The sequence below is a fragment of the Budorcas taxicolor genome, chromosome 19 (genome assembly GCF_023091745.1).
Source record: "Budorcas taxicolor isolate Tak-1 chromosome 19, Takin1.1, whole genome shotgun sequence".
In the NCBI taxonomy this organism is placed as follows: domain Eukaryota; kingdom Metazoa; phylum Chordata; class Mammalia; order Artiodactyla; family Bovidae; genus Budorcas; species Budorcas taxicolor.
Window position 1 is genome coordinate 6,981,757 of NC_068928.1, and position 288,358 is coordinate 7,270,114.

At 42.1% G+C, this 288,358-nt stretch overlaps 2 protein-coding genes across 2 annotated transcripts; both read left to right on the plus strand.

Annotated features, from left to right (window-relative positions):
* Positions 1 to 16,438: 16,438 nt before the first annotated feature.
* ANKFN1 (ankyrin repeat and fibronectin type III domain containing 1) lies at positions 16,439 to 210,389 on the plus strand. The gene is made up of 18 exons (XM_052658859.1): positions 16,439 to 16,566; positions 41,631 to 41,832; positions 45,642 to 45,852; positions 59,048 to 59,242; positions 60,999 to 61,112; positions 125,727 to 125,824; positions 128,977 to 129,067; positions 136,431 to 136,538; positions 146,914 to 147,013; positions 147,322 to 147,454; positions 147,933 to 148,049; positions 162,490 to 162,705; positions 174,549 to 174,715; positions 177,521 to 177,671; positions 179,196 to 179,364; positions 188,059 to 188,225; positions 195,481 to 195,694; positions 209,620 to 210,389. The coding sequence occupies exons 2-18, from the start codon at positions 41,647 to 41,649 to the stop codon at positions 210,387 to 210,389; spliced, it is 3,207 nt and encodes a 1,068-aa protein (XP_052514819.1). The 5' UTR covers positions 16,439 to 16,566; positions 41,631 to 41,646.
* Positions 210,390 to 286,681: 76,292 nt separating this feature from the next.
* Positions 286,682 to 287,380, plus strand: NOG (noggin). The gene has a single exon (XM_052658867.1). It carries the CDS (start codon positions 286,682 to 286,684, stop codon positions 287,378 to 287,380), a length of 699 nt encoding a protein of 232 aa, XP_052514827.1.
* The last annotated feature ends 978 nt before the right edge of the window (positions 287,381 to 288,358 follow it).

Genomic DNA, 288,358 nt, shown 5'->3' on the forward strand with positions numbered 1-288,358 from the left:
TGGGTGTATTCCTTCCTCTGCAATGTTTTCAAATACTTTGAGAAGATTAAGCGTTAATTCTTTTCCAAATGTTTAATATATTTTGCCTGTGAAGCCATCTCATCCTGGACTTCTATTTGTCCTGGGCTTGTTGATCACAGTTTCAGTTTCAATATTTATGATTGATTTGTCCACGTTTTCTATTTTTTCCTGGTTCAGTCTTGGGATATTGTGCCTTTCTAAGAATTTGCCCCTTTCTTCCAGGTTGTCATTTTATTGGCATATATTTGTCTGTAGTAATCTCGTGTGATCCTTTGTATTTCTGTAGCGTCTGTTGTAAATTCTCCATTTTCATTTCTAATTTTATTGAATAGAGCCCTCTCCTTTTTTTTTCCCCTTGATAAGTCTGGATAAAGGTTTGTCATTTGTTTATCTTTGCAAAGAACCAGCTTTTACTCTCATTGATCTTTTCTGTTATCTTCCTCATTTCTATTTCATTTATTTCTGCTCTGATCTTTATGACTTCTTTCCTTCTACTAACTTTGGGTTTTGTTTGTTCCTTTCTCTAGTTCCTTTATGTGCAGGGTTAGGTGGTTTGCACTTTTTCTTATTTTCTGAGGTGAGATTATATTGCTGTAAATTTCCCTCTTAGAACTGCTTTTTCTGGGTCCCTTAGGTTTTGGATCACTGTGCTTTGGTTTTCATTTGTCTCCAGGTATATTTTTTCTCTTTGATCTCTTTAGTGATCCATTGGTTGTTTAGGCCCCATTTGTATTTTTTAGAGGTTTTTGGTTTTCTTTTAGTTGATCTCTAATCTCATACCATTGTTGTTAGAAAATATGCTTGATGTGATTCCAGTTTTCTTACATTTACCAAGGTTCGCCTTGTGGCCAAGCATGTGAGCAATCTTTGAGAATGTTTCCTGTGCAATTGAGAAGAATGTGTATACTGCTGCTTTGGGATTGAATGCTCCATAAATATCAATTAATTCCATCTGGTCTACTGTGTCATTTAAGGCCTGTGTTTCTGTGTTGATTTTCTGTCTGGATGATCTGTCGATTTTTTAGGGGAAAATATTCTCCCTTTCACAAGAGTCGGACACGACTGAGTGTCTGAACTGAATTGAACTGAATTCAGCCTTTCAGCGTTTAGTATAATGTTAGCAATAAATTTCTTGGTAGACCTTTTTTTACCAAGCTGAGGATGTCCCCCATACCTATTTTTTTCTGAGAATTGCCAACATAAATGAGTGTTGAATTTTGCCTGATACTTTTTCTGCATCAGTTTATGTGATCACATGAATTTTCTTTAATTTCTTCATATGGTGAATTATACTTTTATTTCCAAATATTGAGCCAGCCTTGCATGCCTTGAATAAATGCCACTTGGTCATGCTGTTTAATTCTTTTTATACATTGCTGGATTTGAATGCTAACATTTGGTTAATGATTTCTGCATGAACGTTTATGAGGACTATTGTGTGATTTAATTTTGTTAGTACTGTCTTTGTCTGGTTTTATCAGAGTAACATTAAGTTCATAAAGTGAATTGAGATGTGTTCTCTCCTTTTCTGTGTTCTAAAAGAGACTTTATAAAGTTGACACTAATTCTTCTCTAATAATTTGGTAAAATTCTCCTGTGAAACTACCTTGGCCTAAGATTTCAGTTTCTTTATTATTCTTTTCATAGCACTAATGTTCCCCATTTAATTCTTGATACTGTTAACCAGTGTCATTTTTCTCTTTGTCAATAGAGATATCAATTTTATTTATCTTATCAAAGAAGCATCTCTTTGTTTCATTGATTTTCTCTAATGTTTTTCTATTTTCAATTTCATTGATTTCTGCTCATATCTTTATTATCTTCTCACTTTTACTTACTTTATTTTGCTCTTATTTTTCTAGAAACAGAAATTAAATTCAAAGATCATTTCATTGAACATAAAAGCATTATTTTCATATGAAAAATGATCCACTTATTAATGGGAAAGAAAGTTTAAATTTTTCATAATTAAAAATACAGCAATAGATGAACCATGAAGCCATTTTTAGTGTCTTAAATGACCTCCATAAGTTATAGGAAATATCAGAGGAAACATTAAAATGTCATTGTCTATAATTATGTACATCATGAGAAATGCTGGACTGGAAGAAATACAAGCTAGAATCAAGACTGCCAGGAGAAATATCAATAACCTCAGATATGCAGATGACACCACCCTTATGGCAGAAAGTGAAGAGGAAATAAAAAGCCTCTTGATGAAAGTGAAAGAGGGGAGTGAAAAAGTTGGCTTAAAGCTCAACATTCAGAAAACAAAGATCATGGCATCCGGTCCCATCACTTCATGGGAAATAGATGGCGAAACAGTAGAAACAATGTCAGACTGTATTTTTTGGGGCTCCAAAATCACTGAAGATGATGACTGCAGCCATGAAATGACCAACCTATATAGCATATTCAAAAGCAGAGACATTACTTTGCCAACTAAGGTCCGTCTAGTCAAGGCTCTGGTTTTTCCTGTGGTCATATATGGATGTGAGAGTTGGACTGTAAAGAAAGCTGAGCGCTGAAGAATTGATGCTTTTGAACTGTGGTGTTGGAGAAGACTCTTGAGAGTCCCTTGGACTGCAAGGAGATCCAACCAGTCCATTCTGAAGGAGATCAGCCCTGGGATTTCTTTTGGAAGGAAATGATGCTAAAGCTGAAACTCCAGTACTATGGCCACCTCATGAGAAGAGTTGACTCATTGGAAAAGACTCTGATGCTTGGAGGGATTGGGGGCAGGGACAACAGAGGATGAGATGGCTGGATGGCATCACTGACTTGATGGACGTGAGTCTGAGTGAACTCTGGGAGTTGGTGATGGACAGGGAGGCCTAGCGTGCTGCAATTCGTGTGGTTGCAAAGAGTCGGACACAACTGAGCGACTGAACTGAAATGAACTGAAAATTGAATTCAGACAACATCAATTTTTATAAAGAGCTACATCTTTTCAGAAAAAAATTGTTCTGAATCATCCCCTGTAGGTGTATGTATACATGGATTTCAAAATGATTTCTCAAAAATGTATACAAATATTATTAGAACATGTAAAATACTTTTAAGAGGTCCAATGATAATTGCATCAGCAAAAATATCCTCTCAAAATTTAAAAATAGTTTTGAGATTCACTCACATTTTCAAGTAACGTTCCATAGGATGACTAAACAATAATCTGTTGATCTGTTATCCTGCTAATGATCTTTAGACTATTTCCAGATTGGCCATTTTGACCAAAATTACTGTAAGTGGTCTTATACAACTCTTTTTGTAGATATTTATTTTCTTCTTTTGGATAAAAACCAAGGTAGAATTGTAGAGTCAAAAGTATATTATGTTTAACTTATATTTTCTTATATATTGTATCTATGAGAAACCGCCAAACAGTTCTCCAAAACTGTTATACCATTTTACACTCCCTTCAGCAACCCAAGTGCATTCAGTTTATTTCTCACCATCCTTACATCTTAACATTTGATGTTAAGCATTGTGGTAACTATAAACTGGTATCTCAGTGTAGTTTTGTTTTGTAATTCTCTGTTGATTCATCAAGTTGAGCACCCTTCCATGTGCTTATTGGCTATTTGTATATCTTCTGTTTTGATGTGTCTATTCAAGCCTTTAACAGGGTTCAGTTCAGTCAGTTCAGTCGCTCAGTCGTGTCTGACTCTTTGCGACCCCGTGAATCGCAGCACGCCAGGCCTCCCTGTCCATCACCAACTCCCAGAGTTCACTCATACTATTAATTCCATTTTATAGACAAGAAAATTGAGTTGAAGTCAAGTGACGTGCCAAAGATTCATAGCTAAAAAGTAGCAACCAAATTTTTTAGCCACATTTCCTGAATCTGACTGGTATTTCATTTCCCAAGTACTGTATTTTTTTATACATCAGGTCCCCAACCTCAGCTTTCCTTATCTGTACCAGTCTACAGCACATGAGGGCCTATTTGACAAGGTTTGGTAGAAGGTACAGACGTGGGAATGATTTTAGGTTACCTGAAGGCAACAGTGGCTTTTTCAAACAGAACTCAAACCATTGCATGCTAATTCTGGGGCCCTTGTGTGATGTCTGATGCCATCTCAGGCAGGAATCTACTTGCAGCCTCAACTAGTCAATGCTGCCAAACCCCCAAAATTAGCTCTTCTTGTTCAAGAGCAAGTGTGTTTCACTGGCCTACATGTAACTCTCTTCAGCCTATGTAGTTTTAATCAGTTAAAATAGCCACAATTTCTTCCACCCACATGTCACATTGCACTAAATTTATATTTGCTTGATGAAGTCTAAATGCTTTTAAGTTCTTGATTTTCTCACTCGTATATCTAAAGGAGATGGTGAACATGTAGTGTGGTGTATGTGTGTTTTAATTTAAGAAGCAAATGTATTTTAGAGCTGGACTATACAGAAAAAGCCCACTTTGATGCTGAAGGTAAATCACTGAAGGAGCAGAGAGACTGAATGACTGTTAATAGCTCTGGTTGTATTTGATATGCTGAGTTTGAGTGTTGAGGATCTGAGAAATAAGTGGGACTTTGTGACCTCCCTTTCAAACCAAGTGGAGACTATCCTAGTTAGATTGGCAGCGCAGACGGAAGGCGCCTGTTGCAGTCCTTTTAATCCTCTCTGAGCAAAGTCTTGGATTTTTCCCCTAAATAATGAATGAAGTGAATAAGCCATTGAGCCTCTAATTCCATTCAATGCCTTTGCTCTCCTGCGAGGTGTATCCGGTAGGTTTGACAATGCCACAGAAGAATTACATTGAGTACTTGGCATATGTAGTCCTTAAAAAAGCTCTGCTGAGCAAACTTACAAAGTGGCCAGGGCACCTCATTTGGCCCCTCCTGCGTCTGCTCTCATGGGATTTCAGAGTCTGGGACACAGTAAAGAAAGGGAAATGGGACAGAAGACGGAAGACAGAACTAGGCCAGAAATAAAAGGGTTGTGCCAACATTTGTAAGGAGAAAACGGGAATAATAGAGATGAGGCTAAGTTTTAACAAGATGAATCCTTAAAGCTTTCTTTTAAAGTATTATTACAAGTTCTTTAACTTTACTTTTATTTCTTCCTGTTTGTCTTTCTTCTTCGTTAAATACCTCTTTAGCGCTATGGGTCAGAAGCTCCAACATTTGCACAGCAAACTTGATCTAACATTTTTAGAAAAAAGGGAAAGGAGTTTTTCCTTTTTGCTAAGAGTAGTTTTAATGGTTAAAGTGGCATTTGCAGTCCAGGATTTACGTGGCAGTGTAGACTGCCTTTATCATTTATGGGTCCTGTCCTGCAGCTATAGGTCTTCATTATCATGTTTGAATGAGCAAATAGAATTTACATCTTCACTTTTCCTTTGCATTACTATTTTGAATTCTCAACTCTTTATGATTAACTACAAAGACTTATGTCTTCTCTATGAAGATGTGATATGAAATTATCAAAATAAACAATTTGTCAAGCTGGGAGGTATTCCTTGTAGAGACAGGCAGATGGGCAATCTGGTGAGGACTGGCTCCCAAGGCATCCACGCAGCTATCATCTAAGGAACACACAGGCTGAAAATGGGATGGAGAAAGCAATCTGTAAAAGAGGGCAGGCCTCTTCAGAGGTTCATTTATTTATCAGCTAACCAAGGACAAGAGGACCTGTTATGAAATTTGGTCACAGGCACTTAGAATTCAACTTAACAAGACTCAAACTCCAAACAGAAATATTTCTAGTTTTGAAATATGATTTTATGAAACTCCATTTTTGGCTGGCATTCAGGAGAAAAAATAAATGAAAGTGGAAGGAGAATTTTCTCTATGGCTTGATTGACCACCAAAACTACCAATTGTTACTTATGCAAATCATTCTTCAGTAAGTGAGGACCTCGGATAATGAAAGCATCAAATGCTCCTTTGCAGTGCAGTAAACGTGTACAAAAGCATCAGTCCTATCAATAGAAACATCTTGTTGACTTTTCTCCAAAGAAAATGTGAATAAATATAGGGCTCTATTAATAAAGGAAGGACATCTACATTATTTTTTTTAAAACAAATATTCCTGATAAATAACACATGTGTTACAAGCAAAATTACATTGTACTGTAGGGAAAGAAAGTTCACCTATATAAATTCTGCAGCATTAGAATATACAGTGGACTCTCCATATCTGTGGGCTCTGCATCTGTGGATTCAGTGAACCACTGATGAAAAATACTCAGGAAAAAAAATTTCAGAAAGGTCCTAAAAGCAAACAAATTTGGCATGAACCTGCAACTGTTTACATAGCATTTACATTGTATTCAATATTATAAACTATCTAGAGGGGTATAAGGTATACAGAAGGATGTTCATAGGTTGTGTTGTGCCATGTAAGTCCCTTCAGTCATGTCCAACTCTTTGCAACCCCATGGACTATAGCCCGCCAGGCTCCTCTGCTCATGGGATTCTCCAGGCAAGAATACTGGAGTGGGTTGCCGTGTCCTCCTCCAGGGGACACAATACCTCTCAACCTAGTGATAGAACCCACATCTCCTGCAGTTCCCGCATGGTAGGCAGATTCTTTACCACCACCAGGGAAGCCCGCTGATAGGTTATATGCAAATACCATACCATTTTATATAAGGGACTGGAGAGCTGGGTGGGGGGTATCATGGAACCAATCCCCTGTGAATACAGATACAGAGCAATGACTGTATTTCCAGTACAGACCAAAAGTAGCTGAGTGGAAATAAAGCAATTTAACTTGGCAGTAGCATGTGCAAAGGGCTCTTAGAGGTCTTTTGATATCATGAGATGTTCGAGTCAGAAGTGCCCATCAAGATATTCTAGTTTAACCCCTTCAGTTAATAGAGAAGAAAGTTGAAAGGGTTGTTTGGTTTTAAAAAGGGGTGGGGGGCAAGATAATCTTTCAGAAGATTCTAGCTGATGTCAAGAGACACTACATACCAACCTGCTCAGACTGTTCTGCAGAAAGGAACAATTCAGCAGGCCTTCCTCTTTGACTCATAAGAAAGATGTGAATTCCAACCATGTAGCTGGCTTTCTTGCTAGACTGTTGCTGATTTTGAAGTTAATAAAACTAAAGCCCATTGTGAAGCACTATTTGGAAAATCAGAACTAAACTTACACTCTTTGTCATGATCAGTTTTTAAGAAGATGACAGATTGGGCCTGCAGGAGGATAGAGACTCCACCCTTGCCAGGAATAAGAGGATTCTCTTTCTGGTTTGTTATTTTTATTATTTTTCCCAGTGCTTCTGAGATCAGGTTTATCACCAAGGCTGTGGACGAGGCTAGGAATGTGGTGGACAATATGACAACAACTTCCTGCCTGGGGTGTCCCTGAATGGCCAGAACAGTCAACATATAATCAGACCATCCACAGCTGCACTGTTGCTGCTGATGTCTTCATTATGCCTGTGGTATTCAGCTGGGTAATTCATTTCCCGAGTATGGCAATATCTCCTGATATGCTTAATGACTGGAATGTAATTTTGTAGCTTTTCAAAATGAATGTCTACCCTTGCACTTAGCTTTGTCCTAATATGGGAAACAATGATAGCCACCATTTGGAAACAGCATTGTACCATTCAGCTTTTTAGTGCAGGTTGGGTCGCCAAACCACAAAGGCAGGAAACGTTAGTGATTGGAATGACACACTAGATGTGGGTCACTTCATGTCCTTTATAATGACCTTTTTGCCTGCCTCTGCATGGCTATGGCTGTATTCTACAAAATACAGCGGTCTTGCCAATGATGTAAAATTAGTTAATTAATGGTTCCAAAGATGTGGTGGGCTTTGACCGTCACTTACCAATGCTGTCCTGGAATGGAAGAACTACATGAGAAATAAGAAATGTGACCCGCGGGTAGTATCCAACACCCACGCTGCAAGTTTTCTTTAAATTAAGGATGAAGTATAAAATTGGACAAGAACTTGGGAAAACTCTGGGAGATGATAAAGAACAGGGAGCCCTGGCGTGCTGCAACCATGGGGCCACAAAGAGTCGGACACGATTTGGTGACTAAACCACAACAGCAAAGTATAAAATGCATTCCTCTGAGTTCTACTTAACTCAGTTGAATTAAACATAGATGTATTGAACATCACTTACCATGCACAGGTTGAGCTCAGAGACACGACTCAGTGACCCAAAAGTCAGGCACGCCTGCGCCCTGCCCTCTTGGAGATCTCAGTACAGTAAGGATAGAAGGGACCCAAGTGACTCTAAGAAAGTTAGACTGTGCTAAGAGCACTAAAATAGCTAGAGATGCCACAGAGAGAGAAGGGAAAGATGCTCGTTCCATCTGGGGAACATAAAAGAAAAGGTTAACATGCCATCTCCAAAGTCTTCCACTTTCCAATCTGGATTCTTTTGAGAAATTCTGTTGTCCTTTAGGATCTTCCTGGAGTCAACTTCTCATTTCTGAGAGTTAGGACTCTTTGTCTTCTCTGATTTCTAAGTGCTTTCCAGTCATCACTGATGATCAGTCACAAGTATCCCAAATGAAAATGGAGAAGTCAGCATAAAAGTAGGGTAGCTTATCTTTGCTTCTACTACCACACCTGCTTTCCTGACTTCATAAAAGTAAATCCTACTATACAGACTCTTACTGGCAGCTGGGAAGTAGAAAGAGATTCTATGCTAATGCATTTAACTACATATTTTTATATTAGGATTTTCTTTAAAAAAAAAATAGGAGGAGAAAAGGAAAAAACAGGAGTAGAAGAAAGTGGAGAAAGAGTATCCTTAAAACTCAAGTCATCTTCTTGTTGTTTAGCCGCTAAGTCTTGTCTGACTCTGCAACCCCATGGACTGCAGCCCACCAGGCCCTCTCTGTCCATGTGGTTTTCCCAGGCAAGAATACTGGAGTGAGTTGCCATTTCCTTCTCCACAGAAGTCATGTGTCTTTCAGTATTTTGATTTATCAGCTTGACTACTTTAACTTGTATACTGAATCCTTATACAAGTCCTTATGGACTCTGGTTTCCATGCTTCCTGATGAAGAGTGATGTGATTTCATGAGTAGGTATACATGTACACAAGCTTTTGAAATCATATATTCTGAAAGTCGCTTTATTGTCCTGATCTAAACAAATTCTTTCACTGACTTATAAGTGCATGAACAGTATCAACATTTGAAAATTATTTGAGGATTCTACACAACATTCTTACAGGAAATGAAGACACAAAAATGCCTTTGGCTTTGAGTTGCAAACAAAAAATCTCCCCAGAGAATTAGCAGAAATGAAAGTTGTGAATGGGGACGATTCCAGTGTTTCTGAGATGGTTCATCATCTTCCCCGACAACCTCTTTATAGCCCAAATCTCACTACACAGAGGCATGATCAAGATCCATTTAGCAACCAATTTACTGTAAATGCTTTTCTTTGTGATAAAATACAGTATATCAAGGAAGGTAGATGGCCTTGGGGGTGGTTGTAAGAAGTAACCTGTGCTGACTCCTCTTGGAGAGATTTAGGTGAATGCTGCCACCTATTGATAGGTGAAATATATGCCACAAATTCCTACTCTGACGTGGTGGTGTGCTAATTAATGTTGGTCAGAGCAGATCTCATTACTCAGTTGGCCAAAACATTTTAACAGCCCCAAGTTCATAATTCTTCATGTATTTGTGAGTTTAAAAAAATAAGTATGTTATACTAATTTAAAACAACTCACAAATTATATTTCTGGTAAGAGGCAAAGGAGCGAGGTAGAAATGAGCTTTGCAATCAGAGACCTGGGTTGAGTCCCAGCTCAGCCCCTCAGCACATAAACAAGTTAATTGATCTCTCTGAACTCTAGTTTCCTCATCAGTAAAAAGTGGATAATCCTCTTTGTGTGAGGATTCAGTGATACTGCTGCATAACACACAAGAGGTATTTGATAAATGGCAGGATTTATTATTATGTTTCACAGAGTTATTAAAAGTAACTATTTCTGATGCAGGGATTGGTAATATGACAAACCACATCATGTATCCACTCTGGTGAATTCTTCTGTGTGGTTCAATTATCCTTCAGCAATGCTGCTTGTCTAGTATCGTATCTTTGACATTCAAAATTAGGACAGTGTGAACATAAATATTAGAACTTTAAGTGTGCCAATTGAGAAAATGAGGATAAATGAGCTTCATTACCAAATGTCTCTGGACTGCCCTAGAGGATATATGGGGCTGAGCAGATAAAGAATTATGATAAAAACTTTGGAGTTGTGTATAAATGGGGCTTTGTGACCTGCTGGATAAGGTGGAGACTTATAGCCAGACCTAGGAGGTTCACATTCCTGCCTCTGCATGGTGTGGGGGATCCTGGGCTCACACAGACAATAGGGGATTCATAGCTGGAGAATTCTAATGATGACTGAAAGGAGGGTGGCAGCCAGAACAAGAAGACTTTTCAGAAGCAGGACCCTGATTATCACATTGGTGCTACAGCCCAGCGAGAGGCTGCTGAGAGGCCGAATGAAGCCGTTCTTGGAAAGCTTTCAGTGAAGTGTTTGTAACCTCCTTAAGAGAATCCCATTTCTCAAAAATGCAATGCTGGAAAATCTCACATGATTAGTTCAGATAAACACCCTGTCATCAAATCACACTAGAAGTCATATGGACCATCTCTTTTTGAAGAGTCTTTTTGAATGTCATGAGTCTAGTTTCCAAGACTTAGAGAGAGGAAAAAAAAAAAAAAAAAGAGGGTATCTCAGGATATTTGAGGACCTTTACTTTCAGTCTGAAAGGTCAACTGGTGCTTAAAACAAAATAATCAAGAAATACCATGCCTATGAACAGTTTACACCTTTTGAAAAGGTCTGCTTGGGATTGAATAGGCAATGCCCTCCCCCACCCCTTTTTCTTTTTTCTTTGGGGCTTAAAAATTGAGAGGGAGGAGGAGGAAGAGTTTCACATTCATTACTAACAACTTCACACATAATAAGCATGTTCAGATACACCCTGGGGTGTTAGTTTTCTTTTCCTATTTTTTTTGTCTCCTTTTTAGCAGCTTTCGATAAGTAGCACATTTTATTTTTGAAAAAAGAATCAGAGCCGTTACTGAGCAGCCTCGCCCTAAGGAAGGTCAGGAGATTAGGGAGCGGAAGTAGGCTGGCCAAACTCTTTGCTGACCACAGTGAGGGACTGCCGCTTTCTTCCCATAGTTTAATTTTGAGACTCTGATGAAAAGGCACCCCCTTAAAAAAAATCTTTGCTGGGGGAAAAAAAAAAGAGTGAAAAATTGTTAGAAAATGATCATCAAAAAGTGATCAATTTAAATTTATGTCTTACAAACAAACCACATGGAATTAACCGCGGGGCAGACATGTATTTGCAATAGACATTCTCAAAATATGGGCATGCTTTTGCAGGAGAGACTGGACATTGGTAGCTTCTGATGTTGGTGGGTTTTGGCCTAATTTCACAAGTGTTCTGAAATTCTAAACGTTGCACTTCACAAATCAGAGACCAGTATAGGACTAAAAGGAACCTTTGAATTTAACTGGCCCAGCTCCCTCATTTTACAAGTGGGAAAAACGAGACCTCACAATAGAAAGTAACTTGCCCAAGGTCACACAGCTGCTGAGGAGAGCTCCACGGCTCAAGCTCAGAGTCCACACCCCAAACCAGGGTTCTTTCCAATGAGCTAAATAATTCAGAGATGGGAAATTGCAAACCCTCACATTTAACTGGGAAATCTTCTTTCAAGGGAAATTCTACACCCGTCTCCTTGCAAGTGATAACCTAGTGATTGCACTGTTTTCATCAGTCACATTTTTACAAATAGGTAGACTCATTCATCGGAGAAGGTGATGGCACCCAACTCCAGTACTCTTGCCTGGAAAATCCCATGGACGGAGGAACCTGGTAGGCTGCAGTCCACGGGGTCGCGAAGAGTCGGACACGACTGAGCGACTTCCCTTTCCCTTTCTCTCCTTGCAAGTGGCCCTGGATCTTTGCAGGCCTGTGTGCTAAGTCACTTCAGTTGTTGCTGACTCTTCGTGACCCTGTGGACTGTAGCCTGCAAGTCTCCTCTGCTCATGGGATTCTCCAGGCAAGAATACTTGAGTGGGTTGCCATGCCGACCCAAGGATCAAACCCATGTCTTGTACATCTCCTGCATTGGCAGGCGGGTTCTTCACCACTAGAGCCTGCAAGTTTAGCTGCGGCTGAATGGCTTCTTCAAAGCCACCTAGGCACATTCATCTGACTCCAAGGACTTGGTCTCCTGCTCTCTTCTCGGTCTTCAGAAGGATCTCAGAACATGACACGAATGCCGAAGTTATTTCTGTGTTTGATTACTGGGATTGAGTAATGCCATCACTATCTGCCATCATGCAAGTTCAAACTCAACTTCTTTCACCATCTCACTTCCTCCAAAGAATGCCCCGTGTTCATCTCCTAATTTGTACACTCACAAACCCATAACAGCAATGTCTTCCTGCTTAGAGATTCTTACCACTTCAGTTCATGGTCCATGACGGCTAGACTGGAAGGATCTTTAGTCAGCTGCAGTGATATTCTCCTACTCAAATCTCTGTCAACTGTACCTAAAGTCCAAACTCTTTAACGCAGTATTTGAGTGCTCTCTTTAGCCCCTGCCTACTTCTGAAACTTAAATTCCATTAGATCCTCCCATCACCACTTACTCCAGCCCAACGGGACTACTTGTCAATCCCCAAATATTCCAGGAATTCTGTGCATTGTCTCCACTCCTTTCTCTTCTTTCCAATGTCTGGAGGTTTTCATTCCTCCAGATCCAGTTTAAATGCAGCCTGCTCTGTAAATCTTCCCTACGTATCCCAGAAGGAAGTAATAATTGTTCTGTTCCTTTAGCACATTGCTCATACTTTTATGACATGTATTTAATTCTGCCCTGTATTATAAGTCACATCTCCCTCACTAAATCGATCTCTTCTATCTTTCAAAAGATATCTCATTCGTCTTGGTACCCCTCCTCACCATAATGTTCCATCCAAAGCTTTGCACATAATAAGCACTTTTCTTTCTTAATGTTTATTGAGCATTTACTATCTATAAGACACTAGGCCAGGCAGGGTAAGGGCTGGAGGAAGAAATTTTTAAAAATAAGTAAAATGCAATCCCTGTCTTCAAAGGAGCTTTAATCAGTGAGACACATTCATGAATGACCTAAGCAAGTGAACTGACTGTGGGGGTGGAACTGGGTGGAGGGGAAGTGCTGAGCATGGACTAAACATTCTCAGTGTTCCAAATGAGAACTCTGATTTTATGATATGGAGGGTGGGGCGGTGGAGGAGAGGTAGAGGAAAAGAAAGAGTAAGTGAAAGTCACTCAGTCATGTCCAGATCTTTGTGACCCTATGAACTACACAGTCCATGGAGTTCTCCAGGCCAGAATACTGGAGTGGGTAGCCATGCCCTCCTCCAGGGGGTCTTCCCAACCCAGGGATTGAACCCAGGTCTCCCACACTGCAGACAGCTTAGCCACTTTACCAGCTGAGCCTTCAGGGAAGCCCAAGAAACAGCAAGGCTGCTTTTAAATGCTATCTCTGGGCTCTGGTTATTATTAGGTCTGACTGATCCAACCCATCCTTCCCCCAATACCAGAGTAACCTTCCCAAAGCGGGACTCTGATCATTTAACTCTCTGTTCAGATGTTTGTTGTTGAATGAATCAGTGTCAAATAATTGCAGGCTTTTGTTAGGTGTTATAGAGAATACCAGTTTGTAGGGATGAGACAAACCCCAGGAAGCAGCTGGAGAACAAAAAGCAAGAGTGTGCAGTGCAGGTGCTGGGCGCGGCATGGGACAAAGCAAACGTGCGATTGGACTAATGGAGAAGGAATAATCAGAGAAGACAAGCATTCAGTGACGGCCACTTGGCAAGAAAAATTACACATACTAAGTGAACTTTAGGGTTCCTTTCAATTCTCAGACCCCTGTTATTCTTTGAGATGGTTTATGCATCATTCAATAAATACATGCTAAGTGCTTCCACAAAACACTCTCTAAGTATTTTTTGAACACCTTCTATAGGCCAGGAACTCTGCAAGACACTCGAGAGAGAGAGCAGTGAATAAAAGGCTGTATTTAAACTCTTACAGTAAAATGGGAATGATTGATGTCAAACAAAATACAAAAAAAAAAAAAAAATTGTGATGGATATAATGATGGGAGGGTACAAAGTGCTATAGGACCACAGAGTAGGAAGCTTAAAAGCTCAGAGACTAGAAAAATATCCCTGAGAGATGATGTTTGTGTTGAGACTCTAAAACCATACATGAGTTAGCCAGACCAAAGAGACTGAGCATTTAGACAGAAGAAAATCATATGCAGAATTCTGGAGTTAAGAGACAGCATTGCATGTCCAAGAACTTGAAAGATATTCAAAAAAGTTACAGCATGAAGGGCAAGAAGGAAGGTAACGAGAAATTAGTCTAGAGGGACAGGCAGAGCCAGACATGGAGACTTTTGCAAAAGTATGATGGGGGGTTAATATTTATTGATAAATTTTTCATAACATTAAAGTATTTGACATAGTGCATCTAGCCTACTAAGTAATAATAAATGTCTGTTGAAGAGTGGATTAATAAGTGAATAGATGAATGGTTCTCCTTTTCAATAGACACGGGCTCATGAAATGACTCAGTTTCAAGTGTTTGCTCCAAAAAGCAATGCCACTAGTATAGAAGGCATCACCCACTTAGTTTTGCATAGCAGATTGAACTAATAACCCCTGTGAGGCAGCCCCTAACCTCAGTAGAATTACTGAGAGTCACCTGGTTTACCCCAGCAGATGGAATTTAAGTCAATCTGCATCAAAATCAAAGACTTCCTAGAGATAAGGGTAAAGTTTTACCTGGCAATCACTTAGGCTTAAACTGTGAGAGGGTAGCCTGACTCTTTCTTAATCCTGATGAAAAACTTAGCCTTCTCAACCTCAAGGGCATGCATATTCCCAAATTAGATTATTTCTATCAATGTTTCCATGGACAAATAAGTTCAAGGGAGAGAAAAAGAGAAAGAAATCCAGAGAGAGACTTTGCCTTTCAAATGAGAAAAAAGTACAGTCGTGCAAAGCCAAACTGAACTCCTCCTTTGGACACCAGTTATTATGTCACTGAGCCTTATCTCGGATCTCAGACCCAGAACAACTACTTGTTGGGGATGACTAAGCTGCCAGGATGAGGTGTGGTCTCTATAAAGCGGGAAGACTTTCAAGAATACAAGATGCCGTTCCCAGGATTCTAATTGGTAACCAGGACATATATTAACACTCCACCCTCTCTTATAACCAAGAGACTTTCTCCTGATTTGTTACAGAGTCACATTCAAAATAGGGGAGTTGATCGAGCTCCAGGTATAAATCCCAGACCAGTGTCGGTGCCTAGCAAAAGGGTCCAAAATTATTTCTGAAGTCATTACAGAAGCTAAGCTTTCATTTGGCACAAACAGAATCTGAATAGAGCTTGAGAAAGATTTTCAGTGCTGTTGCTAGGGACGTGTGTGTGTGTGTGTATCTATGTGTGTATATGTGTGAGTGTGTGTGTGTATTCATATGTGCTCTCAATCAATGATGCTCCCTAAACATAATAAGCAGCCTGTGGAGGTCATTTGCCATTTTATTTCAGAGAGAAATATGAAAAATGCCTACATAAGTGGCTCTCTAGGAAATCTATTCTGTGTGTCTTACTCGTAGCATAATGCATAACCCTGTGAAAGGAGCCAGGTGCATCCAGATATGGCTGGAATGAAAGCACTGGAATCTTCTTCCTAAAAACTGAGACTTTAGGTGTCCCAAGTCCCAGGTCTGTTGATTACTTTCTCAGACCCAGCTCAGACAAAAACTGGCATTGGCTGAGCAGCCCCAGGGAGACTGGGACCTTTCTAAAGATGCCCCTTGTTCCTACTAGGAGAAGGATTGCTCGTGTGCCACGAGGTGAGAGGATACGGCTGCCACCTGTGTGCTTCTGGTCCCAAGCAGCTGTGGGCGTAAGAGGGTATCTGGCCCCAGGAGGCTGTGGACCATTTGCAGTCACAGATTGCTGGATGGGCTCCAGGATGCCAGACGATATTTCTTCCCCTGCAGTTCGTACAGGGCAAAGCTAACTGGCTGCCTCATCACCCCTTTGCTCATCCTTAAGTAACAATCTGTTCCGATTCAGTCTTGTTTGCCATGAAGCTTATTTTCCCTGTGGGCCATTCCTAATGGACCTCACAGTTACAATAGGCTAAAGGTGCACGGGAGTCATAGTATCCTTTCACTACATGCAAAAGGGCTTGAGAAATCAATCCCTCCCGGGGCTGCAGTCCTGAGAATACACCTAGACTCTGAGCCAAGCTGTTTCCTTCCCCCATCCTCTCCCTGTACATCACTGGCCCTTTCGTTTTGCCTTGAGATACCTTAGTGATCATGACTTCGGCTCTTGCCTGTAGTAATCCTCCTTGCATTTTACTCTTTACACAGAATAGGAAGGAGGTTTGCTTGCTTTGCGCAGAGGCTGAGCCACAGGAGAAAGCAGAGCCAATGTGATTTATTGAATGAAAGCACTGGACAATTACCAGCAACTTGCTCCTCTGCTGCCTCAAACAGCCTAAACTGGTAAGTCCAATTTATTGTCGTCTTTCTTCATGTGAATGTGAGGCTTTTTTAGTTACTGATTATTTTTAAAATATGTATGTGTTGCTGTGGTTTAAATGATGTAAAAAAAAAATTTGCATCTTCCAAAGTTAGCTACAGGCAGCCCAGGAAGATTGCACACAGGCCATACACAGTGGTTCTGCAATAACACATGCATGTTTACGTGAATAGGTAAAAATGGGGATAGGGAAGCTCCATTTCTGATAACTGGGCATTTTGTTTGTAGCAAGCTTAAGGATGTTTTGTGCTTGCATAACTGATTAGCATTAGCTATGAAAAATATCCTATTCTCTTGTTGTGTGAGATCATTTTCCACTGGGGTTCCTGAGTACCAACAAAATACCTGTGGGATCCGGAAAAGATGGATTCCATCACACTGATAATCCTGAATACAAATCTAGGCATATTGCTGTCTCTAATCCAGTTTGCAGGCTGGACATCCAGAGCAGAATGTCAGCATTCTGTCCGTCCTGGGTTGGCATGATCATAAATAGCATCATGACTGGATGTTGAGGATGCCCGCCAAAGGGACACAGTGACCATGCACGCACACCCTTGCCTGACCCACTGCCACTTTCAACGCCCACATTTCTCAAGTTCGTGTGTTGTTCCATGAACACATATAGTTGGAAGGATCTCTTAAGTGTGAAAGTGGAATATTTTGAGTGCCCTGTTACCCACGCTGGTTGTTGGCCCAGCCAAGGCAGCTAGAAGTACCACTGACAATCAAGGCTGAGTTTGCTTCTATGCTGGGCCCCCAAAATCCCTGTACTCCTTTAATTTTCTCCTGTTCTAAATAAGACATAAATGAATTTCTGCAGAGGGAGAAAGTGAATGGAGAGAACTATTGTTTTTCCTACCATCTCCATCACCACTGTCTCTCCTTAGTCTTGTTTTGCCTGGCTACTGCAAGACTTCATGACATCATCAATCCATTTCTGGTGGGCTCAGAGTCTACATAAATGTCATACAGAGTTTGATGTCTTTGGTGCATTCTCTCTGCAGTATATCACTGGCTGTTCAGATGAAGCTGTGGCCTTGAGTGCTGACAAGGATGGATGATGTTGGAACAGTGAACAGCATGTTTCTCTAAATACAAAGCAAAGTTAAGAAATCTGAGAGATGGGTGGCCTTTTGCCTAGTAGAAAGTATCCCCAGGCCACTCAGTCACAAGAACAGGGTCATTCTGCTGCATGATTTGGCTGTTTCAGCAAATGATGGCACCCTAACAGGAGGGAGACAGCATTGTTTAGTGGCTAGAGATGTCAGGAAAGGCAGTCTCTTTCGGTGATTTCCCCAGTGGAGTGTGTGTCTTCGAGAATTCATTTACTCTCCCTGAATCTCCATTCCTCCACTCCTTCCATTCCTAGCTGTTTCAAAGAAGACACACTAAGGTCAATTAATGTATCTATGAGTTACGACTTAAATCTTTCTTGTTAAAGGATGCAATAGGCAATCAAGATCACCGTTGATGGGCTTTAATCCGGAGCCTGTGTACCAAAAACCCACAGATGAGAGTTTCCGTGGGGATGAGGAGATGCATGCCCCCTCCCTCATCTAACAGAGATTACACTTAAAGAATTGGAAGGGGGGCATAGAGATGAAAATTGGCATTTTTTTAAAACTTAAAATTCAAATAAATTGGTCATGTAAATAATTTTTTCATTATATTGCACAGTAATAACTGATTTTCTATACTTGGATAAAAAGATACTGAGGGCCTTAAATGTTTGAAATAAGCAAACATGTGAATACTTGGGGAGAGTTAATTCAAGGATGAAAGAAATCCATGAATTTATGACAACTTTCAGATGTTCTAATTACCCCCGTACCCATGTACATGGAATTAGGAGCTGCAAATGTATTATGATTTGAGGTGTTCTAGAAGGTTCATCAGCTAAAAAAAAAAAAAATCCATCTCCAGGACTAAGATAAATGAAATTATTTTATGTGGGATTCAGTTAAGCATTGCTGTCCTTTATGAAACACAGATATTTCTTCAGTTCAGTTCAGTTCAGTTCAGTCGCTCAGTCATGTCCGACTCTTTGTGACTCCATAAATTGCAGCACGCCAGGCCTCCCTGTCCATCACCAACTCCCGGAATTCACTCAAACTCATGTCCATCGAGTCGGTGATGTCATCCAGCCATCTCATCCTCTGTCATCCCCTTCTCCTCCTGCCCTCAATCCCTCCCATCATCAGGGTCTTTTCCAATGAGTCAACTCTTCGCATGAGGTGGCCAAAATATTGGAGTTTCAGCTTTAGCATCAGTCCTTCCAATGAATACCCAGGACTGATCTCCTTTAGAATGGATTAAAATGGACTGGTTGGATCTCCTTGCAGTCCAAGGGACTCTCAAGGGTCTTCTCCAACACCACAGCTCAAAAGCATCAATTCTTCGGTGCTCAGCTTTCTTCACAGTCCAACTCTCACACCCATACATGACCACAGGAAAAACCATAGCCTTGACTAGACGAACCTCTGTTGGCAAAGTAATGTCTCTGCTTTTCAATATGCTATCTAGGTTGGTCATAACTTTTCTTCCAAGGAGTAAGCGTCTTTTAATTTCATGGCTGCCGTCACCATCTGCAGTGATTTTGGACCCCCAAAAATAAAGTCAGCCACTGTTTCCACTGTTTCCCCATCTATTTCCTATGAAGTGATAGGACCAGATGCCATGATCTTCGTTTTCTGAATGTTGAGCTTTAAGCCAGCTTTTTCACTCTCCTCTTTCTTAGGACAGATAATAAGTTAAGTCACTGATCCACATGTGCATACGAAATCCTTTCAGTTGTCTCCAACTCTTTGCAACCCCATGGACTGTAGCCCGCCAGGCTTCTCTGTCCATGGGGATTCTCCAGGCAAGAATACTGGAGTGGGTTGTCATGCCCTCCTCCAGGGGATCTTCCCAACCCAGGGTCAAACCTGCATCTCTAATATCTCCTGCATTGGCAGCTGTGTTCTTTACCACTAGCGCCACCTGGGAAGGCCCAGTCACTGATATCTTACCATTAATGAAAGTATTAAATTTTTAAATGTATGTGTTAAATGTATTTAAATGAATGTATGAAATATTTTGTACCTCAGGGGAAACCAAAGAATGCTACATTAATATTATATTAATTCTATTGCTTTCTATCTATTTTATACCTGTCCCCAAGAGGTTCCTTCATAATTATTATTTCACTCTTGATCAGAAAACTAAGTAGCCTTTAGGACAAGCTGCCTCATTTTTAGTGAAATGCTTGGATTAGACAATATCATCTAGACTTCCTCTAGGCCCTTGAGAGTCACACTGTGAAAAGCTGGACTCGCCTTCTTCCTTCTTTAAATCCACTTTTCCTCCTATGTTCTTTTTTTTTTAATTATTGGTGGAAGGCCTATATACCTAGCTGGCCAAGCAGAGAACATAGAAGTCAATTTCCTAATTCCTTGGCCTTTCCATCCAATCACTAAGCATGCGTGGTTCATTCCGTCTTCTTCACATTTGTAAGCTGCCCAGCCCTCTCCATCTCTTCTACCACACACTGTAGCTGAAGCCACCAGCTCCCACAGGGGCTTCTTCAGGACCTTGGTTTTCACTTGCCACCAGTCCTGCACCGCCCTCTCCCCTTCTGGATGCCTGCAGAGAAATCTCCAAAAGTGCAAGCATCAGCTTTGTCTTAAAATCCTCTAGTGATCCCTATTGTGAGCAGGTTGAAATCTGTGCTCCTTAGGGTGGCATGTGAAGTCTTTTTCCATGGGGATAGTCTTCATGCCTGTCTCCTGTACAGTGTCATGAACCTCATTCCATAGTTCATCAGGCACTCTACCAGATCTAGGCCCTTAAATCTATTTCTCACTTCCACTGTGTAATCATAAAGGATTTGATTTAGGTCATACATAAATAGTCTAGCGGTTTTCCCTACTTTCTTCAATGTAAGTCTGAATTTGGCAATAAGGAGTTCATGATCTGAGCCACAGTCAGCTCCCGGTCTTGCTTTTGCTGACTATGTAGAGCTCCTATCTCTTTGGCCGCAAAGAATATAATCAATCTGAATTTGGTGTTGATCATCTGGTGATGTCCATGTGTAGAGTCTTCTCTTGAGTTGTTGGAAGAGGGTGTTTGCTATGACCAGTGCATTTTCTTGGCAAAACTCTATTAGTCTTTGCCTTGCTTCATTCTGCATTCCAAAGCCAAATTTCCCTGTTACTCCAGGTGTTTCTTGACTTCCTACTTTTGCATTCCAGTCCCCTATAATGAAAAGGACATCTTTTGGGGGTGTTAGTTCTATAGGGTCTTGTAGGTCTTCATAGAACCGTTCAACTTCAGCTTCTTCAGCGTTACTGGTTGGGGCATAGACTTGGATTACGGTGATATTGAATGGTTTGCCTTGGAAACGAACAGAGATCATTCTGTCGTTTTTGAGATTGCATCCAAGTACTGCATTTCAGACACTTTTGCTGACCATCATGGCTACTCCATTTCTTCTGAGGGATTCCTGCCTGCAGTAGTAGACATAATGGTCATCTGAGTTAAATTCACCCATTCCAGTTCATTTTAATTGGCTGATTCCTAAAATGTCAACGTTCACTCTTGCCATCTCTTGTTTGACCACTTCCAATTTGCCTTGATTCATGGACCTGAAATTCCAGGTTCCTATGCAATATTGCTCTTTACAGCATTGGACTTTGTTTCTATCACCAGTCACATCCACAGGTGGGTATTATTATTGCTTTGGCTCCATCCCGTCTTTCTTTCTGGAGTTATTTCTCCACTGATTTCCAGTAGCATATTGGACACCTACTGACCTGGGGAGTTCCTCATTCAGTATCCTATTATTTTGCCTTTTCATACTGTTCATGGGGTTCTCAAGGCAAGAATATTGAAGTGGTTTGCCATTTCCTTCTCCAATGGACTACATTCTGTCAGAAATGGAAAAAAGCAAAATGACTGTCTGGGGAGGACTTACAAATAGCTGTGAAAAGAAGAGAAGTGAAAGGCCAAGGAGAAAAGGAAACATGTAAGCATCTGAATGCAGAGTTCCAAAGAATAGCAAGAAGAGATGAGAAAGCCTTCTTCAGCAATCAATGCAAAGAAATAGAGGAAAACAACAAAATGGGAAAGTCTAGAGATCTCTTCAAGAAAATTAGAGATACCAAGGGAACATTTCATGCAAAGATAGGCTCAATAAAGGACAGAAATGGTCTGGACCTAACAGAAGCAGAACATATTAAGAAGAGGTGGCAAGAATATACAGAAGAACTGTGCAAAAAAGATCTTCACAACCTGGATAATCACGATGGTGTGATCACTCATCTAGAACCAGACATCCTGGAATATGAAGTCAAGTGGGCCTTAGAAAGCATCACTACGAACAAAGCTAGTGGAGGTGATGGAATTCCAGTGGAGCTCTTTCAAATCCTGAAAGATGATGCTGTGAAAGTGCTGCACTCAATATGCCAGCAAATTTGGAAAACTCAGCAGTGGCCACAGGACTGGAAAAGGTCAGTTTTCATTCCAATCCCAAAGAAAGGCAATGCCAAAGAATGCTCAAACTACCAAACAATTGCACTCATCTCACACACTAGTAAAGTAATGCTCAAAATTCTCCAAGCCAGGCTTCAGCAATACGTGAACCATGAACTTCCAGATGTTCAAGCTGGTTTTAGAAAAGGCAGAGGAACCAGAGATCAAATTGCCAACATCTGCTGGATCATGGAAAAAGCAGGAGAGTTCCAGAAAAACATCTATTTCTGCTTTATTGACTATGCCAAAGCCTTTGACTGTGTGGATCACAATAAAGTGTGGAAAATTCTGAGAGAGATGGGAATACCAGACCACCTGACCTGCCTCTTGAGAAATCTGTATGCAGGTCAGGAAGCAACAGTTAGAACTGGACATGGAACAACAGACTGGTTCCAAATAGGAAAAGGAGTGCGTCAAGGCTGTATATTGTCACCCTGCTTATTTAACTTCTATGCAGAGTACATCATGAGAAACGCTGGACTGGAAGAAACACAAGCTGGAATCAAGATTGCCAGGAGAAATATCAATCACCTCAGATATGCAGATGACACCACCCTTATGGCAGAAAGTGAAGAGGAACTAAAGAGCCTCTTGATGAAAGTGAAAGGGGAGAGCGAAAAAGTTGGCTTAAAGCTCAACATTCAGAAACGAAGATCATGGCATCCGGTCCCATCACTCCATGGGAAGTAGATGGGGAAACAGTGGAAACAGTGTCAGACTTTATTTTTGGGGCTCCAGAATCACTGCAGATGGTGATTGCAGCCATGAAATTAAAAGACGCTTCCTCCTTGGAAGGAAAGTTATGACCAACCTAGATAGCATGTTCGAAAGCAGAGACATTACTTTGCCGACTAAGGTTCTTCTAGCCAAGGCTATTGTTTTTCCAGTGGTCATGTATGGATGTGAGAGTTGGACTGTGAAGAAGGCTGAGTGCTGATGAATTGATGCTTTTGAACTGTGGTGTTGGAGAAGACTCTTGAGAGTCCCTTGGACTGCAAGGAGGTCCAACCAGTCCATTCTGAAGGAGATCAGCCCTGGGTGTTCTTTGGAAGGAATGATGCTAAAGCTGAAACTCCAGTACTTTGGCCACCTCATGAGAAGAGTTGACTCATTGGAAAAGACTCTGATGCTTGGAGGCATTGGGGGCAGGAGGAGAAGGGGATGACAGAGGATGAGATGGCTGGATGGCATCACTGACTCGATGGATGTGAGTCCGAGTGAACTCTGGGAGTTTGTGATGGACAGGGAGGCCTGGCGTGCTGTAATTCATTGGGTCTCAAAGAGTTGGACACGACTGAATGACTGAACTGAGCTGAACTGTGAAGTCCTTGATCACCCAGCCCTATGACTTCTCCAGGCTTCTTTCTCAAGGTCCTGGAACAGTGGATGAAATGTACCACTGAACATGTCAGAGCCCAGACAACTCCCATCAGATCTCCTATAGACACTGATCTACCAGCAACACCGTGATGGTTCACAAATCCATGTCCTAACTTGACCCAGCCTGCCAAGAATGCCTTTTTCTTTCCTTCCTACATTCCTGCTCAGGCACCACCTTCTCTCACCCCTTTCCCCATACCCCGTTCTCCCATAACCACCTTCTGTCACCCACAAAGTTAATCACTTATTCCTTTTGCTACTTCTTGGCCTTAGACATTTGAGACCAGTGTCTAGACATTAATTTATCAGATATAGACCTTTATTTCCTGGGTTTAAAACCTAGATCTGTGCCTTAGTAGTGCCTCAATGTCTATGTCGAGTGAGGATGATAATAGTCCTTATTTCACAGGGCTGTTGTGGGATTCAATGAACTGATACATAAATTAGTATTCTAAACAGTGACTGTCTCAGAGAAAGTGCCATGGAAGTAAAACATATTATTGTTACATATTTCACATATCACACTATTTCATAGCTGCATACACTTGTATAACTGCCTGCATTTTTAGCCTATGAGCCCCTTGGGGTAACAGTAGGTTAATCACTTGTTTCAAATTGCCCAGGACTTATCCAATTTTAGCAGTATAAGTCCTGCAACCAGGGAAACCACTCAGTCCCAGGCAAGCCAAGCCAATTGGTTACCCTGTTAGGACGCTGCCCATTCACCTCTGAATAAGCATCTAACATAGGATACATAGGTTACAAAGTAGATTATCCATAAGGACCTATTAACCTATAGAACCACTATTAATGGTCTTTTCACTTTCTACCTCATAAATATACTTTCAAACTTCAAAAATCAGTCTTCTAGCTGTGAAGCCACAGCTGACTTTTAAAAACTTATCACTGAATAACTGAATATATTATTTTTTTTAAAAATGCACAGGAACTGAAAAGGATGCTTCCACCCTGTTATGTACCGTCAGTGTAATAGAATTGGCCACACATTAGCAACTGAAGACATACTCGTCATGTTAAGCAGTAGAGAATGGGGGAAGGGGTCATACTTTCCTGTCTAGTGACAGGCCGGTTGGAGTCTAAAGGTCCCTAGTTCACCTCACAGCCTGAAGAGCAATCTTGTCCCAGTCAGAAATGTTCCCTTCACTAAATGTATCTGTCTACCCAGCTGTCAGAAATGGCTAGAATTCCTGTTTCTAATATGCTTTGTTTTACCACCGCTCCTCATTCAAACTGGCTCAGTTCATTTTTCACAGTACAAATAAAACAAGAAAGTTCCGCAACCAAGTGCCTATGAGACAGGGACTCTGGACATGCCAGAACTCATAATGAGGGCAAGATCTTGTCTTCAGAATCAAGGTCTAGCAAGAAGCTGATAGGCAGCCAGACCAGAATAATAGCAGAGTTGCTAAGAGCAGGAGGTTTAGAGTCAGAGTTCCAATTCTACTTCCTCCATTTACTAGCTATAGGATCTTGGACAAATTACCTCACCTCCCTGAGCCTCAGTTTTCTTGTTTTTAAAATGATGATGTATTAGTAGTGCTGATTTCCTCATGAAAGTGAAAGTGAACTCACTCAGTCGTGTCCAGCTCTTTGTGACCCATGGACTCTAGCCCACCAGGTTCCTCCGTCCATGGGATTTTCCAGGCAAGAGTACTGGAGTGGGGTGCCATTGCCTTCTCCAGGGTGTCTTCCTGACCCAGGGATGTATCCCGGGTCTCCCACATTGTAGGCAGATGCTTTACCATCTGAGCCACTGGGGAAGTTATAACGGTCCTATGATTTCTCATAGGATTGTTATATTTTGTCTTAGCCTATGAAAACAAAGCCTGAGGCAAAGTCAATTGCAAATATTCTATTTGGTACTAACAGATGCAACCTCAGGGCATCAAACTTAAAGGAATAAAAGAAAATGAGCCAAAGAATGAGGGGGAACAAATACAGGTGGTTTGTAGCTGAACTAACCAAAACATAACAAGAAAACACATATGGCTGTTTGTTTGCATGTGACTGCTTCCAAGAAGCCTTCAAAACAGTCCATAGGGAAGGGTTGGAGAGGGAGCGATCTGCTGGATACTCCCGGTCTCCTGTCTCTCACGATCCAGCTTTCCCATATCTGGATGTTACCCAGTCCTTCACTGTAGCCATGATTGAAGCTGGAGCCTCCCTCCGTGGGTCTAGTTGGGCCAGAGCTGTTGAAGCTACTGTCACAAGAAGCATGATGGACCCGCCCTTCACCTGTGACAGCTGGGGGCGTTAAGAGACGGGTCAACAGCAGCGGCCATAGCTCTCTGAGCAAGCGGCCAAAGGCCCGGAAACAGGTAGTTTTGAAATAAATCTGAACAGATTCCACTCTCCATAGGTTATTCTTGCCATTTTGGACGTGGATTGTCCAGGCTACTGTCAGTCTTGCCTTACAGCTTGGCTCTTCACAGATCCAGGCCATAATATATCAAAGAGCAGAAGTCTTTAATTTTCATTAAGTCCAATTTATCACTTGATTTTATGGTTTGTGCATTTTGGGTCTCCTCTAAGAAATCACTATCTTATTCAAGTTCACAAAGATTTTCTCTTATGTTTCCTTCTAGAAGTTTTGGTTTTAGCTTTCAAAGTTAGGTCTATGATCTATTTCAAGTTAATTTGTATATATGATATGAAGTGGGAGTTAAGGTTCTTTTTTGCATATGTATATCCCATTGTGCCATCACCCATTGTTTCAAAAGAATATTGAAAAAATAATTTTTCTCTATTGAATCATCTTGACCCTTTGTGAAAAACCAACTGACCATATATGTTCAGGCTATTTCTGGGCTCTCTATGCTGCTTCAGTCACCTATATGTCAATCCTTATGCCATTGTCTTTATATATACAGCAATCCTTACAACAGTACCATATCTTGATTATTGTAGCTTTATAAGTCTTGAAATAAGGTTGTGTAAGCCACTTTGTTCTCTTTTCAGCATTGTTTTGACTATTTTAGATTCTTTCCATTTTCATAAAGCTTGTCAATTTCTAGAAAGAAAAACAGACTGCTAGAATCTGATTGCAAGTGCATTGAATCTATAGCTCAGTTTGGAAGAACTAGCAGCTTAACAATACTAATTCTTCTGATCTGATCTTGAAGAAGGCCTATCTTTATTTATTTAGGTCTTCTTTAATTCACATATTAGTGTCGTGTAGTTTTAACTGTAGTTTTGCATATATTTTGTTGTATTTAGTTCTAAGTAGATTTTTGTATATTTATTAGATTATTCTACAGAGGTTTTATGTCATCTGCAAATGAAGACTGTCTTCCTTGTTTCTTTCCAATCTATATGCCTTTATTTTTCTTATCTTACTTCACAGGCAAGGATATCTAGTAAAACAGAAAAGGTAAGAATGGACAGTCTTGCATTCTTTCTGATCCTGGAAAGAAGGAGTTGGTTTTTAATTATTAAACATAGTGTTACCTATAGGTTTTTGTAGATTCTCTTTATCAGATAGAAGAATTTCCCTTATATTCCTAATTTTTTAAAAATTTATAAATGGATATTGACATTGTCAAATGCTCTTTGACATCTATATGGTACATCTATAAAGATGACCCTATGGCTTTTCCCCTTTATTCTGTTAGTGCAATGAACTATGCTGAACGCTATACTAACTTGCTTTCCTGCAATAAACCATGATTGATCGTGATATTATGCTCTCTGTACACTGCTAAATCCAGCTGTGGATGTGTCTCATAGTGAAAGTAAAGTTCAGGGCTGTAAAGAGCAATATTGCATAGGGATCTGGAGTGTTAGACCCACAAATCAAGGTAAATTGGACATGGTCAGGTAGAAAATGGCGAGAGTGAACATCAACATTTTAGGAAACAGTGAACTAAAATGGATGGAAATGGGTGAATTTAATACAGATGACCATTATATCTACTACTGTGGGCAAGAATCCCTTCGAAGAAATAGAGTAGTCCTTATAGCCAACAAAAGAGTCCAAAAGACAGGAGGTGGGTGCAACCTCAAAAATGACAGGATGATTTCAGTTCATTTCCAAGGCAAATCGTACAGCATCGCAGTAACCCAAGTCTATGACCCAACCACCAAGGCCAAAGAAACCAAATGGTTCTAGGAAGAACCTCAAGACCTTCTAGAACGGACACCAAAAAAAAAAAAAAAAAAGATGTCCTTTTCATCATAGGTGATTGGAATGCAAAAGTGTGAAGTCAGGAGATACCTGGAGTAACAAGCAAGTTTGACCTCAGAGTACAAAATTAAACAATATAAAATGAATTTTGCCAAGAGAACGCACGGGCCATAGCAAACACCTTTTCCAACAGAAGAGATGACTCTACACATGGACATCCCCAGATGGTCCATACTGAAATCAGATTGATTATATTCTCTGCAGCCAAAGGTGGAGAAGGTCTGTGTCATTCAGTCACTCAGACATGCCCAACTCTTTGTGACCCCATGGACTGTAGCACACCAGGCTTCCCCATCCTTCCTTATCTCCCAGAGCTTGCACAAACTCATGTCCATTGAGTCGGTGATGCCATCCAGCCATCTCATCCTCTGTCATCCCCTTCTCCTCCTACCTTCAATCTTTCCCGGCATCAAGGTCTTTTCTAAGAATTCAGCTCTTCACATCAGGTGAAGGTCTATACAGTCATCAAAAACAAGACCTGGAGCTGACTGTGACTCAGATCATGAGCTCTTTATTGCATAATTCAGGCTTAAATGGAAGAAAGTAGGGAAAACTACTAGACCATTCAGATATGACCTAAATCAAATCCCTTATAGTTCTATAGTGGAGGCGACAAATAGGATTAGATCTAGTAGACGGAGTGCTAAAGAACGATGGATGGGGGTTCTTAATACTGTACAGGAGGCAGTGACCAAAATCATCCCAAAGAAAAAGAAATGCAAGATGGCAACGTGGTTATTTGAGTAGGCCTTACAAATAGCTGAAAAAAGAAGAGAAGGAACAGGCAATGGAGAAAGGAAAAGATATACCCAACTGAATGCAGAGTTCCAGAGAATGGCAAGGAGAGATAAGAAAACTTTCTTAAGTGAACTGCGCAAAGAAATAGAGGAAAACAATGGAATAGGAAAGACTAGAGATCTCTTCAAGAAAATTGAAGACACGAAGGGAATATTTCAGGCAAAGACGGGCACGATAAAGGACAGAAACAGCAAGGACCTAACAGAAGCAGAAGAAATTAAGAACAGGTGACGACAAGAATACACAGAACTATACAAAAAAGTTCTCATGACCCAGATGAACATGATGGTGTGGTCACTCACCTAGAGCCAGACATCCTGGAGTGCAAAGTCAAGTGGGCCCTCGGAAGCTTTACTATGAGCAAAGCTAGTGGAGGTGATGGAATTCCAGCTGAGCTCTTTCAAATCCTAAAAGATGATGCTGTGAAAGTGCTGCACTCCATATGCCAGCAAACTTGGAAAACTCAGCAATGGCCACAGGACTGGAAAAGGTCAGTTTTCATTCCAATCCCAAAGAAAGGCAATGCCAAAGAATGTTCAAACGACCATACTAGTGTGCTCATTTCAGATGCTAGCAAGTAATGCTCAAAATCCTTCAAGTTAGTCTTCAACGGTACCTGAAGTGGGAACTTCCCAATGTACAAGCTGAATTTAGGAAAGGCAGAGGAACCAGAGTTCAAATTCCCAACACCTACTGGATCGTAGAGAAAGCAATAGAATTCCAGGGGAAAAAAATCTACTTCTGCTTCATTGACTTTGCTAAACTCTTTTACTGTGATCACAACAAATTGTGGACAATTCTTAAAAAGATGGGAACACCAGAACACCTTACCTGTCTCCTAAGAAACCTGTATGCAGATCAAGAAGCAACCATTGGAACTGGACATGGAACAAAGGACTGGTTCAAAATTGGAAAATGAGTACATCAAGACTGTATATTGTCACCCTGCTTATTTAACTTATATGCAGAGTATAATCATGCAAAGTGCCAGGATGGATGAAACACAAGCTGGAATAAAGATTGGCAGGAGAAATATCAACAACTTCAGATATATATATGATACCACTCTAATGGCATACAATGAAGAGGAACTAAAGAGCTTCTTGATGAAAGTGAAAGAGGAGAGTGAAAGAGCTGGCTTAAAGCTCAACACTCAAAAACCTAAGATCATGGCACCCAGGTTCATCACTTCATGGCAAATATATGGGGGAAAAGTGGAAACAGTGACAGATTTTATTTGCCTGGGTTGGGCTCCAAAATCACCATGGATGATGACTGCAGCCATGAAATTAAAAGATACTTGCTATAGTATCTTTATTTCAAGTTAAACCTGCAAGAGAACAGCTTCACTGAACTCTTTGCTAAGCAACACGAGGACTTCAGTAAGGAAGACCTGATGGAATTGAAGGCGCAGAGAAAGGACAAAGAGAGACAAGAGGAGGAAGTAACTGAAGAGAGTCACAGTGCAGGAAATGGCAAGGGGATTTTCTCTGTTTGAGGAGCAGTGTTGGGGTTTGTGGCATAGGACCTGAATATAGAACAGTCCATGAAAGTTGCAGCAGCTATTTGGAAGCCAGCGCTACCATGTCATCTATGATAAGAAAAAAAAAAAAAAAAAGCTACTGCCAAACATCACTGGGTTGTTTTCTCAAGCGTGTATATAGAAAAGAATCCAACAAAGAACCAGAACCTGTGCCATCAGGGACAAGAGTGAGTGAAGCTGCAGCTTGCCCTCCGTCTCCTTTGGCTGGCAATCCGTCACCTCTACCGTCTCCACCCCCTCTTCCTTCTCCAGGCAGTAACTCTTCTTGCCTGGTCACTCACTGCCAGCCCCTGGATGCCATCTTTTGCACTGTTCTACTGTTCTTTTCCAGGTACTGTACTGTAAGATTTATAGTGTTTTATTTTTCACGTTTGTTTTTTTTATATATGTTTGTGTGAAAGGTATTATAAACCTATTACAGTACAGTACTATACAGCTGATTGTGTTAGCTGGGTACCTAACTTTGTTAGACTTACCAAGAAATTGGATTAACAAATGTGCTCTTAGAACGTAACTCATTCATATGCAGGGGACTCACATGTAGATAAAATAGATAAATAACAAGGACCAATTGCATAGCACAGGGAACTCTATTCATTATCTTGTAATAACCTATAATAGAAACTATTCTGAATAAAGAAAATATATAATCTTATATTTAACTGAATCACTTTGCTGTACATTAGAAACTAACATGACACTGTAAATCAACCATACTTCCATTAAAAATTAAAATTAGAAAAGAAACCCTACCATTAAAAAATTGGCCCTCAAAATAAAAAAGAATCAAAGTTAAAAAAAAAGAGGGAATGATAATGATTCCTTCCATTTTTATGAAATTCTGGAAAATGGAACCAAATCTACAGTATTAAAAAGCAGACCAGCAATTGTGTGGGAACAGTGGACCTAAAATAAATAAATATTCAGAAAATATTTATGGAACATCTATTTATTTCAAGCACTCTGTTAAACAATTGGTATGTGTTACTTCACTTAAAACTTTAATACCCCTTTAGACATGACCATTAAAATTGAGATGGTAATACTGTTACAATGAGGAAATCGAAGCGAATATTCTGCTAAATATCATCCAGTTAATAAGTCGAAAAGCCAAAACCTGAAATTAGATCAGACTTACATCAAAGCCCTTACTTTCGATACTGTGCTTAAAACCACATCCTTCTGGCCTCTCTGATTTTCTGATGAAAAGTCAGCTATAATTCATTTTGAGGATCCCTTATACATAAGGAGTTATTTCTTGCTTGTTTTCAAGATTTTCTCTTTGTCTTTAGCTTTTGACAGTTTAATCATGATGTATCTAGGTATGATTCTCTAACTCTATCCAACTTGGTGTTCACTAAATTCTTGGCTGTGAGTTTTTCATCAGTTTGAGGAAGCTTTTGGCCATTATTTTTTCAATCTTCTTTCTCCTTCTGAAACTCCTATTAAACGTATCTTGGTATACTTGATGTTGTCACAAAGATCTCCAAAACAGTTTTTCTTCATTATTTTTTCCTTTTTGCTCCTAAAACTGATTTCAATTGACCTATCTTTGAGTTGGCTGATTCTTTATTCTGCCTTTTCAAATCTGATGTTGAGTCCCTCTAGTCAGTTTTTCATTTCAGTTATTGTGCTTTTCTTTTTGTTAATATTATGGGGTTTTGCTGCTGTTGTTTTTATTTGCTTATTTTTGGCTGCACTGGGCCTCCACTCCTGCACACAGGCTTTCTCTAGTTACAGTGAGAGAGTGGGGTCTACTCTTCATTGTGGTGCATGAGCTTCTCATTGCAGCGGCTCCTCTCGTTGGTGAGCACAAATTCTAGGCATGCGAGCTTCAGCAGGTGCAGTACTTGGGCTCAGTAGTTGTAGCACATAGGCTTATCGTCCCCTGTCTTGCGGAATCTTCCCAAATCAGGGGTCAAACGTGTGTCTCTGTATTGGCAGGTGGGTTCTTCACCACTGGATCACCAGTGAAGTCCCAATTATTGCACCTTTCAACTCCAGAATTTCTGTTTGGTTCTGGCTTTGCTTAATAAATTGATATTTTTTATATGGTGAGACATCCATTCTCTTGATTTCCTTTATTTCTTTAGACACAAATTCCTTTAGTTCCTTGAACATATTTAAGATATCCAATTTAGGTCTTTGTCTAACAAGTCCAACATTTAGACTTCTTCAAGGGCAATATTAATGTATTGCTTTATTTCCTGTGAATGGAAAACAGCTATGGTATATTTTATACCTTTTTCTGTTGAAAACGAGGCATCTTAAACAATATAACGTGGCAACTCTAGAAATCAGATTGTCCCCTAACTGAACTTGTGAAGTCCAGAACTAAATCTGTAAAGTCTGTATTTTCATCATCTGTGGCCACTGAAGTTTTTGTTGGGTTAACTTTGTTGTTCAGTCCACTCAGTCACGTCCCATTCTTGATGATTCATGAAGTGCAGAATGCAAGGCTTCCCAGTCCTTCACCATCTTCTGGAGCTTGCTCAGCTCATGTCCATGAAGCCGGTGATGCCATCCAACCATCTCATCCTCTGCTGTCCCCTTCTCTTCCCACCTTCAATCTTTCCCAGCATCAGGGTCTTTTCTAATGAATTGGCTCTACACATCAGGTGACCAAATTATTGGAGCTTCAGCATCGGTCCTTCCAATGAATATTCAGGATTGATTTCCTTTAGGATTGACTGGTTTGGTCTCTGTGCTGTCCAAGGGACTCTCAAGAGTCATCTCCAACACCACATTTCAAAAGCATCAGTTCTTCAGTGCTCAACCTTCTTTATGGTCCAACTCTCACATCCATACATGGCTACTAGAAAAACCATAGCTTTGACTATATGGATTTTTGCTGGTAAAGTAATGTCTCTGCTTTTTAATATGCTGTCTAGGTTTGTCATAGCTTTTCTTCCAAGGAGCAAGCATCTTTTAATTTCATGACTGCAGTCACCATCTGCAGTGATTTTGGAGCCCAAGAAAAAGTGGTCAGCTAATGATCAAATAAAAATTTCATTAAAGGGCTAGAATCAATCTTGGCAGAGTGGCTCTACGTGTATGCTGAGGCATGCCTTCGATACTCATCAGGCAGTGGATAGCTCTGTGGTAGCCTTCATTCTCACCTGGCACAGTGGTAAAGAATCTGCCTCAGTGCACAAGATGCAAGAAATGTGAGTTTAATCCCTGGGTGAGGAAGATCCCCTGGAGTAAGAAATGGCAACCCAGAAAATTTCATGGACAAAGAAGTCTGGTGGGCTACAGCCCATGGGGTCGCAAAGAGTCAGACACGACTGAGCAGTTAGGCACACACACAGCACATAGCCTTCAACATCCTGCTTGCACAGACCTCAAACTCAGACAGAGATGAGAGCTTAGGACCTTCTCAGGTATTTTACGAGAATCCTCTCTCATCTGGGAATGCATGTGATCTGCTAGATCCCCAGGAATGGATCAGAACTCTTCAAAGTCTTCTTTGGATATCTAATTCTCCAACATTTTATTTTAAGTTTCTGGTTATCTACTGTTTGTTACCACTCTTATCCACCACCTCAGACAGCTATAATATTAAGCCACTGCTGGTGTTTGTTTTCAAACACATGCCTCAGAGGAAAAGGTTGTTTGCACTTGGTGAGCTCTGAGTTAGATCAAATTTTAAAAAGCCTTGTGAGTGAAATCTTTCAGGGAACCACCAGACATGTCAAAAAATGACAGTTCTCTCAAGACAGGTTTTATCTCTATCACCATTCTGCACTATCCACTGGCTACCAGACTACTGTTTAGTCTCCACAAAGCTCACTATTTTTAGCAAATTCAGCTTCTTTTCTTGAATAAACACTTCCTGCATTGCTGCAAAATTTTGGTTAATTTCCTGGGTTTTGAAAAATTAATTCGGACAATTTTTGCTAAGAAGAGGATCTTCAGAAGTCCTGATTTTGGCATTCCCACTGTCATACTTTTCTTTTGTTTTAATATCTCTGTAAAATGTTTAATTAGGTATACCACTTGTAAATGGCAATTTAAAAAATCTCAGTTGGAGAATTTTATCTTTTATTAGGGAAAGTAAACCATTTGAATGTATTGTGCTCACTAATATATTCAGTCTTAACCCTACTTCATTTTGTATTTCATTTATTATATTTTCTAATTTTATTTCTTTTTATTTTTCAAGTATTTTTAGACTTATTTTCATTCCCCCTTCCTCCTAATAGTTTGAAGCTCTACTTACTATTTCTGTTTTACCATAAGTTACCATAAAAATACGGATTAAAATATCTAAATGTATTTTTATCACAATAAAGGCTAAGTAGTATAATATATACATAAAATCAGATTTCAAAACAATGTTTAAAACAAAGAAAACTAAATTATTACAGTGTACTTTGGTGTTTCTACCTTGGGAAAAAGACTTGAAGTAACTTTAATAATTGCTGCTATTTACTGAGTGAGTTGGAGAAGGCAATGGCACCCCACTCCGGTACTCCGGTATTTTGCCTGGAAAATCCCATGGACAGAGGAGCCTGGTAGGCTGCAGTCCATGGGGTTGCCAAGAGTCGGACACGACTGAGTGACTTCACTTTCACTTTTCACTTTCATACATTGGAGAAGGAAATGGCAGCCCACTCCAGCGTTCTTGCCTGGAGAATCCCAGGGACGGAGGAGCCTGGTGGGCTGCCATCTATGGGGTTGCACAGAGTCAGACACGACTGAAGTGACTTCGCATTGAGTGAGTACTATGCACCAAACAGGATGCTAACCTTTGCATTGTGAATTTATTTAATCTTCAGAACTCTGTAATAAATCATTTTATATATAATTAGACTAGCTCAGAGAATTTTGTTAAAGTGCCCAAAGTTACATCAATTACAGATAACAATATCATGGTTCAAGCTTGGCTCTGCCAAATTCCAGAGCCAAAGTTACTCTGCTTCTCAAATGCTTGCCCCTTTCCATGGTGAAAATTTAAGAGCACATTTAGTTGGGAGGGGGGTCGGTGGTGGTGTACATGTTTATGAGAACAGATAACAGAAAGTTGTCCTTCTAAGTATCTCTCATCAGACAAAATTCTATGTATAAAGGAGAAAAAGAAAATATAATGATGAAATGGTGAAATCTAGAAACATGGAAACATGCTAAAGGATGGCCTGGAAGGAAGGGACAGCTGGGATGGTACGAGAAGGAAGTCAAAGAAAGAGAAGAAGCCAGTCTCTTCTGAGTGAAGGGAACAGATGGGAGATGAGCAAAAACAAAAGAGGCCACGTGGGTAGGTGTCATCAGTTAGAGGCCAAGTCACTAGAATCTGATCAATTGACAAGAATTTATTTACCGGACTCCTGGGCACTGTGAGAGATACTAAAGAATGTGCGCTCATTTGGGGAATGATAATGATGTGGACAAGACAGATGGCTTGAGCTGGGGCAATAATGCTGAAGGAAGTGACTAGAGGCAGGTGGAGGCAGAAATAAATAAGACAATCCCCATGTGAGCTAGCTTGCACATCAGAAATCTGAAATTTCTATGAGAATGGTAAGATATAGAGGAAATGCTATAGTTGCTATTGAATTATAGGTAAAAGATTTGTGGACAGAAGGAGAAAGATGCCATATCACCTGCCCTTTCCATTTCTGCTTTTGTGTAAATTAAAAGATTATTGAAGATGAATGAAAATGCACCCCCAGGTACATACATTACTACAGACAATGTTTTGCATCCTCCTTCTAAATGTAAATATGGCCGTATAGCTAAGACTGGATAGGGCCTGATGAAGACTATTAATATCAAATAGGTCTAGTCTCCTCAGTAGGCACTAAGAAGTCTTTGTGTTGAAGAAAATTACAAGCAAGTTTTAATAGGTGCCTAAAGACGTTCAACAATGTAATGAAGAGGGATCTCCACTCATTAAATTGAAAATAAGTCAAGGTTAGTTGGTGCTAGTGGAAATGGAACCCAATTCAGAGGCATGAGCAGAAATAAGCTTTCTGGGTAGACCCTTACTATATAATATAAAATAGATTCTCATATGTGCATTTATTTTCTCTAAAGTATCTACTGAATATATTCTACAACAAAAATGATAGCTGCCAGGAGTCTTCTTATATTCTAAGCTCTTTATATTCATTATTTCGTCAAGTCCTCACAACCATAATACGTAGTTGTTGTTATTGTCCCTATTTTATAAATGAGAAAAATGAGATTCAGACACATTAAAACAGCTGACTCAATATCACATAGTCAGTATGTAGAAGAGGAACAATTCACATCTTCTGTTCAGTTCAGTCACTCAGTCATGTCTGACTCTTTGCAGCCCCATGGACTGCAGCACACCAGGTCTCCCTGTCCTTCACCATATCCAGGAGCTTGCTCAAACTCATGTCCATCAAGTCGGTGATGCCATCCAACCATCTCATCCTCTGTCATCCCCTTCTCCTCCCACCTTCAATCTTTCCCAACATTAGGGTCTTTTCCAAGGAGTCAGTTCTTCACATCAGGTGGCCAAAGTATTGGAGCTTCAGCTTCAGCATCAGTCCTTCCAATGAATATTCAGGACTGATTTCCTTTAGTATTGACTAGTTTGATCTCCTTGCAGCCCAGGGGACTCTCAAGAGTCTTGCCCAACACCACAGTTTAAAAGCATCAATTTTTCAGTGCTCAGCTTTCTTTATAGTCCATCTCTCACATACATACATGACTACTGGAAAAACCATAGCTTTGACTGTATGGACATTTGTCAGCAAAGTAATGTCTCTGCTTTTTAATGTGCTGTCTAGGTCAGTCATAACTTTTCTTCCAAGAAGCAAGCTTCTTTTAATTTCATGGCTACAGATACCATCTGCAGTGATTTTTGGAGCCCAAGAAAATAAAGCCTGTCACTGTTTCCATTGTTTCCCCATCTATTTGTCATGACATGATGGGACAGGATGCCATGATCTTTGTCTTTTGAATGCTGAGTTTTAAGCCAACGTTTTCACTCTCTTCTTTCACTTTCATCAGTTTGTGTTATATTTCGTTTACCCTGAGACAGGCACCTTTTAAGTTCTGGGGAGATAAAAATTAATACTTGGCAGTCTTTGTTCTCGTGAAACATATAGACTAGCTGGGAGAAAGAATGCCAAACAAACAGTTGTGATGGGATAAAATATTTACTATAACAGGCACATACTGAGTGAATGAGTAAAGAAATACACAAATTTGCCTGGAGGTGTCAGAAACTACTAGAGCCTCCGCTTTAAGGATCGGCAATTGTTTTCCCAGGGGATGAAGGCACAGATGGAATTTTAATATATACAAAGCAGTGCATACAATGACACAGAGGCAGGAAGGAGTTTGAACTGTTTAGGAACCTCTAAGGCGGTCAGAAAAGACCGCAACATAAAAAGCAGAAGTACAGTATCAGATGAAGCTGGAGCGGCAAGCGCTTGTTTGTCAGGCTGAAGAATGTAGGTTATACCTGTAGGAACTGGAGAATCGTTGAACTCTATCCTATGAAGAGTTTGATCAATAAAAGAGATTTTCCATGATATTATTTTAGAGTCTATAAGGCTAAAAAAAGTCAAAAACTGGAGATGTCCAGGTCACAGCTATATGGCAGCAATACAAATAGAAGACACTATTAGAAATTTGAGGGCAGGTGGTGGGAAGGCAGCAGCATGTTCCAGAGACCTGGGTGCAATGCACCAGAGGTTACACCGGGATAGAGACACTTGGCACATAACTAACTGCCTTAGCCACTTATTCCATTCTTGCCTTTGTTCACCCAATCCATATATGCTAGGTAACCATAGCCTAGGCAGCATTCGTATTTCAATAGCAACACCTACATAATGGTGGATGGCTTTTGAAATCCGTGGCTGACCTCCTGGAAATCAACATCAGGTATGATGTTGGTGAACATTTCTTCTTAAATTGAAGAAAGTAGGGAAAACCACTAGACCATTCAGGTATGACCTAAATCAATCCTTCATGATTATACAGTGGAAGTGAGAAATAGATTTCAGGGACTAGATCTGATACACAGAGTGCCTGATGAACTATGGATGGAGGTTCATGACATTGTACAGGAGACAAGGATCAAGACAATTCCCAAGAAAAAGAAATGCAAAAACACAAATTGGCTGTCTGAGGAGGCTTTACAAATAGCTGTGAAAAGAAGAGAAGTGAAAAAGCAAAGGAGAAAGGGAAAGATATAAGCATCTGAATGCAGAGTTCCAAAGAATAGCAAGCAGAGAAAAGAAAACCTTCCTCAGCGATCAATGCAAAGAAATAGAGGGAAACAATGAATGGGGAAGACTAGAGATCTCTTCAAGAAAATTAGAGATACCAAGGGAACATTTCATGCAAAGATGGGCTGGATAAAGGACAGAAATGTTATGCACCTAACAGAAGCAGAAGATATTAAGAAGAGGTGGCAGGAATACACAGAAGAACTGTACAAAAAAGATCTTCATGACCCAGATAATCACAATGGTGTGATCACTCATCTAGAGCCAGACATTCTGGAATGCGAAGTCAAGTGGGCCTTAGAAAGCATCACTACAAACAAAGCTAGTGGAGGTGGTGGAATTCCACTTGAGCTATTTCAAATCCTAAAAGATGATGCTGTGAAAGTGCTGCACTCAATATGCCAGCAAATTTGGAAAACTCAGCAGCGGCCACAGGACTAGAAAAGGTCAGTTTTCATTCCAATCCCAAAGAAAGGCAATGCCAAAGAATGTTCAAACTACTGCACAATTGCACTCATCTCACATGCTAGTGAAGTAATGCTCTATAATTCTCCAAGCCAGGCTTCAGCAACACGTGAACTGTGAACTTCCTGATGTTCAAGCTGGTTTTAGAAAAGGCAGAGGAACCAGAGATCAAATTGTCAACATCTGCTGAATCATTGAAAAAGCAAGAGAGTTCCAGAAAAACATCTATTTCTGCTTTATTGACTATGCCAAGGCCTTTGACTGTGTGGATCACAATAAAGTGTGGAAAATTCTGAAAGAGATGGGAATACCAGACCACCTGACCTGCCTCTTGAGAAATCTGTATGCAGGTCAGGAAGCAACAGTTAGAACTGGACATGGAACAACAGACTGGTTACAAACAGGAAAAGGAGTACGTCAAGGCTGTATATTGCCACTCTGCTTATTTAACTTTTATGCAGAGTACATCATGAGAAATGCTGGGCTGGAGGAACCACAAGCTGGAATCAAGATAGGAGAAAGATCAATAACCTCAGATATGCAGATGACACCACCCTTATGGCAGAAAGTGAAGAAGAACGAAAGAGCCTCCTGATGAAAGTGAGAGAGGAGAGTGAAAAAGTTGGCTTAAAGCTCAACATTCAGAAAACGAAGATCATGGCATCTGGTCCCATCACTTCATGGCAAATAGATGGGGAAACAGTGGAAACAGTGGCAGACTATTTTAGGGGGCTCCAAAATCACTGCAGATGGTGACTGCAGCCATGAAATTAAAAGACGCTTACTCCTTGGAGGGAAATTTATGACCAACCTAGATAGCATATTCAAAAGCAGAGACGTTACTTTGCCAACAAAGGTCCATCTAATCAAGGCTATGGTTTTTCCAGAGGTCATGTATGGATGTGAGATTTGGACTGTGAAGAAAGCTGAGTGCCAAAGAATGGATGATTTTGAACCGTGGTGTTGGAGAAGACTCTTGAGTCCCTTGGACTGCAAGTAGATCCAACCAGTCCATTTTAATCCATTCTAAAGGAGATCAGTCCTGGGTGTTCATTGGAAGGACTGATGATGAAGTTGAAACTCCAATATTTTGGCCACCTCATGCAAAGAGTTGACTCATTGGAAAAGACCCTGATGGTGGGACGGATTAGGGGCAGGAGGAGAAGGGGACAACAGTGGATGAAATGGCTTGATGGCATCACCGTCTCGATGGACAGAAGTTTGGGTGAACTCCGGGAGTTGGTGATGGACAGGGAGGCCTGGCGTGCTGCGATTCATGGTGTCACAAAGAGTCGGATATGACTGAGCGACTGAACTGAACTGAACTGATGATGTTGGTGAGGATCTGTTTAGAGATTTGTGGAATAGTAGTCTAATACTACTTGGAGAATGTCAGCAGTAAGTGTCCTGGTGGACACTATCTGGAGTATCTGGGGTGGCCAGGCATGAGCCTATGGGTGTTGTTCAACCACTAAGTTGTGTCTGACTCTTTGTGACCCCATGGACTGCAGCATACCAGGCATCCCTGTCCTTCACTATCTCCTGGAGTTTGCTCAAATTCATGTCAGTGATACCATCCAACCATCTCATCCTCTGTCATCCCCTTCTCCTCCTGCCCTCTTTTCTCAGCATCAGGGTCTTCTCCAGTGAGTCAGCTCTTCACATCAGGTGGCCAAAGTATTGTAGCCTCAACTTCAGCAACAATCCTTCCAATGAATATTCAAGGTTGATTATCTTTAGGAGTGACTGGTTTGATCTCCTTGCAGTCCAAGGGACTCTCAAGTCTTCTCTAGCACCACAATTCAAAAGCATCAATTCTCAGTCTTCTTTATAGCCCAATGCTCACATCCATGCATGACAACTGAAAAGAAAAAAAACATAACTTTGACTAGATGGACGTTTGTCAACAAAATGATGTCTCTGCTTTTTAATATGTTGTCTAGGTTTGTCATAGCTTTTCTTCCAAGGAGCAAGCATCTTTTAATTTTATGGCTGCAGTCACCATCCGCAGTGATTTTGGAGCCCCCCAAAATAAAATCTACCACTGTTTGCATTTGAAAAAAAAAAGAAAATGAAGTCACTCCGTTGTGTCCTAGTCATTGAGACCCCATGGACTGTAGCCTACCAGGCTCCTCCTTCCATGGGACTCTCCAGGCAAGAGTACTGGAGTGAGTTGCCATTTCTTTCTCCAGGGGCTCTGCCTGACCCAGGGATTGAACCCGGGTCTCCTGCTTTCCAGGCGGACGCTTTAACCTCTGAACCACCAGGGAAGCCCTGCTGTTTGATTTGTTCCCCATCAATTTGCTAAGAAGTGATGGTATTGGATGCCATGATCTTAGTTTTTTGAGCCTATGGATACATGAGTACAAATTCCCCAAAAGTCTGGACACTAGAGTACTTCAATGAATCTCAGATAACAGGCACAGTTTAACACCTTGAAAGAAGAAGATCTTCAGGAAAAAACTACACTCTCTTATACACCCAACAGAAGATAGCGTGTAAAGTATAAGTAGCAAAATTCCAATTATATAAAGCCAAGAAGAATGGAACAGACACCCTGGGTTATAGAATTCATATACTACCTCCCAGTGGGACAGAGCTCAAAAGATTTTGAGTAGAGGCTCAAATCATACATATGTTTGTATGTGAATGTATATTTATATAGTAAATGGATGTTGTCATTTCATTCTTGTCGCCAATTAGCTGTATGGCCATAAACAAGCTGTTTCCCTTCCCGGGGCTGCAGCTTTCTCATCTATAAGGTGAAAAAGCTGGATCTGATGATCTCTAAGTTGCCTTCCAGCTATAATATTTTATTAAGATTCCAGATGGTTAATGGAGATGATAAAATTCTTTGTCAACTTATAATCACACTATGTAAATTATTATAACATTTGATTTTTCTCCTCCTAGGAATTGTCGTGTGAAAATGACCCAACAAATGCAAAATTTACATCTTTCTCAGTCAAAAAAACATAGCGCCCCTTCGTCTCCCAATGCTGCCAAACGCCTGTACCGGAACCTCTCAGAGAAACTGAAAGGGAGCCACTCTTCATTTGATGAGGCCTATTTTAGGACAAGAACTGACCGGCTGAGTCTCAGAAAGACTTCGGTGGTAATAAAACTCTTTTTATTCCCATCTTGGTTTGATTTGTGCAGTTGTGTTTGGATTTAAGGAGATTTTAAGATGATCCTCATTAACTTCAGAACCTGATGTTTGCAAGTTTATAAATGTTGAAAGTCAAGTAAGGCAGTAACTGCACATACATATGTTAGCCAAAGTTGGAATGACTGGGAGATTTTCCCTTTCTTTTTCTTAATTTCTTTTCCTTTATTTTCGCGTAGTTTTTCTTTCGCTAATAAACCGAAGAACTCCCAAAAGAGCAGTTTGACAAATAGAGAGTTTGAGATCAAATAGGCCTTCTTGGGAGATCCAGTGTTCATTCAAATACTGAGTAAACAATGAACAATGTTCTATTTACTTACTTATAATGTACACCCCATCTGCTTTCCAAAGGCTTTCAAGACAGGATCCAGGCAAAAAATGCAAAGATATTATATAATGGTAAATAAATCGATAGCAATGATAATAATGGGGGACAGTAAAGGAGTAGGAGAGGGACAAAGAAGGAAGAAAAAAAACTAGAAAAAGAAAATAGTGAGGTTAGAAAGAGAAATAGATATACTAAAAACCTAGGCAAATATAGTACCTGAAATTTATCATTGCATTTATCTCTGAGTCCCCAGTCAGTCAAAGCAGAAAGGGAAGGACAACTGGTAATAGCATTCCATTAGCTAATAATTGAAAGTATACCAAATGATATCTTCCTGGTGCTAAGTCCTCTGGCCTTTATAAGATACAGTGAATTATGTAATGGAAAATAAAGAGTAGCATTGGGGATGTTATAGACATTCTCATATAGGAGGTTCTTGTATTGCCCCTCAGTAAAAGCTGAGAGCATAACATTAACATGATCCGGAAGAATGTCTATGCAGGGGTTTATTTCACCATTTGTTTGAGCTTAAAACAGAAATGAGCCCTAGCCTTCCCAGATAGAAGCGTACTGGAGTTCACCAACAAAAGCATGGAGAAGGAAATGACTTAAGAGTGAGAGCAAATACTGGCATATGAGAAATTAGACATACTAAGAATCACAAACAAATACACAACTGTGTTGTTTGGAGAGGGAAGCATATTAACTTTGCACTTTGGTTTCTAATTGTTCTCATTTCAAACACATCTTCTAGGAGGACTTGGTTAAGCTATGGCCTAAGCATCAGAGGCTCTTCAGCTTAGCAGGTTGTCGACAAAACACTCTTCCAATCAGCAGACTGCCATGTGGGAAAGAGACCTGCATACCAAATAGCTCCATCCCTTCGGTCCCCATTGTCAAAACAAGTATTTGCATAATAACTTTCTGTTTTCCTCAGATTTCATTCGTGTGTTATGCACTCAGTTAAGCTGACCTGCAGCCTTTGATGGAAAAAATAGATTTTTGATGAGACTAAAAATAAAACCTGCCAACCTTAGTATTTGGTTACTAAAGGTTTAATCAGACAACCCATAAGCTAGGTCAGGACCACTGGTATTTCAGCATGTTTAACCACCAGGCAATTCCTGGAGAAGAGATCAGATAAATGTATGAATAGTATATGTGTTGCTCTTCTCCCATGAGCTATAAAAATATGTATTTGAGAGAATTCTAAAGGTTTTCTCCTTTGTTTGCTATTAATATTCTGAAAGAAATTTTCAAAGGAAATATATAGTCTCTAGCTACATTTTTCCATAGGTGATTTGTATCCTATGAATACTGAAATTTTGGCCCTTTCAGGCAGCAAAGCAGTTTGTTACCTAATCCACTGAAACCTTTCCTGAATACTACCTCTTGATTCCCTCACCTGAGGTTTCAGAAATGCAAAGTATTCAGTGACTGTGACTCTAGGTTGAGAAAGCGTAGAGGTTAGTACAAAGGAGTTAGGAAGTGAGTCTGCAGGCTGCTGCTGCTAAGTCGCTTCAGTCGTGTCCGACTCTGTGCAGCCCCATAGACGGCAGCCCACCAGGCTCCACCGTCCCTGGGATTCTCCAGACAAGTACACTGGAGTGGGTTGCCATTTCCTTCTCCAATGCAGGAAAGTGAAAAGTGAAAGTGAAGTCGCTCAGTCGTGTCTGACTCTTCGCGACCCCATGGACTGCAGTCTACCAGGCTCCTCAATTTGTAAATAGCGAAGGGACATGTAGAATTGTAAATTTCAGAAAGATTACTCTTGTATGGAGTAGTGAGAGAGGAGACTCAGACAAGAAACCGGTAGGTCGTTGCCATAATCTGGGAACAGTCTGAGCAACAGTCCAGACATGAGGATGGAAAAGGAGGGGCTAACAGAGAAAGGGCATGTGCTCTCAATCCCAAGCTAGTCATAATGTAAGTTACCTGTGCGATGTTATCTATGCCAGCATTCTCCATACTATATTTTGTAGAACATTATTCCAGGACAGTTAAAACAAATACAATGAAAAATATGTTCTGTGAAAAAAATTATTTGAAACAGGTCATACTTCTCACCTATGAAAGGATCATAATTGCATATTAAAATTAGTAAAGGTCTTGGGACTTCCCTAGTAGCTCAGCGGCAAAGAATCTGCTGGCCAATACCCAAGACACAGGTTCTATCCCTGATCCGGGAAGATGCCACTTGCCACAGAGCAACCAAGTCCATGCACCATAGCTATTGAGTCCACACCCTAGAGCCAGTGAGCCTCAACTACTGAGCCTACAAGGCACAATTACTGAAGCCCGTGTGCCCTAGAGCCCGTGCTCCACAAGTGAAGCCTCTGCAATGAGAAGCCCAGGCATGACAACTAGAGAGGAGCCCCCACAGCAACACAGGTAGAAAAAAACCCATGCAGCAACAAGGACCCAGCACAGCCAAAAATAAAATAAAATTAGTTTTTAAAAGATGTGAAAACATAATAATATACAGAAAATTATGTTCAGTCCAGTTCAGTCACTCAGTCATGTCCAACTCTTTGCCGCCCCATGGACTGTAGCACGCCAGGCCTCCCTGTCCATCACCAACTCCCGAAGTTTAAAACTCATGTCCATGGAGTTGGTGATGCCACCCAACCATCTCATCCTCCATCGTCCCCTTCTTCTGCGTTCAATCTTTCCCAGCACCAGGGTCATTTCCAGTGAGTCAGTTCTTCACATCAGGTGGCCAAAGTATAAAATAAATTTATTTTTAAAAGATGTTAAAAATAATAATAATATACAGAAAATTATGAAATGTAATTTATTTTAAAAAATCAGCAAAGACCTTGAGAGCTCTTGGAGTAAAATAATGCAATAATGTGATTTAATCTAATATTGACCAAATTCATTTGACCACATGTTCCTTTCTTCATAGAACACCTCATAACAGCCTCCTGAACAGTATTCCCCAGAAGACTGCTTTGAGAAAAGCTGATGTCTGCTCTTACCTATAGACTGTATACTGAATGTCTCCATGCATCTAAATGTACAGATTTTTTCAACGCGCATTAGAAAGATGGAGGGAGGGTCCAACCGTGTTTGCTTTAGAGATCTTGGAGTAAAAGGGCTTCTCTGGTGGCTCAGACAGTGAAGAATCTGCCTGCAACGCAGGAAACCCAGGCTCGATTCCTGGGTCAGGAAGATCCCCTGGAGAAGGAAATGGCTACCCACTCCAGTATTCCTCCCTTGGAAATCCCATGGACAGAGGAGCCTGGTAGGCTACAGTCCAGGGGGTAGCAAGAAATTGGACAGGACTTAGTGACTAAACCACCACCACCATCATTCCACTTAGAAGTGGAAATGTAGTCCCTGAAGCAGTCCCTGAAATCTACAACAGCCAGGCCATGAAGACAAGCTGGTCTATGAAACTGTGCTAACCTACTTCATTCTTCTCCAGAACTTCCAGGGCAATGAAGCCATGTTTGAAGCAGTTGAACAGCAAGACATGGATGCTGTGCAGATCCTCCTGTATCAGTATACACCGGAAGAACTAGATCTCAACACACCCAACAGTGAGGGGTTGACACCTCTGGATATCGCCATCATGACCAACAATGTACCCATTGCTAGGATTCTTCTGAAGACAGGGGCCCGAGAAAGTCCACACTGTAAGTAAGCTTGAGAATAAAGCATATACTATTAAGGCCAGACCCCAGTTTTATACCACTGAAGTAGTTGTTACTGGCCATTAGAAAGAATGATTCACTAACCGTAGGCTCTGAAAGCCTTTACATGTTTTCATAAACTGTCATGCAAATAGTGACAGTGCTTATATGTCGAAACATCCAGTTACATTTTAAATAGAATATATGGAGTGGTATTGAACAGGAACCTCAAAGGAACTTCCTCTTAAGAATTGAATGCAAGTTTTAAGATATGTGAAGTACCCCAAACAAGGCTATAGCACAGGAATTATACATAGAAAAAAGAATGAGATAGAAAAAAGAATAAGCATGTGTGTGTTAGTGTCTTTCTATTCAGTCAATACTGGGGTGGCTCCATTCATTTATTCACTTAATCGACAAACACCAAAAAAAGGGCGTGTTCTAAGTACTTGGAATACAGTGGTGAGCAAGATAAAAATCTCTGCACTTATAGAACTTATATTCCAGTGGAGGAGATTTCCAACAAGCCAGAAAATAAATCAAATATAAATTCAAATAGTGATAAACACTATGGAGAAATAAAGTGAATGAATGGGTACAGATTGATAGAGTGGGACTATTTTAATAGAATTGGGCAAGAGGAGTCTCTCTGATGTAGGGACACTTGCTCCTGGTCCTAGGTGATATCAAGGAATGATCCATGAGAAGATCTGGGGGCTAATTCTAGGCAGAGTGAATGGCAGGTAGAAAGGTTCTGAGGCAGGCAGAAATGAGATGGCCATGTTTCTGAAGAACAAGAAGGCCGGAGTGGCTAAAGCAAAATGAACACAGTGGAGAGTGATGTTGAGGGAGACGTCACCAGGACCAGATGGTTCAGGATTAGAGAGGCCCCGGCGAGATGCTTCACTTTGATTGTAAGTGTGATAGAGACATAGTGAAACGGTTTAAGCAGGCGAAAGACACCTTCTGGGGAATTCCTTGGCAGTGCATGGTTAGAAGTCCGCACTTTCACTGCTAGGGCCCAGGTTCAATCCCTGTCAGGGAACTAAGATCCTGCACGCCACATGACATGGCAAAAGAAAAGAAAGACATTCTGCTTCATATTTTAAAAGATCCCTGCCGTGCTCTGCAGAAAAGACAAAGTGATGGGAGCAGTTGTGAAATTGTCAAAACCAGCTAGGAAGCCATTCTAATGGTCCAGGAGACAGATGCCAGTTACTTGGATTAGCACAGCAGTGACATTGATGGTGAGCAGGGGTGGAATTCTGGGTGTATTTTTTAACAGCTTTATTGAAATACAATTTACATGCCATACAATTCACCCACTTATCATGTATAATTCAAAGATTTTTAGTACAAGTACAGGCTTGTGCAACCATCACCACAATCAATTTTAGACCATTTTCATCATCCCAAAAGAAATCCCATACCCTTCAGCTATCACAGCCCCACCTGCCCACCCCTCTCAGCCCTGGACAACTACTTTCTGTTTCTATAGATCTGCCTATTCTGGACATTTCACAGAAATGGAATCATTTAATATGTGATCTTTTGTGAATGGCTTCTTTCTGAATGTATTTTGAAGCAGAGCTGATAGTACTTGCCAAAGGGAGCTGCTCTGGGGCCATCGACCCTGCCCAGGAGTGGATGGGATAAAATCACACAGCCCTTGCCCTGTGCCAGGCACTATTCTGAGCACTTTACATGTATTGACTCCTTTAATCCTCACACAGCATTCTGAGGTAGGCACTCACATTCCCCTAGGTGCAAACTCTCTGACCCAATGACCACAGCGGCTCTGAGCCACCGTTTTTATGTTTCCTAAAAGAAAAAAGTAAACTCATCAAATTGTTAGTTTGACTAATACTGATTCACTCACTTCCAAGTGGTGAGACCCAGAAGGCTGAAAAAGAAGCAACAAATATATAATTAGAGGTCACGTCGATGCTCCTAAATTTCGTAAAACCCCGCCACCCAAAGACTAGGTACAGAGGCAAATCCTTGTATCAGAAAACTCCTTCTTTTAAAAATGCTAAGCTCCCCACATCCATGTCAAAAAGAATGAGGACTTGGGTTCAGTAGCATGGGGCTCTTCAGTAAGAGCTCCTTCGTCAAAGTACCGCTTCTTTTTAGTGGAACTGGAGGATTTGGATGGATGGGCAAAGAAGGATGGAAGAAATGAGAAAGGTTTATTTGCTGCCTTCCAATTTATGTTGCAAGAATGTCTGTCCCAAAGACCCAGTGAGAGAGCAGTGGAGAGAGAATCAAGGGGTCTGAACACAGAGAATGCAGACTGAGCCCCATTCTATAGGAACAAGGAGACCATTCATCCAGATGTTGCCTGCACTGAGCTGGATGAAACATTACTCTTACGTACCTGAGACGCTACAGAAAATGTCTGCATTTTCCACGAAACCAGTAAGACTCCCAATCCCCCCCCAAACCCCTTTGTGCATAATTAAATCTCCATAAAAGAACCCAACTACTAAATATCTAGTTAAACCAAAAGAAAATTCACTGAAAGATCCCTGATTTTTCCTCATTCCCTGTGGGATGATAACCACAATATCATCACCAAGTTGTAAAGGATAGTGAGAGAGAAATCCAGGTTTAGCTTCTGGGAAATATGATACCTAAGTCACCTCAGCCACCCAAAAAGTTAAAGAGACAGGATCGTGTACAGACTCCCACATGTGTAAAAATGGCAAAAGACAGCTGATTGAGGGACTATGAAATCTCCACATACATTATCTCCCGTTTTCACACTGGTGCTTCAGGATAATGGTATTAACTCCATTTTGAAGAAGAGGAATTTGTGATTCTGAGAGGTTATGTGACTGACCAAAGGTCACACATCGAGCAAATGAATAAGGGTGTCAAGGACTGAAGTCCAAGTGTGTGGGATAGCATACCTGGGGTCCTGCTGTGCAAATTTGCTGTCTTTCCAAGTAACCAGTATGGAAGGCTGTGGCCACTAGGCCCCTTTCCCTTCCCCTTTTTTGCTGTTTGCTAAAACTCCACTGTGTGTTTCTTTGTTCTGTTCTGTGCACTGAGGTGCCGTTTCTGTTGGGAAAAAAGCAGGAGAGAAGAACACAATCTGTTTCCAGGGATTTTTAATTCACTTTATATATCAAGTAGAAAAGAAATCAAATTGCTTCGGTGCGTGAGTATGAGTCAGCCCATGAGAAAAAGTCTGGCAGCCAGAGCCAGGTAAGCAAGCACCTGTTGCAAACTGTTCCACAAAAGCAGTAGAGGCAGGATAGAAGAGCAAAAATGATAATAATAACAATGAGCTCTTTAAGTTCTTAGAGTATTTTACACATTGCAAAAATGCTTTTGCTTTCATCTGATCCTGACCACTGGTTTGTGAGATGAGAGTTGCCCGAAATAACAAAAGACAAATAATTCATCCAGTGCTCCAAAGCTAATAAGTGGTGGACCCACAATTTGAACCCAGATCTTCTATATTAAATGCTTTGGTGTTTAGTATTAAATGTATTTAGTATTTGGTATGAAATGTGTTAGGTATTTGTAGAAAAGCATTAGCCCACTTCCTGACACAATGTGGATATTCAGGTCCTTTCTTCCCTGACTCTCTTCCATCTGCTCATCTTCTATTGCCTGTCAAATATTCAGGATTTCTAATAGGGCAAAATTTCTGTCTTCCCTTCCCCTGTGTGTTCCCTTCTGAAAACAGCCCAATACTCTTTTCACTATGCCAACCAAAGATTTCGACATAATTCAGAAGAAAGTCCTCTGTATTTGTCTCCATTTCAAAACAGGAATCACAAAAACACAGATACGTTTGGGGACTTCACCTCCTAAGCCATTGGTCAGGCATGTTGTCCAGGTTTTAACCCCTCAATTCATAGAGCTATATGGAGCTGTTCTTAATAAACATGGCTTGAAATTCAGCCATGTACATTTCCTTATTCGTAAGGGAAGTGCCAGAAGCGGCCACCCAAATTTGCACACTGCCCCAAGGTTAAATATATACAGAACTTCAGCCTGCTCATTAGATGAATCAACTGTCTTTATTTGGCAACTTTTTTCTGTTCCTCCCACCTTTAGGTGAGCAGCACAAAGTAATATTCATTCCTTCAGGAAGAAAACATCAGCCATTATTGAAGGAGAATCCCACATAGGTATGCTGAGCTTAGGAGACAGGCCCAGAATCTCAAAGGACCAGACCTAGGAAAACTAATGCACAGAAGTACTTCAGAACGCCTGGGGACTATCCTTTTGATTTTTTCACCCGCTCAGTATCCCCCTTGCTATAACACATACTCAGTTGAACAACTGCTATCTGAGAAACACTTGCTCCGAATCTGAAAGTCCCCTGTCATAAACCCCTCCCTTCTTCCAACTCATCCTGCCCTCCCCTTTGACTCACACTTCCACAGTCTCCAGAGGAGCTTACTGAATCGTCAGTGCTTTTCTGAGGTCGCTACCTATTTGGCATCATTTAGGCTCTCCCCATGGACAGAGGAGCCTGCCAGGCAGAGTCGGACCCGACTGAGCGGCTAAGCACAGCGCAGCATAGGCTCTGTAAACAGTGATCATAAAGAAACTAGTTCTTTTGGGACACCTACCGTGTGCAAATCTGGTCACTCACGTGAATGTTATCTCATCTTTTGATCCCAACGCCTGGCACATAGTAGGAGCTGAGAAATTTTCAGGTGAAATTTTCAGACCTGTCTTATGCTGTTGGGAATCACAGGTACTGAATTTTAGCACACGTACATGTGTTCTCACACACACAGTGTATGAAGAAAACTTTGTCTTCCAGTAATTTACACTGTGGGGAACCTTCAGTTGCTGCCGTTGCTGTGTCTTCCAGGCACTGTTTTGAGACTTGGTTGCAGACATAGCCTGACTTTTTGTTTTAACACTGATTCATAACATGGCAGACTGTTCATCTTTCTGCCCTTTCCTATAGCTGCATTCTCCCTTCGGCCCAGACCCTCTCCTCCCTCTCTGCATTCCATTGTGAACTCCTCTCTCTTGCCTTCCCGTGGATACTGCCTGTGGCACTAGGAAGTGTCTCCCAGAATTAGTTACTTCATAAAATACGATCGCAGAGTAGCTGTCATCTGAGTGTGGTGCAGACACCAATGTCAAAATTTGGCAGCCTTGTCAGGATGCACCGCTCATTTCTGCAGTAGTCAAGGGTCCATGCTGGTGCTGGGACTGGTTCAGGGCACGTCTAAGAGGTGTGACTATAAACTAATGAGGCTGGCTTTAGGTAAACAAACACACCAGAAAGTCTACAATCCACACGAATGTTATCCTGTAACAGGGTCCTCATGGGAGACCCCACACTTGCTTCAACAGTGCTGCCATTGCTCTAAACACTTTTAGATTTGTCCTCAGAGCCAGTTTATGAGAAAATCTGACTCGTTGCTTAGAGTCACACCTGATTTTTGTTCCAAAACAGCATTGCTCAGCGTCATCACCCTCCCTGTTTACCAGACGTGGCTTCCAATGATTTAGAGAGGTTTCCTGAAATCAAATCCACCCTCAAAAGACAATGATTTTCAACCATTAAAACTATGTAGAGGACAAGGCTTAAGCAGGTCTCTAGAATGTGTCCCCAGATATTTTTGTCTGCTTCATTAAAATAGGTGTGCAAACCATCACCCTGACTTATGAACTTGCTCCTCCTCAAACCTTATCCCATACTGCTCAGCCCTCACCTGACCAGACCTTCACTCCATATACGCACACCTCCACTCCATTCCTTAAGCAGACCTCACTATCTTATTAGAGGGCCTTTATATGGCTATTCTCCATGCTTGAAAAGATTGAGTGCTTTTAATCTTGATCATTACATTGCCAACTCCTTCTTAACATTTCAGTTCAAATTTCACATCTTCAAGAGAGGCTTTCTTTGGCCACCAAGTCCAAGGTCTAAAGTCTCTTTTTTTTTTCCTTGAGTTTATGGGGATCTTTAGTCTCTTTTAGCAATTTAAAGATGTTGAAAGCAGTGATAGAAAGTACATAGAAAAAGGATGTAAAGCAAGAATTGTTCTCCATATCCACTGTTTTGGGCATGAGAGGCCATTTTTTTAAAACAAGATTTTACCTATTTCATTTTTATGTAGATAAGTATATTAGGCTAGACTTTGCTGTAGGAATAAAAATACCCTCCCCCAATTTCAGTGAACTTACCACAGAGGTTTATGTATGGCTCACACAAGCTTGCTTGGGTTCAGGCCACCCTCCCTGGGCAGTTGACCTCCATGCTTGAGAGAGGAACTGGGTTGCAGAGCGCTGTACATAGGTCTTAAGAGTTTATTCTGCAAGTAAAGCCACTTCTGATCACATTAGTTTATTTTCGTTTTCTGCATAGCACTGAAATCACTATACAATATTTTCTCAGTGTTTTGATTTCCTTATTTTCTCTCCCCTCTGCATTAGAATGTAAACTCCAAAGAGCAAAACTGGTCCCATTTGTCACTCTATCCCCATCAAAGAGTAAGCACTTGATAAATATGTGTTTAGTTGAACTGAATAAATCCCAAGACTACTTCTACTTCTTTTGAAGGGTGTGAATACATGATTAATTTCGAAGGGAATAATTTTAGTAAATATCAAGTGAATTTACCTCTTTTATTTCCAAATAACTCTTTAGACATCAGGTGTCCATAGCCTAAGTTCCAGTCACTTGCCCTTCAAGAGCTGATCACTGTTTTTTCGTTCTTTTGTTTTTAATTTTTAAATATTCCTGCAACGCTGAATGTATTCTCCTTTCCCAAAATTAAAACATACATAAAGTATAAACATACCTTTGTTGGCCAACCCAACACCACATGCGCACATGCACACACTCACTGTCTAGGCTTCTGTCCCTCAATTCAACCAACATAACCACTGCTCTGCTCTAGAGACATGATTGCGCCAGAGGATCCATTTCCAAACTTATTCAATTGACTGCTGGTGAGAGGCCTGTGTTCTTTCTGTATGGGCCTCTCCATTGCACTGCTCCCTAACATGGCAATTGGCTTCCCCTAGAGGACATTATTTAAGTAAGAGAGAGAGACCAACCTAGCTGGAAGCACCAGTTTCTTTTGTAACCTAATACCAGAGGTGATACGTTATCACTTCTGCTGAATCTTATTGATCTTGATGCCCAGCACAGATGAGCTCTGGAACAAGGTGTGAATACTAGGACAGCGAGATCACTAGGGGGTCTCAGCTCTGGAACAAGGTGTGAATACTAGGACAGCGAGATCACTAGGGGGTCTCTTGGAGGCTGGCTCCTCTACTACCTATCTAAGATTGTCGAGAATTAAATGCAATAGGTTTAAAACATTTCCCTGGCACATTTTAAATGGTCAAATAAATTGTTAGCCAATATAGCTCTCAGAAACAAAATAAAACAACCCAGGATTTTCTGGCAGTGAATTTAAATATTTTACCCATCTGTTGTATGGTCTGTGCTGTGAAAACACTGTCCAATATGAGCACTTTTTAAAGTTTGTAGGATTTTGTGTTCTAAAACGGCACTGTCAAACATAGACATACGACTGTCGAGTACTTGAAATGTGTCCAGTCCAAATTAAAATGTGTTTTAAATGTAAAATTTACAATGAATTTTTAGGGCTTAAATACCATATATATATAATTAATCATTTCATACTGATTCCGTGTTGAAATGATAATGTTTGGATCTGTTAAGCTAAATATATCATGAAAATTAATTTCACCTATTTCTTTTTGCTTTTTTAATGTCACTACTAGGAATTTTTAAATGCTGTGACACACTATATTTCTATTGGACAGCACTAAAAAAATCAGCAGAAGTTACAGCTATCTTATTTCATCTTTAACCCCTCTATAACATTATTGAAAAATCTGCTTTGGATTTTCTAAATAAGTTCTTCAATTATTTTGTGTGTTTGTTTCAGAGAAAATGTCCATTTGCCCCTTGGAGTTTGGGAGACGTGGGCAGAAAGTCTCTCTATGTCAATAGCTCTAGCTTCTTAGAGCAACAATTACAACTTACACTGTATAACGTGGACTTTGTGAATCCACGTTCTGCTGAAAGTAGCAGAGAAAAACATTCCAGAGCCCCATGTCCAAGCTGTAATGAGTTCTAAGAGAAGAAAGCTCACAGTAATTGAAATGAAACGTTTAATCTCCAAATCACTAAAACTCTTTGGGATTCACACTCTCAAAGTCCTTGGGAAAACCTGAAAACAAGACAACGGGTTGAGACCCAAGTGAATTTTGAGCCCTGAATCTTATTAAGACAGGTAAATTGCAACTTATGTTTTGAGTTTTTTAATTAAAAAACATTTAATTATTTAAATATATCTATATTACTTCTTTTGACATTCCTAGCTAGAAACAAATCAGTTGTGAGGTTGTTAGAAGGTCGTCATTTATGATCAGCAAAGATAAATTTTATTAACTGCTCTTCTTGGTTTCCCAAAGGAGACTGGCTTACAATGCAAGGTTTATACATAAGTGACCTTGTTTTCTCCTTTGAAATTAAAGATAGGGTTGAAATTGACACCACTGAGTATATGGTATATGTTTGAATGGAAGCTAAAACAGAACATTTGTATCTGGGGCAAGAGATTTTTATTTTTTGATGGAAGAACACAAAGGTATTTTATAAAAACAAGTATTTGATTTATATTTGTGTGCCTCTTAAGTATAACACAGACCAGTGGGTTTAATAAAAATTATATAAACCTGTACTAATTGAGAGTCTTCTGTGTACAATGACTGGTGAGCAATGAGTTCCCCTCATGAAGAAAATCATACAGAACCAAGGGTACTATAGGAAGAGGCACCAAAGGCTAGTGGTAAACATCCTTCTACCACTGAGTTTAAATGATTATCTTACTGCCCCGTATTTCTCATCAGTGAAAACAAGGGAAATGCCAATGACAATAGAAAAGGTATCACTACATTGCAAAATAGCATATCATTAGTAATGGGCAAATGTATTTTTTTAAGTAAGCCCAATGAATCGTTCCCTGAAAGTGTCAATAAAAAATTAAAATTAGTTTACATTTTACTCTCTTATATTTTTCAAACTTTAAGCAATTTAGGCCCAACTTCACTAATTGCAAGGTAAAAGAAAAAATTAAGACATGTAAGGCTACTAAGTAGTTGCCAATCAGTAGGTGAGATTCTGATGGTGAAGAAAATCCACTCGGGCTGATTATTACGTATCTCAGGATTTAAACAGTAACTGTAATTGTATTCTTTGAACACCAAGTTCCTGCCCCTCCCCCCATTCCCACCCCAGTAGTTAATTAGCTGGGCAGGTCTTAGAACAAATACCCACTCAGAAACACTGGGTGGTAGAAATGCTGTTGATAATTAAACACCACAATAGCATGGAGCCTATTTCAGGAGCCGCCGAGTGGTCTTGCCCCAGCCGAACCGCTCACCACACACTCACAGACCCTCTTTTGTGCTGGCTATGGCTGCACAGAGGGATAGTTGCTTGACTGGAGAAGGGCTCAACTGCAGTAAGAGTGAAAAGACCGAACCTCGCAAACAGGTACAGGAGTTCCGGACCCAAGGGGAAAATATCCAGAGACTAGAAGGAAAAGGAGAATGGATCCAAGAAGGGAAGTGACAGGCAGCAAAATTGATCACAGAATAGACATTAACCTTTCTAGTTTCTCTGTCCAAACAAACCACCAGAATAAGCTCACCAAGCTTGGGCCAAATAGATAGCACTTAGAAAAGAGCAATGCATAAAGAATAGGTTGATTTGCATTCCATTTGGGTTTAGAGGAAGTTCACTGAGTCTAAGGTTTTTAAGTTGGAACATCATCCCACCTCCCTGGATATCAGTTTATCTTTAAAAATGAGGGGGTTGAAAACGTTCTCATTCTGGGTGGAAAAAATAGGAATAAGAGTCCCCAGACAATCTCCAAGGTGTCAAAAAGCTTAACAGAGGCATCATTACTCAAGATAAAACTACACAGTCTAATATGATTATTGTATTTACCTGCTTTTCCTTAAAACATTAGTTTGTTAGGTTTGATTATCTAATGCTGAACAGATGCTTCTATTGGCACTTATATAGGTCATTATTAATAGGGAGAAAAATGATTGCTTTAAGTCAGCTGATTTGGCAGTCAATAAAGAAAATCTTTCAAGAGAGAGTGTTTTATTAAACTATTAAAAAATCCATAGGATAAAAATAATAAAAGGTTTGCTTGGTGAAATGGTTTGAAACCACTGGCTCAGTTTGTGCCTCTCCAACTCGTGCATGAAATTACCTCTAACGGAAGCAAGTCGGTATATTCCCAGGGGCACCTGGGAACTTAGCCTGGAAAAAAAAAGAGAGAAAGAGATCTATAATCTATCTTTTCTAATCTTCATTTTTTAAGGAATATGTTCCACTCTTCTCCATAATAGAAGAGCTTGTTTTGACTTCTAAATAATTTTCTTTCATCAAAAATCTGCCTAGAAAATTCAATGTTCCTGAAAGAGAGGCATATTTATTCTGAGACTTCAGAGATACCCACTGAACTCCATCAATACCACCACTATACTATGTTGTTTAAGTTAGATGTCTCAGTTTGAGATGCACAGGTATCTAAACCATCTTGGAAAACTTACTTGGCCATAAAATTCTATGTATCTTTCTTGCTATTCTATGAAGAGGTGAATGCTTTATTTTAAAGATTCAGAGTCCTTTTACCCCTACAACTCAAATAGCATCAAGTCTACAGTCTAGGAATAAAGGCAAAGTCTAGAAACAAAATGCGTTGTGCTAGGAAAAGCAGGAAAAATTTCAGGGGGAGCCAAGCATAGCTCAAGAGAAGCTGTCCATCTGAAATGCCACCTGGAATTCACACCAGTAATAACTGTTGTGGATATAAAAATTAATAGGGGGGATTTCATAGTATTAGAAAAATTTATTTTTATAAATCATGTGTCTATCGCCCAAGTGTTGACGCATGCATGCAATTCAAACATCAAGCTCACAATAAAAAGCTCACTGAATGACTTAGCAAGGACAATTCCCCCATTTTGTCCATAATTTGGAGTGGAAGAAGGTGGGGGGAGTGGGTAAAGGGTGCAGGTACTGGGTCAATTAATCAACCTGAAAACTGTGACACAAACTCTGACGCCTAAGCTATGTCTAAAAATACACAAATGTATACGAATTTGTTTTAAACTGTCAATGCCTATATTTAGGACCTTCCCAGCAAGGCTATAATGAGACTGTGTTTGAGGGCTTCAGTCATAGCAGACTCTACCATTAATCTGAAGTTAGTTAAATTAACAGCATTTAGTCCTGACTTGTCAATCTCGCTGCTTCAGGAAATTGCACCTTGAGGCTACTAATATTGCCAATTTTTCCACAGGAGTATGCGCCTGCGTGTGCGTATGTGTATTTTTTTTTTTTTTTTCCTCCAGAACCTCTGTGTTCATACACCATCATTGCTTCCCTACACCCACAGCACTTACATTATCATTTATTCTGGCCTGCTTTAGCCTTCCCAAGGGGTTCTGCATAGTGTAGCTTCTCAGTGAAAGAGTTTTTTAGCTCTATATTTGTTTGTTTATTTTTTTGTCATGGCTCATGACTGAGGCTTTAAAAAAAAGTGTGACAGTATTCAGAGTACGTGATTGACTGCTACAGCAACGTGCATTAACCATGACCGATCTGCAGCAAAACACAGTCCTGAGTGTTCTAAACAGCAACTTTAAAAAGGAAGAAAAAACGAAAAAGACTCAACTAATTTCTCATTGACTTCATCTGTAAATAAATTTAGATTGATGCTAAGCAGGGGCAATAATAAATCAGTATTCATTTCCTGTAATTAATGCAAACATGCCTATGAACACACGACGAGATGAATATATAACCACGTAATTTCCATTTCAAAATACACCTAAAATTTTTCACTTTGCGTTATCTTCATAATATTTTCCCTCTTAATTAGAAGAATAAAATGGTTAGATATCTTTCCCACCCACCAGGGGGAAATATTGTTTTGGTCACAGAGAGTGTCAAATACATTTTGGTGACCGATCTGCAGAACCTGGTTCTGCTCTGTTTCATTATCTGTGTGATCCTCTACCCTATGCATGCTAAGGCTCTCTTCTCTTCTCTAAACTAACCAGGAAGAGCTCCACTGAAGTGGCCAAGTGACCACCTAGGCAGGCCCTCACATGCATGAGTGCCCTGAGTGAACAGCAAGAAGCAGACTCCCAATCTGACATAAGAATCTGAAATGTTCTGTCACTGACATGAACCTTCACTCACACAGGGCAGGTCGGGTAAATAATATGATGTGAATCAAATAAAGATTATCACACACACTGAATTAAAAAAAAATACCAAGCCTGACAACCTCTCTTGGCAAGAGGAGTTAATATAACTTGCTCTCTTGGGCACGGGCATCTCTAGAAGTCATTCTCACAGTCAGAGCACAATTAAAGGGTAAAAGTGACCAAAGATCACACCCAAGTCATCCAACCATCAGGACTCACTAGTTCTATTGTGGCAGCAATAGTGGAAGACTTTGTTAACAATCCCTGGGTGGGGAAGTTCCCCTGGCAGAGGGATAGGCTACCCACTCCAGTATTCTGGCCTGGAGAATTCCATGGACTGTATAGTCCATGGTGTCGCAAAAAGTCAGACACGACTGAGCGACTCTCACTTTGTTAGCAATAAATTAATTGACTAACAATAACAAAATTACCACCAAGAAAAATCCCTATGAGCTGGAAAGAATATAAAAACATAAGATTTGATCAGGTTCTACAAAAACAAACAAACAAAAAAAAACAGCAAAAACCGAAAACACATCTTCAGCAGGATGCAACTTGCCTCATGGATGACTTTCCTTAAGACCTTCCTAGTCCTACAAAGCTTTTGCCCTTAAGTGTTTGTACCTCTGAAGATTCCGGAAACAACTACGTGCAACATGAAAGAGAAGTGAGCCTCCTGCCAGCGGCATTCTAATGACCTCTGCTAGGCAGCTATCTGGGCCCCAGGGCAATGGGAATCTCTTAAACCAATATGTTTGCCATTTAATCTGGTTGTGTCACCAATTAGACCTTATCATAGTAAGAGAGCTAATGATGAATATAGATTCCACTTTCCCCAGGCATTTTTAAAAACTCTTGGTAGACTCCCAGATACCCTGTCAACAAAGCAGCGTTTCCCCAGAAAGAAAAGCGAGTCAGCCCATTTCTTTCCTTCCAGTTGTCAGCCTGGAAAGCCGATCTATGCACCTCAACACACTGGTGCAGGAAGCCCAGGAGAGGGTGAGTGAACTGTCTGCTCAGGTGGAGAATGAAGGATTCAGTCTGGACAACACAGAGAAAGAGAAACAGCTGAAAGCTTGGGAGTGGAGGTACCGACTCTACAGACGCATGAAAACAGGCTTTGAACATGCCAGTGAGTATAAGCAGAGGACTTGTTCGTTTAACTAGACTGAACCCTGGTTTGAGACAGCAGGACTTCTTTCACTGAGTTTTTGCCACTCGAGGGATCACGGATGGCCGTTGTCAGCCTCTTTGGGGCAAGGGTTCTGGGAGGCTGTCAAAGGGTCTTTTGTCTTGCTTGATTTTCTGGCTCCTGATAGGTCCTTTGACCACAGCCGTGAGGCTGTTGGCTCCCCTCCACCGTGTCACACTCAGCTAGCACTTTCCACCCGCTATGCCCTAACGTCTAATGGCCTGGATGGTCTGATTCCCTACGTGGCTTTATTTTGAGATGTGGAGGTGGAAAAATACCTGTTTGCCTATTTGTCCAGTTTCTGCTTCAAGTTCAAGATTAAGTTGTTTTCAACTCTCTACTATATACAGCTTATATAAACTGACCTTCAGTTAATACAGCCAACAGAGAAGGATAACCAACCTGTGAATTATGCTTTTGTCTGCACTTCCATTCTCTTTACCAGCTCTTTTTGTTAATTTAAGAAAAGCTTTGTTTTGGGATAATACTCGTTAGCATTGGAAGGCACTGCTTAGTGTCACCCTGATATAAAAATTCACATACAATCCGAACACTTGTGAAACATTAAACTCTTATTCCAAAAGCTGATCTTATTTAAGGAGCAAAAAAATTAGACTTGAAATGTTTAATATAAGGAAAAGATCAGTTCATTAGTTTGGGAACTATCTGCCTCTGCTTCGTGATAAACACCAAAGGCAGAGAAATTCTTGTTTTCTGTAGTATTGTATTCTAAATACCAAATCTAGGCCTAATCCTTTCTCTTGAAGCAAATAGCTTAAGTAATATTAATGAAAGGTTGCTTTTAATATTAACAATCCCTTTAGTAATGCTAATACATGCTTTAAATAAAAAGCATTTCAATAATTGTTGAAATTATTTTCAGCAACCGTTTCAATAAATGCCTTTACCATTGTACCTCATTTAGGATAGATTAATATTAGAATTAATACTAGAATCATCAAATCATTAATTTGATGCCATTTTAAAATTTTTTTCTAAATTAAAAAACATCTTCTGGGTGTCAAAAAGTACTCTGAGTGATAGAAGTCCTTTAAAACCTGGGGTTAGTTAGTGGACATGACATTTGCCCATGAAGTCTTTCTTAGAAAAATAGTACCTGATGTAATTGGAGGCAAAGTGAGAGCAAGTCAAGGTAGCATTCCATACTGGGAAGAGCCCAAAATTGGGCATCTGAAGCCACAGACTTTCATCCTAGCTATGTCTTTACTGTGTTCTTGGACCGGTAATTTGCCCTCATTGGGTTGAAGTTTCCTCATCCTAAAAGTGCGGATGTGGTTATGCATTCTTTCTACCCAACAGGGTTGCAAAAAGGCTCCAGGGAAATGATTTGCATGAAAGTAGTCTGTACTAACAATGTTGATTCCTGCTAACACTTTCTGACCTCCTCTCCACTGGTCCAGCCCAATCTTCTATTGTGTTGCTAAGGTACTTTGAGAAGGCTTAACTGGTATTATTTACCCCTTCAGAAGATGTTCTAATTCTCAAATAAGACCACGATGGCAACAAATAAAGGCCATTGAGACTTCTAATGAAAATGCTCAAAGCCAAAAGCTATTAGGCTCTACAAACAAATGTCTCCACAGTGTGCGTTTCAGGGTATCCTTTGAAGAGACAGGAACATTGTTTGAAAAGGATTTGCTATGTTAAGATCCTTGTGTTTCTCCTTCTGTCCCAGGAGCCCCCGAGGTGCCAACCAGTGCTTGTCTCGTGGTAACCAGCAGCACATCACTCACTGTCAGCTTTCAAGAGCCTCTTAGTGTCAACGCAGCTGTAGTAACCAGATATAAAGGTACTGGATTCCAAATATTTTTGTCACTGCTTCTCCTTAAAATGCAAACTGCTGTTTGAGGATCAATTGCACATTTTGCATGTTTGTTTTTTCTGCCGAAAAGATTTTTTTCATCCCATTTACTTTTTCAAGTTGAAGTATTTCCATAGGCATTCACACAAAGAGTGATAAGGTGATGGAGAGTGTTACAGACGAATAGGATTGATATTTCATTCTTGCTTGCAGAGCACGCACCTCCTCTGTGTATAGCATTCACTTGTGGACAGTTCTGAGTAGGACACACTAAAGAAGCTGCCTCTATCTACAGGGCTCAGAGGTTAAAGATACAGTGCAAACTAAATAGGGGGCATATGAATTAGTAGCTGTAATAGCAGGTAACTAGGGTTGATAACTAAAACAACAACAATATCGGAAGTCAGAGAAGGAGGAGGGATGGTTAAATCATAGAATTGGAAAGGCCCCAGTGAAGCAGTGGCAACTGGGCCTGGCTCTTAAGGATGGCTGAGATTTGAACCAGAAGTTATTGGAAGGAAAGCGAACTCCAAGTGAAGGGAACAGTGAGCGCACATACCAAAGCAAGAACATTCCAGAACAAGTAGAGAGCAAGGGAGCTAGCAGTGCAGTGGTTCCAGGACAGAGTTCATGAGAAGAAGCAGTGAAATGTACAATTGGAAAGTGCTAAGGAACTGGGGTTAGAAGGGAGGGATAGAATGAGGCTTGAAATCAAGATTAAGGAATTTCGACTTTATCTGATGAACTCTGCAGACCACTGAAGAAGATAGGAACAAAATCAGAAGCAGATTTTTCAAACATTTAAGTTCCAACATTGTGTGTGATGTAGCTTCCCAGGTGGCACTAGCGGTAAAGAACCCACCTGCCAACATAGGAGACATGAATTACATGGGTTCGATCCCTGAGTCAGGAATATTCCCTTGTCTGGAGAATCCCATGAACAGAGGAGCCTGGCGGGCTACAGTCTACAGGGTCGCAAAGAGTCGGACACGACTGAAGTGACTTAGCATGCACGCACATACTGTGTATTGAAAGACGTGGATTTGGAATAAGGAAATGAGTTGGGAAGCTTTTATATTCAGGAGAGAGGTCATGACAGCCTGACCTGACTGCTATAGTAGCCCTGGGAAAGGAGAGAGCCCACAGGGGGGAAGATGCTATGAGGATAACAGCCAAGGCTTACATAGTGCTTACCATGCTCCGGGCACTGTGTAAAGCCTTTATATGTATTAACTCTATTCCTCACAACAACCTTATAAGTTAGGTACTGTTATGGTTCCCATTTGCAGATGAGAAAAGTGAAGCAATGAAATGAAGAACTTACCTAAAGACACAGTAGGGCCAGAAATATCACATTACGTTGACTCTTGAATGTGGTGGACAAAAAAGAAAGAAATCTATTTTCCTGATTCAGGAGGATGTATGAAAATTCCCTGAACAGTTCTAAAACTTGATAAGACTCTCCACACGTATTCTGAAATGCCAGGCCACAAGGCAGAATTTCTGTGTTCAGGTCACTGCCATTCCCATGGACCACAAAAATGTCCAAGTAGTGTACGCTTCCTTTCTCCTTCTAGGGCCTGTTCCCAGGAGGACTTTCTCTGTCTCCAAATTACCCACAATTTGTAGCTTTCTGAGTTTCTTGGAATTTTCCAGATATCTCCACTATTTTTTATATCTTAGGTAAAACAGCATTGAATTATTTATCACTTTGGGTTTTCTGTATCCAGCTAAGAGAGGGCAGCCTGAGGAAACAGCAGATAAATGAAACCACCAAGAACGGCTGCCCACAGCCATCCTTCAATTCAACTCTGATAATTTCTGTTGGATGCCAAGATTTTCTGAAATTCAGAGCAAGTGTTTGCAGGCAATATTAGACATGACATTTTCCTTTCTTTCTACCTCCCTCCAGCTCAGGGCTTTGATAAAGAGTTTCATCAATGCTGCCCAACTTGACATTTTCTTCTTACGTTTGATTAGTGAGCTATCAGGAGCTAATTTATCCAGACTGTCAGCTATTTAATACCCAACCATAATGCCAGCAAATTCAGTCAACATTCACATATTAACACGTATCATCTCAGGAGACTTGCATTTGGGTGAGGTTGAAATGAAAGGTCACAAATGGGTTTTGTTAGCAACTAGAGAGGCTTAATTAAGTATTATAAATAGAACTGTCTGTTGCACTATAGAGTAGGTTTCCTCGTTTTAATTTATAAGGTCATAAATTGAGTCCTTAACCTGACCACTCTCAAGGGTTATTTAAAACAGCTGCCAGCTTACTGTACCTAGAGACAGCAGGACAGTTTTTAATTCAGGGTTGAAGTAATTACTTAATTATGGAAATACTAACAAAACTACACTGAAACAAGGCGAATTATTTTGTTTGCGTTAAAAAAGAAGAAGAAACAATTAAGAAATCCACAAAATGAAGTGGCAATTATCTTATTGGTTAGAGGGAAGGTTTAACCCTGAGTATTTAGAGTTTGGCAAAAACATATCACTCTCCAGAACTTTGGGGTTCAGCAAAAACTCAAGCCTATTTTGACAACTGGATATTTTCCCCCTTCATGCTTAAGCCAGTTTTTGAAAGAAAATCTGAATCCTTCTGTTGCTTCTTATTTACATTCAACTCATCAACATGTGTTTTTTTGTTTTTTGTTTTCAAAAAATGTTCACTGATATCCAGAAATCTTTTAAAGGGCATCTCTTTCTTTATACACCTTCTTCAGGCCCCAGGGTTGGCCAAGCACCAGGCCAGCAGGCATCACAACTTGGAGATTAAAGTCATCCATTTCAGCTCAAAACCCAGAAAACAGTTTTGAGTGAGACTCTCTAGACTCTCTGCCTGCATGTTCCTTGAAAACAGTAAAATGGAGCTCAGAGAGCTAGTCTGTTTCTAGCTGTTTCTTCCTTGGATTCCAAGAGTGCTTACATCTTTTGGTCCCATCTCACCAGTTTTCATGGCTTACAGAGCAAAACAAGAGTTATTTCAGATGCTCTGATGCTTTGGACAAGTGCCAGAACTTCGTTCCACATTTTCTCCTTGCCACCTTGGGTGACCTACCCAGAGCTCTCATTTGCAGAGGACATGTCGTTTCCCAGTAGTCCCAAAGCAGAAAATATTTTCAAAAGTGACTTTACTGCCCTTTGCAGGGCTGAGGGTGGATAGGACGGTATCCTTTAACAGGTGCAGTGCAGCATGTGTTTTCCATCTACAGGATGATTTCTTTTCTAGCTTTTTTTTAAAAAAGCAGGCCTTGAAGTGGTGACACTTTGCAATCTGCCAATGACAAGATGCTGTAGCTGCTCCGGTGCATGTGGGTAGTACCTTGGTTTGGACGACGTCCTTCCCCACCTCTCTTCCCATCTTGTTCCCTAAGAGATTAGAAACTGCCTCCCTAATTCCTTCCTACAAAGGCTTGAATAGCAAATTATTTAACTGCTCCTCATTTCATGGCATTTTCAAAAATAAATTAAAAAGCACTTCTTCCCGCAGAGACTGCCAGGACCTTTCAGGAGCTGGTAGTGTATCTGCTTCTTCAAAGACCAGGCTGGTGCTTCTGCCAACCACTTCCTCCAGTTTTTCTCAGAAGGAGAGGAAGCCAGAGGATTCCAGAGAGATGTCTGGGGGCACTGCAGCTTCTAGAAGGGAAGGTGCACCATTTGCACATTAAAACCCTCAGGGCTGATAATTTACAATGGTAGTGTGAACTTGATTATGACTTGGTCACTTGGGCCATCTTTTCATAAGACTTAAGAAAAATCTGACTTCACAAGACTTGGGTACACACTGCTCAGTACTTTATACTATTTTTTACCCCTTCTATTTTTTTCCTCCTATATGTTGTAATTGGAAAGATACTTGTGTAAACCAAAGAATATATTGCATAGGAAATGTAATTATTTTCCATGTTTAATTAATTGAAGAATTGATCTAATCATAAGCATGAGGGGACTATCCTCATTACTAGACTGAAGTGATATCATTCCACAAAGTGATATTTCTAACTTTATTTAGCTTGTTTGGGCAGAAGTGAAGCCTAAAGTATGCAATGAAAACAACTCAGAGAGGCAGAAGTTGTTACATCCAGAGGACATGAAATGCAATGCATTAACTTTTTGCACACAAGTGAAAATGTGGAAGCAAGTTGAGTGACATGTATGATGAGGAAAAATAGAAGATCCAGGGAGAGTGACAGAATGCCTACACTACTCAAAAGTCATTTCTCTAAGCTGCGGCAGCCTTTGTATCCTAGCCCGTCATTTCTCCGCTGGTAACTCAGTAGTCAGCATCCAGCCAGTTTACTCTCCAACCAACCTGTAAAGTTTTCTGTGGTGACATATGTTGTGAATCATATCCTTTCTGCATTGTCTTCATTCAGAAAAAAAAATCTAATTTTCAAAACACACAGTCCAGAATTATGCAAAAGAAAAAATCAAACACGTATCATGTGATGTCATTTACATGTGGAATCTAAAAAAGAAAAATGATACCAAGGTACTTACAGAAACAGACTCACAGACTTAGAGAAGGAACTTACAGTTACTGGGGGGACGTTGGGGGGAAGGGATAGTCAGGGAGTCTGGGATCAACAGGTACACACTGCTATATTTAAAACGGATAACCAACAAGGTCCTACTGTGTAGCGCAGGGAACTCTGCTTGGTGTTATACGGCAGCCTGGATGGAAGGGGAGTTTGGGGGGAAATGGGTATATATATATGTATGACTGAGTCCCTTTGTTGTCCACTTGAAACTATTACAATTATAATAAAAAAAAAATAAAAAGTGTATATCCTGGGTGGAAATACATCAAAATGCTCATGATGATTACCTTCGGGGGGTGGGGATTATAAGTGATTGTTACTTTTTCCTTTTTTGTATTTCCAGTTGTCTGCCGTGAACATGTATTATTTGTAAAATTAGAAAGAAAATAATAAATTTCATTGAAAAATAAAAGATACATATAGAAAAAATAAAATTAAAAGTTTTTAAAAGTAAATAAATTAAAAGTTTTTTAAGACTTTAAAAAATTAAGAAAAAGTTGAGATGTACCCTTTTCTCAAGGTTACATCTCTATCACCAAGCTATCTTCTGTTATGAGTTTAATGTGTAGACTTACAAAACCTTTCCTGATGTGTGTGCACATATATGTACACACACCCAGATGTTTACTATTGTTTGTGTACTCTAAGATAAATATCATGCTATGTGTCTAGTCATACAGTTAGATGTTTTTTCAGTTCAACAATATACATGTCAGTGTGTTTGGATATTCATTCTTTTAAATAGTTATGTAGTATTCCTATTCCATAGACAGCAGAGCCATAGTGTATTTAATCATTCTCCCACTGATGAATATAGGCGGTTTCAATTTTTTTCCTATTTTACAATGTTTCAGGCCTTGTATATGTCTCTTTTACCTGTGGGAATATTTTTTCCTGGGATTGTAAACTGGAAGTGGAAATATTTATGTAGTCCCATACTCTGCCTCACTGCCTGCTGCTGCTGCTGCTAAGCCGCTTCAGTCGTGTCCAACTCTGTGCGACCCCATAGACGGCAGCCCACCAGGCTCCCCTGTCCCTGGGATTCTCCAGGCAAGAACACTGGAGTGGGTTGCCATTTCCTTCTCCAGTGCAGGAAAGTGAAAAGTGAAAGTGAAGTCACTCAGTCATGTCCAACTCTTGGCGACCCCATGGACTGCAGCCCACCAGGCTCCTCCGCCCATGGGATTTTCCAGGCAAGAGTACTGGAGTGGGGTGCCATTGCCTTCTCTGTCTCACTGCCTATACCTATGCTAATACCATATAATAATGTCACAGTACATTTTTAACATCTGGTATAGCAATATGTTTCTCTGAAATGAATTTTTAAACTGCGTCATATTCCTAAATTAATTTGGAGAGACTTCTCACCCATGACATATCTTTCTAACAAAGCTGAGTTTTACGTTTTCAGGAAAGTTTAACAGCTGTTTATTTATTGATCTTCATTCCTGTAAAGTTTCATGCTGAATGTATTTTTACAGTTCATTATAAATGAACTCTCTTTTCAAGATATTTTCTAATGGGCTATTGTGGGACAGTTGAAGAACTCTTGCTAATTTTAGAACAATCTTTAGTTGACTGCTTTACTAAACTTAAATAGCCTCTTTCATCCCAATAGATTGTCTTGCATCTCATGAATTTTGTCATTTCATCTTCAAGAAAGGATCATTTTGTCCCTTCCTTTCTAATACTTTTCATTTCTTTTCAGATACTACTTTATTAACTAGAATCGATATGAGTTCTAGTTCCCACTATACTGTGTATAGTAACTGGGATAGTAGGTATTCTCTCTTACCTTCTTTGTCAACATGTATCTAATATTTTAATTACATGTTTTAGATACATGGCAACATGTATCTAATATTAAGTATGATGTCTACTGTAAGTTTCTGATAGATACCTTTTGCAAAGTTATGAAAATTTAATTTAGATTATGATTGTTGATATAGTGGTGAACACAATTTTTAAATATCCTCTGTGGTTAGGGCCCCTTTAAAACCTCAAAAGTCATGTATTTGTGAGTTTCCTTTTAGAATTTTGATCATTTGTCTGTTTTATTGGTTTGTTTGAAGAATTGACTTTTTGATTCATAAAATCTATTTCTTGTTTATTTTCCATTTTATTAATTTCTGGCTTTATCTTTGCCAATTCTATTGCTTTCTGTGTGTTTACTTTAATGTTTCTTTCCTAATTTTGTGGCATTTTTTTATTTGAAAGCTTAATTTACTTGTTTATTTTTCTTCTTCTAATTCATGGATTTTAAGCTATAATTTATCCCCTGATTAATATTTTGTCCATATCCAAAAAGTTTAAAATGTATTGCTATAATGATCATTTACTTATAGATAATCTGTAATATGTTTCATTTCCACTTGAATCAAAATTTTTAGATGAGTCACCTTAAACTTGTAACTGGCCATACATTTTTACTATAGCTTTATTGTTATTTTCTAATTTTGTTCTATTACAATAAGAACATTTTAAAATGTGGACTGTATTCTGTTGAGATTTTTTTTTAATTCCTACTTGTGGCTAACCAATGAATCAGTGGATATATGTACCACATTTGGTGTTTGAAATGAATACATAAACTCCATTGGGTATACAGTGTGAATGTGTGTGTGTTATTTAAATCCCTGTCTTTTTCTAAAGTACTTGTCCCTTTGACTTTTGATCTCTGAGAAGCTGTTTCATTTGTCTTGCTTAATACTGTTTGCCTCAGTTTCTGTCTATGATTAATATTGCTTTCTATGTTTTCATTTGCCGTCTGTCTTTTTGTATTTCTTTTATTTTCAACTTTCCATGACATTTGAAATACGTTTGTCTCTTGTAACAAGCATAGAAATAAATTCATATACTCTGAGAGTCTCTTTCTATACACTTAATTTTTTTTGTCCAGCGTGATGTATCCTTATAAGAATAGGATTGAAAGGCAAATTTGTGTGAGAAAACATCCGTGACTTGCTCCATCCTTACCTCCCTTCTTCCCCTCAGGGCCAGCCACCTTTAACTCCTCCACTGCTCGTGGTTACACGTCTTCTTTAATTAATAGGCTTCTATCGCTATTTTTTATCAATTGCAGGTTTTATGTATGCAATAGAACTAAAACAGAATTTAACTCTCACAATACCACACACTTTCTTATTCTCTCAATTTAATTATATTCCCATTTTTAGTTAAGGCAACAATGTTTATATACCCCTATAAGCTTTTGACATTCCAAAATAAAGTATTAATAGTATATTTGATATTTCCTTCCCTAAGTATTTTTCTCAGTTCTCTAATTTTCTTTTTCTCTTTCTTACCCTACTTCAGTTCAGTTCAGTCGCTCAGTCGTGTCAGACTCTTTGCGACCCCATGAACCACAGCACACCAGGCCTCTCTGTCCATCACCAACTCCTGGAGTTGACCATTATCTTATTCAAAATTCATTTCAAATGGTCCTTTCAGAGTAGTACCTGTTTTCCCAAGAGTGGTATTTACTTTCCCTCTCACAAGACTCTCTGCTCATGTTCCACTGTATAATAATAGCTCATTAGGTTTCCATTAGGGAAAGGCTCATTAAAATCACAATGAAATATCACTGCATGTATGTCACAGTAGCAGAAACTTTAAAATAGTGACACCACCAAATGAGTGGAATGCAGAGATATCAGATCACCCATACATTGCTAGTGGGAATGTAAAATGATGCAGGCAATTTGAAACACAGTTTGACAATTTCTTCAAAAACTAAACGTGAAACTACCATTCATCCTACCAGTTGCATTACTAAGCCTTTATCCTAAAAATTTTGTGTTTATATAAAAACCTGTATATAATGTTTGTAGCAGCTTTATTTGTAATTGTCCCAAACTGCAACAGTTCAGATGTCCTTCAACAGGTGATTGATTTAACAAACCATGGTACATTCAAGCCATGGAATAATACTCAGCAATAAAAAGGAACAAAGTTATTGAGATACTCAACAACCTGGGTGAACCTCCAGAGATTTATGCTACGTAAAAAGCCAATCCACAAAAGCTTCATAGTATATCATTCCATTTATATAGCACTCTTGAAATAACAAAATTAGAAAAGTGAAGAACAGGTTAGTGGTTGCAGGTATTAATGAGGAAATGAGGAGGAGATAAATGAATATACATGACTCACTTTTTGGTTTTATAACTAATTGATATGTTCTAGCATACTTACTTGGAGAAGGCAATGGCACCCCACTCCAGTACTCTTGCCTGGAAAATCCCATGGACAGAGGAGCCTGGTGGGCTACAGTCCATGGGGTCGCCAAGAGTTGGACATGACTGAGCGACTTCACTTTCACTTTTCACTTTCATGCATTGGAGAAGGAAATGGCAGCCCACTCCAGCGTTCTTGCCTGGAGAATCCCAGGGACGGGGGAGCCTGGTGGGCTGCCGTCTATGGGGTCGCACAGAGTCGAACACGACTGAAGCGACTCAGCAGCAGCAGCAGGAGCAGCATACTTATGTACCTTTTAAGAGATTTGGAGAGAAAAGGGGTAGGCAAACATATGTCAGTTTAGCATCTTAATTCAATCTCCAAGTCACTTCTCTTTCTTAACCAGACTGTATGCTCAGTAAACATGACCTAATACTAACATTATCCTAAGCCAACATACTAATGAAATCATAACTGCTATTTCAAAAAATTATGCGAGCTAGGTGAGAACAAACTTGAAACTGGTTTTTACTCAGCTAGTGAAAGATTATTCCTAACACTGATGTCTTCTTCTTGTTATATTTGGAAAATGATAGATCCTTGGAGTAATGAGTTTGGGGAACATTTTTCTCTAATATATGAGGTGTTTGTTGAACATGGAAATCTTGTTTTTCACTTTTCCCTTCATGTCCTACATTCCAGCAGCCTTGGCCTTCTTTCCGATCCTAAACCATTTCCCCCCACTGTGAGTTCTTTACACATGATGATCCTTCTACCAAATACAATAATGATGGAAGGCATAAACAACCCACTTGCATTAATAGGCAGATCTTCCAGACATAAAATCAATAAACCAACAGAGATCCTAGCTGATACAACAGAACAGTTAGACTCAAGATATTTTCAGAACATTACATCCAAAAAACCCAGAATATATACATTCTTTTCAAGTGCTGTACATGGAACCCTCTCTAGGACTAACTATATACAAGGACATAAAATATAAAATATCCCGTCCGTGACTTTAAGAAGGTAGAAATCATTTCAACCAACTTTACAGATCACAGCAGCATGAAACTAAAAATCAACCACAGAAAGAGAAACAAAGAAAAAAAATTACATGGACACTAAACAATAAATTACTGAAAAACCAATGGGTCAATTATGTAATCAAAGAGGAATTTAAAATATGTTGAGACAAGTAACAATGAAAACACAATCCTACCTATGAGATGCAGCAAAAACAGATCTCAGAGGAAAGTTCATAGCGATCCAGACCTTTCTCGAAAAAAAAGAAGAAAAATTCCAAATAAAAAGCCCAACATACCATTTAAAAGAATTAGAAAAAGAAAAAAAAAAAAAAAAACTAAAGACAGCAGAAGGAATAATAAAGATCAGAGAGGAAGTGAATAAAACAGATATTTTTTTAAAGTTGCTGAGTTGCTAAGTCTCCGTCCACTCTTTGTGACCCCATGGACAGCAGCATTCCAGGCTTCCCTGTCTTTCACTATCTCCCAGAGTTTGCTCAAATTTCTGTCCATTGAGTCAAAGATGCCATGCAGTCATCTCACCCTCTGCCATCCCCTTATTCTCCTACCCTCAAACTTTCCTAAGATCAGGATCTTTTCCAGTGACTCAGCAGTTCCCATGAGGTGGAAACTTCAGCTTTAGCATCAGTCCTTCCAATGAATACTCAGGGTTGATTTCATTTAGGACTGACTGATTTGATCTCCTTACAGTCCAGGGGACTCTCAAGAGTCTTCTCCAACACCACAGTTCAAAAGCATCAATTCTTTGGCTCTCAGTCTTCTTTAAGGTCCAACTCTCACATCCGTACATGACTACTGGAAAAACCATAGCTTTGACTATATGGACCTTTGTTGGCAAAGTGATGTCTCTGCTTTTTAATACATAGTCCAGGTTTATCATAGGTTTTCTTCCAAGGAACAAGTATCCTTCGATTTTTGTGGCTCTAGTCACCATCAGAAGTGACTTGGAGCCCCCAAAAAATAAAATCTGTCATTGTTTCCACTTTTTCCTCTCATCTTTTTGCCACGAAATGATGGGTCCAGATGCCATGATCTTAGTTTTCTTAATGTTGAGTTTTAAGCCAGCTTTTTCATTTTCCTCTTTCACCCTCATCAAGAGGTATTTTAGTTCCTCTTCACTTTCTGCCATTAGAGTGGTGTCATCTGCATATTCAAGGTTGTTGATATTTCTCCCAGCAATCTTGATTCCAGCTTGTGATTCATCCAGCCCTGCATTTCACATGATGTACTATGCATAGAAGTTAAATATAAGTTATACAGCCTTCATGTACTCCTTTCCCAATTTTGATCCAGTCCATTGTTCCATGTCTGGTTCTAACTGTTGTTTCTTGTCCTGCATACAGGTTTCTCAGGAGTCAGGTAAAGTGGTCTAGTATTCCTATCTCTTTAAGAATTTTCCACAATTTGTTGTGACCCACACAGTCAAAGGCTTTAACATAGTCAATGAAGCAGAATTGCTTCATTGACTGGAATTCTCGTGCTTTTTCTATGATCCAGTGGGTGTTGGCAATTCAATCTCTGATTCCTCTGCTTTTTCTAAATCCAGTTTGTACATCTGGAAGTTCTCAGTTCATATACTATTGAAGCCTAGCTCGAAGAAGTTTGAGTATTATCTTGTTAGCAAGTGAAATGAGCATAATTGTATGATAGTTTGAACATTCTATGGCCTTGCCTCTCTTTGTGATTGGAGTGAAAACTGACCCCAGTCCTGTGGCCACTGCTGAGTTTTCCAAATTTGCTGGCATATTGAGTGCAGCACTTTCACAGTATCACCTTTTAGGATTTGAAATGGCTCAGCTGGAAATCCACAACCTCCTCTAGCTTTGTTCATAGTAATGTTTCCTAAGGCCTACCTTACTTCATACTCCAGGATGTCTGGCTCTATGTGAGTGGCCTCATCATCATGGTTATCTAAGTCATTAAGAACATTTTTGTATACTTCTTTTGTGTATTCTTGCCACCTCTTCTTAATTTCTCCTGCTTTCCTGCTTCTGTTAGGTCCTTACCATTTATGTCCTTTATTATGCCAGTCTTTGCATGAAATTCCCTTGGTACCTCTAATTTTCTTGAAGAGAGCTCTAGTCTTTTCCATTCTATTGTTTTCCTCTATTTCTTTGAATTGTTCACTTAAGAAGGTATTCTTATCTCTCCTTGCTATTCTTTGAAACTCTTGCATTCTTATAGGTATAGCTTTCCTTATCTCCTTTGCGTTTAGCTTCTCTTCTTTTTTTTTTAATATAAATTTATTTATTTTAATTGGAGGCTAATTACTTTACAATATCGTATTGGTTTTGCCATACATTGACATGGATACCACAGGTGTAAGGCCTCCTCAGACAACCACTTTGCCTCGTGCATTTCCTTTTCCTGTGGAAGATTTCGGTCACTACCTCCTGGTACAATATTATGAACCCCCATCCATAGTTCTTCAGGCACTCTGTCTACCAGAACTAATCTTTTAAATCTGTCACCTCCACTATAGAATCATAATGGATTTTATCTGGTTGGCTCATATCTGAATGGTATAGTGGTTTTCTCCACTTTCTTCAAGTTTAAGCCAGAATTTTGCAATAATGAGCTCATGATCTGAACCACAGTCAGCTCCAGGTCTTGTTTTTGCTGACTGTATAGAGCTTCTCCATCTTCAGCTGCAAAGAATATAATCAATCTGATTTCACTATTGACCATCTGGCGATGTCCATTTGTAGAGCCATTTCTTATGTTGTTGGAAGAGGGCATTTGCTACGACCTGTGAGTTCTCTCGGCAAAACTCTGTTAGCTTTCACCATGCTTCATTTTGTACTCCATAGCCAAACTTGCCTGTTCCTCCAGATATCTCTTGACTTCCTACTTTTGCATTCCAGTCCCCTAGGATGAAAAGGACATCTCTTTTGGCAAGAATTCTAGAAGGTTCAACTTCAGCTTCTTTGGCATTAGTGGTTGAGGTATAGATTTGGATTACTGTGATGTTAAATGCAAAAAAAAGCAGTAGGGAAAAAATCAATAAAATCAATAACTGGTTCTTTGAAAGGGCAAACATAATTGTCAAACCTCTGACCAGGGTCATCCATAAAAGAGAGAGGAACCAAATAAAAAAAGTAAGACATGAAAAAGGAGAAATAACCTCTGCAGAAATAAAAAAATAATAAGACAATACTACGAACAATTATATGCCAACAAGTTGGACACACTGGAAGAAATGTACTTGTTTCTAGAAACATGCAACCCACCAAAACTGAATCAAGATGAAATAGATAATCTGAACATACCAGTCACTAGAAGTGAAATAGAATCTGTAATTAAAAGCAAACAAGCCAGCTCCCTGAAAACAAATATCTAGGACCAAATGACTTCACTGGGAAATTCTACCAAACATATGAAGAACTTATACCGATCCTTCTCAAAGTCTTCCAAGAGATAGAAATGGGAGGAACATCCCCAAAGCAATTCTATGGAGCCACCATCACCTGATACCAAAGCCAGAAGGTGACAATACCAAAAAACAAAAGTACAGGCAATATCTTTGAAGAATATAGATGCAAAAATACTTGACAAAATATTAGCAAACCAAATCCAACAATACAAAAAAAAAACTCATATTCTACAATCAAGTTGGATTCATCCCAGGGTCACAAGGATGGTTCAGCATACGCAAACCCATCAATGTGATAAACCACACCAATAAAAGAAAAGACAAAATGACACGATCATCTTAATAGGTGCAGAAAAATCACCTATAAAAATTCAATATCCATTCATGATAAAAAGTCTTATCAAAGTAGGTAAACAAGGAACACCTCTCAACATAACACAAGATATGTATGACAGACCTACAACCAACATAATACTCAATGGTCAAAGGTTGAAACCTTTCCTGCTGAAATCTGGAACAAGACAAGGATGCTCAGTTCATTTCAGTCACTCAGTCATGTCTGACTCTGTGACCCCATGGACTGCAGCACGCCTGGAGTTTACTCAGACTAATGTCCATTAAGTTGGTGATGCCATCCAACTATCTGATCCTCTGTTGTCCCCTTCTCCTCCTGCCTTAAAGCTTTCCCAATCTTTCCCAGGGCCTTTTCAAGTGAGTCAGTTCTTCACGTCAGGTGGCCAAAGTATTGGAACTTCAGCATCAGTCCTTCCAATGAATATTCAGGACTGATTTCCTTTAGGATGGACTGGTTGGATCTCCTTGTAGTCAAAGAGACTCTCAGGAGTCATCTCCAACACCACAGTTCTACAGCATCCATTCTTCAGTGCTCAGCTTTCTTTATAATCCAACTCTCACTTCCATACATGACTACTGGGAAAACTATAGCTTTGACAAGATGGCTGTTTGTTGGCAAAGGTTGCTTTTTAATATGCTGTCTAGGTTGGTCATAACTTTTCTTCCAAGGAGTAAGCATCTTTTAATTTCATGGCTTCAGTCACCATCTTCAGTGAGTGTGGAGCCTCCCAAAGTGAATCCTGTCACTGTTTCCACTGTTTCCCCATCTATTTCCCATGAAGTGATGGGACTGGATGCCAAGATCTTAGTTTTCTGAATGTTGAATTTTAAGCCAACTTTTTCACTCTCCTCTTTCACTTTCATCAAGAGGCTTTTTAGTTCCTCTTCACTTTCTGCCATAAGGGTGGTGTCATCTGCATATCTGAGGTTATTGATATTTCTCCCAGCAATCCTGATTCCAGCTTGTGCTTCTTCCAGCCCAGCATTTCTCATGATGTACTCTGCATAGAAGTTAAATAAGCAGGTGACAGTATACAGCCTTGATGTGCTCCTTTTCCTATTTGGAACCAGTCTGTTGTTCCATATCCAGTTCTAACTGTTGCTTCCTGACCTGCATACAGATTTCTCAAGAGACAGGTCAGGTGGTCTGGTATTCCTATCTCTTTAAGGATTTTCCACAGTTTGTTGTGATCCACACAGTCAAAGGCTTTGGCATAATCAATGAAGGAGACGTAGATATTTTTCTGGAACTCTCTTGATTTTTCAATGATCCAACAGATGTTGGCAATTCGATCTTTGGCTCCTCTGCCTCTTCTCAATCCAGCTTGAACATCTGGAAGTTCACGGTTCATGTATTGCTGAAGCCTGGCTTGGAGAATTTTGAGTATTACTTTGCTAGTGTGTGAGATAAGGATGTTCACTCTCATGTTTCACTCAACATACTATGGAAGTTTCAGCCACACCAATCAGATATGAGAAAGAAATAAAGGACTCCCAAGATGGAAGAGAAGAGGCAAAGTTGTCATAATAGCCCTGTAGATTCCACACAAAAACTAGTAGAACTGATAAACAAACTCAGCAAAGTAGCAGGATACAAGATTAACATAGAGAAATCTGTTGCATTTCTTTACACTAGTAACGAAATATCAGAAATGGAAAGCAATAAAAGGAGGTTGAAAAACCTATATGCTGAGAACTATAACATATTGATAAAGTGATCTACAGATTTAATGTAATCCCTATCAAATTATTCATGACATTTTGCATAGAACTAGAACAAACAATTCTAAAATTTATACAAAACCATAAAAGACACAGAATTGCTAAAGCAATTCTGAAGAAAAAGAACAAATCTGGAGGCATAACCATCCCAGACTTCAGACAATACTACAAAGCTACAATAATCAAAATAGCATGGTAATGGCACAAAAACATGCAGATCAATGGAACAGAGTAGAGAGCCCAGAAGGAAACCCGCACATCAACAGTCAATTAATCTTTGACAAAGGAGTCGAGAATATACAGTGAAGAAAAGGAAGTCTCTTCAGCAAGTGGTGTTGGGAAAACTAGACAGCCACATGTAAATCAATGAAGTTAGAATACACCCTTACACCACACAAACATACACACACACACACAAACTCAAACTGGCTTAAAGAGTTAAGTATAAGATATGACACCATAAAACTCTGAGAAGAGAATGGAGGCAAAACATTCTCTGACACAAATCATACCAATGTTTTCTTAGGTCAGTCTCCCAAGGCAAAAGAAATGAAAGCAAAAATAAACAAATAGGACCCAATGAAACTTGGAAGCTTTTGCATGGCAAAGGAAAGAATCCACAAAAGGACAACCTATGGACTCAGAGAAACTATTTGCAAACAATGAGGCCAAAAAGGGATTATTTTCCAAAATATATAAACAACCCATGCAACTCAATAACAAACAAACAAAAACAAAACATTGTAAATCAATTATAATTTAAAAAACAATGATCCCTCTGCCTAGAACATTGCTTCCCATTCTCTGCCCACTGATTGTTTATGTCTCTGTTAAAAGTAATTTCTTCAGAGAAGCATCTTCTAGTATTCAATATAAATCAGCCTATTGTAAGTTCTATTATGTCTTTCACCTTTTCTCCAAAGTAATGGTCTTCGATTATAAATATCTCTAATTTTGTGATACATTTTTAAGTTTAAATATGTTTCTTTATTATAGAACTCATTACAGTCATTAATATCTTATATATAATAATAAATTATTCCCCAAATTTAACTTGAGCATCATTGGATGTTTCATGGGAATAATGGTTTCATGAGGCCCTGAGAATATTCTGTTAGTTTCTGGTGTACACCAAAGTGATTCAGTTATACATTTATATTTGTATATATGTTATTTTTTATATTCATTTCCATTACAGTTTATTATAGGATATTGAGCATAGTTCCCCATGCAACAGTCGAACTTTGTTGTTCATCTATTTTATATATAGTAGTTTGTATCTGCTAATACGAAACTCATAATTTGTCCCTCCCCAAACCTCTCTACCCTGTGGTAACCAAAATCTTATTTTCTATGTCTGAGTCTTTTTCTGTTTCATAAATAATTCCACTGTGTCATATTTTAGATTCCACATATAAGTGATATCACTTGGTATTTGTCTCTCTGTATCTGACTTTGTCCCCGTCATACAATAGTCTCTAGGCTTATCCATGTTGCTGCAAGTGGTATTATTTTGTTCTTTTTTATGGTCTATTAATATTTCATTGCGGGCTTCCCTGGTCATTCTGTGATAAAGAATCTGTCTGCCAGTGCAGGAGACGTAAGTTCAATCCCTGAGTCGGGATGATCTCCTGGAGAAGGAGATGGCAACCCATTCCTCTGTTCTTGTCTGGAGAATCCCATGAACAGAGGAGCCTGGTGGTCGATAGTCCATGGGGTCACAAAACCTTGGACATGACTTAGTGACTAAACATCAACAACAACAACACTCTTTTGTATGTATGTGTGTGTGTGTGTGTGTGTATCTTTATTCATTATTCTTTATTATATAACTCATTAGAGTCATTAATATCTAATATACATAATAAATTATTTCCAAGTTTAACTTGAGCACCATTGGATGTTTCATGGGAATAGTGTTTCACCAAGTCCCGGGAATATTTAGGACAGTAACTCTCAGACTAAGCTGAACAATAGGATCACTTTAGGATCCATGCCAGGGTTGATTTCAAGACCAATCAAATCTGAGTCTTTGTAGGATAGGAACCCAAGCACAGATAGATTTCAAGACCTATGAGATGGCTCTAATATGCAGCTAGGTTGTTAACGTGTGGTCACATTTTTTATATCTGCACCTCCCTTCAGACTGTAAACCCCATGTGAACAGGGACTTTTTTTTTTTCATCTCTGTGCTCCTAGAACTTGGCACAGGACTCAAAGTTTTTATGGCAGGTACTCAATTCATTGGCACAATGAACACAATAAACAGTTTCCCTTGTTTATGGTGCTTAGAGGTTAGCGGAGAAAATTAAACTCACCTACATAAGAATTCAATTCACAGTATAAAGAAAATAGGGCTTGTCATAGACCAAAGTGTTGAGGCTGGAGTTTTTAATTGGCTTTGTCCAACACCCTCTTTTACTGAACCTCACCCTTCATCCCTGTACTTTATATGTAGTTTCTGTTTCCCTTCTCAGCTACCCCCTCCCCTTGCCTTCAGTTTCGTTTTTCTGTACTATGCTGTCTCCCCTAAACTCACTGTCTTCAACACCCTCGCTGCTGGAAAGTTTCTGCAAAGGTGATCACATCACTACTGAGTAGTTTATTTCTTCCTCACACACCCCTCCAGGAACTTTGGAGCCGTGAACCTCTTGGCGGAGAGTGAAGCCTACCAGGCAGCTCTTTATTGCCTTGCAACTGTGAGACTCCCCTTCATATCTCCTCCTGGAGAAAAATCAGCCTGCCAGTAGAGATTTAACCGTAGAGCAGTGCACAGTTGGGTGCCAAGCCCCGCTTTCCCCTTCAACCAGTCACATCACCACCTCACAGCACCATGCCCAGCCCTGGACGGAACACACTGTATCACTTACCCCCTGGGAGCCTGGCAGTTGCTGAGCCCAGACGCCACAGGGGCTGCTGAGTCTCCAGGGGTCACAGAGGCAGGTCTCCACTCAAGGCCCAGCTCTGTCCACAACTGCCCAACTAGGCACATAGCTGATGAGCCACTTTCTGAGCCAGCCTCTCCCCACGGAGATTTTCTCTTGATTCGCTTTTGGCCAGAACCCTTTGCAGCGTTATAGTTTGTCAATAGTCCGCGACTGCTTTCTAGAATTTCTCTCCAGAAGAAAGTGTGTTTTTCTAAGAAATAGGTGTTGTAGCCTGAAGCCTAATTTCATGTGAGGGCTCATAAATGAAACAAAAATAATCACCCTGAAGCCTGAACACTGAGGGGCCTCTCCACGCTGTGAAGAGTGCTTCCTTTTGGGAGGTGGGAGGCAGGGGGTGGTCCTTTGTGCTTCTTAAGTACAAATTTTCCAATTATAAAAATAACATATGTTCCTTATATCACCCAGGGTCCCAGGAGAAAACACACCCAGCGTGAATTTTAAAGAAAGGGATTATTTACATAGAATTGAACAGTGTTTATAAGTGAACAAGGAATAGCAAAGCACGCAAGACAAGCAACACTGGGAAGCTGTTATCACCCCTACTCTTGAAAGAGCAAGGGGAAAAGCCAGGGTGGGGACACCAGTCAGCAGTTGCTGTATGAAAGGACACACCTACTCCCTGACTGAGGCACTGGATGAGCCCGATTAGGAGGTGCTGGAGGAAACATCCATAGAGGTCAGCCTCTAGAGAGACACAGAGTGGCACAGAAAAGGTGAAAAAAACATTCTGGGGTGAAAAGAGAGTGGAAAGAAAGAAGGAAAAACAAGCATAATAATTATAGAACCTTACAAAGAAAATTTAAACAAAGAAACATATCATTCACCCTTAATCCTACATCCCAAAGAAGTCTACTCCTTAAAGGAATGCCCAGTATTTCTTAGCATATCCATTAAAACTGATATCATACATATAATAATAATGATGAACATTTGTCAAGCCATGTGCCAGGCACTGGGTCAAGTCTTTACAAGCATTGCTTTTCCTAAACCTCACACAGCTCTAGGGAACAGGTACAATTATCATCCTTTCCTCATAAATAGGGAACCTAAGGCAAAGAGGGGAATTTGCTGGAGGTCCTATACCCACACTTGAGTTCAAGTGAACTTCAGTCATCTGTCCCAGAGCCTCTACTCTTGATGACTATACTGCACCACCTTTTCCACGTCACATCCCCATGTTACAGCTTTTGCTTTGAAGAAGTCCTGCTGTAATCCATACTTCATGTTATATGGAATACATATTTTCCTGATTGTTGGCTATTCAAGTTGCTTCCAACCATTTCACTACTGTAAATGCTGCTGCCGTGAACATCTCTGTATTTAGAGTTTTTCCTGCACTCGGGAATATTTTTTAAAGGAGAATTCTACTAATTTTTCCTCCATTTTAAATTCAGTCTTGACTTTTCTATCGCCTCTGAGTCACAAAGTTGTAAATAGCTAACTGTAGACGTGGGAAATAATATTAAAATTCTCCTATTCTACCACCTACCCCACCCCAAAGAAAAGAAAAATAAAGAAAAGTGCGGGGGCGAGGGGGAAGCATAATAAGGCAAGGAGTTTTAGTTTACAGAAACAGCTTCTAAATAGACTGAGGATCCATCACCCCTGCTTAATCCCTCTGTCCCAGGTGGTAAATGGGAACACAACCACGAACAATGAGTGTAGAGCACACAAGAAGTGCTGTCCACACATTGACCAAATCTAAGTAAATAGCATTAAATCTTTTCTATTCTGATCAACCACTTCTAAATCTGATTAAGTCTCTGCTAGAGTACCCTGATGGATAAAAACAATTCACCAGGAAAACTTAAGTCAGACTGTTAACTGCCAAAGAAGAGGTTTCCATTGACAAAGGAAAGGTGTAGGATATTCCATGAAGTGCTTTAAATTCTAAAAATGTGCATTGGGTTTAGGGACATTCATCCCACCACTCTTAAGTACAATAATTAATATCCCACTCAAGGAAAATGAGACAAGCTATATTCTAAAAACGACCTAGCTTTGTTGGCAAGTGTTCGTCAAAATCTTAATCTGCCTCTTCCATACAGTGTGCGGATTACGGCATGGGATAACTGAAGTCAAAGTGTTCAAGTAACACCGTCTCCTGGGAGCCCATGATCCACGAAGGATTGTGTCCTTGCAAACTCTGGTGGCAGAGCAGGAGTCTGCATGCACAGGTCACTCCTTGTATGGTAGGAGGAGCCCTACCCAGCAGGTCAGGGGGCTGCTGTTCCAGTCCTGGTTCTGCTCTGACTAGCTAGGTAACATCCCTGGGTAAGCCAAGTCTCCTCTTTGAGCTACAGTTCTCTCCTCCGAAGAAATGAGGGCATAAGATTAGATCAGTGGTTTTCAAACTGATTCCATGGACTCCTAGGTCTCCACAGAGATGCCTCAGGACAATGTGGGAGGGCAGGATTGGCCGTAGGTGAAACTGCAGGAGGTTTTCCAGACTGTACAGTCTAAATAATTGTCTTACTGTTACAGTCTTTCAGAGTACTGGGTAAGTTTCCCTTCGGTCTTTTCCCAGTTTGTAATGACATCTTTATCCATATATCATTTCCTTGCTGTCTGTCTCTCTTTCTAGACCATAATCTCCATGAAGACAAGGGCTATGCCTATTTAGTTCACTATTATCAACTCAGTCACAAGCACAATGGTTGGCACGTGGTGCCATAGCTTCAGTAAAGTACATAGTGTTTTTGTCCTTCTCTTCATTGATAAATCAAATGAAAACAACTATCTCTGAGTTCTGACTTGACCCTTACTTCTTAGAAACTGAATGACCTTGGGCACAAAGATCACAGATTCACTGAGCTTCGGTATCCTTTTTTTTATAAAATGACTGGGATAGTCTATGATCTCTCAGGTCTCACACATCAGTGGGGAAAAGATGTACACAATTCAATAAGAGGGATACTGAATAGAAAAATAAAATGTAATAGAATGAGCGTCTCACAGTTTACTTCCAGGTAAATTATAAAAATAGCAGAGATTCCAATGTAAACATAAAATGAAACCATAAAAGTTCTAGACAAAAACATGAGGAAAATTTTTTACAACTAAAATAGAAATGGCCTTTATAACCATGACTCAAAATCTAGAATAAAGTCAAACTCATTAAAAAAAAAATCTTCAGCAGAAAAAACTATAAGCAGCATAAAAAATACAAAATTTCTTACAATAGACACAGACTCATCTTTCTAACATATACACAGCTTTTAAAATCTGTAAGAAAAAGTGAAGGATGGATAGTTCATAGAGAAACACAGATGGTCGCTAAGCATATAAGAAGAAGTTCAAGTTCCCTCATTGTTAAAGAAATGGAATTTAAAACTGACCTATCACTTCTCACCTCTGTGGATGGCAACAATCCACAAGTTTTAATATTTACTCTGTAGATTGGACTCTAGGAAATAGTAACTCTGGTATAATAATGCTGGAAGAATAAATTTTTATGACCCTTACGGGGGGCAATTTGGCAATATTTATCAAAATTACAAATTGAAACAATTACAAAATGCAAATAGCAAATGCTTTTAACCTAGCAACCCATATTAGGGATATTTATCCTTATAGATGTACTTAAAGATGTATAATATAAAATATGCACAAGATTATTCATATGATTGTAAGAGTAAAAAAAAAGAGTAAATACATCATATTCAGTTTATAAGAGTAAAACAAAGACTTATCTATCAAAAATGTGCACGTGTGCTAAGTTGCTTCAGTCATGTCTGACTCCTTGTGACCCTATGGACTGTAGCCCACCAGGCTCCTCTGCTCATGGGATTCTCCAGGCAAGAATACTGGAGTGGGTTGCCATGCCCTCCTCCAGGGGATCTTCCCAATCCAGGGATCAAACTTATGTCTCACGTGTTTCCTGCATTGGCAGGCAGATTCTTTACCACTGTGTGGTTGCTAAGTCATGTCCGACTCTTTGCAACCCCATGGACTGTAGCCTGCCAGGATCCCCTGTCCATGGGATTTTCCAGGCAAGAATACTGGAGTGGGTTGTCATTTCTTCCTCCAGGGCTTTACCACTAGTGCTACCATACATTGTAAAAATCAGTGTAAATTGAATGGAAAGATCTCCAGGAAAAATTAAGCTTAAAAGAAGTTTAGAAGAGTACATATAATATGCTACGTTTTGTGTAAAATGAGGGTGGGATGCTGATCTACATTCTTATTTGCTTACATATGCATGAAGAAATTCTGGAAGGTTATATAAGACACTAAGAACAGTGTATACCCATGAAGGGCAAATTTGGGAACTGACAAGATAATAGACGAGGAACTGAAGGAGACTTATCCCTGTAGTATTCTTTACACCTTTTGGTTTTTGAACCACATGAATCTATTCAAAACATTAAATTTAATTTTTTAAAGATCCAAAGATAAATAAATAAATAAAGTTCATGGGATACAGAGAAAAACAGGTGAGTCAATGAAAAAAGACCTATCAGACAAAAGATGCCATGAAGTGTGGCCTTTATGGAAAAAGTGAGGCCAGGAAGAGAGACAGTTTTCTCCCCAAACCCAGGAGAAGAAATGCTCAAAAGTACACCTTTAAAAAGTGAGAAAGGGAACAAAATTTTTCTATAAATTTCAAGTGTTTTTCCTGTATTTACAATCATGAGAGAATAATACATAAACCAAAGTGGGAAAATTATTTCAAATCTTTTAAAGGGAAAGAGAAAAGTATCTGCTGCTATCATTTCCATGACCATAGTGGGTGAATTCCATGGAGCAGGCTTCCATGTTATTCAATAACAAATTTCTCCAAAGGAGTCTTTTGTAGTGCTTATTTAAGCTATCAGGAAAATGAAGAGTCTTAAATAACCAGAGTGTTTACATACTTAATTTTTGTGTAACATTAGAACCGTAAAAGCTCTCTCTTTAAGATCCGGAGTATGTGACACATGCAGTTAATTTCCACATTAAATTATTGATTGAAAAATACACACATTATCCTATCCTAACCTAAGATTAGGTCAGGTCAAATTTTGTTGCTTTTGGCCAAGGGCTTTTGTAAGACTTACAAGGCTAAGAGCAAGTAGAGGGTTATCTTTGGAAAATCAGAACGAGGTTCTGAGTGGGAAAATACTTAGCATTTCAGAGGTAATTTCATGAAATTCATCATGAGACTAGCACATCACTGTGTTGATTTAACTGGAACTTTATAAGATCACTTTAGCAACAGTTTCTAAAACTGCCAAGTTTCACGTATTCATTTAACAATAAATAATTACCCTTTTCTAGATTGATCTGTAATGGATGCAAATTTGAACTACCTCCAAGAAGTCTCTGACATGAGACCAAATAAATATGGCAAAAGAAAAAAGGGAAGAAAAAGTGGGTGATCCTTCAGCTTAGGGATCCAAAAGTACACATTTGATGGGTTAAAGGTGTCTAACAGTATCTACCTTCAAACCTGGACATGGACATGGAATCTGGAAAGAGTTTAATTATTCTGTCAGAGTAAAGAAAATGTGTATCTTATATATAAAAAAAAAAAATCAGTCTAGCATATAGGGCATATTTAACAAAGTGTTATCTTTTAGATTGGTTTATGAAGAAATGTAGTAAAAATGGTAGCGTTAATAGTAGGGAATGTTTACTGATTTCTTTTACAATGTGCCAAGCTAAATGTTTTATCTGCATTATCTCATTTAATCCTTTCAACAATCTTATGAGGTAGGATCTATTCTTCTCTTCAGTTTGTTGGGGGAAATTAAGAAGTTGCCCAAGTTGTACAGCTAATAGGAGATAAAGTCAGGATAAATACATTTCTCCAAACAACATACCCATAGCAGCACATTGGACCTCCATTTATATTAAAACATATACAGGCTTTTATTGCTCTGTAGTAGGTCAGAGCTAACTCATGATCAATAGATTCTTTGTATTTGATTAAGGCTTCTGAAACATAGGCTTGAAATAAGGGAATATAACCACTCCTAGCACAAAACTGCCAGAGTATCAGAGGACTTCAAGATAGAAAATCATTTAGAACTTACAAAGAATTTTAGGCTATATTTTCTGTAGATCATTTCCATTCCATACATCCATATCAGAAACAAGTTCAGTTCAGTTCAGTCTCTCAGTTGTGTCTGAGGCTTTGTAACCCCATGGACTACAGCATACCAGGCTCCCCTGTCCATCACCAACTCCCAGAGCTTGCTCAAACTCATGGCCATCAAGTCAGTGACACCATCGAACCATCTCATCCTCTGTCATCCCATTCTCTGAATGGCATGAAAAGCCTTTCAGTCTTTCCCAGCATTAGAGTCTTTTCCAATGAGACAGTTCTTTGCATCAGGTGGTCAAAGTGCTGGAGTTTCAGCTTCAGCATCAGTCCTTCCAATGAATATGCAGGACTGATCTCCTTTAGAATGGACTGGTTTGATCTCCTTGCTGTCGAAGGGACTCTCAAGAGTCTTCTCCAACATCACAGTTCAAAAGCATCAGTTCTTCAGCACTTAGCTTTCTTTATGGCCCAACTCTCACGTCCATACACAACTACTGGAAAAACCATAGCTTTAACTATATGGACCTTTATCAGTAAAGAAATGTTAGACTGGAATAAATTCAGAACCATATTTTAGCAAAGTGCCTAGATGCTTTCTTCAGTGACTGTAATTACTGCAACTATTTTCAATGTGAACTTTCTAGAAAAAATATTTTATTAAGCTTAAATAGCTACATATTTAAATTTCTTATTGACCAATTAGTTGGTCCATCATAGTATTTTGGGTGTCTTTCTGAAAATTGTAATAGGTGTTTATGGAAGTTTTCTGTCCCTATGTACACTTATTATTTATCTTTCCTCCACCTGCTTTCTTTGAGACATTCTGTTAAATCTATATTCCTATTATGAATTAACAGAGATATAAATTGCTAGTGAATTAAGAAAAAGACACCTGTGGAAATGATGGGAGCTTTTATGTAGACCTGCCAGGGATACTCTCCTGTATTATCTTTGTGGTGGAGGAAGACAGCAATCAGATTCTTTATTCTCAAAAACTACATTTAATTCACAGACTCATTTTCACAAATAAAACAGGGGAAGGGAGTCAGAAAAACTGAGATTAGATGTTTGGGTTATCAAAAGCTTTCATTTCTTTTACTACTTTGAAAATATTTATACCAGATAAAAAAGCAAAGAGAGAACGAAAGTCTGGTGTAGTCTGTAGTACTGACATCCTTCCTGGTTACAAACATAACCAGTTTCTGAAAGATCAGCATAACAGATTCTGTGGAGGCAGTTAAACTGATACAAAACCAAAGCTTCTCCACTACAGACTGGGTTTGAAGGAATTAAAAAGAACTAATAACTAGTAGCTAGTGGTTGGGAGGAAGTCATGACATCATGTTACTTAGAAATAGTAAAGCTAATGCTTTTAAGATGTTGTTGTTGTTGTTTTTATTTTGCATCATATAACTTGTTTCTCCTTCCTGTGAGATTCCAAAGAAGGAACTGGATTGCAATAAACTTTAAGTCTCACCCAGGGACAATATACACTTAGAAGACAGAGTAGACATCTTTTCCCCAATTCCTCCTGCTAAACACAACTAAAAACGCTAGATACCCTATCGAAAAAGCATAAGAAGATCCTGAATGATGAAGAAAAGAAGGCAGACTGTCCAAGAACTTTGGGACTCAAGAACCACACAGAAGTCACTTCCCTGGGTTTTCCTTTGCCTTATCTATTCAGGACTTGGAGCTAAAGAAGCCAGCGCTATTGGTTGCAGACCAAAAAAAAGAGCCCAACGAAAGCTCTCTCTAGCCGAAGAACCAGGAAAGGGGCAGATTAGCAAGACAGAAAAACGTTAGACAATAATGGCTCCACTCCAACCAGATACCATAGGAAAAAACTGTGACCCCATCCCCAACCTTGGCAATAAAGGCCAAGAGGGGAACCCAGACTTCCCCCATTGCCAGACTATAATGGAGAACCCACACATTCTGGCCAGGGTAGTGTCAGAGAAAACCAAATAGAAATTTTATCCCTGCTGGTCTGTAACAAGGTCCCCTTTCCTTCTGGGGTGGAGTCAGGAGAGGTCTAGTGAAATGTGGGAAATTTCACCACTGTTCATTGTTAACAAAGTCACCCTGACCATGTCAGTAGAGACCACATAGGAAGCTGGAACATCCACCCTGCCCAGCAGTAATGACGATGGTGACCCCCTCTCCTCGGGTATTAGTGGAGGCCAAGTGGGAAACCTGCACTTCCAGCAGTTAGAAGGAGTTCCCTGCTTCCCCTGCTGGAGTGATATCAGAGAAAGCCAGCTCAAATAGAAGTTTAAAAAATACCCCAAGTCTCATCAAATAATACAAAAATGTCTAGTCATCATTTGAAAATCATTCACTGAAAGAAAGAAATCTATCGGTAGATGTCAGTATTAGGACACCAGAGATGAGGAGTTTCCTGACAGTGTCTACATCAGCAGTGATGTTTCAAAGGCAAGTACAAAGATGCTTGGCACACACACACATACAAAAAAAAAAAAAAGGAAAAGAAAAAAAACCCAGAAATTGTAAAGCAAAATAATAGGAAGTCTTAGCAAAGAAGATGTATAGAGAAATTAAATGCAAACTGTACAACTGAAAAATGCAATTATAGAAATACAAAGCTCAGTGGATATGCTTAATAGCAGAATGTAGGGGGCAGAGGGGGAGAGAGTTAGTGACCTAGAAGACAGAACAATAGTAATTACCCAATTTGAAAAGCAGATTGAAAACAGACTGAAAAAAAAAATGAGAGTCTCAAAGACCAGTGGGATCATAATGAAAGATCTAATATTTATGTTATTAGAGTAACAGAAAGGGGAAGGGGGAAGGGCATTGATGAAAAAGCACTAAGAGAAATAATGACTGAAAACTTCCCAGCTCTGGCAAAAGATGAAAATCTGTATTCAAGTAGCTAAGCTACCCAAACAAGATCAACCAAAAGAAATCCATACCACATGACAGTCAAATTTCTGAAAACTAAAGACAAAGAAAAAAATCTCTTGAAATCACTAAGAACAAATGCATTCAAATGACACTGGATTTCTCACCAGAAACCATGGACTTCAGACAGAGGTGGAATAATAATTTTCGATGATGAAAGAAAAGAAGTGACAACTCAGAATCCTATGCCCAGCAAAATTACTTATCAAAGATTTTTTGGTAGATTTAGACAATGCTGTTTAAAATTTATATTAACAGGCAAAGAAATTAAATAGCTACAATAATTCTCCCAGAACTAAGTAGTGAAGGGTAAAAGGGATTAGTCTACCCAATTCCAATATTTATTGTATAGCTACCATAATCAAGACTGTGTGATGTTGGTGGAAGGACAGACACAAAGATCAGTGGAACAGAAAAGACCCAGAATTAGAATCACACAAATATGCTCAACTGATTTTTTGACAAAGGTGCAAAAGCAACTCAATAGAGGGAAGATAATGTTATCATTATCATTAGCATAGTAGCCCAATATGTTACTGGAGATCAGTGGAGAAATAACTCCAGAAAGAATGAAGGGATGGAGCCAAAGCAAAAACAATACCCAGCTGTATATGTGACTGGTGATAGAAGCAAGGTCCGATGCTGTAAAGAGCATATTGCATAGGAACCTGGAATGTCAGGTCCATGAATCAAGGCACATTGGAAGTGGTCAAACAGGAGATGGCAAGACTGAACGTGGACATTCTAGGAATCAGCGACCTAAAATGGACTGGAATGGGTGAATTAAACTCAGATGACCATTATATCTACTACTGCGGGCAGGAATCCCTCAGAAGAAATGGAGTAGCCATCATGGTCAACAAAAGAGTCTGAAATGCAGTACTTGGATGCAATCTCAAAAACAACAGAATGATCTCTGTTCATTTCCAAGGCAAACCACTCAATGTCATAGTAATCCAAGTCTATGCCCCAACCACTAACACTGAAGAAGCTGAAGTTGAACAGTTCTATGAAGACCTACAAGACCTTTTAGAACTAATACCCAAAAAAGATGTTATTTTCATTATAGGGGACTGGAATGCAAAAGTAGGAAGTCAAGAAATACCTGGAGTAACAGGCAAATTTGGCCTTGGAATACGGAATGAGGCAGGGCAAAGACTAATAGAGTTTTGCCAATAAAATGCACTGGTCATAGCAAACACCCTCTTCCAACAACACAAGAGAAGACTCTACACATGGACATCACCAGATGGTCAACACTGAAATCAGATTGATTATATTCTCTGCAGCCAAAGATGGAGAAGCTCTACACAGTCAACAAAAACAAGACCAGGAGCTGACTGTGGCTCAGATCATGAACTCCTTATTGCCAAATTCAGACTTAAATTGAACAAAGTAGGGAAAACTGCTAGACCATCCAGGTATGACCTAAATCAAATCCCTTATGATTATACAGTGGAAGTGAGAAATAGATTTAAGGGCCTAGATCTGATAGATAGAGTGCCTGATGAACTATGGACTGAGGTTTGTGACATTGTACAGGAGACAGGGATCAAGACCATCCCCACAGAAAAGAAATGCAAAAAAGCAAAATGACTGTCTGGGGAAGCCTTACAAATAGCTGTGAAAAGAAGAGAAGTGAAAAGCAAAGGAGAAAAGGAAAGATAAAGGCATCTGAACACAGAGTTTCAAAGAATAGCGAGAAGAGATAAGAAAGCCTTCCTCAGCCATCAATGCAAAGAAATAGAGGAAAAGAACAGAATGGGAAAGACTAGAGATCTCTTCAAGAAAATTAGAGATACCAAGGAAACATTTCATGCAAAGATGGGCTCAATAAAGGACAGAAATGGTATGCACCTAACAGAAGCAGAAGATAGTAAGAAGAGGTGGTAAGAATACACAGAAGAACTGTACCAAAAAGATCTTCAAGACCAAGATAATCACAATGGCATGATCACTCATCTAGAGCCAGACATCCTGGAATGCAAAGTCAAGTGGGCCTTAGAAAGCATCACTACAAACAAAGCTGGTGGAGGTGATGGAATTCCAGTGGAGCTCTTTCAAATCCTGAAAGATGATGCTGTGAAAGTGCTGCACTCAATATGCCAGAAAATTTGAAAAACTCAGCAGTGGCCACAGGACTGGAAAAGGTCAGTTTTCATTCCAATCCCAAAGAAAGGCAATACCAAAGAATGTTCAAACTACCACACAATTGCACTCACCTCACATGCTAGTAAAGTAATGCTCAAAATTCTCCAAGCCAGGCTTCAGCAATATGTGAACTGTGAACTCCCAGATGTTCAAGCTGGTTTTAGAAAAGGCAGAAGAGCCAGAGATCAAATTGCCGACATCTACTGGATCATGGAAAAAGCAAGAGAGTTCCAGAAAAACATCTATTTCTGCTTTATTGACTAAGCCCAAGCCTTTGACTGTGTGGATCACAATAAACTGTGGAAAATTCTGAAAGAGGTAGGAATACCAGACCACCCGACCTGCCCCTTGAGAAACCTATATGCAGGTCAGGAAGCAACAGTTAGACCGGGACATGGAACAACAGACTGGTTCCACATAGGAAAAGGAGTACGTCAAGGCTGTATATTGTCACCCTGCTTATTTAACTTCTATGCAGCGTACATCATGAGAAACGCTGGACTGGAAGAAACACAAGCTGGAATCAAGATTGCTGGGAGAAATATCAGAAACCTCAGATATGCAGATGATACCACCCTTATGGCAGAAAGTGAAGAGGAACTAAAAAGCCTCTTGAAGAAAGTGAAAGAGGAGAGTGAAAATGTTGGCTTAAAACTCAACATTCAGAAAACGAAGATCATGGCATCTGGTCCCATCACTTCATGGGAAATAGATGGGGAAACAGTGGAAACAGTGTCAGACTTTATATTTTTTGGCTCCAAAATCACTGCAGATGGTGACTGCAGCCATGAAATTAAAAGATGCTTACTCCTTGGAAGAAGAGTTATGACCAACCTAGATAGCATGTTGAAAGGCAGAGACATTACTTTGCCGACTAAGGTCCTTCTAGTCAAGGCTATTGTTTTTCCAGTGATCATGTATGGATGTGAGAGTTGGACTGTGAAGAAGGCTGAGTGCCAAAGAATTGACGCTTTTGAACTGTGGTGTTGGAGAAGACTCTTGAGAGTCCCTTGGACTGCAAGGAGATCCAACCAGTCCATTCTGAAGGAGATCGGCCCTGGGATTTCTTTGGAAGGAATGATGCTAAAGCTGAAACTCCAGTACTTTGGCCACCTCATGCGAAGAGTTGACTCATTGGAAAAGATTCTGATACTGGGAGAGATTGGGGGCAGGAGGAGAAGGGGACAACCGAGGATGAGATGGCTGGATGGCATCCGCGACTCGATGGACATGAGTTTGAGTAAACTCCGGGAGTTGGTGATGGGCAGGGAGGTCTGGCGTGCTGTGATTCATGGGGTCACAAAGAGTCGGACACGACTGAGCGACTGAACTGAACTGATCTGAATGTTTTCAAATAATAGTGCTAGAGCAATTGGATGTCCACAGAGGGAGAAAAAAGAAACGTTGCTCTAGGATCCAAACAGTGTTCAAAAGTTAAGGTGAAGCAAAACATGGACTTAAACATGGGAAGGAATAGAAAAAATTACAACTATTTTAATTTGTTGACATCACTAACAACTTTTATTTTCTTTTATCTAAATCTTATGTTCCTTATTTTTAAAAATACATATTTTCTTCAAAGCTGTAGAAAAAGCCAATGAATGATATGATTTTCATAATTAATGATTATAAAACTCTTTTTAAGAATGCCTAAAATATTAGGTATTTCTATGGAAAGAACGAGGGTCTCGCCTGGTAGCTCAATCAGTAAAGAATCTGCCTGCAGTGCAGCAGACCCAGGTTTGATCCCTGGGTCAGGAAGATCCCCTGGAGAAGGAAATGGCAACCACTCCAGTATCCTTGCCTGAAAAATTCCATGGACAGAGAAGCCTAGCAGGCTGCAGTCCATGGGGTCGCAAACAGCCAGAGACGACTGAGCAACTAACACTAACTATGGAAAGAATGATGGTCTCATTTACTTAAAAGCCTCTTCCTAGTGGTTTGAGAATAAATCCCTATCCTAACAGCTCTATGATGAAGAGAGCTCTACAGAAGTTTATCAGTATCTCTTTCAATGAGATTCGAACTGCCCCTTCATGACCTTGCTTTTCCACCTTCCTCCTTACAGCAAGTTATCAACAAATAACTAAATCATGTCCTCTCTCGTATTATGCCTATCTTTTTCTAAAACATGAGTTTAATGAAGGAGGAACCGGTATTATTTTTTAAATATAACCACAATTCCCTTCCTCAGTCTTTGAATTTGTTCTCAGTTCCTCTACTTGTTAGCTGTGTGACCTTGTTGTTCAGTCGCTAAGATGTGTCTGATTCTTTGCAGTCCCAAGGACTGCAGCATGCCAGGCTTCCCTGTTCTTCACTATCTCCTGGAGTTTGCTCGAATTCGTGTCCATTGAGTTGGTGATGTCATCCAGAGATCTCATCCTCTGTCACCCACTTCTCCTCTTGCCCTCAATCTTTCCCAGCATCAGGGTCTTTTCAAAAGAGTCAGCTCTTTCACTTTCATCAAGAGGCACTTTCTGCCATTAGAGTGGTATCATCTGCATATCTGAAGTTGTTGATATTTCTTCCTGCAATCTTGATTTCAGCCTGTGAGTCATCCAGCTTGGCATTTCACATGATGTACTCTGCACAGAAGTTAAAAAAACAAGGTGACAATGTACAGCCTTGATGTACTCCTTTTCCAGTTTTGAACCAGTGCCTTGTTCCATGTCCAGTTCTAACTGTTGCTTCTTAACCTGCATACAGGCTTCTCAGGAGGCAGGTCAGGTGGTCTGGTATTCCCGCCTCTTTAAGAATTTTCCACAGTTTGTTGTGATCTACACAATCAAAGGCTTTAGGGTAGTCATTGATGCAGAAGTAGATGTTTTTCTGAAATTCCCTTGGTTTCTCTATGATCCAGTGGAGGCTGGCAATTTGATCTCTTGTTCTTCCGCCTTTTCTAAATCCAGCTTGTACCTCTGGAAGTTCTCAGTTCAGGTACTATTGAGGCCTAGCTTGAAGGATTTTGAGCATTATCTTGCTAGCAGGTGAGATGAGCTCAACTGTTCAGGAGTTTGAACAATTTCTGGCATTGCCGTTCTTTGCGGTTGGAGTGAAAACTGACATTTCCAGTCCTGTGGCCATTGCTGAGTTTTCCAAATTTGTTGGCATATTTAACAGTATCATCTTTTAGAATTTCAAATAGTTCAGCTGGAATTCCATTCAGCTCCGTTAGTTTTGTTTGTAGTAATACTTCCAACTGCCTACTTGATGTCACACTCCAGGATGTCTGGCTCTAGGTGAGTGACCACACCATCATGGTTATCCGGGTCAGGAAGAACTTTTCTCCAGGTGGCCCAGACAGTAAAGAATCTGCCTGAAATGCAGGAGACCTGGGTTTGATCCCCGGATTGGGAAGATACCCTGGAGGAGATCATGGCAACCCACTCCAGTACTCTTGCCTGGAAAATCCCGTGGACAGAGGAGCCTGGTGGGCTACAGTCCACAGGGTCACAAAGAGTCAGACACGACTGATAACTAAACACGCACACGCAAGAACTTTTCTGTCTACTTCTTCTGTGTATTCTTGCCACCTCTTCTTAATCTCTTCTGCTTCTGTTAGGTCTTTGCTATTTTGGTCCTTTATTGTGCCCATATTTGCATGAAATATTCCCTTAGTATCTCCAAATTTTCTTGATGAGATCTCTAGTCTTTCCCATTCTATTGTTTTCCTCTATTTCTTTGCATTGTTCACTTAAGAGGGGTTTTTTATATCTTGTTGCTATTCTCTGGAATGCTGCATTCAGTTGGGCATATCTTTCCCTTTATCCTTTGCCCTTCACTTCTCTTCTTCTCTCAGCTCTTTATAAGGCCTCCTCAGACAACCACTTTGCCTTCTTGCATTTCTTTTTCTTTGGGGTGGTTTTGATCACCACCTCCTGTACAATGTTATGAACCTCTGTCCACAGTTCTTCAGGCACTCTGTCTACCAGATCTAATCCCTTGAATCTATTTGTCACCTCCACTGTATAATCAAAAGGGATTTGATTTAGGTCCTACCTGAATGGTCTACTAGTTTTCCCTGCTATCTTCATTTTAAGCCTGAATTTTGCAATAAGAAGCTCATGATCTGAGCCACTGTGGTGTGAACTCTGGTGTTGGAGAAGACTCTTGAGAGTCCCTTGGACTGCAAGGAGATCCAAACAGTCCATCCTAAAGGAAATCAACCCTGAATATTCATTGGAAGGACTGATGTTGAAGCTGAAACTCCAATACTTTGGCCATCTGATGCAAAGAGCTGACTCATTTAAAAAGACCCTGATGCTGGGAATGATTGAAGGCAGGAGGAAAAGGGGATGACAGAGGATGAGATGTTTGGATGGCGTCACCAACTCAATGGACATGAGTTTGAGTAAACTCTGGGAGTTGGTGATAGACAGGGAGGCCTGGTGTGCTGCAGTCCATGGGATCGCAAAGAGTCAGATATGACTGAGCAACTGAACTGAACTGATCTGAGCCACAGTCAGCTCAGGTATTGTTTTTGCTGACTGTATAGAGCTTCTCCATCTTCAGCTACAAAGAATATGATGAAACTCATTTCAGTATTGACCATTTGGTAATGTCCATGTGTAGAGTAATCTCTTGTGTTGTAGGAAGAGGGTGTTTGCTATGACCAGTATGTTCTCTTTGCAAATTTCTATTAGCATTTGCCCTGCTTCATTTTGCACTACAAGGCCAAACTTTCCTGTTACTCCACGTATCTCTTGACTTCCTACTTTTGCATTCCAGTCCCCTATGATGAAAAGGACATATTTTGGGTATTAGTTCTAGAAGGTGTTTTAGGTCTTCAGAGAACCATTCACCTTCAGCTTCTTTAGCATTAGTGGTTGGGGCATAGACTTGGATTACTGTGATGTTGAATAGTTTGCCTTGGAAACGAACCAAGATCATTCTGTCATTTTTGAGACTGCACCCAAGTACTGCATTTCAGACTCTTTTGTTGACTAGGAGGGCTACTCCATTTTTTCTAAGTGATTCTTGCCAACAATATCTACAGTAGTAGATATAATGCTCATCTGAATTAAATTTTGAGCAAGTACTTAGTTCCTCTGGCCTCAGTTTCTTCCTAAAGTAGGAAGGCAATGGTTGCGCTATTTTCAGTCATGAAATCAATCCACAATTATTTCAATGATATACAGTCTAAAATAACTGAAAGCACGAAAACTATTAAGCAGAAGAAAAGTTGAGCCAGTTTTGAGAGGTGAAGCCCCAAAGGACATTTTCTTTGCCCTGAGGCATCTGCTTATTATCACCAGAGAGCTGTTAGAATTCTCCAGGCTTCCCAGGTGGCTCAGTGATAAAGAATCTGCCTGCCAGGGCAGGAGACACCGGAGACACGGGTTTGATCCTGGGCGGGAAGATCCCCTGGAGGAAGAAATGGCAACCTGCTCCAGTGTTCTTGCGGGGGAGAATCCCACAGCCAGAAGAGCCTGGCGGGCTACAATCCATGGGATCACAAAGAGTCGGACACAACTGAGCACACACATTGCTGCTGCTACTGCTAAGTTGCTTCAGTCGTGTCCAACTCTGTGTGACCCCATAGATGGCAGCCCACCAGGCTCCCCCGTCCCTGGGATTCTCCAGGCAAGAACACTGGAGTGGGCTGCCATTTCCTTCTCCAATGCATGAAAGTGAAAAGGGAAAGTGAAGTCGCTCAGTCGTGTCTGACTCCCAGAGACCCCATGGACTGCAGCCCACCAGGCTCCTTCATCCATGGGATTTTCCAGGCAAGAGTACTGGATTGGGGTGCCATTAATTCTCCAAAGTCCACGTCTTTTCTTTCTCCAAGAAGTTAGGTCTTAGGATAGCTTTGTCCACAAAGGAGAAAGAGCACTTCCTATAGGCTTCACCTTTCCTACATGACTGTTTTCTTGAATTAGAATGTACTTTGTTTGGTTTGTTAGGGAGAGAGAATATAATTTCTTGCTAATTCTATCTCAGTGATTTTCACTTGAATAGTTTTAACTTCCCAACAGAAATAGTTTGCTAAAACTTCCCCATGATTTCTAAGTAAAGATATTCTTTTAAATGATACCTATCTTTCTTTTCTGATATTATTCTTCCATGTGTAAACAGTCCAATCTACCTAACACTGGGGTAGTAATTTCTTTGTTAATTAATAAAGCTAAGGAATGTGTTTGTGTTGGCTGGATGTTCTTTAAGATCAGAGGATAAAGATTTGGACTTAGGATCTGATCTAATCTAATTCTGGAAAATCAAAACCCAGTCAAAGTTAGCAAAAGAATTGGGATACCTTTAATGGTCTTAAGAGATAACCCTTTGTTTTAAACCATTAAAACAGAGTGATAAAAAGGAGAAAATTAAAAAGTTTAAGGTATAAATATAAAAATATATAAAATCAATTTTAGAAAAGAGTTTTACTTAAAATGGTGAGGTGGTGAAAGCCAAAATACAACAACAAAATAGCAAAATACTAGGAGCCACATGAGATATGTATAGTACATAATAAAAGAAAAACCTAGGGTCCTGGAATTTAATAACCCAAGAAAAGCAGAGATCATGTGGACCAACTTAATCTTTTAAAACTATGGAAACTGAGACCCAGAGAGGTGAAGAGACTTGCTGAAGGTCACAAAACTATCTGGCAGAGCCAAGATAAAAATCCTAGGTTCCTTCTCCTAACTCACTATTATTTTGCCCATAGCATATTACTTCCCAAGAAAAACTCACCAGAAATTACACAGAGGTCTGATGCCTCAGCTAGGAACTTCAGGGGTTAAGGCACCTAGCCCATAATCTGAGCAATTTGTAGAACTGAGGTGAGATTTCTTGAGTTTGCAGAGGTTGAGAATTCTCAACAAAAGGAGCCTGTTCAGTGCTGATCCCCTGGGGATTAGAGTAAAATGCTGAGAGCTCTTAGATACTTGCTACTTCTGCTGACATCAGAAGTTTACATCTCAGGCCTCAGATTCTTGCATTTCCAACTGGTATAGATTATGGTAACCAATACATCAGGTCAGAATCTCCAGACAGTTGGTCAACCTTCAGTCAATGCCCAGGACTAGCCCACTGGCCTTCCCTCTCCAGAACTTGAAAAAGAAACATAAATGTAAGAGATTGATTCTGCTCTTTATGTGGTTTTTCTCAAGCATAACCAGCTTTAAATCGTGATGACATGGGTCTATCCTCCTTAACATATAGACAATATTTTCACAACCTGGCCCCAACCTTCCCTTCCAGCCGCATCTCCCACCTCTTATCATCTTGCATTCTAAAGCCAAGACTACAGAGTGGCTCGCCTTATGCTGGGTTCGTCATACAATCTCATGACTTCACACGCTTTCACATGCTGTTCCCGTTGTATAACATGCCCTCCCCCCTTCTCCCAACATCTAGACTGAACAAATAAACAGCTGGATAGATGAACGAATGGCAGATAAATGAGAGAATGAATGAATATAATTTGAGAAGCACCAGAAAACCCTGCCATCTTAAAGCAGCTCCAGCTCCCACTCAAAAAATTAAAATTAAGCCTCTATTATTTGAATAGTTTCAGCTTCCTTCTTGTATCACACCAGTGTTGTTATTATCAACCACAAGGCGTTTATATAGTTTAAATAATGATTATGATATTGCAGTTGGAGTCTTGAGCACAAACGATGTAAAATTATACCTAGGGTGCGTGTATTTGGGCATAACCCTGGATATTTCAATGGGAGTGCAGCGTATACCTGTAACCCATTATGTTTTCAGTAGAGGAAACAAGTTTGGAAACTTTGTAGTAGAAATAGTGCCCTGTGTTTTATCTTCTGACTTTCTATTTTAAAATAAAAACACTTTGGGGGAGAAATGAATAATCAAAATATATAAATGAAAATAGTCTCACTAGCATGTCTTTACACTGTTAGCCATCATTCATACTTTGATGTGAAGCAATTTACTATTCAGTTCAGTTCAGTTGCTCAGTCGTGCCCGACTCTTTGCGACCCCGTGAATCGCAGCACACCAGGCCTCCCTGTCCATCACCAACTCCCGAAGTTCTCTCAGACTCACGTCCATCGAGTCAGTGATGCCATCCAGCCATCTCATCCTCTGTCGTCCCCTTCTCCTCCTGCTCCCAATCCCTCCCAGCATCAGTCTTTTCCAATGAGTCAACTCTTCGCATGAGGTGGCCAAAGTACTGGAGTTTCAGCTTTAGCATCACTCCTTCCAAAGAAATCCCAGGGCTGACATCCTTCAGAATGGACTTGCAGTCCAAGGGACTCTCAAGAGTCTTCTCCAACACCACAGTTCAAAAGCATCAATTCTTCGGTGCTCAGCTTTCTTCACAGTCCAACTCTCACATCCATACATGACCACAGGAAAAACCATAGCCAGATGTGTCTTTAATTTTTATTAGATGTTAAACTTTCCTCTGTGACAGCTGGGTTCAGAATTTGGATGATGGGAGAAGACAGGGTGGTAATTTTGGAAGCTTGGCACAGTGGTGCAAGAGAGTAGGCTTATTTAGAAGAACGGGATAACTCAGTGAGGCACGTATAGACATTGCTCTGGGGGAACAGGAGAGAGAGACCCAGGAAAAAAGGAGTTAGAAGGCCCCAAGGAGAATTCAGATATCAGATCTCCTACTTCAAATTTGCATTTTCATCCCTTTCAATAGATGGAAAACTTAGAAAAATCAGATATTTTCAATGTCTTCTGAAAATGAAAGCTTTTATTACAAATTTATATATCATTTTAAAATCACTTATCTCCCAACACTAGTCAGATAATTTATAGGTAAGTAATACATTTTAAAAGTAAATATCTTTGCAGCATGGTGAGATGGTATCTTGCAAATATGTCACTTATATATGTAACAATTAAATGTTTTATTGAGTGCCCTTGGCTTTTTACTTGCAAATTAGTTTTCAGTAGAATTACTGGACTGTGCAGTTTTATGCCAGACTTTTTGATACAGTAAATACTAAAATAAGTAAAATTTCTCTTCATTCTCCAGTCTCAGGCAGCATTTAGCCAAACCTCCCCAACTCCAACACACGTGCATTTTTAACTATTTCTTCTCTTTGTGTGCTATTAAAATTTGTAGGTAACTAAATAATCAGTTCATAATACATGCTATTTAAAAATCAAAACCCTGAATCATAAGATGCTTATTACTTTTCTATTTTAAAGCTTAAAGAAATAAAATAAGTGGTAAGACATTTCTAAACAAATAGTGATGATGAATACCTTGATATGACACTTTGCCATTCAAAACAATTCAAAATAAGTTGAGTGGTGATCATTAAGATGCCGGAAACACTTAATTTCAGCTGTGACCCAACTCCAGTAGGTTTTGCAGTTTCTATTAAAATGGAAGAATCTATTCCATAAAGGGGAAAGTCAAAGCTGTGTAATTGTTTTCGCTTCTGACTGGACTTTCATTTACTGTTGAAGCTCACCGGCAGAACTGGTGATGCCATTGTGAACTTTAAGAAGAGCCACACGAAGAGTCATGTTCCAGGTTTAGAACTGCAGGTGTCCAGGCTCCCAGAGTCCTGGTCCTTGCCTAGGAGGGTGAAAGCGACAGCGTGTTTGTACAGCAGCAATTATATGATGTGGTTCAAGCATCTGTCAACACCATTCAACAGTTACTCTGAGTAGATTCATCTTAGTAACTGAGTTGAAATGAGGTAGGTGGGGGGAGAGGGAAGAATTGCATAGAAAGGTCACACTTCTCAGGCATGCCAGACCTTCATGAGAAATCTAAGTTATCTGTGCACAGTGTTGGTAGTGAATGAGCTGGGCAGACACTCCAAATATTATAAACCATAGGCCCTACAGAAAAGAAAGAGTTTGGGGGCCATGTGTCACACAGGCATGTGGTTTCTGTAAGAACAAAGTCAGAAATTGTGCAGCTGAGTTGTAATACCGGCACCTCCTAGCTGTGTGAAAGTCAGTGAAACATTCTTCAGAATTAGCTCTCTTACTTAACATGTAAGAATAAGCAGAGTCTGTGAGATCTAAATGCCTCTCATTACTCTCCTTACACCGACACTGGTCAAGTTAAAACATGAGCTGATCATGTCATTCCCCTGCTCATTAACCTCCACTGGCCCCCATGAGATAAAAACCAACCCTCAGAACTGCATCAAGGACTTTCACATATCAGCCCATCTCTCAGCCCCACATCCTTCTTTCCTCTGCTGTGACTTATCAGGCTCAACTCTTTCAACCCTCAATTTCTTCCCCTGGAATGCCCTTCTCTGTGTGGCAAAATCTCACTCAGTCTTCAAAACCCAGACCAAATATCACCTTCCTTTATTCCACGCCCTCCCAACTTTGATGGTCCTTAGAACTTCGACAACACTTTGTTCACCTGCAAGATCACATCTTACCGTAATTGCCTGTATCTTTATCCATCTGCCCATTGGTTTGTGAGTCCTAGGGCAAGGGTGATGTCTTATTCCTGTGTATATCCCCATCACAGTGCCTTCCGATCTTAAAGATGCTCAAAGAATTATGTAATCATATATGGAAATGTGAATACATGAAGGCGTTTTGAAACTGGAAACTGTGATTGGCATTAGTAAAGGTGAAGAGGGCATCCCAGGTGGCACTAGTGGTAAAGAGGCCGCCTGCCAATACAGGGGACTTAAGAGATGCAGGTTCAATCCCTGGATTGGGAAGATCCCCTGAAGGAGGGCACAGCAACCCACTCCAATATTCTTGCTTGGAGAATCCCATGGGCAGAGGAGTCTAGTGGGCTACAGTTCATAGGGTCTCAAAGATTCAGACATGACTGAAGCAACTTAGCATGCACGCATGCACAAAGGTGAAGAATCTGAGCAATAAGGAGAATTTGGCCCCAGAATTTTGTATCAGAACACTCCTTATTCTAGATGCCACACGTTTTTCCACAACCCTGCAAAGGAATGGATGGGTGCACAAGCAGATGAGCCCCTTGGTATTTCAAGGCATAACACACCCTAACCACTGTGGGACAGAGTCGGTCCATGGAATAATACCTTCATCTGACAGGTAATTGAAGATTCAGAAGGAATCTCTCCGACTTTCTCAAAATTAAAACTCACAGATCTGTGTACCTCTATGTTTTCCTCTCTACAGCCACTGTTTTCCTCACCTCTCAGTACATGCTGAAGTTTCATTTAACTATGACGGAAAGAGGCACCGGATTTTTGAGGCCAGACAGACAGTTTGAAATCCGGTTTGAAATCCGACCCTCCCATTCATTCCCGTGTGTGGCCTTGGCTAGTGTACTCAGTCTTGAAGAGTCTTTGACCTCACCTCCAAAATGAGAAAAATGCACAAGGCTTGTGGAAATCAAATGAGAAAAATGTGGAAGAAGGTATTGCAAACTAAAAATGTTTTGGAACTCTAAGTTGTTATTCTCCTGATGAGAAGTAGGCTTACCAGCCACATGCTCACCTTCTTTGGTGACTTCTTCCCCCATTTCTCTCTCTGGGATTCTTTGCAGAGGACCCACAGTATGGATATATATCTCACTGGGCTTGGGTCTGCTTTTGCATAGAGGAGTATTTGCTCCAATGCCCAGGAAGTGTGATCTACTTTCTTCTCTGCAAAGGAGAACTTTTGCAGGGGAAATAACAATTTCAGCAGCCCCTGTGGTAACAAAGAATTTCTTTGATCTCTTGCCACTATCTGAGTGTTGTTTGGAAAGCTACTTAAGGATGAAAGTGTCCTCCAAGAAACCTACTGTCAAAGAAGATTTCAGCTCACCTCAAATTCCACCAACTCTTGAGGTTTTGCATGTGGAAAAACGAGATGGGGACAGCTACCTAAGTATTGAATGAGCAATGAGATGTCAATGTTTTTATTACTGCTTGCAACTGAACTCTGAGTCAAGCTGAGACCCATTAAATATACCTGAAGGGAGAGCATGGTTTTTGAGATGACCAGGATATTTGATTTGGAAATTTTTAAGTATACCGTGTTGCTAATAGCTCTTAGTTAAAAAAAAGAATAGAACTCCAATATTTACCATTTCCTATGAGAGTTTGAAATGCCAAATATTTGAATTTGCATAAAAATTTGGCTCATAAATGTCTCAGTGAATAGGAAAAGGTATATTGTGGTGGCTAACAAGATGCCAGGCACTTTCCTCCTCTTTACAAAGGGCAAGATAATGCCAGCCCTGAGCTGGTACCCTGTCTCACATGAATCACAGCACTAGTAGAATCTCTCTGGTCTCCCTGACTACAGCCTTGCCTCTCTCCAGTTTTTCTCCCATAAACCATAATAGAGGGCTTTCTAAAATGCAAATCTGATCATATGATGGCCTGATCTTTCAATAGCTCCAAAACGCCTTCAAAATAATGTTGATACTTGTTAGCGTGATGAGCTCCTGCCTCCCTGTGGAATCACATCACTGATTAAAGTCACGCTCTCATCCCACTCACCTCTTCTGTTCTCCATAACTGCCCTGCCATCCCCTGACCAGCTATGATTCTGTGTCTTTGCATACCCAGAGGCTTCTGCTAGAACGCCTTTAACACATCCTTCAGGAATCTGCCCAGAGCCAGTTTGTCCAGAAAGTTATCCCTAACCACCGTCTCCTCGGATTTCTGAGGGTGCCCCCCTCTAAGCCTGCCTCTATGACAGTACTCATTGCATTATAACTTATTGGCTTGTCTTTCTCCCCCATTGAACTGTAATTATCTTGAGTTTTAAGATTAGGCTACATTCATATCCCCAGCACTTGACATCATCTGGTGTCTAACAGGGCAGCGCTGCAAGTCTTGTCAATCAGCCAAATAGTACTAGATTGAAAGTTGAGCTTGATTTCTTATCCCAAATATGTCAGCAATTATCCTGGTGTTGGGTGTTGGACAAATAGATACAAAATTCAATAAACTCAACTATATCTATTGAAATCCAATTATGTATATATCCTTCCAATCAATCCACATAATTCTTTTTCTCACCGTCTATGGGCCAGGTATCTTACTATTGATTTAAATATTGCCAATGGCCTTCTTTCCCTGCCTTATTATCTATATTAAAATAGATAAAAGGGTTTTCAAAATTTGGAGAGCTCTATCATCCCCATAAGTGGATGACCTCTTTTGAATGTTTGCAAAATAACAGTCTTGGTTCCTCATTTTTAACTGTGAACGTGAAAAAAATCTTCTCTGTTAAGAAAATCAATGCAATCATTCATTTCCGACATCTTTATTGGAAACCCACTAAGTTCCATTTGCTCCCATGGGCCAAGATAAAAGGCATGGGTGAATCTGCCAGTTAAACAGATGAGCTGTAAAACACTCAACACATATTTTAGGTCCAAGCTACTGGTTCAAATATGTTTTGTAAGTATTGAAAACTTACAGACATCACATATAAGCAGAAATGTTGAAACCAAAGACAACAAACAAAGATAACTAGAGCACTACCTCCAAGAAAAGGGATTATGCCCTTCAAATAGCTCCACCTAGGATTCTATGGAATACATTCTACATTGTGATGTATAACTTTTCAGAGGGAGATGTGGGGGGAAAAAAATGCGTGTATGTTGCTTACAATGTCAAGGGTTTTCTTTAATATTCTGAAGCCCATTCGGGATTTCTGGAACCCAAGCAAAGAATCCCTCTATGAGCATATTGAGGTTCATGCCCTCATCATCAGCTAGTCTGATCCTCCACATAGAAGCAGAATCTGAATCTGGGATCGGGGAACAGGGCTCTTTGTCTCCCTCAGAATCTCTGAAAGGCTTATTCTTGCCTTAAAATCTAAAGACTGAATCTTTCAGGATCAATACAGGCACCTTGCTGAGTAATTCACAGTAGAATGCGAAAGCAAATACGGAAGGGAAGTACCCCAAACGCACATTCCCCTTGGTGAGATACAAAGGACCGAGGACTGTGGTTAGCTGCCCTAAAGTGGCCTTATTCTTCCTTTTCTTTTCTTTTTTCCTTTCCTCCCTCCCTTCACCGTTCCTCCTTTCCTTTCTTTCCTTCTTTTTCTTTCCTCCTTTCTTCTTTTAAATTTTGTTTCTTTCTGACTGTGCTGGGTCTTCACTGCTGGGTGCAGGCTTTTCTCTAGTTGCGGTGAATTGGGGCCCCTCCCCAGCTGCAGTGCACAGGCTTCTCGTTAAGGTAGCCTTTCCAATTGCAAAGCACAGGCTCCAGGGCACAGGGGCTTCAGCAGCGTGGCTCAGTGCTTAGTTGCTCCAGGGCATGTGGAATCTGCATTTGCAGCTCAATTCCTCATCACTGCCACACCAGAGAAGTCCTCTTTCTCCCTTTCCTTCTCTCTCCTTTTGTTTTTTCTTTTCCATCCCTTCCTTTCCTATTTATTTCTATTCGCCCACAAATTCCTCTGGATCCTAAGGAACCACTCCTGCTTTGGAGTTGGTTTATCCCCACGTTGTTCTTCTCTGATAGCTCAGTTGGTAAAGAATCTACCTGCAATGCAGGAGACCCTGGTTTGATTCCTGGGTCAGGAAAATCCGCTGGAAAAGGGATAGGCTACCTACTCCTGTATTCTTGGGCTTCCCTTGTGGCTCAGCTGGTAAAGAATCTGCCTGCAATGCGGGAGACCTGGGTTCAATCCCTGGGTTGGGAAGATCCCTGGAGAAGGGAAAGGCTACCCACTCCAGTATTCTGATGGGGAGAATTCCATGGACTGTATAGCCCAGGGGGTCGCAAAGAGTCGGACACGACTGAACAACTTTCAGTCAATTCAGTCAATCAATAATGTGCACTCTCTTATCTCGGCTTAAGCGTCTTATCCAGAGGAGAGAGAAACGGGTGAAAGAGGACATGGGTCTTGTTCAGGACTTGGGAGGAATAGAGTTAGTCATGGTGGAGAGGTGGAGAGGGAGGTGAAGGAGGAGTAGCTGACACCAGTGAGGTTACGTAAGGTGAAACAGGCTCAGAATACATGCCAGCAATTCACATGAGTTTTCTGTGACTGTTTACATTGCTATTTCTCCTTCTAAATCAGTGCATGTCTTGGCAACCACAGCCACATGGGGCTGACATGGAGATACAGAACACCTTCATGAGCCTCACAGTCCCCAGCAGGAGTACAAGCTCCTGCCCTGCTAGGCGGTCACTGCCCACTATCCTCAGTCCCTCTTAAACCACAACAAAGAAATCACAGGATTGGAGACAAGGCTGGCCCTTGGGGAAACGAGACAGGGCTGCCAACCTGGAGCCCTGTCTTAGGTTCACACACTGGAAGTCAATTATTATAAATACTTCCTACAAACTCTTCACAGCTGGGGCTTCCTCTAGCTTAAAAGACTTCAACATGGCTGTCAGTCCATTCATCACCTTCTCGTATGGGCTTGGGAGAAAGACAAAACAGATAGAGGTTCAAATCCAGACTGCGCTGATAAGCTATATATCCTTAAGCTATTTATTCTTTGGGTTCTCAGTTTTCTCATTTGTAAAATGAGACAAATGTTATCTGTGATACAGGATCATAGATACCCCAATAAATCAAAGTATTCCAATAAATATTAATAACTATCTTCCCAGTATCCTCCAAAGATCACTGGGCATTCGCTTCCTCATAAACCATCATCTCTTTATGTCTAATTCAGGATTTTCTTTTTACCTTTTTTTCTGTAGCATTTTGCACATGCAATATTTTAAAAGGCAACCCATAACCTCTTGAAAAATAATTGGAGCAATTTTCATAGGAAAACTGCCAACACATCTTTTGCCAATGTTTCTTTCCCATTATTAGAAAACACTGAGCCTAACTCACCATCAACTAAAAATACTCTTTATTGGGGCACTTAAGCAAGGTACCTATAGCTACTGCTCTTTCAGGAATATGCTAGAATTCATGGCCCCTCATTAAAATGTGCCCTCAAACAATGCACTGTAGATAAGGTAGAAAAAGATGCTGTACACATTTTATTATTTCTCAGGGTCCAGCTGACAACAGGTGTTTTCTCACTTTGACTCAGGAGGAAGGGGAAATAAGTGCCTGGCGCTTTATTCAGTTAACAGCTATTTTTGGAACTATTATTATTATTCCATACAGGACACAATGTTGGTCACTATGGGGGATACAAAAATGAGTCAGATACAATGTCTTCCCTGAAGAAAATTAAGGGAAAAGTCATTTAACATGGTTTTTTGAATGCCCACAAGGTGCAGATCCTCTTTTAGGCCCTGGGGATACAGTCGGGAAAAAACAGACAAAACATGAAGCCCGTATTTCTTGAATAAACAAATAGATTTAAACAAGATGATTTCAGATAATGATAAGAACCCTAAAGAAAGAAAGAAAATGTATTGGAGAGAGATGCAGATGAGCTTGGGAGAAATAACTTAGTAACTTAGAGAAAAAGAGAGTGCAGATGAAGCAAAATGGGTAGAAACTAGGACAGGGGATTCCAAAGAAGTAGGCGGGTGCCAGATCATGATTCCTTGTAGACTAGGGGTCTACAAATTCTTTCTATAAAGGATCAGATAGTAAATATTTTAGGCTTTGCAGGCCATATGGTCTCTATTGCAACTATTCAAATCTGCCATTGAGACAATATGTAAAAGAATGAGCGGGGGTTGTGATCCAATAAAATCTTATTTATGGATACTGAAATATGAATTTCATACAATTTTCACAACTTACAGTACATTTTGGTTCTTTTTTCTGTGTGGAAACCATTCTTAGCTCACAGGCTACACAAAAACAGGTGGCAGGCTGGATTGGGCCCACAGGGTCTTAGTTTGCCAACCCCTGTTGTAGACTATGTTAAGGTGTTTAGATTTCATAAGGTTATAAGGTTTCAATGAAGGAGAGTATTGTGATATTATTTATGTCTCAAAGAGACTGTTCTGGCTTCAGTAGACTGGGGGAAGGGGGAGCGGGTATGAACAGAGGGAGAGACCGTCTGGTTCAGCTCTGAGACTGTCCTAGGAGTTCCAATGTGAAATGGTGGTCGCTTGGATGAAGGTGATAATAACTGAGTTTAAAAAAAAATAAAAGAAAAACTTGAAATATGTTGTGCAGATAGAGTTGAACATGCAGTCCATGAATCATTCTAATACAAAATAGAGAGTATTAATGTCACAAAGAAGGACAGATAAAATTACTCTGAGCAATTGGGGAGAATAACCAGGGCTGAAGGAGCATGAGCCTTTCACTCAAGTAGGCTTTGATAAAGGAGATGGGAGAGGCTTCAGGCTGGAAAGACAACTTGTTTCCTGAGAGTTGGCATGGTGATGGAGGAAGCACAGTGGTCTGAGACACACTTGATCTCCCTGTATCTCCTGTCATTATCTATAAAAAATGGACTATAATATTAAAGTGTAAGCTTCTTAAGGCTAGGGGCCATGGCACTTGTCTTTCCATATGCACACAACCTAACTGAACAGTATTGTAATATCTATTCAATAAATATTTATTGACCTACTACAATGCAGAAGACCTGCGTTCAATTCCTGGGTTGGGAAGGTCCCCTGGAGAAGGAAATGGCAATCCACTCCGGTATTCTTGCCTGAAAAATCCCATGGACAGAGGAGCCTGGCAGGCTATAGTCCATGGGGTTGCAAGCATTGGACACGACTTAGCAACTAGAGACAGAGAGAGACCCACTATAAAGTAGTGAAGTGTTATTCACTTAGTCGTGTCTGACTCTTTGAGACCCCATAGACTGTAGCTCACCAGGCTCCTCTGGCCATAACATTCTCCAGGCAAGAATACTGGAGTGGGTAGCCATTCCCTTCTCCAAGGAACTTCCCGACCCAGGGATCAAAGCGGGTCTTCAGCACAGCAGGCAGATTCCTTACTGTCTGAGCCACCAGGGAAGCTCTGGTGGCATACACTAGCTATTCAGCTCAGTTCAGTTCAGCTCAGTTCAGCTCAGCTCAGCTCAGCTCATTTCAGTTCAGTCGCTCAGTCGTGTCCAACTCTTTGTGACCCTATGAATCGCAGCACGCCAGGCCTCCCTGTCCATCACCAACTCCCGGAGTTTACCCAAACTCATGTCCATCAAGTCAGTGATGCCATCCAGCCATCTCATCCTCTGTCGTCCCCTACTCCTCCTGCCCCCAATCCCTCCCAGCATCAGAGTCTTTTCCAATGAGTCAACTCTTCGCATGAGGTGGCCAAAGTACTGGAGCTTCAGCTTTAGCATCAATCCTTCCAATGAACACCCAGGACTGATTTCCTTTAGGATGGACTGGGTGGATCTCCTTGCAGTCCAAGGGACTCTCAAGAGTCTTCTCCAACACCACAGTTCAAAAGCATCCATTCTTTGGCGCTCAGCTTTCTTCACAGTCCAACTCTCACATCCCTACAAGACCACTGGAAAAACCATAGCCTTGACTAGATGGACCTTTGTTGGCAAAGTAATGTCTCTGCTTTTGAATATGCTATCTAGGTTGGTCATAACTTTCCTTCCAAGGAGGAAGCGTCTTTTAATTTCATGGCTGCAATCACCATCTGCAGTAATTTTGGAGCCCCAAAAATAAAGTCTGACACTGTTTCCCCTGTTTCCCATCTATTTCCCATGAAGTGATGGGACCAGATGCCATGATCTTCGTTTTCTGAATCTTGAGTTTTAAGCCAACTTTTTCTCTCTCCTCTTTCACTTTCATCAAGAGGCTTTTTAGTTTCTCTTCACTTTCTGCCATAAGGGTGGTGTCATCTGCATATCTGAGGTGATTGATATTTCTCCCAGCAATCTTGATTCCAGCTTGTGCTTCTTCCAGCCCAGCGTTTCTCATGATGTACTCTGCATAGAAGTTAAATAAGCAGGGTGACAATATACAGCCTTGACATACTCCTTTTCCTATTTGGAGACAGTTTGTTGTTCCATGTCCAGTTCTAACTGTTGCTTCCTGACCTGCATACAGGTTTCTCAAGGGGCAGGTCAGGTGGTCTGGTATTCCCATCTCTTTCAGAACTCTCCACAGTTTATTGTGATCGGAATATATATTCATAGCCATTGTCTTCACAGTGTTTTTAAGATTAAAAAGATAACTGCAATAGTAGGTAATCACTATGCTACTATTATATCTCTGAGACATGTAACAGGAATGTTAATTTTATCTTCAGATCAGAGAACACTTTCGTGCAAAAGTGACATATACACTAGAAATGTAAGGGGGAAAGGAAGGGACAATTACAAAAGTCAAAAAGGAAAAAGCATTTCCAGCAAAATGAACAGTATGTGTGGAGAAGAAGAAGCTTGACATGTTTAAGGATCTAAAAATCAGAACGAGAACTTGTGAGTACATTGAGACTTAAGCTAGAAGATGGAGAAGGCGTATGTTACCCAGGGCCTTGCAGACCAGGACAAAGGAAGAGGACATTATCACAGGCTCAAAAAAGCTTTTATGTGAGTTTTGGGTTCACACAGACCTGGCTTTAATTCCCGGTTCTGCCACTTGTTAAATTGGCAGACAGAATTATTTTAGCCTATCTTGCAGGAATATTGTGAGGAAAAACATAGCAAAATTATCTGTGAAAGAACCTGGTCGATTTTCAGTAAGTGTTAGTTTTCTTCTGCTGGAGCACCGGGCAAATGCAGAGAGTAGTGAAAAACAAGGCTCGGAAATTAGGTTAAACGCCCAGGAAAGAAGTTTTTGTTTTGTAGGTCAAGGGAGCAAAATGGACCTAGGATAACTGTCCCTCACTCATGTATGTCCACATATAAACCCACTCAATTTGAGCCTGTACTCAATTATTCTACAAGAGTGGAGTGTGTCCAAAAATCAGTATGGCACGAGTCCTTTCCTTAGGTAGTTTAATTAGTTAAGGACAGTCCATGTAATTCTCCAGGCCAGAACACTAGAGTGGGTAGCCTTTCCCTTCTCCAAGGGATCTTCCCAATCCAGGGACTGAACCCAGGTATCCTGTATTGCAAGCGGATTCTTTACCAGCTAAACCACCATAGAAGCCCAAGAAGAAAAATGGGATGTTCAAACTGGGTATAGTAGATTTACAATAGCTAAGATATGGAAACAACTGTTCAGTGCCCACCAATGGATGGATGAATGAATGAAGATGTGGGCCACACACACATACACACACGAGAATACTACTTCGCCACAAGAAAAGATGAAATCTTGCCATATGCAACAACACAATGGACCTTGAGAGTATTATGTTGACTCAGATGGAGAAAAATATTGTGTGATTTCATTCATATGTGGAAAATAAAAAGTTTTAAACAACATAAATGAACAAAACAAACGAAATTAAAAACACATGCATAGATATGGAGAAGAGAATAGTAGTTACCCAGAATGAAGGGAGGTAGGGAGAGAACCAAACAGGTAAAGGGTGTCAACTGTATGGTGACCGATGGAAACTAAAATTTTAGTGGCAAGCACAGTGGGGTGTGTACAGAGGTAGAAACACGAGGCCATACACATGAGACTCACAATGTTGAACACATGAGACTCACAATGTTGAACACATGACACTCACAATGTTGTAAACCAATGTTACCTCAATATTTTTTTAAATGGGTAGGAAAATTACCCCCCACCTCCAAAGCCAAAGAGAATACTCTTCTCTGAATGAAAACTGTCATGTGGCAAAAAAGTTGGAATGCTTTTGTTTCTTTGTATTTTAATTCCATGAGGACTCAACAGGATTCAGAAAGCTGTGAATTGATCACATATCTTGGACCTTGTGTGTACAAATCAGACACTTGATCCTGCACTTTCCCACTTTGTATGCTTTAGAAAGTAAAACAGCTTGTCGGAGGCTCTCCCTGTAGACAAGAAGGGCATCACTCCACGGGAACCAAAACAAAAACAAAAATCTCAGGAAGCTCACAGAGCAGCTCTTACCCCACGGAACAGGTTTCAGATGCTGCCTATTCTCAGAGCAGGAGCGTGGGACAGCACTCCCAGCCTTCAGATCTCTAACGGTCACTTGTTTATGACCCTGCTCTTGTCCACCTTTATCCATTGCACAATTTAAAAAGTTTACACTTCTTTAATGAACAAGAATTATTATCAAGACAGCTTTTCTTAAAAAGCAGTCTAAAATAACTGAAAATCTACTTAGACATTTTATAACTTGAGGGTCCTTAAAAAAGCTTTAAAAATAGAGTTATCATTGTTGTCATTGTTTCAGTTCAGTTCAGTTCAGTCGCTCAGTCGTGTCCGACTCTTTGCAACCCCGTGAATCGCAGCACGCCAGGCCTCCCTGTCCATCACCAACTCCCGGAGTTCACTCAGACTCACATCCATCGAGTTGGTGATGCCATCCAGCCATCTCATCCTCGGTCGTCCCCTTCTCCTCCTGCCCCCAATCCCTCCCAGCATCAGAGTCTTTTCCAATGAGTCTACTCTTCGCATGAGGTGGCCAAAGTATTGGAGTTTCAGCTTTAGCATCAGTCCTTTCAATGATACCCAGGACTGATCTTTAGAATGGACTGGTTGGCTCTCCTTGCAGTCCAAGGGACTCTCAAGAGTCTTCTCCAACACCACAATTTAAAAGCATCAATTCTTCGGCACTCAGCTTTCTTCACAGTCCAACTCTCACATCCCTACAAGACCACTGGAAAAAACATAGCCTTGACTAGATGGACCTTTGTTGGCAAAGTAATGTCTCTGCTTTTGAATATGCTATCTAGGTTGGTCATAGCTTTCCTTCCAAGGAGTAAGCGTCTTTTAATTTCATGGCTGCAATCACCACCTGCAGTAATTTTGGAGCCAAAAAATATAAAGTCTCACACTGTTTCCACTGTTTCCCCATCTATTTATCATGAAGTGTTGGAACCAGATGCCATGATCTTCGTTTTCTGAATCTTGAGCGTTAAGCTAACTTTTTCACTCTCCTCTTTCACTTTCATCAAGAGGCTTTTTAGTTTCTCTTCACTTTCTGCCATAAGGGTGGTGTCATCTGCATATCTGAGGTGATTGATATTTCTCCCAGCAATCTTGATTCCAGCTTGTGCTTCTTCCAGCCCAGCGTTTCTCATGATGTACTCTGCATAGAAGTTAAATAAGCAGGGTGACAATATACAGCCTTGACGTACTCCTTTTCCTATGTGGAACCAGTCTGTTGTTCCATGTCCAGTTTTAACTGTTGCTTCCTGACCTGCATATAGGTTTCTCAAGAGGCAGGTCAGGTGGTCTGGTATTCCCATCTCTTTCAGAATTTTCCACAGTTTATTGTGACCCACACAGTCAAAGTCTTTGGCATAGTCAAGAAAGCAGAAATAGATGTTTTTCTGGAACTCCCTTGCTTTTTCCATGATCCAGCAGATGTTGGCAATTTGATCTCTGGTTCCTCTGCCTTTTCTAAATCCAGCTTGAACATCTGGAAGTTCACAGTTCACATATTGCTGAAGGCTGGCTTGGAGAATATTGAGCATTACTTTACTAGCATGTGAGATGAGCGCAACTGTGTGGTAGTTTGAGCATTCTTTGGCATTGCCTTTCTTTGGGATTGGAATGAAATGGACCTTTTCCAGTCCTATGGCCGCTGCTGAGTTTTCCAAATTTGCTGGCATATTGAGTGCAGCACTTTCACAGCATCATCTTTCAGGATTTCAAATAGCTCAACTGGATTTTTTAGTTACTCAGTCGTGTCCATCTCTTTGCAACACTATGGACTATAGCCCACCAGGTTCCTCTGCCCATGGAATTTTCCAGGCAAGATTACTGAAGTGGGTTGCCACTTCCTATTCAAGGGGATCTTCCTGACCCAGGGATCAAACACAGGTGTCCGTGTCTTCTGCATTGCTGGTGGAATCTTTACCACTGGGCCATCTGGGAAGCTCATAAAACTCAGTATTTACTTATAAAAATTAGTTTCATTCATGGAGAAAAAATTCAAACTTTATAAACTTGATTTAAAATGTTACTAGTTACTTCATATTTGAGACAAACAGATCAAACCAAAAAGCTCTCATTTTCATAATACCCCTTACATAACAAATTATCACACATATTTGTACATGTGGGTGTACTATCATCTTAGAATATTTTTATAAGTAACCTAAAATCTGATTTGACAAATCATTCAATTGAAAAGTGCTGTGCTGATTTTATTATGCAATCTTGACTCAACAGTGGCTTTCAGCTTTACTCATATATACATAACAAAAATTCCCAGATATCTGAGACAAGTATTCTCAGATATTTGAGGAAGGGTGAAATTAATAAGGCTAATAAAATAACAAGTAACAAAGGCTTTCCCTAATCCTAGAGAATGAAGCAAAAAGAGAGATCATGTAAGAAAAATTGGAAAAGAAGAAGAATTTGAAGTAAATTTGGCCTAGGACCCTTTTACATTGCTGCTCCTTCGATTTGCACAAATTAAAGAATAAGAGAAACTAATAACTATATCTCAGTGGAAAAGGCTGCAAGGAAAGGAAAGCAGTTGAGTCATGATGGAGAAAATACAACAAAGAATATAAAAATTTATAGCTAAGTTAAGCAAGAAATGATGTCAAAACCATTCTGAAGTTGAGAAGTAGCAAGGAATGATCAATGAATTAGAAAAGCAATAATCTGCTGGGCGTTTTATACGGCGGTGTTCCAAAGAAAAAGGAAAAGTGAGAGGTTTGTAGGAATTAATGGCCAATGTTTCCATTTTCAGGCCACAGTATCGTAAACGTGCCCATTCATAAAACCTAGATAATTATGAAATGAAATATTCATGACAATAATGTATACTAATAAAATGTAATGAAGAGTATAATAATAATGAAGCCGATGACCCTGTTTGGGCATGGAGCTCTTACCGGCCGTCAGAGAGAGTAGACTAGGGTGTTTCGCCATACATACAGCCAACGTTGAGGTTTCGGTTGGCCAGTGCGTGACACCGCCATCCTTGTCACAGTCAAGTGCACAGATGCCTGCCCTACAAGCTGCGTGCTGTGCTAGCTTCTGGGCTCGGCCTGGCTTGGGCAAGCAGCGCTAATGTAAGGAGTCTGAGCGCCTGTGCAGACCGGTGCCTGGGTCTTGGCCACTGGACAGACCTCCCAAATGGTAATTCCTTAGGAAATGAACATTTGTCCCAGATCCCCTCATTGTGCCACTCCTGCCTCTTAAGAGGCTTACATGCCTCATTTTCATCTTAGATAACAGAATGTTACCTAAGTTATCCTTGAGAAATCTACCCTCCGTGGACACCATAGTCAGGATACATCCACACTCATACTTTATCTGAGCAACCATCTGCATTTATCCGGCGGTACAATGGTAAATGTTAAACAATTGGAACTCTGAGGAAAAAAAAAGTACACACACACATACATACACACACACATACACACACCAGTCTTTTAATAAATTTTACTGGTAGGATATGTAGCACACAACTTTAAAATAATAATAATAAAATATACCATACACTTCCTTATAAATCCCTCACAGTCTATCCCCTTCATGGGTCACAGCCTTGTCATAGCAAAGAGGCTTGTGTAACTCAATGAAGCTATAAGCCATACTGTGCAGGGCCACCCAGGACAGCCAGGTTATAGTGAAGAGTTCTGACAAAATGTGGTCCACTAGAGAAGGAAACGGCAACCCACTCCAGTATTCTTGCCTAGAGAATCACATGGACAGTATAAAAAGGCAAAGATATGACACAGGCAGATGAGCCCCTGAGGTCAGAAGGTGCTCAGTATGCTACTGGGGAAAAGCAGAGGGCAATTACTCGCAGTTCTAGTAAGAATGAAGTAGCTGGGCCAAAGCAAGAATGATGCTTGGCTGCGGGTGTGTCTGATGGTGAGTAAAGTCCGATGCTGTAAAGAACAATACCACATAGGAACCTGCAATGCTAGGTCCATGAATCAAGGTAAATTGGTCATGGTCAGGCAGGAGATGGCAAGATTAAACATCAACATCTTAGGAATCGATGAACTAAAATGGACAGGAGTGAGCTAATTTAGTTAAGCAGCCCATTATATCTACTACTGTGGGCAAGATTCCCTTAGAAGAAATGGAGTAGTCTTTATAGTCAACAAAAGAGTCTGAAATGCAGCACTTGGGTCCAAACTCAAAAACGACAGGAGAATCTCTGTCCATTTCCAAGGCAAACCTTTCAACATTACAATAATCCAAGTCTATGCCCCAATGTTGGAGAAGACTCTTGAGAGTCCCTTGGACTGCAAGGAGATCCAACCAGTCCATTCTGAAGGAGATCAGCCCTGGGATTTCTTTGGAAGGAATGATGCTAAAGCTGAAACTCCAGTACTTTGGCCACCTCATGCAAAGAGTTGATTCATTGGAAAAGACTCTGATGCTTGGAGGGACTGGGGGCAGGAGGAGAAGGGGACGACAGAGGATGAGATGGCTGGATGGCATCACTGACTCAATGGACGTGAGCCTGAGTGAACTCCAGGAGTTGGTGATGGACAGGGAGGCCTGGCGTGCTGCAATTCATGAGGTCGCAAAGAGTGGGACACGACTGAGCGACTGAACTGAACTGGTGCCCCAATCACTGATGCTGAAAAAGAAGCTAAAGTTTACCTATTCTCTGAAGACCTACAACACTTTCTAGAACTAACACCAAAAAGAAGTGTCCTTTTCATCATAGGAGATTGGAATGCAAAAGTAGGAAGTCAAGAGATATCCAGAGTAACAGGCAAGTTTGGCCATGGACAGTAAAATGAAGCAAAGCAAAGGCTAACCGTTTGGTCAAGAGATCACTCTGGTCATAGAAAAATCCTCTTCCAACAACCCAAAAGATGGCTGTACACATTGACATCATCAGACGGTCAATACTAAAATCAGATTGATTATGTTCTTTGCAGCCACAGATGAAGAAGCTCTAAAACAAGATCTGGAGCTGACTGTGACTCAGATCATGAGCTCTTTATTGCAAAATTCAGGCTTAAATTGAAGAAAGTAGGGAAAACCACTAGACCACTCAGGTATGACCTAAATCAAACCCCTTATGTTTATGCACTGGAAGTGACAAGTAGATTCGGGAGCTCAGCTCTGGCAGACAGAGCGCCTGAAGAACTATGGACAGAGGCTCCTAGCATTGTACAGGAGGCAGAAACCAAAACCATCTTGAAGAAAAAGAAATGCAAGAAGGCCAAGTGGCTGTTTGAGGAAGCTTTACAAATAGCTGAGAAAGAAAGGGAGAAGTGAAAGGCAAAGGAGAAAGGCAAAGGTATGCCCAACTGAATGCAGAATTCCAGAGAATTCAGAGAATAGCCAAAAGAGATAAGAAACCCTTAATTATAATAAATAAATTAATTAATTTTTTAAAAAAAGCCTTCTTAAATGAAGAATGCAAAGAAACAGAGGAAAACAATAGAGTGGGAAAGACTAGAGATCTTTTCAAAAAAACTGGAAATATCAAGGGAATGTTTCATGCAAGGATGGGCACAATAAAGGACAGAAACAGTAAGGACCTAACAGAAGCAGAAGAGATTAAGAAGAGGTGGCAAGAATACACAGAAGAACTACACAAAAAAGGTTTTTATGACCCAGCTAACCCAGATGTTGTGATCACTGACCTAGAGCCAGACACCCTGGAGTGAGAAGTCAAGTGGGCCTTAGGAAGCATTGAAAATGAAAGTGAAAGTGAACGCCGCTCAACCGTGTCCGACTCTTTGGGACCCCATGGACTATACAGTCTATGGAATTCTCCAGACCAGGATACTGGAGTGGGTAGCCTTTCCCTTCTCCAGGGGATCTTCCCAACCCAAGGACTGAACCCAGGTCTCCCACATTGCAAGCAGATTCTTCACCAGCTGAGCCACAAGGGAAGCCCAAGAATACAGGAGTGGGTAGCCTATCCCTTTTTTAGTGGATCTTCCCGACCCAGGAATCGAACTGGGGTCTCCTGCATTGCAGGTGGATTCTTTACCAACTGGGCTATCAGGAAAGTCCATTAGGAAGGAAGCATTACTACGAACAAAATTAAAGGAGCTAATGGAATTCCACCTGAGCTATTTCAAATCCTAAAAGATGATGTTGTTAAAGGACTACACTCAATTGATCAACAAATTTGGAAAACTTAGCAGTGGCACAGGACAGGAAAATGTCACTTTTCATTCCAGTGCTAAAGAAGGGCAATGCCAAAGAATGTTCAACCTACCATACAATTGGACTCATTTCACATACTAGCAAGGTTATACTCAAAATCCTTCAAGCTAGGCTTCAGCAGTATGTGAACTGAGAACTTCCAGATACAAGCTGGGTTTTGAGGAGGTAGAGGAATCACCAGAGATCAAATTGCCAACATCTGTTGGATCATGGAGAAAACAAGGGAATTCCAGAAAAACATCTGCTTCTGCTGCACTATGCTAAAGCTTTTGTGTGGACCACAACAAAGTGGAAAATTCTTAAAGAGTTGGGAATACCAGACCACTGTACCTGCCTCCCGAGAAACCTGGATGCAGATCAAGAAGCAACAATCAGAACTGAACATGGAACAATGGATTGGTTCAAAATGGGAAAAGGTGTATGACAAGGCTGTATATTGTCACTCTGTTTAATTAACTTCTATGCAGAGTACATCACACCAGCTTTGATGAATCACAAGCTAGAATCAAGACTGCTCAGAGAAATATCAACAACCTCAGATATGCAGATGGTACCACCCTGATGTCAGAAAGCAAAGAAGAACCTCCTGATGAGAGTGAAAGAGGAAAGTGAAAAAGCTTGCTAGAAACTCAACATTAAAAAAAATAGAGATCATGGCACCCAGTCCCATTACTTCATAGCAAATAGAAGGGAAAAAAGTGGAAGCAGTGACAGATTTTATTTCCTTGGGCTCCAAAATCACTGCAGATGGTGACTGCAGTCATGAAATTAAAAGATGCTTGCTCCTTGGAAGGAAAGCTATGACAAACCTAACAGCATATTCAAAAGCAGAGGCATCACTTTGCCAACAAAGTTCCATAGAGTCGAGGCTATGGTTTTTCCAGTAGTCACATACAGATGTGAGAGTTGGACCATAAGGACAAGCGGAGTGCTGAAGAATTGATGCTTTCAAACTGTGGCGCTGGAGAAGACTCTTGAGGGTCCTTTGGGCTTCAGGGAGATCAAACCAATCAATTCTAAAGGAAATCAACCCTGAATATTCTTGGAAGAACTACTGGTAAAACTGAAGCTCCAATACTTTGGCCACCGATGCAAAGAACCGACTCATTGGAAAAGACCTTGATGCTGAGAAAGATTGAGGGCAGGAGGAGAATCAAGTAATAGTTCTGAGTACTGGAAGAATATTTCCTCAATTATTTTGTGTTACTCATAATATAACAGCCACAGAGACATTTAACTTTAATTTGAATTATTAACTCTCCATCACTTTCTTAAGTCTAGACTAGTGGTCAGCAAATTTCTCTACAAAGGACCAGAGAGTAAACATATTAGGCTTTGTGAACTGCATATGGTCTCTGTCCCATATTCTGTGTGTGTGTGTGTGTGTGTGTGTGTGTGAACACGTGCATTTACAGCCCTTTAAAAATGTAAAAGCCTGACCTCTGGAAAGATTTGGCTTTTAGCTATAGTTTGCCAATACTTGGTTTAGACATTCCACAAAATAAAAAATCAAGCTTTGGTTTCATAGCATTTGCTGGCTTCTATGCTGCACATATTCCCACCACACCCAATCTGAAGCTACCAATGTGACGTCAGTAAACAGACTGGGGAGCTAAGCGTAGTAGTACATCATTACATGCTATTTCCACCATACTGATAAAATATGTATCAATAATCTTAAAAGCATAATTAATAATAAAATGCTGTAAATTAGGAAGCCATGAGTTTTGATTATTTACTGTCTTTTTAACACAATTTATTTATCTATAAGTTTGTACAATTTAATTTTTAATGATGGCTATGTTTAACTTCTAGCTGGAAAAATTCCTGAAATTTTAACAATCAGCTCTTGCAAGTCATATGGGTCAACACCAGCACCCACTGGAATTATCTGATCTAAATGTGGTTGGAACCAAGCTCTGACTTTCTCCTTCTGCCTCTCTGTGCTGTCTCTAAAAGCCACCCTATCATATCACCTAATCTTAGATATGACATAAGGAGATTTTGCACTTTGTGATAAATCTGAGACCTTCCTAACTCTTAATTTAATGTTTTAGGAAAATCTAGTAGATGACTCTACTAAGGAAAGAGATCCTATAAATGAAAAGAAAAAAAAAGTGATTTCTATATGATCTGAGATTGAGGGCTTATTTATACTTCCAATAACTCCAGTAGTAGAGATCATTTAGACTTTCTCATGCCCAAACTGCAGAAATTACTGAAGAAATTTTTGCTTAAAGGCACCTCTGGCTAAGACACGAGAAAAACACAAGAGGTGAAGCTCTGTGAATCTCACTGAAGACATTAAACTGACGGCAGCTGGGCCTCTGGAAGACTGGTGTTCCTCCAACAAACACTTCATGCCGTGCTTGGAAAAAAGAGAAAGAGCTCTTAGTAGTAGTAAGACTCCCCAAAATTTTATATTTTATTTAGAAAGCAAAGATGGTCAAGAGAAAGTACAAATTCAGATGAGCGCCATAAGAGGAAAGCCATTAGGAGATAAAGAAGCAAATAGATCAGACTGTGGAGCTGAGTTTTGTTGCTGACACTTGTATACTTTTGTAGTGTTATGCTCTTTTCGAAAACCTGAACATTTAGAATCTCTTCGTCATGTCTGTATCTATAGGTAGCTCCGTCATATGGCAGGCAAAACTAAGACAGTGCCTAATCTATATAAGTAGAGGCATATTATTTTTATGGATGGCAGAATCTGACAATAAAGAAATGAATATAGCCTTCCAATTCCAACTGCACTTTTAGTCTGCTAGAAGTAATAGGTGCAGGAAGGGTTTACTAGTGTCCCCCCACCCTCCACCCCCCCCAAAAAAAAGCCTTTTGCCCCTAATTTAAATCATTGTTTTTCTAGGGAAATTTAATTTGGGAAAAAAATGTTTTTCTAATTAACTGGAAGACTGTGTGCTATGCAAACAATAAAGATTCTTGTTTGAAAGTAATGCATGCCCCTGCTCCTCGAACTACCAAGGGAATTTAAAATAAAAAATGTAAGCGGCTCCAATCTTGTATGTTGCCAGACCTAAGCAGAATTCCCAGATTCAGAGTTTTCACGTGAGTTCCCAATTTAAAACTCACAGTGTGGAGTGGGTTCATGCTTTAGCAAGACAGATCTTCTCATCTCTGGAAATGACTATATTTGATCTTTCTCCGGGTTTCTAGGCATGTTCCTCTCTCCCTCTTCCTCTTGGCTTGAAAGGTTAGAAACTGCACAATTAGATGGATCAAGGGAAGATTTCATAATGCTCTGGTGCTGGGCTGGGCAGTCTAGCCAAATTCCATTCATTAGCTAAGGCGCCGAGTGAGTGTGGCCAGTAAAAATGCTGTTTTGGTTCCATAGAAGTGCTGATAGGGAGTAGGAAATAAACTTTAATTTTGGGGGTCCTCAGAGACAGTATAGATAGACAAGTGAACAGCCTCGGATGCTGGGAATCTGAAAGCCAGGAATTAATCTCCATCTCAACTACTTATTAAGCAGCTCAAACAACTTCTATTCTCTTTCGACTGAAATTTTTTCTATTCTAACACTGTTTTCTTATTCTTTAAGTTCTAGGGTCAGATTTCTGTCTGTCTTAGTCTTCAAGCATTCCGAAGTCATGAGTCAAGTATTCAGTTCACCCCATATATCCTGAGCCACCTATACTGTGCTAGGTGCTATGATAGATGCATGGTATCAATGGTATTAATGCAGCTTGATTCAGAGAGCTCTTAGACTAAAGAGGAGACAGATCTATTTGATCCAAAATAATAAAGCAAGTGCAATGTAACAGATGTATTACAATTGCTATGGGGAATTCCTTGGAAAGCCACGAAAAGCTGTGGAAAGGAAGGGTCCTGGAACCAGGGGTTTGAATGAAGTGGGTAGAAGATTTGGGGAAAGGTGAGCATACCAAAAGAGAAAACAGCATAAGCAATGGGCCTGAAGCAGAGTGGCTGGTGAGGCTCAAGTGGAAAGCTTGGTGAGGGCCTGGGCAAGAGGGTACCTTTTACAGTCTGCCCTCCTGATGTGTGAAGAGGGTAAAACAACTTCTCTAGACTGAGTCATTTGAGATTTGAAGGAGAAGCTGGACAATAGCAAGCTTTAGATTTTTTTTTTTAATCAGTTGCAGAGAAACTAGACATTGCTGCAATGTTACCTCTTTATGCCTTTGCTTTTACACAGTCCTCAGCATCACACTTTCACTTTTCACCTTCATGCATTGGAGAAGGAAATGGCAACCCACTCCAGTGTTCTTGCCTGGAGAATCCCAGGGACAGTGGAGCCTGATGGGTTGCCGTCTATGGGGTCGCACAGAGTCGGACACGACTGAAGCAACTTAGCAGCAGCAGCAGCAGCAGCAGCGGCATCGCACAGTGGTGCGTGCCTCACTGAGGCTCCCCCGACGCTGGATGGCCTCTTCATTTATAACACTGTTACAACTCCAGGGTTTGCTAATCACTCAAGCCACACCATGAGGCATGAAATTGACCTGCATTTTGACCAAGTTCTCTGCTTGCACCCCCTAACGCTTCCAGTCGTGCGTTTTCTACCCTTCTCCCTGGGACATTTCTCCTTACATTATAGACTTCAAATGACAAGGCCAAACCGTTAGGAGCTCTTTTTCTTCTTAAGCTTTCAGTCTGTGGTTTACATAACTGTCTTCAGGAAAATGGTGATGGTTCAGCTAGAACTCTCTCACCCAGCTGACATTTCTAAAGCTTAGATAAAAGTGAAATATTTGTTAAAATAGCAAATCACATTTAAAATATTCATAGCTATTTGATATAAATACACTGATTCACAGTTTGAGCCAGAGCCAAATGTTAAGAAATACTAACACCTAGGTTTTGTCTGGCACCTTTTTTACTAATGTTCAACTGCTGTGAGCTATTGCATGATTGCACCCTGCTTTTATTTCCCAGACCTAAGTAGAAACAGTTGCCCTAATCTTTATCTGAAAATTAGAAGTCTTATATAGTCTTAAACTTCATATACACAGCTCCAACCCTTCAGGGATTTAGAGCAGACTTATAAGTGATTTTTCTCATGGCTTTAATATTAAGTCTTTAAACTACCTACACATAAGTTTCCAGAGAGACCCTAGTAAGTTGCCTTCTTAGAACTCCCAATTGACTCTCAAAGTGATTCCTACTCACTCTGTTCCCAGGAGTGAGCAGAATCACCTTCTGTATGTCAAAAGAGCCCACCAACCCAAGGAAGTACATAGAGGGGAAAAAAAACTAGGTTTGTCCCAGAAACAAACAAAGTTGTCCCAGAATGGACTGGCCATTCCAACGTGGAGAATTTTTTTCCTTCCACATGAGTCTTCTCTTTCTCTAAATCCTTCCCCTGTTGAAATCTACACACATTATAAAATCAAATTAGACTTAAATGTTTAAACCTTTCTATTAACTCCTAAAGAGGACTATACCTCCCTACAAACCTGCTTCTATTTGTTTTGTGTGTGTGTGTGCGCTGTTTTTCAAGAAGCCAGGCCCTCTTTTCCACCTGAAATATGCTTTGTAGAACATATTTCAATAGAACATGACAGCGCTTATTCAAAAATAAACTGTTGTTTCTTCAGAAACTTTAAAAACTGCATCTCTGAGAAACTTTTCATTAATCATTTCTCAAATAATCTGCTCTTATTCCCACTAATTCTTAGCTCTTCTTTTGGATGTTACCCTGAATCCTTAGCCCAAAATCAGAAGCTCTTGATCCTCGGCCTTGGACTTGGGGCTTCACCACATCAGTCAACCATATATGTCTCAATGGCAACCAGAGATATTTTTGTTTCTAGAATTTTCCTATATTCTTTGTTCTTTATAAATGTTCTTGCACATGTGCTACTGATTTTCATTTTGTTTGTGATAATTCCCTCAGTGACTGCTCTTTTTTCTTTAGCTTAAAATAATATGCAACATTATTCTCTGATTACAAACTCTCTCTAATTTGACTTTAGGAAACTTGGCTTTAACAAGAACTACGAGCTCATAAGCATAATAAAACATTTGGGAAAAAAATCATACATATATGCACACATATATAAAATACATATATTACAATACATCCATATATATTTTTTAGAATATGTATTTATAATAAGTTATAGGCTTGATTTGAGAGTAAACATAAAACCTTAATCATTTGATTCTAATTAGACTTTATAATGTGCCTGAGAGCTTCAAAGGGCAAGAGTCTGGAGAAGAAGAAGATTCACATGAGAAAAATATCTCTATGTTGGAAAGCCAGTCTATTCTGGATTGTGTGTGTGTGAACATGTGTACATATGCAAACACACACAATAAAACAAATATATATGTATTTGATTTGTGAAATATTTAGTAAGCATCTTCTACGCACCAAGAGCCCAGATCCACGTGTGGATCTAGAGGGAAAAAAGGCCTAGCACTTTTCTTACTCTTAAATTTCCCAACATCTAACAAGAAGACGAGACACATACAATACAGCATAATTATGTGCATTAAACCTCATTTTTATACAAATAAAGTACTTTGGGAACACAGAAAAAGATGTATTTAATTAATTATTCCTGAGGAATTTAAAGGATTAGTGGGGTTTTGACAAACAAAGCTGGAAGATGAACACAAGACAGAAGCATAAAAACACACAGAATAATAGCCAGGCAACAGAGATTTATGAAGCAAGGACTTTGCTTTGGGAAATGGCAGAACATAAGCATAGTAGAATAAGGTTGGGACTAGACTGTGAAGGTCCTTGAATGCCTTGTTAAGATTTCATCTCACTTTGAAAGCAACTAGACACCGAGAGAAGATTTTCGGCAGAGAAACTAAATAATTTGATCTTTATTTTAAAACTATAATGCAGGTTATAATAAGAAGATTGTATATAAGGATACAGATATGAACAGAAAAGTCAATTAAGAGAGTTTATTATGTAGGCCTAAAAAAAAAAAATCAATTGCTCATGATTGTGAGAGTCTACTCTAGAATAGCTTCAGTGAGGGAAGAGAGGGAAATTTATGGGAAGCATTTAAAAACAGAATTTTCTGGGTATAGTAATCAACCAGTTGTGAGGAAGTGGAGAAAAAGAGGAGGCCAGGATGCACCGAGTTTTAGGTTGGTTGACTAGATGTGTGGCAAAGTTATGAGTGAGAATTAAGAAAAAGAGAAGAGAAACATTCCTATAAGAAAAAGTACTTAGTGGAGTACTTCCACAGCAGAGGAACTGTCTGAGTCTGGGGGAGCAGCAGGATTTAGATGGTTTGGCTTAATTTTGAAGTATTTAAGTGTCATAGAGAATATAACTTAAATCTTAAGGTTTATAGCTTGTCATCATGAGGTTTAGAAATATGCAGGCCTTGTCTTCCATGTGACTTAAGCTCACGCTTCATTTAGGATTGCCTCAAATCCTGCCATGTGTAAACGGTCACTTAAGATGCTTTTCACTGATGATGTACAATCTCTCTCCTGACCATGGGTTTTTCCAACCAGTGGAAAATGTTATGAAAGAGCATGTCTCACAGTAAAATGGGGTGTCACAATCTGAGTGTTAGATTTCACTGTGAATGAACACCCGCTTTGGAGATGTCAGGTGTGTGGGGAGCAGTGAAGAGGTCAGCCACAAATCCCAAATTCTCCAGCTGAAAAGAAGCCAATGAAAAAGCCTGGAAGACACTATCATGGAGGAGAAGCAAAGCCACAGGAGTAGAGCATAGGACGCTAAAAAAAAAGAGAATTATTCTAGAAGGAGGAGTCAAATTATGCAGGAGGGCATGAAAGGAGGCTTCTTCATTTGTGAGAAGAATACCCCTGGGATCTTCAAGTAAAACTCTCAGCAAAATAGTGAACCAGAAACCAGACCTGGGGAACAAATAGAAGGTAATATCCTAATGAATCCTTCACTTCTCACATGTAATAAATAACTTATCTTCTATATACAACAAACATATATAATATGTCTTAGCATGTGTGTGTCTATACACATAAATACATACCAGTGGCGCTGGGGTAAAGAACCTGCCTGCCACTGCAGGAGACTTAAGAGATGCAGGTTCGATCCCTGGGTCAGGAAGATCCCCTGGAGAAGGGCATGGCAACCCACTCCAGTATTCTTGCCTGGAGAATCCCATGAACAGAAGAGTCTGGCCAGCTACAGTCCATGGAGTCACAAAGAGTCGTACACGACTGAAGTGACTTCGCATGCACAATCATTGTTGAGGGAGTGAGTGCTTTTTTCCTGCTTTTGTTTTAAAAAAATAATGGTGGACGTGGAAACTGCCTTACCCTGAGAACTGTTAAATTGCCAATATAGGGGAAAGATGATAAACTTCACTGTTTTTGAGAGAGATTCTTGATAGATGACTGTTCTTCCTTTTTCTTTCTCTATTTTTCTCTCTCCTTTGCTTTCCCCCCACCCTCCCCTTTCCACCCAGTGGAATGGAGCATGTCTAAAGACTTTTGTCCTCTGGCTGGAGAAATCATCGTGGAAAACCTGCAGACCCTGAAATACACAATCACAGGACTGAAAACGGTAAACGCCAAGTCTTCCCGTCACACTCCCTGCTCCCCTGCCCCTGATGTCTGTGCTGGGATACTCGTAGCAAATGCCTACTTTGGAAGCAACAGCCAACGCCCATTCCTCTGGCAACAACTGCCACTCATTAAGCATGATATGTCTGGTATCCATAATCTGAACCCCACAAAGGAGAGAGCAGACAGCATGAACCACTTTGTAAGCTGCCATGTTCTACAGAGATCAGAAAAAGACTGGCCTCATGCAAGCCTTGAAAGCTGCTGCTTTCTGGATCACAGTTTAATCTTGGGGCTGGGGGGAGGGATCAAAGGCTCTCAGAGATCCAATTTTGACTCCCTGTCTGATGGTAAAAATAACAGCCTCATCTAACCCTCACCCCGACAGCTTTGGTTGAGATCAGTCATCAACTGGAGTCACACAATTTCCTGAGAGAAATCCTTTTCCCCTGATTACAAAAAAAAAAAAAAGTGTGTCTAAATCTGCTTTCACAAGAAAGAAACTATATTTGGTGGCACTACGGTTCTCAGTAACCTGAACCAATTTAAACTGTGAATGAAAAACTGAAACAAACTGCTTATTTGTTTAACCAATCTAAATGTTAATTATTTATAGAACTACAAACTATACGAGCATATGAAATGCAGTATATAAAAACACCTAACAACTCACTTCAGACTGGAACAAACCCTATATTTCCTCAAACAATTAATGCAGCTAAACTGGGCCATCACTTTTGTTTTAATTAAAAAAGGTTTTAGGTAAACTTAAACCTGTATTATTGCTTATCCAACTCAAATAATTAATATCTTAGGACCTTCAAATGTGAGAGGCAGAGGGAGAATTTTCTTGTTTTTCTAAAAGGCTAATCAATTAAAACAGTTATCTGTAGAGCATAATCCTGAAGCCCAGAATTAAAAAGCTGTGTTAGGTTGCACTTCATCAAGTTTGAACCAGCTTATTCTAATAGAATTCTTGGCGGTTGGGTCATCATCACAGAATCTTAACTTTTCATCTTACTTACACGTCTACACCAGGGCCAAAGCTATGGATTAGCAGGACAAACAAATCCCTGAGTGGGTGGCCCCCAGAGATGCTATCAGCATCTGATGCCCAACACTATAGCTCACATGGTGGAAGAGGGCCAGAGAGAACCCAAGGGAATTTCCACTGCTTAAAAGAAAAAGTGATATGGTGATAAAAATGGAAAACTCTCCACAGAGAATTCTCTAATATTTGAACTAATTTTTATAGGGATTAAGGTTTTCCACTTGGCCGTCCAATGAGAATAATGCAGACACTATCCTAATCACATAAAAGCCTAGAAGCAGATTTACACTTCTACAGAATCTCCATAATGTTGAGGTACATAGAAACCCACTTTTAATGTTATAAAAATTAAGTTTATAATAGGTAAGGCCACTGTTATTAACTCCCTAGCAAAGGCTCTACAAAGATTTCCATTTTTTTTTTTTAACTTCAAACACTATTTTACAGATTTCACAAGCAATGCTTTAACAAGTGCTGACTTCGAAATACCCTTTTGGGGGGAAAAAAAGTATTCCTCAAAGCAAAAACATAAAACTATACAAAACATTTTAAAATGCTATAATCAAACAAAAAACAACTTAATTCTCTCTTAAAAATTGAAGCATATGAGACCTCCCTGGTGGTCCAGTGGTTAAGACTCCACGCTGCCCCTGCACCTGCCCAGGGAACAGGTTGGATCCTGACTGGGGAACTAAGATCCCACACGCCAGGGGGCACGGCCAAAAATAAATAAATACATAGAAGTCCAGTTTATTTACAATGTTATATTAGTTTCAGGTGTAGAATGTCGTGATCCAATATTTTTATAGATTATACGTCATTTAAAGTTATAAAATATTGGCTATATTCCCTGTGTTGTACATTACGTACTTGCTGAATCTTCATTTTTCACCTAGTGGTTTGTACCTCTTAATTCTCTTCTCCTTTCTCTCTCCTCCCTACTTCTCTCTCCCTACTGGTAACCACTGATTGTTCTCTATATCTGTGAGTCTGTTTCCTTTTTGCTATATTTACTAGTTTGTTTTATATTTTAGACTCTACATATAAGTGATATCATACAGTATTTATCTTTTTCTGGTTTATTTCACTAAGCATAATATCCTCTGGGCCCATCCATGTTGTTGCAAATGGCAAAACTTCACTCTTACAGCTGAGTCCTTTGTGTGCGTGAGTGTGTGTGTGTGTGTGAGTGTGTGTGTGTGTGTGTGTGTATCACATCTTCTTTATCCGTTCGATGGACACAGATTGCTTCCATACCTTGGTTATTGTAAATAATGCTGCTATGAACATTCAGATGAATATATCTTTTGAAATCAGTGTTTTGCTTTCTTTGGATAAATATCTGGATGTGGAATTGCTGGATCATATGGAAGTTGTTGGTTTTTTGTTTTGTTTTTTTTTAATTTTTTTGAGGAACCTCCATACATACAAAACTCCTTAATTCTTGACATCTTAGGCTATTAAAGATATAAACTATTGTTTTAACAATGGTTTTTAAAAGGAAGTAACATCAAAGATTTAATTTTTTAAAAAATAATTGGGTAAAGAATATTTATTACAGTATTATTTATTGTAGCATAAAATGTGGAAACAATCTGTCCACCGATGAGGGATTGGTTAAATAAATTAATATGTTTAAACAAAGTGGAGTACTATGCAACCACTGAAAGAATGGAGCAGATCTTTAATTATTAATCTGAAAATGTGTTCATTACAACTTGTCAATTTTATAAAGCAAGATGATGAGTTAGAAGAAGGTGATAGCATATGCCACTAGGGAGGAGAAAAAAAGGAAAAACAGATAAAGGGTGAGAAATTGCAGGTTTTGGTAAACCATACAGGACTATGACTTAAAAACTGGTGTATAATATTTGGGGGGAGGTCAGGAGAAGCAACTATGATATTCCAGTTTTGGAAAAAAGAAAGCACAAAGAAATTAAGAGGGCACCCCAAACACATTTATTATCATGTAAAAACATAGTAGTCAAGAAAAGCTAGAAAGTTAAAGTGTGGGTAATGGGATGAATGAGTTCATCAGACACAGTAAAACTGACTAAATAAAACTCCCAATGCTTCATTCTCTCTGTTTCAATACTTTGCAGGGCCAACAGTATTTTGTTCAAGTGTCGGCTTATAACATGAAAGGATGGGGACCTGCTCAGACCACGACGCCAGCATGTGCTTCTCCTTCTAGTAGGTGGTGGCTGTGAATTCTCTCAAGCCTGGCCAGGCTCCGACTCCAATTCCATCCTCGGGATGCCCCTGCCATTCCCTCTCCCCACTGCTTTGGACTAACAAGACCTCCTCAGAGTAGCATCGGCCACATAATGAATGATTCCTCTGCAGAAATGTTTCTCTGGGAGGCAACTCAGTGGAATGAAAGAAGGGGGAATTTGGAAGCAGCAAGACTGAATTTGATACCCATTATACATTTTATTAGCTGCATGGCCTTACAAATTTACTTAAATTCTCTGGGTCTCAATTTGACATCTGTAGAATGGGTGGAATCATGCCCTTCACAGGGCTTTTGTGAGGATGTACTGAAATGTCATACTAGGACTGGCTGGCCCCGAGTACATGCAACCCACTTTAGCTCTCACCTCCCCTCCCTCATCAAAAATCTAGCAAATCTTATTTACATTCCATCAGAAGCAAAGTTTTCTTATTAACAGGCACTCTGTCACACTCTGCCACAAACAAAATCTGTAATATTTGTAATGGTGGCGGAAAAACCCAGCAAAGGCCGTTAGTTTAAAATTAATAATTTATGTGTGGTATATTTGGTAATTCTCTATTAAACAGAAAATTTAATAAGAAGAGATATCTCCAGACATACCACAATATGATAGATTTTTCTGTATAATAAGTCTATTGCTCTGAATTATATTTTAGTTTTAAAAAAATCTTCACTAATGTGATCATTTAGAATGGTATCACATGTTCTTGCGAAAGTGCAAACAGCTCCATCCTTTGTGGAAAACAATGTTTATATTATATCAACCGCTGTAAGAACATTCATTTCTTTCTATCCCATAATTATACATCTAAGAATATAACCTAAAGAAACAGATGCAGACACACAATCATAAACAAACATGGGCACTGCAGCAATAAATTGATACAGTGAAATATCATGTGTGATGGAGAGAACAAATATCCGACATCAACTTCATGGTTAAATAAAACATGATGTATAAGGACCCACACTAGAGAGCAAAATGCAACCATTAAAAATGGTGTTCTTAAAAAGCCAACATTGTATAGAAGACATTCTTATAGTGTAAGTTTTACATAAACAAATTTCACAATTTTTTCTCATTTAAACTGTGAGTCTGACCACAGTTAGGTAGGTGTGTCTGCATATAATTAGTAAAATTTAACAGTAGATATTTCGGCTATAAGATCATGGGCTCTTTGGTTTCCTTGTTATACGTTTATGCATTTTTCAAGTATTCTAATGATGTTTACCTGGGAGAAACCAAGAACCAGGTGGTACCATATGAGCTGTCACAGTCGGGATGTCGCTTAACCCTAACAGCAGTTGCTGTTCCCATCTTGTGGACAAACCTCACCTTTATCCTCCACATCACTATCAACACCAAGCTGACATTTCTAAAGCTGCTTATATGCTGCATGTTGATCTAAGAATTTTATACAGACTAAGTCCATCTTCATAACAAACCTATTGAGCTGATTTTTATTAGTTTACTGATGACGGAACTATTCATGTTGATGCACATAACACACACACACATAGCCCAACAACACAAAATTAGCAAGCACTGAAGTCAAGTCTAAACCCTGTGTCCCTTGCTCTTAACCACCATGCTCTACTCCTCCACTAGTAAGGAAATTAGGATTGAGAGAAGATGTTGCCTTGCCCAGGATCATGACTTTGGTACATGGCTGAGCCAGGGTTAAGTCTGAACTAGTCAAGACTCTATGCAGTAACTAGCTCCCTGCTATCAGACTAAAAGCCAACCAGCCCATACACAACTTTGGTACATGGCTGAGCCAGGGTTAAGTCTGAACTAGTCAAGACTCTATGCAGTAACTAGCTCCCTGCTATCAGACTAAAAGCCAACCAGCCAATACCAACTACTGCTGCTGTTGTTCAGGCACTCAGTCATGTCTAACTCTTTACGACCCCATAGACTGTAGCACGCCAGGCTTCCCTGTCCTTCACTGTCTCCTGGAGTTTGATCAAATTCAAATCCATTGAGTCAAAGATGCCATCCAACCATCTCATCCTTGTCGCCTCTTCTCCTCCTGCCTTCAACCTTTCCCAGCAGTAGGGTCTTTTCCAGTGAGTTAGCTGTTCACATCAGGTGACCAAATTATTGGAGCTTCAGCTTCAGCATCAGTCCTTCCAATGAATATTCAGGATTGATTTTCTTTAGGATTCACTGGTTTGATCTCCTTTTTGGCCAAGGGACTCTCAGAAGTCTTCTCCTACACCCCAGTTAGAAAGCATCAGTTCTTCAGCACTCAGCCTTCCTCATTGTTCAGCTCTCACATCCACGTATGACTATTGAAAAACCATAGCTTTGACTATATAGACCTTTTTCAGCAAAATGATGTCTCTGCTTTTCAATATGCTATCTAGGTTTGTTATAGCTTTTCTTCTAAGGAGCAACGATTTTTTAATTTCATGGCTGCAGTCAATGTCTGCAGTGATTTTGGAGTCCAAGAAAATAAAGTCTGTCACTATTTCCATTTCTTCCCATCTATTTGCAAGAAGTGATTGGACTGGATGCCATGATCTTAGTTTTTTGAATGTTGAGTTTTAATCTAGCTTTTTCACTCTCTTCTTTCACATCAAGAAGCTCTTTGGTTCCTCTTCATTTTCTGCCATTGGGTGATTATCGATATTTCTGAGGTTATTGATATTTCTTCTGGTTATTGATATTTCTGAGGTTATTGGTATTTCTTCTAGCAATCTTGATTCCAGCTTGTGATTCATTCAGCCCAGCATTTTGCATGATGTACTCCACATGTAAGTTAAATAAGCAGGGTGACAATATATAAAGCCTTGATGTACTCCTTTCCCAATTTTGAACGAGTCCATTGTTCCATGTCCAGCTCTAACTGTTTCTCCTTGACCTGCATACAGGTTTCTCAGGAGGCAGGTAAGATGGTCTGGTATTCCCATCTCTTCAAGAATTTTCCACAGTTTTGGGGATCCACACAAAGGCTTTAGCAGAGTCAATGAAGCAGGAGTAGATGTTTTTTCTGGAATTCTCTTGCTTTTTCTATGATCCAATAGATGTTGGCAATTTGATCTCTGATTCCTCTGCCATTTCTAAACCCAGTTTGTACATCTGCAAGTTTTCAATTCACGTTCTGTTGAAGCCCAGCTTGAAGGATTTTGAGAATTATCTTGCTACCATGTGAAGTAAGTACAATTGTGCAGCAGTTTGAACATTCTTTGACATTGTCCTTCTTTGGGATTGGAATGAAAACTGACCTTTTCCAGTCCTGTGGCCACATCTGAGACTTCCAAATTTGCTGGCACATTGAGTGCAGGACTTTCACAGCAGCATCCTTTAGGATCTTAAATTGCTCAGCTGGAATTCCCCATCACCTCCACTAGCTTTGCTCATAGTAATGCTTCCTAAGGCCCACTTCACACTCCAGGATGTCTGGCTCTAGGTGAGTGACCACACCATCATGGTTATTTGGGTCATTAAGAACTTTTTTGTAGAGTTCTTCTGTGTATTCTTGCCTCTTGTGGATTCAGATAGCTAAATCGGGCCATACAGAGCCTTGGACCACAAATACCAAAGATCTCTAAGACTCCTGAGTCCCCTAGCGTTTGATGATTTAACTATTCCAGTCTTACCTGGGCATCTTTCTTACTGAAGACTTGCCAGAAACACGTGGGGGAATATTGCAAGATTAAGATAAAATGCTACTATACTATCCAATATACTAAGATACTTAAGGAACCAATCTCATTCCAGGGTGGGACAGAGAGGAAGGGTATGTATCTTTCAAGATGAAGGATAGCAGGAATAGAAAACCAAAAAAAAAAAAAGAAAAGTAGGAAAAAACAGTACGCCTGAAGGTGGGGCAGGGGGAAACCCACTCCAAATGCATACCCCACGCAAGTTCTGACTTATATTATGTTTTACTTATAAACATCAGATGGATCCTGGTTCTGTAAACCTCAAATTCTATTCAGATACTCTCCCTCACAGTCCATTTGAAGAGCTCTCTCCAGAATGAAAAGAACAGTTGTCCAGGGCTGAGAAGAGCTACTTATTACTTGGTAATTAACATAGCAAATGGCAACACTTTCTAAAACAGCGCATTGATTAGCAGGGGTATCTGGCAAAGAACTAAAATCGAAACATGTCATTATAGTCGCTGCAGACTTGCCATGTCACTTGGAAAGAACAATATAAAAACACTCTGGTTCTATTTATAAACAGAGTATGACATTGTGATGTAACATATATCAGCATTCAGATATTTACTAGAGGACAATGTATTCTAACATGACAGAGTAATTGGAAATTTGGTAATATGTTCCAGTAAGCTATAAAGCTTTTTAAAATATTTTTACAAAAGGCCTTAATGTGTTTTTATAGACTGATGTTAAACGGCATGGTACGTACCAAGAGAACAGGACCCAGACAGACTTGTCTGAGTTATGATCAGGAGAGCCCTGATATCGCCAGCGAATGTAAGCTCTGCGTTGTGTTGCAACTGGAGTGTTCTCGTTACCAGAACAGTGAGCAGTATTATGTGGCACAATCTGCTCTTTTCCTACCATGCTAAGTTTATTCCTGTCAGGTTCCTGATTTCTTAATATATTTTCAATTTTGTTCCTCATCCCTAAAGTCTCCTATTTTATGTAGTCATCAGAACCTTCCAAACATCTATGAGAAAAACTCATTCTTTCCAAAAACCTTGGCATCATGTCCAGTGCTCACTAAGGCTGCAATTTAGCATTAGCAATTTTCTAATGTATCACAAAGTCATCAGTTCAAGCTCGCCTCTGATGTAATAGGGCTCAGCTGAAAGAGCCAGGTCTCATTCATCTCCCCCTGCATTGATGGCAGTATTAACACTCATTAGAATGTATGAGTACGTTCAGAGCCATGTAGTAATGCAGCCACCCAGGAGTCTCACTCAAGCAAACAGCTTTGCTCATCTTATCTGAGTACTTCATATATATTCACCTAAGAGAGCAAACACATAACAGCCTCTGGGAATTCACGAGAGCATCGTTTATTCTCACTGTGTCCAGATACCAGGGACACTACAGATAGTCCGAGGGCCATTTGGAATTTGTTTCCTCGGATATCTCTACATTTCCCAGTAAAAGCTCTTGCCTAGCCCATTCTACATGAACACCATCATGTTTCAAGTCACAATGCTTTACCAACATTTAATGAGCATCTCCAATGTGCCCAGAATAGTGCTTTACTTACATTATTCCTCTGAAACCACAAATAACCTAAAAAAAGAGATTCAAAAGCTCACTTTACAGAGAAGAGCCCTGAGGCAGAGAGAAATTAAGCCATGGTTTCTGCCAACAAGACACAGCGTCCACAGAAATTACCTATGCCAACTCCCTGTCTCGAGTTGACCACAACTAAGCCACAGCACACAGACTCCAAACAAACTCTCACCCTCCTTCTCAACAGAAAACAAAAACAAAAACATCACCACGATATAAGGAAATGAGTGCTATACAGAGGGTCACGGACTATGTTATGGTCCTGGCTATGCCACCAACAAGCTGAATGATTTAGAACTGGAATGGCTATATCTGGGCCTTTATTTTCTGAGAGGTGAAAAAGGAAGATGGCTACATGGTGGGTAGATGGGACGGAAAAGGGATTAGAAAATCTCCGAGGCCTTCCACTTCAAAGGGAATTATCTGCTAATGTGTTTGAAATGTATGTAATGTTTCCATATACACCATTCAGGAAGTTCACTTTCCATCAATGAGGTCCCTTCTTTTTAAGTTATTATTTACATAAGGCTTGCCATGTAACACTGTGCTGAATATCTAATATAATACACCTCTCATTTAATCCTCACAAAAATCCTGCCAGATAGATACTATACCCCTTTTTCATACTACTGAGTCAAGTCTCTGTCAGCTTACAGATACCAAACTAGGAATCAGAAGTGTCAGGGCTTAAAACCAGACTTATCTGACTCCATAACCCGAGTCCTTTCTGACTATGCTGAACTGCTTGGCCTAGGATAGACCAATCCGGAATGCTTTTACCTAACGTAACTGACATTGGTGCCTTCCTTCATAGCTCAGCTGGTAAAGAATCCACATGCAATGCAGGAGACACCAGTTAGATTCCTGGGTCGGGAAGGTCCACTGGAGAATGGAGAGGCTACCCACTCCAGTATTCTGGCCTGGAGAATTCCATGGACTATATAGTCCATGGGGTCACAAACAGTCAGCCACAGCTGAGCGACGCTCACTTTCACTTCACTTTCAACAGTCATGGCATCAGCTTAACAAGAGGCTGAACAAGAGAGACTCACGATTTTAAAATAACTCTAGGTGGAGGGAACTTGAAACTTGTTCAGTTAGAACGTAAGCCTCAGATATATTCATGAACTAACTGGCTTTTCTTGAAAAGAATGCCTACCAATTTTAGAGAAAGCATTTAAACTAAGAAGCACTTTAAGTTGTTGCTTTTGAAAGATCCAGAAAGTAAAAGCCAGGGGGAACGAGATTAGAGGAGGAAAGGGATGGACTTTGAAATGACTGACCTGCTGAAAAAAAAAAAAAAAACTAGAGTTGGAGACAGCAGAATTATAATCTTGACATTAGTCCCAAACGGATTATTACTTTTGATATCATCATAGCCAAATGGAATGAAAATAGAAGGGGGAGAAAAATCTCAGTGGGTATTGCAATTTAAATTTGCCATGTAAGCTAATACTGTATATTTAGAGACGGAGCAGACAGGGTGGTTGGTGGCTCAGAGTATGTGCACGAGCTGCTGCGCCAGCTAACCAAAGCAGACATTCATTAGAGCTAAAATGTAGATTGCCATTTCTTGGCATCTGACATGGGCTCTTTCCTTGGAAAGAAATGTCAATTTGGCCAAAAGTGTGAAACCTACAATAAAAGCATTGGGACTGTGGATTTCATCTAGTCTGCACATTCCCACCCCTTTCTTTCCTTCTGTGGAAATGCAGTCGCGACCTGGGGTGCTGAATGGAGAGGTAACAGGGGAACTGATTAGGACACGGATGCCGAAAAGGAGGGTAAGGAGCTGTGGGAGGGGACACTGGACTCCCAAATCCTCTATTTTCTTTGGGCTTTCGATTAGCATTTTCTCTTGCCTTAAAACGGCCCAACACAAGACACCAACCACAATTACTGTTTTGTACAGGGCCTGAACAATGGCAGCTTCCAAACCCTTGGCAGTTCCTGCTCCGTGTGCGAGTGCTGGGTGCTCATCCACAGAGTCTGTGGGTAGTCTAAGTAAAACTCAGCTCCTGAGGCCAGGCAGGGAAGAGGCCTCTCCTACTTGAAAATTTCACTCTGTTTGTTTCTTTTGTTCAATAGACTGGAAAGACTATGACGACAGAGCGCCCAGACACAAGGGACAGAGTGAAGTTTTGGAAGGTCTGCTGCAGCAGGTCCGAGCCCTTCATCAGCATGATAGTTGCCGGGGTAAGGATAAAAATCTCCTCCGAGCCATCGACTGAGGTCTCAGTGGCGCCGGTAATTTTAGCAGCTTCCTAACTGGGTCATACCTTCTCATTCATCAAGGAGGGAGAGAGATATTAATATTTGTACATCTGGAATCACTTTACAGCACTATCTTGCTTTAACCCTTGAGAAGAGACTCTCCCTTCCTTCCCTTCCTCTTTCTTGTGCACCCTCACTCCATAGGAACAGTTTGCAAACAAGCACAGGAAAAGTAGAAGCTGCCACTAGTTTTGTTTAAACTGCACCTTCACAGAGCCTCTCAGTGTGCTGGATCTTTGGGATGTTCACCCTCAGACTTTTCACCTGCAACAAAAATTCTCTGAGCATCCTGTGGAAGCTCAACCAATTGCATCAGCAAACTTTTGTGTGTATTTATAATAAAGTTTACACGCAATTTCACATTCAATATCTCTTCATCCTCATTTTGGAAATTATCACTGAGGCTACGTGACTTGACCAAGGTCAAAATGCCAGGAAGAAACAGAATCAGGATACCAGCCTAGGTTTTCTGTCTCCAAGCCAGTCTTCTTGTTACACCTCATTTTTGTGTCCCAGTCTTACATCAGGACTGGGCACTGGCTTTTACTCTCACCCTGAATTTTAATCTTTCCCTGTACTACTGCTCATGAGAAAGTAGGGCATACCTTCTCTAGATGTAGCTGACTATTCCCAGAAAATCTCTGAGAAGCTTTAAAAAGATTATTTTCTACTTGGGCTGTTCAAATGGGACAGGGTCGGGTTTCTGATCTGTGTAATGATTTGTGGAGCAGGCACTTAGTTTTATTTGGAGAATTAAAAGTTCCACAAAGTTTTCACTTTCCATGCTCCTTCACCCATCAGGTCTCTGACTGCACTGCACTCTCTAGAAGAGGGCACTGCTGAACCCTATAGTTGGAACTAAGAAATGCTAAATGGGTTTTCACTGGGTATAAGGAAATCATATTAAGCACTAGCAAAATTTGTTCTCAATTGCTATATAGCTTTGACAACAGAGCTGTTAAGAAATGCCAGCTACAGCTAGAGATGAGGGCAAGTGTCTGCAAGAAAATCATGTTCTAATGAGTGGCTGGTTCATTAGGAAATGTGAACATGCATGGAGGAAGCTTGAGAAGGAAACCCAAGGGGAATTTCATTCTTGGATCTCTAGGAAAACTTTAGCCAGACAAGAGCCTTCAGCATTCCACACTGGCCAAAATACCCTCAGTTCTCAGTTATCCAGGGCCCATTTAACCAAGCCAGGCGTTACCTAGGCTCCATTCTCGTCTGCCTTTCCATCATTTCCCTGTCCTTCGGCTCCTGCATGGCATGCAAAAATGAGAAAGCAATTGGATAGCTTTTTCTCTGCAACTCATAAGCCATTTTGTGTTTTCTGATAAAGATCAGAGGGGGGAAGCTAACACTACTCATGGAATGAGGGATCGTTTTTTATATTATCTGAGGATTTAGATGCTCTCTCCAATACTACTGGGTTACAGTCCAATAATCGGAAAATGATTGTCTTGACAGCCCAGTCATTTCTATGGTTGCCATTCAACTTTTATCATGTACATATTTTCCAATGTAAATATACACATAGCATCAAGCAAGATTTAAGTAAGGCATTAAATAGAATTCCCAAAAGAGAAGAGTATTTTTATATTGAAATGAACATTGGATATTTGAACGGTACCTAAAGTGTGTTCCAAAGAAGAGTGGTTGCATAATTTGCTTTGTTGAAAAAGGATCTCTGGTCAAGTAAATGTGGGAATTGTTACATTATATCTCCCTTTATTGAAAATGTAAAACAGACATTAAATATTAAAGACTATGATAAAAAGACATATTGAAATTGGTTAAGCAAGCATTTTCCAAACTTATTTGGCCATTGTAAAACATTTTTCACAGAATTAGTGTTCCAAGGCACAGACTTTGAGGAACACTGACCTACCATACTCCAGGATAAAAGAAATTATCTTCCAAGATGATACAACATAAATCTTTCTAAGTCTAAAAGGATAAATGAAGGATACAGGAAACTGCAAAACTTTAGTTTAAAATACTCAAGTACATTGATACTATGTGGTTTACAACGTTCGTAATTAGAAAAGAAACAATTATTTAAAATCCCCTTTTTACCGCTTACTATGCGCTAAGAGTTGGACACGACTGAGCATGTTCACTTTCACTTTTCACTTTCATGCACTGGAGAAGGAAATGGCAACCCACTCCAGTGTTCTTGACTGGAGAATCCCAGGGATGGGGAAGCCTTGTGGACTGCCGTCTTTGGGGTCACACAGAGTCGGACACGACTGAAGCGACTTAGCAGCAGCAGCAATACATACTTAAGAGAAGCATTTAAGCTCTCTGAGCCATAACTTCCCTATCAGAAAAAGCCAGCATAATAATATCTATCATTCAGGATCGTTATAAGAGTTAAATTAGATAATGGATTAAACTCATCTGGCACAGTGTAGGCACTAGGCAAACTCTAGTTTCTTTTTTCCCATTGTTCTTCCAATTGAAGAATGGAGCACCCTCCGTCCTCAGTGCTTTATATGTCCTAGAATTAAAATGGAATCACTGACTCCATTGTAATGAGCCTGTAGTACTCAGTAAACACACAGCATATTCTAAATGCAGAACTAATAACAAAATATTCCTTCTCCTACCAAAGCCCTACACAGAAGATACCAAAACCCACATTGATTTCTTTATTTTGGGCAAAAGAACTGGCCACAGCTAATTCACAGCTTTAGAGATGGAAATTCAGTGGAGGTATTGCATGGTCTTTATTGTTCACAGGGTCAATGCCCTGACATATATAATGAAATATAAAGAAGTCAACTGTGTTCACTAAAGCAGTCCCCTACAGGAGTGGATTTCAATTATTTTCCAATTTTTCAACTGGCAAATATTAACTGAAACATTGTCTACTATGTGTTAGGTGCTAGATGTACTGGTATGAATAAAATAAACTCTCTATGCTCTAAGCACTCAAAAGCTAAAGACCAGCTGCATTCAGAGTCCAGAAAACTAACCATTGCTCCAGAATTGTGCACTAAGCAAAAACAGAATAGCAGCCACAGTGTTCTTGGGAGGGAAGTGAGCTTAGATCTTGTATTAGTCTGGTGTCTTAGACAGTAAAAACAAGTCTGCCTGCAATGCAGAAGACCTGGGTTCCATCCCTGGGCCAGGAAGATCCCCTCGAGAAGGGAATGGCTACCCACTCCAGTATTCTTGCCTGGAGAATTTCATAGACAGAGGAACCTGGTGGGCTACCATTCCTAGGGTCACAAAGCGTTGGACACCACTGGGTGACTAACACTTTAATCAGTCAAGATGGGCTGTCATGCTGCGGTATCCAAATGAACTGCAAAATACTTATTTCTTCCATGTGCTACTACTATCTGTCACTGGTCAGCTGAGGGCTGGCTACCCATCAGTCTTGTCATGATACTCTTTCTAGAAGTATTTGTCAGAACCCATGGGAGGAAAAGGACACTTGAAGGTCTCATATGGACAAGACTAACATTCACACTTAAAATCCACTGGCAAACTGGTCACATGGCCCCAACCCAACCACAAGAGCTCCAAGAAGTGTAATTCTACTGTTTGCCCAAACTGGAGGAGACCTGGAATATTTGACATTTTCATGGGCTTCTTCCCCAACTAATAGCAGCATTTCTCATTTTCTCTTTTTTTAGCCTAATTTTTTTTTTTTAGTTTAGTCTTCATTTTTAATTAAGTTATATATGACTGTACTCTGAAGCCAGATTATGTGGGTTCAAACACAGGCTGAACATTTACAAAGCTGTGTGATCTTAAGTAAATTCCCACTTTCTCTATACCTCACTTTGCTCACTTGTAAAATGCAAATAAGAATTATGTAAACCTGTCAGTTATTTGAGAACTGAATGACTTAAAATAGGTAAAGCATTAAGAAAAGCTTTATTATTAAAGAAAAAGCAATTTCTCCCATCATCTGTTTTTTATTTCCTAAAGGCTCAATTATTTTGATGTTTTTTTCTCTATCTCTAAATAACAGGGTTATATTGCTAATTCCTGATTTTAAAAAATTATAGTTACTACTTCACTAAGGACGATGATTATTTCTTTTTTATCCCTCCACTCTCTTACAAGCACATATAATTCCTACCCCCTTATCCTCCTTACCCACCGGAGAAGAGAATGGCAATGCACTCCAGTATTCTTGCCTGGAGAATCCCATGGGCAAAGGAGCCTGGTGGGCTATAGTCCATGGGGTTACAAAGATTTGACATGACTGAGTGACTAAGCATGCATACATCCTCTTAATATTGTAATTTTATAAGATCAATATTTATTGCTAACGTTATAATGATCATACACATTTTATGATCGTTTTCCTTTCCTAGATAAACTTTTATTTCCGCTGTAGGTAACACTCAACTTTTATTATGTGTTTTTTTATCTTTCCATGTTATAACTAATTAATCCCCAAGCTACTCTCTGGATCCATCAGTTTTTTCTCAGTACAATCAGATACATAAGTATTGTTTCAAGTGCATCTTAAAGAAACCTCTCAGAGAGTCCTCTAAACTGCTCCAGTCTAGACTGGTTACTGAATGCCTCCGTGCCTGTTATTGAGGATTCTTCTTGCCACTCTCCGATACTAGAGTTCTCTGTCTACCACCTCTTCCTTTTTCTGGGGTTTGTCTGTCATTGGTGGAGTCTTTCCTCCAGTAGCTTCCTCACAGGATCCTTGGGAGCTAATGTGTGGATACATTAAGCGTCTGGAGATATACTTATTTTATTTGGTATTTATATAAGGATTTGGATACATGTAGAATTCTCAACTGAAATAATTTTCCTTCATATTCATTATTTTCAAGCCTTTAGCACTAAAAAGTCTGACACTATTCTGATTCCAGAAGTTTTATATGAAAGCTACTTTTTCCTGCCCTGGAAGTTTTTAAGCTTTCTTTATAACTTCACTATTCTAAAATTTCACTGCTATGTCCCTTTGAGTGGCCCTTTTTTTTTTCTGTTGTGCTGCACATTTGGCAAGCCCTGTCAATATGGAAACTTACAGCTTTCAATTATGGGATATTTTCTTAAATTATTTCTTTAATTATTTCTTCCCCTCCTTTTGCTCTGCCATCTCCTATGAGAACCCTAATTCTGATACTGGACCTCATAAACGAGCCCCGTTTGTTTTTTTAATTCCTCTCCTACATTTTCACGTTCCTTTGCTCCACTTTCTTGCAGATTCCCCCAGTTTTATTTTCTGTTGGGCTTTTCAGACTTCAATAACATAGTTTTAGTTTCTGATGCTCTCTGTTGTCCTATGAATATTTCTCTTACAGATGCTTATCTCTTCTCAGTTCAGTCATACACTCATGTCCAACTCTTTGTGACCCCATGAATTGCAGCACACCAGGCCTCCCTGTCCATTACCAACTCCCAGAGTTCACTCAGACTCATGTCCATCGAGTCAGTGATGCCATCCAGCCATCTCATCCTCTGTCGTCCCCTTCTCCTCCTGCCCCAATCCCTCCCAGCATCAGTCTCTTCAGTTCAGTTCAGTCGCTCAGTCGTGTCTCACTGTTTGCGACCCCATGAATCACAGCACCCCAGGCCTCCCTGTCCATCACCATCTCCCGGAGTTCACTCAGACTCACGTCCATCGAGTCAGTGATGCCATCCAGCCATCTCATCCTCGGTCGTCCCCTTCTCCTCCTGCCCCCAATCCCTCCCAGCATCAGAGTCTTTTCCAATGAGTCAACTCTTCTCATGAGGTGGCCAAAGTACTGGAGTTTCAGCTTTAGCATCATTCCTTCCAAAGAAATCCCAGGGCTGATCTCCTTCAGAATGGACTGGTTGGATCTCCTTGCAGTCCAAGGGACTCTCAAGAGTCTTCTCCAACACCACAGTTCAAAAGCATCAATTCTTCAGCGCTCAGCCTTCTTCACAGTCCAACTCTCACATCCATACATGACTACTGGAAAAACCATAGCCTTGACTAGACGGACCTTAGTCGGCAAAGTAATGTCTCTGCTTTTGAATATGCTGTCTAGGTTGGTCATAACTTTTCTTCCAAGGAGTAAGCATCTTTTAATTTCATGGCTGCAATCACCATCTGCAGTGATTTTGGAGCCCCAAAAAATAAAGTCTGACACTGTTTCCACTGTTTCCCCATCTATTTCCCATAGAGTGATGGGACCGGATGCCATGATCTTCATTTTCTTTTACAAGGATGCAAAGTCTTTGCTTGTCTCTCAGGCTATTAATGATTGGCTTTTTTTTTTTTTTTTTTTCATTTTAAGTTTTCTTTTTTCAACATAGACTCCTCTCTAAACTGCTCTTTTGCTTGTTTCTGGCCCATGCTTTTTCTATTACCTGCTTTCCAAACCGCCCAGTGATCCTTGTATATGTGCTCAGATTTAAGAGAACTCAATAGCTGTTGAGAAGCTCTGAACACAAGGATCAGGCTCTTAAACAGACCCCTGTAGGATGATCTGGCATAGCCTTATCTTTAGGAAAGTAATAAAGCCAATGTCAGAATCTTTAGTTTTTTTCGTATGCTAATCAGAGTCTCCACAGACACTATTTCCAGTGTTCTGCCTGGAGGATGGAAGTTTGAGTACCAGTGTTCCCAGAGTCCAGTGGGGAAATATGCTGTAAGGAAGCTTTCATTTAATCCACTTGTTTTGAGTATATACCACTCCCTCCTTCCATTTATAACCATACATCATGTCTTTCACACCAGAGAGCTCCGTTTTTATTCTTTCCTGAAATTAAGCTACTGTCTTTCATCTAGAACGGGGAAGGAATAGGGAAGGCTGTCTAGACCTCCAAGTACTTTTCAAACAGATTTCAACAAACCCTCCTCATTTTAGCGCCACACTCACCATTCACTTCCAGCAGTGTATGATGCCCATGGGGTGAGTCATGTTACTGCCCAACTTTCTCCACTGTTGGCTGAGGATTCGTCTTCCTCAAGTCTACTAAATCCCTCTGTCCATCTGCTTCCTCAGTTCAGTTCAGTTCAGTCACTCAGTCGTGTCCGACTCTTTGTGACCCCATGAATCGCAGCACGCCAGGCCTCCCTGTTCATCACCATCTCCCGGAGTTCACTCAGACTCACATCCATCAAGTCCATGATGCCATCCAGCCATCTCATCCTCTGTCATCCCCTTCTCCTCCTGCCCCCAATCCCCCCCAGCAACCGAGTCTTTTCCAATGAGTCAACTTTTCTCATGAGGTGGCCAAAGTACTGGAGTTTCAGCTTTAGCATCATTCCTTCCAAAGAAATCCCAGCGGTAATCTCCTTCAGAATGGACTGGTTGGATCTCCTTGCAGTCCAAGGGACTCTCAAGAGTCTTCTCCAACACCATCTGCTTCCTAGCTACCAAAATTCACTTGCTTTTATCTCCTTTCCCATCTCTTTGTCTTTATAGATTTACATCCCTTCCGCTTTTAAAATCTCTTAAATTTTTAAATTTCTTAAGTGAGAGAATTCTAGAAAAACATCTATTTCAACTGGAAAAGGTCAGTTTTCATTCTAATCCCAAAGAAAGGCAATGCCAAAGAATGTTCAGACTACTGTACAATTGCACTCATCTCACACTCTAGCAAAGTAATGCTCAAAATTCTCCAAGCCTGGCTTCAACAGCACATGAACTGTGAACTTCCAGATGTTCAAGCTGAATTTAGAAAAGGCAGAGGAACCAGAGATCAACTTGCCAACGTCCACTGGATCATTGAAAAAGCAAGAGAATTCCAGAAAAACATCTACTTCTGCTTGGTTGACTGTCCTAAAACCTTTGACTGTGTGGAAAACAACAAATGGTGGAAAATTCTTGAAGAGATGGGAATACCAGATCACCTTACCTGCCTCCTGAGAAACCTGTATGCAAGTCAAGAAGCAACAGTTAGAACTGGACATGGAACATTGGACTGGTTGCAAATTAGGGAAAGAATACATACAGTCTGTATATTGTCACCCAGCTTTAACTTATATACAGCATACATCATGCGAAATGCCAGGCTAGATGAAGCAAAAGCTGGAATCAAGATTGCCAGGAGAAATATCAATAACCTTAGATATGCAGATGACCCTGTCCTTATGGCAGAAAGCGAAGTGGAACTAAAGGGCCTCTTGATGAAGATGAAAGAAGAGAGAGAAAAAGCTGGCTTAAAACTCAGCATTCACAAAACAAAGATCATGGCAAATAGATGGGGAAACAATGGAAACAGTGACAGACTTTATTTTTGGGGGCTCCAAAATTACTGCAGATGGAGATTGCAGCTATGAAATTAAAAGATGTTTGCTCCTTGGAAGAAAAGCTATGACCAGTCTAAGCAGCATGTCAAAAAGCAGAGACATTACTTTGCTGACAAAGGTCCATCTAGTCAAAGCTATGGTTTTTCCAGTAGTCATGTATGGATGTGAGAATTGAACCATAAAGAAGGCTGAGTGCTGAAGAACTGATGCTTTTGAACTGTGGTATTAGAGAAGACTCTTGAGAGTCCCTTGGACTGCAAGGAGATCGAACCAGTCTATCCTAAAGGAAATCAACGCTGAATATTCACTGGAAGGACTGATGCTGAAGTTGAAGCTCCAGTACTTTGGCCACCTGATGCGAAGAGCTAACTCATTAGAAAAGACACTGATACTGGGAAAGATTGAAGTCAGGAGAAGGGGATGACGGAGAATGAGATGGTTGGATGGCATCACCGACTCAATGGACATAGAGCAAGCTCCAGGAGATGGTGAAGGACAGGGAAGCCTGGCATTCTGCAGTCCATGGGGTCACAAAGAGTCAGACATGACTGAATGAGTGAACAAGAACAACTCTGCTTTTAGTAAGGTTTGGAAGAGAGTAGCATGTGATGGATATGTTCAGTATGCTGCCTTTAATCAGGACTCCCAGCAGCATTTCAAGTAGGATATGACCAGCCAAATTCATGTTCAAGTTAAAATGCTTTTGCTTTGTCCTGGCAGGACTAACCACTATCAGCACAAGCTTGAAGCTGGCATGAAAGCTTGCATCAGTCAGCTCATTCCCAACTTGTCCTATAGGATCACAGGCAGAGCCACACTGGGCCTCAGGTACAAACCATCTGCCCAGGTTTCCATGTCTAAGAGCAGTGATAGACTGTTCGCATCCCCAGTAACAAGTCTGTCAAGAGTTTGGTGACGACCCCAACCACCTCATCTTCCCTTCGTTAATTATGCTTAAGGATCAAATCAGTGACCATCTAGCACAGCTTTAGGGAGCACTGTTTGCAAATACTGTTACAGGAAATCTACAACTTTTTTATTTAATTGAAGGATAATTGCTTTACAATGTTGTGTTGGTTTCTGCCATACAGCAACATGGATCAGCCATAAATATACATATGTCCCCTCCCTCTTGAACCTCCCTCCCACCCCCTACCCCATTCTGCTCCTCTAGGTTATCACAGATAGCACCAGATAACCAATCACTAGGTTATCACTGAGCTCCCTGTATTATACGCCAACTTCCCACCAGCTGTCATTTTACATATGGTAATGTATATGTTTCAATGGTACTACTTTTATCAGTGAGAGCTCCAGATTGTAAATAAAAGAGCTAAACAGAAGCAATGGGTGATTTGCTCATCACAGTAACCACAGAACCTAACATACAGCAGTGTCTCAATAAATATTTGTCCAGTGAATAAATGTATTCTTCTGAGTACTGGGTTTTTTTTATTTTAGACAAACCACTTAACCTCTCTCTGTCAGTATCTTCTTCTGAATAATGAGGATGTTAACCATGCCTACAGCTATTTTTGTAAGCCAACATACACACTGGAAACAAAAACAAAAACTACCCCCAGAATATTAGCAATGGTTCTGCTGAAGTGGCAGGATGTCATGTGTGGGGTTTTGTTCATGTTCTATGCTCCAGACTTCCTGTAATGTGCCTATATTTATTTTATAATAAAAAAATTAATGGAATATGCAGTCTAAATAAGAGTTTTGCCAACACTGAGAAGTGAATATTAAAAGGCAATATGGGCCGGAGACAAAAGTTGATTCTACTTCTTTTTATCCCACCTCATAATAAATAAGGAGGATAGAAACAAAACACCTGCGTGATTGCCCCTGGAGTTATAAACGTTACTCATCTTTAACATTTTTGAGGAGCTATTCATTAACTGAGTTAACTACTGGCATCTCAAGATACAGAAGCTTCTGGACAAAGTGAATGAGCTGAGTCCCTCTGAAACTGAATATAAGTGCACTGAGAGAACAGGGGTGAGTTAGGCAAAAAGATGGGAAGAAGGCTCTGAGAGTGCTCTTCTTCCAGTGAAATTTACACTGTATTTTTTTCCTGTGTTCCAGAAAGTTCAAAATTGCAAACCTCGGGCCGTAAGCAGTCAGTCTCTAGGAGCCTGAAACACCTATTCCATTCCTCGAACAAGTTTGTGAAGACCTTGAAACGGTGGGTCCTTTGTAGTTTTTCCAGGAAGTCTTTGCATCTCAGGAATCTACTGATTTTGGTTCTGAGTGGAAACTCGGTAAATATTTCTCTTTTATTATTAAAAGAATATAAAATTCACCTTTCTTCTGAGAATCTGGACAAAAGAGTCATTTCTTTGAATTCTAGCCAATAAATGTGTGGCACTTAACAGGAATATTTTCATAGGTATATTTTAAACTATCATTTGTCATGCCCAAAAATATTATTTCCATGATTCAGGTTTGGAGAAGATGGTTGAGGACAATTTTTATTTTGCTTTTTCTTTTTAGGGGAGTCTACATAGCTGTTATATTTTATTACAAAGACAATATGTTAGTCACCAACGAAGATCAAATACCGATTGTTGAAATAGATGACTCTCACACCAGTTCCATTACACAAGATTTTCTGTGGTTCACAAAGGTATCCTGAGTTCTAATTTTGTTCTTCCCCACTTTGCACCAACAGTACCTCACATGAATCTTTAAAACTTTAGTTGAGAAGTTGAGGAGTCTCCTGTGAGCAAAATATTGGAGTGGGAGTAAATTATTTCAATGGTCTCTTTCTGGCCCAATATGCTCTTTGTCATTAAAAATGCTAAAATAGTATCTACACTACATTTTCAAAGCAAAGAAGCCTCCATCCTGTCAGATTGTGTCTCCACTATTCTGAGTTATGGGATCATTTGGCAAAGACTAAAATGGGGATCTGATTGTTTCATTAACATTCAGATCTTTTTCCAATTGGACAGAGATCAAAAAGTTGTTCTGCATGTATCTGAAAATGGACTGGAGAACAAACATCGGGCGTCAGGTTTCCCTCCCCCTGCTTCGCTTTGATGCCACAACCTAAATCACGCACTGGCTTGGATGATGATATGACCTCGTGACTTCTTTTGCAGCTGTCTTGTATGTGGGAAGATATAAGGTGGTTGAGGCAAAGCGTACCTATCTCCATGTCCTCGTCCACAGTACTACAAACTCGGCAGAAGATGCTTGCAGCAACAGCCCAGCTACAGGTGAGGGGCAGCCTAGGTTTCAACCGAGACCTCCAAGGAAATTTTGGAAACACATGTCAGTTAAGTTACCAGTCCCACCTGGAAAGGGAAAGGGTGGGCTCCTTGCTGTTTTAGATCCTTTGACATATTAAGTCTTCTCGGATACTCTGAGCTGTATACCTGTCTTTGTAGTGAACCTGTGCTTTTGGCACTCTCCTGGGAGAGGAATAGAGGTTTATCTTCAAGAATCTAGAAGTAAACAAGGAGTAAAGAGACCTGAATTCTGGATCTGATGTTAATCGGTCAACTCATTTCTGCTTTCTGGATCTGAGTTTCACCATTTGCACAATAAGAGTTTGATTAGCTCTGTTGATGAGTTCTGGATGTTTTGGCATCCTATGGATCTATATGAGTGTACAGAGATGGAAAAAGAGACCCTCGGATATTTTAAAGAGTTTCTTGGCTTGATGTTATGGGAAAACAAATCTATCTGCATACCTTTTTAATAATTAAAAAACAAACCAAAGGAAAAAAAAACTCTTAAAAACTTATCTTTCATTCTGAATTTAACCCTTCTGTACTATTAACCCAATCAGATCATATCTCCAAGCCCTACAAGAATCTTTGTCGGTTACAGAGCTCCTCTTAAAAATGACATTGAATTCTAGCCAGACATTTCTGGGTTTCCCTTTCATTGTTTTGTTTTTGTTTCAGTATTATCTGAATTTGTGGTTCTTAGCACAAGAAAACCTCTACTACCTAGAATTAGGATCTTTAAGGTATCGATGAGGCTTTGTCAGAGATGGGTTATTGATGTTGTTCAGTTGCTGGGTCATGTCCAACTCTTTGTGACCCCATGAACTGCAGCACACCAGGCTTCCCTGCCCTTCATTATCTCCCGGAGTTTGCTCAAACTAGTGTCCATTGAGTCAGTGATGCCATCCAACCATCTCATCGTAGTCGCCCCCTTCTCCTCTTGCCCTCAGTCTTCCCCAGCATCAGGGTCTTTTCCAATGTGACAGTTCTTCGCATCAGGTGGCCAAAATATTGGAGCTTCAGCACCAGTTCTTCCAGTGAATATTCAGGGTTGATTTCCTCTAGGATTAACTGGTTTGATCTCCTTGCAGTCCAAGGGACTCTCAAGAGTCCTCTCCAGAACCACAGTTTGAAAGCATCAATTCCTGGTGGCTCAGACAGTAAAAAATCTGCCTGCAATGCAGAAGATCCAGGTTCAATCCCTGGGTTAGGAAGATCCCCTGGAGGAGGGCATGGCAACCCACTCCAGTATTCTTGCCTGGAGAATTCCATGGACAGAGGAGCCTGGTAGGCTACAGTCCATGGGGTCGCAAAGAGTAGGACATGACTGAGCAAAGAACACTTTCACTTACAGTGATAGGTATCTACCTACAAAGCTGTCAGTTACATAATCTCCAGAAATATATATAACAGAAATCTGCATAAGCTGTGTTTGGCCAGGCCATATCATCCAAAGCATAAAAAGAGAGTCAGAATAACAAAAATTTTCCACAGCTTCACCCCTACCTGCAATTACAGGAACTTCATTTCTTGACCCATGCAATAATTTAACTCCTTGAAATAATAATTATTGTCTTGATATTATAACAAATTCTGAAAGGCAACTCTTAAACCTCCTGTACTATATTCCATTGCGTAGGTGGTTTACTGTCTTGTGTCTTCAGTTCAGTTCAGTCACTCAGTCGTATCCAACTCTTTGTGACCCCACGGACTGCAGCACGCCAGGCCTCCCTGTCCATCACCAACTCCCAGAATTTACTCAAACTCATGTCCATTGAGTTGGTAATGCCATCCAACCATCTCATTCTCTGTCACCCGCTTCTCCTACCTTCAATCTTTCCCAGCATTAGGGTCTATTCCAGTGAGTCAGTTCTTCACATCAGGTGGCCAAAGTATTGGAGTTTCAGCTTCAGCATCAGTCCTTCCAATTAATATTCAGGGTTGATTTCCTTTAGGATAAACTGGTTAGATCTCCTTGCAGTCCTAGGGACTCTCAAGAGCCTTCTTCAACATCACAGCTTTAAAGCATCAATTCGTTGGTGCTCAGCTTAATTTATAGTCCAACTCTCACATCCATACATGACTACTGGGAAAACCTTAGCTTTGATTAGATTGACCTTTGTCAGCAAAGAAATGCCTCTGCTTTTTCACATGCTGTCTAGTTTGGTCATAGCTTTTCTTCCAAGGAGCAAGCGTCTTTTAATTTCATGGCTGCAGTCACCATCTGCAGTGATTTTGGAGCCCCCCAAAATAAAGTCTGTCACTGTTTCCATCTATTTGCCATGAAGTGATGGGACCAGATGCCATGACCTTCGTTTTCTGAATGTTGAGTTTTAAGCCAATTTTTTCACTCTCTTCTTTCACTTTCATCAAGATGCTATTTAGTTTCTCTTCACTTTCTGCCATGAGGGTGGTGTCATCTGCATATCTGAGGTTATTGATATTTCTCCCAGCAATCCTGATTCCAGCTTGTGTTTCTTCCAGCCCAGCATTTCTCATGATGGACTCTGCATGTAAGTTAAATAAGCACAGTGATAATGCACAGCCTTGACATACTCCTTTCCCAATTTGGAACCAGTCTGTTATTCCATGTCCAATTCTAACTGATGCTTCTTGACCTGTATACAGATTTCTCAGGAGGCAGGTCAGGTGGTCTGGTATTCCCACCTCTTTCAGAATTTTCCACAGTTTATTGTGATCCACACAATCAAAGGCTTTGGCATAGCCAATAAAGCAGAAGTAAATGTTTTTCTGGAACTATTGCTTTTTTGATGATCCAACAGATGTTGGTAACTTGATCTCTGGTTCCTTTGCCTTTTCTAAATCCAGCTTGAACATCTGCAAGTTCACAGTTCATGTACTGTTGAAGCCTGGCTTGGAGAATTTTGAGCATTACTTTACCAGCGTGTGAGATGAGTGCAATTGTGCGGTAGTTTGAGCATTCTTTGGCATTGCCTTTCTTTGGAATTGGAATGAAAACTGACCTTTTCCAGTCCTGTGGCCACTGCTGAGTTTTCCACATTTGCTGGCATATTGAGTGCAGCACTTTCACAGCATCAGCTTTTAGGATTTCAAGTAGCTCAACTGGAATTCCATCACCTCCACTAGCTTTGCTTGTAGTGATGCTTCCTAAGGCCCACTTGACTTTGCATTCCAGGATGCCTGGCTCTAGGTGAGTGATCACACCATCGTGGTTATCTGGGTCACGAAGATCTTTTTTTATCGTTTCCTGTGTATTTTTGCCACCTCTTCTTAATATCTTCTGCTCTGTTAGGTCCATATCATTTCTGTCCTTTATTGTGCCTATGTTTGCATGAAATAGTCCCTTGATATCTGTAATTTTCTTGAAGAGATCTCTAGTCTTTCCCATTCTGTTGTTTCCTCTATTTCTTTCATTGATCGCTGAGGAAGGCTTTCTTATCTCTCCTTGCTGTTCTTTGGAACTCTTCATTCAAATGGGTATGCCTTTCCTTTTCGCCTTTGTCTTTAGCTGGTGTCTTCAGTAAGATCTAAAAAAAAAAGTGCTTTCAATTTCAACTCACTCTTTTTTTCATTAATTTATTTAATTGGAGGATAGTTACAATATTGTGATTTTTTTTTCCATACATCAACATGAATTGGCTGCAGGTATACGTATGTTCCCCCGATCCTGAATCCCCCCCCATCTCCCTCCCCACCCTATGCCTGTTGTCACAGGGCACCAGCTTTGGGTGCCCTGCTGTATACATATGGAATCTGGAAAGACAGTAACCATGATCCTGCACGCAGGGCAGCAAAGGAGTCACGGATGGAAGGAATAGAATATGGACTCAGTGGGAGAAGACAAGGGTGCGATGATTAAGAGAATAGCATTGAAACATATACATTACCATATGTAAAATAGATGATGGCCAGTGCAAGTTCAACTCACTCTTGATTGCATAATCTTTTCCTTCCACTCAAGATGTTCTTGGAGTCAGGCCATGATGACTGTGCTAAATTCAAAGAGGCTTTTCCTCTCATCACTGACCAGCTATAACTGGACTAAGCCACTATACCTCAAAAACAGCTCTTTGTTTAGGATAAATTTCATTTTCAGTAGGCCCCTTGGTCCCTTAGTAAAGTTCTTTCTCAGGAGTCCTTAGCAGACCCTCCTATTAGCCTACCATACAACCCAGGCATGTTTAGATTACAGACTGAACAACTTTAGAATTTCAAATGGGGCTCTTTATTTTATGTTTATTAGACTCTTCCCAGAACATCTTCATCTAATATCAGAGAAGGACTAGGCTGTCACAAGTCATTGCATTTAAACACGGAGGGGCTAGAGAGAAGCCATAATCATCAGTGTGCCCTACTCAACTATTACTTCCATTGAAATAGCTCTTGGATTTGGTCCCCCAATATACTGGCCCCCATCCCTATTCATAATGCATCTGCCCTCTTCTGAGGTCATTTGGCTCTTTGTCTAACTTAGATTATTTGGCCTATAATAATTACCCCCTTGAAAATCCTCTAAATTTCTGGCCACTCTCTCCCTCCACATTATTTATTTGGAAAAGATCCAAGCCTGGACAAATCCAACACGCATTCACTATCCTGGAGAAGTTGCTCACTGCTGCATTAAAAAATAAAATAAAATTACTAAACAGGGGCAGGGGTGTGATTGGCTTTATGTTTTATGTCGTTACTACAATTTTCACGTATAGTGTTCCCTACTGATCACGTTCCATTTCTCTACTAAATTCACTTTCCCAAATTACAAGGCAACTATTTGAAACGTTCTTCATTCTACCACATCCCTTCCCCTTCCCCACACTTTCCATCCCCACATCAGGATATAGTTTACTGTATAACTCTTTAAGAAAATAAATGGGAAATAATTATTTGTCTACGACCAAATTGCAAAGCCTCCTCGCACTGGCACCACTTCCTCTTCCTTCCCCCCATTCCAGCAGACAAAGTCTCACTCCTCTTACCAAAGGCTCATCTCTCACATGAGCTGTAGATTTCAGCTCTTCACTCCGTTCTTCAACTACGATCACTCTTCTCCTCCTTAGACCCAAACTTGAAAGAGTAGCCAACGTTCTCTTTCTCCATTCGTGTCCTCACTTCCCATTTAGTTCCAAGCTTTCTCCCTGATTTTACTATCATCATGCCTACCAAACTGCTCTCTCAGGCCACCAATAATCAGAGGCAGATGGCGTTCATAAATCTTGAGCTTCAGGGTCCCTCACTTGCGTGATCTCCCGTGGGCGGGGGAGCTGTAGAGTGCTTAGGGAGGGGAAGCTGAGTTACAACCAGCAAGCATTTCTGGTAAACTGCCTAAAGAAAGGGCTTCCCAGGTGGCTCAGTGGTAAAAAAAAAATCTGCCTGCAATGCAGAAGACACAGGATTGAATCCTTGGGTTGGGAAGATGCCCTGGAGAAGGAAATGGCAACCCACTCCAGTATTCTCGCCCATAGAAGTCCATGAACAGAGGTGTCTAGTGGGCTACAGTCCATTGGGTTGCAAAGAGTTGGACACAGCTGAGAGACCGAGGATGCATGCATGCCTAAAGAAATCCCAGATCAAAAATTCCAAATACTCCAGTACCGGGGGAGATTTTCTTTCTCAGTCTAAAATATTCACTTTTATTTTTATTTTTTTTTTAATTTTTTTTTTTATTTTTTTTTTAAAGGAAATCATCTTTTATTTTTTTTTTTAATTTTAAAATCTTTAATTCTTACATGTGTTCCCAAACATGAACCCCCCTCCCACCTCCCTCCCCATAACATCTCTGTGGTGACTTTTATACCTAACTTTTCATGTTTGTAAATTTTTATTCTTTATCTTAAAGAGGGCCCCCAAATTGTGTGGTACTGGCCCCTAAAAAACTTGCATCCATCCCTCCAGTGATTTCAGTTTCACTATATGCGATAGAAACTTTTAAGTCCTCTTTGCGGCTGACATCTCGGTAGCATTTGATACAATGGTCTTATTCATTTTAAAATTTTAAACGGTCACATCACTTGGCTTTCATGACTCCACACTTTCCAGATTTTTCCAACTTCCTGGTCTGCCTCAGGCTCCTTTGCTAGCTTGAATGCTATTTCCTCCGATTAGAATCTGCATCTGCTTCTTTGTCTCACTAATTCCTGTATATCCTTCAGATCTCAGCTTCATTTTTTAAAATTAATTCATTTTTTATTGAAGGATAATTGCTTAACTCAGCTTCATTTCTATACTTCCTCAGGGAGCCTTTCTCTGATCTCCCACTTAAGTGAATCACTCGCAGAGCACCTTGTATGCTTCATTCAGAACGGTGACCAGAATCCCATCTATTAATTATTCATATCATTTTTGGTCAGTGTCAACTTGGACTGTGAGTCCCTGAGAGTATTCTCTGTCTTGGTTATCACTATATCCACCATGTGTGGCACGTGGCAGATCCTCTTTCCCTACTTCCTGGATAAATGTATGTATCAGTCCAACCTCTGTACCCCTAAAATCACACTTGAGGATACTCTATCTGACCAAAGGGAACAGGGATTACAGAAATGTAGCTCATGCCACAGGCACCACCTGGATAGTTCTCTAGCCCCTCACAGTGACCAGTGCCTTCGAGTACTCAAAATAGTTACCCCTTGCAGCGCCACAGGCTAAAGCACTGAGTGCTGAAATAATAGAAGTCACTTTCAGCTTTTTTTTGTAGGAAATATTGCCCAAGTTCCTTACTGATCTTTAAATGAAAATGTCTGGAACTACTGAAGCCACTCTTTTTGGGGGAGCAGAGGGTGACAGGGCACAGGAAAAACTCCACAAAATAGGAAGAAATATAAATTTGGGGAGATTTATATGTAATATTTTAGGTCTCCTTACTAAACTAACATTTCTTACAATGTTCTGAGAAACAGCATTCTTAAATAGCTTGATTGGCATCAGCCATACATAAACCCTGTTGCTTTACCAATGGTATATCTCATTTTAATCCCCTCCCATTCAGCATCACTACCACTGCCTCATTACCCCACTTATGTCAAAAGCTTCCAAAGTCATCCTCCTGCTTCCAGTCTTCACACCCTCCAATCCATTCTCCATACTCCTGCCAGAGTAGCCAATAAAAGGTCCTGACCCAGTCATTCCATGACTTACATTTTCTCAAGAGTGGCCCAGACATTTGACAATGGTATGCACAGGTCTTCCTTACCATCTTTCTCCCCCTCAGGGGGCTGTGAATCCATCATCATAGCACATGCAAACTGCTGTGCCTTCTGAGCCTTATTTTCCAGTTTCTGCTCTATAGGGAGGCTTTTTAATACATGATAACAAATAACAATCACAAAACAGCAACTTTCACTTCCCTAACAGAGTAAATGCCAGACACTGTGCTAAGTTCTTTACAAACGATACTCATTACCTTCACCACACCATAATGTGAAAGTACTTTTATTGGCATTCACTTAACACAGGATAAAACTGAGCCCTAGAAAAGGAAAAGAACTTGCCCAGGGCTCCACAAATACGAAATAGCAGAGTATGGCTATAAACTCTGACATATACAACTCCACAGCCTGCATTTTTTCCCAATATTTCATCATCTTATCATGCATTCATTTTACAAAAAGCAAACAAAAATTTTGAAGAGAACAAATTATGTACATGATAGTCTAAAAAGAAAAAGTGAAAGTCTGTTCTGCATCATTCGGAGTCTATTTAGTAATGAAGTGAAGTGAAAAAGTCACTCAGTTGTGTCCAGCTCTTTGTCATCCCATGGACTATACAGCCCATGGAATTCTCCAGGCCAGAATACTGGAGTGGGTAGCCTTTCCCTTCTCCAGGGGATCTTCCCAACCCAGGGATTGAACCCAGGTCTCCCACATTGCAGGCAGACTCTTTACCAGCTGAGCCACAAAGGAATTCCAAGAATACTGGAGTGGGTAGCCCTTTTCCAGCAGATCTTCCTGACCCAGGAAACTTTATTTGGAAAAAGGTAAAGTCACAGTGGTAAAGAATCCGCCTGCCAATCCAGGAGACACAAGAGATGCAGGTTCAATCCTTAGGTTGAGAACATCCCCTGGAGTAGGAAATGGCATTCTCGTATTCTTGCCTGGAAAATTCCATGGACAGAGGAGCCTGGCAGGCTACAGTCCATGGGATCACAAAGAGTCAGATGTGACCCAGTAACTGAGCACACACAAAAAAAATATGAATACTACCTGAGCAGGAGAGATATGTATCTGCCAACAATTGGATTTAAAAAAGATTAGAAAGCCTGTAAGTGACCAAGACCCCACAATGTTTTCCCTACTTTTACGAAAATGGAAGAGGCCCCGAAAGGCAGAGGTGTACCTTCCTCCTACACTGAGAGATGTCCGAAGTACTTATCCTCAAAAAATAATAATCTGACATTATAGATTGGGTTATATTAAACTTCCCTCCTCTACAGCTTTTATTTTATTTTTGTGAATTCATTTATTTTGTTTTTTAAATTTTTATTGGAGTACAGTTGATTTAAAACACTGAGTTAGTTTCAAGTGTACAGCAAAGAGAATCAGTTATATACTTACAAATATCCAGTCTTTTTTCAGATTCTTTTCCTATATCAGTTCAGTTCAGTCGTTCAGTCGTGTCCAACTCTTTGCGACCCCATGAATCGCAGCACACCAGGCCTCCCTGTCCATCAACATCTCCCAGAGTTCAGTCAGACTCACGTACATTGAGTCCGTGATGCCATCCAGCCATCTCATCCTCTGTCGTCCCCTTCTCCTCCTGCCCTCAATCTCTCCCAGCATCAGAGTCTTTTCTTAATGCGTCAGCTCTTCCATGAGGTGTCCAAAGTACTGGAGTTTCAGCTTTAGCATCATTCCTTCCAAAGAAATCCCAGGGTTGATCTCCTTCAGAATGGACTGGTTGGATCTCCCTACAGTCCAAGGGACTCTCAAGAGTCTTCTCCAACACCACAGTTCAAACGCATCAATTCTTCGGCACTCAGCCTTCTTCACAGTCCAACTCTCACATCCATACATGACCACAGGAAAAACCATAGCCTTGACTAGATAGACCTTTGTTGGCAAAGTAATATCTCTGCTTTTGAATATGCTATCTAGGTTGGTCATAACTTTTCTTCCAAGGAGTTAGCGTCTTATAATTTCATGGCTGCAGTCACCATCTGCAGTGATTTTGGAACCCAAAAATATGAAGTCTGACAGTGTTTCCACTGTTTCCCCATCTATTTCCCATGAAGTGATGGGACCGTATGCCATGATCTTCGTTTTCTGAATGTTGCACTTTAAGCCAACTTTTTCACTCTCCTCTTTCACTTTCATCAAGAGGCTTTTTAGCTCTTCTTCACTCTCTGCCATAAGGGTGGTGTCATCTGCTTATCTGTGGTTATTGATATTTCTCCCAGAAATCTTGATTCCAGCTTGTGTTTCTTCCAGTCCAGCGTTTCTCATGATGTACTCTGCATAGAAGTTAAATAAGCAGGGTGACAATATACAGCCTTGACGTACTCCTTTTCCTATTTGGAACCAGTCTGCTGTTCCATGTCCAGTTCTAACTGTTACTTCCTGACCTGCATACAGATTTCTCAGGAGGCAGGTCAGGTGGTCTGGTATTCCCATCTCTTTCAGAATTTTCCACAGTTTATTGTGATCCACACAGTCAAAGGCTTGGGCTTAGTCAATAAAGCAGAAATAGATGTTTTTCTGGAACTCTCTTGCTTTTTCCATGATCCAGCGGATGTTGGCAATTTGATCTCTGGTTCCTCTGCCTTTTCTAAAACCAGCTTGAACATCAGGGAGTTCACGGCTCACGTATTGCTGAAGCCTGGCTTGGAGAATTTTGAGCATTACTTTACTAGCATGTGAGGTGAGTGCAATTGTGCGGTAGTTTGAGCATTCTTTGGCATTGCCTTTCTTTGGAATTGGAATGAAAACTGACCTTTTCCAGTCCTGTGGCCACTGCTGAGTTTTCCAAATTTGCTGGCATATTGAGTTCAGCACTTTCACAGCATCATCTTTCAGGATTTGAAAGAGCTTTGTTCATAGTGATGCTTTCTAAGGCCCACTTGACTTCACATTCCACGATGTCTGGCTCTAGATTAGTGATCACATCATCATGATTATCTGGGTCGTGAAGATCTGTTTTGTATAGTTCTTCCATGTATTCTTGCCACCTCTTCTTAATATCTTCTGCTACTGTTAGGTCCAGACCATTTCTGTCCTTTATCGAGCCCATCTTTGCATGAAATGTTCCCTTGGTATCTCTAATTTTCTTGAAGAGATCTCTAGTCTTTCCCATTCTGTTCTTTTCCTCTATTTCTTTGCATTGATCACTGAAGAAGGCTTTTTTATCTCTTCTTGCTATTCTTTGGAACTCTGCATTCAGATGCTTATATCTTTGCTTTTCGCCTCTCTTCTTTTCACAGCTATTTGTAAGGCCTCCCCAGACAGCCATTTTGCTTTTTTGCATTTCTTTTCCATGGGGATGGTCTTGATCCCTGTCTCCTGTACAATGTCACAAACCTCAGTCCATAGTTCATCAGGCACTCTATCTATCAGATCTAGTCCCTTAAATCTATTTCTCACTTCCACTGGATAATCATAAGGGATTTGATTCAGGTCATACCTGAATGGTCTAGCGGTTTTCCCTACTTTCTTCAATTTGAGTCTGAATTTGGCAATAAGGAGTTCATGATCTGAGCCACAGTCAGCTCCCAGTCTTGTTTTTGTTGACTGTATAGAGCTTCTCCATCTTTGGCTGCAGAGAATATAATCAGTCTGATTTCAGTGTTGACCATCTGGTGATGTCCATGTGTAGAGTCTTCTCTTGTGTTGTTGGAAGAGGGTGTTTGCTATGACCAGTGCATTTTATTGGCAAAACTCTATTAGTCTTTGCCCTGCCTCATTCTGTATTCCAAGGCCAAATTTGCCTGTTACTCCAGGTATTTCTTGACTTCCTACTTTTGCATTCCAGTCCCCTAGAATGAAAAGGACATCTTTTTGAGGTGTTAGTTCTAAAAGATCTTGTAGGTCTTCATAAAACCATTCAACTTCAGTTTCTTCAGCATTACTGGTTGGGGCATAGACTTGGATTACTGTGATATTGAATGGTTTGCCTTGAAAACGAACAGAGATCATTCTGTCATTTTTGAGATTGCATCCAAGTACTGCATTTCGGACTCTTTTGTTGACCATGATGGCTACTCCATTTCTTCTGAGGGATTCCTGCCCACAGTAGTAGATATAATGGTCATCTGAATTAAATTCACCCATTTTAGGTCGCTGATTCCTAGAATGTCGACGTTCACCTTTGCCTTCTCTTGTTTGACCACTTCCAATGTGCCTTGATTCATGGACCTGACATTCCAGATTCCTATGTAATATTACTCTTTACAGCATCAGATCTTGCTTCTATCACCAGTCACATCCACAACTAGGTATTGTTTTTGATTTGGTTCCATCCCTTCATTCTTTCTGGAGTTATTTCTCCACTCATCTCCAGTAGCATATTGGGCACCTAATGACCTGGGGAGTTCCTCTTTTGGTATCCTATCATTTTGCCTTTTCCTACTGTTCATGGAGTTCTCAAGGCAAGAATACTGAAGTGGCTTGCCATTCCCTTTTCCTATATAGGTCATTAAAAAATACTGAGTGGAGTTCCTTGAGCCTTTTTCTAGATCTTGTCTTTATTAGTTATCTATCTTTATATATAGAAGTGTGTATATGCCAATCCCAATCTCCCAATTTATCTCTCCCTATCTTTTCCCCCTTGGTAACTATAAGTTTGCTCCCTACATCTGTGACTCTATTTCTGTTTTGTAAATAAATTTATTTCTACAATTTTTTTTAGATTCCTTTTCCACAGCTTTTAGAAATAAGTGTTAATGAGCTAAAGCCAGGTAACAATTCATGAATATTATGTCTTTTTCATTTTTCAAGGTGGGGGCAAAAGGGTTTTCCCCAAATTTTATTATTTTCCAGGCCTTCATATCTTATTCCAGACTTCCTTCAACTTCCTGTGGCACTGCAAACTGAATAAAGATCTTTAAGTATTCTGCATCTGTCTAGGGCTTACTGACACCCCTGCGATGTGCTGTGGTTACACCCTAGATGCTTGCCGGTGAGCCATCATATGGCTCTTTACCGTGTAGAATCCTCAGGGTTCCCAGATCTGCTAGTCCTGACTGCATAGCACGACAGGCATTAACATGGTCTGTTTTTCCTTTAGGCTCTAAAGAACCCCACATTTGCCCCCTTATATGGCTGCAATTTACTTTCACAAGGATATTCTTCTTTTACGTTGGGCTCTTCCCAGAGCTAACTATCTAATTCAATTAATTATCAACATAGAATTTCAGAAAGATTTTTAGTGCTTTCTTGTTTAGTCTCTTAGTCAACACATCCAAAGCTAATAGTGGACCAATGATAATAACTCTGCCTAAATGAAATGATCATCTCATTCAATGTCTACCCACCCACTTTGATCCCAAGCAAATCATATTTTCCAGTGTCCTAATGATAATATGTGAATTCAGACAACAAAAACTTCTTGAGCTATTGCTATGTACCAGGCACTGTGCAAGGAACCCAGAGAAAAAGAGATGGATCTCATGACATTCACATCAATACACCGGAGAGCCAGGGTCGTGCTAAGATGCAAGTTGGTACCAGAAACAGCAAGGGACAAAAGAGGAGATGCTAAATTCTACCTATAAGAGTTGAGAAATTCCTCCCAGAGGAGGTGAAACCTGAGATGAATCTTAAAAACAAGTAAGTGTTGTTTTCCAGTCGGAGCAGTAAAGAAAGCCTATACCCTATCTACCTGTATCAAGCTTGAGAGTACAAAATACTTCCTCATACATTGCTTGATTTAATCCATCACTCTCTAAGGTAAGGATTAGCATAAGGGATGTCTGAGCTATAAGGAATCTTAATTTTAGCTGATGAAGCTCGGGGCCAGAAAGAGTAAGTCATTTTTCAAAAGTCTAAGTGTTAATGAACAGCAGCCAGCCTGAAACTCAACACCAGGATAACTAAAAACTTAACAGCAGTAATGTGCTGGAGTCAACTTGTACTCACTTAGAAGAGACAGCTGTTAAGTATTCAGAACTTTTCAAAGCCTGCTATCAAACTTTTGATAACATGAAATAAAATATTGTGGGAGTATTTACATTACAAAAATTGGCATATTCTATATATCCGGACTTTTTTTTTTTGATGGCCGGTTTACCAGCATGCCACTGCTGATTAAGCCAGTATGACCTTGCAGCAAACTGCTTTATATATAAGGCTGTAGTAAGAGCCTTACCCAGTTATTTCCCTATGATATATAAGTTAATTGTTGGAAAGCAATAATCTGACTGAGTAGTTAGGCCATTTTTTAAAATAGCAAGCCTGCCAAATGAATTTTTATAATGTCAACAATTATTTATGAAATTTCTTATTTATCAATATGCATTCTGCCCTTGTAAATTAAGAAGAAGAAAAAGACACAGTGCCTACCTATGAGGATCATTCCAGTGTTTTTGTAAATGTGGATACTGATCAGCTGGCTCATTTATTTTTAGGTCATCCTAATTACTTATACAAATTCAAGTTCTACTTTTGCTCTCCTGCTAACAGGCTATCTCGTCAGCACTTATATGAGCTCACAAAAATCACAGCTAAGCTCTGAGATGATTAATAATTTTAAAAAAACCATAGATATTCAAAGGAAAGGGAGATTTTATCCTATTCATCTACTGCTCTAAGTCAAAAATCTTTAAGCTTTGCACATGTGTAAAACTGCTTATTTTAATAACATCTGCCTGGGCCCCTCCAAAATTTAATGTGGCATCCTTCTCTTCTTACCTTTCTAAAAGTATTGTCTACCTTGTTGACCTAGCTCACAAACAATTTCAACAAATTTTTAAATAAATAGAACTCTCTGAAATGCAGATAAGTCAAACCAGGCCAATCTTCCAATTAAAGTATCTTGAAGGGAATGTGCAGTCATCTGGGGACCTGTACAATGTGCTACATTGTCAATTCACGTCTTCATTTTGAACAACCCCACTTCATACCAGCTTACTGTAGATCTCTTGAAAACTCCACAAGTAGCATACTTGAAATATCAGGCATTTTTCTTTAAAACATCTGGGATTCTCTTCAAGTGCTGGTAACTGAGGTTTATGTGCTGGTGTGTCTATGTGGGTAAGAGATATTTACAGACATTAAATTTGCTTAAAAAAACATAATTTTTGTGCCTCTTGCTATAATCTTCGCAGGCTTATGGTAAAGACATTTTCTTTGAGCGTCTGTTAAGTACATTTCTATGATGCTACATATTCTAAGTTTAAATCTGCTTAACAACAACAAAACAGCTTCTCAGAAACATCAGATAATTATTCAGTGTCTTTTGTTGCAGTTATCTTGCTTCATTTGCGCGTGATCAAAGCTACCAGAAATCTGTTCATTTCTAGAATTTACTTGGGACACACAACTTGGGAAGAGTTTACTATGAACCCATTAAAGATCGACATGGAAACATCCTCATAGTCACCATCAGAGAAGTGGAGATGCTCTATTCATTTTTCAATGGAAAATGGATGCAGATCTCAAAACTGCAAAGCCAGAGGAAGTCTCTCTCAACACCTGAGGAGCCAACAGCCTTAGACATTTTACTGATAACCATCCAGGTATGTAGTCTTTTCAATTTCGCAAAACATTTAAAGTTCCAAACTCTTTTAATTGAACCTCTAGTGAAATATACCAAGAGCCAGTTACATATGCACAAATGGAAAGAAAAGGTCCAGAGACATATCATTGTTTGCATTCCACACATAGGAAAGATGCAGAAACATCCTTCAGTTCTTCACTTCTACAAGCCCCTTCAAAGGCCCTAACAACTTCACATTTATAATTTTCTACTCTTTTCCTTAAGGAAAGCATCAAAAATGGAGTTATTTTCAGGCCCCATCAAACTTGGGTTTGCCCCTAAACATACAGCTAGAAAACGGCAGAGCTGAAATCTGAATTCAGATCTTCTGCTGGAAGCAGGCTTCTTCCTGCCATTTTAACAGCACATTTGAGGGCAGGAGTTAGGATTTTGGTGAGTGGGGGACGGGAGAGAGAACTAAATAGTCACGGAGACGCAAACACCAGGCAGCTGAGATCCAGCCTCCCGCCTGGATGGCAGAGCTGGAATCTGCTGCCTTGCGCTCCAAGCTCCGCGCTCACTCCATGCCGCCCCACCGCCTCGGGTGCTCTCTCTCTCTTCTTCTCTCTCTCACACACTCTCTTTTCTTTTCTTTTTTGTCGTGCTGGGTCTAGTTGTCCCACGGCTTGTGGGGTGTCAGCTCCCTGACCAGGGATCAAACCCACATGCCCTGCATTAGAAGGCAGGTTCTTAACCCCTGGACCACCAGGGAAGTGCCCTCACATGTTCTTATGTGAACATGGGCTTCAAGCTGTGGTTTGGTTTTGTTTTTTCCTTCTTTTAAACCCAGTGATGAGAACAAGTTCTGTAGAGCTCTCCAGTTGTGTGGTAAAGCTAGGAGAAACAACTGCCTTAAGGCCTACATAACCAATGGCATATATCCACAAAATGGCCAATCTGGAATAATGGGAAAGGGCTCAATCTCACAAGCCAAACCTAAGCCTTGACCCAGTAACCCCACATGATCACCTTAAACAGCTAAACCACTAGCCTGCTGACTTAGGTCCATCCTCCACTGAGGCGTGGCTTGTACAATAATCTCACCTTTCTGTACTTTTCTGGCCCAGACCAGGATAAAGTCCATCACAGCAAAGGTAAGCTAACTGGTCAAAGCCAATACCTCTGGATTTCGTTTCATGGAATTTGGGTTCATATGAAATTTATAGAGGGTGATGCTGTGTGTGTGTGTGTGTGTGTGTGTGTGTAGGTGTAGGTGTAGGTGGGAGCAGAGAACGCAGACACATTCGTGGTTCCCCTTTCACCTTTTATAAGTAAGTGCTAAAAGAAACATTTAAAAAATCATAATAAATTGAGCTTTTACAGGGTGACTAATACACTAATCCCTTATAGGGATAAACTGGAGTCTGGGCTACCTTTGCTCCTAGAAACGAAACACATCACAGGCCCCAGCATGATATAATACCTGGTTTCTCCTAGACTTATTACATTAAAAATGTGTTACAGGTGCAGAAAAATTCCAATCTGGCAAAAAGTTGTTAGAGGAGACCAAAAATAGAGGCAAGATCAGGTTTCCACACAGATCCAAGTGGAAAATTTACCCCCGCTGACTGGCACATTCCTGCTTGATGTCATTCCCACCCACCCCCTACTTCTCCTTTTTCCTCCTTCTACTTTTTCTCTCTCCCCTCCTTCCCATACAGGTCTCACACTAAAGAGGAAATGGGTGAATAAAATCGCTAGGGTAATCACTCTTAGACCTAACATTTAATTTCGTTAGGAGGTAGCCCCACCAACTCAACATAGAGATAGATCTTGGTATTGACCAAAGGAGGCTGGATAATTCCCACAATTACAGGCCACAGACCCATTCTTTTTTCTTAGGGTCACTCAAGTGATGACCACTAGGCCTTCTGATTGGAAGCCTGAGCTTCTTTCTGTTTCATCACACCGCATTTTGAGGCACTGCTATGGAACAAGGCTGACAGTATGAGTCTTGACTCCACCGTTTTTGTTTATGTCACTAGAGCAAGTTATTTAATTTCTTACCCCCTGTCCTTCCTCTTCTGAAAATAAAACCTACTTCATGGGTCTCTAATGAGGATTAAATGAGTTAAATATATAAAGCATTAGAAGAACAGCACAAAGTGAATGCTTAGTAAATGCTGTTGTTGTTGTTATTGACCAGTCGCTAAGTTGTGTCTGACTCTTTGTGACCCCACAGACTACAGCAGGCCAGGCTTCCCTGTCCTTCACTGTCTCCTGGAGTTTGCTCAAATTCATGTCCATTAAGTTGGTGATGCTATCCAACCGTCTCATCCTCTGTCACCCTCTTCTCCATTTGCCTTTTATCTTTCCCAGCATCAGGGTCTTTTTCAATGAGTCAGCTCTTCGTATCAGGTGGCCAAAGTATTGCAGCTTCAGCATCAGTCCCTCCAATAAATATTCAGGATTTATTTCCTTTAGGATTGATTGGTTTGATCTCCTTGCTATCCAAGGGAATCTCAAGAGTCTTCTCCAGCACCATAATTCAAAATCATCAATTCTTCAGCTCCTTTCCTTTACGGTCCAACTCTCACATCCGTACATGACTACTGAAAAAGCCATAGCTTTGACTATATGGACCTTTGTTGGCAAAGTGATATCTCTGCTTTTTAATACACTGTCTAGGTTTGTCATAGCTTTCCTTCCAAGGAGCAAGTGCCATTTAATTTTATGGCTGCAGTCACCATCTGCAGTGATTTTTGAGCCCAAGGAAATAAAATCTGCCATTGTTTCCACTTTTTCCCCTTTTATTTGCTATGAAGCGATTGGCATTAGATGCCATGATCTCGCTTTTCTTAAGTTGGGTTTTAAGTCAGCTTTTTTACTCTCCTCTTTTTCACTTTCTTCTTTCACCCTCAAAAGACTTTTTAGTTCCTCTCCACTTTCTGCCATTAGAGTGGTATCATCAGCATATTGTCATTGATATTTCTCCTGGCAATCTTGATTCCACCTTGTGAGCCATCCAGTCCAGCATTTCCAATAATGTGCTCTGCATACAAGTTAAATAAACAGGGTGACAATATACAGCCTTGTTGTATACGTTTCCCAATTTTGAACCAGTCTATTATTCCATGTCTGGCTCCAACTATTGTTTCTTGACCTGAATACAGGTTTCTCAGGAAACAGGTAAGGTGGTCTGCCTGGTATTCCCATCTCTCAAGAATTTTCCATAGTTTGTTGTGATCCACACAATCAAAGGTTTTAACATAGTCAATGAAGCAGAAGTAGATGTTTTTCAGGAATTCCTTTGTTTTCAAATAGCCGATATTCCAGTGAATCTCTGGTTCCTCTGTCTCTTTGAAACCCAGCTTGTACATCTGAGAGATCTTAGTTCACATACTACTGAAGCCTAGGTTGAAGAATTTTAAACATGACCTTGCTAGCTTGTGAAATGATCGTAATTGTATGGTAGTTGACATTCTTTGTCACTGTCCTTCTTTGGGATTGGAAAGAAAACTGATCTTTTCCAGTCTTATGGCCACTGTTGAGTTTTCCAAATTTGCTGACATACTGAGTGCTGCACTTTAACAGCATCATCTTTTAGTATTCTAAATAGCTGAGCTGTTAGTTATTTTTATTATTTCTCTACTCAGAAAAATCCAACCAATACTAGGTTCTCCTCAGGGCACACCCAGTTCATCGCCTCCTCATCCCTACTCTCCCAGGAGACCTTAGGTACTGGTTCATTCAACCCTTGGAGTATTTCACTACTTCCTCTCCTTTACATAAGAAGTAAGGAAAAACTGTATAAATTTAGACTAAAAATAAAGACTATGTGATCCACAATGGAATTTTTAAAACAGATAAGGGCTTTAACACAATCTGGGCCCACAACTAATGTACTAATCCTTTAGGGCCCCAGGGAACTTCCAGGGTCTAACCCATTCAAATTCCTGACCCTCTCAAGTATCAGACCTTCATAGAAGGCCTCTCTCGTGTATCTGGAAGGGAAAGAGAAACCCTTCCCACACTTTCCTGGGAAGGAAAAGGGAGTTAGTACAGACAAGTCAGAATCCCCCTGAGCAAAGTAACTGGCAATGAAAGCACAGCTGACCCTTGAACAAACATCACAGGAGTTAGGGGTGCCGATAAGCCCACCTCCAGCAGTGAATTCACATATAACTTTTGACTCTTCCAAAATTTAACTACTAATACCCTATCACTGACCAGAGCTTTACCAATAACATAAATAATTGATTAGCACATTTTATATGTATTATATAGTATATTCTTATAATAAGATTGAGAAAAGAAAATGCTATTAGGAAAATCATAAGGAAAAGGAAATACACTTCCAGTTCAGTTCAGTTCAGTTCAGTCGCTCAGTCGTGTCCGACTCTTTGCGACCCCATGAATCGCAGCACGCCAGACCTCCCTGTCCATCACCAACTCCCAGAGTTCACTCAGACTCACGTCCATCGAGTCAGTGATGCCCTCCAGCCATCTCATCCTCGGTCGTCCCCTTCTCCTCCTGCCCCCAATCCCCCCCAGCATCAGAGTCTTTTCCAATGGGTCAACTCTTCGCATGAGGTGGCCAAAGTACTGGAGTTTCAGCTTTAGCATCATTCCTTCCAAAGAAATCCCAGGGCTGATCTCCTTCAGAATGGACTGGTTGGATCTCCTTGCAGTCCAAGGGACTCTCAAGAGTCTTCTCCAACACCACAGTTCAAAAGCATCACTATACTGTATTTATCGATACCATAAATTGATATCATCTCTTTACAAGATGAATCCTCTGTCAGTACCTATCAAAACACCATCTTATACAAAACACTGTAGATGTTATACCTATTACAAACTGGTGATGTTCAGTTGCTCAGTCAAGTCCGACTCTTTGTGACCCCATGGACTGCAGCAGGCCAGGCTTTCCTGTCCTTGCTAGACATGAAAAATGAAAAGGTAATGTGAAAAAGAAATTCATATTTATTTATTGAGTATAATAATTCACACATTGATAATAAAGAAGCAGCAGTATGATCGCTTTGTGGTAGCCTAATCAATCCAATGTATGTATGAATGTATGTTTCACAGTAGCCTAGCCTATAGGCTAATGAATGGTCATGAAATTTTTATGGCATACAGTATTACAGTCACACTCATAATACAGTATTGGAAGCACTGTTACTTTAAAAAAAAATCTAATGTGATGATAGGCTTATAGGCAGTTTCTCCAGTTATGAGAGAGGAAATATACTACATGGTGATGTAATTCTTTGAAAGCACAGTTATAAACCAGTAAGAAAACTAAAACATTACTAATTTTACATTAAATATTCCTCACCTTATGCCTATGTAAGGATAGCCTAACCACTTCAATCCAAGTCTTGTACAAGTGTACACATTATTCTCCATATATATTTTTGCATATTTACTGAAATCCATTGATAAGTAGACTCACACAATACAAACCCAGGTTGTTTAAGGGTCAACTGTATTTCCATCAGAAAGGCCCCTCACAGGCGCTGAGTTTCTCTGACCATAACCTTCAGGGGTCACTTCAATAACTAGAAACCTCACAGGTGAGGTTTTTTTCTGAAGATTAATCTCTGACGCTTGTACTTTAAAGTTTATAACACTTTGTCACATCTGTTTGACCCTCATGAAAACCCAGTGAGGCTGAGTGGGAAATCTGTGTCCAATCCATAAATGAAGCTATGGATTTCAGGGAAGGAACTCATCAAGGTCATACCAGCCAAAAATGAGCTTGTGGGCCCAGGACACGGGTCTTCTGACTCCTGGTGCCCTTCCCATCTGCAGGGATGCTTCACTCACCTTCCCCTTCTTTTTCTCTAGACCCTTTTTAAAACTGTGGTCCTAGAGAAGCTGTGATGAAGCTTGCCTGTATCTTCCTCCTATCCCTGCTTTCCTTCTCTTGTTCTCCTTAGACATTTCCTGTCACCTGCAAACACCCAGGATCTTCTTTTTACACCTGAGGTTCTCAGGACCAACTATCTCTTCTGTCCTTTTCTGCTATTTTCCTGCACATTCCTGCTATGCCTCCTAGGATCACCTAACATAGGAGTTTAAAACTACTGAAATCAGGAAGATTAAAGGAAATGAGTCAATTGGACTGAGAATAAGAAATAACTGCTAAGTCACTTCAGTCGTGTCCGACACTGTGCAACCCCATAGACGGCAGCCCACCAGGCTCCCGCGTCCCTGGGATTCTCCAGGCAAGAACACTGGAGTGGGTTGCCATTTCCTTCTGCAATGCATGAAAGTGAAAAGGGAAAGTGAAGTCGCTCAGTTGTGTCCAACTCTTTGCGACCCCATGGACTGCAGCCCACCAGGCTCCTCCGTCCATGGGATTTTCCAGGCAAGAGTACTGGTGTGGGGCGCCATTGCCTTCTCTGAAGAAACAACTGGGGTCACACAAAAACTTGTTCATCAGTGTTCAGAGCACAAGTATTCACAACAGCCAAAGAGTGGATACAACCTAAACGTCCAATAACTGATAAATGCATTAACAAAAGTGGCACATTCATACCATGGAATAGTATTCAGCCATAAAATGAGTCAAGTACTGATCCATGCTCACATGGATGAAAACATTATGCTAAGTTTAAAAAGCCAGCCACAAAATGCTACACGATTAAATACCCAGTGCAGGCAAATCCATAGAGACAGAAAGTAGATGAGTGGTTCCAGAGGCAGGAAGAGGAGGGACCGGGGAATGACAGCTTGTTAATGCAAGGATTCTTTCTGGAATGATGAAAACAATCTGGAATTAGATAGTGCTGATAGTTGCACAACCCTGTGACTTTAGTAAAAAACTGCTGAATTTTATACTTTAAAAGAGTGAATTTTATGGTATATGAGTTATATCTCAATATTAAAAAGTGGAAGTAATAAAGACTATAGTAACCTGGAGAGCCCTTGTCTCATCTGAAGAACAGCCCTATTCAGCCACAGCCAATTGCAGCGGAAGAAAGTGGTCCCAATGTTGAAGTATTTTTCAATTTTTAAAGAGAAGTCAAAAGTCCAGAATTTGGGATAAAATCGCTTTATTTTTTAAAAGTTAGAAAACAATTCAGAAACTTTACATTCTTGGCAGCCTGTATCATCTTGGGCCACTGGCCACCATTTTATGACCTCTGCTAACCCTGGACAATTCAGCTTCCATGCCTTATCCGATCAAACAAAAGTCAATGGAAAAGCAACTAATGTTGCTCCTCTAACAAGCTCTCAGGATATCTGGTCAATGAAGAGAAGATGAGTGGCCCCTTCCTCTGTACCAGCACAACATGTTCTCTCCCCAAGGTCCAGCCCCAGATCCCCACTACGTCTGGGCCTCTCACTTCATATTTAATAAACATTTTTTCAGCACCAACTATGTGCCAGGAACTCTTCTAGGTGCTATAGAAAAAACAAATGATTAAGTCAAGGTCCTTGCTTTCAAGGAGTTCAGTCAAGGGAGGGAGACAGACATGTAAACAAATCAAGGTAATACAAGGCAGAATTAAACCAGAGCCTGATAGCAGCACAAACAGTGTACTATGAAAACACAGACAAAGTGGCTATTAATTCTACCTGGAAATATCAGGGAAGGCTTTGTAGAAGAGGTGACATTTGGCTGAGCCGGGAAGCGTAAGTTCACAAGGTAGAGAAAAAAAAGAGAAAGACGGCGGGCGGGGGGGAGGGCAGTTAGGGAAAAAAAAAAACAGAAGAGAGGGAGGGAAGAAGAAAGGAAGGAAGACAGAAAAGAAGAGAGGAAGGAAGAAATTAAATAGATAATTAAATAGAGGGCATGGTTAAAAAAGAAAAGAGGGTACAAGCTGGGAAAGTAGATCCCACCCTCCCTTGCGTCCGCAATGGACATTACCCAACCTTCATCACACCAGGCTAAGAAAAATCTACCTGTCACTCTCACAAACTGAAATATGAGTTCCATGAAAGGAAGAATCATGTCCTATTGACCTTGATGTCATTAACATCCTCGCATAACGCCTGATACACAGTAGTAGTAGTGTGTGCTCAGTCATGTCCGACTCTTCGCCACCCCATGCACTGTAGCCCACCAGGCTCCTCTGTCCATGGCATTTTCCAGGCAAGAATACTGGAGTGGGTTGCCATTTCCTCCTCTAGGTACTCAATGAAAGTTGGCAGGATGAGTGAATTCATGAACCAAAAAGGAATCAAAGAAGAGAGATTAGGCTATATATGAGGAAGGGAAAAGCAATCCATTTTGGCTGGAGGCAAGAGACACAGGAGGACTATAGTGGAAATAGAGACTGGCAATGCAGATTAGAGGTCAAATCAGGCAATACATAAACCCAGAGGCATTTGATTTAGCTTAGGAGGCCTTTCTGGCTTCCCTGGTGGCTCAGCTGGTAGAGAATCCGCCTGCAAGGCGGGAGACCTGGCTTCGATCCCTGGGTCGGGAAGATCCCCTGGAGAAGGGAAAGGTTACCCACTCCGGTATTCTGGCCTGGAGAATTCCATGGACTGTATAGCCCATGGGGTCGCAGAGTCGGACACGACTGAGCGAGTTGCACTCACTCACTCAGGAGACCTTTCTAATGCACCTCAGATCATGTGAACAGGACAGCTCTTTCTCTTCCCATGCATTTCACAGGCTCCGAAAACATTCTGACTAATGAAGGATAAATGACTATGTAAAGGCAGGAAAACATATAGTAGATGCTCAGTAATAGTCATTACAAAATTGAATGAAAGAGTGAATTACTCCATCCCAGAGTGACATTGTTTTTTACGTAACCACAGTATGTTCCCAACTCAATTTCTATTTGTGGTCAGTTCTGACCCCTACATGTTTTTTCTTATACTCATACCCATCCTATATTTTTACTCTTGGGTTTGGGTCTTTACAAGCACATTTTCTTATTAAGTTTCAACCCTAATTATGATAGGCTTATTTTTCCAATGCATAGGGTCATTCAGAGCTTTATTACTATTTTCCAGAAAATCAAAACCACACCAAATTTTGGGACCCACAAATTTGATACACACATTCTTTATTTGTCTGGAACATCGATAAATATGCTGAACAGACTGGCTCTCAGGACCAGTCTCTGCCGCGCCATCACTCAGCATGTCCTACTATCGCCATAATATCCCCATCATCCACAAATCTTCAACCCTGATGTTCAGCTTACAGATTATCCTGGAGATGTCTCCCTGGTCTATGGATTCTGTTCTTTTGCTATTAGAAATTAGAGTTGTGCATATGATTTGCCCATCACAAAACCATGTTGACTCTTACGTAGTGTCTCAGGGTCTCCTAGTGACTGCAAATCGGTTGCTTGATAGCTCACTCCCATTCTTCCCAAAGATCAATAAGTTGGTGGTCTTTAATTACCAGGGTCATTCTGTGTTTCTCCCCTTCCTATTTCAAAGATAGACATATTTGCCCTTTTCCAGTCTTTAGGGACTTTTCCAGTTCTCCATCACTTCTCAAAAATAATGACCTGTGGGTCTGTGGCCACATCTGCTTGTACACCAAGTACCCCTAGGGTGCATGTCATCAAATTCTGCTGATGTGAATACTTCCATTTTTCCTTCTCTCATTAATTGTTTCTTTCTCTTTGATTGCCTGTTCATGTCTCAAAATGTCACCTTGACTGAACTTCCTGTAGTTAACTATCTGCGATCTGCTCTGAAGAGACAAGATGAAAAAATTCAGCCTTATCGATCACCTGATAGATGAGTTCCTCTCTTCTTAATCATGGAGTTAAATTTTTCAAGTCTATCTTTTGCCATGTATCATATAAGTTACTTATTTGCTTTTCTATAATGCTAGTTATGTCCTCCTTCCAATTGTGTGTCCCTCTTCTGCTTTTCTCACACATTCTGTTTTAAAGACAAGGCCTGATTGCCACATGGGGCATACCTGTTATATGCAGAAATAGTACTGGGTACTAAAGAATCTGAAATTTAAAAAAAAAGTCCCTGCCATTAATTTCATAATCTAGTTCAACCAAACAACATAAAAGAAGAAAAATATAAGTTAAATACTCCTTCCTCTGTATGCCTACATTGCCTCTATTATAAACGGGTTTCAGTATATTGTAATCATTCCTCTACTTACCTGTTTTTCGTAAGCTCTTTAAAAGTAGGGATTATATCAGGTTCACCTGAAACCCCAGTGTCTCCTATAGTACCTGTATCTCAGTATGCTTGATAAGGATGTGAAAAGAAGACAATACAAAATAACATATGTTATTCTCACTGCAAGAATAATGGAGTACGTAGCCATTCCCTTCTCCAGGGAATCTTCCCAGCCTAGGGATTGAACCCAGGTCTCCCTGGTGGCTCAGAGGTTAAACCGTCTGCCTCCAATGCGGGAGACCTGGGTTTGATCCCTGGGTCGGGAAGATCCCCTGGAGAAGGAAATGGCAACCCACTCCAGTATTCTTGCCTGGAGAATCCCCTGGACGGAGGAGCCTGGTAGGCTACTGTCCATGGGGTCGCAAAGAGTTGGACACGACTGAGCAACTTCACCTTCACCTTCACCTTCTGCATTGCAGGCAGGAGGGAAGCCCATGTTAGATGTTACAAATGGTTCATCTACAGAGGAGGGGTCACTCCTTCATACGTTTCTGTTCCATACTGAATTCTATACCATTCTAAATACTTGTTTTTCCTCTTCTTTTTTGCCTCCCTAGAGGTAGCATTGATTCCCTCTTTTTCACCCGCTTTGAAAACAGGCTAAACGCTGGCATACAGGAATCCTTCTCTTAGAATCAGTTTCCTGAGTCATCATGCCTGCTTTATTTCACCATCACACTGCTCAAATGTATACAAAGTCTTACCTACTGATATAGGGAAAAGGGAGCATCTATATCACCAAATATTTATTATCTGAGTCCCTGCAGTCACGTAGAGAAAAAAGTCACAACCTTAGTAGGTTGGCACTTCTTGCTGCCCCAAATTCATTCAGTCTCTGCTGCCTATAGAATAGTGTGATGGGACAATTTGCAACGCAAGGCAAATTCAACGCAAATCTATTACAAGCTAAACTTTAAAATCTTGTAAAAGTTACAAATTTTGTGAAGCTGATGAAGACAAGGAGACCTAATCAAACAACACGCATAGCTACTGACAACTGAGAATCTAGCAGAGGTAGGCCAGTTAACAACTGAAGAACACACAAGGAACAAGGATCATGTAAGAGATTGACTTGAAGATCAAGTTTTTATGCCAGGGGGAAAAAATATATGAAGCTTTCAAATCCTCTTGCAAAAATTATCCTGTTCATGATTACATTGTGAAAGTCAAATATTAGGAAGAGCATTCCAGCTATCATATAATTTAGTAGTGACCAATTATAACTCAAGTGTTAATAAGATATATTGCTATTACTTGTTTCATTTTTCAAGATAATCAGTCAAATTCTCTTTTTCTCTTACTTACTATAAAACTTTGACCCTTTTCCTGACACCAATTGTCCTGAAATAATGAGGCTTTTCTATACTGCTTTATCAGTTTTTACAGTTATGCCCCAGCTAAACAATAAACCTCCAAGGATAGAAATTATGAATTCTATTTTTCGTTAGTACCTTCTTCTACCACCACCAACCCATTCCAAATCACAACTCACACAGCTACTTGTGGAGCAGAAATCTGAGGAAAATAAGCATGCAGAAAATATTACTGACTGCCTACCTGCCTTGGAGGCTAATTCTCCTGAAGGTTAAGATGGCTGTACCAGCAATACATTGTTAACAGTCATGATGGTGATATCCAAGGTTTCTAACTAATCACCTAGCTACAGCTCCTTTAATTCATGACACAGTGTACCTAAGAAATGAAAAGAGATTATCTTTTAATGTATTTTTTGTTTTATTTTTCATCCTACAGGGTATTCTCTCCTATCACAAAAGGAGTCATCAGCGTCTCTCTCCTGGATTATATCTGGGTTACCTAAAGCTGTGTAGCTCTGTGGACCAGATCAAAGTTCTTGTTACCCAAAAGCTGCCTAACATTCTCTGTCATGTGAAGATCCGTGAAAACTATAACATTTCCAAGTAAGTTATGAGAAGTTTGGGTTTTTCTTGTGATGAAACAATGGTTGAAGGGATGGGTTTGACGTGCCAGAAGGAAACTGAAGTGTGACTCCGGGTGAAGTTTTTATGATGAGACGCCTTCAGGGGCCAGCACACGGGGGCAAAGGCATCGCTTGGTCTTAACATTAGGGTAAGGAAAGTGAAAGTGTTAGTCGCTCAGTCGTGTCGACTCTTTGTGACTCCATGAACCATAGCCCGTCAGGCTCCTCTGTCCATGAAATTCTCCAGACAAGAAGACTGGAGAGGGTTGCCACGCCCTTCTCCTTGGGATCTTCCCAACCCAGGGATCAAAGCCAGGTCTCCCACATTGCGGGCAGGTTTGTTACCTTTAAAGCCATACCTCGATTTTAACATTAGGATAAGCAGCGCGCCCATTTAAACAGGATGCTATCCTTTCACTTTCCTCTCTGCAGACACTGACATTCAGGTTAGTGAACAGATGCCCTTTTCTTTCAACACTTCTATTTCCAAAATCTTTTCTCCATAACCTAAAAAGTCATATTTTAAAAAATCACTTGTGTGAATGGGTTCTAGTAGAGTGACTGATTACCCCATAATCTTAAAGGACCCTCCCTACTCTCATTCTTCCCACTCCTAATCCCCTGACCTAAGGACTTCGTATGTTTCCTATGCTCTGTATGATTCTCTAGGGAAGAAAAGAAGTCTAGGCCTGAGTTTCTGGAAACTGCTCTACGGTTTGGCATTATGGTGAACGGCCCTGTTAACTTTGGAAAAGTTGCCCAGTCTTGGTAATCTGACCCAGCTTTACAACTAGCCCTCTAGTAGCCCTCTGAACGTCTACTAAAATGAACTGAATTGGGCTCAACATGGAAAGACTAGATGAGAAAAGAAAAAGAACTTGGAAAAGAGTTTGTCAGGCTCCGGTGACAGTTGAGATCATCCTAGTTGCACCTACAAATTTGCTCAACCAAAGGAGACTCTAACTTGGTCATTTAAAATCTGGTCCCTAAAGTGCAAAGGTCTTATTAACTGTAGTGTCTCACAATATATTACTAAATATGCCTTGGTGACAGTGATGGCGATGAGGATGACGCATGAGGTCTTTAGAGCACTCACCAGCTGCCATATTCTCTTCTTTCCCTAATCACACACACCTAGACTTGAAGCCTGCCATCTGGTGGCCACTTCTACAATCAGCAGTAGTAATCTCCGGCCTTCCCAAGAGGCTCATCTGTGGGTGGATTCTGCAGCGGGTACTTTCATCCATTTTCTAGATTTGTGTCTTAAAGGTTTCAATTCTATCTTTTAGTGGTTGTACCAACTAATCTCCATTTGCCAAGGATCCAAGTTTCATTTCTACAAAAGATTCCAGTAGTCTTCATTGTACCAGTTTCATCTCCCTCATCCTTACAGGCTAAACTGATTAGTTAGCGGTGGATGTCTAATGGTATTCCTCCTGGTAATTTATTTTCTAATTTGATTACAGATACTATTTCAGCAATGTGGTCCTTTCGATTTTGTGCATACTTACGCTAGTCAGCACCCCTCATTTAGTTCTCTGTCAGTGATGGAAGAAAAGATAGAGTTCCCAAGCAGGTTCTCAAAGATTTCAGTTATTTGTGAGGCCAACAGTATGCCCAGATTGAAGCGGGATTTAATTTTCCCTTTTTTCCCCTCTTATTGAGACAAAGGGTATATTTTTCCATAGTCTTTTCCAGTATGGGAATTGAAACGAAACTGATATCATGAAAACAGAAACTTTTCTAAGAGGGGAGCTGGTTAAAAGAGAGTATATTCCGATGCAAAGCTTCTGCCACAATCAATTTCATTTTCTGGCTCATAGCTTGGAGCCCAGTGACTGTAACCCATCAGGGAGAGCCCTCAGAGGATTTTCACGAGGGTGGGAAACACGTTAGCACCTCCTCTCTTTCCATCCCAGAACAACAGGGCTTTCCTTTCCTCCCTAGCCTGCTCCCGAGAGCACATTGCTTCTCCTTGCCATCAGGAGCAAATGGGCCCAGTGAATCTGTTTAGAGACTTGTGCTAAAACACCTTACAGAAACAGTGCTGCCCAAGAGGTGTTTCCCTTGATCTTTTCAAGATCCTTTTGAAGAGCAGCCTTTGGGGGACAAATCAGACGTGCTTTCCTCCCGCCTTCCTTCTTTCCCCTTCCTTTCTGCAGAACGTTTGGAAAAGTTCACTAGGAAGGACGGCAGAGCATGCAGAATAAAGACGCAGATGACTGGTTTGAAAAGAGGACAGAATCAGTGATGTGTGTCCCCTGGTTCCTTTTATTGGAATTGTCTGGTGTTCCTGTTTGTGATTCTCCTCAAGCTTTTGGAAAGGGAAAGAAACCAAAATAGTGCCCACGATTACAACAGGCCAGGGTTGAAATGTGCCGTGTGGTTCCTTGCCTGAGTTGGACCAGAGTCCTGCGGTTACCCAACTGCTGAATTAACCAGCAGATGCCCCTGTGGTAAAATGTAGGGTCTTAGAACTTACAGGGGATCTTCAGGGAAAGAAAAATCATTTCAAAATATTTCAATGCTCCAATCTCAAAAACTGATTCATTACAAATCAGACCTGCTGTTCTGAGGTATATGTGGTTTGATAGGTGAAATAAACTTGAGAAGAGCTCATTTTAAGCTCTATTTGGGTGGCAAAAAGTTCAAATTTCATGAACTGCATCAAGTTTTAACCACCAAAAATTGGTTATTCAGGTTCTGGACATATACACTAAAAATGTTCTGAGCTGTGTTCTGAACTTTTGTTGTATTTCTAATTTTAACTTGACTCAATGTACAGAGAGGAGTGGGAATGGGTCCAAAAGCTTTCTGGCTCTGAATCTATGGAAAGTGTGGATCATACTCCTGACTGCCCCATGCAATTGTTCTTCTACGAGCTCCAGATGGCAGTGAAAGCTCTCCTTAAGCAGATCAGTATACCTCTACATCAGGTACTAGTCTTTACCATTATTTTCATCTTCTTTTTATGACTCATGGAAACTGCGTTATGGTGTGAAACTCAAGAGGTGAAAAATTACACGTATATACATTGTGTTCATTGACTTACATGCCGCTTTGCACATACATGCACATTTTCAGTCTGATGCCTACACACAGACACTGAGTACACTTCCGCACCTTTACGCTAGCTCTTCCATGTTGACGTCTCCCAAAGTTCCCAGACCCCACTTTATTGTGGTCCGGTCAAACAAGGAAAAATTGGCTAAGCCACCCTGAAAGACATCAGCTCTTAGCTTCAGGAGAGCGTGAAGCAAGGGAAGTAAATAAATAAGTGTATAGTTAGATTTGCAAATGATTTCCTTAAGAACAGCAGATGACTGGTAATGTAAACCTAGAGCAGTGGCCAAGGTTGTTGCATGCTATCTTTCCACAAACAGAAAATTTGCTGTCAAAATTATTGTCTTGTCTAAGTCCAAACGTGCAGATCTCACCTCCACTAATAAGCAACTTTTAAAAAAGAAACCGTTGGCTTGGAAGACAAGAGTAAAGGTTTACTAGGTTTTGCCTAGTGAGCTAATATCACGTAGCATTAGATTCTCTTCTTTTTGATCTGCATTTACCATCTCTCTCCACTCAATACACACACATACTATTTCTATACACACGAGTGAAATAAGCCAAGTTTAGCCTGCAAACAGGGACACTGTGACAGGAGTGACTGGCTCTCTTTAAACAACAGACAACCTGAATTGGCCTCTGACCCAAGGAGACAAGAGGATAGATTAAAGACTCTAAGAGTGTTCTTCCATTAGGGTACTACTCTGATTACAAGTCAATGTTGCAAAGCTAGTCCAAAACAGCTAACGGTGAAAAAGAATAAATTGCATGAGATGCTATAAAGACACTAGGCGAGTTAACTGGATTATTCCAGGGGTGGCCATATACTCAGGAGGAGGAAAAAAAATGCCAGCTCAACTTCTGACAGTAGATACCATTAAAGGGTTTCTTGGGCTTAGCAGGTCTGAAGCAGCTCATATTTCATTGGTGACTCTTGGGCTACGCATACATTGGGAGCAGGCTGCCCAACTGCCTAAGAGTACATACAACATTTTTTTTTTTTTGGTACTTGTAAAATTTTCTCAGTCCTTGGCCAGAAACTACATTTTCCCCCCTTAACCAACTTAAATTGAAACTAGTGGATTTTTAATTCAATCCATTTTTGTTGCTTCATGTAATTATATTCATCATTTTGAAAAGCCCACAGAACGCAATCATTTTCTGCTTTTATAAGAAGCATAAATGTTGTTTTCAGAGTTTATGTGGAACATTACTGCCTTAAATCTTGATTTTATATAGCATTATTAAATGGACTGAACCCTAATATTTATGTTGTATAAAAATTCCAAGCTTAAAGTCATGTAATTTTGTTAGATGTTTTATGCCAGTTTGGTGTTGTTTATGTAAGTGCCATGTTGTAACTCTCCTATTTTTCCTCCGCGCGTGTCCCTCTGCAGGCAAGGAACTTCCGCCTCTACACACAGGAGGTGTTGGAAATGGGTCACAATGTGTCCTTTCTTCTCCTGCTCCCTGCCTCAGACGACGTCTGTACAGCCCCAGGACAGAATAATCCTTACACCCCACACTCAGGGTTTCTTAACCTCCCTCTTCAGATGTTTGAACTTGGTATAGTAGCTTGTTTCACCTAGAAATATTAACCCAGCCTCCTTATAATAAAATCACAAAGTTATATCTGTTCCCCCTTGTCCCAGTGGAGGGTCAATAAATCACATGATGGCTTTGGCAACAACCCTTCCTAGAACTGTGTACAAGTCTGAGAGAAAGCAAAGCTCCAAGACTATGTGCCTGAGCAATAATTACTGAAACTTAGCTAAGGCCCAATGGAGAGGCGGGACTTCTAAACAGAAAGTTCAGTTATCAGGCTGCAGTTCTTGCCTCCCCCTTGCTTTCCTAAAGCATAAATATAAGAACTGATGTTTTCATGAAAAGCACTGCCCCTTCTCTTTCTGTTTTTCCTCTCTCCCCGTCTTCCTGCCCCATTTTCACTCCAACTGGGAAAAAACCTGAAATTAAAATGTAAAGTGCGTATCAATTTAAAGCAGAAAAAGGTCTGTAACTTTAAGTAGTGCTAACTTATTAAATAGACTCTAAATTTCTAACAGACCATTTGAGAAATTGACAGGGTCTCCCAGGATGCAATATTGTGATTATAATGTGGGATTCTCAATGGTAGAAGGTCTCATCCTGACTTTCAAAAATGGGTAGCCTGGGCCCTGGGTTCTCTATTTTTACAGAGACCCCTGCTGCCCACTGAAAATGTGAATAGGGAGGCTTTGTCTCCTCGCTATGCTTCATCTTGTAACAGGCCAATAAGAGGCAATTAACAAGAGTTCCGTCAGTTCAAATGGACTGTAGGATCTGTGGGCGTGGGAGGGAATGGGTGGGTGGAATAGAAGGCAGTCTCTCTTTGGATTGCTCCCCAGCTACCAGATTTAGAAAAAGACAAGGAAGCTGACTGATGTTTCATTTTGAGACCTGGGCATCTGAATTTGAATTTATCTCTTGAGGATAAATGGATGACGTCTCCCAGTTTCCCTTGCTCCAAAGAGTTTACATGCTCAAAAGCTGATGAGCAGCAATTGCTATTTCCCAGAGGAGGGAGAGTTATTAAGAGAAGCCTGAATCAGACTTGCAGACGGAGACTCGAGGGTACTGGGTCCTCTACTGGGTGGCACTGGTAATCCTTTAGCTTTCTTGTAGCTTTTCTGAGCCACATGACTGACAATATTGGCCATAACACTCCCAAGATGCCTGAATGTGACTGTGGCCATTTAATGAGTTCCCCATACAGCGGACATTTTTAGTCTATGATATAACTGCACTGCTATGACAAAACATGGTTTGAGTCAAAGACTTTCAATTCAGGTCCACACATACACATCAGGTGTCTACTGTGGAGATTAAGAGATGAGTTAAGACAATGACTCTGCCCTCAAGGGGCTTTTTAGTAGAGTGGTAGGAGTAAAATAAAGATACAAATTAAATTTTAAAATACATATAATGTGCTTAAATCTTAAGTATTAAGTGATACTGAAAAAAGAAAGGAAAGCATGTTTTCTTAAAGAAGGTATCAGAAAGCCACCTTGGAGAGAGGGTATTTGTTGTAGGTGTTAAAGAATGGACTGGATGCTAAGAACAAGGATAATGAAATCTCTCCTGTCAAAGGGAGCAGAATGAGCAAAGACATAATAGAAGAACTCAGAAAGAATCAGAAAAAGAGCACGTGGTCCGGTTTAGCTCGATCTGGGAAAGGACCGGAGGCAACAGTAGCCATAAGCCTGTGAGGACAGGCTGTAGCCGTATTGGGCAGTATTTTACGAATCAGGCTGAGGAATATATTTAAGATGAACTGAAAGCAGGACTGGGGAGATAATGCAGAGGCTGTAATAATACTGTGATGTCGCAGTAGAAACAAACTCAAAGGAAACAAGTGTAGATGTGAGAAGCACGGGAAGCAACCGACAAGACTGGGCAGCTGTTTGAATGAGGACAGTCAGAGCTCAGACACATTTAGTACCCCCGTAGTTTTCAGTTTCAAAGACTGTGAGGATATTGCTACCATTACCAGACCTAATGAAATCAGGAAAGAAAATGCTTTGGGGAAGACTATGATGCTCTTAGCTCTGAATATCTTGAGCTCAGTGGTAAAGAATCCACCTGCCAATGCAGGAGATGGAGTTTTGATCTCTGGGTCGGGAAGATTTCCCCTGGAGTAGGAAATGCAAATGTGCTTCAGTATTCTTGCCTGGAAAGTTCAGTGGGCAGAGGAGCCAGGCGGGCTATAGCTCCCGGGGTCCCAAAGAGTCAGACGTGACTGAGCATGCACACGTCTTGAGTGTGCAGGTGTTAATTCAACATCCAAGCAGACGTATACAACTGGCAGTGGAAATGCAGGAGACAAAGTTGGTTACTAAACACAGGAATTTGGCCAGACTCTACTGGTAACAGATGAAGCCATGGAAGTGAGTGATTTCCCATGGGTAGATAAATGACAGAGAAAAGAACTAAAGAAAATCCTTTATTGGAGAGCGAACTGAGAGCCCATTCTATGTAAACGGGCCATACTGTTCCATGATTACAGGCAAAAATACATGAGGCTCGTTTCTCGATGTTTCAGGGGCCTGGGTGGGAACAACCAATGGTTTAGTATCAATCATAACAGTACACGACTCCCAAGATCCTGGAGAACCAAGCCCTGCAAGCATCCTATCTTTCTTGCTGGGAGGCTCCCACACTCTTCTTGGGCAACCACACTTTATCCTACCACTGTGACTCTCCATTCTACAATTTCCTCTCTTCACTCATTTCTTCATTAATTCACCTATAAATATTTATTAAGTAACCTACTATGTGCCCCTCCTCCCAAGTGGCTAAGTGGTAAAGAGTCCTCCGGCCAGTGCAGGAGACGCGGGTTCAATCCCTGGGTCAGGAAGATCCCCTGGAGAAGGAAATGGCAACCCACTCCAGCATTCTTGCCTGGGGAAATCCCATGGACAGAGGAGACTAGCAGGCTATAGTCCATGGGGTCACAAAAGAGTCAGACACAACTTAGCGACTAAAACTGAGCAACTGAAGCAACTATGACGTGCCAGGCATTATTCCAGGTATTGAAAAATCAGCGAACAAACTCCTCATGGGGCTAATAATATTCCAGTGGGGGAGACGAATAGTAAACCAATCAACAAACATTAGTATTGGAAATGTCAGGCAGTAGTGAGAGCTGGCAGCAAAAATAAATGAGGATAAAAGGCTAGGCTGAAGGGACAGGAACTGCACTTTTGTATAAGATGACAAGGAAAGGCCTCTCTGAAGAAGATAATCTGAGCAGAGATGAGAGATTTCCATGCAATGAAAATAGCAAGTGCAAAGACCTTAACAGTAAAAGTGTGCTTGGCTGAGACATCAGTATAGATGGAATGTAGGTAAGCAAGAGCAACAAAGACAGGAAATGATATCAGGTCAGCATCAGAAGGTCATTCATGGCTTCATAGGTCATAGTAAGGACTTTGGATTTTATTTTTAGTGTGTTGGAAATCCAATGGAGACTTTTGAGTAGAATGACTTTTTAATATAAGCTTTAATATAAGTAACTTTTAATACAAGCTCTGCAAAATACAGTAGTCCCATAGGGTGTTCCTTCCTAGGATTACTGGTCGGGGAGAGAGACTGTCATACAGGAAGATGCTGTGAGACTATATGAGCAGGGTCGAGCTGGGGCAAAGTGGTACAATCGTAGACCCACTGCCCCCCACAGCTTGAGGGCTGATATCCCCAACCCTTTGGAGAGGAAGAGGATAGCACTCCTCTGCAGTTATAAAGCATGTGCCTGGGCTGCCCCAGGAATAAAAGGAAAAGCCCTTAGAAACTGTCCTGAGACGTGGCATCTTGGGGATTTGCCTATACTGAGGAGGTGACCCTGCCCTGACCCCGTGGGCAGTCACAACTGACTGTAGGCCTATGAAGAGGAAAGCTGACTTTTATCGATTTCATTGACTCTATGACTTTGACTGACTCGATGAGCAAGATTAAGAAACTGGGAAATTTTTTAAAACCAGTTTGAAGCCTGGTATGCATTTTATACTTCAGTGTTCGGCTACATGCTTCATTCAACAAACATTTACTGAGTTTCCACCTGGCATATAGTACCACTGTATGCCAAGTACTATGCTAGGGCTGGACACATAGACATTAATAGGACACAGTCTGCCCACTGGAAGCCTAGAACCCAGTGGGGGATATTATCTATACCAACAGTCCCAAGCCAATGAAAATTCTTCTGTGAGAGGTCAGTTGCTGAATTTCAGAGAAAAAACACCTAATCCTTTCTTACAGAGATAAGATTTAAGATAGACTTTGAAGTATAAGTAAATATTCAGGGGCAAAAAAAAAAGGTAGACCAGGAAAGGAAAATCACTGTAAGCGGAAGGAATAGCATGCACAAAGGTTTGGAGACCTAGGAAAAATGCATTTCACTTTAGTACACTCTGAGTGGCTCACTGCGACAGATGCTTAAAGCATCTGAGCAAGTGTGACGGGAGACAAAACTAAAATTGAAAAAAAAGGAAAAATCACGAAGGGCTAAGCCACCCCAAAGCAGTTAGACTTTATTCTATAAGCAATAAGGAGTCATTAAAGGTTTTTAAGGAAAAGAATAATATGGTTATTACCGGGTGTTAACAACTCTGGATTGCAGGACAACAAGAAAAAGGCTTGGCCTAGAGGCAATGAGTCAGTTAAGAGACCGGCCCAGGTGGGCATTGATAAGAACTCAGACGGAGACTGCCACAGCAGGGGGACAGGAGAGAAGGCAGGGGCAAGAGGAATTTAGAAGTTCAAGTCAATAGGACTTTGTGATTGATTTAATGTGGCTGAAGAGAAAGATGGAGGAGCCACGGAGTCTGAAGAGGGTGCTGAAATGGATAACGCTGCCATCTACCAAAACAGGAAATAAGAGGGGAGGAACAGGTTTGGGGGAGGGGAGAGATGATGAGTTAGTTCGGTCTGACAAATGATGAGTTTTGTTTGAGGGGCCTGTGGGATATCCAGGCATTGAGCCTAATGGAATCCAGGCCACAAGCTTATAAGAAATGGCACAGTCCCAACCCTCATTCCTAATGCCCATTTTTCATGATTTAGGATACCATTCCTGAGTTCCAACTGTCAACTCGTTCACTACCAGGAATCTTTAGAGAGGCATCTTATACCCAGGTTCTTTCTGATACCTTGGCAGAGAACCATAGAACTAAACTGAGCCTAAGAGTTAATCTTATTGGTTCCTTAGCTTCCAGACTAGGCTACATGGCCCAGACTGATGGGACTCTATTGAGGAAGCGATCTTTAGGAAGAATATTCTAACCTCAGTCCTGTTCTAATATTCAAACTACTAAATGCCCCATTCTTCCCAGGGGGATGGGGAAGGGATGTGAACAAAAATTCATTTTGCATCTGATATGTGCCACATGCTGCCCAGGCACTTTATTATTATGTTGTTTTATCTTAGGTAGACATTATTATCCTCGTCTTACCTATTAAAAAAAAACCTGAGGCTCCCTGGGGTTATATGCCTATTATGAAGGTAGTAAGTGGTAGAAGTATAATTCAAATCCAGTTCTGTCTTATACCTAAGCCTAAGTACTTTCTGCGCTACAGTACCCCTAATCTGACTTCCAGTGTCGGTGCTGACGGCATTTTAGTCTGTCACTATCTTACAAAGAAAAAAGACAGAGAAAACACCACAGAAAATTAGTCTTCGTTTGTAAATTACTAACAAATCATGCGGTCTGGGATAATGCATTTTTGAATCCTTATACCATTTTGCCTGCAAAATGCATGTGATTCACATTAGGAAAAAAAATTAGAAGCTTCCAGTCTATCCTCCCCTTCTCAGTGATGGCTACCAAATGTATCATTGCTAAACCACAAAAGACTATGTTAAAGTCACATTTGTTAAAGTGACATTAAAGGCTCCGGATGAAAACCACTAGAGTGGGAAAGTGAAGCACTGTCCTTGTCGTTGGAAGGTCCTCGGCGCTCACTGTGGCGGGTGGCGCAGCCGTGTGGGTGCTGGGAGACCACCCACTGATCCGAGGCTCTGACCACAAAGAAACTCAGCAAGAGGGAGTTGTGGACATCCTGGCGTTCTAGAATTCAGATGGGACTGATAGCATTTCCTCTAAAGAAATTCTTCAGTGCCTCTACCTTCCAGTCATATTTTAGAAAGAAGGAAAAAAAGACGATTTTTTTTTTTTTTGCAACTTGGTTTGGAAAGGCAGACTGTGAGACACTTCACTCTTCAGCCAAGAGAGGACATCTGTCAAGTGCAAACAGGATATAATTCCTCCTTGAAAGGCATGAAGACACATTCAGGGAGCTACAAGGGTCAAGAGTAAGCTGAAAAGTAACTGTGACTCTTTCCTGTAGAGCAGCCAGTAAATATCAGACTTGAAATATACCTTTTGAAAGAGGAAAATCAAACGCACCTTGAGGAAAGAGAATAGAGGGGAAAAGGAGACTTTGGAATAAAGGTCTGCTGTCTTCAGATACATTCTGTTGTTCATTCAGGCAATAAACCATAACTGAGAAGTTAGCCACCCCCCAACCCCCGCCCCCGTGGCTCACATCATAGAAAATGCCTGCAGTGCGGGAGACCCGGGTTTGATCCCTGGGTCAGAGAGATCCCCTGGAGAAGGGAATGGCAACCCACTCCAGTATTCTTGCCTGGAAAGTCCCATGGACAGAGGAGCCTGGCAGGCTACACAGCCCATGGGATGACAAAGAATCGGACACAACTGAGCAACTAACACTTGACTTGACTTGACTTGAGAAGTTCCAGTGCTCCAGGTTTTGAGGAAATAAAAATTAACAGGAGATATGGTTTTTGCCCTCAAAGAAATCAGTCCAGTAAGCACATTATTACAATAAAGCAGGATAAATGTCCTGGTGTATTTAAAAACAAGTGGTCTAGGACCACAAAAGACAGAAGCTAATTCTGCCTGGAGTGAAAGAGGTACCAGTTCAGATTTCACTGAGGAGAAGATATTTAGCCTGAATATTCAAGTATGAGAAGAAGCTGACATGAAGGTATTGGTAGAGAAGGTCCTGGAGGAGGAGGAAATGGCATGTTCACAAACATGGAAGTACAAAATGACCAGCTTGACCAAAGCATAGAGTCGATGCAGGCAGAGGGTGGAAGGCATGACTGAAGACAGATTAAAATCCTAGATCTCAAGGAGCTTGCTTTACTGTGATGTTTGGATTATATCCTGAGTCAAGAAGGTGCTCTACGAAGGTGTATAAAAGGGAAAGCATGAAATGTAGATCATTTGGGAAGAGCTCAATAATTCGCATTTACTGAGATCGGTTCTGCTGTGTGTCAGACAAGGAAGAGTTAGAACAGAGGGAGTAGAAGGAGGGATCTAATACAAGAGAGAAAGAAAAAAAAAAACCCAGACCCAAAGCTCCCCAAAATCAGAAACCACTCCTTGAAATAGTGCCCAGCTGGATTAAGGACGGACCACTGGAGGCGTCACTCCATTCTTCTCTACCCCTTCAATACAAGGAAATCTAAACAGAGCAGGTCACCCTTAGCCTCACGTGAGTTTCATCCTGAGGGAAAATCAAGCAAGGAGGCAGCCAGTGGTAAGAGGGGAATTGTAGGGTACACAAAGTCTCTCAATGTGCAGAGAAGTAGGGCTTCCTCAGTGAGGTGTGGAGATGACCAGATGCCCCGTTTTGAGGTAGTGTGGTTTTAGCTTCCCAAAATGGCCAGGTCTAGGTCTCTGGAATCAATAGCAAAGAGGCCTGAGGGCAGTAATTAGATGTTCTTCCTAGAATTCCTCACCAAAGAAGCCAGAATAAAAATGCTTCCACAGATCTGGTGAGTTATTCCAGCCCCATTTCCGAAGCATGGAGCACGCTGATACAGGTCAGAGGTACACAGAGTGAGTGAGGTTCCTGGGAAGTGACTCTCCAAACTCAGCAATGGCCAGGAAGAGTCTGGTACTACGCAAGTCTGAATCAGAGTGCTTGCCTCATCTTACTGGACTCTGAGGTTATAGCATGTGAGCAGAGCCGATCAGAGAAGTAAGAAAAGCCTGACCACCTCAGGCTGCCTGCGTCAGGCTGAGACCCACGCCCCTCTCTCCCTTCTCCATGGCAGAGATGAAGGTTAGGCTGTCTCCACTGGCCTCTAGCCCATTATCTTTTAAGAGAAGGAAAGGAAAACAAAACTGGGCTGCAGCACACTAGCTCCATCATCTTTCCAGAGGAGTTGGGGAGTGGAGAGGCAGCAGAAGAATCAAAACTCATCATACTAGGTCCTTAGGAAGTTTCCCAGCCAGACGAAACACAAAACACACCCTGAGAAAAACATGTCTTTTATCTTCTGGGACTTCTGGCCTTGGCAAGGAACACGCAAGATACACACTAGAAATCAGACATGGCAATCAAAACTGGGTTTCAAATGGATACTTGCCTCTTTTTTTCTCTTTAAATTGGTAAGCAAACTTATTTTCCCAGTAGTAGCCCAACTTTAGGGGCTGAACATAAGCTGCAGCTTTAGCCAACTCCACTTCCCCATACCCTACCAGGACTTGGTAAACCTTAAAAGGGAATACTGTCTGACTAAAGCCAGACAACTGGCCCCTTAAGAGCACATTTATAATTTATTTATGGCCTAATATTTTCCAATGATAGGATTAATAAATCATGTTTTCATTCAACTTGTTTTCTCTGAGGTATGAATTTCCCTATTTTGATACCAGATCTTAACATGTTTTATTTTGCTTGTCCATTTTCCAGTTCATTTTTGCAGCTACAGGGAGAAATTTATTAGTCTGTATTGCCGCCTTTCTGCTGTCGTGGAGCTGGATTCTCTGAATACCCAACAGTCCCTGAGGGAAGCAATCTCAGACAGCGAAGTTGCAGCTGCCAAACAAAGACACCAGCAAGTCTTAGATCTCATTCAGGTAACAGTTTGTTTTATCTGAGGTAAGAGGAAGAAGGAAGGGACAGGGTGGTGAGGATGAGACCCAAGCATGAGAAAGAACAGCAGTCTGGGCAAGAGACCACTATGTGCAAATAGACTGTTAATTTGGTTAAAATGCGGAACTCAGGGAAATACGAGTTTTTAAACAAAGGCTTAAGAAAAAGCTACAGATAAATCAGTGTTAATAAGACCTCTATCAGGCCCTGTCGTGGGTCGCTGTAGTCTCCTACGTTGAACAGAAAAACAACTGCCAGAAGAAGTGGAGATCAGAACATTAGTAGCCAGTAGCCCAGTGATAATTCCAACAGAAAGAAAAACTGTATTAATTCATTCAATATCAGAGAGAAAAAGAACAGAATGATCCATCGGCTTATGTAAACCCAAATTCAGGACATAAGATTTCTCATTCTTTGGACTTCTTTCTGGCAGAACTGACATTTTAATGCATAGCTATAAAGGCTTAAAAATGTGTGAGCCCTATGGTGACGTCTCAGGGTCTTGAGACAGTGGGACTGAGTAGTCATCAAGAGAATTTGGATCTGGTCTGAAACTGCCCCTAAATCCCTTGGACAAGTCTTACGATCTTTATGCCTGTGCGTGCGTGCATACTAAGTCGCCTCAGCAGTGTCCAACTCTGTGCAACCCTATGGACTATACCCTGCCAAGCTCCTCTCTCCATGGGATTCTCCACGCAAGAGTACTGGAGTGGGTTGCCATGGAATCTTCTTCTCCAGGGGATCTTCCTGACTCAGGGATTGAACCTGTGTCTATTACATCTCCTGCATTGGCAGACAAGTCCTTTACAACTAGCGCCATCTGGGAAGCCCTTTTATGCCTGCAGTATAACCCAGTTCACAAAATGAATGCACGGTCCCCTCTTAACCTCAGGGGATACAACTTAAGACTGGATGACTGAAACTGCAGATAGTACCAAACCCTGGATATACTATTTTTCCCTATATGTACACACCTATGCTAAGTTTAATTTATAAATCAGGCACAGCAAGAGATTAGCAACAATAATAAAATAGAACAGTTATAACAATATATTGTAACAAAAATTATGTGAAAGTCTTATCTCTCAAAATAGCTTACTGTACAAATTTAATGTCTTTTTCCATCTTAACTAAACACTAATTATGTACTGTGGCCATGACTTTTGTGATTTGCGGTACAACAGCAAAACTACTAGGAATTCCTTTTTCCTTTTTCACAATTTCATGGAATGAAGATTCATTCTTATCATAGATCTTAGCAATTTCACCATACAGGTTTTTTGTCCCTTACCTTATTAAGTATGGGACTGTCAACTGTTCAATTAAAGAAAGCACTTTGTAGCTTCTCTTTGTCATAAGCAAATTGCCAGCATCTTGCACTCTTGCACTTTGGGGCCACTATTAATTAAAATAAGGGTTACTTGAACACAAGAATTATGATGCCACAGCAATCTGATAACCAAGGTGGCTACTAAGTGACTAAGGAGTGGGATACGCTGGACAGAGGGATGATTCACTTCCTGGGAATGCTGGGCAGGATGACAGGAGGTTTGATCCCGCTATTCAGAACAGTGGCAATTTAAAAGTTATGAACTGTTTAATTCTGGAATCTTCCATTTAATATTTTCAGACCTCAGTTGAGCAATGGTTATTGAAACTGCAGAAAGCAAACCATGAATAAGCGGGGACTTCTATAACAGCAATAACCCCATCATGAATATCACTTTGATATATATTCAGATCAATCTGATAAATAAATATTTGTTGGACACAAGCGTTGGGCACTGTAAGGGAGATATGAAGTTGAATTACACATGGTCCTTGAACTTCACTTAAAATTCATTAGGGTAAACAAGAAATGTGTATAAATGCTATCTGTAAAAATGATTTAGGTGCCAAATTTGTTGCCTCATCACTCAGTCATGTCCGACTCTTTGTGACCCCATGAACTGTAGCCCACAAGGCTCTTCCGTCCACGGGATTTTCCAGGCAAAAATACTGGAGTGGGTTGCCATTTCCTTCTCCAAGGTACCAAAAGAGAAATATAAAAAAAATAAAGTAAAAATGTTTTGTGTCAACACAAAGAAGTAAAAATTTACTTATATTTGTGGGCATTAAAAAAAAAAAATGCCGTAGAGGATGTAACTTGATATGTGAGCTGGGCCTAGGGGCATAGGTTAGTCTCAGTGAGGAGAGACAGAATGAGGAGCTGCCAAAGAAGCATAACCAGATAAGGGAGAAAGAGCAGAAAAATCCTACCTGGGGAATGATGTGTAACCAAGATTAGTTTGGGCATAAACCGAGTAAAGGACAATGGTGAAAAATTAGGTAAGAGTGAAAGGAGCAATGAAATCAGATCACATGAGGCTTTATTAGAGACCATAGTAAGAAATTGGTACTTGATGCTGTAGGCCATAGGTACCCAGCCAAAGTGTTGGAGAAAGTCAGTGACAGGGTCTCACAGATGTTTAAGACAGATTCAAGCAGCGGAGGATATTCCTCCCATTCACATTGATGTGTGGCCACACTGGTTGCTCACAGTGAGCACTCATTCTCATTGGCTACTAAATCATTTGCACGTCATTCCTAGACTTAAGGAGAAGACTAAAGGCAGGGAAACCAGATACAAAGCTATTAGACAACCCTCCAAGCAAGTAATGAGGACCTAAGATGAGAAAATGCCGTGAACTTTGGGCAAATAAAGTTCTCTAAATCTCAATCTCCTCATCTGTAAAATAGGGATGATAATAATAGGAATAGCTTTCAGTGTCACTGAGAGAATTGAATACGATAATACATATAACAATTTCACTGAAGTGCGTGCACATAATAAGTATGCAATAAATTATACATTCATTCACTAATAAGGGAAAATACTTTAAAACATGATGTGCAAGATTGGGGGTTTATTAAGTACTCATGAAGAAGATATTGTAATATGCTTGCAAAGTGTGAGCCAGACAAGTCCTATCCCACCTCTCTCATCCTAAATGAGATATTTTAGGTGACCTCTTAGACTGAAAAAATAAACCTTTCCAGAACTTACTTGCTTTCTTGACCTGAAAGCACAGTATTTAAAAATTAAAAACATTTACATCATTTATTTTATTTCTAGTAAAAATGAAAGATTGATAGAGGAAGGGGGTGGGGAAAAGAAGAAAGAAGCAGGAGGAGGATGTGAAAGATTGGCGTATCTTCTGAACCCAGTGTAAGGAGCAGGGGAGCATAGTAAGAAGAAGAATGACCAGAATTCAGTTACCATACATTTTTAGTCCGGAATCTTCCACCGATAAACCTTGGGCTATTGGCCAATTTATTTGATCCAAGGGCCTCAATTGTTGGAACTGGGCTGGACGACTTCTTAAGCATTGAGTTGGCTCTAACATTTCATGACTTCTTTAACAGCCATAAATAGTTTTATAGAAGCGCTTCTTTACCTTTACCTTAGGTTCTATCTCCACTTTATTCCAGCTAAGGCTCCCCTGACTGCATTATGTCCAACCAAGAACACTGACTTTCTTTAGCCTGTCACATACTCCAAGAGTCCCTCGCTCCATTCTTACTTCCAGATGACAGTCCTTGCCCCTTTCTCTCTCACCTAGCCTATGGCTCCTCCGCTTTCTCCTCTTTCCTTTTCAGCACACCATTAAGTGGGATGGATGAAGGCAAGCGAGGCCAGGAATTCTTTAAAGTTCTAGCCTGCTCTGGTTTCCTAAAGCAGGTAACTTGAGAGCCCTCTCTACGTACTCTCCAGCTAGCCAGCCAGGTAAACGGAGACTTGGATGAAAGCCAGTTCTCCAAGAGTTCAAGAAAGCACTTCTTGGCCAGGCTAAAACCAGACCATCTTGCACCCACAGCCATCAGTGGACTTCCTTGCCCCGTCCAACATGGATAATTTCACTGACTAGAGTTAATGCAGGATCATCTCTCTCCTTAACGAGATTGGGCTTCTCAGTCTCTCCTGCTCAGAATGAAAACCAGCTGCAGCCATTCACCCATTGGCATCCAGCACTCAGTCCACCACACACCATAATCGGCAGAGGCAAGTGCCAGCTGTGGGAGCATTTGTGTGATTCCAGATCTAAGACAGTGTTGAAGGCACTACACAGACCAAACATTGTAAAGAGCAAGGGAGTCTGTGTAAATACAGTTGGGAAAAGAAGCCAAGCAGTGCAGCCAGAGAGGAAGGGCTGGGCCGGGGGAGGTGTAGAAAATCATAGATAAGGTATACAGCCTTTACAGACAACACATGCAGCAGAAATGGCAGAGTGCAGAGACTTGGCACTGGGCATATTTGGAGCTGCTAAAGCCGAAAGGGCAATTAGGCTATAATTTATATACTGGAATGCTTCAAATGCTCCTAAGCTGTAATAGAAACACAGCTCATTAAATATAGCCAATCTATCATCCCCTCAAGCACCTTGTAACTGTGCTGTGAGAAAACCAATCACCTTTACATTTTAATAAAAATATTACCTTGCCTGCGTACAGAGAAAGGAGGGAAATTTATGGGATGAAAACCAAAATCTTTAAAGGGCAAAGTGAGAAATGGATGCAAAACTTTTAACCAACAGACCTAGTGAGTTCACGGGCTTTCTTTTTTAAAAACATGTCAGCAAGTCTTTAGAAGCTGTATTTGGACGGTAAAATCAAGGGGATTATGTTGGCAGTTATTTTTAGATCAACAGTATAAGGTAAAATGAGTGAAAATTGCGCTTCTCTTAGAGTTACTTAACTAAGTCCGTTAAACTCGGTCTATAGTTTCCCTCTACCTGTTTCTGATTTCTCTTCAGTGAACACTTCTTCAGTGCCATCACTGAGAAAAATTAAGAAAGAAACAGTGTCTCTACACATAAATTTTAAATTTTTTGTACTAAATCTCACTGTCCATCCTCAGTAGTAAGGCTAAAACAACCTATCCAAAGACAGCGAGTGGAGGACAAGTTATTAATAATTGTATTCATTTCTTAAGGCTGCTGCAAGAAATGGCCACAAACTGAGTGGCTTCGACAGCAGGAATTCACTGTCTCACAGTTCCGAAGGCCAGAAATCTTAAGTCAAGGTGTCCGCAGAGCCACACTCCCTCTGGAGAGGGGGAGAATCTATCCCTGGCCTCCTCCAGCTCCCGGTGGCCACTGGCGTCTCTCGACCTGGGGCTACCTCAATTCAATCTTGGCTTCTGTGATCACACAGCCTCCTCTTCTGTCGACCGCATCTCTGTCTGCCTCACTCTTGTAAGGATGTCTTCATGCAGACATTCGTCACTGGAATCAAGGCCCACCTAGATAACCTAGGGTAAAATCCTCCCATCAAAATCCTTACCAATCACATCTTTTGCCATAAAAGGTAACATTCATTCTTTTATCATATAAAGTAATACAGGTTCCAGGGATTAGGATGTGGACGTATATTTTGGGAGGTCACATGCCGTCCACTATAGTAACAATGACTGTCATTGCAACAACTGAAAATTTTATAAGAATGTACAGATTACAATGTGCACTCACCTACATCATCTTACTTAATCCTCATAATAATTCTGTTCAACGACAGAGATCTAAAGTATTAGATAACCATTCACTCATACCTTCATTGGCTGAACAATCATTTACTGAGTACCTATTCTTTGCACAGCCAAGAGTAAAAGGTACAGAAGCATAGTACCTGCCTTGGCAGGACCTCTAAAAGCTGTCCACAGTCATGCAGTGCCTCACTTTGAGATGAGAGTATGCTGCATGAGGTGAGATCAATAAAAGCTAGCTGAGAAAGCAACAATCTCATTAAGAAAATTTGTCCAAGCGTTAAATGGAACTTCCACCTTATTTACCCCTTGAACTTCAGATTTTTCCCTATATAATGTTCAGTGGGCCTGCCACTGTTGAACCTTCAGCCCAGCTCACTGGCTGACAAAGCCTGAAGCTCAATTTCATGCTTTCATTAACAACACTAAAAACTCTGCTCAGTTCTGTCACTCCGGGATAGAACATTACCAGAAGGCAAGGGAAATGGCAACCAACCATGCAGTGCCATGCATTAGCTCACTGAAACTTGCCTGTCACTCTGAACTCTCACAGTTTCAGAAGCCACTCTGTGTTTATTGGGAGCATCTGGTTTGTGGATATTCCTAAGGACAGATTAAGACTCTAAAATTTGAAATCTGAAAATAAAACAGAATATTAGATAGTCCCTTCTATAATCAGAGACACCTTAACCGTGTAGTAGTCATACAATAAACATCTTCTAGCTGGAAACTAAGTGACCCCAACTTTCTAAGGGTTCTTCAAAAATAAATCACACAGTGTCAGAGCTGGAAGGGACCTTAGACATCATCCAGCCCAGCCTCTTCTTTTCACAGCGAGGTAAATGGGTCAGAAGTCAATGGCTTGCTCAAGGCACCCTGTGAAATTAGATGCAAAGCTGTTTATTCCAATAATGCTTTACTAGTTCACACAGGACTAAAACAATATTTCTTTCTCCACTTGTTCTGAAATTCAGACTTTATCATATGCCTTCCCCATAAATCCTAATGAGGAATATTTCATTACATGCTGAGAATTAATAACAGTTTACATGTGTGCAAAATGTACCCTGCAGTTTTATAAAGCACCTTCAAACTTATCATTTCACCCAATCATCACAGCAGTCCTGTGGCATATAAAAGAAATATTTTGTCCACATTTCACAAATAAGGCAACTAAAGCTCAAAGGGGTCAAGTGATTTGCCAAAGGTTGTTATAGAACCAATAAGTTGCAGATCCCAGCTGGAATCCAAGTCTTTCACTATTTGCCTTAAATGAAATAGCCTCTTGGGTAAAAAACACGCAAGACACAAAAGGTTATAAAAACGAGATATTTTCTGGTTTAGTAAATCTATGTTGAAAATATTTTACCCATGCTCAAAACCAGATACTGTAGAAAATGTATCATGTTGGACCCTCAGGGAAACTTCACACCTTTTTAAACCTGTTCACTAATTCAATGCATGCATGTATGCTAAGTTGCTTCAGTCATGTCCGACTCTTTGCGACTACACGGGCTGTAGCCTGCCAGACCTCCCTGTCCATGGAGATTCTCCAGGCAAGATTATTGGAGTGGGTTGCCATGCCCTACTCCAAGGGATCTTCCTGACCCAAGGATCGATACCACATCTTTTGCATCTCCTGCATTGGCAGGCAGGTTCTTTACCACTAGCATCACCTGGGAAGCTAATTCAATGTATTTTACCATTTTATTCCAAAGCAAATAGATGAAGTTTGGCGTGAAATGAGGTGGATCATGGATGCTCTACATTATGCAAGATACAAGCAACCAGTTTCTGGCTTATCCATCACTAAGCTGATAGATCCTTCAGATGAGCAGAACCTAAAGAAGATCAATTCTACATCATCCCGTATAGACTGCCTTCCATCACCATCACCATCCCCAGAGATGCACAGAAGAAAGGCAGTGAGTGGTAAGCAATAAGATCCAAAATTCTGTGTTTCAGTCACCAGACGCTTGGTCCTAATCTCCACTGATGAGGTTTGTGCTGAGTCGTTAGACTCAGCAAGCAGTAGAAACCTTTGCTCAGCAGTAAGAGTCTAGAAGCATAGAAGAAGCAAAATCAGCACAGAGGAGGGTAGGAAGCTCAGGCAACGACCTGAGATCATATCCAGTTAGGAGTGGAGGAGATTCATGCCAGTTCCAGTTCAAGCTTCCCATATACAAAAGGAATTTGACCAAAACCAGGGAGTAAAGAAAACAGGCCCAGTCTCCAGTAAATAGGGACTGACAGGAAGGAGGCAGGAAGGAGGTCCTAGCCTGGGTAAGAGTTCCAGGCAAACTTCCCACCAACATGGCACCAATGTCCTGGGGTGAAGATGGGAAAGCAAGAAACCTTGGGTAAACTAGAATCCTGAGCCTGAGGCCAAATAAATAGGTTGGTCTCATCATGGATACAACAATCTGGAGACAACTTACAGATAAGCTGCAGGAGATGCCTAGCAAGCCACCTCCACTCTTGGGAATTAAATTCGACTTTACATGGCAAATACTACTAACTGAAAAAAACATAGTTAACACAAACTTCTGCAAAACCCTTTTATACATATAAACAGAGAGAAAACATACTAGTCAAAGGCAATATAATGAATGTTCTTGCCTAGAACATGTTGAAACAAATGCCATTTTTCTAATCAATTAAAAACTGGTATTCAAAGCATCTTTATTCTATATCTTATGAGCCAATTTTATATGTTCTACAATGATAATAATTGATATTTTTAATAAACAGTTCTAAAATGTGAACTTGTCCCATAGGGGGCAGCATGGTGTAGCAGAAAGAGCCTGGCCTTAGAAATCAAAGACCTGGATTCAAATTCCAGCTTTGCTGTGCTAGCTGTATGCGCTTGAACAGATTACTACATCTGAGCCTGTTTCTTTGTATGTAAAATGAGAATAATACTATATACACCTTGAAAAGTTATTTGTGAATAAGAGTCTAGGTCAGAGGTTCACAGAACATAATAGTCAATAAATTGCAATATAGTATTTAATGTTATTTTTATTTCAGAAAACTTTAGCGGGTATATGAATCTTTTCTATAAGGAAGTTTATGTACATTCTAAAAAACTTCAGTGTCTAAAAATCAAAACTTGGCAAGTGTAAGAACTTGAGAGACAGCTTACTTATATTACCAAAGGGTTCTATCATTTAACAAATAACTCAACAAAATAATTAGGTAGGTTTTATAGATTCCCAGTAAGCTCAGGATACAAATAAAACACTATCCCTACCAGAAGCTAATTAATGGGGGAGACAGACACATTACAAACAACTTCATACTAACTGCATATGTGCTACTGATATAATAAGGATATGCACAGGGTGCTCTAGAATCTAATGGAGGTGTTAACCAGGAACTCATAAAATCAAAGAGAGCTTCCTGGAGGAGGTGACAAAGTCAAGTATTGAAGAATAAGCAGAATTTGAACTGAAAAAGAGGAAAGCAGAGGAGGCAGAATGTGCGGGTGTGTTGTAGTTCAGGGAACTGGAAGCAGTCTGGCTGAACTCAGGATCTAAGGATAGTATCCTTTTTTTCTTTTTTTCATTTAAAAAGCGTTTATTGGTCACCCACTATGTTCCAGGCACTCTTCGAGGTAAAAAGGATATAGTGGTAAACAAAGCCAAGTCTGTGCTCCCACAGAGCTGGCATTCTAGGATGACAATGAAAATAGAAACAAGATGATTTCAGATAGTGAAAATTCCAAAGTATAATACAAAACAGCAATTAAGGTGGCTAGGAAGGGTGCTGAATCCACTAGGATAAACAGCAGAGACCTGTCTGTGAAGGTTACATTTGAACCAGCAAAAAAAAAAGATCCAGTTATGCAAAGATCTGGAGTCGGATATCCCAAGCGACAAGACAGCGAAAGGCTCTGAGGTGAGCAAAGGGTGACAAGATGGCCCAAGTCTTTGGAGTAGATTGAACAAAGGGGCTGGTGATGAGAGAAGGGGTACAGAGAAAGGCGAGGAGCAGATCAGGCACGGCATGGAAGGAAGCTGGAATTTTATTCTATTTGTGACCAAAAGCCACTGACACCTCTTAAGCAAGGATTGATATAATCTGAATTATTCTTTAGAATCAAATCTGTCTGTTGCTTGAAGAGACCGATGTTGGAAACAGGGAGATCAATCAGAAAGCTATTAACAAAGAAGATAGAAAGTTTTCTGGCATCAGGACATTATGATGTCATTTACCAAAACACAGATGGACAGGAGGAGAAAAAGTTTTAGTAAATGGGTATGGTGAATTTAGGTTAGTTTTAGGGCATTCCATGCAGAAAGAAACATTCAAAAGCAAACAGGATGCATGGGGTGTGAAGTTCAGAAAAGATAAATGAACTAATAATATAGATTTAACCATTGTCGACATAAGACTGCTTGATATTCACTATGAAAATGCTTGATATTCCCCATGAATATGCTTAATATTCCCTAGAGAGAGTAGATAGAGTAAGAGAGGAGAAGGAAAGATGTCTGTGGAACAGAACAGCAAGACTTCTTAAACTGAGAAGTAAAGACAAGAGGAAGAAGATAAAGAGAGCAGCGTCACAAAAATTAAAACATGTCAAATGATGGTAGACAAGGTTAAATAGAACAACAGCTTCTATTGTTTTGTTTCGACTTTTCAACAAGAAAGTCGTCAGTAACCTTGAAGACAGCAATTTGAGAAGAAAAGGAGATAGAAACCGAATGGGCATCGATCAGGGAGTAACCCGGAGGTTAAAAAATGGGACCAGTAAGGATACACTCTTCAGAATCTTGTCGCTGGGGAGGTGTGAGCTTGAAAGGGCGTGTTGACAAGGCAGGACAGATATACCCTCCGTTGTTCCCCAATTCACATAACTCTACAAACAACTCTTCCATTTCACTCCCACCTTCACAGCCGTTGTCTGTCCTCTCTGCTCACAGAACTTTCTCAGTGTTTAATCTTCTCTTAGCCACAGGCTCCTAAGTAGGTCCCCCCTGGCTGTATGCGGGTGGCCTCTCCTGTGCCACGTAAGTGCCAAATTCTCACGTTGCCCAGATGACGGGTTACACACACTCCCTGCTGGGAAGATCTGGCCAATTACACTTGGATTTTATTATTAACTTAAAATGTGAGCGATCATCATTCTGTTTCTTAAAATATAACTCTCTCTTGGGTCCATTTATTTCTCTGAAGCCAAGATTCCATGGGCTGTGAAACACAAAGATGTGGAGGGCAGCAAGTGAAAAATGGAACCTGGGGACAGGGAAACTGTTGGGAAAGGGGAGAAACATTTAGCATCCCCACACAAAAGCAGAAGCCTTTCAGAGCAACGGAATCTGCACCTGCATACTCTGTCCTCTCCACTAGGGTGCCTATTTTTAATTGCTTGGAAACCATTAATGAAAAGGGGAAAATCCAATTTAGAGGTACATCCCCTCTGGGTTGCTCATAGGTCAAAGTTTACAACACAGTTCCATTCAGCGTGAGCAGGGGTCACCTAATTTCTGAGAAGTCTGCTGGAAATGCAAAGCCTGTCACAAGCCTAGACTCTGGTACCAGCCCAAGATTCCGTTTGAAGGCTGTTGAGTACCTTGGATTTGTTTGTGTGTGTATATGTGTATGTGGTTGGACGGGCAGGGTGGGAGGGCAGTGGAACTCTTTACTTCCCATTTCTGTGTGGTTTTCAGACACAAAGTACAACTCGTCTGAGTCAATTAAAATTAAGCATCTCCCAAAGACCCAAGAGGGAAAGTTGGCTCCTAGCAGAGGCAGCACAAGGCAGGGGGTGGAATGACTGGTCCATGGCTAGGTATTTTCTCTCCCACTCCTTCTCTGTGGGTATAGTGGTCACAGACAGCAGCAATTTTTTTTTTTTTTTTTCCGATACTGCTATTTCTCCTAGTGATGCATGGGTGAGGCAACAAAGGGGAGGGGAGGCGCTGTTTCCTTCAGATGCATGTGAAGATTATTCTGATCTTCCAAATGTAACTCTTCCCAGTAAGATTTTCCCAGATGAAGTGAAAATTAAGAACACTGTGAAAAAAAAAAAAAAAGAACACTGTGGCATAAACAGCTCAAAAAAATAAATAAACAAATAAATAACAGGAATCTGAAGATGGGAAATTAGAAGGTGAACAAACCCATGAGCTTCTACTCAAGGCTTGATGATTTAGAAACAAAATTCTTTGTTTCTAAATTATCTAAATTCTACTCAAATACAGTGGAAATAAATTCAGTGAAGCACACACACAGAAAGTACCCGTTTGAACAGTGATATATTAAAAATGTGATGATAGATTCTTAGGGCAAATACTACTTCTTTTTCCTTTCTTTCTGTCCTGCCATGCCCCTTGCCTTTAAGAGAAAAGCAATAGCTTTAAATCAGTTATTCCTTCCTGCAATGTCATCTCCCCATAACACCCTCAAAATCCACATCAACTCTACTCTGCTGTTGTTGGCCTGGTCTGCAGAGACCAGGAGTTGCAACACCCATTAAATGGCAAGAAAGCCAAGCTTCCTAAGCCAGCACTAATACTATGGGCAGAACTTCCATCAGACAGCTCGTGGGTCAAGCAGAGGGGAAACACAAGGTTCTACCAGTGCCGGCCTGCCCAGTGGCCCCTCTAAGGGAAATTGAGGAGCACAACCAGCTTTATTAAAATAACAACTGGGCAAGGCGCCTACAATGCTTAATGGAGCATATGGCCTGGATCTGGGGATGGAAGCTGCACTTTGCATTCTTTTCCAGGAAGGGAGGGAGTGGCAGTGGCCTAAAATCCCTGGAAACTCTCCTCAGTGCCCTGGCTGGCATCCTGGAGATTTTCCCAGCTTGTTCTGGGAGGGGTATCCCACTCTAAGCAATAGGTTCCACTAAGTCCTATAATAAATAAGACAACCACTATGGAAGTCAAATATTTAGATTCCCACTAGAGCAGGGTTTCCAAAGTGCAGGTCCATGAACTTACAATATAATATTTACCACTTCATACTTCAGCCCTTTTTCATCTCTTTCCTGGGTTACTACAGTTACAACTTGCTCTTTCTCTTGATTTATCTCCTATCTCCTTTACTCTTGGGAGTTTTAGCAAAAATTTACATAATTTACAAACTCTTTGCTAAATCTAGGATGAGAAATACAGTACTGGACTAATACAAGACACCATTCAAGACATTATTGTTCTTTACTATCAGTACAATTCTCACAGCAAAATCTTGAAGGTGTTTTTATTACCGGTTTGTATTTTAATGAGTCACCTTTAATATGTTTTCTAGCTATTCTCTATTTAAAAGCGAAAAAGATTTCAATATTAACACCTTCTGTTTCAAAATTAACACCTTAAACTATTTTTAACAAACTAATTTAATCCTTATAGCACCTATAGAAGATAGGTAACATGATTACCTACATGCTACAGATAAAGGGGCTAAGTTGGGAGGGGCTAAGTGATTTGGTCAACATCATATACACTGTAAGGAGCAAGGCAGGACTTCAGCCTAATTTTCAGATAACTGTCCTTTCTGCTACAACTGTGTTGACTCAAGTTAAGAGTCACCAAATATGAAGCAAAATGAAAAAAATAAAATGAAGTTAAATGATGTAGCTAATTGTTTTCAGACATTTCTGTGGCAGATTAAATTAGATCTTTTCAGACTGCATTCAGTATTGTTTTTAGGAGGCAATCAAATCTCACTCTTTAAGCTTTCAGATTTCAATATCTGTTTCAGTTTCAATTCCATGCAGCATTCTTTACTGAGACTCTTGTATGGATCAGATATAGCACAACAGGCTAATAATACAATGACGATGAATTCACACTCTACTCCTCATGGTCTGTTCATACGTCCATGTTCAGATCTAGGAAATATAGAGGATTTATATGCCCCTTTGCTTAACTCCTTCCTTAGTCCTTTCCTTCACTGACTGGCTTCTTCAACATTTACTAAGCAGAGCTGAATAAGACATGGTGCATGTCCTCTGGAGTTTACACTTAATGAGAGAGATAAAAATATAAGAGAATAATTTATAATAAATCTTGATAAATGCAGTAACAGAGATATGAATAAAATGCTTTATGAGCCAAGAGAACTGAGCAGCTAACTCAACCTGGGGACATGAGCACCAGCTCTTCCTAAGACCGCGTCTTAAAATGTGATGCTCAATCAAAATATCAGAATGTCAGCCCTTAAAGCATACCTTCATATACTCACTAGTCCCCTACCACCAACAAATTCTCACTATCTGTATGTTGTGGGGTCAAAGTGCAAACTGTTCTAGTAGAGCATTTGACCTGACTACAGGCTGGAAAGAGTTAAGCGATACAACCCCCTTAGCACTTGGCTTCTAGACATTTTCACTATCAGACATCTAGTGGGTTAAACGGTAGCCAACCAAAAGACATGGTTGTGTCCTAACTCTCAGAACCTGTGACCTTATTTGGAAAGAGAGTCTTCACAGATGTAACTCAGAACCTTGAGATGAGATCATCCTGGATTATCCAGGTGGGCCCTAAATCCAATTACGAGTGTCCTTAAAAGACGCAGAAGAGGGCCCATGTGAAGGCAGAGGCGGAGACTGGAGTGACGCAGCCCAAGGTAGGCACAGCCACGAGCAGCAGTAAGAGGCAAGAAGTTGTATTTTCCCCCAGAGCCTCCAGAGGGAGTGCCACCCAGCTGACGACCGTGAGAGAACACCTTTCTGTTGTTTTCAGCTGCACAGTGTGTGGTCATTTGTTACAGCAGCCACAGGAAACTAGTACAAACCTAACATATTTCTCTCACTAAAAGCTTAATATAACTGTGTGGGCATCACACCAGGCGGATCACATGAGCTAGGTCCCAGCCTGCAGGAAGCTTCCACAGAAAGCCATGGGAATAGCAGTAGAGCAGATCTTTGAAAGAAAGAAAAGAAAGAAAGGGAAGTCGCTCAGTCATGTCTGACTCTTGGCGACCCCGTGGACTGTAGCCCTCCAGGCTCCTCTGTCCATGGGATTCTCCAGGCAAGAATGCTGGCGTGGGTTGCCATTTCCTTCTCCAGAAGGGGCAATTTCCTTCTCCAGGGGATCTTCCCGACCCAGGGATCGAACCCAGGTCTCCTGCATTGCCGGCAGACATTTTAACCTCTGAATCGTAGGTCTTTGGTGTGACACAAATCTGCGTATAGGTTCCTATTCTGCCACGTGTCAGCTTATATGAGCTGGAAAATTTAATCCACTGCAGTACCATTGCCTGGAAAATCCCATGGACAGAGGAACCTGGTAGGCTACAGTCTATGGGGTCACAAAGAGTTGGACACGACTGAACGACTTCACTTTTCACTTTCAGGCTTCAGTATCCTTATGTGCGAATGGGAACTGGTGTAAGAATTAAATAAGATAAAGCTCCTAGAACATTGAGCATGATGGCTGGCTCACAGTAAGCACTAAGTAAACATCAAGTACTATTAATATTATTGTGGATACAAATGAATAGTATATATGGATAGCTGAATAGACGACAGTGATCAAATAGAGAAGGGAGTTTGAGTAAAGTCAATTACCAGTTAATTGCATGGATCTTTTTTCCAGCCCAGTGTCAAATGTTCAATTAACCTCTGTTCGTCAAGGCCCTATGGCACTACCACTACCATCATCAAAAACAGCTAAGAGTTCTGAGACCCTGTTTTCTGTTTCCACATGTGCGCCGTGGCTGACTCCTGCCGATGTCTGGCAAAAACCACTACAATATTGTAAAGTAACTAGCCTCCAATTAAAATAAATTAATTAGCTTAATAAATAAATTTTAAAAGATTGGGAAAAGGACTGTCTAAAAATTGTTTTAAGGAAGGCAAAGTCATTCAGCCCAAGCCTTTATCCAGTTCTCTTAACTTGAAAAGCTGTGTCTGCCTTCTTCCCTAACCAGGAGTCCTTACATTTTTTCACTAAAGATTGATGACAGCACCGGCGCTCCCAAGTGATCCTCCTTGCTATTTCCATCACCTTATTGCTCACATCTTCAGTCGTTCCCTTTCCAGTAGTGTCTTCTCTACCCACAAACACCTTCCCTCAACTGTGCTACCCACCATGTTCCCATTCCAGCCCTCCAGGATGGTTTGGCCAACCGCTTAAATTCAATCTGTCCCAAATTAAATTTAGCATGTCTTCCACTGCCCGACCCTCTTGCAGTTAAAACTCCTCTGGTTTGATGCTATTCCTATTTTCCAGGCACCAAGGCTAGAAACATATTCGTCATTTCAGGGCCTTTACACTTGTTTCTCCAAGTTGCCTAGAACACTATTCCCTAAAATTTTTATAAATCTGGTTCCTTCTGATCATTGAAGTCTCATCTAGACTCCAGAGATTCCTCCCCTGGCTACCTTATTTGAAGAATCTCCCTCCCAAGTCACTCTCTAGCTGAAATCCAGTTTCATTTTATTCATAGAACTTCACACTCTCTGAAATTAATCTTAGGTATATTCTGACTTACTTACTTTCTAATCCACCCTCTATGAACTGCTTGAAAGCAGAGACCATGTCCGTCTATCATAAAATAGGTGCTCAGTAAACATCTTCAAATGAATGACTTTCCTGGAGTTCTGTTTTCTTCCTCATAACTACCACTGTTGCTGAACCCCACAACCTAAAAAAGGTAAATATTTAAAGGAAAAAACATATCTTGGACAACAGCATCCCAGCTGACCTCCCTGTTGTTTCCTCCTGATTCAGTTCATCTTACATCCTACCTGTGACATAATTATTATAAATTTCAGCTCTCATCTTGCTAATTATTTCTCTAAATTTTTCTGATAAATACCCATTGGCTACAAAATTAGGTACAAACTCCTTATCTAGGCATTCACTGTTCTCCTCTGGTTCTACCCTGTCTTTTTTAAAAAAATAACCTCTTTTAACCATTTATTTAAAATAATTGTAAGAACATCAGGTTGCAAAGAAATGTACAGGAATTTCCATGTTCTCCTTCCCCAGGATCTCCCCAGTGTTCACATCTTACACAGTTCTTGCACAATATCAAAACCAAGAACCCGGTACAATCTACTGTTCATCTAAATTTCGCCAGTTATACACATGCATGTGTGTGTGTGTGTGTGTGTGTGGTGTGTGCACGCATGTGCAAGCACATAGCATGTAGGCTCGACTGCATAGCTCTGAGCAATCTGTCATACACATAGTCTTGGGTAATCACCACCATAGTCAATGGTACCATCTCCACAAAACTTCCTCTGTTACCCCCTTTATACCTCACCCACCACACCCCACTCCCACCCTACCCTGGCTACTACTAATCTGTTCTTCATCTCTATAATTATTTCATGAATGTTACATAAATAGAATTCTTTATTTGTACTGATGAGTAGCATTTCATTGAATGGGTGTATCACAATTTGTTTAACCACACATTCATTGAAAGGTATTTGGGTAGTTTCCAGCTTGGGGTTAATACCAATAAAACTGTTATATGAACATTCATATATAGGTTCCTGCATGAAAATAAACCTTAATTTTTCTAGGATAAATTCCTAGAGTGAAAATGCTGACATCTTACTTTTGTAGCCCCATTTTCCCCAAATTCCACTCTGATTCCCATCGAACAGTCAAACAGGACTACTTACACTGTTTCCTTTTGCTCTATTTTCTAATCCTTTCCTCAACATTTGTATATTTATTATTAAAAGCTGCCTCAAATAATTTTTTGAAAGTAGATGAAGAAATAAATTAATATACATAGAAACAGAGGTGGAGAGAAAAAATAAACATGATAGTGTTTTATCAATCCTGTCCCAATAAAATATGATCTCTTTCCTATAAACCTGCATCTTACTTGCTAAACTTCTTTTATAAAAGGTATGTTCTTCCACAGTCTCATAGATGCATATGCCCCACTTCCATTAAAACAGTAAAATCCCTGAAACAGATCATTTCTTATTAATTTTATGTTCAGCCAGCCACTAAACATGGTGTTTCTGTTAGAGCAGGAGCTCAAGCAAAACAAAATCTTCATTGTTGAACAAATGGGTGAATTAAGTATCTTTGCCGGAAGGGGGCTCTGGTCCAACCAGGAAACCAGGATGTTATATTTGCATTAAAATGATAACTAACAATACAAGTCTATACAGGCTAAGTGCCAAAGGATAATAGAAGCAAAAAATATTTCAGAAGTGCAGACAAGTGGGCAATCCTTTCTGGGACAGTTGAGAGATACTTTCTAAAAAAGGCTTTGTTTGAGGGAATCCTTGAATAGATGAGTGGAACCAAAATAAATAAATAAATAAAGGAAGTCCTTTTTGATCATCATTAGTTAAAGAACAACATATGAGTTGATCTCATTCTCTGTAGCTGGATCCATAGTAGGGATGTGCCCAAATTTTTAAACCATTCCCCTAATTAAAAACATTTAGATTTGCATCAGTTAGGATTAAGTCTGAATCTGTGTTACAGAAAACCCAAATAACGGTGTCATTAACACAAGATACTTTATTTCTCTCTTATGTGAAAGAAGCCCAGAGATAAGACAAAGCAGGGACAGTACATAGACTCTGTGGTCTTCAGTTCCACCATCCTAGAACATGGCTTCCTTTTCCAAGGTTGCCTCATGAGCCCAGCCAACACATCTTGTTACAGGCAATTGGAAGAAAAAACAAAATGGTCCATCTCCCAGCTAAGCCAGCTCCTTGAATGCAGCCTTCCAAAAGCTTCGTAGCATATTTTCAGTTCTATCTCACTCACCAGAATTTAGTTACATGACCATGCCTAGCTGCAAAGGAAGCTGAAAAAAAAAAAAAATGTCATCTTTTACATGAATGCACTGCTGTCTCAAACAAAATTTAAGATTTTGTAACTAAAAAAAGGATAATGGATATTGGGTAGCAGCCAGCAGCGAACGAACAAAACTGGAATCTTGTCCTGCCAATGAGTAAGGAATGTCATCTTCTATAGCCAGGAAAAAGAAAAAAAGGAAAAGAAACACTTTACTCCCTGACCCTGAAATAAACAAACAACCAAAAAATATATATTACATCTGGTTCTACTCCCTAAAATAGAAGAAACCTTAATCCCATTTGTGTAAATTACTCACTCCATTAACAAAACAGTTTTTTTCCCCTGAAGCTTGCAATATTCTTCTGATAATCGTGTCTGAGTTTCCACCATGAACAGACGAACTATAACCTTATAACCCTGTGGGGTTTTACTTCAAATACCTGTTGTACTTTTTAATCAGCAAGCCAGTACTGAATTTGGACTCCCTTGCAGAACTTTGCCAAGTAAAGTATTTTTCTTTTCTTAAACTATTTTTCTTTTCTTAATGCTTCTGTGTCTCTAAGTTTTCCTTCACAGTAGCCTCAGCCACAAGGTTATTTCTAGTTTTTCACTATTATAAATCATGTTACAGTAAACAATTTGTAAATGCTTCCATGTATACATAGTGACAATTTCTCATAGATATCTAAAAAAAGGACTTGCTGGGACAAATGATATGCACTTATTAATCTATTCTACAAAGCTGCTATTAAAAGAGCCAAACCAGTTTATAGTCCCACCACCATTATATGAGGGTCCCTGACTTCCTACACATCACCAACACAAGAGATTATCATTCTTCTCAACACAGGAGTTGATCATTCTATTTATTTTCAGCAAATCTGATGGGCAAATAAAAAATGCCCTGTTTTTTACTTCAACTGCATTTCCCAAATGACTACCTAATTAGTAATTACAGTCTACCTAGGTTGAATAGTTTTATTATGCTTATTGTCCATTTGTATTAAATATTCTTTGAAGTGTTGGTTATCTTCTGCCCATCTGGATTGTCTTCTAATTTACAGGATATCTTTATGTAGCCTGTAAAATTAATCTTTTCTTATACATATTATCAGGAGAAGGCAATGGCACCCCACTCCAGCACTCTTGCCTGGAAAATCCCATGGGTGGAGGAGCCTGGTAGGCTGCAGTCCATGGGGTCGCGAAGAGTTGGACACGACTGAGCAACTTCACTTTCACATTTCACTTTCAAACATTGGAGAAGGAAATGGCAACCCACTCCAGTGTTCTTGCCTGGAGAATCCCAGGGACGGGGGAGCCTGGTGGGCTGCCATCTATGGGGTCGCACAGAGTCGGACACGGCTAAAGTGACTTAGCAGCAGCAGCATACACATTATCACTATTTTCTTTGAATCTATCCCTTATCTTTATTTTATGTGATCATTTCAAAGTATTAAGCTTTCATATATTCAAATTATCAGTTACTTCTTTTCTGACTTCTGGGGTTTTATCTTGCTTAGAAAGACCTTCCTACCCAAAATTACAAACATACTGTTTTCTAATACTTGTAGAGTTTGCTTGTTATATTTAAACAACATGGAATTTACTTTTATATGTGAGATAAGGGAGGATGTTCTCGAATTATTTTACTGAAGGATAACCACTTGCACCAACACTGTATACTGAAAACTCTATTCACTCCTAGTTTGAAGTGTTATCTTTACCATATGTTCAATCACCACACTGAATTAAGACAGTTCCTGAACTTTATATTTCTGTTTTACAGGTCCATCTGTCCATTACACATCAATTTTTATTGGAAGGTTTAATTACCAAAATTCTATAATATGTTTTGACACCTCATAAATCAGGCTCTTTCCTATTGGACCTTAAAAAAAACCTTAGTTATTTTCACAAATTTTCTTTGCCTGATAAATTTAAAAATCCATTTATTAAATTCCATTTAAAAATCCCATGGAAGGGATTTCCCTGGTGGTCTAGTGGCTAAGACTCAGTGAGATCCCTGGTCAGGGAACCAGATCTTACATGCCACAACTAAAGATCCCTCCTGCCACAACTAAAACCCAGTGCACCCAAATAAATAAATAATCCTATGGTGATTTTTGAATGGGACTGGCTCAGATTTGAAAATGAGCGATTTCTTGTTCTTTTTAACAGGACTTGAATGTTTTCCAAATTAGCTTATATTTACCAAGTACCCAATATGGCCTGAATTCTGTGGAAAATTCAAAGGAGTTTAAGACAGTTTTTGTCCTATAGAAATGTACAACCTGGTTGGGAAAAAAATATAAACATTTTGTACTGCATTAAATTACAAATACTGTATTTACAGAACTAAACTTCTGGTTCACTTATGACCAGTGTAGCATGCCCTTTGAGGCTGATTTTCGCCTCTGATTTCACTTCTGTTTTATTTTCTCCTTTGGCCTTAATTTTTTTTTTCTTTTTAAACACTGACAACAAGGTTAACTATTTATATGTATAAACGATTTTTTCACAGTCACTTTAAGTAAGAAGTTCTATTATCACCCCCATTTTGCAGATAAGAAAACTGAAGCTCAAAGAGGTTAGGTTAAGTAACTTTCCCAAGATCACAGAGCAATCTGGAGGACAGCCAGGGTTTGAATCCAGGTTTCCCTGACTTCTGCCACCGTAGGGCCTCCTCTTCTTTCCCCCTTTTAAGTTTCTGCTCTTTTATCAACTGCAAAAGTCACCTCTGAAATAAGATTAGGGAACGAATAAATGAATGACATCCAGGTTTATTTCCTGTTTCACCCTCTCTCCACAAGTCCAGGGAAAAGTGAATAGTAAAATTAGGTGTGGGCAAGGGAGGGTTGGTCCAGTCAGACTCCCTCTCCCTCCTTCTGCTTTTAGCTAAGAACGGGATCTACTAAATAACATAGAGTCCTACACAGAACGACAATGTGGGACCCCTTGCTCAAAACTTACTAAAATATCAAGAAATCAGCGGAGACCACTAAACAAAGCATAAGCCCTTCTAGGCACGGGGGTGTGGCCTCAAACACAGGCCCCGTACTTGAGCCCTGGCTAAGAGTTTCTCTTTTTTTCTAAGCACAGTCTCTGGCTTTGCAGATTCACAGCCTTGCTCTGACGAAGAAGGCTGCTCAGAAGTCTTCCTGCCCACTGACAGCGACTATGACTCCAGTGACGCCCTGAGCCCCCGAGACCTGGACCTGGTATACCTGTCATCGCACGACATTGCCCAGCAGTCCCGGAACGGACTGAGCGGCAGTGCCCCCGACGTCCTGCAGGTGCACGATATGAAGCCTCCTTCGGGGCCAGGCCAGGACACCGATCACGCGTGCGCCGAGCTCCTGCACAACCTGACCCTCACAGGCCTTCCGCCCAAGAACCACGCCAAGATGGCGCCAGGAGCACGGCCGCCGCTGGGCTTCCTGGGAAAACGGAAGTCGGCCAAGCAGCCGCACTACGGCGGTTCCAGCCGCCATCACCGCTGGCTGCGCATGCACGGGGAAACGCAGTCGCTGTCGCTGTCAGAGGGCGTGTACACACAGCAGCTGTCCAGGGCCTGTGGCCTGGCCCAGGAGCCTGAGGAGGCCGAGCGACTAGGACCTGCCCCCGAGGGGCCACGGGGCCTGGCTCTGGCCCATGCTGCCAGCCTCCCAGAGGAGCGGAAGAGCAGCCTCCAGGACCCTAGGCCTGCGGTGCACCGCATCTTCGTGGAGGCCTACCCTGCAGCCCTTGTGGACACCAAACCCTGGGCCGCCTTAAATCCTGCCGTCATAGGCCACTCGGGCCTGCCCAGCGCCGGGGGCCCGGAGTTGAGCCCAGAGGACCCTACCACTTCCCCTGTGTCAGAGATATTCAGCAGCATGCTTTAGGGAGGTCTACAATTGGCTGTCCACTTTTCACTGAGAGTCCCTGCATTTTCCATCACCCTCCCCCAGCCCGCCTCCACCCCTGTTTTCACCCAATTTGAACTGCTTTCAAGGTTAAAAATCCAAAGGTTAGAGGTTCAAGGTCCTCTTTTTTAGAGTTGGAGTGGAGGCAAGAGTGGCCAGTCTCATACCCAGTTCAGCCTATAAAGGACGTAAAAGAGCTTTAGTGTCAACATGGAATCCTGGACACAAGAGTTCAAGCATACCATCCTGATGGTCGCACCTGTGGCAGAGGTTTGTTGTTCAGTTTCTGCGACGTGTCCAGCTTTTTGTGATGCCATGGACTGCAGCAGGCCATGCTCCTCTGACCTCTACCTTCTCCTGGAGTTTGTTCAAAGTCATGTCCATTGAGTTGGCAGTCCTATCTAACCATTTCATCCTCTGCTGCCCTCTTTTCCTTTGGCCTTCAATCTTTCCCGGCACCAGGGTCTTTTCCAGTGAATCCACTTTTTGCACCAGGTGACCAAAGTATTGTAGCTTCAACTTCAGCATCAGTCCTTCCACTGAATATTCAGGGTTGATTTACTTTAGGATCGACTGTTTGGATCTCCTTGATGTCCAAGGGACTCTCAAGAGTCTTGTCCAGCCTTTCAATTCGAAAGCATCTATTCTTCAGAGCTCTGCCTTCTTTATGGTCCAACTCTCATATCTGTACATGGCTACGAGAAAAACCATACCTTTGACTATATGAACCTTTTTCTGCAAAGAGATCACTCTGCCTTTTAATACCCTATCTGGGTTTGTCATAGCTTTCCTTCAAAGGAACAAGCGTCTTTTAATTTCATGGCTACAGTCACCATCCACAGTGATTTTAGAGCCCAAGAAAATGAAATCTGTCAGTGCCTGAACTTTTTCCCCTTGTATTTGTCATGAAGTGATAGGACCAGATACCATGATCTTAGTTTATTAAATGTTGAGTTTCAAGCCAGCTTTTTCAATCCCATCTTTCAGCTTCATCAAGAGACTCTTCACTTTCTGCTTTTAGAGTAGTATCATCTGCATATCTGAGGTTATTGATACTTCTCTTGGCAATCCTGATTCCAGCTTGTGATTCACCCAGCCCGGCATTTCCCATAATATACTCTGCGTAGACATTAGATAAGCAGGGTGACAATATACAACCTTGTACATCTTTCACAAATTTGAACTTGACAGTTGTTCCATGTCTGGTTCTGTTGCTTCTTGACCGACATACAAGTTTCTGAGGAAATAGTTAAGGTGGTCTGATATTCCTATCTCTTTAAGAATTTTCCACAACTTACCGTGATCCTCATAGCCAAAGGCTTTAGCATAGTCAATGAAGCAGAATTCGATGTTTTTCTGGAACTCCCTTGCTTTTTCTGTGATCCAACAGATATTGGCAATTTGATCTCTGGTTCCTCTGCCTTTTCTAAATCCAGCTTATACATCTGGAAGTTCCCAGTTCACATACTGCCAAAGCCTAGCTTGAAAGATTTTGAGCATTACCTTGCTAGCATGTGAAATGAGCCCAGTTGTACACTAGTTTGAATGTTCTTTGTCATTGTCCTTTTGGACTAGAATGAAAACTGACCTTTTCCAGTCCTGTGACCACTGCTCAGTTTTCCAAATTTGCTAGCATATTGAGTGCAGCACTTTAACAGCATCATCTTTTAGAATTTTAAGTAGTTCAGCTAGATTAAGATTTTAAATAGTTCATCAGCTCCACTAGTTTTATTTGTAGTTATGCTTCCAAAGGCCTACTTAATTCCACACTACAGGATGTCTGGCTCTAGGTGTGTAACCACAGCATTGTGGTTCTCTGGGTCATTAAGACCTTTTCTATATATTTCTATGTATTCTTGTCACCTCTTCTTAATCTCTTCTGTTTCTGTTAGGTCCTTCCCATTTCTGTCCTTTATTTGGCCCATCTTTGTGTGAAATGTTCCCTTGATGTCTCCAGTTTTCTTGAAGAGATCTCTAGTCTTTCTCATTCTATTGTTTTCCTCTATTTATTTGTGTTGCTCTTTTAAGAATGCCTCCTTATCTTTCCTTACTATTTTCTGGAACTCTGCATTCAGTTGGGTATATCTTTCCCTTTCTCCCTTGCCTTTTATTTCTCTTCTTTCTTCTGCTGTTTGTAAAGCCTCCTCAGATAGCCACTTTACCTTCCTGCATTTCTTTTTTAGGGATGATTTTGGTCACTTGCTTCTGTACAATGTTACACACCTCCATCCACAGTTCTTCAGGCACTCTGTCTACCAGATCTAATCACTTGAATCTATTCATCACCTCCACTGTATAAGGGATTTGATTTAGGTCATACATGAATGGTCTTCCAAGGTGGCTCAGATGGTAAAAATCCACGTGCAGTTCAGGACACCCAGGCTCAATCCCTGGGTCTGGAATTGGTTGTCTGGCATGGCAACCCACTCCATTATTCTTGCCTTGAGAATCCCGTGGACAGGGGAGCATGGCAGGCTACAGTTCATGGAGTCACAAAGAGTCAGACACGACTGAGCAACTAACACACACACCTGAATGGTCTAGTGGTTTTCCCTACTTTCTTCAATTTAAGCCTGAATTTTGCAATAAGGCACTTGTGATCTGAACCACAGTCAGCTCCAGGACTTGTTTTTGCTAACTGTATACAGCTTCTCAGTCTTTGGATACAAAGACCATAATCTATCTGATTTCAGTTTTGACCATCTATTGATGTCCAGGTAGAGTCATCCCTTGGGTTGCTGGAAACAGGTGTTTGCTCTGAACAAACAAACCATGTTCTCTTGACCAAACTGTGTTAGCCTTTGCCCTGCTTCATTTTGCATTCCAAGGCCAAACTTGCCTGTTATTCCAGGAATCTTGATTTCCTACTTTTGCATTCCAGTCCACTATGATGAAAAGGACATCTTTTCGGGTGTTATTTCTGGAAGGTGTTGTAGGTCTTCATAGAATCAGTCAACTTCAGCTTCTTTGGCCTCAGTGGTTGAGACATAAACTTGGATTACTGTGATGTTGCATGGTTTGCCTTGGAAATGTACTGAGATCATTCTGCCATTTTTGCGGCTGCACCCAAACACTGGATTTCAGACTCTTGTTGACTAGGAAGGCTACTCCATTTTTTTCTAAGGGGTTCTTACCTGCAGTAGTAGATATGATGGTCATCTGAATTAAATTCTCCTATTCCTCTCCATTTTAGTTGACTCTTCCCTAAGATGCCAGTGTTCACTCTTGTCATCTCATGCTTGACTGTTTCCAATTTATTCATGGCCCCAAACATTCCTGGTTCCTATGTCTTATCGTTCTTTATAGCATTGGACTTTACCTTCACAACCAGACACACCCACACTGAGCATCATGTCTGCTTTGCCCCAGCCACTTCATTTTTTCTGGAGCTATTAGTAATTGCCCTCTGCTCCTCCCCAGTTGCATATTGGCCACCTGCTTTGGTGGGGTGGGGTGCTTATCTTCCGGTGCCATATCTTTTTGCCTTTTAGTTCTGTTCATGGGGGGGTGTCTCAGCAAGAATAGTGGAATAGGTTGCCACTCCTCCAGTGAACCACAGATTGCCAGAACTCTTCACTATAACCCATCTGTCTTGGGTGGCACTGCACAGTATGGCTCAGCTCATAGCTTCATTGAGTTATGAAAGCCCCTTCACCATGACAAGGCTGTGATCCATGAAGGGCTTGGCTGAAGTAGGATAACCCAAGAGCCACCCTCAGCTCTGCAGCTGACTCTGTAATCTGACTCCTGAGGTTAGTCTCTTTCAAGCATTTGTGATTGATAGGAAGGAGTTTTACAGATGAAAATAAGATTAGCATTGTTTTTCCCTCCATTCCAAACCTTTAGAAGAGTTTGTGGAAAGAAGCCCAAGTTGTGTCTCTAGGGAATAGGGTCAGTGGCCTTGTCCTGGGTTCCCTGTCAGATAAACCAAGTTGTTCCAAAGTGCATGTTTCTCAGCAGCTCACCAAATCCAATCTGTCCATCAGCACTATCTGATTATTAGGCCTTGGGTAGGCCTTTTCTTCAATTTAGTGCTGTGTGGAAACCTCCAGAAATGAAAGCAGAGGAGGCATCTCTTCTAGCTCTCTCTTGCAAAGATAGAATAGGCCAGGAAGCAGCCCACTCTGTCCACTCGGATCCCATTCAAGCATGAAAATGGGCCATGAATTATTCCTGGGTGCAAGGAGATGGCTGAGTTAAGTGGAAGTCTGGATTGGAGACAAGACAAGGGGAGGGAGATGGGGACGTGCAAAATTGTATTTCCTTTCCAGTCCTAAAATAAGCAAAGCCGTGGGGGCTGTGACTCTGAGAATGATAATGGATCTGTTGCCGGTTCTTAGGTGATAGATTTGTAATTGGACAAGAAAGTGCCCTTCAGACGTGGCCAGGCAGGGATGGAATTTTCTCAGTGACTCAGGCACATCTCCTCACCCCCACACAGGTCATCGGACAGACTGTCCAGAGTTTCAGACAGTCTGCATTCCCTTCTTCAATCCTCAGTCAGTTTTGCTCCTAGATCAGCTGCCCCACTGGCCTCGGGAAAAATCTTAAAAGGCCTTGTCAGTGGCTCCATGGCTATGCCCGAAGACACCCAAAAACCTTGCTTTGGTCTCAAGGACTCCCACCTGCCTTTCTCACAAAGGAGAAACCCAAATCAAAGAGCAATTACATTGGGCATTCAAAACAGGCATGAGTCTTCTCTTCTTTCCTGGACCCAAGATCCATTCAGTTCACTGATATCTAAATGGTCCTTTTCTGCTTCACAGGCATTTTGGTTAAATATTGCTCTTTACGGTCCTACCCCTGTCCCCACAGTCCTGCCATTCCTTCTCATGGTAAATCATACGAGGTCACCTGTTCACAATGTTATTCTGATTCCTTCCATTTTTAAAACATTTGATTTAAACGTAAGTAATTATCCTGGTATATAGGTACAGATTTGGTCTGTGGCCTATGGTCATTAGAAAACTAAAGCCCAGAGCTCAGTCTTTGTTTTAAGAGATTTTCTGCTCAATGAACCACTCCCCACCCCCAAAGAATGTTGATCAGAATCACTGCAACTCCTTTCCCAAGCCTGGAAGGATTTTAAAATGCAATTTTATTCTGTTCCGATTGCATTCTATTCTAGAACTAGAATAGACCATAAAATTAGTCGAAGTCCTGGCATTTACAGATGAGGCAGTTAAGGCCCAGAGAGATTAAGTGACTTATTCAAGGTCACAGAGCTAGTTTTGTCTTAGAGTTAGGGTCAGAACCCAGAACCATTTCCTTTAGGGCAGACTGTCCCATTGGTAATTGGTACATACCTAATCAGCTTTGGATTGTCTATATTCTACTTACTTAGTTTGCAGATCATTTACTTCTAATTCCAAATTCAACTCTTTTTCTCCACCTTTTCTAACAAATTTCCAATGTCACAGAGCTCCTTGTTGCTAGAAAATGCAAATTTCATACAATAGATATCTAAGCTAATTAATTAATTATAATTAAGTTAAAACCTAATCAGGAGAAATGCATTTAAAATTGCTTACCATATGACTCCAGTTTAAAAGCAAAAATAACACAGAATTGTCTCCACTCAATTTCTACTTATCTCTAGTATAAAACATTACGTACATTGAATGAGTATGTGAGATGAGATGCTGAAATTGTCAAGGATCCCCTGATCACGACCTTTCCGGTGGCATGGAAAGAAGTTTGTGACTGAGCTAGATAGGAGGCATTTAACAGGCAAGCAAAGCAAAGACTGACCCATCCCTCTGACCCCTCATTCAGTCAGCATATTTTGGTAACATTGGGCCAAAGAATGACTCATTAAGTAAAATGGCATTAAATTCAAACCCACTAATTTATATTATGGGCATAGGGGATTTTTTTCACTTTCTATGAGGAAAAGAGAAGCATGCCCGTGAAGTGAATAAATGAATGTTAGATTTCAGTGGGCATACTCAATCAACTTGAAAATGCATTTTCCTAGCAATATTCCTATTAGAAAAATAGACATTATATCCTCAATAATCCACTATTTGTTCACGGAGCTTCCCTCCACCCACACCTCTACTTTACAACTCCTTGTGAGCCTAGTTTCAATTAATACCTTCTTGTGAGGAATAATTGTGTTCTCCAGATCATAGTCCTTTATCCAGCTGTCCAGTCTTCTCATTTTAGAGTCTTGACAAAGTTGAAGGATGTTTTGTTTGTTTCTTTTGCCCTGTCTTATCAGCTTTATTTAGTTTTGTTTGTTTCGGATGTGATAGACTTTTGTCTTTTATTCTTTTTAAGTCCAACTGGGGAGCCTCTGGAGGAAACTTCCCTGATTCAGACCTTCTTTTCCACAGTGCTTCTCCCATGCTTAATTTTCACCTTTATGAAACCCTCAAAAATCACCGCTCAAAGTCTTCCCTGGGACTCTATTCTAAGTCCCACAGAAATTAAGTTATCAAGTATGAAACAGATTCCCAGGCCACAAGGAGCTCACATTTCGCTTTGAGTGTGGCCATCATCATCATCCGTTACCTTATCCATGTCTTAGGAGAAGCGGGAGCCTGTCGCCTCAGCCAGGCCCACACAGTGTATGTTGGGCTAGACATTTTTGGTGTCACTCTTGCTATCTATCCATAAAAGAAGATAGCCTGGAAAATGCAACTCATCGAAAATGCAGATCATGCTCAGTGATCACTTACAAGGTTATCAGAGCATTTTTCTTGGTGAAGATACCTGAGAGCCAGTCATCAAAAACATCCAGTCTGGGGAGTGGGTGTTTTAAGAAGTGACTATTTAAGATAAGAACCATTCCATTTTAAGAACATTCACTAACGTTCAAAGCAATAACTGTACTGGAGAAAATGGTTCCATGTGGTTTGAAAGTTGAAGCCAGTTAGTAATAATATTCCTCCAGCCCCCATTCCTAAAGGATCTCAAAGCACTTTATGAAAAGCACTGACTGAAGCCTTGTTGTACTCCCCTAAAAAGACCTTGTCCTGGAGCCACCTGGCAAACACCTACGCCATCCTTGCCAGCAGATCACACCAGACAAGCGGGAAAGAGGACTGGCCTCATCCATTGTTCTCCTGCCACACGAATGTACGCCCTGGTGAACGCTGAGCTCTTCCCTCGAACACGGTTTTAGACAAGTAGGCGTGCAAGATAACCCCACCTCCTTGGCGCTGTCTCATTCTTCACGCTCCACCCTAAGTGCACTCCCTTTCTCTTGGACAACTGTCAACTCGAGCTGTTAAGGGGTCTGCAGGGCGTTTCAGTCCCCTAGTTCTGTTAACAGCACACAGAATTCACTGGCTTTTTAAGACTGATACTTGTTCGAAAGTTGATGGCATTATTCTGCAGCTCGCTCAACTTTGCATGTAGCAGAGCTACCGCAGACAATGTGCATCTCTTGATATATTTATTTATTGGACTATAACATACCAATTAGAGAGGGTAGTTATAGATTAACAGGAGAGCACTCTCAGAGAATTGAAAGTGCTACGTTGTCACTTTATAAAGTCTAAATATTTTTCCAGATGATTCAATTAAGCAAATCGGAACTTTTTTCTGGTCATACCTTTAAGGAAATTTTTGAAGGAGCTATTTGGGAAGCAATGATACCTCTTCACAGGTAGTAGGGTGAACAAGGCAAAAACTTGTTTCTTTGCCGGTCTCCTCTCATAAGATGTGCAAACACATGGCTTATGACTGTTAAGCTAAACTTCAATGCGGCCTTACAAACAACAAGGGTAGTGTATTTGAAACTATGTGTACAGCTTGGAGACTTATTCTAAGATCTTAATTCAGAGCTTTTCTGAGGTGTTGAACTTTGCCATTAGCAAAAAGTATTTTTAGAAAAATCCATTGACTGTTTATGAAGCTCTGATTTTGCCATATTTCAGGTCTCTGGTTTTTCCACCACATCTGCACACAGTACTTATATTTGTTTTGTTTTCTTAATTATTTCTTCCATTTCCATTATTAATGAATTTGTAAATTGATTATTCAACAGGAGAGTTGGGTTTGTTTAAGTAATCATATAAGTAGACTGTGACAATACTCTCTTTGGATAAAGGAAGGAGATTTGTTGTTGTTTGTTTTCAATATTATCCTATGGTCTTTACTCTCTAGATATATACATTTTTTTTTTTTTAATTTTAGGAAAAGTCAATATTTAACTTAGTGGCAAATGTTAAGAAGCTATTAGTTAATACTCTGCTCCTCTTCCTTCATCCCATGACATAAAAGTCTGAATATGGTTTCACAGTTACCACCATCCAGTAGCTGATTTATAAAACCAAGACCAGCAAATTGTTACATTAAGTCACTCTGAGTTGCTGTACTGCTTCTTGCCCTGTGACAAAGCTGATGTTTGGGAGCTCTTATGTATATGATCACAGCATCAGTTTAATGTTTTGGATGGAAAACGAATTTAAAGAAGTGTGGGGGTGGGGTGGGAGAGTAGGAGTGCTTTATAGAAAAAATAATTTAAGTGACATTCTATTAGGCAGTGTTTAATTGCTTTCTGCCTAATGTGTACATAGTAATTTGGCTGATTATTGGTTGTTATTTGTTCAGAATTTATTGTATCTCTTTGCTACGTATGCAACTGAGTCTATGTAAACGTTTAGACTTCGGTATGTTATCTGCACAATTTTGTGTGCTTTAAACCTCTGTAAATGTACAGAAGAATCATGTACGGTGTGTTAAATGTGACCTCCAATCTTGAAACAATAATATTTTGTAGTATGTACTTTTGCAGACTATTTGAACATTTTAAATAGATATTGTAACTGGCCAGTACCCTCAGTCAAAACCAACACTGGTGAAATGCATGCCTCTTGAGCCTACCAATTTATATGAGGTCAGGGGTTAACAAGACTTAAGATAATTTTTCTAATGGCAAGTATTTTTGATAATTTCCTACCTGCCTAATTGTATCTGAAAGAAAAATTGTCAACAGAAGAAATCTTACCTGTCAGAGGGAATGACTTTATTTCATAAGCATTAAATAATACTAATATACTTTATATCTAATTTGATGTTGTTGAAACCTAGTTCAAGGAGGAAGAAGTCAAAAATATTGTTGATTCTTCATAAGGTCTTTTGTTGTTTAAAGGATAATTTCCAAACCCTTGTCTGCAGTGTGGAAAATGTCAATTAATAAACTAATAGAATTGTCAGTACTTGGCTTACCTGTTTTTCCCAAGTCTCTATGAAGACAAAGATTTTTCAGTCTGAGCTTTTAAAATCTCACTGAAACTTTGAAAGAGTTACTCTTTAGGACATTGTCTTGACAATTATTGGAAAACTCTGACCTGTTGGCCCTCTATCACTCAATAGCAGTTGAGTAATTTCTCTTGTACTGTTTGTTGGTTGGTGTCAAGTATTAAAAATACAGCAGCAAACTACCACGGCAAATATTCTCATCAGACTGCACCCAGGAGCTCAGGCATCTTGACCTCAGCCCTCCTCCACTGCGTGCATGTTTAAATGTCTTCAGTGCATTTCTGCGTGCGCTGCCCTATCTCCGCCTCTCTATGCCTTTATTAATACACCCACAAAGCTCTTCCCTTACCGCTACTCCTTCTGGCTGAGATTTGAGATTTCTTCTGTGTTTGAGAATACTACAAACAGATTACTTCAATCCCAGGAACTTGCACAAAGGTCCTCTTGAATTCCCAAGAACAGAAAATACACTGCTTTGGACTATGTATTTGTCTTATGTTGTTTTACAGAATTCTTTTAAATACACACACACACAAATTCAACTTTTCTGGCATGTTTGTGGTCGGCTTTCCTGACAACCTAAGAAGGCTGTTGTGTTGTCCTGATAAAACGTGCTGTTTTCCCTATGTAAATTGTCATCTTTCTAAGCAAACCATTACTTTCTCTCCCTAATTCTGTCTTTAAATAAAAGTTTACCTTCTTTTTCAAATCAAACAGATGACACTGCTCTTTGATATCCTCTTTCTTCTATGGACACTCCTGGGGAGGTGTTGGGAGAGGGACATAACAGAGTAAGAGCAGGTCTTTCAAATTCAAGCCAAGTAAGAAGTGAGCCTTCATTGACTGCTTAGCCCTTTCGATAAGGTATGCCAAGCAATATACAGTATTTCCATCTGCCAGAGAGAAATAATTCCTTCTTCTCCAGAAAAATTTTCGAATATTATGTTAGAGAATTAGGCAAGCTTAAACCAGGAGTTTCTTATTGATTTACAGTGACTGCCAGGCAGGGGAAAACACTCACCAGGAAATTCTCTCGCCCAGTATTATCTGTCAAGGAAGTTAGATTTTTGCAATGATTCCTTGACTATGCAAATGCATTTTCTTCTTCAGGTAGCACATGGCACACTCACCTTTGCATAATGCTTCTTAGGCTGTCTATACTACTACTACTAATAATAATAATCCTTATTCTATCATATAATCCCTCTTCTGTCAATCATTGTACTGTTATTTTGCCACAGAAGGGACTGGCATTAGACACAGACTAGAGGAAGCTAGGCCCCAGCAGTACCCTAGACTGGATCAGGATACTAGTCTATACTAGACTAGATCAGATCTCTAACTGCCTGTTTTTTTTTTTCCCATTATGGTTTATTACAGGATATTGAATATAGTTTCCTATGCTATATAACAGGACCTTGTTCATCCATTCTATATGTAATAGGTCACATCTGCTAGTCCCAGACTCCCAGTCCTTCCCTCTCCTACTCCCTTCCCCCTTGGCAATTGCCTGGTTTTGTTTGGCTTTTCTTTTTTTATCTTCACCTCCCCAGCACATTTCATAGCTCCTCGTACAAAGACTTGTTAAATGGGTGATAAAATGATGAAGCGATCCACTGAAAATCAGGTTAATTGTCACAGTTTGCTTAACTTCTCCGCAGAGAAATGAACTCCAGGACTTTTCCACATGCATATCAGCCTGTGGCTCTCTATAATGGATCAGAGGACACTCCTTCAGGCTGTATTGAATGGATTTCCTGAAAAACTCTACCCCAAACTCCACATGCCGCCTCCAGAGTGCTTTGATGGAGGTCAGCCTCCTGAAGGAAGTCAGGGTGGGGAACATTGCCGTCCAGACAGCCCTTTGGATCCAAAAGCCCAGCATCCAGTCCAGTGACTGGACACCATGGAGGTGGACACGTGCTGGTCACCTATCCCAGCTGCACCCTCAGGGCACCCAGAAAACCTGCAAAAGTATTGTCCCAATGCCCAAAAGGCCATTTTTGCCCACACCACTTATCCCACCAAGCTTTTGGTAACTGCACTCTCCTATATGTTTATAAAAGACTTTCACAAGCACCGTCCTAATTGAGACTGACAAACCTCCCTGTGAGGTGATCACAGCAAGAACTTTTATCTCCATTTTGCAAATAAGGAACTTGAGGCTCAATGAAGTGAAATCCAGGTCCCAAGACTCCTGACTATCCAGCATGCTCCATGCCATAGACTTAGGTCTTATGAGAAGGGAAGGACAATGCCTGAGCTGGCCACCAGAAGCTCTCTGTCTCTGGAACAGACACCTTGCATGGACAGACACACAGAGGACATTATATACGAAGACAGTGACCACAAAGGAAGCTGAATCAGATAGCAAAGCACACAGACCCTTTCCCGGGAGGCCCATGTTTTAGCTCAGGGTCCGGCACTCTGTGACTACAAGCCAGACACTTTTCCTCTCTGAACTTACAGATGAAGACATCTATCAAATGCGCAGGATCGTTTTCAGCTTTGAAATTCAAATACTCATGAGGGGCTCCCCTGATGGCGCAGTGGTAAAGTATCCACCTGCCAGTGCAGGAGAGAGCGGGTTGATCTCTGATCCAGGAAGATCCCACATGCTGAGAAGCAACTAAGCCCCTGCTGCACAGCTATTGAACCTGTGCCCTAGAGCTCCGAAGCCACTTACCCTAGATCCAGGGCTCCTCAACAAAAGAAGACAGCTCAGTGAGACGTCTGTGCATCACAAATAGGGAGTGGACCCCGCGCCGCAACTAGAGACAAGCCCACGCAGCAACGAAGACTCAGCACAGGCAAAGCTAAATAAATAAAGTTGTATAAAAAAAGAGATGAAATGGTCAAATACTCACAAAATTTTAAAATTTCAAATAAAAAAATACACTGGGGATATATCAGAGATGAGTCATGATTCCTCTCAGAGCATCTCTGTTTTGTTTATATGTTTGGTGCTGCCTTTGCTTTTTGGGGAAAAGCAAGTGGGTGAGGATAGCAGACACGGCAATGAGTCTATCCCAGAGCAGAGAGTGGGGAAGGAAAACAGCTGAGCGATTCCTGCTCAACATCCCATTCCAATACCTGCCCCCCAAGTTCCTCCTTCTGCTCCACTCTGACCCCAGTCCTTCTCAGAAAACAGCCTTGTTTATTTCCATTTCCCTTTACCTGATCATCCAGGCCATTGTGGAATCACAGTGGATAGGGTCTGGAATAGCCCTTGGACCTGCCCAGGCATCCTGACTTGGCATCAGCACCATTCACCAGCTGTTCTCTTAGATCCTGCCCAACCACTGCCCTACCATCCCTTCCCTGGAGTGTCCTGGAAAGGGTCAAGGCGTTGCACAACTCCAGGGGGCACTATTATAAAGTGTGGAATGTTCTCCATCAGCCATTTCCCAGAACCCAGGAGGGAAGCAAGCAGGCCTTCTGCCAGACAGCACGCCTGCTGTGGGCATCTCCTTTGGGCTGGAAGGGAAGTGCAAGGGTTGGCATGGGACAGCTCAAGGCCCCTGTCCTGCAGGATGTTTGTCCTGCCACGGTGGGGCCTGCTTTGAGGCACGATGGTAGACACACACTTGATTCTTTCGAGTCCGGAGCAACTCAAGCCCCAGCCCGGCCCCCACGTGGGCCATTCGGCCTGGCCAGTGCCAGATGCCAGCCATTGTTCTCCTGCCATCCTCAGCAAAGCCTGTGAGGTCAGGACAGCACCATTCCCTGACAAACGTTCAGTACATTTCCTCGGGTCCCAGGAGGCTTGATACTGAAATGTTTTCCTCCTCACAGTTATATTTTCCTTGGTTGAAAAAGTTTTGTTTTGGAAGTTGCTACCCTGTCGAGGTAGTGAGTCAGTTTGGGAGGCCGGTGCAGAGGGGAAAATGCACATCACTGGCAGAGGCCCGCAGCATGGGGGTGAGGGAAGGTGGGAGATTCCGGGGGGAGAGCCAGGGCCCCACCCTCCGCCCCCTCCCACTCCTGCAGGAAGAACACAGCCCCTCCTTCCCAGCTGGGGCGCCTCTTCACTGGGGTCAGGGGCCCAGCCCCACTGGTCCTTTCGGACTTATTCCTGGGAAAGGCCAGGTAGGCCGGGAAGGAACTGGCGTTACAGGCCACCTTTGGAGTGCCAGCGAATCATCAGCTCCCCACCTTCTGTGAAAGTTGGTAGTGGTATCTATATTTTCCAGGTGGGCAAACTGAGGCTCAGGATAAGGGGAATCACATGCCTGACGTCACCCAGCCAGCAAGTGGCTGAGGCCAGAATTCAAGGAGTCCCCTGCTGGCTATGCCACGTGATCTGGCTAGAAGGCTCATTCATTCCTACCCAGAAAAGGCCCAAGTGACTCCGGGGAGGGACAAGGGACACACCTAGAGAGACAACCGGGGAAGGACTTAGGCGGTGGAAGAAGAGGGGCTTACGGGCCACCCCTGACTCTCCCTGCCATCTTGTCTTCCCCTCGGTTTCCCCACCCTATACATTTCTTCATCTGGAGAGAAGACTCAGATACAAAAACACACATCGACGCACCAGCACTCTCAGATCCCACCCCACACACGCAACACACACACACCCATCCACGCCAGCACAGAGGCGCACACATCTGGAGGTAAATCTCGGGATTCAAGGGCTGGCTCCATGCCAGCTCTGAGCCCCGAGTAGCCCACTGAGGAGCCCTGGTCTGCCTCACTTTGGGAGGTCAAATCAATGAAAGAGCCCTGGTAGTTTAGAAAAGAGAAAGGGAGAAAAAAAGAACACCAGCACCTCTCATGATGGGAGGTCAGAGCAAATGAAACCAGGAGGAGGGGGTAGCAGTATGGGGGCGAGGGGGAGAGAGTGGGGGTGGGGAGCCTGGTGCTGGCAGCTGAATTCCTACCCTGGCCCAGCTCCAAAAGATTAAAATAGAGCTCTTAGAGTGTCCCCTCCACAGACCAGCCTGCCAGGGGCCAGACAATACGTGGGTTTGTGCTCCAGCACAGGCCTCCAGAGAGGTGATGTTTTTACCCGGACAGCTAAAGGCACAGAAGCAGGTCTAAAGCAATTCCAAAGCTCCTTTGGCCCACAGTCCCAGAACAGGCCACGGCAGAGGGAGCGCTCCCGGCTGCTAGGACGCACACAGATCAGCTCTTTTCTCGTCTCACCCTAGGGCAGGCCGCTGGACTCACACTTCTGCATTCTATCTGCTCCCAAAACACCCAACTGGCAGGGCCATGTGGGATAAAGTCTTAGCAAATTCGTTATACTTTCATTTGAAAAAAAAAAAAAAAAAAACCTCAGCCTGGCTGTAAACAGGCAGCTCTACTAATGAGGAATGGACAGGGTGTCCCTTGGGGTTATCAGAAATACTCAGATAAGTACAGACACCTCATTTTCCCTACCCAGGGAACACAGTTCCCCCAGAAGGAAGCCCCACTGGCCACTTGAGGCTTCATCTGCTTCCTTGGAATTCTTGAGGATTTCAGGCAGCTGCAACTGAAGTCAGACCACTTGCTAATGCAGAGAATGAAAACAAGTATGCGTCAGCTAAGCGCACAGGTTTTGGGGTTTGCCAGACGTGGGTTCTAATCCTGACTCTGCCACTTGGTTGCTTTTTGAATATGTGCAAATTATTTAATCTCTCTGGGACTTGGATTATCTCTAATACCACCTACTAAGGATCCTAGGGTTAAGTGAGAAAATACATTAAATGTGGAAAAATCAATGCCTGGCATCTATCTAACAAAAGCTAGCCAACAATAACAAAAAATTCCCTCCTACTGGGTTTCTGGAAGACCTCTCCCCCTTAACTAGGATGAAAATGTAATTTGTCATCAAAACCAGAACACTTTTGACAGTGAGAGTGGATACTAACTGGACAGACCCTAGGACAGACTGACTTACCAGGGACTGTCTCTGGAAAACTAGGACAAATGAGCCCCCTTCTATAACTTTCTGAAGGGTTCCTATATAATATTCCATTAAAATGATTCTTTCAAAATGGCCCTAAACTTAATTCTATATCATGAAGCCCACTGGAAGTAATAACCCTCTATGACATACCATGTTATTCACACATGAAATTGTAATTTTAAATATAATTTTATTTATATTTAAAAATCATAAGGTTATAATGTTAATATATATTATCACTTATAATCATAAGTGATAAGTCATATTTGGATGGAGGATTAAAAATTGATAAAAGTCTACTGCTGTTTTAATTTTTTCTTTTCTGATATAAGAAGCTCTTATTTAAGTGTAATGGAAAACTCCTCGTTCTAGTTCACAGAACACCAATATTCCACAAAAGCAACATTTGGGAATCTCAGTCTTAAAGAACCAAGAATAACCCCCCAGGGAGTAAGGGATGGAGGGCAACTTTTGTGATCGTGACATATTTTCTTTTCTTTAAACAGTTTTAGCCATTCAAGAATGAAGATTAAGATGTAGGATGTCTCAGCTCTTCACTAAGTATATCTCTCCACAGGGCCACGTGAGTATCCTCATGGCATGGTGCCTGGCTTGCCCAGGGCAAGGGATCTAGCAAAGAGAGCAAGGCTATCTAATTGTGCCTAGGACTGAGGACAGTCCCAGGCATATCACTGAGTTGGTTGCCTTAATGAAAGTGGTAAAGGATCCTTCTGTCAATTCTAGAAGCCTGAGAATTATCCATGGGCTTCTTTTTCAGGACTGAAAGCAACAGCTTTAGTCTATTAGAAAGAATCTTTATACCCCAAACCAGACAGCTCTCCAAAAGGAATCCTGTCAGCCAGGTAAAATCTGGGACTTCAAATGCAGAAAATGCCAGAGAAGCCTTTTTTTTTTTTTTTTGCATGACTATTTTGAAACACACCATTGATTGTAAGCTTATGGTATCTTCCACTCAACCCAGCCAATCCTTCTCTAGGCTTTGGGTGCCATTGGGATCTCAGGTGCCCTCCTGACTTTCTGGAAGATTCTTAAGGTCCCTGTTGCCCCTTCTGACTTTATGTGTTTGTTGTTTGTTAAAAATAAAGCATCTTCCCCTGGAGTGTTTTGATTGCATTAAATGCATTGAAATCACATGTGTAGGGCTGTATGGGCTTCCCAGGTGGCGCTAGTTCTAAAGAACCAGCTTGCCAAAGCAGGAGACATAAGAACCATAGGTTCAGTCCCTCAGTCAGGACTATCCCCTGGAGGAAGGCATGGCAACCCACTCCAGTACTCTTGCCTGGAGAATCCCTTGGAAAGAGGAGCCTGGAGGGCTACAGTCCATAGCGTCCCAAAGAGTGGGACACAACTGAAGCAAATTAGCATGCATGCACACACGTAGGGCTGAATGGCTTACACTGTGATCTGTCTTTTAATTCTTACAACCTGCAAGGTGGTCACTGAGATGATGCCCATTTTTCTCACGAAGATATCGACTCTAAGAGAATATAGCCAGTAAGCAGAGAAACAGAAAATATAGACCTACATCTTTTGACTTTAAATCCTATGCTCTGTCTAGTATATCACACCTCAGTATTACAATCCATTTATTTTATTTAACATGAAATGCTATTTAGACACGCTCAGTCCTTGCATTTCACCTAAGTCATTTAAACCACAACACACACATTCACACCTACACTCTCTGGCACACATGGATGCATTTCAAAACTGGGTCTATAGAAATTAGCCTACCCTAGATCCCAACTTAAACAATGAGTAGATGCATTTTCCTGGGTTTTCCTTCAGTCACACTGCCACTTTGAGAAATTGGCTACTGCATAAATAAAATAGAATAATGGCTTAGAGAGTTGGTTTAAGGTAGAAAAAACAGTACATCGTTTATTATAGCATTAATCAGCATAAAAGAATATAAGACATGGCACCAAGTAAAACCAAAATCCCACCTTGAGAAATCTCAATAGTGATAAAAGCGTAAAGAGATAAGAATATTTGTACAGAATGCTTAATGCAGCTTTGCTGTTCGTGGCAAAACTAACTAGGAACAACCTGAGTGCCAATGAATAAAGGAAGAGTTGGACAAATTACGCTGCGTCTATAGTGCTGCTATGAGATTCCCAGGTGGCTCGGGGTAAAGAGTCCCCCGCCAAAGCACAGATTCCATTCCAGGCTCAGGAAAATCCCCTGGAGGAGGACCTGACAACCCACTCCAGCTTTCTGCCTGGACAATCCCATAGATGGTGGAGACTGGCAGGCCACAGTCCATGGGGCCGCACAGAGTTAGACACGATTGGGCTGGCACACACAGAGCTGTTATCTAGAATAAGAGCCATTTATATTGACCTGTAAATATCCATGATGGGTTGAGAGGAAAAAAAAAAAAAAGATGAAGGGGAGGGAAGGGAAGGAGAGTGAGCATGTAAACGGTATTTTATGACCCAGCCTGCTGTAAGTAATTTTTTAAATCCTATTAATGCATATGTGATACACACATATGCGGAGAAACATAAATTGTAACTTCTGACTTTGGACTAGAAGAAGGATGCAAGAGATTACTAACATTTTTCATACTTTGGAATTATCTGACTTGGTTAAAAAGAGAGTACATATTATTTCTATAATTTAAAACCATAATAAAGCAGATCAAGATAAAAGAAAAAATAAACTAAGACCAGAATTTTGCCAAGTCTGATTTCAGCAAAGAAAACTCAGATTCCTGCCCTTAACATCTTTGAGTTTATCCAAATGCACTCTCTTAATTGGCCCCAGACACTGACATCTGTGTGGAATACCTCCACTCCTCACTCTGCCTTGGTTTTCCAAATGGCCATCTCTGCTGGATGTTCAGACTTTAGTTGAGGCCCATCTTCCCCACCCCCACATCTCCCTCCACCCACTCAAACCAAAAAAGACTTTGGTCCTTGCTGAAAAGGCCAAGAATAAATCCTTTCCACCCCAATTATTCTACCAATGCATCATTCTCCCCACTCTTTTCTCCCCAAACTCCAGATGGTGAACTCTGGAAATGGGTGACCGTGGGAGGAAGTGGAATCTCCCTTTCTAAAGGTCTTTACCAAGGGAGGCGCATCTGTGGGGGATGGCTTGGATTAACTGAAGTTAGAACAAGTTAGTTATGGGTGGCTTGCCATTTTGGGGAGCGCTGATTGCATGCAGAGTCCAGTGAGAAGGAGAGACAGGAAATCAGGATCTCTGGTGGCAGAGAAAATATCCACAGATGAAATCAGTTCGTAGCCTGAAGAAGTAGTAGTTAGTCAACAGTTTCTATGCAGCTTTTGGGCCACATAAACCTAGAGAGACAGCTTGAACTAGTGACAGGCTCATCATTCAGAACAAGCTTCATCCGCAGAAGTCATTTAGTAGGGATTAACCCCATGAACAGTATGAAAAAGCAAAATGATAGGATACTGAAAGAGGAACTCCCCAGGTCAGTAGGTGCCCAATATGCTACTGGAGATCAGTGGAGAAATAACTCCAGAAAGAATGAAGGGATGGAGCCAAAGCAAAAAAAATACCCAGCTGTGGATGTGACTGGTGATAGAAGCAAGGTCTGATGCTGTAAAGAGCAATATTGCATAGGAACCTGGAATGTCAGGTCCATGAATCAAGGCAAATTGGAAGTGGTCAAACGAGAGATGGCGAGAGTGAACATCAACATTCTAGGAATCAGCAAACTAAAATGGACTGGAATGGGTGAATTTAATTCAGATGACCATTATATCTACTACTGCGGGCAGGAATCCCTCAGAAGAAATGGAGTAGCCATCATGGTCAACAAAACGAAATGCAGTACTTGGATGCAATCTCAAAAATGACAGAATGATCTCTGAAAAGTTATGACCAAACTAGATAGCATATTCAAAAGCAGAGACATTACTTTGCCAACAAAGGTCCATCTAGTCAAGGCTATGGTTTTTCCTGTGGTCATGTATGGATGTGAAAGTTGGACTGTGAAGAAGGCTGAGCGCTGAAGAATTGATGCTTTTGAACTGCAGTGTTGGAGAAGACTCTTGAGAGTCTCCTGGACTGCAAGGAGATCCAACCAGTCCATTCCGAAGGAGATCAGCCCTGGGATTTCTTTGGAAGCAATGATGCTAAAGCTGAAACTCCAGTACTTTGGCCACCTCATGCGAAGAGTTGACTCATTGGAAAAGACTCTGATGCTGGGAGGGATTGGGGGCAGGAGGAGAAGGGGACAACCGAGGATGAGATGGCTGGAGGGCATCACTGACTCAATGGACGTGAGTCTGAGTGAACTCCGGGAGTTGGTGATGGACAGGGAGGCCTGGCACGCTGCGATTCATGGGGTTGCAAAGAGTCGGACACGACTGAGTGACTGAACTGAACTGAAAGTTCCATTATTTACATTTAAAAAAATCCTAGAATGAGATGGGAGAATTGTAACTGGGCAAAGGATTGGGGAAAAGTTGATTTAAGCATTTTACTTAACAAACTCCCAATTAAACAAAAGTATGAAAATTTGTTAAGAAAAAGGACCCCACACACACATACCCATGATTAAACTAACGCAGTCTTCAGGTATTTTAGTACAAATAAGTCTATCCATATAGTAATCCATGTGTTCATTCTTTCAGTAGCAAACATTAATTGAATGCCTGCTATGTGTACTAAGCATGGGCTAATGAGTTCTAACAATTACATAGTCTTCTGTATTCATATTTTGGGTCTTCTGCCCAATTCAAGGTACCCTGTTTCAGCTTTATGGACACACTACATGAGAAAAGTAGGGGGTATATAGCAAATCATGTGTGGAATAGATAAAAGAATTCAGGATATTTAGCCAGGAGCATGCAGTCAAACATCTGGAAGGCTACCGTAATAATTCAATAGGCTTCTTTCCCATGGTATCATTTAGGAGGATTACAACTGTAGTAATTTAAAAATATATCCACAAATTCTTCAAATCCCTTCCCTTAAAAAGGTGGAAATTTATCTCCCTCCCTGTGAATGTGAGCTGGACTCAGTGACTCCCTTCTAACGGAATGTGAAGGAAGTAACAGGGGGTGACTTCTGAGACTGGCTCATAAAAGGCATATGGACTCTTCCTTGCTCTCCCCCAGACCTCTTGCTCCGGGGAAAGTCAGCTGCCATGCTGTGAAGATGCTCCAGGAGCATTATGGTGAGGTCCACCTGGCGAGGAATTGAGACCTTCTGCCTACGGTCATGGGAGGAATCACCTGCACGCAGGCCTGCCTGCCTCCAATAGAAGCTCCGTTGACTGCAATCCTGACTGCAGCCTTAGCCACAACATCACAAAATGCTCTGAACCAGAACCACATAGCTGAACTTCTCTTAAATTCTTGACCTTCAGAAATCCTGTGAGATAGTGAATGTTTGTTGTCTTTAGGTGCTAAATTTTGGAGGAATGTGTTACGCAATGGATAACTAACATAATAGCAAGATGTATGTGTCAGGGAGACCAATTTAATTTTAACAGAAAAAAAAATCACAATGATCACAGTTGTCTAAGAGTGTAATGAATGGTACCACCGTTGAAGTAGCGAGCTCCCTGTGTTCAACCAGGAGGACCACCGCTGCCTCTCAGGGATACTGTAAAGGTGATGTCTATGCTCAGTGCCTGAGGATGAGCTTAGAGCCCAGACTCTTCATTTTTTCATCTTTATCTTTCATATTCCAACAAGCCACCATTGGTTTCTTGACCTTCATGCCTCTCTCTGGCTAAGAAAGTGACACCACCTTCATACTGTGGCAAGGCAACTCTAGGATGGTTTTCCTCTGGGTCTCAATTTAGATCCAAATTGGCTTGTCCCCACCAGGAAGATGCCTTTGCTTTGTGCAATGCTCTCTCTGCCATGATTCAGAGATCCATCAAATGAAAGTCAGATTTAAGACCCCACTGGCCCTAGATTGTACCCAGAACACAGAAATATCTTCAAAGCCCAAGTTGCTGCAGTCAACATTCCCCCTGCTGCTATTGATAATTTGTACCATATTGGCTAGGTTATTTAACATTTCCAAATAGGATTCTGTAGTGGCTGGAAGTCAAATATTATGGAATAGCTCTTCATCATCCTGGAGCCTGGTGCCCACCCTCTCCGCCCACCCTTCAGCCACCAGAATGTTGGGCAGCCCAAGCTTTCCTTACCAGCCACATACCCCCCAGCTCCTTGCCCTGCTCCTGCCTGGAATAGAGACCTCTGCCATGTCACATGAGCAGCTCCCAGGGGATGGAGGGGAAGAAGAGGTCAATGGGGACAGGGGAGTCCACAGAACAAGCTCAAGGCAGGTGAAGCATGCTCAGGACCTGAAGGATCCAATTAAGCCCAATTCACTGGGATCCAGTTTTCCTACCGAATTCCTGGGGAAACCAAATTGAATAATGTGTGGCTTATTCAGAAACACACATCCCTGTGTTGTTGGCCAAGGCAAGGGCAGTGTGGCAGGGGGCTTAGGCAAGGGATACAGGTGTACCGAAATGAAAACAACGGGCTAAAGCAACAAGCCCCCGCCTGTGAGGAACACCCCGTGTTTGGCTGGATTACTGGGGTCGGAGCATGCCTGTGTATATACGCGGGCTCTTGTGTGCGTTTGCAGCTGGGCCCAGGGGTGGGGCCTGGGGGGCCTTCCAGGGAGGGAGCAGGAGCGTGACTACATATTTTAAATGGCAATTGCGAAGAAAACCATCAGAGGTGCTCTAACGCACGTCTGGCTCTGCCTTGTGCCAGCTCCTACAATAACTTTAGAATCTCCTCCCTCATTTCATAAACATTTTATGTACGTTTTTCAGTGGGAATATTCTTGCGCGTTTGGGAAGAGAGTGCCTCTATGCAGTTCAATCAGCCTAATTGGAGCCTTATACGCTTCTCCTGGGATGGGAAGCAGGAGGAGTGATGGTGGCTGAAATGTGGGGTAGGGGACAGGGTGGGTCGAGATGGGGATGGAGTTGAGAGACAGGGGAGAGGTAGACGATTCCATGAAAAAGAAAATTATGTCATTGTCCTGCTTTCGGCCTGTCCTACACCTTTCCATGGAAAACCTGTTTAACCCGCTTTAAACACACACACACACACACACTTGCAGCAATTGGAAGTTATGAGTAAGGGTTGTGTTGCCTTTCTGTTCGACCTCCACTCCTGCAGACCTGAACAATTCCATCTCTCTTTCCCAGCTTACCTGTGGTGTGTGGGGCCTGCTCAACGTGAATAAATGGCTGTTTATGGATGATAGCATCTGGTCCGCCCCTGATGAGGTCACCTTGTTATGTTAAATATTTCTACCTCCTGGTGGAGGGACCGAAGCTGATTGCTCTCAAGAGCACCTCTGCCCAGAACAGAGAACACAGCACCCAAGGCAGGATGCACACTTTTCAAAGGTTTAGTTAGGCTCCTCTGTGAACTTGAAAGATTCCTTTCAGGCCCCAGGACCAGAGCAACGGATCATGACTTGAGCCTAGTAATGCCAATATTCATCCCACACGTGGAGAAACTATTGTAGCGGGTTCTGAATACCTTGTCTGCGTCCATTCTCACTACACCCCTGGCAAGGGTGTTATTGTTGATTTGATCTCCATTTTACAGATGAACCAACTGAGGCTTGAACTTGCCCAAGGCTCCACCAGAGTGAAGAAGATACAGGATTTGAACTCAGCCTTCTCTGGCTTCCACATTTAGGATCATGCCACTGTAGATTCTGGGGGAAACAACCTGGAAGAATGAAAAGAATCAGAAACGCTGTGTGGTCCAATGATCCAGCCTCTCTGTGCACCAACTTCCTCACCCATATGAAGCAGGAAGTGACCACCTTTATTAGGTAGGACTGTCAGGGGTCAGCAGAGATCTTGCAGATGGTTTACAAATTTATTGAGTAAATCATCAAAAAATGATTGCAGCCAGTTTGTTGACTAAAAAAAGAAAAAAAAAGAGAGAGAGAACCAATGAATCCAAACATGGATAAACATCTCTCCAAATGAAGCCCACTGTTACTCAGAGGAGGAATCCCCTGCTGATTCCTAGGTTTCTGAACAGAAATGACAAATTTGGAGCTAGAAATCCAGAGTTTCCCAGATGAGTCAAAGAACTGAAGCCCTCTCCTCCCCAACATCATTCTAAAAAGACATGTTTTTCCAATGTTCATGAAGTAGCTATCCTAAGATGTGGAGGAACATGTGAAGAAAACAAGCAGATTCATTTTTTTTAATGAGGTCAGAAAGGAATACCAAACATGTTGGATCTCCAAGGTATCTGCTTCCTTCCAGCTGTCCACGGTTTTCAGCTAGGTCCTGAAATGGAGTTCAGGACACCCAGACAAGTAAGTAATTCTAAAGAGCAGTGCCAGGAAAATATTAGAGTTTAAAAAAAAAAAAAAAAAGCAGAGATTCATTTATTTTTTAAATATATACATATCTTCCTATAACATTCCTGACACCAAAGAACTCTGGACAATTCTGCCTCTACCTGATCAGGCTCAACCACCTCAGGGCCTGCTGAACCCAACCTTACAAGCATCACCCCAACCTCTTTTTTTCCTCTTGACGTGATTTTCTTGTGTCCAGTCCCCTGTGGACACAAGATGAATTGTGGGATGAATTGGTTCTCTTCCGAACACAGTGGGGGCGTTCTGCAGTGCTGACGCTGTTGTGGTAAGTCAGGCCTCCAGAACTATTGGGTCTGAAATCCTCTCCAACCCTGGCCTTTAGAAGGCCAGTTCCCCAGATGGGGCAGCTCTGGCCTGCTGTCTCCTGCCTTGAGAATCAGCCCGGGGTTCACAGAAGGAGACCCCAGAGAGCTGTAGGGTTAACCAACCAACCATAAACATTACCTCCTCCGCTGATCTTCAAAGGCTCAGGAAAAGAAAACAAACCACATAAATCTTTATCAGGGCTCCTTATGACTGCCCCGGGAGGTGGCTCCTGGAAGAGCTGGGTGGTGACTCTGTACAGAGGATAAAAAATAATTTCAGTTAGCGGTGCTGAGTCAGAGATGGATTGCTTTTATTTTTCTTTTCTCCTCTTTTCTTTCCCTCCTCGACTCCTCCTATTAAAATGACTTCCTTTAGTCATTTGCCGGCCAGGAGCTCTGTAGTGACAATCCTCGATCCTCCACCAGCTTCCTGGTTTCCATGGCTATTATGAAGGGGATTACAGAGTACAAAGTATGAGACGGCTGCCCCGCTGAAAATATTTCAATAACACACCTTGCCATCCGGGACAAACTCTCCAAATCCACTCCCAGCTCCTAAGCACACATACATAACGGCGGGGCTGGTATTTAATAGCACAGAAACCAAATGCTACTCATGATGCTCGGGCAAGTCATTCACCCTCTGCAGGCCTCATCTCCCAAATGTCACAGCTGGTGGCTTACGAGCCACCTAGTAACTCCGACTTAGCATGTTGCTGAGTTCTTGTCTATCTTCTTAAACACAGAATTCCCACCACAACTCTCTGAGGCTTTACACATCCCATTCTACAGATGAGGAAACTGAGCCTTGGAGAGGTTAAGGAACTCACTCGAGGTCACGCAAACACAGGGATAAGAGCGCTTACCTCATAGACAGCTGAGGAGCGGATGAGATAATGTCTGCAACGTGCTTAGCATGACTCCTGGCACCTTGTGAGTTCTCATTCAGAGAGCGCACTCTCATCTAGAAATCTTCCCTGACCTTCTCCCTCCCCGACCCCACATACGTCTCTACCAGATCTCTGCTCCCAAGCCCTTGCTGGTCTCCCAGCCCCAGGAGCTCTTCGGAGGTGAAGGAAGATGTGTCTCACCTCTGCGGTGCCGGCCGGTGCTTGGCACATAGTAGGGACAGAGTGAAAGTCTAAACAGTGAACGAATGAATGAATGGTATGAACAAACGCCCAGTTAGTAGACAGTTTCTAAAAAAAAAGTAGTCAAAATAAATACTACTAGTAAAATGACTTTTTCTAAAGACGGTTAAAGATCTAAAATTTCCTGGAGGAGCTTGTGGTGCTAGTGGAAAAATGTACAACAGGGAACGAGGAACGAAGTCATCCTCTTTTTTTAAATACCAGCTCTCACTGTACTTTCAGGGCTTCACAGACTTCTCCAGAATGCCCATGAATCATAGGAAGAGGACCCAAGAGTCCTGAGTCCCAGCCACTCTGACTAACTTCAGCAAACATCCTCAGTTCCAGGGAAGGGGTGCCTGCAAGAAAACCACACCCATGCCCACCTGCACATACACACACAAACACATATGTACACAAGACACACCTGTCCCACCAACCAATCAATCTCTCAGCATTGACAGACCACCCACTCCATGCAGCACCCCTTACAAAATTCAGAAAGAAGACATAAAATATCCTAAAGGTCCCAGGACTTAGTGGGAAGAATGGACAGTCTAGCTACTGAATTGGGACTGTGAGAAGTGAGGTTGGCAAAACAAGTTTATTGTGATAAAAATACTAGCTACCATTTTCTGGACACGTGCCAGGGACATTCCCAGGGACATGTGTGTAATTTGAGGAAGTACAGTTGACCCTCAGACAACACTGGTTTGAACTGCATGGGTCCACTTATAGGCAAATTTCTTTCAATAGTAAATATTTTGGTACAGCATAACCTGTTGTTAGTCGAATCCACATTCCACGTGGCACCACGGCTACATAGGGCCAACTACAAGTTAAATGCAGACTTTTGACCACACAGAGGGTTCCCATCCCTACCAACATATTGTTCAAGGGTTAATTGTTTATTCGTTCATTCAACAAATGCTCACTGAGCCCCTGTTATGTGGTGGGCACTGTTCTAGATGACAAAGCTAAAACTGTAGCCAAGCTTACCTTCTAGTCCTAGATGCGTGAAAATTATAAAGTTGTTAAAAAATGGCAACAAAATACAAAGCAAACTACAGAAAGTTAAGCTTGACACCGAGCTCCACACTTAGCAGAGATACACAGCAACAGGCGTCCTCACAGGGAAAGGGGTGGTGGCCTTGGCAGAACCTCCGGGAGTTGGCGGGGAGGGTCGGGGCTTGTGGGTTTCTCAAAAGGCAGGAGTTCAAAGAAGCCTCCAGAAGGTTAGGGCACTCACCCAGTGCCCCCCGACTTACAGCCCAGGGAGGTTTCCACCAGTAAAATCTCCTCCTCCTTCCCATCCTGAATCACATCGGCAGGATCTAATGGAGGAAAGTCCATCACCCCAAAACCAGAGTGCATGTGAAGCCAGACCAGACCCTCGCTCCTAACAGGATGCCCGCTCGCCTCCCTGGGTTATTATGTGATAAGGAAACTGAGTGTACAAGTCCCTAATATCAGAACTCACTATTGTTGTTCTGACTGCCAGAGCCTTCAGGCTCCCTCAAGCTTCCTCAGTTTCTCTCCAGTCCCATCCCTCCTCGGCCTCGAGGCTTCAAACAGATGATAGGAGAAGACACCATTTACCACGGGACAACATTAGGCACTGTCCCACACATTGCCTCAGTTAATCCTCTCGGCACCCTGAGAGGTGCCTACACCCTGTGACTGGCACAAAACCCCGCAACGGGGAAATTGCCAAGGGGGCCTTTGACTCAAGATTCCAAGCACTTAACCACTGGGCGATACCGGCCTCTGAGTCTCCTGAAAACACTGCCTGGCCCATGGTCCCCCCACAGGAGGTCCAGAACCTCCGCCTGCCCCAGTGATGGCCAGCTGTATTAAGTCCGAGCATTCACTTTGGTTGACCAGATCTCCCCATCAGCATCTGTCACAAAAGAAGGAGGGCTCTCTCTTGTGTGCTTTGCCCACGTGGTTTCCCACCTTGAGTGCCCTTTCTGAAGGGCTCTCTCTATCCAAATTTCCAAGGCTTATGTCCCGTTCTTTCTCTTCCACGGGCCTCCTACAGCCTCTCTATCCCTCCCTGAGCTCCACCTTTTCTGAATGTCTTGATCACATTTACAGTCAGCATCACCCAGTTTAGCATCTTCCTGTTTCCAGCTCAACAAGCATTTGTTGAGCTCCTTCTGTGTGCCAGGCACAGCATGCAGACTCTGAAAGAGAGAGGTCCTCAAGGATCCTACAGTCTCTCAGGGGGATGACAAGGCAGCCTGCACCCAAGGCAATGGAGCGGCAGGTCCATCGGAGAGGTCTGTGCAGCTTCGCTTGTGTTCATCCGGCGTCATCAGCTAAGGGCTTCTCATGCAGTATAAGGCAGTGCAAGACTGGGGATTAAGAGTGTGGGCCTGGGAACCAGAATGCTGGGCAAAAAGCCATCAACTGTGTGACTTTAGAGAAGATCCTAAACTCCTCGGAGCCTTACCTTCCTCACCTGTAAAAATGAACGTAAAGACGGTATCTACCCACGCTGGAAGTGGGGACTGATAACAAGGGAGGTTAGGATTTGTGGGAGTGAGGGGTGTAGGGGACACCTCTGTACCGCCTCCACCACCTCACTGTGAACCTAAATCCATCCTAACACAGTCAGAATGAGAGAGGAAGGAAGGAAGGGGGGCGAGAGAGAGAGAGAAAGAAAAAGAGGAAGAAAGGGAAGGAGGAAGGAAAGAAGGAAGGGCAGCTGTACCTCATGGGTTGGCTGTGAGGATTCAAGGAATTCCTGGATGGGAAGCATCCCCTTGTTTCTGTGCCAGTACATAATAAGTGCTCAGTAAAACCCTGATTTCAGTAGCATTCATGTCATTATCCAAGCAAGAGGGAAGTCCTCAGCTCCACGGTTGTTTGTACACTTCTTTGGCTTTTTTTGAGCCTGGGGAAGGTTTTTGTCATCCTATCTGAGTCCTGTTCTCAGAGTGTATCATCCAAAGCCCCAGCAGAATTCTCTAACCGGTAGCTACAAGGGGCTCTTATGGATCCCAGTCTCTGGGAGTTGTTGCTTTCCTGCCCTCCCATGTTTTAACAGATTGCTATTGTTTTCTCGTCTGTGGAGGGAACAGGGGAGTGCAGTTCTCTGAGTAAAATCAACGCACACAGCCAGGAGCTGGGCTTCTCCTTCCCACAGACACGGCCCTGCCCGCTGCCGCCCTTTCCTCCTTCACACAGGCGGCCCCTCCAGTTTATCCCTCCCAGCGGGACGGTAATTTTCAGTTCAGGCCGAAAGGCTTTGTTTAAATGCGGCGCTTATGTGGTAATAGAGTGTATTTCAGGGCTTGTTTTTTCTGAGGGTCAATGTTGAATTCAGTCTCCAAATAAGTCTATCTTCTTCCATCCTCTCAGAGTTGTGGGTGGGACTGAAAAAGGTGGAGGCAACAAGAAGCTGAGGAAGAAAGAAGGAAAGAGGAGACAGGAAAGAGTCTGGGGGAGTGCTGAGGAGGAGATAGGCACCACGCTCCTTCGCAGACGAGACCTCCTGTCTGGAAGACGATTTCTAAAATAACAAGGACAGCGATTCCCTGAGAGGCTGCTGCATGTCAAACAGTGTGCTCGGTGTGTGAGCCACAGAATCACATTCAGTTTCCATCAAAAGCCCTCTGGAGTATATGTGATTGTGCCCATCTTACAGACAAGGATACTGAGGCTCAGAGAGGTGAAGGAACTTGTCTCTAACTGCACAGCCAGTGAGATGACCAAGCTGAGATGGGAACCCAAGTTTCTTTGAGTTTCAGGCTCTGTCTTCTGTCCTACGGGGCAGCAATCAAGGGCTGTTCAGTAACAGGATTGGTGAGGGGAGAACTGTGTGATCATATACTCCAAATCAGTCATTGATAGAGAGTTTTATTATATGAAAGTGAAAGTGTTAGTCGCTCAGTCGTGTTCAACTCTTTGCGACCCGTGGACGATAGCCTGCCAGGCTCTTCTGTCCATAAAGTTTTCCAGGCAGGAACCCTGGAGTGGGAAGCCATTGTAACAAACCCATGTAACACCTGATATAGGGTCCGCCTCAGAATATGTAAAATAAGTGATTCCCCTAAGGGAGGAGAGGGTTGAGGTGGGAGGCCACAGGACAGGCAGGAGATGATGAAACAGGTCATTGAGGAGGGGACTTGGGGATGTATCCCCTACTGGAGAGTGACAAGAGGGAAGGCTGGGGACTGAGGAGACAGGCGAGCCAAGAATTACTTTCTAGAAGCAGGTCTACCACTCATGGAACGCTGTACCAAGGGATCAAAGGAAGCCTCGAGTCTTGCGCTTTGGGCAGAGGCAAGGGTGGGTCCCAGGAGCTGTGCAGCAAGGGATTATCACAGCCGCCACCTAAGTGTCCCCAAGCAGCTGTGCTGGACTCTTAGCACAGAGGGGTCGGCAGGTTTTTCAGCACTCCTATTAGAAAGTTTAAAGGGTTTATGTTTTCTTTCCAAGAACCTAGCTCAAAACCACTTCTCTGCCAAAAGCGCTCTCCAGGAATTCTTGCCTGTGAATATCCTTCTTACCCAGTTATTTTATGGCATGAACCCTCCCCCCACCCCATCCTGAAACAAATGGAACTGGGAACAATTGGAGGTCTGGATCATCTCTCTAGTCTGTCTCCAGAGAGATGTGAAGAATGTTGGGGACATAGTGACCTCAGACGAAGTTAGACAATATGGACACTATGCCTCCTCAACCAGAATTTTGTAAGGACTTAAAAATCAGTCCTTTGTCTCTTCAAGCCATTGACGTATCTGGGTACTTGTTACTGTACTGTGCATGTTCTTGCTCATCCTGTGGAAGTCGTGAAATGAGAAATAAATATCACTTCCCAAGAAGAAGAATGGCTGATGATTTGTGCAGCCAAGCAACCATGATGCACGCTGGAGTCGAAAGTCATATCTTATTAAAGCACCACAATCCGCGTTAATATAACGGACCAGAATAACTCTAAGGGAGCCATTATGGTCCATTACGAAAATAACATTCATTTGCAAAATAAGGAACATAGCAAAATGCAAGTTGTTCCAGTTCTTTCAGCTAAATTACACATTAAGCAAGCAGACTTCCTCTTCCAACATTTTGAAATGGTTTAATATGCACTCAGGCTGGCCAGGGCATGGATTTTCTAAGACTGCCCCAAAGGTGAAGCCTGGAAAAAATGAGGACTGATTGCCAGGGAGACATTCAGCCTTGCTTGGGTGTTGATCAGGTGGGCATGACTGTGCCTTGGAACTTCTCCTGGGGGACACGACTGACACCAAGAAGCAGCTGTGAATCCCAGCTGGCTTCATCCAAGAGCTTATTGGCTTCTCACCTCCGCTGGTTTACTGGTGAGAACTTAGGGGTGAAGGGTAGTGGGCGTTTGTTATTTTTGCCTTTGGAGCATTGATTCATACAGTTTTCTGGTAATGGTTCCCTGAATTCCATTTGGGAGTCTATCCCCTACTCTTGGTCCGTGCAGTAATACCTAAGAATGATAATGAGTGTGCATGAAGCTCGCACCGTGGGCCAAGCACTGGTCTAAGCATTCTGCACGCATCAACTCTTTCAGTTCTTACAGGAGCTCCACGGTGTGGGCTGTTATTCTCCCTATTTCAGAGATGTGTCAGCTAAGATAGAGACAAATAGAGACAAATATTTACTATTTTGCTTAAGCGGCAGAAGCAAGATTTATAAAGCCAAGCCATCCACATCCAGTGCCACGGTCCTAACCACAAGTGGTTAGTGTGTGTGTGTGTGTGTGTGTCTGATTCTTTGCAACCCCCTGGACTGTAGCCCACTAGGCTCCTCTGTCCATGGGATTTTCCAGGCAAGAATACTGGAGTGGGTTGTCATTTCCTCCTCCAGGGGATCTTCCCCACCCAGGGATCAAATCTGTGTCTCCTGCATTGACAGGCAGATTCTTCACCAGTGAGCCGTCTGGGAAGCCCACAGGTTAGCGTTAACCTCTACTCCAATTCCAGGGGCAGGACCATGAACTAGGTCTGGCCAATGCAAGTTTCCTACATTATAGACTGCCTTCCAGTGGTGATTGATTCAGAGAGGAATATATTAGCCACGTTAGACTAAGTTTGCCCAATCCATGCAAACCCATGGAGCCACACTTGAACTGCTAGAAATAGGTTATTGAAACAGTGTTCGTTTCCTCTGACCATGAACCTGAGACAGGAAAGCCTTGAACGTCTGGGAACCACCATGTCGGGAGAACCTAACAATGAAACCAGTGCAGATAAGATCAAAGAGGTGAAGGCCCTGAATAATAACACTTGAACCCCTGAAGTTATTATACACCCTGACCTTTTCTAGGAGCCGATCAATTGTCCTTTTACTTAAGCCAGTTTGACTGGAGTTTTCTGATACTTGTTACATAAATAGTCCTAATTAATATAGAAATTAAGTGTTAGAACTTACAAAATTGACAAGATTTTTGGTATACATTGCTTCACCATTGCATTCTTTTATTCATCTATTCAATGAATCATAAACCTTTACTGTTCATCTAATTATAGTCATTGACAAAAGTTGGAGGTACTCTCCCCGCTTCTAGATACAGTTAATTCCCATAACTTGCCTATCACTCTTGCAGGCTAATTTCTATTTGCTCTATTTGCTTATGTATGTAAGAAAAGATAAACCCCTCTGAGTTACAGACTTATTTAACCTGGGATCCCAGATGTCCTCTCGGGTCCCTGGCACACTCCCTTTAATAGTACTTATTACATACCTTTCTTGCCTTATTAAATACCTTACTGGGGGCTATGTAACTTGTCCGCATTCTCGGTTGTGCAGGACAAATCCAACTCTAGCTAGCTTACATAGAAATGAAATTTCTGAAGGAGTATCGAGTAGCCCAGAGGATCAGCAGCAAGTCTGGAGAACCAACTTGCGTAATAGGTAGGCGGGACGAAGGGAAGTCGGGCAGCCTGAGCCCTGGCAAAGCTGTACCTCAGAAGAGTCTGGCATGGCTAATATAGAAGTGTCCAGGCTGCCTCCACTGGGCAAGAGATGCTACCACCAGGACTGCTAGAACCACTCCTAAACCCCTGCTGCTCTGCATTTAGTAGCTCAAGATTCACACACCCACACAGAGACATCCAATTAGCTGAGCTCAGGGCACTTGCCATGAGCTACAGAGGGTACTGGTTCTCCAAACCTCTTTCTGGGAGGTTAAATCTGCCTTCCCTGAAACTCACACCATGAAACTTTCCCCAAACATTTCTTGGTGGCCACAAAGTGACAATCGTCAGTTACAAACGGTGAGCCAATAAGATGAAAACAAAGATCGACATGATCTTTGCCCTGGTAAAGTTGACTGTTAAGGAAGAAGTCATAAATTAAGTAATCAGGCAAGAAAAGAGACACAGCTGAAGATGACTACAGTGAAAGAGAAGATTTATATGCTGCAAGGAATACAATGCTCTAAAGTGTGTTTCAGCTATCCATTGCTGTGTAACAAACAGACCCCCAAACCTGATGGTTTAACACAACCATTTACTTTTGCCCCTCATGGTTCTGGAGCCTGACTGGGCTCAGCTAGGTGGTTCGGACTTGGAGTCTCACATATAGTTGTAGGCAGACAGCAACTAGAGGTGGAGTCACATGAAGGCTCAACTGGGCTGAAAATTCAAGATGGTTTTTTCACACGGTTGTTCGCTGATGCGGCTTTCAGCCGGGCATTAGCTGGGGCTTTTGACAAGAGTATCTGTCTATAGTCTCTCCTTGTAGCCTGGGCTTCTCACAGCATCCCTCCTAAAGCAAGTATTCCCAGAGGCCCCTGTGGAAGAGGCAGGGATCCTTACGACCTAGCTTCAGAAACTGCATGGTGTTACTTCTGCCACATTCCACTGATCAAAAAATGAGCCACAGGGCCAGAGTGGATTCAAAGAGAGAGGACAATGCAAAGCATAGATGCTAGAAGGTGTGAGTCATTGGGGGCCATCCTCAGAAACTAGCTCCCACAAAGAGTGCGTACTAGAAGAACGTGGCCTGGCATGCAGGGTCAGGAAAGGTTTCCAAGGAAGTGTCAGTGATCCAAGACCTTATAGATGAGGAGGGATTGAAACAGTAAAGACAAGAAGTGTGTTTTAGGAAGAGGAAACAGCATGTGTGAAGGTCCTGTGGCAGTAAGAAGCGTGGCACTTTCAAGTACAGAAAGTGAGTGTGGCTGAAATGCAGCGACTAAGGCAGAAAGAATTGATGCTTCTGAACTGTGGGGCTGGAGAAGGCTCTTGAGAGTCCCTTGGACTGCAAGGAGAGCCAACCAGTCCATCCTAATGGAAATCAGTCCTGAATGTTCATTGGAAGGACTGATGTGGAAGCTGAAACTCCAATACTTTGGCCACCTGGTGGGAAGAACTGACTCATTTGAAAAGACCTTGATTAAAAAAAGAAAGAAAGAAAAGACCCTGATACTGGGAAAAATTGAGGGCAGGAGGCGAAGGGGACGACAGAGGATAAGATGGCTGGATGGCATCACCGACTCAATGGACAAGAATTTGAGTAAACTCTAGGAGTTAGTGATGGACAGGGAAGCCTGGTGTGCTGCAGTCCATGGGGTCGCAGAGTCGGACACGACTTAGCAACTGAACTGAACTGAACTGAAGGCAAGATGTGGACCAGGATAAAATAAGAGAGACTGGGCAGGAACCAGTTCTAGAAACCCTCCTATAGGCTACATGATATATGTTAGTCTTCATGTTTAAAATGGAATAGTTTAAAGCGGCAATCAGAAAATATTTCTAGATTACATGGATGAGGGGATGACTCCATTCAATCATTCCACAGACAGCTATTGAACATTGACACTGGGCAGGAATAATGAATGCTGTGAATAAAATCAACTTGATAGAAGTGTTGGCAGCAGAGGGTGTCTGGCTTCTTTACAGCAGATCTCTGGAGATGGCCTCTCTGAGCATTTGGCATTTGAACTGAGAAACATACAGTGAGAAGGCACCAGTCACAACAAATTGTGAGGGAAAACATTTCCGTGAAAGGGGCGCAGCAAATGCAAAGGCCCTGTGGCAGAAGTGAGGTGCTCTCGGAGCAAACGAACAAAAACAGGGCCAGGGTGTCTGCAGCACCACCATCCATGTAGGGAAGAACTCCAAACTGGCTTTCTAAAAATGGCAGGGCCACCAGCAATGCTTTCCTATCAGGACAGCGTATCACCAAGCTGCGGCTTCGGTGACTCCGGAATGTCTCTTTCTGCTAGAATGCTTGGAATGCTCTTTCTCTTCTGGCCTGGCCCTGCCTGTCCTCAGCTATGAGACTCATCTTTCATCATGCACTTCCAAAGCTCAGCAACCCCCAAGGAAGCAATTTGGCAGAATGTTCAAAGAACCTTAAAGATGTTCATACCCTTTGATTCAGTGATTCCCCATCTAGGGATCTAGCCAAAGGAAATAATCATAAATATGGAAGAAGACTACTACACAAAGAAGCTCATCCCAGCATGATTTATAGTAATGAAAAATGCTAGTAAATCAAATATTCAACCATAGGGGAAAGATTAAGTAAATTAATGTACATCTCCTAGATGTGGGCATTAAAAACTGTGCTCCTGATGTATTGAAATAACATCAGGAAATGCTTGTGTTATAATGGTAAGATTAAAAAGCAAGATATAAGATAGTATATATGTGATTTCTACAAAATTACATGCAAGGAAACTACTGACAGTAATCATTTCTTTAAGAGGAGATTATAGGTGATTTATTTTTCTTCTTTTCCGTAATCCTTCTACTTCCTGTAATGAACATTATTACTTTTAGGATGCAAAATAGACTTTATCTCCTTAAAATAAAAAAGAAGCGATTGTTTCCCACCATCTTTAGGATCACAGACAAACACCTTAGCAAACCTCCTATCTGGCCACAGATTACATTTTGTTTTTAAAAACTATATGTTTTTGACTCCCAAGATCTTTTTCTTTTTACCAGAATCTGATACACCAGCTAACCCAAGTTTTCCTTCTCCTCCAGATAACAATCATTTTTGATGGCAGATATTTAGGTACCTATTCTCTTCCTACCTGGGGCTTAAGGAAGGGAAGGAGCAAGAAAGAACCATCCAGCCTCCATCTGCTCTCATCTGGCTAAGTCCTCCCCATCTTTCAGCGCCCACCTTGAGCTCCTCACTTCCCAGAAAGTCTTTCTTGACTAAGCCGGCCTAAGTGGCCTCCCTTTTCTAACAGTCTATAGCCTTTCCATGTCTGTCTGTGCGGTTCACATTGCAGGTTCAGCACACCTGCTCTCCCCCCACTCCACGGGGTCCCACGTAAGACTCATCAGCTCTTGAGAGTTTCCTTGCCTTTTCGTACCATTGCATCTTGCCCCCTAGCAGAGAACCATCTTGTTCAGCTCACGGGGGTCCATCAGCATTCCATAAAGGCATAAACCCGTGACTGTGCTTGAGTAAGTCTGACTGACTACACGGCGTCTTTGGGAGCTCTCACTGACGTCGAGCTCAGGCCCCGCTCTTGACGGGGATGTCTTCCGCCGGCAGAACGCCCCCTGCTTCCCTCCCGGTTCTCCTCCATCCACCACCAACACTGACCAGCTCCAACGCAAAAGGACTCAAGCCGGGGCTGGTGACGTCAGAGGGACGTGTACAAATTCCCCACACATCAGCCACTCAAGAAAGGACCCTTCTGCCTGCTTCCCCATGGACTCCCATAAATTTTGAGCCGCGGTCTTTTTGTTTGTTTGTTTAATGAACCTAAGTTTAGGGGAGAGAAATTGTAGCTCACTGGGCAGAAGTGCTTTCTGTGGGAGCAGATGTGCCCTAGTTCTGGGCACAGGCCCACCTTAGGGTTTCTGATTCTGTGGCAATAAAGCTCTCATCTCCCTGCACAAGTAAAGCGATGCCCAGCTCTGCTCTCTGCTCCCAGAGCGCACACCTCGGAGGGGCCCTCTCACTCCGTGGGGTAGTTATTCCTTTGCTTGCATCTCTGAGTTCTCTGAAGGGCCATGCTGAGTCTTTCTTGCCTTTGTTTACTCAGCACCAAGAACAGTGCCCGGCTCACAGAGAGGCCTTGCACTGTGCGTTTGTGGAGGGAGTGAATGAATGAATGGTAAAGACCGCAGAAAACTCAGAAAGAGCTTCCAAACACCGACTTCCAGAATACAGTGACAAGTTTATGCCCTGTGTTAGTCTCCTCGGGCTGACAAAACAAATTATCACCAAGTCGGTGGCTTAAAACAAAAGAAATGTGTTCTTTCATGGTTTTAGGGACTGGAAACCTAAAATCGCTTGGGCCATAAAGAAGGCCGAATGCTGAAGAAGTGATGCTTTCGAACTGTGGTGCTGGAAAAGACTCTTGAGAGTCCCTTGCACAGCAAGATCAAACCAGTCAGTCTTAAAGGAAATGAACCCTGAATAGTCATTGGAAGGACTGATGCTGAAGCTCCAATACTTTGGCCACCTGAGGCGAACAGCCAACTCAATGGAAAAGACCCTGATGTTGGGAAAGATTGAAGGCAGGAAGAAAAGGGCACAACAGAGGATGAGATGGCTGGATGGTATCACCGATTCAATGGACATGGGCTTAGGCGAACTCTGGGAGACAGTGAGGGACAGGGAGGCCTGGCGTGCTGCCGTCCACGGGGTCACAAAGAGTCGGACACGACTGTGACTGAACAACAATGAATCTAGAAGGGAGGGGTCTGCAGAGCCATGCTCCCTCCAAATGCCCTGGGGGACAATCCTCCCTTGTCTCGTCCAGCTCCTGCTGGCTCCACTCCTTCTCTGCCTCCATCTTCATGCGGCCTTTGTCTAGTCTCTGTGTGTCTCTACCCTGTATGCCTCTTATAAGGACACTTGCCACTGGATTTAGGGCCTACTCAGATAATCCAGAATGGTCTCACCATGAGGTTCTTAACTAAATCTAGTTACTAAATGTGTAATTTAATTACTAAATTACATACGCAAGACCCTTCTTAAAATGAGGTCACATACATGAGTTTCCGACATTAGGAGTGTACTGTATATATCTTTTGTGCCATTCAACCCAATAAATGCTCTATTTTAGAGCTTTTAATTAATTAATTAATTAATTAATTATTTTTGTCACACCACTCGGCATGCGGGATGTTAGTTCCCTGAACAGGAATCAACCCATGTCCCCTGCAGTGGAAGCTTGAAGTCTTAACCACTGGCCACCAGGGAAGTCCCAATAAATGCTCTTTCCTATAGTTTGTCGGTCATTCAGTTCAGTCGCTCAGTCGTGTCCGACTCTGTGACCCCATGGGCTGCAGCACACCAGGCTTCCCTGTCCATCACCAAATCCCGGAGCTTGCTCAAACTCATGTCCATTCAGTCGGTGATGCCATCCAACCATCTCGTCCTCTGTCATCCCCTTCTCTTCCTGCCTTTCAATCTTTCCCAGCATCAGGATCTTTCCAAATGAGTCAGCTCTTCGCATCCAAAGTATTGGAGCCTCAGTTTCAGCATTAGTCCTTCCAATGAATATTCAAGGTTGATTTCCTTTAGGGTTGACTGGTTTGTTCTCCCTGCTATTCAAGGGACTCTCAAAAGTCTTCTCCTACACCACAATTCAAAAGCATCAATTCTTCTTAAAGAAAGCATTCAGCTTTCTTTACCACTCTCACATCCATACGTGACTGCTGGAAAAACCATAGCCTTGACTAGGCAGACCTTTGTTGGCAAAGTAATGTCTCTGCTTTTTAATGTGCTGTCTAGGTTCGTCATAGCTTTTCTTTCAAGGAGCAAGCGTTTTCTAATTTCATGGCTGCAGTCACCCTCTGCAGTGAGTTTGGAGCCCAAGAAAATAAAGTCTGTCACTGTTTCCATTGTTTCTCCATCTATTTGCCATGAAGTGACAGGACCGGATGCCATGATCTTAGTTTTTTGAACGTTGGGTTTTAAGCCAGCTTTTTCCCTCACCTCTTTCACTTTCGTCAAGAGGTTCTTTAGTTCCTCTTAGCTTCCTGCCGTAAGGAATACTTTTTGAAGGCAGAGACATATTTATTGCCATCTACCCCAACACCTAACTCATGTGTTCAATCACTCAGTCATACCCGACTCTTTGTGAGCCCACGGACTGTAGCCCACCAGGCTCCTCTCTCCATGGAATTCTCCAGACAAGAATACCAGAGTGGATAGCCATTTCCTTCTCCAGGGGATCTTCCCGATCCAGCGATCAAACCTGGGTCTCCAGCATTGCAGGCAGATTCTTTACCAACTGAGCCACTAGGGAAACAGCTAACCCTAACACCTACTATAAGGTCCATTTTTAAAATGGAATGGGTGCTTATTCTGCCACTAACCACATCTAGGACATTGAGTTACCACCTGCTGGCAAAATGTGGCTGGGTAAGTTTCTCCCAAGTGCTAATACCACCTCTTGGAACCTTTTTTCCCCGCACCAAAGATTGATGCTCCTGGGATCACACACATACTATCCCTCTATCATTTCCCTGCTAACATAAAATACTGGAACAGCCATTTGCAGAGAAGATAAATTATTTGGCACAGAAATCTTGGTGTAATAACTACACCAAAGGATTTAATCCATGTTTATTATATTGAGTCATATCAATTTAATTCAGTTCCAGGAAACTTTGATAATGTACCTGAATTTTCTGAACAAAACGTTCCCTCTCCTGGGCACACTACTTTAGAGCTGTCATCTAGTGAACCCTAAGTTTTTCTTAAAGCCAGATAGTCCGTGTTCACCTTCCAACATGTGACTAGTCCCTCAGGTTAACAGGCTCACAAACAACACCACCAAAACCAAACCTCATCTGAATTGCTGTTGATCTGGACTGAGTGAGATGATTTTCAGCTCATATTTGTCTGTCATGTGAGAGAAGGATAAAAGCAGTGGCCCTGGAAATGGCACTATTTGGGAGCAAGCTTTCCAATGAGCAACACGTGTGCAGGACCCCAGGACATCGGCACCCACAAGGCTTGGGTGTCACTTGCAAGTGTGTGAGCAGCGGGCATTTGAGGCTCAGTCTGACACACCCCACAAATGCAGCTATTTTGGCAGCTTGAATCCCGGTGTCGTGTCGGTAGAGGACAGAACAAACTCAAGTTAACCCTAGTTACCTCCTTGGGTTCTGCTCTTTGGGAAGGAGTCAGCCAGGCAGACAGCTGCCACTTCAAATTCCACTCCCCGGGAACAATGTACTTTATTTTTGGAAAGAGGATAAAACAAAGGAGAAGAGAGCAATGCCGACAAATATACATTTGCTTTTCTATTTATGCAAAGCCCCGGCCCCTCCATCACCTCAGTTACCAGTTGTTTAGAGCAGCTATAGAATATATAGACTTGTAAATAGTCACTGGCCTGCATCTCAGGAGAAAGTAATACAGGTCAGCTCCCAGGATGGTACATCCCACTGCTGTAAAGAGCTACGTAAATAACAGGATTATTTCCATGACAGACTGTTGGCCCACATGGTTGTGATTAATGCTCCTATATGACAAATACTTTCTAGATCCTTTCTGTGTAAGAGTCACTCTCTGCAGCCGTGGTATTCCAGTCATGGGCTCTTCATTATACAAGAGGAAAGAGAGAAAGAAAAGCTGCCCTCTCGTTCTGTTTCCATCATGTTCCCTCTCTGTACTCACTACCTTCCATAGGATTTCAAAAATCATCGTAATCATGCTCACAAAGCATCATCCCACATGAAAAGCCCACTGGTGGGAAAAAAAGAAAGGACAGAGAGACAGCCAGACAGAGACAGAGAGAGGAAGGAAGAGGGGAAGAAGGAATGGGGCAGGAGTGAGAGATGGCGACAGGCAACAAAGGCAAAGAAAAATTTAAAAACAGCTCCGTAGGAGCAAGGACTGTGTTTGTTTTGCTTACCACTATATCCCCATAACCTAGCACAACCTACTAACCCTGGCGCATAGTAGGCCCTTGTTGTTCAGCTGCTCAGTCGTGTTCAACTCTTTGCAGTCCCATGAACTGCAGCACGCCAGGCTTCCCTGTCCTTCACCGTCTACCGGAGTTTGCTCAAGCTCATGTCCATTCAGTCGGTTATGTCATCTAACCATCTCATCCTCTGTTGCCCCTTTCTCCTCCTGCCTTCAAATGTTCCCAGCATCCGGATCTTTTCCAATGAGTCAGCTCTTCACATTATGTGGCCAAAGTATTGGAGCTTCAGCTTCAGCATAAGTCCTTTCAGTGAATATCCAGGGTTGATTTCCTTTAGGATGGACTGGTTTGATCTCCTTGCAGTCCAAGGGACTCTCAAGGCACAACAATTCAAAAGCCTCAATTCTTCAGCACTCAGCCTTCTTTTTAGTCCAACTTTCACATCCATACCTGGCTACTGGAAAAACCATAGTTTTGTAAGTAAGCCTTTAGTTATTTAATGAATAATTAGAATAAGTGCAAAAGTTGTCTAATAATTGAATGGAGCATAGTTCAAAACCATCTCTATAATAGTTTCCTTCTTCTGCTGTTGGTCATCTTGTCACTTAACTCGTTCCCTCTTGGAGAAAAGATTGAAGACTGATACTTCAGGAACCCTACTACTATGTGCCAAGTATTTTGACTTGGTACCTCAGGCAAAGCGACACAACAGTTATCCTAACTATCTGATAAGCGGTACCTATATACTGAAAGAGGTTACATAACTTGCCCATTGTAAGACAGCTAGTAAGTCGAGGGATGGGAATCTAAACACAAGCCTGGCTCACCACAGAACCAGGTAAGTGTAACTACCTCTTGCTGCTTCCCGGGGGATTATCAAAGTACATCAGCAGCATCCTTTAGCATCAGCCTCTAAAATGGAGCTAGGTTTCATTAGGATTTGAATTTGACTGTGATAACTCCATCAGCTACGTAGAAGAATTTTTCACAATGAGATCTTAGCTGCAACGCATAATACTCAGAGGCAGTTTTTTAAAAAGACACTAGCCCCATTCCATTTACTCCTTGTGAGATTTCTAAAGAAGGTTGCCTGAGAAATTAGAATCACTCATATGTGGAATATAAAAATAAAAAAATTAAAAAAAAAAAAACAAAATAAATGAAGAAACCAAACCAAATCAAAACAAACACGTAGATACGGAGAGCAAGGTAGTGGTTTCCAGAGGGGAAGGGGCGGGAGGAGTGTAAAATGAGTAAAGGAAGTCAACTCTATGATGACAGATAAAAACTAAAATTTTGGTGCTGGGAGGCTGTAGGGTATACAGAAGTAGAAATATAACATTGTACACATGAAACTTATATAATGTTATAAACCAATGTTATCTCAGTTAAAAAATAAATTTTAAAAAAGGAATTGGAATCACATACTTATTGTCTATTGATTTTCCTTCCAGCTTGTGAGAAATGGCAAGAAGGGACCGTATCAGTTCTGCTCACTCTTGTAAACCTGGAACCCAGAGCTATATGGTGTGGATCAAATATGTAAATTGCTTAGTCATGTCTGATTCTTTGTGACTCCATGGACTGCTGCCCACCAGGCTCCTCTGTCCACGGGATTCTCCAGGCAAGAATATTAGACTGAACTATACGGTGGTACTCCATATTTAATGAATAAAAGTGAGGGTAATGAACTCCCCATCGGGTAGACTTCTGCATCTCTGGATTAGGATTCCAAGCAGGCTGGGATGATATGTGTGAAACTGGGACTGTGGGGAATCCAAAGCATGGTCCTGTGAAACAGCTGGAGAAAATGAATTCAGACTATGGAGAATTATTCTCTCCCACTCAGTTATATTTCACATTCCTCCCACACAATAGGCCCCAAATCAGATGGCAAGGAGCATTTCCTCAAACTTCAGGCCCTTTTTAGTTGCAGGCGAGCATCCTCTAACTTCCCAAACACTCCATATGGTGGCTCCTATCAGCAGCAGGCTATGAAAAGGACTTGATTTACCTTAAGGACTGAGTCTTCAGAGGTTTGGGACCCTGAGTCAACATCATTTAGCTCTCAGAGGTGGAGAGAAGCAGAAAGAACCCAGGCTTTCTTCGGAGCATGGTCTCTTGAGACCGAAAGAAACGTAAATGTCCTTCTCATTTGTCACCTAAAAAAAATGGACCCAAAGTCATCCATTTCATTAGTAGGAGAGCCCAGACTTGAACTCGGGTCTTCTGATAGCCTCTAATCCAGAATTATTTTACCCACGCTCATCCCCACTCAGGTAGCTGTGTAATCAGAGAGCCAGCACAACACAGAGAGGGAACAGACAGCAGAGTCACTAACCTCACGAACTGTGTGGTCACCAGAATCCTTAGCTAAGTCAAGGACAAAGAGAAGGACAGACATGCCCTCTGAGCCCTGAGGGGACCTGCGCGAGTGCTGTCTGAGCCGGGCAAAGCAGAGCTCTGGAATAACATAAAAAGCAGGATATTGAAGAAGTGGTACAGGCATGGAGTTAAAAACATGCATTTGAATTCTGAGCCAGCGACCAGCTAGTTCTACAGCCTCTGCCGAGTTACTGAAACTCGTTGAGTCTCAGTTTTGCCATCTGTAAAAGGTGGACCCACCCCACAGGGTTATTGTCATCATTTAATAAAACAAGGAATGCAGACCCTCTAGCAGAATTCTTGGCATGTAGAGGAGAGTTGATCAACTTTACACCCACTCCTCCTCCATCAGTCTAGGAAATGGGAAGAGTAGATTCATTTATATGTAAATGATAGAGAAATGGCAGGTATATATTAACACTATGTCATTCTCCATGACTGTGGTACAGGATCAAAGTAAGACTTTTAAAAGGTTATATCTTCAGCGATGAAGTCATGGCTCTCTCCTAAGGGAAACAGGCATAATGATTACCCCCAAGAGAAAAGAGGTCCTCAGGCAGCATACATGGAGTCATGTGAAACCCACTGAGCTCCCCCAGTTGATTGGAACACAATTGAAATTCTAAACAAAGTTCCCAGTCCAGCACAGACTACCATGGACTGTCATAAAAGAAGACTTGGGCCCGCTAGATTGCTTTTCTCTCTCTAAAAGTTAAACTGAGAAATATCAGGAGAATAAAGCTGCTGGCAGCTGAAGACAGAAGATTATGAGACAGAAATAAACCAGAGAGACCGTAACACGCGTCATGAACAAAATGATGAAGTCAAGAAAATATAAAGAGCCGAAGTTGAGGAAATCAGGCAGGAGGAAGGGGAAAACAGCCGTGGAGAAGAGATGAGTCATGAAAGCGATGGAACACCGCAGTCACGATCCATACCCTCCTGAGGCCAACACTCCTGGAACCACCCAGGAGTCCAGATGACTTTACAATTCCACTTTCAGGCTCTGTGTGGCCCAGATTCTGCTGGAGTTCTTGATCTTCCCAAGGCCAATTGAATAACTTTCCCCGAGTTCCCACACACATGTAACCTCAAGACGAACTTATGAATAATTTGAATGAATTTTTTTTTTCACCCAAACAAGTCTGATTAAGTCAGCCTACTTGCTATGTTTGACATATAACTTGGGTTTCTTGGGATCAGTCCAATTTCATGAATTTGCCCTAATGCTTGAAAGGGGATTCATTAAAACTATTTTTTAAAAAAATACTATTTAACTTTCATACTTGTTTATGACTTTTTCTGCCAAAAAAAAAAAAAGGTCATGAATAAGAATGGGCTGGTTTTGAACTTAGTAAATATGGTCATCTTAATGATGTACAAGGCAACTGACCAGGCTCTGTGGGATAAGTAAGAAGGGAGGGAGGGCAGGCATGGAGCTAGGTAAGTCTCTCTTCCTCCTTGAAAACAAGAATGTTTTCGTTGAGTTATTTCAACAGAACTCTACCCCAAAATCCTATAGAAGAATGAACAATGAAGCTCCATAAGAGTAGATATCATATCTGCCAATTCATTATATATCACCAATACTTGGCACTAAGCCTGGAACTCAAACAACACTTAAAACACACACACACACACACACACACACACACACACACACAGAAAAAAAAGAGAAAAGCAAAGGAGAAAGAGAAGGAAGGAAGAGAGAAAGGGTAGAAGGGAAAAGGGCAAAAGCCGTAAAATGTGCCTCTCAGATCTCCTGCTACCAAGAGCATACCAACTGATAGACCCAGCTGCTGAGTTCTGAGTGGACACCAAGACCATGCCCCCCATCACTGCTTTCAGCCAAAGAGGAAGCATGATCAGGGAACTAAGGCCACAGTTCCTGTGGAATGTGGGATCCCTTTGATGTGGACTGTGGCTCGAGAGCTCCCCACTGACCTAGCTGAAACTCTTTTAGAACTACAATGCCATGTAAGATTCTACATATCCAAGTTTTCTTCCTCTTTCCTTCACAGATGTCAGACTTGCATCATGGTCTAATGGCTCTCCCAACCTGCTTTGGCCCCCTCCCCTTTCTCCCTCCCCATCATCTTAGCATCTCCATCTCAGAGAACCTAACTAATGTAGGGAGGGCGGAAATAACACAGAGAGGGAGGGTGCTGAGCATGGCCAAGTTTAGAAACTAGCCCATCTCAAAAGTTCTTGACCTTGGAATCATGAATCGGGTTTTCCAGTTCTTTTCCAGTGGTACAGCTAAAGAAGAATGACCAACTTGACACACGCACCCAGATTCACCCTCTGCCCAGGGAGCTGACTGGTATGGCTTGTGCCTTCCAGACTCTTTCACTGGCTGCCTTCAGGTTGGATTTGGCCATTGAGAGGCTGCAGTAGGAGACTGGAGGTCAGACAGAGAGAGGCTGGGTAGGGTACTTCTTCACTGCTCCTCCCTGCTTCAGCACTGTGTTTCTGCCTATAACTGCATTCCTTCATGACTGCAAAGTGGCCTCTACCAAGTGACTGCCTTCCTGTTTTTCCAGATTTCAGCAGCTGCTTGTTAGAAGAGAATCTAGCACATTGTGAGACTGCCTTCATTAACGGCCAGTTAGTGGCCTCCCCACGTCCATCTTCCGTAACTTCATGGTCGCCTTCTGCGCTGATTCTGGTCTTGGCCATATGGTTTGCTTTGGCCGATGGGAAAGAAGAATGGTGAAAAAAAAAGAAAAACCACTTCAATGTTTCTAGTTCCTCTTTGCTATCACCATGAAACAGTGATAGTCTCACAAGATGATTGAGTTAACCTGCTGTGGGATTGTTTTTAAAGCCCAGTCTTCCAGCCCAGCCTGCTAATACCAGCCTAGAGCATACCCATCTCCAAACATATGAATGCTTAACCAAGATCAGAGGAGTCCCTCAGCAGACCTACCAAGAAGTGTATGTGTGACCCCAGCAGAGATCACAAGACCCGTCTGGTAAACCTGAAGTTCATGAGCAATAGCAAATATTTCTTCTTTTAAGCCACTGAGCTTTGGGGTCAATTTTTACACAGCACCATTGTGATGATAGACAACAAATACAGTGTCTTAACAGGTTTTCATTCAGGGAGGAAGTAAATCCTGCCCAGCCAGGCTTGCTTCAGGGGAGCAAGAAAGGGAACCTGGGAAAGAAAGAGTTGGTAGGGACTCTTTGTAAAGGACAAGTTGATGGTCCCTCAGTAAAGGACTAACAATCCAAAGAACTGGTCTTGAATGACTTTCTAAGCCCAAACCAGACTTAAGTCATGTGTTACAGGCCTAAGAAAGTCACCGTGTAGGGAAGAAATAAGGCTGTGGTCTTGAGACTCAGACAGAGAAGGCCTGAAGGCCAAATTCCAAGTGAGGCTGGAATTTCATCAATTCCAGAGAATTCCATCAATGGAGTTGTGTTCACTAACTGAGAACTAAAAAACAAATCTCTGCATATGGTCAGCACCCTGAGGTAGAAGTAAAGCCCTGGATTGAGAAGACTGGGCAGAACTGGACCCACAGGAAGATCCAGATCAGATCCAGCCTTAGGCATGAGTAATTGGAATGGTCATGCCTGCCTGTGAATCAGAGAAGTGGGGTTTTGCAAGTGATGCCCTCCCCCGCCATCCAGAGAGGGCAATCAAAATCTACAAGCATCACTGGGCAGTACATTCAGAGAGAAAAGTGAGGCTAAGAAGGCAGCCTCATCACTAAAAAGCAAGACAGACTGCATAGGCATCTGGCCCCAAGGCACGTGTTCAGGTTCTCTATAACTTCATAGCACACAAGCCCCAAATGCAGTGTCTTAAAACAGCACCGATTTATTTTATCTCACAGATTATATCTCAGGAATTTGGGCAGGGCACAGCTGACTGGTTATTCTGTTCCACGTAATGTCAGCAAAAGACGTTCAGTGCTATTTGACTGTGGACAGACAAGAGATAGCTTCTTTCCCACAACTAATACCTGTGCAGGTGTGGCCAGAAGGCTAGGCTGGTCATACTAGCATCAGGGTAATTAAATATCTAACGTGACTGCTTGGGGATCTCACAGAGAGTATCCTTAGAGGTCTAGCCCAGGGCTTCCAGGCTTTATATGATCAAGCTTTGGAGAAGCAAAGAATTTCCAGCCACCTTTAACTAACCTCACCCTGATGTAACAAATGGTCTCCCAAGTCAGTTTTAACATTCCAGAAGGCACACACAATGATCCTCAGAACTGGAAGAGAATATTGGCATTTCAATACATGTTTATTTTCTTTTAAAAATGAATGAATGAAGCTTTATGACTATTAACGCCTAGGTTGGCAGTACAGCCTTCTCTGGTGCATGTGATGGACCAGAGCAAACAGCCCTGAGGGATAAGCGGGATTCCCACGGGACAGAGGCTGACACTGGGGGTCTTCTCACTTATTTGCTTGATTTCAGAGCACCTTCATGCAGTTCGCAAACTAACGTTTTCTGTTACTACAGAAAAGGCTGTACATTTGTAACCGTATCTGTGTTAGTCGCTCACTCATGTTCAACTGCTTGCTACCCCACAGACTGTAGCCCACCAGATTCCCCTGTCCATGGAGTTCCCCAGGGATGAGTACTGGAGTGGGTGGTCATTCCCTTCTCTGGGGGATCTTTCCAACCCAGGGATCAAACCTGGATCTCCTACATTACAGGCAGATTCTTTACCATCTGAGCCACCAGGGAAGCCTGGGCTGAACATTTGCATCCCTCCAAATTCATATGTCGAAATCCTAAGCCTCCATGTGATGGTATTTGGAGAAGGGGCCTTCAGGGTGATTAGGCCACGAGGGCAGAATTGGCCACAGGCATCTTTCTGCCATGTGGGGAGACAGCAAGAAGTCAGCAGTATGAAACCAGGACAACAGCCTGCACCAGAGGCTGACCGCGCTGACAACCGGATCACAGACTTTCCACGTTCAGAACTGCGTGAAGAAAATTCTATTTTTGTGAGTTACCGGTCTTTGTGTTATTTTCTTATAGCAGTCTGATCAGACTATGACAATTACCTAAGTTTAGCCAAACTCATCTTCACAAAATGGACAAATGACTTAAAAGAATTCTTGCAAAGAATATGAACAGAGGACGATGCTGATAGTGGCAGGACGAGTGACCAGTAAGAAAATGACACTCTCACTTTCCCTGCTTCTCATGGAGCTATCCATTGGTTGTATCACCAAATATGACAAGAATATTGCCAAAAAATCAAATTGATAAGAAGACTATTTGCAAAATGAGTGGCTTTAAATCTCCTTTCATTTACAGCTAACCTCACTCCAAAGGCATATTGGTTAGTGTATATTTAGCTAGTACAGGCAGCAAGACATTTAAAACACTGCTAATTTATTCCTTTAAATTTCCTACTGAATTACTGAACTTACTTCTGAATATATTTTAATTGCATATTATACTTGCACAGCAGCTATATATACATATATATGTGTATTGTTGCTGTTGTTTAATCACTAAGTTGTGTCTGACTCTTTTGAGACCCCACAGACTGTAGTCTACCAAGCTCCTCTGGGATTTCCCAGGCAAGAATACTGGAGAGGGTTACCATTCCTTCTCAAGAGGATCTTCCCTGCCAAGGGATCAAACTCGTGTCTCCTGAATTGGTAGGCAGATTCTTTACCAATGAGCCACCAGGTAAGCCCTATATATATGTGTGTGTGTGTGTGTGTGTGTGTGCGCGCGCGCGCGCGCACGCACGCATAAATATAATGTATAAATACCAAAGTAAATATACAAATATTGTGAGTGCTTCATCAAAACCATTTTACCAGTAAGGAACATGATCAAAAATATTTGAAAACTGGTGCTGGAAGGAGCAGGAAGATAACAAAGTCAATGGCCTAAAGGAGGGGAGTAAACGCAGGAGAGGAATGAGAAGTGAGCAGGTGAACGGTGCCTGGCCTGGAAAGATCATCTCCTGAGAAGGTGTCAGAAGCTCCGCTGAGTGTCTGTACTGTTGACCGGTCATCAGTTTGGCCCCATCACCTCATCACTAGTTATGTGTTACTGTGATTTCTGTGTTGGTCTCATCCCCAGTCCACCCAGCCCGAAGCCCAGAATAAGAGCTCCAGGCCAGAGATCAGCTCCTGCTCACCCCCACCCACCGGCACCCACTGCGGTGTGGCTGCTGCCCCATCTGGTGAGTCTGTCCTGGGCCTCCTGGGCTCCTGGGTTGGTGGGGTTCTCCCACAGTCACAGACACCCAGGCCTCCCGTCTTAGCATTGGGCTCTAATCCTAGCACTGACCGTATCCCACTGCACCATCAGAGTCTCTGCTCATTTTTCAAACTAAACGATGAGCTCCTTAAAGGCAGAGATTTCACCTTATTCATTTCCATAGCCCAGACCAGGCGTGTAGCGGACATCCAAAAACTCTATGTGGAATAAATGCATGGGAATGCATAGAGGTGAGGCTGGTGCTTGATCTTCATAAAACGATTGCCACAGCTCCTTCCCCCGTTCCTCTCTGCTTCCCCTCAGAAACACACTTCTATTTGTCCAGGGCTGAGTCACGAGCCACTTTGTTTTAGACAAGACTCTTTTAGTAACAACTCAAACAGGTTTAGAATTAAAAAAGAAGAGCAAGGGCTTGATTAACGTATACTGACCCACTTAACCATGAAATCGAGGGATGAACCTGGTTCCCAGCACCCCTAGCTTCAGGATTTCAAGCGTGAGCCCCAGAGCCTTCTTTCCCACTCTCTCCCCCCTCATTTGGTACTGTCACTGTCTGGGAATGGCCTCATTCTCACCTGTTCTACAAGGTAGTCCTTTCCCAAAGGGTAGAGAAGATGCCCTCTAGCCATCCTCCATTCATATGCTTTTAGCTCCCTCACCTAAAATGCAAGGGCCTTTCTTCAGATCCACAGTCCCAGAGAGAAAGGGAAAAAAGTTCCAGAGAAGGACTGTGATGGGTCTGTGTGCTCAGTCATGTCGGACTCTTGGCGACCCCACGGACTGTAGCCCACCAGGCTCCTCTGTCCATGGAATTTTCCAGGCAAGGATACTGGAGTGGGTTGCCATTTCCTTCTCCAGGGATCTTCCTCCAAAGATCAAACGCGAGCCTCTTGCTACTCCTGCACTGGCAGGTGGATTCTTTACCACTGCACTACCTGGGAAGCCCCTCGGAGGGGTCTAGCTAATGTCAAATGTCCATTCCCGCCAGAAAAGTGGAGATGTGGGATTGGTAGACCAAGACTATGCCCCATCTCTGCATCCAGGGGCGTGAGAGACTGTGATTGGCTGTCCCACTGAGTCACGTGATTGGAAACTGGGAGCCAGGTCTGAAAGGAGGAGGTGGGGGGTTTCTGGACAGACAGGAGAAAAAATAACAGATGTCTTCTCCAAAGCTCTCTGGAAAGTGCCCTGCATAAGAATCCCCATTGCTCCCTGGAAAATTCAGGCCTAATCTTTGAGCTAAGAGGAAAAAAAATCCTTCTGACAAATCACTTTCTCCCTCTGCCGGCCCATAGGCCTCTTCAAAGGAGATTCTGTTTCTCTCTTATTTGTGTCTCTACCAAAATGACGCTGGGTGGTCAAACTTTCAAACCCCCCTCAGAGCCTGCAGCCAGACCCTGACAAGCAAGCCTGGGTCCCACCCTCAGCCCGAGAAGCCTCTTAGCACAGGGCTTCAGCGAGCTGCAGGCTGTGCTGTGCCAGCCCCAATCAAGCCCGGGCCAGGGGGCCACTCTGAAGGCCAGCAGCCCGCTGCTTTGGGAGCTGTCTCCTGCCAAAGTGTTATCGTCAGGCCTCTGTTCCCAGGCGCTTCGAGGCTGAAGGCTGGTCTCAGCCTGGCTTTGACAGCCGGGCTCCGGGCCTGGCTGGGGGCTGCAGATCAACAGCACTTTGTCAGCCCGGCAGGCACACCTCCTAGAAGCTGAAGTGCACACTGAACGGAGGCGTCTGCAGAGCTCCTGGCCCCGGCAGGCCCTCTGCGTGTTTGGGTAAAGAAATATGCAGCCTGAGCTGTGGTCATCGCTGCCTGAGCCGCTGAGCTGCAATCAACATCAACACCGCAAGGACACAATATTTTCTCCCGACTTACAACACGTTCATTTATTTTGGAATTTCTGTGCCAGCTGAGGCTACAGGGCGGTGACAGTGGAAAACTTGTCCTGGGGCCAAGCAAAAGAGAGAGTTGCAACTGAGCTCCTGTTCTGAAAAAAGGGTGCTCGAAAGCAGCAAAAAGCAAGCGAGGCTGAGAAGGGTGACCTTCACCAGACAGCAGACCATGGGCCACAACTCCTTTGGAGGTCTGCTGTCACTCCTGCAAGGGGCTCCGCAGACTGGCCGCTGAAACCTGGTTCCTGAGAAATTACTGACACCCTTGGGGCTTCCATTATGCAATATGATCCCCTCTCTTTTTCTTTCTCAAAGATCCCTGGGGAGTCAGAGATCATGGGTTTTCAAAGGCAAATCCCTACCCTCCAAAATCCCTACCCTGGCTTTACTGTAAAACACCATGTGCCTGCTAACTCACTTCAGTGGTGTCTGACTCTTTGCGAGCCTACCGTAGCCCGCCAGGCTCCTCTGTCCATGGGATTCTCCAGGCAACAACACTGGAGTGGATTGCCATGCCCTCCTCCGGGGGATCTTCCTGACCCAGGGATTGAATCTGCACCTCTTAATGTTTCCTATATTGTCAGGCAGGTTCTTCACCTCTAGTGCCTCCTGGGAAGCCCATAAAACACCATAGGGAAGTGGACATGATTGGGATTCAGAGTAAGAGAGTCTTGAGTCTGAATTGTTCACACAACTACTTACTGAATATCTTTGGGCAGATGCTTTGCCTCTTCTAGTTCCAGTTTCCACATCTGTTTTTAAATGGACATAAGATTGTCTAAGCAGCAAAGTAGCCATGGGAAATAGGGTAACTGATTGAAGGACACAGCACAGTGCCCAACTTTCCCTGGGCACTCAGTACATGACAGGTCCGACCCCTTTGTCTTTCTGGTTGTTCCTGGCTCATCTGGATGAGCTTTATAGTGTACCTGTAAAACAGACTAGGATGTTTCCAGGATGGAAAGACTATTTGTTGGGGGACTGAGAACTTCTCCAGATTGGTGGCTGGTCCAAGAAAGGAGCCTTGGTGAAGGGAATGGATCCCACTCCAGCGTGTGATGACTTTCCCCCATCGAAGAGGCCCTCGGAGTGGACCACTCCAGTTACTGACACAAGAGTTCTCAACAGAAAAAAAAAGAGTTCTCATCAGAAAGATTGGTATGTCCCAGGCCCAGGTAGGCACCTATGGCTGATATCTGGGGCTACCTTCCACAGAGAGCCTATTTTTCCAGCAAAGTACCAGGCTCCTCAACTCAAGGCAAAAAGGAAGGAAATCCCAAGCATGCCATTCTCATCCTACCAAGAGAAAACATACCTGCTCAAGGTGTGCGAGCTCAAGGTGTCACAGCTACTAAGAAACGGGGCGGGATCTGGAACTAAGTCGGTTCACTTTGAGTCTGGTTATCTTCTTATAACAGTGAATTTTGGAAGGAGGGGGGTTCAGGATGGGGAACACGTGTATACCTGTGGCAGACTCATGTTGATGTATGGCAAAACCAATACAATATTGTAAAGTAATTAACCTCCAATTAAAATAAATAAAGTTATATTTTTTAAAAAACAGTGAATTTTAACCAAGATGACTGTCATTCTTCATGGCTTATTGCTCAGTCACTAAGCCATGCCTGACGCTTTGTGATCCCAGGGACTGTAGCATGCCAGGCTCCTCTGTCCTCCAGAGTTTGCTCAGATTCATGTCCATTGCCTCGGTGATGCTATCTAACCATCTCATCCTTTGCCATCCCCTCTCCTTTCGCTTTCAATCTTTCCCAGCCGTAGGGTCTTTTCCAAAAGCTTTTCACATCAGCTGGCCAAAGTACTGGAGTTTCAGTTTCCACATCAGTCCTTCCAATGAATATTCAGAGTTGATTTCCTTTACGATTGACTGGTTTGATATCCTTCCAGTGTAATTCACAGTAGTCCTATAAAGACTCCTGAATATTGAAGATTGAACCCCGGCTCCTGGAGAAATGCACCGTTAGATTCTTGTGAGTCTTTTTTTCTGTCAACCAAACAATCCATTTACATGTGATTCTGCTCAAATAGATTTTATTTAATATATATTGTTGACTTATTAACGTTGAACTATGCCCAACAGAACCAAACAAAGCATGTTTAATACCGGTTATTTTTTCTATATAGCACATCAGAGCTTTCATGAGCTTCAGAATGCAGGGCAGCACTTCAGCTCCCCACGCTTGGGGGTCATTTTAAATGAAATCACCAACAAAAGCCAAGATGCAACTCTGGCACTAAATAGACCACAGAAGGGACACATTACGAAAGCTGAAAGAGAAGGAAGGCAAAGTGTCATCTTGTTTGAGGCACACATCAGGCAACACAATTTTTGCTGCTGTGTACACCCACAAGTGACTGCTGAAGCACTGTATGTATTGATTTGGGAGTTACAAATAAATTTTAGCAAGTAGGTGAATTTGCAAATACAGAATCTACACATACTGAGCATCAACTATAATTTATCATCCATGCCAAGACATTTTTTTATGAGTGAAAAGAGTTGCTACTACCAATTATACCAGGACAACTTGTATAAACTAGAACTGTCCCAAGCAAACCAAGATGTATGATCACCCTAATGTTAGCCTTTGAGGCCCCTTTGAGAATCTGATGAAAGCCATGAGCACACACATTTTTTTGCAGACAATCCCAAGGAATTCACAGACTCCAGAGTTCCTTGGGTTACACATCCGGCCCTGAAAAGCAATAAAAAACAATAATATGCAAACCATAATATGGTAAAAGTATGCCTAAAACTTGAAGCTAAAATAATGATGGGATAAGTTTAAGTAGAGGGAACACCCCACCCCACCCCCGCCCCCCGGGATCTTAGACATTAATAGACAAAGTCACTATTGATATATACTTGTCTACCAGGGTTACTGCTCCCGTGTCATAGGTACAAATTCATTCCAAATTTGAATTCACACACCATGAATCTGGGCAGGGAAAGGAATGAAAACAAGTCATGAAGGATCCTGAAAGTTTGACATGGGTGTGCTCAAAGCCTTAGTTACCCACTCTTCCTCTGCCAAATGCCCCATCTTCAGCACTCACACAGAGGGCCAGGCGTGGAGACCATCTGCCGCAGGAGAGGACCCAGCCAGCACATCATTCGGACTCACTTAGTAGAGAAGCAAAGAAAGTTCCCCTGCCCCCATAGCCTGGGGCCTGGAACGAAAGACCACCAGAATGTTAACAGACACCCCTACCACCCCATAACCTTACCTCCACAGAGAAAAAGATGGGAACCATGGCCACCGACAGGAGCCCTAAACAGCTCTGAAAATTGACAATTCCAGTGTGATGGCTTAAATGGAGTTGGTTGAATGGAGTCTAGAGCTGCTATCTTGAATGCCTACCGTATCACACTCCTACCCTCATCACTCACTTCCTCACTTGGAAGAGCACAGCTGCCCAGATGTGTGTTTCCCATTAATTCTGCTGGCTCTAGTCTGGAATAAAGGGGACATTTTCATGCCAAATTAAAAATGACTTGGAAATGTGCATTGTGTTGGGAGAACTGGCCTTCTGAAAGGGGTAGAAACACTAGGGAAGTTGATTTCCTCACCCTGCCTACAGACAAGCCATCAAAGCATCCCCTCCCCATGAAGCAGCCACCTCTGCTCAGTTCCCCTTTACAGACTGTTAGCATCTCCATTATTCACCCCCAGGGTGGGATAAAGCACGGCGCAAAAGCTAAGATCTTTAAACTGTCTGAGTGCCCGTTAAGCACATTAATAACATCCACCATCATGAGTCTTACCAACATAATTTCCGACTTCAAGCCGGGTATGAAAGAACGGGAAATCATCTGAGTTTATCAACCAAGGAGACCACCTTAAGTGCAAAAAGATTATGGGGTGATAGGGGAAAGCACAGCTAGAGGAGAAGATTTCAGAACACTCTTGACCATTATTTGGCTACTTACTTTCCCTCCCGTACACCCATGTCACTGAACTTAAGAGGGTTTTTCTGGTGTTTATTTTTTTTTTTAAATTGAGTTATAGTTGATTTACAATATTATGCTAGTTTCAAGGGTACCAAGTGATTCAGTTATACATACACACATACAGAGATTTTTTTTCAGACTTTTTCCCTTATAGGTTATTATAAAATAATGAGTATAGTTCTTCATGCTAAACAGTAGGTCCTTATTGGTTATCTATTTTATATACAGTAGTGTGTATATGTAAATCCCAGCTCCTAATTTATCCCTCATCTCCTTCCCCATTTGGTAACCGTGAATTTGTTTTCCATGTCTGGAGGTCTATTTCTGTTTTGTAAATATGTTCATTTGTATACTTTTTTCTTAAATACCACATATAAACAATGTCAAATGACAAATGTCTTTCTCTGTCTGATTTATCTCATTTAGTATGATAATCTCTAGGTCTATCCATGTTGCTGCAAATGAGATTTCATTATTTCTCATGGCTGAGTTATATGTATGTATGTGTGTATATATATAATATATATGTGTGTGTGTGCACGTGTATTCAATCACTTCAGTCATGTCGACTCTTTGTGACCCTGTGGACCATAGCCCACCAGGCTCCTCAGGAATGAGTTTTCATGCCCTCCTCCAGGGTATCTTCCCAACCCAGGGATAGAACCCATGTCTCTTAGGTATCCTTCATTGGGAGGCAGTTTCTTTATCATTAGCACCTGGGAAGCCTTATACGTACATATATTAAGTGTCCATTGCTGCCAATTGTGTCCATTGCTTCTTCATTCAGAAGAAAGAGGGTGTCAAGTTCAGCCTGGGAGATCAGGGTGTCCATGCTGCAAGAAGTCATACAGGGTTCAGTTGTAAAAGAAAGCAAATCATCTGAGAAACGGGTCTTGGGTTTGGGTCAGTGTTACAGCTGCCTGCTCTAAACTGTGTGTGTTGAGGGGCAGGCATGGTGTCAGCAGAAGGAGGTTTTAAAAATAATCAAGGTACTTCCTGAAGGACTGGGTTCCAGGCAATTCACGTGTCTGAATTCACCCCCTTTCCGCAGCTCTCCAAAATGAATGTTGCCGTATCCATTTCACAGATGAGAAAACTGAAGCTTAGCAAGGCCTGCCGGTTTATCCTGGGACCCACAGCTCCACGTGGACAAGCTAGGGTAGAAACTAAGAGTGTGGGGACTCAGAAAGATGTGCTCTTTACCTCTCTTCTGCTCTGTCTGACCTGATGTAAGAAAGTACATGTGTGAAAAGAGGGAGGGTGGCTGAAGAGAGATCTGTGTATTTACCATCTTGGAACAGAAGACATTTTAGCAAAGCCTGACCTACCAGCCCAGGTCAGGAGCTTGGGCCTTAGAGCCGTGTGGGGTCAGAGGGGCCTAGCGAGCTGCCTCCGAGCCCCTCCTCTCATGGCCCAAGCCTCAGGACACCCTGCTTATCTCTCCCTCCCTTCCTGACTGGCTGGGACTGGGACCAATTTGTGGGTGCCATCGGTGCCCTAAGGCAGTGTTTGAGTCATCTTCCCTGATGCTACAGAGAAAAGAAAGGAGGAGCCAGCCATCCCCCAGGAGCCTGGAGACATGGGGAGAAAGGGCAGTGATGGATGGAGGCCAGCATGCAGAGGTCACGCCTCGTCTGGCTGTCTTCAGCCTAACTCTTCCCCAGGGGCCTCTCCCCCATGAGATCATCTCCCACCACTGGCTTCAAAAAGACGCTCAGTCGGGGACGGGCCTTCCCGCGTTTGAGACTTGTGAACCCAAGGGCCTCCACCCCCTGCTAGCTCCCTGGTCTTCCAAGGAAAACCGCCAGGTAGAACTCAGCAGGATGAGGGCTAGTGAAGCTCCTAGGTCCTTTCACACCAACCCAGGTGATGGGTTCTGGTTGCTTCCAAACTTGACAGATGTCCATGGACCTCTGAAGCCATAATAGGGGTCGGATCAGGAAAGCATGACGGAATCAGCCTGAGGGATTCTGCCTGGTGCAGGAACGCAGCGCCCCCACGTCTAGCTGCAGGACTGTGGGGCAGTCACCTCACCTTCCTGAGACACAGTTTCATGACACCTTATAAAAATGGAAGTAAAGGAAGTGCTTAAAGGGGTTTGTAGGCTGGAACACACCAAAACGTTCACTGTCGTCGTCATTAACATTCAACTAAAATGATGTGAAGGGTGATGACCTAAAATGCTCCACTGTGTGCGACATAAACATTGAAATAGCGCTGTGTGCCATCATTTCATCTAAACCTCACAAGAGTTCCAAGACAGTTACTATTCTCTCTTTCGTTTTCCTTTTTTAAATTTTATTTTATTGGAGTATAGTTGATTTACAATGTACAGTCTCTGCTGTACAGCAAAGTGAATCAATTATCCATGTACTGTGCATACATCCACTCTATTTCAGATTCTTCTCCCGGACAGGTCATTACAGAGTATTGGGCAGCCTTCCCTGTGCTTCACGTAGGTCCTTATTAGTTATTTATTTTATATACAGTAGTGTGTGCATGTCAACCTGAACCTCCCAATGTATTTCTTCCCCCGCTTCCCACTTGGTAACCATAAGTTTATGTTCCATATCTGTGACTCTGTTCCTGTTTTATAAGTAAGTTCACCTACACCGTTTCTTAGACTCCACCTCTAAGCTATGTCAGACGACATCTGCCTTTCTCTATCTGACTTACTTTCCTCAAAAGGGCAGGCTCTAGGCCCATCCGTGTTGCTGGAAAAGGCGTTGCTTCACTCTTCTTCATGGCTGAGTAATATTCCATTGTGTATATGCTCCACATCGTCCTCCCCCATTCATCTGTCAGCGGACACTTACGATGCGTCCGTGTCTCCTGGCTATCGTGCTGCAGTGAACACTGAGGGGCATGCATCTTTTCGAATCATGGTTTTCTCGGATTATATGCCCCGTACTGGGACTTCTGGATCATACGGTAGTTGTATTTTTAGTCTTTTAAGGAACCTCCATACTGCTCTCCATAGTAGCTTTACCAATTTATATTCCCAGCAACAGTGCAGGAGGGTTCCCTTTCCTTCCCATCCTCTCCAGCATTTGTTATTTGTAGATGTTTTGATGATGGCCATTCTGACCAGTGTTAGGTGGTACCTCGTGGTAGTTTCGATTTGCATTTCTCTAACCGTTAGAGATGTTGGACACCTTTTCATGCGCTAGCATTCTCTCTTTTCTACAGATGAGAAAACCAAGGCTGAACTAGGTTAAGCACTTTGTCCAATATCTTATAACTCAGTTCATGGCAAAGCTGGGATTGGAACAAAATTATGTCTGCCTGGAATAATACATAATTATTCCTTATGCCCAAAAAACAAGCAAAAGTGGGGAAGGACAGCCTGGGTTTGCTTTCCTCCTCACCAGGGGGTCCGTCCCTGGTCAATTGCTACACTTAGCAATTGAAAAATTGAAACATTTTTTAAGAAAAAAATCCATAGTATCAAAATCATAAATGTATAAAACCTCAAAGCCAACAATTCACCCCCAGGAACTTCTCTCAAAGAAAAAGTCAGGTGAGTGAGCACAGGACACGCCTCAAAGCTGTTCCACTGCAACTTTCCCTATAAAAATCAAACACTGGAAAAAATCAAAATGCTCCTTGTTAGTCAAAAAAAAAATTTTTTTGTCATGATATGTGCATGCTATGAAACAGCAAGCAGCCATTAAAAAGAATGACTCTGCTTGTACTGTCACGGATGTATATTCACGTCGTTAAATAAATGAAGCAAGCTGAAAAGAACATGAATAATAGAATCAACCACTTTTGTTTCAAATACAGAAAAGGGGAAAAGAAAAGGAAAAAGACTCAGATCGAGCCCCATCTCTTGGGCCTCAGATAGAGGCCAGGCTGCCCCAAGCCCTGTGATTTCAGGGAAGGAAAGGCAAGTAAACGGAGCTACGAGGGGATGCCCTTGACTTCTCTTTTCTGAACACCATTAAAATTTGATTTTGAGATTTCTTAATGATATCCTGCGGCCTATGCAAGATACCAACAGTGCAGATTACAAAATTACAAGGATGATTATCCTGCCCCACTGACTGAATTGCCCCAACTCTGTACTCTTCACTTGTATGTATGAGTTTACACAATGTACTGAACAATTATATATACATACCCCCAGGGGGAGAATATAAACCATCAAACTGTTAACACTGGCTACTCTAGGGAGGGATGTGGGACACTTCTGTGTTTTTACTTTTTATATTCCTCATTATTTTAATTTTTAACAGCGCATTTGGTCATTTTTCTAATTTAAAAAACTTAATGGTCAAAAGCCACTCATTTAGGCATACATAGAAGAAAATAAGAAAAAACAAACAAAAATTAGATGCAGTCATTGCCTTTAAGTTGCAGAAACTAAACTGGACCTCTCACCATCCAAACCTCACCAGACCAAATCCCAATTACATACAATATGGCACAGCAACGCCGTCCAGACCAGGTTACTGGGGACTGGGGTGAGGAACTGGCCTATTTTGTTTATAGTCCAGGTCAGTACTATGCGCATAGTATGTAATATGAACAATGCTCATACTATACATTCTATAAGAAATTACTGAATGTGGAACGAACAGAGAAGAACTCAGGATATACACAGAAAGGCAATTTACTTGACTTAAGCGATTGAGATGAGGAGGCCAAACTGTGACCAAACTCCAATACTTTTGAGCGCAGCTAAGACTGGTCTGTAATTAGCATATCAAGTGTTTGCCTACCTGTAACCACTTCTAAATTGCTTGTACACATTTGCTCATCAAATATCTATTAAAGCTCCTAAAACCAGTCCTTGCCCCTAAGGGGCTTCAATCAAGCAGTTCAAGTGGACCTATAAATTCAGTGTTTGAACATGCTACTTGTTAACAGACATAGTCCCGGGCAGGGCTGCAATTCTGGTTCTGACTTTACCAGTCATAACCAGCTGTGTGGACTGCTCTGACCTCCCACCCTCCTGAGCTGTCAAAATGGCAATGCTCAAGCTAGACATGGTCTCAAAATATTATAATCTCGTTATGCTCCTGAGACTAGATTCTCATTTAAGAAATCCAGGAGCTCTGGATCCTAGCTCCAGACACAAACCACTGAATGTCACCCTCAGGCCCCTTCAGCTCAAAACTGCTGCTTCTAAGCACATTGACCTTTGTCCTTGCAGTCTCACCAGGGTCCTAAGACTGCAAGTCACCCTTTCCTGAGGGCTTCAAAGTTCAGCCCAAACCAGATGAACTCTGATCTCACATAAGTAAGTTTTCCTGGAGATTCATGGGAGCCCTGTGCAGGGGGGAGAACACTGTAAGAATCAAGAGCACAGTCTCTAGACTTAAGATCTGGTTCCAATCCCAGCTTCCCCACTGACCAGCAGAATGACCTGGAATGTGTTACCGAATCTCGCTCAACCTCAATTTCCCCTTACATAAAATAGGTATAGGAATAACATCCATCTTGCATTCAGTGCCTGGCAAGTCCTTAACACAGTGCCAGGAGCAGGGTAGGTCTGGTGGGAATGGTAGTTCTTAATGAGTAAGGGAAGATAAAGCGAACAGGATTACAGGGTCGGATGGGGATGTGAGGTCCAGCAAAGCAAAGGTGACTTTGGGAGCATTCTCTCAGGACCCATGGTTACTGTTTCTTCTACGGGTGGGTTGGGGGCCAGGGGAAGGTGGGATGCTTGTGAAGAGGTGATGGAGTTCTAGCTTCCTCAGTTCTGCTCCTCTGATTGCAGTGTATTTCTCTCTTGTGTCCATCCTGGAACACTGCACCTCTTGCATCCATTCCCTGGAGCCTGGTTTGTTGCAACAGTGAAGCAAAATCAATGCCACCCTTGTTACCAACTCCCACCTGTGTAAGACAGTCTCAGACCCCTCCCAAACCCCAAACCAAAGCTTGGCTGCTCCTTCAGGAAGATTACCCCACAGTTAACCAAAAAAGACCATTTCCCAATAGTGCTCTAACCTTCGGGTCCTGGGCTGGTGATGGAAAGTGTGCAAAGGCATTATGATGGAATCACCGGTTCTAAACTCTGGAATCCCCCACATCCAAATTAGCTGCTGCGTGTTGCAGTGGCCTCGCCCCACCGGGCCATCTGCTCTGAACAATTTCGCCTCGCATCTAACTCAGCCTGTTGGGAGAGACTGAAAAGTCAAGATCCATTCACTTTGTTTTCATTTTCCCAAGCAGCTCAGATCTAACATGAAAAGTGCAATAAACGGGGAGTATCAGTGCTCACTGAAAATATCACTTCACAAGTGAAAATCTATCCAAACAACCAGTTGTAGAGGTTCACCCTCCTCAAAAATGCAGCTGTCACCAAAAATACATTGGCGATCTCTCTGCTCCTTCCCTCTGCCTCTGTCCCTTCCTCCCTCGCCCAGCTCTCCCTGTCTTGCAATTTAGCTTTAATTGCTCTGTCAGCTCTAAAGGCGGCTAATTGACGCCTTTTATTCCGCGTTCAAACTCCTCGGGAAGAAAGGAGCTCGCGTCCCCCCCAGCCCCCCAAGCCCGGAGCGGCGCGGGGCGGCCGATTTAGCACGCCTGTCTCCCCGCGAACCGAGCTGGGTGCTGCGCGCAGGGGGCGGGCGGAGGGAGCCGCGGAGGCGGGGAGGGGGCTGGGCGGGGGTTGGCGCGTCTATTTTTAGTGAGGGTTTTATAGAGTGGATCCCTGTGGCTTGGCTCCACACTGAAATATTGTCCTCGTCTCAATGACATAAACACAGGGCAACTTGGAGACCTTGGCGCCAGCCCTGGCCGGAGCCTGTGAATGGGCAGAACGGTGGGATGGGACTGAGCGAGAACCCCGCTGTAATTACAAATAAATCCGCCCCCCGCCCCCAGCCCTGGCTCTCCCAGCTCCCTTAATACCGCAAAAAGCCTCGGCTTTTGTGTAAATAAGACGAACCCAAGTTACTGAAAGGCCTACCAAGAGGCAGCTAATGGCATAATGACTTGGGTAAGCTTCGGTTAAAAAGGAGGCATTCGAGAATTAATTAAGCGGCCATCGCCCATCAGAGCGGGCCAGGCAAAGGCACGGGTGGAAGGCCCCGCGGGCTCCTGGAGTAGATCCAGGTCGCTGTCCTCGCAGATCGTCGAGCATTCAGACCTGGCCCGGCTCCTCGACACATCGCATCTGATAAATTGGAACCAATTAGCACAAGGTCTCTCAATGCGATTCTCTGGAATGTCCCAGACCGGGCTGGATGGAGCTGTTGCTCCGGACTGCCTCAGACATGGAGCCACACTTTCCAAAGCCTATTTAAATATAGCCTTGCTTCCCTCCAAATGTAATCCCAACCCTCATTTTTATCCTTGGAAACTTTGCGGGGGGGGGGGGGGATGGGAGGCGGGGGGGGGGAGGTGTTGCACAGCCCCCATCCCCCACTCCCGCAACCCCGTAAATAAATAAACGATTGCACCGAATTCCATTTGAAGTTGTCAGTCCCGGAATGGAACTTTCATCCCATTATGAATTTCATGGGTGAGACGTTCAGCCTTTGAATGTGGCTGACGCCTCCATTGAAAGGCCCTAATTGCAGTCGTAGGAACTGCCTGCAGACACCACACTGTACACACCATCGCATTCCTCCGAAGAAAGAACATCCTATGAGAGCCGCCCAAGGCCTCCCCTCAAGGCAGCAGCACTGTCAAGGTTTCACTTAAACTTTAAACCAAAGTTGCCCTATCGAAGGGCCAGGTGCTAATTTGGGATTTTGAGGTCGGGCAGCTTTGCCGTGCCTGACAGGGCTCTCACTATGCCCAGGGGGCTGGCTGCAGTGGGCCTCCAGAGCCCCGGGAAGGGAGCCTTTCAATCCATACGGACTCCTGAAGGACGGCTTTTATTTTCGGATGAACTTCCTCTGAGCCTGAGTGCCCGGAGCTGCCCGCCTACCTGAGTCAGGAAGGCCCCTCCGGGGTGCCCAGGGGAGGGGAGTCCCCCGTCCACCCGATGTCCAGTGACCCCTGATGGGATCGAGCCAGAGAAGCAGGGCGCAGGACAGGGAGCTGTGTGTGAAGAAGCGCCGCGCCCTGCTTGCCGGACGTCACGGATGTGTGCGACCAGATGCTCATCATGTGGAATCATCGTTTTAGTCATTCGTCTCCAGGACTCTTTTCCTCTCCCCAACTGAAACTCTGTAGCCATTAAACTTTGACTCCCTCTTTCTCCTCCCTCTCTCCCTTGACAACCACCATTCTACTTGGCCTGTAGGACCTTGATTACTCTAGATACTGCGTGAAAGTGGAATTAGGCAGTATTTGTCCTTCTGTGATAGAACTGGTTTCATTCAGCATAGTGTCCTCCAGGTTTGTCCACGCTAGAGCATATGTCAGAATTTTCTTCCTTTTAAAGGCCTAGTAATATTTCATTGTATGTATCCACCACACTTAGCTTATCCATTCTTCTGTTGATGAACAACACTTGGATTATCCCTGCCTTTTGGCTATCGCAGGTAATGCTGCTGTGAACACGGCTCTGTGTGAGTTGCAGGCCCTGCTTTCAGTTCTTCGGGATATATACTCAGAGATGAAAGGGCTGAATCTTATGGCGATTCTATTTTTAAGGAACTTCAATACTGCTTTCTGTAGCACTTCCATCATTTTACAGTCCCACGAGCAGTACACAAGGGTTCCAGTTTCTCCATATCCTTGTCAACACTTCTTTTCATTATGTGTATACGCATATAATGGCCGTCCTAATGAGTACGAAGTAATATCTCATTGTGGTTTAGGACACCAAAGATTTGTTTCTGTTTAATGTTTGCTTGGGCAGCTCTCATCCTCTTTCTAAAATATAAAAATGCGTGTAAATGCCCACCAAATAGATCACCCTTTTCTTCCCTCTCCCCGAAGATAACCACTGTCTCCAAGTTGGTATGTATAATTAATTCCCATTATAAGTTTTACCACATATGTTTGCATCCATTAATAATTTATACTACTCTTTTGTAAGTCACCTTGAATTCCATTTTTGTGTCTCTCCTCACCACCACTTTCCATATTTATTAGTTGTGTAAGGAACACAAGAAGCAGAATCCTAGATGAAGCAAAAAGGGGCAATCGAGAACAGACCACAAGTTTGAGATTGGGCAGAGCTAAACCACAGCTCTGCCACTTTCTATCTGGGTGACCTTGGTCAAGTCTCTTGACTTCCCTGAGTTTTAGTGTCCCTGCTTATACACTGAGATGTTTTGAGGGCTACATAACATAACAAATATAATGCACTGTACCAGGCACACACCAAGAGCTCTTCCGGTAAGAAAGCAGAAGAAGAGAAAGAGGTTGCCATCAATTTTCTTGCCAAGCTGGACCTCTGCCCTGCTGGCACTCACGCAGAGCACCCACTGACTCTTTCTTGCCCATATCTTCATGCTGCCGTGAGGCAGGACAGACCGTCTGCAGAAGCCTAAGATTCGCGCTTTAAGAAACTGGTGATTTAAGTTATGAGAGTGAGGGTCCCCCCCTCCCCCTCCTCACCCCATCCAGAGAGCAGCGGCAACTGGAGGAAAGTGAGGAAGGAGGAGAGGGGCGCCTGAACTGTTCTGCCAAGTCACCCTACTTGGGGGAGGACATTCAGCTCAGTCCCTGAGCCTGGCTGCAGAAACTGTAATCCAATACCTTAATCCATTTCTTCTTCAAAGCTTTGCCCTGCGTGCCAGGTGGACAGAACCCGAGTGATGCTGAGCTGCCCCTGAGAAACTTGTGCAGCGGGCTGTGTCATTCAGGCTGGGAAAGAATACCCGGCAGGCTGCCTCTGACCAGGTTATCTGGACAGTTGGGGCTATGGAGTGACAGCTTCGAGGACCTAAAGGATGTTTAGGGAATTGCACCTCTTCGGTGTTGACAGTGAACCCAGCCATTGATCCAGCCACCCCCAGTGAGTGTTGACGGAGCCAGATGTGGTGCAAAGCTCTTTGGCTACGCAAAGGAGAATCAGATACGAGGGGAGCCTACTCTTCAGAGAGATTAGTGCTCTTCTGCCCTTTTGGAAACTCTTCTGAATCCACTGCTCCAAGAAGACAGCATGGACTGGGAGCAGTAGGGGCAGAAAGGAGAGAAAAGAGTTCCCAGAAGCACTGGGTGCTAGGGTCTCAAGGGTGGCGGGTGGAAGACTCCACCATCTTCCCTTCCAAGGGCATGGGCTGAGTTCAGCCTGACATGTCACAGCAGCTGTGCCTCCCCAGAAGGAGCTGGGATCACTCAGCTACTCCCGACCCCCAGCCCAAGCTGCAGCTTCCTGGGATGGAGCCAATCTCGCCCCACCCTCTGCCCAGCCCAGGCTCGCTTGTGTTGCCAAAGACAGCAGACCTCAAGATACTGAGCTGCTAATTTGTGAGGATTCAGGCTGCTGAAGGTGTCAGTACAACAACCAGGCTGTCTCCAGTTCCGCACAGGCAAGTTTTTGGTGTGCACCAGTTAAATAATAAGGCATCTATTTTGGACAAGTTGGTCTTTTTATTTTCTAGATACCTACGAGGGACCTGGTTTATAAGAAAAGATCCAACAGGGAATTCCCTAGCTGTCCAGTGGTTAGGGCTCAGCGCTTTCACTGCCAGGCCTGGGTTCAATCCCTGGTTGGGGAGCTAAGAGCCTGCAAGCCAAGCAGCATGACCAAATAAATAAAAAAGATAAAACATAAGCCACTGCAGTCTGGATTTGCTGCATTCATTCAGAGATGGGCACAGTTTTCCCCACCACAGTCTCCTTCTACGCACTACCAGGATCCATCTGAATTGCTTTTTGTCCCCACAAGCAATTCACAAGTTCAGGAAATCATTCATTCGCTAGTCATCTACGGTACACCAAACACAATGCTAGGCACCAGAATTAGAGAGATGAGCTCCCATGAAGAGCTTGAGACTAGTAGTCAAGACAGACGAATGCCTAGAATGCCTAGAACGGATTACCATCTGGTAACCCACAACCTAAAGGAAGAGCTCCCTGATGGCACAGGAGATTCAAGGAAGGAGCAATTCATTCTGCCCAAAAGGAATCGAGAATGGAGGCGGCCATGCTTCAGCAGAATCTAGAAGGCTGCAAATGATTTTGCAAAAGACAGAGAGTAGACAGAACCTATAATGATGGGACAGAGCAGGCAATGTGTAGAGACGTCTGAGGAGTTCCCTAAATAGAAGGTGGACAGCAGAGGCGGCGAGAGAAAGAGGAAGGGAACAGGTAGAGCAAAGGTTAGATTGGAAAAGGCCTCTGATGTCGTAAAGTTATCCAGGGGATAAACAAGAGAACCCTTAAAAGCTTTTGAACAACTGTAACGAATTCCATTTCTATATACGAGTTTCTTTCAGCCTGTTTCTCCTTCAAGAATGCCAAGACTTTGGGAGAAATCAGAAGGGCACTTTGGGAGAAATAAGAAGGGCACTTCAGTAGGAAGCTTCTTGCCTTGGGCGGGCCAGTCCTTTTGGCAAGCCCTCCTTCTCCGCGGGAACTTGGCAAGAGATGAGGGTCTCAACTAGGACCCCGAAGGCTGTGGATGACGAAGAGGCGCTATCAGGGATAAGTCAGAGAACTCACCAATCCCCCACCCCACACCCCGTCACAGCCCTGTGGTCCCTAAAAGAGGACAAGTGCCTCAAAGCTCGCCCGGCTGTCAAAATATTTAGAAAAAGCATATTAAAATCACACGCAGAACAATAGACTACCTCAGAAGTAAACGTTCATGCTGTTGAAGCAGCCTAAGCCATAAACATTTAGTCTTGAATGTAGCTGCCTCTCGTCCTGGGCCGGGGGCTTGAAAGAAAAGCAGAGTTCTATAAAATGGGATCTGCCAGGATTTTCTTACCCCTGTGGCAGGATAATTACGATGCTTCTTATTACATTTAAAGGCTCATCTGTGGTGACTCAAATCCTCCAAGAGGTGAGGGAGGCAGCTTTGCATTTTTCTCAATGTATTTTGCTGAACCGCTGCTGTAAGTCACTTTTGAAACACAGCGACGTGAAAATGAGGTTGGAACCACAACCTTGCCTCATTACCAGCCCGCCCCCTCCCTGCCACCTCCAGGCACTTCAAGGGCCCTTCTCCCAGCATTTTAGGGATTATCTTTGCAAGTTTAATCAAGCTTTACATTAACTAGTTAACATGGTTAAGCCTTTGTGTAAGGAGAGAAACCCTTGTCTGAAATTGTAGCGTACCAGATCCTTTTGTAGTGAGGTAGGGAGGAGACCCAGGGGCCCAAGTATTGGACTTCCCTCCAACCTTATCCATCTCTCTACCATGGATGGGGAAATTTTAAAAATATATATGCATATAAATAATTTATAAAATTAACTTTTTCCCTAAAAATCCGATAAATAATGAATCATATCTTAGAAAAGTCTTGTGTTGAAACATGAATAAGCCCACCAACCATGCTGGTGAAGCACTGGCCACTGTCTTATGTACTTTTATTTGTATTTTAATTAATGTTTACTTACAATCTTAACTAATTGTGCTGAAGAAAAGTTTGGAAAATCATTGCGATAGGTGGGAGAGGCCTGATGGGTTAGAAGGTAAGGTAGGAACCCGTTTTATAAATTTACAGAGGTTGTTTTTATAACTTTGAAGCTTCTTTTTCATTACTACGGGTATGTTTTGTGAGTTACGATAATGAAATGTCATGTTTTTTTTTCCTTAATTAAGGACATTTTTTAATGAATCTGGGTAACAATTCTAAGGTGAAACCTTAGATATAAGAAAAATAAAAGCAGCTGGGGGTTTCAGAGACATTGTTTGTCTTGAGAGTGATGTGAGAACGCTTGATCAAAAGCCTCATTTTACTACAGTCATGCTCCATTATGGAGGGTGGGACTGTGGGTAGGCTGGGGGATGGGGAGTTTGAAATGAGCCCTCCCCCCATCTGACCAGATTGTCAAAAGTCACTGGCCAGAGTAAATCTCCCTTGCCTTCTGGGTTGATACTGATGACCTCTGGAGGAAGCCAGATATGGGTCACATTAAGGGACCAGTAATGGACCAACAATGGCACCCCACTCCAGTACTCTTGCCTGGAAAATCCCACGGACGGAGGAGCCTGGTGGGCTGCATTCCATGGGGTCGAGAGGAGTCGGACACGACTGAGTGACTTCACTTTCACTTTTCACTTTCATGCATTGGAGAAGGAAATGGCAACCCACTCCAGTGTTCTTGCCTGGAGAATCCCAGGGACGGGGGAGCCTGGTGGGCTGCCGTCTCTGGGGTCGCACAGAGTCGGACACGACTGAAGCGACTTGGCGGCAGCAGCAGCGATGGACCAACGAAGATTCATGCCTTAGGAAGAAGGCCCCATTGCGCCCACAGCTCTGAGCTAAGCATCCTCTCCCTACCTCCTTAGACAATCTCAGATGCAAAAATGACCTTGGGAAGCTCCCTCATTTCTATGGGCCTCATTTTTCCCCATCTATAAAATGAGGATTTAATCACTCCTACTCCAGAAGTTCCTGTTAGATGTAGATAAGAAACTATTTATAAGGCACTTAGTAAACTTCTGGAGGGCTTTCCTGGGGGCTCAGTGGTAAAGAATCCACCTGCCAAGGCTGGAGATGTGGCTTCAATCCCTGGGTCGGGAAGATGCCCTGGAGAAGGAAATGGCAACCTACTCCAGTATTCTCTGGCTGCCTGGCATATGAACTCTTAACTTCCCCAACTAGGGTTCAAACTCTGCCCCCTGCACTGGAAGTCTTAACCATCTGGCCACAGAGGAAGTCCTCGAAGGAAACGGCAATGCACTCTAGTATTCTTGCCAAGAAAACCCATGGACAGAGGAGCCTGGCAGGCTGCAGCCCACGGGATCGCAGAAGGTTTAGCGACCAAACAACAACAAAAACTTCTGGCACATGTTAAATTCATAGTCCTGTCTCTAAGACCGGCAGCTAGGAGAGAAACCCTCTCTTGTACTTGCCTGGGGACTCTGTCCCCCAAACCCTCAACCGAGGTGACATCTTTCCAGTCGCCAGCCCCTACCCCAAACTCATTCCAGACTGCAGGGTTTAGATCAAGCCTGAGATTGGGCTTTGGTGCATTTTAGTCTAGTTTTGTTTTTCAGCCCAGTGGTGGGTGGTTTTGATGAGGGTATCACTTTATTTTGAAAACAATCTGATTTCTCTGTAGATGCCGGAGATGGGAGATTAAAGTGTCATGAAACAGTGCCTATCGCATACTTACATGCATGCGTACAAACACTCCCATCTGCACACAAAAAGCTCCTCAAACCGGCTGCTCCCTCACCACACCACCACACAGGAGTGCTGAATCATTTAACTAACCCTGAAACAAAGATCCTCCTAGAATAGGAGTCAGCCCTGCCCTGCAGCCCAGTGCTGACTTCAAAACTCTTTTCAACATCTATTTCCAGCTTTACTTGCCCCTGATAGTCACTTTGGGGCAAGTCGTTGCCTCTCAATGCGCTGATTTTAATCTTTCGCTGACTTTTTCCTTAAATGCAAATATGTCTTATGATTGCGCTCTCTTTTTAAGCAGATTTACACACAAATGACGTAAAGTGAAAAGCTCTCTCCCCTTCTCACCTCACCCACTTACCCCACTCTTCAGAGGTAATCATTACAATTAATGAGTTATATCTTAGAGATTTTTCCCCTGCACATAATCCCTTCATAGAGAATAAAAACAAGGATTCTAGGGCTGAACCAGTCTAGACTTCGATCAGAATAAAGTTTTGTTTTTGTTTTTAATAGAAGCTGTCTTAAAATATTGAGGACCTATGATCACCATAGTGCTTCCCCAGTGGCACAGTGGTAAAGAATCTGCCTCCAGTGCAGGAGCTACAGAAGACCTGGGTTTGATCCCTGGGTCAGGAAGATCCCCTGGAGAAGGGCATGGCAACCCACTCCAGTATTCTTGCCTGGAGAATTCCATGGACGGAGGAGCCTAGTGGGCTAGAGTCCATGGGGTCGCAAAGAGTCGGACACAACTGAAACGACTTAGCAAAAAATGATCGCCATATTCTTTCAAGTATTTCTAAACTCAAGTATAAGTTCAAATTGGATTTTTAAACTGCTTGAGACCCTTGATGGCCCACGATTAGCCCCTAGTCTTCCAGCCGTGAGTCCTCAAACACCAGCAATTGCCCTGGTCAGCTTGTTACAGAGTTTGGACCGTGTTCCCTCCTCACACTCCCCCAAGTGTCATCCAGCCCATGCCCCCTCCTCACTCCTCAGCCTGAGGCGTGGCCCTTTGGTCACTGGACATTGGATTTCCTGAAAAGATTTTTAGATCCTCCACCCCCACCGCAACATTTCTGTGCTTCATCGTGGCAACTGACATCCTGACTTGTAATCCCGCATCCATTTTTCTTTATTTTCCCAATAGCCTTTGAGAGTATCCGCAATCAGAGCACCTGCCTGGTGACTATAGGGAGAAATAAGACCGATGGATGACAGCAGGCAGTCATCGCAAAGCGTTCCAAGTCTGCACGGATGCTTGGATGGTGAGCAGACAGAGGCAGGGGCTAGGAAAAAAATTCAGAGATGTGAGACTTCTGCATTTAGGTGGAAGCAGTGGCTGGAACCTGTGAATCAGCCTACTCACACAGCGGTGGTTTTCACTGTATTTTTCACTCCACTGGGTTCCTGTCTCCTTGTTATCTTGAGTCTCTGAGGGGATAAGGGAGGCTAGACCATATTATCTCAATAAACATCTGTCTGAGGCAGCAGGATGAGAGGATGTGGGGGAGATGTGGGCCTAACCTGAGGTGGGTGCTTGCGTGTCTGATGGGGGGAGGGCTGTGTGTAAATCCACATGGAACGTGCCTAAGAGGGACTGTCTCCAGGAACCCTTACAGCCTGGGGAGCAAAGCAGGGCCCGGGGCGGGTGGGGGCGGGGGGCTATGCGGAGGATGCATGGTGTGCGCGCGCGCGCAGGGGTGTGCACCCCGGTCTGTCTGTGTGCACTGTTCCTGTGTGTGTTGTGGTGGGGGAGGTGCACGCCTCAGCAGATGTATCAGCGTCTCTAAAGTGTGCACTCGTGTGGATTCTTAAGGGAGAATGATGGCAAGAGGGAAGCGAGTTCTAGAACCACTGGGGTTTTAGTTTCTGTTATCGGGGACAGTTGCCTTTTCACAGAACAGCATCTCCTCCTTCACTTTGGGCTTTCCTGGGCTGCCCCTGCTGTAGGGCTGGCATTCCATTCATTTCCCTTTTGAAATTTTGGGTCGCCTATGGTAGAAGTCCACAACTCAGAACCAAGTGGTGTTTGACTTTTAAATGTATGTGTGTATGTGTGTGTGTGTATGTAGAGAGGGAAGGGGTGTGTGTGTGTGTGTGAGCACGCACATGCACGTTCGCACACAACACAGTGGACCGAGAGAAACGATAAAACAAGATTTCCTTTCCAGATAAAAGCCTCAAGTCCAGAGAGGCCCAGACCCCCGCCCCGGAGAGGCGAGGAGAAGCCCTGCAGAGCCGAAGGCCGAGGCAGACCCAGCGCGAGCCGGGCCGAGGACGCGGCGTCTCCCCCGCCCGCCCCAGGCCCCCCACGCCAGTGCAGGCTAAACACGAGGAGGCTGCTGTCTCCAGGGCTGGGAGAGAGGCGCCCTCGTTAAAACTCAGATAAACAGTTTATCAGGAGATGAATGAACCACCGGGCTCCAGAGGCGCTCCCCTTCCCCAGCGGAGCCGGGCGGGGCGGGGGCACGGGAGCCAGGCTGGGAAGGGAGGCGCGGTCAGGGCCCAGCGACCTCTCGCTGCCTCCCTTGGCCTTTGCTTTAGCTTTGCCTCTCTGTGCAAACGCACTGCTCAACTATTTATCCGTTCTCTGCCCCACCTGCCCCCCACAGCCCACAATCTGGAGTCCCCTTCCCCTCCACGTCTCCTCTTTCTGGCCTCCCACCCCCTCCCCCCTTTCCTATGCTGCTGAGAACTCCTCTGCTGTCCCCAGCATCTCATCACCGAAATAATCACGCTCAAAATATTAGACTGCATGGCCAAGCTGCACTGGCCCCCACCCTGGCTGCCGGTCCTGAACTGACCAGGGTTCCCCGGCCTCCTGCAGGCCATCTGGTGCCCAGCAAGCTCCCACCCTACAACCCCTCTCACATTCCTCCCGCAGTCAGGACAGGAAAGTGACAAGCCTTGTGGCTGACTTGTCCTCATTTTGCTCAGTTGGGTCAAGCCCAAAGATGCCATCTGGGGTCTCACTGACAGCAAGCCCATAAAATTCGACATGTAGGGGACCCAAAAGACAATCAGAATCAGAGTGACAATTTTTGTGTGCCTGGGACGATGCGGGGCCTAAAAGAGGGTTGTTGACACGCCTTCTCCTCTGCGGTGCCTCCTGTCCCTTGACCCTTCTGTGTCACGGGGCCTCAGAGAGGTGCAGTGACTCACCCAGGGTCACAGAGCTGGCAGGTGGCTGGTTTTCCAAAGTCAAGCCCCACGTCCTCTGCATGTCACCCACAGATTCACTGGGGCTACACTTCCAGGGCCGAAAAATAAAATAAAACAAGACTATTGAATTGTTTTGAGAATCAGCTGAAAGTAAGAAAAGATGCATTAGTAAGTGTCCTTGGGGTCCTGCTGCCTTGACTTGCAGTTGCCAAAGCCATTGTTCAGAAGGCTGCCTCAGTCTCCCCGGACCAGAGGGCTTGGCAGGGATAGTCTTGGGATGCAGATCTCCGAGAATGGACCTGCAGTCGCACTGTTGACGAGACTCTTCCCACATAGGCTGCCGAGGCCCAGGGCCCTGGCCAATCCCACTAATGTTCACCTGCTCCCCTTCCCACCCCAGGACGTGATCAGCAAACGGAGCTGATAACCATCCCTCCTTTGGCTAATCTCCCCACCACTCACAGCTTCTTTTTGAATAAACATGTCCACTTTGTCCCCCTTGTCAAGCTCCTTCTTAAATAGAGCAGCAGAAGCATGGAAATGGGTCAGCTGCTGAGTCCCCCAAAGAAATTCTGGCTCCCCGCCCCTAAGCTCCTGAAGGCCAGGAGCCATGAAGAACAGCTCAGCTGCACATGCTGAGTGGACAGAAAGCAGGCCCAACAGTGTTGGGGGTGATTCCGACAGAAGCGCAGGCCCTTTAAGCCCCTCTGGCTCAAATCAGAGATGGTCAGTCGAGAGCGGTGGGGTTCCCCGAAGAACTAACATATGTTGGAAGTCTACTGCCCACTGTATACTCTGCGGTGGGCACTGAGCTAAGCACAGCCTCCTTTATTGCGATAAAGGATACAGGACACAGTTCTGAGAGGTGTGTGTGATCCCCGTTCTACAGAGGGGGAAATGAAGTTTGGCGTTGAGATGCCCATGTTGAGAATAGCCCAGCTGGTGAGTGGCAGGACCAGAATTCTAGCTGAGATCCGCCTGGTGCGGAGGTTGTCTTTATGCTGAGTTTCTCTTTTATGACAGTTACTGTCCCATCTCCCACACCCTAGCTCTTTTGGCCATCCCTGATATGGTGTGCTTCCCTTCTTTATGCAAACTCAAATCCCTTCCTCAATCTACTCAGATAAATATATCCTTTTTCTTCATCAAGCCCAGCTAAAGTTCAGCTCACTATTAAGGTATTAGTAGTACTTAGTGTCTGATAAACAGCATGCCCAGATTCACCCAGTACCTAAGTGGCAGGGAGTGGGGCTGTGATTGCAGGCGCCCCAAGTGAGGCATTTCAGAACTCCACGCTGAAGAAGAAGTGTGGTTTGAACAGACCATAGCTTATAATTGTTTCAACTTTTGGGGTCATCATGAAAGTGAAAGTGAAGTTGCTCAGTAGCGTCCGACTCTTTACGAACCCATGGACTGTAGTCTGCCAGGCTCCTCTGTCCATGGAATTCTCCAGGCAAGAATACTGGAGTGGGTGGCCATTTCCTTCCCCAGGGGATCTTCCTGACCCGGGATAGAACCCAGGTCTCTTGCACTGCAGGCAGATTCTTTACCATCTGAGCCACCAGGGAATCATCATAATGTATTATAAAATTTCAAACATTCAGAGAGCATGAAATTGCAATATTTACCAAAAGTGGGCATGAGTTTTTTTAAAGATTGCAAAACACTAGTCTATGCTCTTAGGGGAATTTAGCGCTTTTTTTTCCCACACTCTGCTGAAGTTTTCTTCATACACTTATCATATCCCCCTTTACTGGACTGCAAGCATCTTGGATGGTAGCAACTGACTGTGAGTCCCTTCTCCTTTGTGAAGACTCCCCCAGAGTCTTCACCCAGTGGACATTCTATAAACAGGTCATGCAATCTATTGTCTGACATGGTTTGTTTTCATTCTACTCCATCTAAACAAAGAACTGAAGGATCTGGGCTGCTTTTCAAACAAAAACAGGTGATCTGAAGGAAAGGAGAGGAGATCAAGGGAAGAGAAGACAGCACAAGAAAATGTCACTAACTGGAACCCGCCATCTCGGGAAAGCTGGGCTAGAATTTAACCTTTTGAACTCTTTACTGAAAAATTATTCTCTTAGTTAATTCACAGCAGTGGCAGAATTGTTCTGGAACATTTAATCTTCCTAAGAAAACAAACCAGTGCCAAACCCCCTAAAACACATCAAAGAGAAAGGAGTGCTGTTTAAGAGCCTACTGTGTGCGAGGTTCTAGTCCCACATTTTTTTCAGAATCAATGCAATTCAAGCAACCAATTGGTTGTTTTTATCTCCTGTATTCATCAAAGCAAGATTTCCTTGTAGGCAGTACCTTGTTTGTCTAATTCTAGATTCTGTCTAGACCTGAAAGTTTAAGGAACTGTTTTCCGCTGAAACTAGCCATGCCTCCCAATTGCTGGGGTTTTCCAGAAATACTGTGCCTCGGAACAAAGTGTATTTCCTTAAATGATAAACTTCTGTATGTGTTTCCTGGGGGTGAGGGTGGGGTGGGGTGGGGTAGGGTGGGAGGGAAGCCGCACAGGTTGAAAGGAAAAAAAACAGGTCTTTAGGGAAAGAAACTGGAGTGATTCAGGCTGTCAAAACAAGACTTCTAACTCCACTCTGTGGAACGCTGTGAATACTTGAGTCTTCCACGCCGAGTCTCTGTTCTCCAGCTTTCTCCAGACTCTAATCACAGCCCCTCAAAGGAAACTGAGTTTGAGTGTTCAAGCTTGGATTCAGCCCCTCATTCAAGGAAAAAATGACCGGAAGTGTCATTTCAATATCCACCTCCCATAAAAGACAGACTGCTCCTGGAAGAGAAAGCATCATGGAGCTTTATTCATAACCACCGAAAGGTAGATCGGAAGAGTCATGTGATTATGTCGCTAACGCGGAAAGTAAGGTGTGCGGTGCTACCACAGCGGCTCGTCTGAGGTTAACACAGTCCCATCAGGGCGGACCCCGGCCAGGACTCAGGTGCCCTGCCGCCAGTTCCTCTTCGAAAGAACGGAACAGACTCACTCGTCAGCGCGCACGCACACACACGCACATCAGCACGTCCACGTCCACACGACGACGCGGACACTGAAACAAACCGAGTCCGGCCAAGCGGACAACAGACAAATCCACCTCTCCGGGCCCCCCCTCCAGCTCCGGGTGCAGGGCTCGCCGCGGACCGGCAGAGGGCGCGCCGCCCCCAGGGAGCCGAGCGGCGGCCGCGCGGAGCCGGGCGGGCGAGGGGAGCCCCAGAAGCCGGACGCGCCCCTCCAGCTCGGCCACTCAGGGTGCAGGGCCCGGCCGAGGGGACGGGGAGGGTGAGGAGCGGACCCCCCTTGAGAGCCCGGGGGACACTCGGGCCGGAGGCTGCCTAGGAATTGCATCACGCTGCGCAACGCTGCGGCTCCTGGAGTCCTCCGGCGCAAAGTGTGTGTGTGTCTGTGTGTGAGTGTGTGTGTGTGAGTGTGTGTCTGTGCGCGCGCGTTGGGGGGAGGGGGAGGGGACTCAGACCGAGCCCGGGAGAGAAGGCGAGACGCGCCCGGGGAAAAAGCTCCCTGCACATGGAGACATTCCTTGCACCGAACTACACCGAGAAGCGAGCCCCCAGCACCGCCCCGCAGCTCCCCTCCCGGGGCAGAGTCCCCAGCTAGTGAGGACCTTCCCACCCCCGCCTCGACCACCCCCCAAAACCAGCCCTGCACCCTCCAGCCCGGCTCCAGCACAGCCGCGAGCCTTCCCCGGGACTGGCCCTGGCGGGGCGCCTAGAGCCCCAGTTGCATTGCTCCAGGAGAAAGGAGGGGGGCGGTGCATTTTGCCGGAGGAGGAGAAGGGGGGTGGGTGGTGGGGGAGAGAGAAAATTGCGCGGAGACCTGCCAAGCGCCACCGCCGCCGCCGCCGCCGCCGCCTGTGAGCTCCGGCGGGCAGCCGGGCTGTCGGCTTCCCGGGGCATCTGGGTCCGGCGGGGCACAGCCCGGGCGCTTTCGAAGCCGCCGCCGCCGCCGCCGCCGCCTCCGCGGCGAGTGCAGGCGGCTTCCCCCAGAGCCTGTGCGGCTCCGGCTCCTCGGGGGTGGAGAAGTGGGGGGTGGGGTTGTTGTTTGGGGGGAAGAAGGGGGAGGGGGCAACGCCGAGAGAGTCAGTGGTTTCCATGGTGATGGAGCTGAAAGTGCAGGAAATTTAAAGGCTTGGACCCTGCGAGACAGACAAACCGGTGCCAACGTGCGCGGACGCCGCCGCCGCCGCCGCCGCCGCCGCCGCTGGAGTCCGCCGGGCAGAGCCGGCCGCCGAGCCCCGAGCGGGCGGAGGGAAGTGCCCCGAGGACCGGCCCGAGCCGCGGCGCTGCCCCGAGCGGCCGGACGACGAGCCGCGGGAGTAGGAGGCGGGGAGAGCGGCCAGTCCACGCGCCCCGCGCCGCCGCCGGCCCGGGAAGGCAGAGAGCAGCCGGCGCCCCCCGCGCCCGCGGTCGTCCTGGAGTGGTTTCGGATGCCCCGCCGCGGCCGCCTGCCCGCGTAGAGCCGGGAGGAGAGTGGCGGCCCGCTTGCGCGCCTCCTTTCCGCCCGGGTGGGAGCCGGCGCCGCGCGAAGGGCTCTGCGGGCGACTCATGCTGCCGGCCCTGCGCCTGCCCAGCCTCGGGTGAGCCGCCTCCGGAGAGACGGGGGAGCGCGGCGGCGCCGCCGGCTCGGCGTGCTCTCCTCCGGGGACGCGGGACGAAGCAGTAGCCCCGGGCGCGCGCCGGAGGCATGGAGCGCTGCCCCAGCCTGGGGGTCACCCTCTACGCCCTGGTGGTGGTCCTGGGGCTGCGGGTGGCACCGGCCGGCGGCCAGCACTATCTCCACATCCGCCCGGCTCCCAGCGACAACCTGCCCCTGGTGGACCTCATCGAACACCCGGACCCTATCTTTGACCCCAAGGAGAAGGATCTGAACGAGACGCTGCTGCGCTCGCTGCTCGGGGGCCACTACGACCCGGGTTTCATGGCCACCTCGCCCCCTGAGGACCGGCCGGGCGGGGGCGGGGTGGCGGCCGGGGGCGCCGAGGACCTTGCCGAGCTGGACCAGCTGCTGCGGCAGCGGCCGTCGGGGGCCATGCCGAGCGAGATCAAAGCGCTGGAGTTCTCCGAGGGCTTGGCCCCGGGCAAGAAGCAGCGCCTGAGCAAGAAGCTGAGGAGGAAGTTACAGATGTGGCTGTGGTCGCAGACCTTCTGCCCGGTGCTGTACGCGTGGAACGACCTGGGCAGCCGCTTCTGGCCGCGCTACGTGAAGGTGGGCAGCTGCTTCAGCAAGCGCTCCTGCTCGGTGCCCGAGGGCATGGTGTGCAAGCCGTCCAAGTCCGTGCACCTCACGGTGCTGCGGTGGCGCTGTCAGCGGCGCGGGGGCCAGCGCTGCGGCTGGATTCCCATCCAGTACCCCATCATTTCCGAGTGCAAGTGTTCCTGCTAGAGCTCAGGGCCCCCCGCCCGCACCCGGACACTTGATCGACCCCCGCCGTCGCCCCCCGCACGGTCTCCAACCGGTTCCACCACCCTCTCGCGAGGGGATTCAATGAACTTTTTTTTTTTTTTTTTTTTTTTGCTACAGAGACCTAGCTTTCTGGTTCATGTAATGCACTGTTTAACTGTGTAGGAATGTATATCTGTGTGTATATACGGTCCCAGTTTTAATTTACTTATTAAAAGGTCAGTATTATACGTTAAAAGTTACCGGCTTCTACTGTATTTTTAAAAAAAAAATTTAAGCAAAAGGAAAAAACGAACAGAGAAAAGAGAGACTTATTCTGGTTGTTGCTAATAATGTTAACCTGCTATTTATATTACAGTGCCCTTCGCATGGCGAAGCAGGGTGGGGGGGGAAAGTTATTTTTTCTTAAAGTACAAAGAGAGGGGAGAACTTTTGTAGAGGGACTTTTAAAAAGCTATTTTCCATTCTTCGGAAAGTGTTTTGGTTTTCCTTGGACCTCGAAGAAGCTATAGAGTTCAATGTTATTTTACAGTTATTGTAAATATAGAGAACAAATGGAATGACTAATCATTGTAAATTAAGAGTATCTGCTATTTATTCTTTATAATATCCCGTGTAGTAAATGAGAAAGAAGTGCAGAGCAGGATTAAAGAAAACCACTAAAACCGACTGCGCTCCACACTGCGATTCTCTGTGTTGGTGATTGATGGGGGGGTTGGGGGTGGGAGGGGCGGGTAGGGGGTGCCGCTGTGCTTACGCTGCCTGTTGGGAGAAGGGGCTCATCCCTTCTCCTGGGGTGATGGAAGTGACCGCTCAGTTTTTCGTGGGGGGGGGGGGGGGCTATTCTCAAACTCCTCACTTGAGCATCACGTGGCCTCCTCCCAGTCTCCCAGCCTTTTCTCCCTATGTCACCAAAGCTCGGGCCCATCGTGACCTCGACACCCAGCCGGCCCCCTGGAG

What these genes read in the sequence shown, in the direction of transcription:
- ANKFN1 (XM_052658859.1), top strand. Translation starts at nt 41,647, where the DNA reads ATGACCCAACAAATGCAAAATTTACATCTTTCTCAGTCAAAAAAACAT. An exon ending in TTTGTGAAGACCTTGAAACG is followed by an intron (nt 147,014 to 147,321) that starts GTGGGTCCTTTG and finishes TTTTCTTTTTAG; the next exon opens with GGGAGTCTACATAGCTGTTA. An exon ending in CAGAAGAAAGGCAGTGAGTG is followed by an intron (nt 195,695 to 209,619) that starts GTAAGCAATAAG and finishes CTGGCTTTGCAG; the next exon opens with ATTCACAGCCTTGCTCTGAC.
- NOG (XM_052658867.1), top strand. Translation starts at nt 286,682, where the DNA reads ATGGAGCGCTGCCCCAGCCTGGGGGTCACCCTCTACGCCCTGGTGGTG.